We start from the raw sequence: 288,358 nt of genomic DNA, 5'->3' as shown, positions 1-288,358 counted from the left end.
CCTTCCCTTTGCAGCTACTGGGTCAGTAGTTTCTTGATCAAATCCCTTAGAATTCTCAATTGGACTTGAGCAGGAGATCTTCATGCTTGCCCTTTTCTCATCTACAGATTTACTTTTAGAAAATATGGCTGGTGATTCATTTGTTGCTGTAATTACCCCCATGTCAATATTTTACATATCTTATGCTTTATTTGATTTCTAAGTGTGAAAGTGGCTCTTCTCATTGGCTACTTTAAGTCTCATTAAGTACTCTTTAAAACAAATCTCACATTTTAAAGACGAAACTACCCTTAAAATCATTTTTTATTACATTTCCTGTATTTCGTCTCTCAATCCATATATGTGAGTACATATATTTTTAAAAATTGTATATTCCCATGTTCTTATTTGTTCTGGTTTAAAATTTAATAACAATTTGGTTTAATAAATTTTTTTTCTAAATTTGGTGAACATTCCCTGTTCTTATTTGTTCTGGTTTTTTTTTAAAATAAAAAAATTGAAAGGAAGGACGGAAAAAGGCTAATGGAAACAATTTAGAAAAAAAAAAAAAGAAAAAAAAAAGGGAAATAAAGAAAAAAAGGAAGGAAAAGAATAACTAGTGGCAACAATTGAAATAAAAGGGAAAGAAATAAAAGCAGTAAAAAATATATATATACTATACATATATGGATTGAAAGAGGAAATAAAGGAAATATAATGAAAAATGATTTAAATAGTAGTTTTGTCTTTAAAATGTGAGATTTGTTTTAAAGTAGGTTATATTTTTCACGTTCCTTGAGAAAAGAGAGAGAGTAATTAATGAGACTTAAATAACCAATGAGGAGAGCTACTGTGAAAAGCGATCCTTAGCATTCCTCTACTAAAAAAATACTAGTAAATGTGATTTTGCAAAGAGGGGGGCATGGTTTTGAAAAAGAAAAAAAAAAGTGGAGAGAGGAGGGCTTGGGTTTGGAAAGCGATGAAAGAAAGAGAGAAAAGAGAAATGATGATTACCCAATTAAAACGAATCGATCCGACTTTCTTCTTCTTCTTTTTTTAGTATTTTGCTGATTTTGTTATTAAAGGTTACAATGTCAGTTTTTTTATTGAAACACATAAGGAGTGGATAGGATGTGGCTACTCACTGGTGAGTAACGAAGCATTTTTCCCTGGTATATATTTTAATGCCTTGATTTTTTGTGATTGATTAAATTATCAAAAATATAAAAAAAAAAAATTCACCAATCACAATTAAACAATAAAATAAAGCAAATAAGAGAAATAATACACTATAATTTTTTTTTAAAGCTGAAAAACCTCAATGAGGAAAAAGCTACGAGACTACGAAGATAAAAGGAAAAATCTACTCTCTAAACATCCTTTTATGAGATGAAGGGCATCATTTTGCGTGTCCATGAGTGCTGTTTAGGGTAAATCAATTAGAATCTAGAACAATGCTATGTATATAGTCATGATTGTTTTACTTTGTTTGATGAGTTTATTTTATTGTAATATATATGTATTGGCAAATGAGAAGGAGGGGACTTGAACACCCGGACATTCGACCAACTAGATTATACTGGATAATGTCTTTATTAGATGAGTTAGATCCTGTCTTATTCAAATGATACATGATAGAATTTAAACCGTCAAATTATGTTTTTTACTTCTAACCTAAGAACTACGGACACTTCTACGAAGGAGTTATACTAATATCGTATTCGTATCAGAGACCGACACTTCTCGAATGCGTGTCGGACCCTTCATATATGTGTCCATAAATAAAAATTAATTTTATTATTTCGGACATTCCGCTGACACTTCTCAGATACTTCGTTTACACTTTTCGGACACTTCGTTGATACTTCTCAGGCATTTTTAACATAAGTCTACACATTAATCTTGAAAATAATATGAATACTATCATGACAAAATAATGAAATACTGATATATATCATATAAAAATCATTACAATAATGACATAATTTCATTTTCTAATTCATTTTAGAACAACTGTTAGTATAGAAATTATAAATGAATTAAAGCTTTATAATACTATAACTGAATAGGTGTATAAAAATAAATATTTATATTTATATATAACTGTGTCCACGCCGTACCCGTGGCTTACTTTTTAAAAATTTTACGTGTCGACATATCCGTGTCGTATCGTGTCCGTGTCCGTGTTATATAGCTTCCAACCAAATCAAAGACTTTCTATATCAGGTAAAAGTCTACAATACTTCATGGGTATCGTACCCTTAGGATTCTCCGTCATTAGATGTGATAGTGGAACTTAATGATGAATGATCCAACGGCTGAGAGGCCTTGGAGATACGGTATCTGCAGGGTATTGTAAACCTTCTCATATATCAGATGTCAGGCACAGACCCAACACAGGGATTCTTTTTTATACCTCAATTTTTTTAGAATTTATGAAGATACCCCCACTAAAATTACAATTCGCCACCATGGGATTCTTTTTTTTTTATTTTTTTTTATTTTTTTTTTTGCATTTTATACTTCAATTTTTTTGAGAATTTATGAAGATAATTCCACTAAAATTACAATTCGCCCCCACTGAATTTTTATTCTTGCATTTTATACTTTAAGTTTTTGAAAATTTATGAAGAAATTCCCATTAAAATTACAAAAATAAATTTACTATATAAGTTTGCCTCCACAAATTAAAAGACGGTCACCCTCCCTCTAAACTGTTTGGGTCCGTCACTATGACAGATTCAATAGACTTTTATTTTTGTAAGTGATGTTGTTTAGACTTTAAAGTGAGGAATTTTCAAGATAAATATAAATTATTCATTGAAAGGGTATCACGTGACAAAAATACCCAAACTATTGTAGACTTGCAAATGTTGTGCAGCTGATGTTCGCTACTAGATTTCCTTTTTTTTTATCCCTTTAACAAATGCAACCACTGAGAGAATCTGATATTGACTTAAATTATTAAGAGGGAATTTATAAGAGAAATATATATTTGGGCCTTATTTTTGAAACGATGAGAGTTGGGCCCAAGTAACATCTGAGTTAAACCTTTTAAGTATAATAATTCAAAATAAACATGGGCCTAATAAGCATAAGAGCCCAGGCTCACCTTGTTTAACGAAGGAGCTTACATTAAACAAGTAATGCTACCCTTGTAATGAGCTCTTCTTATTAATCGTTGGGTTTAAAGATTAACTACCATTAATCATCCAATTCCTTACTTGTTCATCAAATACACAAAATCAAACTTACTCAGTCCAATTATATCAAACACTTCAGCAATAAGGAGGAGCTTTCATCCTTATATTAATTAGTAGACAAGTATAGCCTAACCAACGCCAAGAAGTACATTTAAATTAAGCAAATTAATCATCAAAAATTTTATTGGACTATTTCATTTCATATATACATGATCATAACTTAACATAATTCATATAAACGCATACCAAAACGACAATATGTTAGGTACTCTTTCAGGGCTTATCTGGAATGAGAAGATATGAGAAGGGAGGAAGGAGGAAGGAGGAAGGAAGGAAGAGGGTGGTTTGTGGTTGTGGAATTTTTTTTTTTTTTTTTGGCATCTAGTGCTTGTTGAATATGTTTGGAATTGGAAGCCATGTGCTGCATATGGAAGCCTCGGTGGGGCACTTGGTATGACACATATCTCATTTGTCACGGACAGAGTGTTTCACAATTCGATCTAACAACTTAAATTATTAGGTGACGCTAATACCTAATCTGACTCAAGTTTAAATTATTAAGTAGTGCTTACACTCAACTTTATATGCCCAAAACCCTCTCCATCATGATCCGACGTGAGACACGACAATATGTTAGGTAATTCAACAGCAACCGATTTGAGTAGCACTAGCAACATGACGGGCACCGGCACCTCACTCAAACCATTACCGCAAGGGCACCACCAGCATATACAGTGGGTCAAACATGCATCATTGGTTATATTATCACCTCCTCCAATATTATATACTATATATGGGGCGCACATTGCATTATCAGCATAAAGAAAATGAAGAGATATGAATGCAGAGAGAGGCACTTAATTAAAGAGCTTGATATAGTGAATCATAGACTGATTAACAAAGGCAATGATGATAAGATGTGAGAGGGCTGAACGTGTTTGAAATACAAATAATTATTCAGGTTTGAAGCAGTGAAAGTCAGGGTTATATGCGTCACTTCATTTTAAATAGGAGAGCAGGTATAAAAAAAGTATGTCAATATTTTATTTTGACAGATGTTTCGATAACTTAGTGGGTTAGTGCCTTCGATGGACTTTGAAGACTCTATGCATTTACTAAACTCTAACTTCTTCCAACAATTCTTCGCTTCTGTAAGACTAATAAATTATAGATTTCACTTAGACGGTGTAATAAATAAATTTTATTTTTAGTCTAGCATGGAAATTATTTACTGGCTAATCTACCTTGTATCACTGTTACACCCGAGAAGTCATAAACATACGTACCTAAAAATTGGTAAAACTTGCTTGAGTTGAGCTCAACTCGGTGACGGAGTCAGAAAAAATTACATATATATATATATATATAGAAAGAGATAATGATATTTTTGGAATTAAATTAATTTACAGATATAGAATATAAATATTAAGGAAACAATTTAGGAAAAAAAAAATATGAAACATATATAGAATTAGACAACGTTTCAGTCCTGTCCCAGCAAGACCAATTGTGTCCTACATACTAACATGTTCCAATAAGAGATTGACAGCTAACTGGAAAAATAAAAAATATGGGTTATACCCATTTTTTTATAGTTAAACTCGAGATCTAATTTTTTTCCTCACTCAACTTTGAATGTTATTTTTAATTAACTCATGAAAAATTGTATTTCCTACCTTTTTATTTTTAATTTTCTTAAGATAGAAAACAATCCTTAAAAAAATTGAACTAACCATTTCTATTTCTCCCTTTTTAAAATCTACCTCAACTGTTTTTTATACATGTTATATATGAAAGTTATTCCTTTTTTCACTCAATTCTACGGTTTCTATCTTATTTTTATTTCCTACCCTTTTCTGTAAATTAGAATGAGAGCAAAAGGAACAGAACAAAAAACCATTGTCTTGTTTTTGAAAGTGAAAAAAACTCAAAATTTGAACAAAATCTCTTACTCGATTTAAGCTATTTGAAAGAGAGAAAAATTACACAAATATAATGTTTTAACATACTTGTTTTAAGAAAATGAATCAATCCTAGATAAGACCAAATCAAAATCGAAATCCAATTTGAAGCGGAGTGGTGGAGGTCTTGGTAGGGAATATTAGGTTTGGAATGATTGGCAACTAAGGAAAAAGAAAGATGCAGATCAAGATACACAGATGGGAGCAAAGAGAGGAAAAAAATAGATGTATCGTGTTTAACCCTAAAAAATGGGTATAACCCATTTTTGTATTTTTTTTAAAATTTAAAAGAGGCGTCAACCTCTTATTGTGACATGTTAGTGTGCAGGACACAATCTGTTTTGATGGGCAAGACTAAAATATTTTCCTATAGAATTTTATGAAGAATGAGGCACTTTCCATATTTTCATTAAAAAACATATATATTATTATAAAATATATATAGAATATGAGAGAGGGAGAAAATCTAAGGGGCACATGCCCTGCCCCTACTTTAATAGACAAAGTACTGACTCCGCTCCGCGTACTTGGTTTAATTGTGAGATGGGACAGTTTATGCCATTTTTATTATTTAGTAAAACAAAACTAGTCAAATGTTTACAAATTGGACTGATAAATAAGCTACCCACCTTTTAAATTACTAAGTAGTGAATATTATTAATGGACACTTCTAGCAAAATAACAAGAGTTTTAAAAATATTAAATATTATATATATATATATATAAATGTACATATATAATCAGGCGGGTTCATCACTTAATCCACCCCCGTCCCAAACCTACTTCGGGTCTTCAATTATTTTATCATACCAGACCTAAATCCATTTAGGAGGCAACCAAATCAGCTCCATTAAGGACGAAAATCCGTAAGGAAATTGTCATCCCTAATAAAATGTTTGCTATTATTTTAGACATTGAAAGACAAAATTGATATTCTCGTCACTGATTTAAAATGTTTGGTTTTACTTTTAAGAAGAAAGTCAGAGAATCCTTATTTGGAACCACAACATTGGATACAAACTACTTAAAATACAATTTTTAGAAAGGAGAGCTCCCATTGGTGCTTATGCTTTCTACTTTATTGACAACATGTAGTGATCTTAAAAGAATTTAATTTAACACTGGTTTTATGGAATACATTGCACATTTTGATGTTTTGTAACGATAAAATATTATTACATGGTTTGGAATTACAAGATCCGGGACTATATGGTCCCAGCTAAATACATGCGGTCACATAAATAAAAAATTACAAAAATTTGACACAATTACATACATGGACGTATGTGATTGACCGGGATCATATAGTCCTAGACAGTGTAAAAATTTCTAATTTTGCATCACTGAACTCCCTTAAATGGCTTTCATCATGATGCCATATCTATGGGGATGCTGGAAGAATAAACTCTATCCCTCGCCATCCTTGCCTGAAAAAAGTAAAGCAAAGAACAGTTAAAATGAAACTGTGTTGATGCAAATTTGAAGGGAGAGATCAAATTTTACCTGTTGCTCCCAATCTGTGCGCATGGTGATAGCTAAAAGTAGTAATGCTTGCAGACCACTCCCACTAATGATTCCCATCCAAAGACCCTGCATAAAGCACGATAGGCCTGTAATCTAGTGATATTATGTCATTTCACGGTGCTAGAGGGTCCAAGTCCTTTTCAGAATATTGTAGAAGTTTTTTTTTCGAGAAAAGAAAAAAAAAATGCTAGAAAGACAATAAATGTCAAAAGAAAAATGGAGCTAAATTCTTACCTTTCCCCCTAAGTGGTAAACAAAAGTTAAGATAATTGCACAAGGAAGGCCCACAAGGTAATATGCTCCTAGATTCACAAATGCACCAATCTTCTGCCAACCACATCCTCTTGCTATGCCTTTTGCAACTCAAGAAGTTTCTCATGATGTTAGGATCAATTATGGGAGGTATATGAATTAAAGGCAAAAAAATGTCAAAGCAGCCGCGTTCAAAAAACTAGGGTGTGGTTGGTTCAGTTTTCTAATAACATGTCTCAAGAACTCTGAAAACAGTTCTATTTTTAGAAAACTATAAAAACAGCTATCTCAAAAAAGTCAGTTTTCGTAAAATAGTTTTTAGAAACAGACAACCAAAGTTTTCTTTTTTCATTTTTTACAGAAAACGTAAATCTGAACCAAACATACCTATAATTATATCAATTAGAACCAATGTATTATGTTTTTGCAAGGAATAATGGAAGCTCTAACCTGAGAGCCCAGTCTGAATCCCATCCATGAAGTTGGAAGTGGCAAGCACTGGCATTATGCAAGCCAAGTATTTTACAACTTCCTCCTCATTGGTGTACAGATAGCCCCAAACGCCTCGCACTGCCACTGAAACCAAGCTCACTAAGAAGCCCTCTGCAACAGCAAGGAATATCACAACCCGGGCTGCAAGTCGTGCAGCACATGGCTGCCCTGCACCTAGTTCATTTGACACTCTCGTGCTTTGAATCCGAGATACAAGAGGTGAAATTGTCAAAACATATTAACACAGGATGGCAAATATGTAGGAGTCATGTAGAGGTGTTTTACCAAACATACCTTACTGCACTGCCAAAACCAAATGGGATTCTGAAGACCACTGAACTTGTGTTAAGGCTGGGGAAAGATAATTGAAGTCAATGGAGGAGTTAAAGTGATGCACTTAGAACCATATGCATGAGTAGAGTGTGCGTGTATGTGAGAATTAGAATTGAGACTATACTACAGATGCAAACCTGATTGACATCATTGATGTCTCTAGCTTTGGATTGGGAAGAAGACCAGACATAAGAACCAAAAATTCGTATGACCACATTTCCAAGCTGAATCATATAACAGGATCACATTAGCATCATTGCTCATTTTGTTAAAAACATTAGAAATTATAATGTTGGATGTGTAGGAAGACTCACAAACTCACCAGACCATAAGAGCTGAAGGAACAGCTAATGAAAGAAAGCCGACAAGATTCTTCATACCCTCCTTAGAAAATCCTGTCCAAGTCTTTTGACATGAAGGCGAAAACTTGATATAAATCGCCAAAATCAGTACATTGATCCAGTAAGAGATGGCATTGGACAGGGCAGCACCTTTGTTGCCAAATCCAACTCGAAAAACCAAAGTCCAACACGCAAAGACATGAACTAAGCTCGTAAAGGCAGTGCTTATCATCAATGGCTTCACACTATTTTGAGCCTGCAAGAACCTTAGTTGACACTGGAGGATGCCATAAGGGAAAATGCTAGGGATCAACCAACGAGCATATATTCCCGCGTGTGTTGAAATCGCCAAGTCTTGTCCACAGCTAGTGAAAATGTACCCTGAGTAGGCCCAGAGGACTGATATAGGAATCCCCAGTAGCACAACCACAAGCATAGCTCTCTGCATGTGAATGCCAAGCATATGATACTGCTTTGCTCCGTAGGCTTGTCCACAGAACGTTTCCAATCCGCTTCCCATTCCCAACTTGTTAAAATGAAAATTTGAGATGTTAGGGCCTGTTTGGTTTAGTTTTCGATTTTTTGTGGACTAAAAATAAAAACTATACAAAAATCTGGTTGACAATTTCTGATTAATAATTGTTTTCTAAACACTCAGTTAAAAAAAAAAAAATCCATTTTCTGAAAACAACTTTTTGTTTTCTAAATTCTCGAGAATTATTTTGACTGATTTGATCTTTCTACACTTTACATAATTAATGGTCTCGCTAGATAGGAATAATGTCTACATATATGTCTTAATCATTGCATTTGGAAAATCCATTTGTCATCTTGCAATGAAAACTTGTTGAGAATAATTTCCTGTGATAAGGAAGGAAGTTCATGAACTGATATCCATGAAACAAAGTTTGTAATCACATTTTTGGACTGCAGTCGATCATTTATGTAGTGTATGCTTTTCACCTACCATCATCTGCTCTAGCCAGATTCCTACATTCCTACATGCGTATCAATTATATTTTATCGAGTGGATGATGAGGGCTTGAACTCCGGACTTTGTCGGCTTTAATACCTTGTTAACCACAATTTACTCTTAACAACTAAAAAAGGTTAATATATATTTTTTTATGCTGTTGTTGTTGTTATATATGTGTATATGTATATGTTATTATTACAGAAACTCTTTTAGGAGTCCCAAGGTTTCTACAACTCCCCTAAATGTGGTAGATGGTAGATTGTTATTAGTATTTATAATGAATGTGGGACAAACGTGATAAGTACTGCATATGCCATACTTAATAAATGAGTAGATTACAGAGTTATGACAATGACCCATGCACACTAGCAGTCCTTTAATGTTTTCCCCAGATCATGGAAGAGTTAAACTGATTAATTAAATTTTCTTTTCTTTTCTTTTTTAATCATGGCAAACTAGGGGAAGGGGAAGGGGGACTCGAACACGTGTACACTTGCTTGGGGAGCAAAACGCTCTACCAACTAAGTAACTAGGTAATACCTGATTAATTAAAGATTGAAAGAAGGGGATATGGATTCTTGTAAGAATTGGTCTGCCTATAATGGGATTGATTTGCTAGTGTATGTATGTTTATTAAGAAAAAATAGGCATATATATATATATATATATATATATATATATATATACATAACAAATGAGAGAAACCATACAAGAAGAAGCTAAATATTTCATTTGCCTTAATTATAATGTTTTCCCCAGATCATTAAAGAGTTAAACTGATTAATTAAATTTTCTTTTCTTTTTTTAATCATGGCATATTAGGGGGAAGAGGGACTTGAACACGTGTATACATGCTTGGGGAGTTATGCGCTCTACCAACTAAGTAACTGGGTAATGCTCGATTAATTAAAGATTTAAAGAAGGGGATTTAGATTCTTGTAAGAATTGATCTGCCTATAATGGGATTGATTTGCAAGTGTATGTATGTTTATTAAGAAAAAATAGGTGTGTATATATATATATATAACAAATGAGAGAAACCATACAAGAAGAAGCCTTACCATGAAGCTGAAACCTGTAACTCCTGCAAATGAAGTAGCCATAGAAGCACTCGAAAGAGAGAGTTCTCCGAGATGGCCAACGAACATAACCGATATCATCTGTAAACTGTACTGCAAAAAACTGACCACAACCAAAGGACCTGCCAACTTCAATTGCATTTTGAGCTCTGCAATAGTATCTGGAATATCAAAACATTTGTTGGTTATTTCACCACCATGGTCATGACCCTTTTTAGGAATCAGAGGAGATTCAAGAAGAGTTTTGGAGTCATCTTGATCCATGTCTCAGTACTGTTGCCTGAAGAAATTGGGAGGAGGACTCTGTACCTGTTGAGAGAAGGGTGAGAAAACATCTACAACTTGGGGTAGCTAACTTATATTATTTTGTAATATTTTGAAATGTGTGAAAATATCTAGACATGCAAAATGCATGTAATTTTGGTTAGAAATATCAACCTCTAGGTTACCTCGTGCCCTTATTCGTCAAATCTGCCAAATCATAATCATTTACCCTCTATTGTTTTGACCTAAAATATTTTTATCGAAAAATTATTTTCTTTTTCAGATGATCTTTTTATTTTATATTTTTGGTGTTTAACAAAAATATAGGTCGAGTCCATCGAACGAAGCGCGTAAAATAACTTGTCAAATATTAATGAGTAAATTATTTTATTAGGTTTTAATATGTTTTCTACGTAAATATTTTACAACAACCAAATACCAAAAAATAAAAATAATTTTTTTTTAATTTTAATATATTTTCTTCGTAAATATTTTACAACAACCAAATACCAAAAAATGTACAATATTTTTTGAAAAATATTGTACATCCAAACAAACGGAGCTGTGTAAATTCAATAGATGAGTATATGAGTTCACTCTGAAGGAACGATCCAATAATCTGACGAATTATTTATTATTGAATTCATATCCAATTTGCTATTAATAAGATATCTAATCGGATAATTTGATCCATTAAAGACATAAACTGTAAGCGACAAAAGAGAAGCCAGAGAATAAAAATAAATTGTAAGCAACAAAAAGTGGAGAAAAATAGGTATTTGATTTTTTTTTATTTAGAAAAACAATAAAGAAAAATAAAAGAGAAAGAGAAGATGAAGAAAAGTAATGATACAATTTATTTTTATAATTTGTAAATATTATATATTGTAGAACTACATAATACATGTATAGCAAATAAAATATTATATTTTATTAAATCGAATTATTATTATTAGACAGATCGATCAAAATTTATTTTTAATTTATTTAGCTACTAAATTATTAAATTTGGATTGCTATTAAATTGTTGGATTGAATATTTCAATTCATATTCAAGTTAACATATCTCATTATATATATATATATATATATATATATATATATAAAGTTGTTAGTGTAATCAATTTCCCAAATTATTTGGACTTTGACAAGTGAGCCGATTGGGACATGTCAGTTGCATAGCATCTTGATGAGAAGCTATGGACAGCCTTTTAGCTAATTAAGGGTGTTAGTTGAAAAACATAAAAACAAAAATAATTAAGTTTTTTTTTTTTTTTTTGGGTAAATAAAGTTGTATAAATAGAAAAGAACCGTACAAAATTACATGGGTATAGTCCAGGCCCAAAGGGAAGCAAAACAAACGGGCTGGGGCCCAATAAAACAAAGTTATAAATAATCGACCGCACTATAAAAATCTTAAATCACGCGGAGATGGTGCAAGAGCGATGGCAAAATTTAAATCACATATAGGCTCTGTTTGTTTCGATGTAAAATATTCCTTTTGAAATTTTTTTTTTTTCCGGGTAAAATATTCTTTTATTTTTACTTTGTCGGTATTTGGCAAAGGTCTACGTCTAAATTGAGGTCGAGTCTATCGAACGGGACAAGTAAAATAACTTGTTGAAAATTGATGGATAAATTATTTTTGTTAAATTTTAATATATTTTGTTTCATAAATATTTTACGACAACCAAACACCAAAAAATAAAAATAAAAATATTTTCTGAAAAATATTTTACATGAAAACAAATGGAGCCATAATGGGGTCAAGAGCCCCCGTGGCTTGGATGAGATGGGTGGGGGCTTGGCTTGGGCTATCCCTGGCCCAGGTTCGAGTCTTTTCCCCCTCCTTTATTACCGCGATTAAAATTGTTGCTGAGGTGTGGAGTTATCGACAGCTTCCCCAATATTTGCAGCCTAGGGTGGGTCCCTAAGGAGCCCTCCCCAGGAGAGTTCCGGTGCCAGCCAAAAAAATAAATAAATAAAAAATAAAAATAATAATAATGGAGTCAAAGAGCAAGAGTTTGTGCACAGTGAGAGTGGCACCCGTTTAGAAGAATTATATGATTTAGATAACAATTCTATTACAACAGGAGAAAAGACGCAGTATAACATATGTGAGTTTTATTTATTTATTTATTTATTTATTTAAAGGTTAAGCAAACACACATTCACTCATGCTTCTACTAGTCTTAAACACCCGTTGTCTACTTTGGGGAAGAGGATTTGAACCAAATGGATTAGTGCCTTTAAAACCTAGAGGGGATATATAATTCTTTCTTGATTTTTGTAAATGATTAAATTACAATATATATATGTATATATATTAGGCAATCACAATTAAACAATAAAATAAAGGAAATAATAAACTTTTTTTTTTTTTTTTTTTAAAGCTGAAAAACGTCAACGAGGAAAAAGCTACGAGATCAAAGTGTCTCTAAAAATCCTTTTATGAAATGAAGAGCGTCATTTTAGGTGGACATGTGTGCTCTCATATATAAGAATATTTTCTCTCAAAAATATATTTCTAGGCTTCAGCAGATTAAAAGATATTTTTAAATTAAATATACAAGAGAGTCCAAATAAAAATAAAAAAGAAGTATTGTCAAAATTCTATTGAACCTCTCCAATAATTTAGTTGGAAAAGATAGTAAAAACTTTATCAAAAAAGTGAAATCCCATACATGGCGGGACTAGTGAAAACTATTGGGCACATTTTCAACCCGTTTAATTATGAAGAAAGAAAAGGTACAACTCAACCGGTTGAATTTTGATGCATGCATAAACATAGTTATAATTATCATTTTTTCATAAAGCAAAAAGTTGGACCAATTACTACTTTTCATAAAGCAAAAAATAATATCGATTATCACTTGTCCAAAAGCAAAACGTAACCCCAAAGTTATATCATCAAAATTATTCTCACCACAAAATATTACTCAAGATTTTTGTTTTCGATTAATCGAGATAAAGATAGGCAAAAGAGAAATTTTCGCCATTCATGAATCACATGTCCACCTTTATATGTTCAACCGGTGAACTCCATGGATTGGAAATTTTCTAACCGGACGGACTTTCAAAAAAGAAAATTTAAACCAGCCTTTTAAATATATATGAACGATAAAAATAAATTTTAAAAAGCTTTTAAAATAATTTTTAAATTCCTAATCCAACCAAATCAAAGTGTATAGTACCCTCACTCACATAAATTATTAGATCAACAATTTTGACTCCCAAATTTGACATCATAAAATTAAATATTGACAACATTGTTAACAATTGAGCCCTCGTTACTGGGGCTACAAATGAACCGAGCCGTTCATGAACAGCTCAGGTTCAGATCGTTAAAAGTTTAGTCCGAGCTCATTCATGTAGTAAACGAGCCGAATTTGAACAATGGTAAGCCCAGCTAGTGAGCAAGCTCGTTTACATATAGTATAAATGATTATATTAAAACTAGCCCATGTATACAAATCCAGCCCAAATTTACAGATATATAATCATTAGCCCAATTAGTCTTTGGGCATTTAGAAGCACATTTAATTAATTAGCCATAGATACATCTCACCATTGATTGAACTTATAATATCTTTAGGGTTGGGGATTAAAAAAAATCCTAAAAAGTAGCCTCAATATGTTATGCTTCCCCAATTCCGTCGTGCCTGCAACAGCTTGTCCATTCCAATGGTCCATTGGCAATGAAAATCCTGCTAGTGCACCGTTCACTCCTCAGGCAATCAGGGGCGGAATTAGTAATGGGCTAACCTCGGCTATAGCCTAGGTTCAATTGAAAAAAACAAATTAGTATTATCGTTCCAATAAGCTCATGTAATACTCTTCCTTTTCTTATCAACCCAGCCCAACCCAACCCATAATATTTCTATAAATAAAAGGAGTTATAAAATTTACAAAGGCCAAGCCTTATTTTTGAGCAAGTCCACGGACCATAGATAGGCCTAAAAAAAAAAAAAAAAAAAAAAAAAAAAACATTGTTGGTCAATTAAAAAAATAAAAAAAGGTTGTTAAATTAGTAATCACATAGGTCTTATTTTCTAATGTGAATTTATTGACAAGGAACATATATATCTTACATTCTTGCAGGTGTTTGTCTTAATACTGATATGAAACATACTTCAGTCGATTCTTCACTGTGAAAACACGTTAGAGTTTAGAAATGTAAATGTGTTAGAATGTTGTAGATTGTTGGGTTTAATTAAATGACTGATGCATGAGAATTCTTTATATAGAGCATAAATGACACACTAAGCAATCATGGGTTTAATTATTTTTAGACCCCCCTACTTTGCAATCTTGGCTCCGCCCCTGCAAGCAACTGTCTACTATTCCTAAGGCGAGATCAAGTTTAAGTCCGTCTCTCCTCCATCGCTCTCTAGCTTAATATTTCCTCTAATAATATTATTGATATATTAGATAAACCGGACATTGATTGATAAATTGAAGCTGATAGAAGACGGAGAATAAAGGAGGAGAGTGTTTAATATGTGGAACAGATCATAGTGTTTTTCTGCTCCAAAATGGTTCCTCGCTGATATATATATGTGTATAGACCCTCACATACGAGCTCAAGCCAAGCCGAGCCCAGGCTCATAAAAAATTTGCCGAGCCAAGCCCAAGCCACCCTCTGACTTAGGCAAGCCGAGCCAGAGCAACCTATGCTCAACTCTGCTCATTTGCAGCCTTACTCATTATTCACTTTTGATATTGATATTTGTTTTATGACTTGGCTGGTTTAAGTAAATTAAAATCTAAAGGATTGCTAGGGCAGTCGTTTGCTCCACAGTCGTTTCAAAATATTATTTACCCAGTGTTGGATGAGTCGGTTCCCACTTTATTCAAATGATATAAACATCCATGCAATCACAATATTTCCTTGTTCTCGACTTCCAATTTTGTTATTGTTGTCAAACAAGTTAAGTGCTTCAATTATGAGAGTACAAAACAAGTTAAATGATTGAGGTTTGGATATAAAACAGATAGATCCTTCAGTGTGTACGACTCATTGACTTTGACAACAGCAATACCAGATGGCCTCAAAACTCGGGAAATTAATGTAATTTGTAGTTCCATTAAGCACTTTTTTCTTCACAACAATAATGCCAAATGGAACCTCCCTGTATTGGCCAAAAACAGATTTAGTTAAGAAGACATTTATTTGTATCTAAATGTGTTTTACTACATTTGCAATAGGCTGTTATCTTTGCAAGGGTATGTTTGTTGGCATTTAAAAAAAAAAAACTCAGTTTTATATGTAAAACTATTATAAAATTGCTGCTAGGAAAAAAAATAATAATAATAATAATTAAGCTGGATGATATATTAAATATAATATTTTTTGCAATTAAAGTACTTAATTTGTTGGCAATAATATTGGTTCAGTTCCGTTCTACAATTCTAGGCTAACAATAGAAACATTATAATTATATATATTATATATAATATATAAAATACATATATATTTATAATAATGTCTGAGTCACTCCATATAATAATAAGATACATAGAGAACAAGAGACTACTAATAAATATACATGGAAATAGTTATAACTTCATGAACTGGAGTTGCCAGATCTACTTTGGCTTAGCAATTTCTGCAAATCCCATTTCATCTTTTACGGAGTAAAGGAGAATCTTGAAACACAAGGCAAAAACAGATGCAGTGATATGCTTTCATCCATACCCATCTGCACCCCTCCCCAAACCCTAATCCAGAATAATAAAGTGTTTTTTTACATAAACCACCGCGATATTTAGGCTAAATTGTGAACATTAAAGAAAATTCTATAGCCGAAATCATTACAAAATGTAAGCACATAGATATCAAAAAATATCTCCTGAAATGCTCTATTCCATGTCAAAAAAGAAACAAACTGCCAGAAGGTCTGTTTCTGACATTAGGAACCTTCGGTTTCGTGTTATTAAGTTATCAAAACAAAACAGCATGTCATGGTCCTCCCACTATTTATTTTCCAGCAAAACATATAAACATTTCCCAGAATTCTAGCTAGGACATGGAAAAATTGTTCAACCATCGCCTTCTAAAAGCTGCGAAGGACAGACTAGACAATAATGGAGGACATTCCAGAGAAGAATGAGAGCATGTACAATACCTGAGGCGAGCAGCCATTTCTTCTCATCCCATGCATTTTGTGGAAAATGAAATCAGAACTGCTGATTGAGGTAAGGATCAGCAGACGATTTTGGAGAACCTCCCAAGTATCCTGAAACACTCCCAGAAACACCCGTAACAACATTGTTCAACCAGGAGGTGCTGCGAGTTAACCAACCAGTCTGTGTCTGCTCATTCCCTTCATGCATGCTCTTCTCCTCTTCCTCCGCCAGTATGTCTAGCCACCTATTAGCCATAAAGACCTTGATAGCTTCAACCCCTTCTTTCACAACTTCAACTGGCGGAACTACAACAGGGTTCTGTTCCAAGTTGAGCTTGGTCAGATTGTCAAGCCGGCTAAATGTATCGGGAAGAGCATGAATCTGATTGTTACTAAGATCAAGTTCCTTGAGGTTGGTTAAATCAGTAATCGTGTCTGGAAGTTCAGTAAGGTCACTGAAATTACTGCTCAGATTGAGTATCTCAAGATTTGTCAATCTCCCAATTGAATGAGGAAGGCCACGGAGCTCATTGAAGTGCACGTCCAGAAGGCGCAGCAAACTCATTTCTCCAATAGATGTAGGAAGAGAACGGATCTTGTTCAGGGAGATCGAAAGCCTTCTTAGATTCACTAGTTCGTAACCAATGTTTGTTGGTAAGAATGCCAGTCTATTGAAGCTCGCATCCAATTCCACCAATGACCTGGAATAGTGAAGACATTAAACTAAATAATCCTCGTAAATATTTGAAAAAGTCATGCAAAAAGAAACTTTGATTAACCACAATTACCTGCAATGACAAATGCTATCAGGCAAGGCATTTAGCTTGTTTCCAGAGACATCTAGGACCTTCAAACTAACCAACAATCCAATGGATTCTGGCAATGACTCCAAGAGATTAGAAGAAAGATTAAGCTCCTCGAGATTTTCAAGCCCTGCAATTGAATCAGGAACAACCTGTTTCCATCCAACGTAAACCAAATATCAGTAACAAAATATAAATTGCTAAAACCTCAGTCACTTGATGCTAGCCCAAAACCTAGCAAGTCAGCACATTCAATATTTCAAGTCGTCTAATATGATCATTTGTGTAATGATACATTTATGCATATGCCAAAACATTCTTTATTCCCAAAAACATCACGCAACAAGCTTATATGAATGAGCCACTGGCATAGCAGCACCAGCCACATGTGGATGCATTAACGAGTATATTGACCCAATTCGGCAGACAGCATAGTATAAAATTTTCAGCCAAACTAATATATAAATCACATAAAATTATGAATGTAGCATAAAAAATACTAGTACTACCAACGCCAGGAATTTTAAAATTTTGGATTAAACAGAACTACAAAGAAATTTCTCTGTGAAGGCAGATGCAAATTTAACATGTCACGCACCTATATACTCGAACTAGTGTGGTTGGTAAGATGGAGGTTCCAAACACCATAAGCACCTAAAATTCAATGCAATTGACATGAATTAACCATAAGAATTACGTGAGCTTCATCGTGTCAAGTTAGTCCAAAATTTGGAGTGGCTACTGTGGCTGACAAAATTTATACCGCTTGAACCACAAGATGCAATAGAGTGTAGCCAACACATCACCCAGAGCGCAAGATGAGATCACACAAATTATTAAACATTTATTGGCTAAACAACAAATTAACAATGTGTGAGATTGGGCGAAGCCTGATATTCTGAAATGAATCACTTGGCCGTTAGTTATTCACAGAGGTAAGAAAGACAAATTGAGGGTGCAACTTGGGCGCGTCAATCCGAGTCCAACCAAGTCTTTGGCCAGAGTTGCACAACTCTGTTTGTTGTTCAGGTTGGGCTTGGATTTAAACTTTTTTAACCCGAGTTAGGCTTGAACAGAGATTCAGCCAACCCGAGTCTAACCCAAACCTGACCTACATTAATATTAGTAATAATTATCTTATTGAAATATTAGTAACCCAATCCCAACCAAAGTCTAACACAAGCAACCCAAGTTATATATATATATATATATATATATATATATGAACTCAGGTTGAGCATATCGGGTTGGAGGTCAGGTGGCTCAGTTTATTGCTTGAGTTGGGCTTAGGTTGACCGCTCAAAAACCTAATTGTACCCCTAAGACAGACTAAACCTGAACTATGTCAATGTAAAACTATTCCGAACTGCTAAAGATTAAAAGATAGATTAAGCCCATATCTTGAGAAGATTCCAGAAAGAATTAGCAGAACTAAATACATGAGTAGGCAGATAGGAATGACACATCAGCCAATTGATAAAGCTTCTAAATTTCCCTTCTACATCAGGAATTACTTTCCCACCTAAGAAAAGCTTCACCAACGAGAAAGTTTATCAGCAAGAAATTACATAAAGAAGCAGAAATTAGACACTAAGAAGGAGATTAGAGAATATATGACCAAGAAGAGGATAATATCTATTCTCCTTCTTTTACCCTGAACATGTGAAAGAGGAGATTAGAGAATATATGACCAAGAAGAAACATGAAAAGGAACAAACAAACTTGTTGCCCGATTTTGATGACATCTATTATGAAGAAGATAAGGATGATGTCGCATTCTTGGTTCTCAGGGCAAAAGATTGGCAAGTGGAAGCGGCATTCAATCAAGCTCTAAAAAGCCAAGCAAAAAGGCTCCATTGATTTGTACTTCACCCCTCCTCCGGAAGTTGTCGTGCAAAATAGAAAAATTGGCCAGGGTAAGCACACGACAATTGACGATTCTTGCAAGAAAGAACTTAGAGAAAGAGCATGCCAACGGTTTGCAAGATGGATGTGTGATGTTGGGATATCATTCAATGCTCTTATATTGAACCACATTCAACCATGGCCAGGAAAATTGATATAAATAAAAAAATAAAAATAAAAAACCTATGTTTCAATTTCTTAAGTTTTTGTTCTCCTTCCTCCAGAGCTATGGTTTTGGTGCCAATTGGATTGGGTAGGTGAAGGAGTGTACATGCAATGTGAGGAATTCCCTACTAATAAATGGTTCCACATTTGGTTTTGTCCAACCTGGCAGGAGCCATTGTCAAAGCTTCCTTTTGTCCTCTCTCTTGTTTACACTAACTACCGAGAATTTCTCAAACATTGTGTCCAAGAAAGTTAGTAATGATCATATTCAGCCTTGACAGTCAGCTATGAGAGCTAGATCCCAGTTGTTTCGTCTGTTCTTTGCAGATGATAGAAGCTTTCCGCAGCTACTGCTATCCATAGATTGTCGGAAGACTTTGAAAATAAATCTGGTTTGGCTGTTAGTGCTGAGAAGAGCAGCTTTTTCTTTTCTAAAATAGTCTAGAGAAGAAGGGTCGTATGCAATACTTTAGTGTAAAATTGGTTCTTTCCCTATCAGATACCTAGGTTTGCCCTTGAGTTATATATTTTTTTTAATAAGTAAATTTCACCGAAAAAAATCTCAAAAGGGGACCATGTCCTGAAATAACTGCAAAAAGGCCAAAAGAAAAGCTACACTTTAGACCATCCACAAAATCAACTAACGCTCCCACAGATTTACAAATGTCCCCATATACCCAAAAAAATAAGGGACTAAGAATATAGAATTTCATCTCCCAAATAAGAGCCTCCACACTGTCGAAGCATCTCTTATTTCTCTCCAACCAAATACCCCACCAAATGCATAGGGAATGGCCTAAGAAGCACAGACACTCCAAAATGGGCGAAGAATCCGTATCCGACACGTGTCGGACACGGACACGCATCGGACACGCCCCGACACGTGTCGGACACGCCAAAAAACGTGTCTGGAATTTTTTTATTTTTTTTAATTTTCGGACACGGCTTGGACACGGCTCGGACACGGCTCAGACAGCTCGGACACGGCTCGGACACACTTTTCTGGATTTTTTTTTTTTTAATGCTGATATGTTAATTTTTTTTTTTTTTTTTTTTAAATTTTTAATGCTGATATGTTCTATTTTTTGTTTTGTACTACCCTAAAGATGCTGATATATATATATACTAACCTAAAGATGCCACAATTCGCCGTGTCCGTGTCCTAAAGATGCTGATATATATATATATACTAACATATCAGTGATATATATATATATTCCAACCTAAACATATCAGTGTTTTTTTTTAAAATTATTAATGCTGATATATATATATATATATATATATATATATATATACTATTCGCCGTATCCGTGTCCTAATTTTTTTGGATTTGCCGTGTCGCCGTGTCCGTGTCGTGTCGTATCCGTGTCCGTCCTTCTTAGGGAATGGCCCTCTGAGCCTCTCTAGAATGAGCCCCTTCTGAGAATGCTCACCACACTTCTAGAGCATTCATAGAAAAATCTGGAATAACCCAATTAACGCCAAAAATGGAAAGGAACATGTTCCACCCGTCCCTGGCTACCGAACAATGCAAAAGAAGATGATTCACCAACTCCTCATCCCTCTTGCACAAACTGTACCTGTTAACCAAAAATTGACGCCTCCGTCTCAAGTTATCAATGATCAGAATCTTCCCCAACGCTAAGCCACCCTGGGAGGAGCTTTTGTACGCCAAAGACTTTGCAAGAGTAAGCCATTTTCATCTTGTATTCTAGTGTGCCATTTTCAAACTTCCCGTAGCTGTGAAGAATGGTATCCAGAAACAATGTAAGAATTTCCTTCGGGTTACCTCAGATAAGAACAGAAAATAACCAGGTCACAAAAATTGAGGAAGAAGGGGGCCTTAGACTGTGATTTCCTCTAAAGTAAGGACAAGTTATGGGTTGCTTGGTTTCAAGCCAAATCCAACTCACAGTTTTCCAATTGACTTGCCATTCCATCTTGCTACCAGTCACTTTCTTGGAGGAATATGTTAAGTGTGAAGGAGATCATGTTGCAGCCCAATTCAAGTAAGTTTGATTAGTTGTCTAACTCGTTTGGCCTACAGTTCAGATGTACTGCTCTTCCTCGGATGAAATTTACTGCTATCCAGTGGGGTATTTGGCAAGAGAGAAACTCCAAACATCATAAGCGAGTGTCTTCTTCCAGCCATCATCTTGCTAAATCTCTTTGGTTCACAGATCTTGATGTTGCAGGCCTTAGATCAGAAGGTGTGCTTTCCTAAGCTAGTTAGGTTAATCTTCCCCTAGGACTCGAAGTGAATGTATTCATTAGTTTGTTGATAGAGGTAATTCCCTCTTCTCCTATGTACATTATTTTTTGATATTTTAATGAAATATACACCACCCATTTATGAGGAAAAAACTTAAAGATATTATGTTTGTTGTGACTTGGGACTGAGATATTCTCTATAACAAGGGTATTTGGAAAGTTTTTAAATCCTTGATTTTATTACAAGTTATATTGTAAGGTATTAAAGTTGTTATTATAATTATCTGATAGGGAATTGGAATGAACCAAATTTAGAGGAAATAACTTCGTAATGGTGGTGATAGTGTACATTTAAGGTTGTGACTCAAATCAAGTGTGCAATTATGAATTTTGGCATGTGGAATTTGGAGCATGACATACACAGCCATTTAAAGTCCAATTCATGTCAATCGATACAAAAAACAAAAGGAGAATATCCTACAGTGGTGAAGGGATCTCCAGTCCCTTGATTGCGTGATGAACTTTACTGTCCAAGTAAGCCAAACATGTAATAAAGAGTAACATATGTAACCATTTATGATAATATGGTTATGCGAGGACTAGCTACAAGTGAGGTACACCACAAAAATATAATAGCATGTAACAGGCACAATGAGTAAGTAAAAACCATAAACATGAATAACAATTAGGCTAGTTGCAATGAATTAAGTATACCCATTGGCATGTATAATAGAGAATTCAAATTCTAAATCTTTATTGAGAGGATTAATTAGGCTAACCTTAAGCAGATTAGATGACAGATTGAGCACAACCAATCCCCGAATCCTCCCAAACTCCTCCGGAAGAAACCGTAAGTTCCTCCCAGAAAGATCAATCCTTTCCATCCCCTTCCCTAATGCCTCCTCTAAAATCCCAATCACCTCCTCATTCACCAAATCCTCCTCCGCCTTCAAATCCTCCCCCGATGCCTCATTTGGGGCCTCATCGCCACCCGCCACGGCCGACTCGTAAATCTTCTCCAACTTCTCCTCTGCGTCCTTCAACAGCTTCTCGTACGAGTCGTGCATTTCGTCCAGCTCAATCACCGCCTTGTACATCCGCCTCTCTTCCTTCGCCGCTCGTTTCCACTCCTCCTCCTTCTCCTGCCGATTCGACCCGCCCTCGAGCTGATCGGCATCAGACAGCGTAATTTCCTCGAGCTGATTGGAGAGCTTGGAGTCGATCTCTTTGAGCTTGGCCCTGGCAATATCAATCGATTCGTGGTCGGGCCGATCGCCGAGAGTTTTGAGAACCGATCGGGTCTGGGAGACTTCTGAGACGGCCAGTCGCATGGAGGCGATGAGTTTGGGGTCGGTGAGGCGGGGCATCTGATCCGTCAATTCGAATGATGGTTCGGCCGAAGCCGAAGCATCAGACGGTAGCGGCGGTGGCTGTTCGACGTCGAAATCAGAGGCATCGGCGTGTTGTCTGGGCCCGAAACTGGGGAGTTTGGACAAGACGAAGGACAGAATCGGGAAGTTTTTAGGGTTCGGATCCATTGCTCTGTTCTAGAGAGAGATGGTTTTAGAGAGAGAAAGAAGACAGGGTGAAGCTTTCGCTAGGGTTTCGAATTCGATTCATTATTGCTCAACAATAAGTCAGAGACGGAGGGAGCTAAACGAATCTATAACCGTTTTGAATCAAAGATGCTGAGTCTGTATTGTACTTGTGTGTGATACAGCGAAAATGAGAGGATTGACAACTTCTATTTAACGACTTCAAAACCGTCCGGTGATGTGGCATGATTTTAGCGCTTGTTTTATTTTGTTTTATTTATTTACGTTTACACAGCTAATTTATGGAAGAAAACAAAAGGTCAAAAAACAAAAAATCAGTTTCCTTATCCAATGTTTACCAATCCAACATAAGCAAAAGACTTGGTCCCGTCTAATTTTGTCATAAAAAAACTATGAGAATGGAAAATGAAAAATGACAAGGGATTAGGCTGGTGGCAATTATAAATGATAAGGATTAGGCTGGTGAGGAAAAAAATAAAAAGAAAGAGAAAAAGAAAAGATAATCTTAGGTACGAGGGAGAAAATAATAATAATAATATTGAATAAATTATGAAGGTAAAATATAAAGAAAATGACAACATGTTGGGAAAGGTACAAGGAAAAAAAAAATTATTATTGTAATTTACTATCATATCCTTTTATATGTATATTATATATTAATTAAACATATTTTTGTCATTTTATTATATGTAGCTTGGTAGGTTTGGTCCAAAGTTAGGGTGATTGAGATAGCCAATGAAATGTTAATTACGACAATTTTTTTTATTTCTCCTTTATTCTCTCTATAAAAACCTATTTAACAGTTTGTACCCTTGTAGTTGCACCTAGATTGGTTTCTATTGTTTACCTCCACGTCGACGTCAATTCAGATAGGTATCCAAGTAAGAGCTTGAGCTCCTTCTCTTTCCTAGTATGGCGGCGGGAGGTAATCATATGAGAAACAACAAGGTTTAGCAAAGCTAACATAACCAATATTATTTAGTGGCCTAATAAATAAAATATCTAATTCTCTTGAAAACTAACGAGTCCGTATTCGAATACCCATTATCCTTGATTATCCTTCAAATTATTGAGAAAATAGCAATATTCATTTAATAAATAAAATTGCCTGCATTACATGGTGACGTGTAATTACTCATTTAATAATTATTGAAGTTTTATTTTTCAAATGTATGGTTGAAGACTGACTCGCTGGTGGTATGCTCAGCCATAATGAAGGTGGAGAATTGCCATATTAAAATTCAAGCTCTAGTTTTTGATATTGTAAAGGAAAATAATATTTTTGTCGACAACTTTTCACCGACTCCATTCCGACTGACCGACGTGACAGGACACGTTCAATCTCTCACACTATACCAAATTTCTCCTCTCAAACCCTCTCTCGTCGTTTGTTCCTCAACTTTTTAGCACAAATTTGGAGCCCTGAGTATCTCAAACTCTCTCGCCCCTTTGTTCTCTCTCGTTCCCTCACATGACATCCCAAATTTTTTTGCACGGATTTGGACTCACAATTATTCTGTCTCTGCAGTGTTCACTCTGGTTCACTCTTACACTCCATCCCTAATTTTTTTTTTTTCCCCATAAATTTGTAACCTAACTTTAATCTCTCACCTCATTCTCTCACTTCTATGAAATTTAGGACTGAAAATTCAAGATCTGAAATAATAAGGCTTAAAAAATACGATCTCAAAGTAAGGAAAACAAGATTAGTTTCACAAAACAGAACAATATATATATATATATATATATACAGATTCAGAAAAATTGTGAAATATTTTACATAAACTTAAATTCAAATCAAATCGAGACGTGGTTTTTGTTAGTTGTAATTCAATGATTTTTTCGGTTACTATATTGTTAGAGGCGATCCTTTTGTTTTCATAGAAGTTCAATTAGAGAAAAGAAAGATGAAATAAAAAATAAATAAATAAATAAAAGGAGCAATAAGAGTTGCATTGTCATTTGACACATATTCAGCCATCATTTGACACGTATTCAGCCACGTAAGGAGTCGTTAGTAGTAGGTTTTTTATAGTCAGGCAAAATAGCATCACTCTATTATAAATAGGTGTATCGTGGGACCACAACACGTGGCATTATTTCTGGAATTTTTCTCTTGGTCAGAACTGAATAGACCATGCCAGTACCTACCTAGCACCCTTCTGAAGGAGACCAAGTAACCTCGAATTACTTGGCCCAAAACTATGTATACTGTACGAGGAAAGGGTCGCCACCCTTCTCTCTCCTGTGGAGGGACCCCGCTCCAGTAGGATGGGTCCCACCTTTTATACCATTTTTGGAAGCTCTATCCTGTAGACAGACTTCCCACTGTGAAAGAAGGAATCTTCCACCCCGAGCTCATCTGCTTACGAGACTCAGGGAGTGAAGCGAAAATGGGGAGTCTTGGGGAACCTAGAAGGCAGAACCCCGAGGGACCCTTTTTCTCATTTTTGACATCGGGAATACGAGGTGTGGTGGATAGACGGCTGGAATCTAAGGATGCGCCTTGAAGCGAGGCCAGCACGAGAGGGAGAGGATCATTATTTCCTAAGACCGAGCTCTTACCAAAGGGCAGACGATGCATTAGATGCACCAGCTATCGACATGACTTGCATTAAATGAAGAAAATGACCACCCCTCCAACCAAGACACAAATCGCCTCGGACCACCTGCCGGTAGCGGGAGCGATTAGTCGGATATGGATTGAACAAAAAATCCGATAACCTGATTACGATCCAAATCTAATAATCCGTTAGCTTAACAAATCGGATATAGATTATGCTGATCCGATTTGATAATAATCCGATCCGATCCAATTAAAATTATATATATAGTTAATTATAGATCAATACTCATATTAGAATTGTATTAGAGGTAACCCAAAAATCCAAAATAAAAAATAAAAATCATAATGTTATATATACAATAGTATGGTGTTCTCATTCACATACTAATAAATCTTTTAATATACATACTAAGAATATCATACTCTTTATTCATTAACAAAGAGTAAATATTTTTTTTTTTCTTTTCCTTTCATATTAGAGTAAATTTTTCTTTTCTTTTCCTTTCATATATTCTCCTTTGACATTAATTTATATTTTTATCTTCTGTTTTATATATATATAAAACCTACATTTTTATCAGACCGGATTGGATTATTGGATCGAATATCCATTTATTAATAAATTGGATTCGGATTAACTTACAAAATATTCATCGGATTATCGGATCAAATCAGATCGACTAACATGCTTATCGGATTTGGATCAGATCAAGTCTGATCTGATCCGAATCCAATCCGTTTACAAGTCTACCTGCCAGTGTCCCATCCATTAGAGGCACGACCATTAGACCCGTGGGCAAAAGAGGAGTCATCCTCGTGGCCAGAGGTCTTTAACCGAAGGAAGTAGTATAAATAGGGGAGATAATCACACATTAAAACACAGACCAACAACCCCCTGAGCTCGAGTTACTTAGGCATTAATCTCTGTCTTCCTTCTCTTAATCTCACTAAGGAGAATATCTCGTGCTGCTTAGATTCCCCCTCAGACACCGAATTTTGCATTCTTGATCTACATGGAATAATCTCCTCACCTTCAAAGAACTTTCATCAACAAATATCAAGGCAAAGTTTTAAAGTTTTTTTCTTGTTTAGATTAGTTATGTGCGCGGCGTAGCAACAATATCCCCATGAAATGGCAAAAATCTCCAAACCCTGTGTTTGTGAGGTTATTGAGTTATTGTATTATCATATACGCTAAGGCTTCGTTTGGATACATAGGAGAGAAAAGAAATGAAAGGATAACATTAGATATGAGAGAAAAGAAATGAAATAAAAGGATAATTATAATTTATATTCATGTTTAGATATACTGGAGAGAAAAGAAAGGAAATAATAATATTGGATAAAATAGAGGAGAGAAAAGAAATAAAAGGATAATAAATGTGATACCCCTCGGATCCGAGACACGGGTTGATAAGGCCCAGGCCCAAACCCGAGGGAATATCAAACAATTAATATTTTATAATGAACACGGAATACAAAATAAATTAAGAAATGAAATTAAAGCTGGAAGGAACTAAAAATAGAATCCGCAAAATATTATAATTATTAAAATCCATCAAACCCAAACTCCAAAACTCCATCAGTTTACAACTTGGGAATCTATCTCTAGTGGACCCCTATTAAACATCCAAACGGAAGATAGAACAACTGTAATAAACGTCTAGAAATAAAACTATAGAGAGAGCCCTATATCGTCGGAAGAGTGAATAGAGACCTCTGCTCAGCACGAACACGTCTAAGCCTGGAACTGTCGTGTACCTGAAAAAATAGAAGTTGGTCAGGCCCACGCGCAAGTTCTATACTACTACAATCCAAACAGAGGCCCGATACGCATGTACATCCTAAACAATTCAACAATAGCTGATAGTCCGTAAATATATATATAGTCACACTAAAGGACTCTCACTGGACTACAGGCCGGTCTCAACCTGAATAGAGGTAACATGCTAAAACGCACACGAAGTGGGCATATGTACCTATACCTAAACAGGATACACCTCCAACCATCGTAGCCAGCTACACATCCCGATGCATATCCGCTCCCTAGCCATCGGTCCTGAGGCTCAAGCTCATACCGAGGCACCATAACAGTACATATATAAAATCCATCCAAAATCTCTGGTATTGCCGCTCAACAAGTAGTTGCCATGACAATACAAATCCACGGGACTTAACTTTTAGTTAATCCCATCCTTATTCCAAGTAGGTGGGTAATGGTATTATTTTAAAAACCAAACCCATCCTTAGTATGCCACCGTCCCATACCGGTGCCTACTTTCCAATCCTTCAGTAGTCAATAATACCAATAAATCAAGTATATATCAACTAAATTCCAACATCCAACATTCAATGTTAGCAGTGATAAAATAAGCATTGATAAACAGGGTCACAACAACAATATATACATGCCCAATTTAAGTTGTTCCCTTTAGTCTGATATAAAGACAGAATTAATTAAAACTTCCATTTAACACCTTACAAATGACATACAGATATGTAGGGTATGTATCACAAAATCCTAACCTCCACAGTTGATACTAACTGTGATAATGTAAGCATCAAAACAATATTCACAGTATGTATGTAGACATGCTCAAATTATAGTGTTCCACAAAACCGATCTAGTGTTAAACTCAAATCCTCCTAGTATTTAAGTTCCAACAATTGCTATTACAAAAGTTAAGATAGCTATCATCTAGACCCATCCTTCCAATAATTTATACTAGCAGTGGTAAGGAAAACGTGAACCACAGAACCACAATGTATCCACAAATATGCTTAGTCTAGGTTGAACAAGCATACAACACTACTGTAACTACCAGTTTCATAGCAAAACAGATATCATTTTAGTTTGGTTTAATCTTCATTAATCCTGAAATCATTTAAGAGTGCAAAGAGTATGAAGCCTAAGGGAAAGAGTAAGGATAGAATCTTGCCTCAGAAACTTTTGTTCAAAGTTTCAACGTCGTCTTCTTAAAAAAATCCCGGCAAGTTCCAAAACCCGGTTACTGTTCACGGGTACGAAACACTATTTCTGAACTCAAAATCGGATCTCCACCGTTCAGATTGTGCGACACTGAGTCATGAACCTATCCTCCAAATTTCAGCTCGATCGGACAACGGACGAAGCGGGATCGGATGTTTGATGAAATCTGGGCAGAATGGAAAAAAACCTGTGCGACCCAGTTACTGTTCACGAGTACGAATCACTGTTCCCGAGGTCAAACTCTGATCTCCACCGTTCAGATTGTGAGTCACTGAGTCGTGAACCTCTCCTCCAAAATTCAGCTCGATCGGACCACGGACGAAGCAGGATCGGAGCTTTGATCAAACCTTGGCAGAATGTGAAAAACTGCGTTTTTCCTTCTCCACTTCCACAAAACGTATGCTTTGTTTAAAAAAACCCTACACAAACGTCTACCTTATACTTATAGAGTTTTCCTAAACCCTAAGTTCATTTAAGTCCAACTCACAATCCTAACCGGCCCATCCAATTAACGTAGAAATCTACGACGGCCATAATATAAAACCCTAATTTATACTGTAATTAAACCCTAGTTAGATGTATTTACCTAATTACCCTATTCACCATTAAATACTTAACAAATAATCTAATTGAACAAAATAATAATTAGTAAACCCAATTAAATCAAATAAGACACACATAAAATAAGACACACATAGATTAATTAAACCAATTACACTTAAACCATTAATGCCAATTAAATAATTAAAACACTAACAAGTAATTCCAATCAAATAACTAAACCAATTACACTTAAACCATTAATGCCAATTAAATAATTAAAATACTAACAAGTAATTCCAATCAAATAACTAAAAATAAATATCATTTAAATAAATTAAATCAGCACAAAAGAAAACAATTAAGCACCTAATAAAAAAAAATAATGACACATAATTAAATAAAATGCACTTAAATAATAAATTAAATACCATTAAATACCAGGAATATCCTTTTTAAAATTATGGGTATTACAATAACCAAATTACCATCATACCCTTTTGTATTTAATCTAAATCAAATCACTTGTGTTTTCAAAATCTACCTAGTGTCAAATTAATTTGCAGGTCTCCTTCAAATGCTGAAAACTTAGGTGGTACTAATTCCCTAACTAGGTTTATATAATTAATTAATGTAAACTATAAAAAATGATCATAGAACAAAGTAACTATACATGACTATAACATGTACAGTTACTATATGTCTTGGGGTATGATAATTCACGACTGCTCCATCAGTTACGGTACAACAAATTGGTTATTTTTTTATTTTTTATTTTTTATTTTTTATTTTCAGGTTTCAGGAAATTGTTCCCCTGAATACATGAAAATGACTAGCCCTTATAAGCCAACCACTTAACAAACCACATCATGGCTCCATGAACCCTAACGCTGATTCAAGCCATAGTTCGAAACAATCACACACTAATTCTGTAGATTAAGGTACTTAGATTATGTTATGTTATAAAGACTTGAAAGGAATTACAAATTTGTGCATCTAATTTTGAAGGTTAGTTTTGGCAATATGAAAATGCCACTAAACCTACTTTCTTTTCTTTTCAAATCTTCTCATATTTGGAGGGATACAAGTTGAGAGAAACGAACAGAGATAGAATCAGACCGATTCCCGAAATGCTTTTCTGGATATTCCTCAATGTCTTGGCTATTCACGGAATCATCTGCTTCCGGAAGAAATCGAAGAATTTCTTGGGAATCCTACAAGATCCATTCGTTCTTTTTCCTCTGACAGATGGTCAGAACTTCATCTGGGTTCGAATCCTACTGAGAGGTCCACTAGAGATCAGAAATTGTTGAAGAAACAACAAGATCTTTCTTTTGTCCCTTCCAGGCGATCGGAAAATAAAGAAATGGTTAATATTACTATGGTTCGAGAGAAAGTAACAGTATCTACTCGGATACTACAGTGGAAGTGTGTTGAATCAAGAACAGACAGTAAGCGTCTTTATTATGGACGCTTTAGTCTGTCTCTACTTATGAAAGGTCAAGCCGACACAATAGGCCTACCTCCCGTAGGAGTCTGGGCCGTGTCTCAGTTCCAGTGTGGCTGATCATCCTCTCGGACCAGCTACTGATCATCACCTTGGTAAGCTATTACCAACTATCCCTCTAAATCATTTCCAATCCTTTCTTTTCTCTTCATTAAAATTATCCAAACACAATATTCATTATCCTTTCCTTTCTTTTCTTTTCCTTTCCCCCCAAATCATCTCATCCAAACGAGCCCTAAGGTATTAGGTATGCAGTGGTTGTTGTTTACCAGGAAAGAAAAAATAAATAAATAAATAAATTTGGTGACATTGTATATATATTACCAAATCATTTTATCCAAACGTGCATTGTATATCAACATTATCCAATATTAAAACCCAGAAAGAGAACGTGACCAATAATTGAAGGAATACCTACTCCTCATCCACAGGTGATCGCAACCTTGCCTGTGGACGAACCTTCCTTCTACCATCTTACGACCACCAATAATTGAAGGAATACCTACTCGTCATCCACAGGTGATCGCAACCTTGCCTGTGGACGAACCTTCCTTCTACCATCTTACGACCACCCTTCGAAGCTTGCTATTTTGGAGAAGACGAGATCCTCTCTTTCGCTCTCTATATATACACTTCAAACTCATTCTTCCACTCTCACACCTCTCCCATTTCATATTCTCTCTCTAGATTTCTTCATCTACTTTCTCTCTTTATATTTCCGAGCAATTTAGCTTCAGCTTACTCTACAAGTTCTCTCTCTATTTGACAATGGCGACACACGAAGAAATCTCAGCTTTGGAATTCATCAGACAACACCTCCTCGGTGAATTTAACGCGAATTTTGTTCTTTCAAGCTCTTCATCTGAATCACAAACCGCAAGCTGTGACCAAGTTAACAATAGTGATCTATTCGATTTTCCCCCCAATTCGATCAATTTCGAGCAAATTCAAAGTGATTTCTTTGAATTGGAATCGAAACCGCAAATAATCGATCTCACGAGTCCAAAGTCGCTAAATTTGGACTTCCAATCGAATTCTGAGTCGAGCTTCAACGATCGCAGGCCTTCGATGAAGAAATTTGAGGTTTTGGAAATCGCCGAGTCGACTCAGTCATCGAGAGTGGTGTCTGTGAAGAAAGGATTGAATGCAGAGGAGAGGCCACACTACAGGGGAGTCCGGCAAAGGCCGTGGGGCAAGTTCGCGGCGGAGATCCGAGATCCGACCCGTCACGGGTCTAGGGTTTGGCTCGGCACATTCGACACCGCCATTGAAGCCGCCAAGGCTTACGACCGAGCCGCATTCAAGATGCGCGGAACCAAAGCTATTCTCAACTTTCCGCTCGAGGTCGGGAAGTCGTATGACACAATTGCCGCCGTGGATGGCGGCCGGAAAAGACACAGAGACGTCGAAGCAGAGGCGGAGCAGAAGCCGTTAAAGAAGGAAAGGTTGCCGGTTTGGGATCAAAATGTCAACGGTAGCTTTACCTTCCCTCCCTTATCGCCGTTATCTCCCCACCCGGCGTTGGGTTATTCCCAGCTTATGGTCATATAATCCTCTGAACTCTGAACTATTGAGTGTACATAAAGAGTGGCTGTGGGACAGTGATTTCGCCAAAAGATGAAGTGTATATTTATTTGAATATTAATTCAACTCATTTTTTTCATAATCATCAGATGAATTGGTTTGAAATTTTATGTCCTTGCAAAAAGAGTTTAATAAGTTTCATGAGGATAAAAGGAGTGTAAGTTGCCCTGCGGCTGCAGTGAGGTGAATTTTTGATGTCTGGACAAATTGTATCCAAGTATACTGTGGTATCTGAAGGAATCGTATAGTATACTGTGTGTGTAACTTCGAATCCCTTTTGCTGTGTAAGTCGACCGTATGTGACCAAGTCGATGGTATATGAGAAAAACTTCTTTGTACCGTGAAATTTCTTTGCGCCTGTTGCACAGTATAACGAACACATTCAACTGTTTTATTACTATGCGTGTATTTACGTGTATTAAACAAACGCATGTATTTACGTGTATTACACAAACGGTCTAAACACATCCAACCGTTTATTACCACGTGTGTTACACGAACGGATGGTCCAAATGCAAAGAAGTAGGACCAGCTAGCACGGTTGGGAGTCCTCCAATTAGAATACCTTAAAAAAAACTATAGATATTTCCCTCCATATCGAAGTACACCTAAACATTACCTCTATTGGGCTGATTGCTGTGAAAAATACTATTTCATAACTGGAATATCAAATTAATTTTGCCTTGATATAAAATATAGTAACTACAATATTCCAGTAAGGGGTACATCTCTGAATCGTTACTAACAAACAAGGAGAAAAGGTATACAAAGAAACCATGTTTTGACACACAAACAAAAACAAATCAAAACAACAAAAAATGTGATAATTGTTCATGGCTAAGAATGTTGTACTCCAAAAATAACATTGATGCAACCTTAAATTAGTAAAAACACTCGCAAAATGATGATTGATTGTCACTGAGGTTTTCCGAACCAAGAAAATACTGAAAGATGGTGCTGAAACGTTTGTCAGATGGAACTATCTTGTCAAGCCGACAATAAAATCTCTCTTTCAGCCAGCTCAAATATTTCCTTCAATCTATTGGTGAGCTTCTCGGTTATGTTTCGAGTTATTCTCTGCTGGAACTTTGTGCTCTTCAGCCACATGACGCCGATATAAACATCGCACTTGCATGAACACGGATCAAGAGCAGAGTTCTCAATGTTGTACCTAAACTGGACCTGCACATGGGAAGAAAACATTTTCACTACTGTAGTATCCAACTGGGGCTCTAAAATATGAAATTTCACATCAAATGTGTGCCCATTTTATTCTCACTTACACGGAAGTGGTCACCAAATGGGACATTGTGAAGGGCCATTATCTCACTGACAATCCACCCTTTGTCGATTGCAATGGGAGATTTTTGCTGTGTGCAGGTAACTTCCCCTCCAAAGACCGAAACACGACGGTTGAACTTGTAAAATAGACGTCTTTCATATGCATGAGGCTTCACTGGTTCCCAATTCGTTGTCATATAATTAAGACAGCCAGATTTTCCCATCACTTCCTGCTCCAGAGTTCCTCCATCAAACATTTCCATCATCGATTTTATCTGTTCCATTGTCCAACAAAGTTTCAGCACCAATTGTCAATGTGAAACAAATACTCTATAGGGGGAAAATGCAGCAGAATCAAACTGGTTCTATCCCCTCTCCCACAACCACTCTTCTGTACTCGGTAAGGAACAGCATAATACCGACTTTAATCAAGATTTAACTAAACAGTAAGGTACTTTGTAATAAGGACTACACCATTGTTTAAAGTCTCCATTAAATCACAGAAATTCCGTAGCTACAAACCCACAAGGCATTGTACAAATTCATATTCCATTATTTCCATAGTTCAAAACTTTTTCTATCTTGTCAATGAGTGACACTAGGAGCCTCAATATATATTTTTTTTTTTGAATGGTAGGAACCTCATTAACTCCTTATTCTTGTCTTGTTTTCCTCTATCCAAATTTTTAATTGGAAAAATGAAATAAGGCCTATTACCTCAGATCCACACAACAAGGCACACCTCTGGGCTCATGACCAAACAATGGAGAAATGAATGCAATTAATTGACCACTTACATTAACAGGAAGTTCTGTGGAGTAAACCTGGGACATCTTTGCATCTTCAACAACCAAACAAGATCCAGTGTCTTCAAGCAGAAAAGATGGTCCATCTTGATCCTGCTGCTCTTCTGCAATATCTACTTTCTGATCTGAAGTCAATGTTCTTGTCCTCCATAAGGCCATAATTGTCCTATCAGTACAACAGAATGAGCAATCCCTTTCAAATACAAAAAATTACAGAATGAACAAAATCATCCTCATCCATGTGAAAAACAGGTACTGTTAAATTCTGTCACCAAACTGTTACCTGCTGGCTGCATTGATGGAAACAAAGGATTGGAAATAGAACCGAAGCCTGCCTTCTTCATCTTGAGACTTTGCACCATGCATAGCATCAAGACCTCGACCTTTTCGCAGAACTATGACCAGTGTGGGGCTGCCAACAGATGCCAGAGATGGGGGAAGCACTTGAATATCTTCAATATCTTCCCACAGAAAGAAAAATTTGGTTTTATGTCCAAACAAGTTGGCATAAAATCCAACAATCCTTGCAGATAGAAAGAGCCGCCCCTGCACCAAAAGGATATCTGAACTCCAAAGAATAGAAACTAGAACACTAGCAAGAACTTAAGACTACTGATGATTTTATGCAACTATACACACACACACACATATAGAGAGAGAGAGAAAGAGAGGGAGAGGGTTTTGGTGCTCCATCCATTTAGATTTCAATAGCAAGTAGAACTTCTAATTTTGCGAATTAATAATGCTCTTGTACACCACTAACTTCTGTGTGAAATGTCAAGCTAAACATTACAGGTTGACCGATTTCAAGACACAGATGTGCCTATAAAAAATCACAATTATCATTCTATGCTCATTATACTCCCCCCAAATCATATTCAAGCGACAGCTTACCTTTTCTTCTTCTTCTTCTTTTATTTTTTATTTATTTATTTATATGTTTTCCTGACAAGAAACTCACACCCCCACATGCCCCTATGGGGACTTGAACCCTAGACCTCCCACTTCAGGAGGTAGGGGATATCCCCCCTCCCCCCCCCCCCCCCCCCCCCCCCTCCTCTCTCTCCTTTCATACAAGACATCACAGCTATGAGTAGTACCTGTAGTGGCATCTTTCTTTTCAAGGAGCATGAGAAATCACTAATAAGAAATTCTTCCGGTGGCAACCCAAAAAATTTCTGGAAAGTTGAATTCCTGTGAGGCGACCGAAGGTTCAACTGGAAAGCATGTTTCATGGGGTTAGAGCAACACTAGCAGATACAAAACTATGCATAAAATGGAGGTATGTACAAAGTATGCTAAATTAAATAAGGGTACCACACAGGGACAAGAAACAAGTTCTGTTGTGTAACCTCAAATAATAAGAGAAACAATGCAAGAAATTTTGTACCTTCTTTCCAACTTCCTTTTCCATCTTCGTCAAATAGTCTTTAATGGTTTCAACTCCATTGTTGTTGTCCAAAAAAATTCTAAGGTGCAACTTTGACTGAGAAGACTGAGCAAGTTTTCCCTCCAGAGCAACCCACATGTCTGCCAATTCAGTAGATGTGTGTTTTACAAAATTGATTTCAGCATGCCCAAGTGAGGCATCCTGGTCAAATGGACCATCAAAATCAAAAACTTCCACATCCAGCACTGAGGGTGGTTCTTCCAAAGCATCGAACTCAAGGATCTCTGAATGAATATGAAGTGAGCCAAACATGAACAATTTTAACTATTACCAAGTAAAAGGAAACCATAAAATTACTCAAACCAAATAGAGATTCACCATTCCATTGAGGATTGAGGGTATGCAGCTTGACAGAGCTTGTTCTCGTTTTACCGTTACAGGTGAACACCACGTAGGGATCTGGGAACTCTGTTGAATCCAAGGAAGCTAAGTTCATTCCTTCAACCAAAGCGACTGTAAGCACCCATCCATCACCTTGGGCTTTGACTCCATGGTCACTTCCTGTTAGTATAATGAAGATTCAAGCGAATCACAGTACGACATTACAAAAACAATACAAAGTTTAATAGTACATCAAATTCAGCACAACTTGAATGTTTACCTCTATGAAACCTAGCTTGTACAAAGTGTAATACCATGTTATATACACGCTCGAGTTGAATGATCAAAATTCCACAGGTGATGAGTTCTCCAAAGCTGTCTGGCAAATCGAGACCACTAATTTCCAACCCTTGGAGCTTGCTGTGTCCACAAACTAAAATATGCGCCAAGACATACAAAATCATAAAGGCAGTGGAAACCACAGTAAAATTCCAGAAATACTTGGTTGCCAATTCCCAATCTGACTGGTACTCAGTTTGCAAAGTTGCCAGAACATGGTCTTTGTCCAATATATCTGCAGAATTTACCGATTTATAAGTTTTAGCTAGCAAGCTGGCAAATTGATCAAAACTCTCCTTTAATCCCTGCCGAGCTCCTCCCTCTATCATGCCTCTCATCATAGTGTTCTGATTGAATTTCATGCCCCAGGATACTACAAGACAAGATGTTTCTTCTCCAGAAGAAAGCTCTGGCCCAGGCATTATCCTGTAAAGTAATTCGACATTGAATGTATTTCCAAATGGAACATCTGGTGTACTTACATTTACCAAAATAGCAAATTCTCCTCCATCTGCCTTAATATAGGTTTGCCCCTCAGTGGCTTTAACAGCCTTAACTAACTTGGTTGCAGCTTTTGTGTAAGTAACAACTCGTGTTAAACAGGAAATATTATCTGATTTCCATGTCCAAGGCCCCTCTTGTACATCTGTTGTTCCCTGTAGTTCTGCCAGATCTCGCCTGAAGTGTGAGTTGGGAGCAAAAAGAAACATGTTGAGATCTTTGGATGGTACCACATACGTCTGATCCAAAACAGTGCCCCCCTGCAGGTTCTCAGGCATTTCTCGTTCATCATTCGTTGACTGCATCATCTCAAGACCACCTTCAAAACTACAGCTAGGGGGAGGTTCCTCCATGGAGTCCTCATAATCAGACAGAGTAGTGGATGATAACTCTGAGGAATCATCATCTCTTGAAGTTGCTTCATTCTTATTAAAAAGCCTCTCCAAACGGCCCGCAATAGCCTTCAGAACATGTTTCCCTTCTTGGATCTTCCGAGATGGAGCTCTGCAGCAAATATCTTGAAATGAATTATATGTGCCTTCCCATTCTTTAGAGCCTCCACTTCTAATACTTGGATGTACATAGGAAACGTGGTTGGCAGATATAATTTGGCCTCTACCATGAAGAGAAAGAGTGACAAGAATTTTCCCTGCATCTGCGGAATGAAGTATTTATAGAACAAAATTGTCTCTTTGCCTAATTAATCACACTTTGAGTCTATAACTTTTACCAAGGGACCAAGAACAACAGGAACCTAGTGCAATTATTGAATAATAGCACTTTATTGAATTCGCCTTTAAAAATAACTTGATTATTGTTTTATCTGTTTGAATTCATTCAAAAGGTGAATTAGGAAGGAAAAAAAAAAAAAATCATTCAAAAGGTGCAGCTACTTACCCTTCCATGTACAAAAGATCACACTTGTTGCGGCACAATCAAGTGCCTGAAGAAGTCATTTCCTCTTTATATGTGAACAGTGGATTTGGTTTTGGACTTGCAAATTCTAAAAGCAACTAAAGCAGGTGTTTGGGGAGCAAGTGGCTTTTGATGATCAATGGTCATTACAAACAATCAGCTCCTGAAGAACTGTTTTGATACAACAACCACCAAGCCTTTTTCGCAACTACTCAGGGTCAGCTACATGAATACTATGTTTCAATTCCATTCTTTTAAGGCCATAGCCTCGGTCAATCCACATGCTATTATATCCTTCCTTACTAACTCTACCCACTTTAACCCTGGTCTTCCTCTCACCCTAGTACCTAAGGAACTGTTTTGAAGTCCCACCTAAAATTGGAAAATGGAATGGTCCAATATGCTTGTAATTTCAATTAAAATGGTAACAGTGAAATACAAAAAAATCATTAGAATCACAAATTTAAAACCTATAAATTTACTTCTCCAATGCCCTTGATTTAAAGATCTGATATATACCCATGCCCCAACATGGAAGACAACAAAATCATAAATGCAAATTACGGGCTTTAGGTGAGCCTTATTAAAAATTAACCCTAATTTAAACTAATGTTAAGAAAAGCATGTAGAATTAAGTACCCTCACCAGAAAGAAAGAAAAAAAAACTCAACCAATTCAATTAAAATATTATGCACAAAAAATTGCATAATACAATGGACTTATATAATTTCCATGGATGTCCAAGTGCTCCATACATTATCAAAGTCTAGTGGTGTTGACAAATCATAAGATAACTATCCATTGTTTGATATACCAAAACAATAATCAGCAAAGCAAATAAAAAATTCTCAAAGTAATATGAATACCAGCCAAAGAAGAAGAAATATCCCATTTCAGTTTTACCCTTATTCCTTTGTATTTGTTATTAGTTCTACAATGTTCCCTTATGATGAAAGACAGTTGATTCACTCACACACACAAAATGAATTGGTGCAAATGAGGCAAATTTATTATAATTCTATCTTAATTTCAAACTTCGAACTTTCATTCTGGCCCATCTATATGTTATATTGAACACCAATACTGTTACATTAAATCTATTACAAAAGCCATTATAGACACACAGTCACACACAAATGAGACAAATTAATTATAACTCTTTCTTAATGTAAAACTTCAAACTTTCAATCTGGTCCACATATAACATCAATAGCCACAATATATACACACATACATATAAGCACAGTCCAACAGAGAAAGTCACTAACCACTAAATATGTTATTTGATTTTGGAGTCTTTGGTTTCTCAAGCGAAAACCAAGTGAGGGGCAGATTCTGATTCGCTTCAGCGGCGACGGACGATACCGGAATTTGGACCCGACCCACAAAATCACCAGACGAATGGAAGAAGCCAGAGTCGTCATTGTGTTGATACACAGAGAGTGTGAGTTCGTCGTCCATTTCATGGACTCTAAACACGAACTCTTCATTCCAAACTGGGTTTGTGGTGCTCCTCAAAACCCTAGTCTTGGACTTGAACTTCCCAACCTGAAGCTTCACATACGAGTCCTTCACCGCCAAATCTCTACCCTCCAACACATACACAAACAGCCTCATGGTCGATCTCTGTGTAAATGTAATGTCGAAACAGAAGAAAGTGATTTGAATAGCCTTGGGTGGTGGTGTGTTGATGTTGCGGTGGTGGTGGGCTTTGGTTTTGTATGGGGAAGAGAGAGAAAATTGTGGGTGAAGCCATGAAGAAACGTGGGTGTGAGAGGAAAGTGACACGAGAGAGGGAGGTAGGGGAATGGATTAGTGCGAGAAAGAAAATAGTAGTATATTTTAGAGAGAGAAAAGGAAGAAAGCCGGTTCGGTTTGGAGGAGAGTTTTGCGTTTCGGGAAAGGATTGATGAAGTACCAAACAATATATATGTATATATAAATACATTTATAAATGCATAGGTCAGCTATATTGTTAAGTTGGTAGTTATTGTTTTGATTCGTCGTTTCGTTGAATTTTTTTTTTTTTAAACTTTGTGTACCTATTATTATTATTATTATTATTATTTATTTTTTTTTTTGTTTTTTTCTCTCTCATAACAGTAAACCTCAAGCACAAAAGGAAAAATCCTCATTGAGTACAGAAAGAAGTCATGACGGCCAAACTTCTCAATGCAAGTCTCCCTCCCCTTGATGAAAAGCCCACTTATTCATTTTATGAACTTTGTTACGTAATTTAGGACATTGTAAGAGCTTAAATCCCAAATTATTAAGTAACAGACACTCAATATTTTGAATAATAGCCATACAAAAAGGGTTAGATGTTCGCAAATTTGCCGCGGATTGACAATCCACTTCAACATCAACATAAGCGTAACCCCGCTGACAAAGCAAATGCAATCCTTCTCTTAAGACCAGAGCTTCCGCAGCCTCCGCACTGAAAACCGTATCAAATAACACGGATGCCACCTTGATAGCCTCTCCTTTTGCATTTCTAAGCACCAAACCTCCCCTACACTTACCAGAAATGGCGTTGAAAGCTGCATCAGTATTAAGTTTAACTCTACCATTGGAAAGGGCAACCCAATTGTTCCCAAGAGATGGCCACTGTTGGGTTTGTAAGGAAGAGAGGGTCGATGGAGAGGATTTCACGAAATTCTGAAATGCATGAAAATAAAAAACTGCTTTTTCCATAATGAGAGATGCGACTAGAAGTACAAAATTTTTAGGATAAATTATATCCAAATTTGTTGAGTTTGGCAAATTATATTAGATTGTTCAATGTTTACATTTTAATTTTGGCACTGGGCTTCACTTTTTTTCATTAATCAAATTTTATAAAATGATAATTTTATCACTCTATTGTTTAAAATACAATACAATATAATTGTATCACTAATTTTTTTTACACTCAAAGTCATTTTCTGATTACTTACAAACAGAATCTAGTGAGATCAAAATAATAAACGTTGAACGGTCTACCTTGATATATCTTACTTAAACCTTATAAGAGATCAGTATACAAAATTTACCATAAGAAATAAGTCAAATATTACAAATTGTGTACTTCAAATTTGAAAGGAGAAATTTCTCTTGATTGCATTAATGCTTCATATGGTTAGAGGGATGAAAAAGTTAATAGAAAAGATAGGGGATGGAAGAGGAATCTCTAGGGAGGGGAAGGTGGTCTCTCTTTTTTTTGTTTGATTAAATGAAATGGATAGTAGAAAAAATAGTTGGAGTAATATTTTTTTATATTTGGTTGGAATGAAGTGGAAGAGAATTGTTACATATTTTTTACCAATATATATTTGAATTTTTTTTAAATATTAAAATTATATAAGTGTAAATAGTTATTCAGTTTCTATCTCCTCCTTCCTTCAAAAAGTTTCATCCCTCTTTTGCTTTCTCTGTATTTCCTTCCCTTTAACCAAATACAGAAAGCTTTATCAATCCATCCTCTCATTTATCCCTCTTCAACCATTTCCTTCAACTAAATAAAAAATAAGTCTTTTACGACTCTTCTCATGTTGTTCTCTCATTTACATTTTCATAATAATCTGCTGAGCTCAGTCACCCGAATTACATGTATTTGTCTAGATCTGCTTTCACACCAACCCATTTTTTAAAGATTTATGAGATCGGAATCAAAATCAAGGGATTGGACTTTGCTTTGCCAAATGGGGGAATCAGTACTCTTGTCACACACTCACTTTAGCAATCTTCACAGAAAAACGTTCAAAGTGGATGTGACAAATAATAAAAATTGGACGTGCTTAAAACAAAGTTATTTATTTTATTTTATTTGACAAGCTTAAACAAAGTGACGGATTATAATACTTGGTACACTTTCTTTAGGTTACATGCCTACTTTATCCAACCCTTTTTTTTTTTTTTTAAGCCTTCCTACTTTATCCAACCTAATTTGCAAAAAAAAAAAGAAAATAATAATAAATAACCTAATTTTTCAATTTTTTGGCAAATATATCTTACGGGAAAAAACCTCCTAAATTATCGCATTTTTTAAAAAAGAGACCATCGTATTATCCTGTGGTATCAAATTACTAATTTGGTCATTAGTAATATGTCAATTGTTAAAATATTTTTTCAATTGATTAAATATTTATACTTATAGTTAGCCAATACGAGAGTAAGAGTGTGAAAGTAACAAAAATTCAAGTTAAGTGGAAGAGAACTATAGCAAGAACACGGCACTCGTTTAAAAGAATGATGTGACTTAGGGTTTAATGTCTAAATAACTAGCTCAGTCACAAATTATGCTCAGGAGGCATGATGTAATGAAAAGAATTGAGGTAGGGTAATTTTAAAATTTTAAAGAATTATATATACAAAAATGAATTTTTTTAAAAGTTGGGGGAGGCAATTTTAAAATTTTGAAAAATTATTCACATACAAAAATGTACTGTAATTTTAAAAGGGGGCACAGGCCGTGAGTGAACCGATTTATAGGTCTACTCACCGGCGAGAAAGGCGACGTGTTTGGTTCCTGAGAAAATGTTACAGTACCCAGCATTCATGACGCAGTACCCGTGGTCGACGAGGACGATTCCGACGCCGTATCTTCTGCCATCTCAATGGCCCCAGCCCCAAAGCGATGAGCTCCTCCTAGCCATGGAGGAGTCCGATTTTGAAGAAAAGGTCACAATTTTATTATATATTTACACACATATACATATATTCTTGAAATATTTAGAACCCTCTATATGAGTGCTTTTGATTATCTATCCCAATGCGTGGATTACCTTCGTTTCTTACTTGCCCTAATTTAATCTTTTATCTTCTTGGGATTTTGATTGTTCAAATTTGTCCATATATTTGCAATATATCTAATGCAAACTCGCATGCTGACTCTTGAATGTGCAATAGAGGTTCTAATTTCTTTAGGATTGCATTTTGTCACCGAGTTGTATTAGGGTTATTAGATGAGGATTATTAGAGATTTGCTTAGTGTAGTGAGTTTGTTTTCTGTCATTGGTTTAGATAAATCTAATACTGGAATTGATTTTCTTTATTACACACTTTTTAGGGTGAAAACTCATTATGGCTTTCTTGCAAGTTTATCTAGTGATTTGAGGCATGTTGAATTAGTCCCACATCAGTGATGTCGTTCGGGGATTATTGGGTGGTCGAACGAGTCCCACATAGGTTAGTGAAGAAAGAAATCTGGGACTTAAATGGGGGCAAGAGTCACTCCATTTAACGGGTTAACCTTTTGGGTTGGATACCCCCAACCCAACAGAGAAGGGGAGATAAGCATAGTGGTTAGGATTTTGAATGAGCATGTGAAACATTCTCTGTGGGAATTCGGTTGTTCCTGTTCTAATAGAGAGTTAGAGACATTTCATGTTAATTCTATTTTGTTCAAGATGAGTTCTTCTTTTCCTTCTGCTCATAGATATTCTTGAGTATTCATTTGATTCAAACTTGCAATACATGTTAATTTCAACAAAACGATAGTAAAGGCGGTTCAGTCGTAGGTTTGAACTAGTTGAATACTTACTGCACATGGGCTGCAATATTAGATCAGTTTATTTTAAACGATAGGAGATAGCGATGGAAATGGGACGGTTGGTCCTTACCCTACCTGGCTTCGAATAGGAGAATTAATTCTGTTTGAGACGGAAATCCCATCCCTGCATATAATATGGGTCAGAGAACCCTTTTCCACTGTCTGCTCTGATTAACAAAATGAGACAAAGAAACCCCATTTTTGTTTTTGATTGCCTATCTTCATCATCATCATGGATTTTCTTTTTCCACTCTTTTCTATGATATGCCGTATCCTCTGCTAGATTTAATTTTTTAAAGTCATTTCTTATCCGTTCATTCCGTGTTACTTTTGGTCTACCTCTTTGTCTCTTACCCTCTTTGCAAATCAATCTTCCTCTCCTCACGGGTGCATCTCTAGATTGGTATTGACTATGCCCATACTACCTAATGAGAAAGAAGATTGTGGACGTGAAGAATAATAAATTATAGACATAAGGCCTAAAACTTCCAACAAGTTAATATGAAGATCCACCAATTTCTGTAACTCTTGGCTGCATATTGAAGCATAGGAAGAGATCCAACACTCTTTGTTCACCTCTTTGGACATATTCGAAGCAATAAGGCTCTCCTTCAAGGTGCGTTGAAAGGCAAAGAGGGAAGGTCCCGTCGCCGTCCCGGTTTTTCTACCAGAGGCTCTGGGGAAGTTGGAATAGGAGAGCACTCATATTGGGGTGTGGAGTCGTACAAGTAACTTGGTAAGGGTTTGAGGAAATGGGAGGGGAGTGCACTGTTGAGGTTGTGAGGGAGGGGAAAAAGGCAGAGGGGAGTTAGACGATGTATATTTGATAATGCAATTAAGGATATATATATATAAGGGTAGATATGTAAAATATATACATAATAAATAATTCAAGGCTGGGCAAGAAAGAGAAAAACCAATCTCGCCTCAAATGTTTATCGGTTTTGAAATTCTTTTACCATACCCGTCTAAAACTTTATAAACGAAACCACATACCCTTTCCAATGAGGTCAGGATGAGATGGGTATTTGACGGGGCGGGTATAATTGAATCCATAGTTATTAAAGGCCCAAGGCGCTAGAGGTCTTTTGGAGCCTAGGCGCGAGGCGCGCGCCTAAGTGAAGTGAGGCGCACAATTGAAAATTTAAACTACTATAATAACATTCATATCTCATAAGTCATACTAAAAATTAATATCAAATATAAAAAAGTAAATCCATCAACTGTACAAGCATCCAACAACCATAAAATAGAGCACAAATTTGTTTTCTTGAAAGGCAAAGCAAAATGTGTTTTTTGAATGGCAAAACAAAGCACAAAAAGACATAAATATGTTAACAAAAAAAAAAAAAAATTCTTAACAAGAAAAAAAGAAAAGAAAAAACGGAGCAAAAAAAAAGAAGACAGAGAGATGAGGGAACTGGACGAAGAGAGAGATGTAAACAAAGATAAGAAGAGAGGAGAGATCTAGAGGAGGAGAAGAGAAAAAAGAAAAGAAAAGAAAAGAAAGAACTGACGTGGTTTTGTCGTTCATCTCTGCAACTAGGGCTTCGTCTTCGTCTCATAATCTCATTCTATCGTTGTTCGGTTAACGCTTTGACTCTTGGGCTTTCTTATATTTTTATTCTTTTGAACAAAAGTTCCTTATATCGTATGATTGAGCTCTCTTTTTTGTTTGTTAAGTTGCCAAAAGTACCTTTTTTGGCTTAAGAAATATAACAATCGTATTTTTTTAAACAAATATCAGTGAGGCGCGCCTAGTCGTACCTCACAAACAGGACGAGGCACAACCGAGGCGCGCGCCTAGTAAACATCGGTGAGCCTGGAATGACAACAGGCGCTAAACCTGAGCCTCGAGCCTAGGCGCGCCTTTAACAACACTGATTGAATCCCTATAGGAATGAACAAATGCAGGTTGGAGAAGTGACTTAATTAGAGGCCTCGCTTGGGTTATTTGTAATGAATTGAGTCATGTTGTGTTGGTAGTTTTTGTATACAAAATGTGATTGGAATGTTTCAGTCGTAATTGGGTCACTCGATGGTTCCTTGATCAATGTAATTTGCTGGTTAATGTGTTGAAGAACACTTGAGAAAGTTTGATGAAGATCACGTGAAGATTGCTTGGTGATTGTGAGGTTAACATATTCGATAGTTTTGATCTACTTATCACACACATTAGATTAGGTAAGACACACTTGAGTGGACCAGTCCATAAGTTTTGATTAGATAAGTTTAGAAGAACCATAGAGATGATATATTTGGATGGATGCTAAAATAGGTTTTGAATGGACCGAAGCACCTCAGAACTCAGAAAATTTGAAAGGCAAGCAGATCTAAACCTCATCAGGGGCTGAGGAGGATCCAATCCCTCCAGAGGATAGATTGCCAAGGTCAAGGATCAATCTCATATAAAGGGTGAGTGATCTTTCAACTAATCTTTACAAATTTTGGAGGTCAAGAAAGTTTCTAAAAAGTGTTTTGTATCTACCATATAGTTTGGGACTTTTTAACTCTATACAAAAGCTTTTTGCATTTTCATAACATGGATGACAAAAAAAGAGAGAAAAACACATTGAAAGAACTCATTGGAAGCGTATCAAATCATCTTTGAATACACAAGATTTTATTGTTTGGATCACATGTACACTCCTCAGATTGAGTATATAGCATGTGTGTTTCATGATCAATTGGTTTTGGAGCTTGATTGGAGATATTTGGAAAGAATGATTGACAAATGCAGACAACTCGAGCATTTACCAGTGCATCAAGCAATCAACCCTTCTTAATTAAGTTTGCTAGAACTGCCAATTTTTTCATTGGCAGATTCCTTATTTTGGTCACTGGGCTTTCTTATTTTGTTTTATTATATTTTATTGACTAATTAACAATGACATTGAGATGAATCAATTTTGCAGTGTACTGAAATCAGAAAGACAAACAGCAACCTCGTAGTGATTGGGAAAACCACCGTCGATAACGATAAAGAAGACTTTGACAATGATGCGGATGATGATGATGCTGACAATGCAGATGAGTCCGAAGGTGACGAGTTTGAGCAGGAAACTGGTTGATTGTGCTGAGTACTGCAGCTACTAATTCTTATTTCACTTTTATGAAATTCTTAAGGTAATTGGCATGGAGGCATGGACTCGTAGCTCTTTTCATTAGTAGCTTCCATTGTGTAATTTTTACATCTGAACAAGATGTTTGACATTGACATGAAACTTGTGATAATCAAGTGGTTTGCTCACACTATCGAAGATGCTTCTCCTAATGAGGTGCACGACTATGAAAATTTGACCAACCTGGGCCTATTGAGAATCAACATCACAGAGTTCATTTTAATGTCTTGCCAAGGAACTCTCAAAATGCTTTCAGGAGACTTGAACTCTCTTGGACCCTCTTTGGTAGCCCTAGGGCAAGCCTCTTGGCTTTGGGTCTATTCCTCTGCTGCCAACAATGAATCTGAGAGAAGGTTATGGACTGTTCTGAATTCCTGTTCTTCTCGAGTGGGTCATTCTTGGCTTGCTCTTGGAGATCAGAATGTTTAAAAGTCCCCAGTCGACTCCTTGATGAGTTTAATGATGCAGTTATCATGACTGAACTTCGTGATTTGCCTATGGTGAATGTGAAGTGGACTTGGACCATCAGACAAAATAAAGTCGAAGAATCTATGCAAAGTTAGATAGAGGTATGGTTAATAGTGCTTGGCTCAGGGATTTTCTTGTCTCTCACTGCACACCCCGGAATGCATCTTTCTTATAGAAAGAAAAGCGTTTTCGCATCTTCTTAACCCTAATGGTTGGGAGGAAAGATTCCATTCTTCTTCTGGAAACAAGCGTATGTTTGGTCATAGTGATCAAATTATTGCTGCTAGGGGTCATCTGGTGCAGGTCCAAGAAGCTTTACTTCATCAGCCAAACATGGAGGACTATGCTTAGTAGTATCTAGGGTAAAGATGGTTCCCTATGGATGCATTAACAATTATGTAATTGATTAAGATTAGTGCAGTCCAGTCCAAGTGCTATTTTAACACGTTAGAATTTGATTAAGGTTATAAATTAATATGGATTCAATTTTTTCGCTGGGGGTTTTAATATTTCAGTTAGGAAAGTCCAACTTGGTAATAGAATTGTGTTATTTTACAATTTTGCTCATTAAATGTTTACTATCATTTCAAGCATTAGAAGAGCAAAATCGACCTTTTATCCATTATTAAAACCTTAACAATTGATGAATAGAACTATTTGGTCATACAAAGACAAAAAAAAAAAAAAAAAAAAAAAAAAAGACAAAGGCTGAACAGGCCATTTTTAAAGGATTGAGATTTGAGAGTAATTTTTCTCTGATTGAATTCTGAATTTGAAGCAAAATTGATGGGGAGTTTTCCTTTGAAAATATGAAAATTTCTTCCCGTCCAAACATGGTGAGCGGTTAGGCCCATGAGATATAGGTCATTTGATGAAGAATATAAAATGGTAAACTGTAAAAAATATAAAATCCACATAAAATCTGAATATAGAATATAAAGTAATGCTAGCTTATATCTCTTGTCATGAGATGACTCTCATAATATCATTTCGCATTTTATTTAATGGAGTCAAAAGAAAGAAAAGAGGGTGAGAAAATCCTTTTCATGTTATTATTATTATTATTATTATTATTATTTTCTGTTCCTTCCTCTCTCTCACTTTTGGAAACTGAGAATTAGTCTGGTGCAATGAAGAAGGGAGAAAAGAAAAGGTGATAGAGAGTGATTAAAAAAAAATGTGTTTGACATAAATGGTTGGAATAAAAAGAAAGAAAATGAATAATTTTAAAAGAATATTACAAGACTTAAATAGTAATTTTTTTTCCTTTAAAAAATGAGAGGAAATGAAAGAAGAGTGAAATAAAAAGTTGATATATTATTTACGATCCTTGTTTTTTTCTTTCTCACCTTACCAACCACAAGTAACTCAATATTAAGGTGTCATTCATCTTTTGGTTGTTTCACTTCTATTTTTTTTATTTTTTTGACCCGATAAAAATTAATTAGAGAATTAAAAGTTAGTAAGAATTTGGAAATTTAAACCTATAAATATAAAGAGAACACTTGATTAGACTTAGCCATTCACGACTTATACTGTCACATCATCTCTAATTGATGGATGTCATATTCAGAATCAGTTTAGGGCCTTTCACAAAACCTCTCGAACTTTCGCCAGTTGTCCAAAGCAAAAGAATTTACTTGAGAATAATAAATATTCTCAATGGTCAGATTCCCCCTTTATTAACCTGCCAATCACCAAATAAATGTGTTAAATACTATAATTAAAAATAATTACAGATCAATAAAAACTTACACGTGTTTGGCACACCAAATGTTTGAAAATTGAAACTCTCATCGACAAATAAAGATAAACGCCCGCAAACGGAGTGATAATCGTCTCATTGCCACAAATCAAACTCGAAAAAAGAGAATATAAAAATTTGTTCCCAAAAGAAAAAGATTTTTTTTTTCAATTTGAATAAATTTTATAGATTTTCTATTGTATATAGTTTGTATTTGCATTGAGTGCCCATTTTTCAAAAATTAGGGTTTTAATATCCTTCTAAGGAAAAAGGTAATTCCTAGGATTTTCACGTTCACAGGAAGGACAACGCCGGACTTTCCCGGCGTCTTTCCGGAAACCGGAGGGAAATGCAACGGCCGGCGAGAAACTCCGGCCACCGCTTCGATAAGCCGACGCATGTGTAGGTACAAGATATGATCCAGCGACCGCGTACGGTGGCGATCTGGAAGCGGAGGGTTCGAAACTGGATACCGTGGACGGAGGAGGAGAGATTGTTTTGAGAGCATTGATCGGGAAGAGTATGGCTCTGATCTTCAAATCCTGATGTGTGAAAGACGAAAATTGATCGTATTCTTCAATCAAACTAGCGAGGTCCTCGTCGCAGGTGATCGAAACCAACACGTCTAGGTCTTCCTCCGGCAACTTACACTTCAAACTCACCGACGATCCACACAACTCTCCGAACTTCACCATCAGCTCTGTATCAATCCCAATTCACTTCAATTCCTCCAAAATTTCGAATTATATACATATATATACACACACACATAGATACATACACAAATATAACAAAAAAATGATGACGAATTGAACTGACCTGCGAATGTGATTGAACGATGAATGGCGAGGACTCTGGTGTGACCGCCGACGTAGCGAAGCTTGAGGTCTGTTTGGCGAGGGAGGAGTTTGCCGCCGTAACTGTAGAGAAATTTGATTTTGGTAGTGGTGTTGTTTGAATTCAAGGTTCCAGTCATGCTCTACTAAGAAGGAGAAAGAGTAGAGACAGAAGATGGTCGGAGTCGAGTGGCCCCTTTAAGACTAGGGGTTATGTAAAGTCGGGCGTCTATATATATAGAGGGATAATTTGAGAGAGAGAGGGAGGTTTGGGTAGCGTAATTGAGATAGGAGTTCAGAGTTGTACACGCAAAAGGTTTGTAAATTGTACCTCTAGGTTGGAACTGCAGTGAAATTTCCTTTTTATTCGGATATTCTCTTTAATTTTCTTCCATAGGAAGGCTTGTCTATTCACCGTTGAGTAGGTAGGGCATTTGGTCCAATCACAAATAAACAAGACTTGTCTATTCATTGCCAGGTAGGTAAGTCATCTCTACGCTGTGGTCCAATCACAAATACACAAATAATTTCTAATTACAAAATTAACAAAGTAATAAATACCAATGGCCAGTGACCTAAAGATAGGGATGACAATGGGCAGGGGATCTCATTCCTCATCCCCATCCCCAGTCAAATTTTTTACCCCCATCCCCGCCCCGCCCTGCCACGCCACACCACATTAGCCCACATTCCCGCCCCGCATAACATTTTTTAAATTCCAACTCCCCTTCAACAAAATCAACACAGCCATAATTTTTTTCAACTTAATAATTTAATAAAGTTTCAATACAATTATAACAATTTAAAATATGATCAGATATTTGATGTACAACGACTATGTTTTTTCTCTATGCTGCGAGGGAATAGATATAGGGTTTCACTTTCAGAAGTGAATATATTATATATATATATATATAGTTATGTAATTTAATAATATTTTATAACATGTAGGGGCAATTTTGTAAAAATGTACTATAAACGAGGCGGGGCAGGATTACCCTCCCTCCGCCCTCGCCCCCACCCCATCCCCTATCGGAGTTTCAAATTCAATCCCCATCCTTTCCCCCATTTACATAAATGAGTCCCCAAACCCGCCATAAACAGGGCGGGAACTCGCCGAGTATGGGGATTTTGCCATCCCTACCTAGAGAGAGGTTAAGGGTTCAAGTCTCAATAGAGGCATATGTGTGTGAGTATCAATTATAAAATGAAAAAAAAAAATTAAAAAAGTGTGTGATAAATAAGGAGAAATTTTTTTTGGAATAAATTCAGTTTCAGATTTTGTAGTTGCAAATTATTTGTGCCTTTGTGATTGGATCACCGGTGAATAAGCAAGTCTTGTCCTTATAAAAGAAGTAAAGCAGCTTAGGCCTTGTTTGGATTGGCTTTTGAACCGCGAGTTTTTGGCTTTTTAAGTTTGAAAGAGCGTTGGGTGAGTACATGTTTGGTTTGGCAAGGGCCGGAGAGCTTCCGAGTCCAAGAAAAGCATAGTGGCGGTGACTAGAGAGCATCCAAGTACAAGAAAGAGAAATTATTTATATAGTCCCGGGACCAACTATATAGCGACACATAAGCAAATGTGTTAGCTTTATGTCAATGCCAATCAATTTTTTGCTTATGCGTCGTTTCATGATTGGCCAAAACAATAACATAAAGCCGACACATTTGTGCTTTAGGATTGGTCCGAAACCACTTAATAATTTCATCACAATTAAAGTATACATTTGTAACAATTCTATGTGGCATCATAAATACTAATTATTTATGAAAACAAATTTCTTAAGCACAATGTACTTGTGACACTATTTTACCTTCACAAATATCCTTTCATTTTTAACTTTTTTTATCCAATTTTGGTCTTTATTAATGCACAACATACTAACATAATATTTATTCATATTAAACAATCAAATAATAGGTAGGAAGCATTCCTCCTTAAAAGTGCAACAACTTTTCTCTGGGCGACGTGAGTCGTCACAATCACCCCCTCTAGAGACCAATTTTCTCATTAGCCTGACCCTCTTAGGCTTATACATGTTCCCTTCATTTTCGGCAAGGATGGACTTTGATACCATCTGTCAGGATTCGTCCCACACTGTGTAGATATTTACATAGAGTAGGCCCTCACAGATACACATACTTGAATGTAGTACATAATACCAAACGTCATTTATATAATCATACATACAAGCATGCATAACTGTAAAGATGCCAAAAGGCCATAATGCTAAGCTAATCAACAAGAAAACTGAACAAACTAAGACAAAAATATGTACAAATGTGACAAAAGCCATATCTATTCATATACACAAACATGCATAGCTGTAAAGATGCCAAAAGCCCATACTACTAAGATAATCAACAAGAAAACTAAAGAAACCAAGACAGAAAAATATGTACAAAAGTAAAACAACATAAAATCGGATACTGCATTTGCTTGCATGAATGTAGCAATATTCATAGAGATGATACAAATAGCATAGTAATTGTTGAACCTGGTGAATGCAATGTCCAAGCTAAAAGAGTATAAAAAGTTGCTGTATATGCAATGTAGGTTGCTAGAAGCAACAGTCAGCTAGTTTTTCTTCTTGCTTTCTCAAGAACCAGAGTATAACACATCTAGGAAACAGATGATGGAGCTCTAGCAATCCGCGCAGCACGTGGATCCAACCGAAGAGAGTAAAGAAGGGAATTATTCAAAAATTTCCTCGAAATGAATAACCATACATGAAAAAATGTGTAAAGAAAATAAACCGCGTCACTATTGCAAAAACAAACAGGTTTCTAACCACATTCATAGTTAACCATTAATTAAATTAAGGTTAATCTCAATCTACCTGTATTACAAACAACTCAATGACTCAGCAGGCTTTGGTGTGCAGTAGCCCTTTTCAGTAGAAAGGAACTGTTAATGCAGATTCAGATCTATGCTACTGTTTGAATCACATGCTAGGGTTTCTTTAATTCCATGACAGTCTTATCGATAGATATGGATATATTTATTATACAGTGGGAGATAAGTGCAACAGGTAGTCTTTGCTCAAGATCTTTGGCAAAAGCTAGGTTTACCAAGCATATTAATAGGCCAATCTATATTTGCGGTTGTGCAAAATTTACTACATGAATAAACCTGCTAAATTTGTTGCTGTTATCATTATGATTGTGCAAAATATGGCAACAATTATTATATTTTCTGTTACAGATTTCTGTTAAATATGTAAAACTGAGTTTCTGAAGAATATTCCTAAAGAGCTCAGAGCTACCTAACCAGTGTTAATCATCCAAACTGGAAGAGTACAAATACCACTAATTAGGTTAAATATATAATCAAAACCATCCATTACACAAGATAAGTTAAATATATATTCAAAAACCATCCATTACACAAGATTCGCATCAAGGTCCCCATAAAATTACTAACTCAACAAACAAGAACTGCTGCCAAAAGAAGCCTTACCTGAAACTTACTGCATACTATTGGTGTCTGGGGATGTTGGGAAATTCTGCCTTTTTCCACACGTGCGCAAGAAGCGTCCACTGGTGCATGTGAACATGTGGAGGGTACCAAAGGGCATCTAGCCAAATGGTATAACCTCTCCATTCTCAAAGAGGGGAGGGATTCAAGACCGGGTGTGGGCAAAATAGTGCGTGTGAGTGAGCATGTGAGTATGTTTTTTGCCAATATTAATATATATATATATAAAATAATAAAACAAACAAACATGTGGAGGGTTGGACATTTGGTTGTAAACTCCATAATTTTGTCAAAGACTCAAACTCTCCTGTCTGTTTTTGGAATGAAGCTTTATAATTCATTTACAAGATCATGAGAAACAGCTAATTATGGAGATCAGATTAATTTGAACCTCCACACCCATCATTGCATGCCTTTGATCAATTGAAAAATGCTTGTATGCCGAGTTGGGGAAGTCAACTAGACACAAAGCCTGGTGGCCCCACAAAGATTTGTGCTCGAGCCAGCGGCCTACAAATCATGATCCCTTTCAACTATTTTGTAAATATTTTTCTGTACCACCATCATGACCAGCACACAGAGTTGGGGAAGTCAACCCACTGCCTGAGTCGGCATGCGATGACTAGGCCTACAAAGCATGATCCCTTTCAATTATTTTGTAACTTACTTTTTGTACCACCATCATGAGCAGTATGCATGCAGCTACCTTAATACCATCATTAAACACCACCATCATTAGTTTTCTTAGTTTGAAATGTCAATTCCGTAATCCCTTTGTTAATTAAATAATTATCAAATTATGATGCTAGTAGCTATATGTTACATGGACTCAAGTACGAGTATGTTCCATACATCGGACGTGTCAAATGATCTCCAAACAGATGGATACAAAGACACTGCTAAATATTCATTTTATTAACTCATTTTAAAGTAATAATAAACAAAATTCAATGATTGGATATGTTTTTTTAAAGTACATGTCCAACCAAAAGTATCAGACACATATCCCAATACCCATGTCTGAGCAATATGTGTCCGACACAGGTACTTCACTATTTTTGAAGAGTCCATGCAGCATAGGTTAGAAGTTATGTAACCAGCAATCAATTTCCAAAATCAGTTGGATACCTTGGAAAGTTAATGTAAATCCATTGGATACAATATAAATTTAAAGATACTGAAAAAGCTAATCTCTTAAACACTATGTGGCATGTTCATGCTGAAATTGAAGGACAGGGATAGTTTTCTTGGAAGCCTAGAGACCAACTATATAAGCAAACGAGTTGGCTTGACAAACCTCTAGATGATGATCTGGGGAGGAAGTATGCTTACATTTGTACAGAATTTTGCTACACATCTCCGATACTTGAATTGATGATGGCACTAGAGTGAGAAAGTTAAGGAGTGGAAACTGAAGCATGGCTTCTCTTTCTGAGCACATATCTTGAAATCTTGAGAACTCAGGCGGCACAATGAAGCTACCGACTCTTTCATTGTTTCAGGTCCACACACCAAGACGCCTATATCGGATCTACCAGTTTCGTTTGGGAACTTGTAAAATATATCTGTCGAATTCACCACATGTTAGAAGATTCATTTTCTTGAATGTTGAAAAAGAGTACATGGTAAAAGGAATATACAATGGTACCTTGCAAGTTAGGCCTTCCTCCGAAATGGACTTCGTGCTCATCAAGAGCTCTACTCGTTTCCATTGAACTTGGTTTCACCGTTCCTTTGCCTTGTTTTTCGGAGATGGGTGGAATATTTTTCCTCACCTTTGTCCATCTCAAAAAAATAGCCAAAAAGGCGCCACATATGATTGCCATAGCAAAAGACCAGCCAAGAAGGAGATCAATTTCCGAAGATGAATACTTCTCTTTAGAGGCAGCCTTACCAAGAGGCACAAAGGCATGGTTGAAACAACCAAGAAAAATCAGGAACATAATGGATGAAAATCCAGTAATGGCAGCCATCAAAAGCAAACTCTCGAGTCCATGTGTTGCATAATTCGAGTATTTCGTGTCAAAGCTTACTGTTTCCACTTGAGAAAACTCATTCAGTAGTTCCCTTACTGTTGCACCAGAACGCGCTTCTTGGGTCACATATATTTTTATTTTCAAGTGCAATTGTTCAGCAGTCTGGTTCATGAGTAGTGGCAAAATTGGTTTTAATAGACATATATCTTGGGAGGACTTCACAACATATATAAGTTGTACTTTTGCAGCGATGCTCTTTCTGCCACTGCTTTGAGCAGAGTCAATTTCGTTCAAAATGCTCAAAAATGGTGTTATCCCAATCCCTCCCGCAATCATAAGTAGACTGTCACATCTGCAAGAAGAAGAATCATGTAAATTATCCAAAATTTTGAACATGGAATCTATCCAATGCAAACTTCAGTAGTATCTAGAATCAACAACATTTGAGCAAATTTTAACAAAAATTTTTATGTCATAGGACTATTTTGTGCACCTTAGGAAGTCCACCGAGGCAGGTCCATAGGGGCCTTCAATTGCTATTGGGATACACTTCATCTGGCCTGCATCAGAGTCTAGCTCAGTTTGAATTATGTCGTAGAGAGCATTTGTCCACCATCCTTCACACTTGATAAGAACCGACATGGTTTGGTCATCAACGCTAGAGCTAGAAGCTATACTGAAGGGATGCCACTGAAACTTTGATATACTCGGTATCTTCACGAATATCACACTTGTTGGGGTATACTTCAATCCTGAAAGCAATACAAAAAAATAAATTTATGAATCTCTTTTCTCAACCTTGTTATGTAATTTTGTGAAATCTGAAAAGGAGTTGATGATATACTTGGGTCTTTGGGAACAGTGAGTTCTATAACTTTACAGGGGAAGACTCGTGCAGAGAGTATGCAAGTTTCTGGTCTTGATTGTACGATCCTGAGTAGCTTATCAAGGCCAAAGAGAAAAATTCCAGGGAAAACCATGTAGAAGTGGCGATCTCCGGCATGAAACAAGAATAATACTAAGAAGACAATGTACAGATGATGAGTGTAGTAAAATATTTCAAACTTTTTCCGTCTTATCTGTGGAAGTGATGTGATCCAAATTACGAGCCCCGTGACAAGACTCAACTCACCGGCAAGGTATATCCTGCCTGTTTTTTGCCATTTCCAGATCTATTGCCAAGTAAAAAAGGAGTTAATCCAAATCCTTTATAGTACTTAAGCTTTTAGAATAGATGGTTTCAATGAATATTCAATCATAGGAATGGACTCGGAAATCATAATTACCTCATCCTGAATATGGTTTTTGATGCCCCATATGAACAAGGTGCCAACACCATGCAAAGTGGCAAAAAGTATCATTGCAGTGCCGAGCCAGACATGGTATCTTACTGAAGCTTCAAACTGAATGCCAATTATCCGAAATATAGACATCCCTCTTAAGATAGGGAGAAGAAGCAGAGCTAGGCAGGCTTCTGATGTAGAACCAAGCCGAACCGCCACTTTCATAAATTTGTACTGCCACCTGAAATAGAAGAAGAATCATCATTAATGTTGATTTTTTTATTATTATTTTTTATTATTCCAAATGTTCAACATATCCTATACAGAGTGATAATAGTAACTCTATACTCACATGTTCAATTTCAATGGATTGGCTTTTACCACCTTCTTATAATCATTAGAGACACGGGCATAGAAAGCCCACGCTAGAAAGAGGATGAAGAGGGACACAGCAAGAATCTCATTCCAGGACAAGATACCGATATAACTATTAACAATCACTGGCTTGGATAGAGATGTGGTTGATCTTCGCCCTTGTCTGTCACCCAAGATCAAAAAGAGTGACATAGAAAATTAATCCATATAGAATGAGCTTATAACATGAAAATATATCCTTACCTGCTTCTTGGTTCCCTAGGTTTCAGTTCCATGTAAACGAATCCAACCATAGCCAGCGCGATAACAGGAAACGTATAGACTGCAAAATCAAGCCCTGCAGAGTACTCATTATGAGTCCAGTGTTCAAAACAACATCAAGTTTTTGTGATTATGTAAAAAAATTCTGTTCTAGGTGAGGATGAGTTTTCAAATGACTAATAACTAACTAATAAAGCCATGTCATGGAACAAGCAGTAACACTACAATATTTCAAGAGAGAGGGGGTTTTCAATTTCAGCAGCATGTGTAGATAAGTTTGTACCATTGTAGCCGAACACTGTAGTCGTTGCACTTCCTTCAGCTCCCTTCCATTTTCTTGTCCATAGTTGCGTAGGCTTAAGAATCCAAACAGAAACCCAACCAGCACAAATCAAGATCATTAGTACTCTGAGAGCAACGAGAGGAACTGTATTTGCCATATCGATCTTCTCAACTTGATGCAGGAGATGGCTCTTAATTTGAATTCATTTGGTATGAAAATGCTCTCTTAATATAGAGATTGGTAATAGAGAGAGAGAGAGCCACTTGGGATAACAGATTTTCTGTAGCCCCACCACATTTCAGGAATACCAATGACCTCTTTAGCTCTTTTTGTTTCTCAGTGAGAAGAAAAAAGGGTTCTTTTCTGCAGTCTGGCCACTGCAATATCTATGGAATTTGGGCATTCTCCAGTTTCATCATTGTCGTCCTAACATCATGTTGAAAATCTTGCTATGATGGGCCTCATGGTAATGGGAAATGACGATAGAAACCACCTTACATTATACACATGACATATAGGTGATGCTACCTATGAGTTTGTTTTTTTTGTTTGAAGCTGTCATTTTTATTCTTACAAAGGTGATAATTGGTCCACATTTAAATGGGGAATTCATTGTCCAATCCAAACCACCTTTTCTTTTTACATAATACTTTATATTTTCTGCTTTATTTATGGTTAAAGAGAGTGGAATTTTGACTTTGCCATTAGGAATATATTCCCTTTGGACCTCATGATGTTACTGTGCCACACACACACACACAAAAATCACAAGGTGAAATGGACAGGATGTGAAAGCAAGGTTGAAATAGAAATACCACCAAGTGAGTGACGGTAAAATGTTCTGTACAAGACTCCACTTGATACTGTTGTTGCGTTTGGAAGTACCGAATCTGTGCTTTGGATTTGGGATTAAAATTGAATTCGGTACTCCCAAACATAACATGTATTTTATTGAATATGAATTTGGGATTAGAATTGAATTCGGTACTCTCAAACATAGCATGTATGTTATTGAGTATGCCAGGGAAAAAAGTGCAAGCAATTATAACTTCAGCACGGACAGTTTAAAAAGAACCTAAAAGTAAATCTCAAAAAAGCAGCAGTTGGTAATATGCCTTAGACCTGCTAAATGACAAAAAGGTACTATGAAAATCATAGGAAAGCATAATAGTATTTACAATCATGGGCTGAATTACACACACACACACACACACACACACATAATACAATATGTGGGGAAGCTTTATATGGGGCAAAACCAGTAACAGTACTATATGCTACTAATGTTGTTTACTTCTCAAAGCCGTATTAGTCCTTTTCCTTATCATTTCAAAATCCAAAAAGCACTAGATGACCCAAAGTCTCAAACCACCACACAAAAAAAGGGGACCATGAAGCACTAGATGACCAAAATTTGGTAAAAACACACAGTAGATGCTAAGGGATTCCAAAGATTTGTATGCAGTCATTGTCATTCACTTGGTAGTAATCTAATTTTCTAGCATGTAACAGACGGAATTGGGATCAATTGACTAGTTTCATCACTCCTCTACCATTTGCAGTTTTAATGGACTATACAAATCTTTATCCTTTGCCGACAAGAGCTGACATTTTGATCCAAATGCAATGGACTAAACAAAGTGTAAGCCCCAGAGAATATAAACATGTGGTGATTATACTATTTTGACGTTCAATCATACTTGATATGTTATTGTGCACTACAAAGTCATGCCAAATTTTAGAACTACTAGTAGTGCATGCTGACAAGGAGAGCACTATATATAATCATGGTGTTCAATCGAAACAACAGAATTAAATGAAGCACTAACACATATTACTATACCCACAATTAAGTGGAAAAAAGTCCACTAATACTGACTCTTCAAGGCATTTCAACACTCTCTTTAAGAATTTGTGGAGAAGAAAACGAGTTAATCCATCAACCTTCATCCTAATCGCTTTGTGTCTGAACTCTCAAGTCCTAGGTCAAGGTTTCGAGACTGGTAGAGAGAAAAGAAAATAAAAACTAGTAAATCCATCAACCATGGAAATTCAATGCATTGGTTCCGGGCTTTCAGCAACCAAACCTCTATTAAATAAGGGTTTGCTACTTTAATGGCTCATATCAAATAAATTCGGAATAATGGTTCATGCATTCGATAGATTTCCATTGATCTATATAAAAAATTACAACTAAAAAGAGCTTGGTGCTTTGAAAATCATGCACAAGAGAAGTTCATCTACTAATAAAAATTACTAGAGAGATTGTTTAGAAGTTCGATTGCGCACCTTCTTTCTGTTGCGACCAATTACTCCTAAAGTTTAAGTTGTTAGACAATGTGGCCAACACCCTCCCTGACGTGCAATCCGGTCTTACACGTGGCGATACAAACCATCCAAAGTAAGACTGCAACAAGTGCAAACTTGCACACCAAATTGGGGAACAAATGCCGAAATGGTGATTGGAATCCAAAATCTCCCATAACCAAAGTTCTGATGCCATATTAGACTAGTACTAATTGATCCAAAAGCTAGAGAATATGCCCAAGTCCCAACACTACATATCAAATTCCAACACTTTTGTCAATAGAAAACATGCAAAGAACAGTGACTTCTAATCATATGTTCCTACCATTCACATGTTCCTCTTAATCACCCATTTCTTGATGAAAAGATATAGAGCGAGTCCTAAATCCTAGAAACAAGCACTGCAAATTATTTCAGGATTCTCAAACCCCAAAATCCTTCTTTCGCTACTGAGATTAAGTACTAAAATTCAAGAAAATAGAGGCTGAATTATGGCTTTAGTAGCATAAAAAAGTTGTGCTCTAGATAATATCTAAACAAGGCCATTAGCATATATCTAGTATGATCTCTTCTCCCAGAGAAGTGGTTGAGTATTCAGAATTCCTCCACAGGAGGGGATTCAGTGCCTTGGTCCCGTGTTGCTAGTGTATCGCTAGTGCAACACATTACATCGCAATACAACAAATAAATACAAAAGTTGTTGCATAAAGAATGTAACCTAGTAGTTGTAATTGTTGTATAAATGATGTGAAATTGTTGCATAAACAATGTAATGGCACAAAAAGCGGCCCAACACAGAAGGCTGCGGAGAATGAAATGACACAAAAAAGGGTCCAGCTTTGAATATTCAAACCCTACTAGGGGCAAAATTGCACATTTTGCTTTACAAGTAAAGAAAGTATATGTACTTCCACTAAACCACGAATAGGACAACAGAGTCTGTACACTTTAAAGCAAATTGGAAAATTCTGACAAAATATTATCTCCAATTTGTTATCCATAAAGGGACCTGATTGTTACCAAACTTATAGTCTTCATTCATTAGAAATCTGTCAAATATATATATATATATATTATAGAAATGTAGCACTCAAAGTTTAATGAATCTAACAAAGTAACCACAATTGAAAACTCAAAATATTACTATATAAATATAAATAGAGAGGAAATTCACTTCAAATGATAATGATTCTAACAAATTAACCGCAATTGAAAACTCAAAATATCATATAAATATTAAAAAGAGAAGAATTTCTCTTCAAATGAAAACCTGAAGTCACAGAAGATCGAAGATTTCTGAGAAAAGTAAAATAACATTATTTATAAGCAGGGAAAATGAGGCTATTTGTATCTGATAATTTTAACGCAGAAGGGGACTCTGTAATCTATAGACAAACCTCATCCGAATCCGGTTCAACCCGTAATCCAATTCGGGGATTGGTTCCGTTCTGGATCAACCCGTGATCCAATTCGGGGATTGATTCGGTTTTAAAGTGGGTATCATTTTGGTTACAATTACTGTTAACTGTCCAATCCTAACAAACAATTTTGGTCCCCAACCAGGCTCGAACCATTTCCCTCTTTAAAAACGAGAAGGTTATTGGTATAAATATAACCAATAAATATTGTTTTATTGGTTATAGTTTTTCTTTTTCCTTCATTTTCATGGTAATTTTAAATTTTAACACCTTTTTTTAAGGTAAATTCCACGTACCTCGGTTTGTCAATATCCTACATAAGCCCCTCTAGATTTTACAATCCCGCTTACCACTTTTATTGATAGCTATCCAACTTGGTAACAGTAGTATTGTTTAATCGTTTTATCCTTGAAATATTTGTCGTCATTTCAGACATTATAACCAATAAATATTGTTTTATTGGTTATAGTTTTTCTTTTTCCTTCATTTCCATGGTAATTTTAAATTTTAACACCTTTTTTTAAGGTAAATTCCACGTACCTCGGTTTGTCAATATCCTACGTAAGCCCCTCTAGATTTTACAATCCCGCTTACCTCTTTTATTGATAGCTATCCAACTTGGTAACAATAGTATTGTTTAATCGTTTTATTCTTGAAATATTTGTCGTCATTTCAGACATTAGAAGGACAAAATTAACCTTCTATCAATTTTCTATTGTTAACATCCATAGATTTTGTTTGTCTCGGTTAGTTGCCCAAATGGCAAGAGAATCTGTTACAGAAACCACAACCTCAAGGAGGTTAGTGAAAATATAAAATTTATAGGGAGTTTATGCGGGATATTGACAAATCTGACATGAGGTAAGTAAAATTTACCCTTTTATTATTATGATTGTTTAAGTATAAATTTTTTACAAATTTTGTCTTAAATTTGTTCAATTTTGAATTATTTTTCTAAAAATATATGTAGACGGGTGCCCTGCAACAGTCTCCAACTTCGAAGCAAGACTGAGTGCCCTCCCAAACCCATCCAATTGACATCCTATATTGAAGATTCACATTGGATGAAGCCTTAATCTTATTCAGATTTGTCCACAGTTTAGAAATAAAATTAAACACTACATGGTTTATTGGACGTGTAATCTGGCAACTACTGGTCTTTGACTGTTCATGTTCCAATTTCCTCTGGCTATATTAGCAGGACTTACTATTCTATAGTGAAATCCATTAAATTATCATACTATCATTATGTTTTAAGAAACATGTTTTTTTTTTCTGGTGGTAGGTTGGATCTACACCCTTTAGCTCAAACTCAAAGAGACTCGAATAAAACACATTCTTGATGGTGACCACTTTTATTAGTGGTACAAAAACAAATTATCGTAAAGCAGTAGGGTTTACTAGATTCCTAGGCTTGGCAATTGCTAACCAAAATCCATCCACTTTCCAAACTAATATTCTTTAAAAAATCTCCTTTTCTTGTTCATATTCTTTTGTCTTATTTTAATTTTTTTTTTTTTTTCCTATTTCAGCATTTAAAAATTCATCTATATCTTTCACTATATATATATAGGCCAAAAGGTAAATTCCATCCTGTCCCTCTCAGTATTCAACACAGGAAGGCAACAAAATGTCTCTTGACATTGAACCCTCTCTTATTATTATTATTATTATTATTTTAATTACAGAATAAAAAAACCTTCCTTTTTTTTTTTTTTTTTGGGTACCTTTAATGAACCTTTTTCTATTTTCTGTTGTTTTCATTAATCAATATAAAACCATTCATGGTGTCCATTTGCAGTACAGTAAATACTTGTCCATATGATTAAGAAAATAAATTTCATCACTTTGGAAGGAGGAGAGAGAGGGCCCACAGAAAGTACTAGTTCTTAGTGCCAAAAAGTTTTGGCAGATGAAACATACACCTGTGGTTGTAAATGAAGCACGCAAACAGACCTTTCCTCTTTGTTTCTTTTTTTCCTCTCCACCCATTTCTTTCGTAAAAATTCATATGTTATATGTTAGGTTGAATGGAATTTTCAGAGTTTGGTGTATTGAAATTAAAATTAAAAAAAATAAATTCAAAATTTAAATTAATATTTCTTCAATTTTAATTCTAAAACATTAATTTCATATAATCATAACTTGTTCTCAAATCACGTTTACATAAACTAGAAAATGTCAAAAGTTAATTAAAACCATAGAAGTTTACTTGACTCAATTGAATACTGGTTAGTTTTCAACCCAAAAAGCATATGATTCAATGGTTCTTCAAAAATCCTATCACTTGGATTGCTTTCTAAAGTCCTCCATATTTTTTAATATGTTTTCTGAGTTCTCAAATGGTTCGGCATATCGTCCAATATGTATTTTTTTTAAGTCCGATACATGATTCGTATCGATCAGTTTACGCTGAATTTGTCCAAATTCATCACGCCACGATCGATAACACTACCATGACATAATTCAAAAAGAGAAAGTGAAAATCTTCTTTTTCTACTAAATGCAGGGTGGTCTTAGAATGTGGCATGTTGAAAGGCCAGCAAAATGTTGACAAAAGAGAGCCTCTCCTTTACATATTCTTTAATGGCATTGAGAGCAACGACTCATTCTCTATAAACTGCCAAACACATTGTCCCTACGCTCTTGATATCTACGTTCACAGCTCCCTCACAGCATTGTACTCTTCTAACAGCAGAAGATATCTGCAGACATGGAAGAAGGAAATATGCCGGCTCATGAAGAGCAGCCCTGGTGCCATGGTTGGCCAGAGATATCACCGGAGATTGTCGAGATTCGAGAGGACAGCAAGAGTGAGATCATGAGTAGCACCAGAGATGGAGGCGCAAACGACGTCTATGTCGCTGTTGGCAAAGATGACTTGGATGTGCTGAAATGGGCTCTTGATCATGTCGTCGTCTCTCCTGGAGCTCGCGTTTTCCTTGTCCATGTCTTCCCTCCCATTACCTACATCCCTACTCCTGGTAACTGCTGTATTTCCTCTGTTCCTTCTACGTGTGTATTACACAAAATCCACCAAAATGATGATTCATAAACTCTCAGACCATATGTCACACTAGTCACTAGCACCTTTTAGTATCTTATGTTTGTTTCTTTCTTTCTTTGTTTTATCAAAGACGTCTATGTTTGTTTATAAACTAAAATCAGCAGGAAATTTCTGCATCAAACAATCACCTCTCATCATGAAGAGTGATTGCTGAATTGGCTACAATAACATGAAAGATATCAATTTAGACCAATCCGGAATTTCCCATTTGGAAGGAAACAACATTTTACTTCCTAGTTAAGGATCAATTAGGGCCTACTTGGTTTGTAACTCTGAAAACAGTTCTCAAGAATTCAGATAACATAAAACTGTAGCAGACATTTTTATACTTGAGTTTTCAAAAAACAGAGTTTTTGTACAGTTTCTAGTTTTTTGAGAATAGAAAACTGTTTCTATAGTTACAAACCAAGCAGGCTTACTAGTTTCTGAGAAAGAAACATTTCAAAAATGTGGGGAGATTCACATTGTAAGTTCATAAGTGTATATGATCATATGAATCAAGCTTCATTTTTAACGCGTAACAAATTCTAATCGCTGCCAATTTGGCAGCTGAAGCTCTGGTTCTAGTTATGGTACCCTAATCAGAGGCTAACTCGGGCTAGTGCCATGCCCAACCACAACATACTAGACATTGCTAAGATTATGATATCGAAAAGGGCATTTCAGCATCTGAAATGGTAGCGATATGTGCACTTCACTCACTTTAGTCAGTTCTATATCCTCATTTTTGAAAAGGGTACATGAGGAACACAAGGACAAACAATTCGACGCCTATCTTGATTACCTGGATCCACCTCTATGATTGAGTTCCTAACAAAGTTTGCATATTGGAAATTTTTTTGTGATAGTTGGAAGGCTATCAAGAAGCCAGTTGAGTCAAGAACAGGTTCGAGTTTATATCAACGAAGAAAACAACAGGAGAAGAAACCTCTTGACGAAGTACATCAGATTATGTACTGATGCCAAGGTTGGAGTTTATACATTTGTGGACAATAGTCACATTGTCACAATGTGTAAAACAAAGGATTGACAATATGTTGGATTTGTTTCACAGGTGACAGTGGACACAATGCTTCTAGAGGGTAACAATGTTGCCAAAGCAATTCTTGATCTTATTCCGGTCCTTAACATCACAAATCTTGTCATGGGGACCAAACGCCCGCCTTCCTCAAGGTACAGTTAGCTGCTGCTTCACCCTGTGGCATCATATTCATCGGCATATCTGTTTCTGTTGATTGATTTTGTGTGCTTATAATAGCTTAACCTTTCGGGAAGAAAAATAAAAAATAAAATTTGTGTGCCTAATGGAACACTTGTATGTGCAACAGAAGGTTCAGTTAATTTTGCAGTCTAGCATATATGAGTGAAGTAAAATGAATTTCTTCCAATGTTGTATTGTTCATGTCCTTTCAAAATTCAATATTTGATCTTATGCTTCTTGACCACAGCTCATTTTAAATACTTATTCCAATGTTTTCTTTTGCCAATCCAATAGAACATTTCAGACTATTTTTAGGGGAAAAAAAATTATAAAAAAAGAATCTTTACAGAGCATGCAATTTAAGCATTCCACTGTTTTCTTGTTAGCTAGGTTGCCCAAGAAGGGGTTGAGGAAGGGAGAATTTGTTCAGAAGAATGCACCGGAATTTTGTGAGGTTAGCCTAATACACAATGGCAAGAACATTATGGACCGCCAACACTTTACAGAAATCACTCAACAATCTGAGAGAAATTTCTTCGACTGTTTGTGCTTTTCGGGGAAGTTCAATTAGCATTGGATTTGCATACCATGGCAGATGTAGAAGGTTCAGTTCGGAATGATTATACAATTTGCAGAAGCAAGAAACAGTTAGAAGCGCGCGCAATGGAGCAAAATGTCACAATGATTAGCAATGTTATTCAGTCAAAATTACAAAAGTACTAACATTGAAAGTAAGAATGTATCCAAGGGAAAAAGATATAAAGACTTTGTATGCTAAATGCTCTGAAGCTTCAAGAGAATTAAGATAAAAATATGCTTCAAGAGCCAAGTATATGGATTTATTTCATCTGTACTAGATTTTTTTTTTACAATTGCTTGTTTTCTTTGTGCTTATGGAGAAGTTTTCCATTTTTTCTCTCTCTCAATTTTAAATAGATGTCTTCTCTCAATCCTTACTGGAAGTTCCTCATGATTCATGAATCAGCTAAAAGCTCCCAAAAACTCTGCAAATAACCTTATCAAGAATGAAAATATGAGAAATTTAAACCAACCATAAGTTCATTTTCTCTTATAAAGATATTCATAATCTCTATTTGTTAATATATATTTTTGGGTATTTTGTTGTCGTAAATTATTCCACATCTAAACAAACAGAGCAAGTTGATCACATATGTTACATGAAATAAAAAACAAAGGAAAGTTTATTAGGGGCATTTCTCATTGCAAGTGCAGTATGGAGACTTGAAGTGGCAAGGCAAATGTTCTTGCGTTTCTACACTGAGAGTTACCGAAGAATAATCATGTCTGAGTGCCTGTTTGAAAATGTTGTTGAACCATTAAAAGTGTTTTTTATTTTAAAATTTTAATTTTAAATATGTTTGTTAGTAAAAAAATAAATTAACACTTTTAAAAAGTAGCCCATCAAATATCTTATCTTTTCTTTCAATAGGTTAGACCCATTAAGCCCATATAGCCTATAATTAAAGGCCCATCAAATAGATTCTCTTTTGTTTCAATATACCCATTCAACCCAAATATCTTTTTTCTTTTTTGTTTTTTTTAAGCAAGTTGTATTAATCTAAATGAATGTACATGGGTTTCAGAGCGGGCCTTGGCCATATAAGCCCAAAGGCAAAGTCAAAAAATTAAAAGATATCATACAGGCCCAGTAGGCAGCAATAAGAGAGATAAACCCTAGGGAGAAAGGGCAAAATGGGCACTACCGCGGTATCAGCGTACCACATGTGTTACGGTGTTCTCAACCGTTCAATCAAGGGGTCTCGGTGGAGGTCTACGGCCAACCACAAAGTTCCATTCGGTAGACCATGGCTTCCATTTTAGACCGCCAATTCTTGAATTGCAGACATCATCTGATTCAATTGGAGATTTTGCAGTGAACAATGTTTTGGCTTGCAGATTTGTTCAAGTATACTCTCGAATTCCGGTAGGACCACCAAAACCCAAGCTTTTCACTCTATTAAATGCTCAAACCTTACTTAGACATTACGAAAACCATCCGAACAGAGCACAGTAATATACATCTCATAAAAATGGGTCATTTTCTTATTTTTTGTCATTAGGCTACAAATGAACCAAACCAAGCCGAGGCGAAGCCTATTCAGGCTCAATTCTTTCATTTGTGAGCTTAGCTCGAGCTCAGTTCAAGATTGCGACGAGCTCGAAAAGATGAGTTTGGGCGCGACTTGTTATTATTTTGAAAAACTTGTGTTCGACTCGTTTAATAACAAAAATTTAAGCTCGTGTTTAATATCGCTTTTACTCGTTCATTAATTTATGTGACCCATACATAAGTCTATATTAATAGATAGTTCATGAACTTTCACATGCTTATATGAACATGTTTACGAGCCTATACAAATATATATTCTTGAAGATATACGAGCTTCTAGGAGTGTATCGTTTGAAAAGTTTAAGATGTCTTAGAGGTATGCCTCCAAGACATAATCTGCTAGTTTTTTATTTTATTCAACGGTGTGTCCTAGACTATATGTACTATATAGTCCATATTTATATTAAAAAAATTCCATTTAGGGAAAAAAAGAAAAGAAAAAGGTATACGAGTTTAAACAAGCTTATGTTTACAAACCTAAACCAATCGAGCCAATACTATTTGGGATAAACTCATTTACTAAATGAGTTTAAAAATCGAATACAAAATCGACGCATTTGCTCAACTAACAAAACCAATTCAAGCCTTAAACTAGTTAAGCTATGCTCTTCATGGATAGCTTGGTTTAGTTGCATCTTTATTCCTTCAACCAAACGTGTCTTAGATATTTTCACTCGCCGCGCAGAAAACATTTAAATGCCTCTATTACCCTTCTGCCGAGGAATCTTTGTTCCCAAAACACAGAAAAGCGAAGAGAAGAGAGAGGAGAAGAGGAGAAGAACGAGAGAAGCGATTTTCTCTCACACACAGAGACTCTTCTCCACGACAGACATGTTGAACCGTTACGACCACAGATATGCCGATCCTCACTCCTACCGAGAGCGTCGAAGGTATGCCAAACTCATTCTAAAACCCTATCTGATTCAGATCTATATATATTGTCTTATTGCATCTATGTATATATGTGTATATTAGCGTGTGTTGTTCATTATTTTTGTGTATTGCAGTGACCTAATGGGTCCACCACCGTCTATGGTGGTTCCGCCCGTGATGGGCGGTGGAATAGGTAACGCTGCCCCGAACTATGGCCGAGGCGGGCCGCTTCACTTTGGAGGCCCACCGGTGCCTGGTAGAGGGTCCGGAAGCGTTCCCGGTGCGGATAGTTTTAATGGGTACCCGCCTTTCCAACCAGGCGTCGATATTGGTCGAAGCGTTGGTGTTGGAGGAAGAGGATTTAGTGCTGGTAGAGGAAGTGGTGGTGGTGTTGTAGATCTTGGTGGTAGAACGGCCAATAGCGGTGTTGGGGATCGGAGAGGTGGCGGTGGTGGTGGTGGTGCTGGTGGAAGGGATCGTGAAGCCGGGCGAGGTGGCGGTGGTACTGGAAGGGGTGGTTATGGCGGAGGTAGAGTTGGTGGTGTGGGCAGGAGTTCTGGTGGAGGTCGAAGTGGTGGCAGGAATTTTGATGGAGGCATGGCAGGTGGTAGGTTTTCTGATGCTGGCCGAGGCGGTGGTAGGGGTTTTGGTGGTGGGCGTGCTGGCGGAAGGGGTTTCGATGGAGGCCGTGGTGGAAGAGGAGGCAGACACGGTGGAGGGTCAAGAGGGGACTTGGATAATATTGCTCTACCAAAGCAAGATTTTGGGAACTTAGTTCCCTTTGAGAAGAACTTTTACATTGAAACTCCTTCAGTTAGGGCGATGACTGAGCACGAGGCAATGATGTACCGTGCAAAGCGTGAGATCACTGTTGAAGGGCATGATATCCCGAAGCCAATTCGGCAGTTTCAAGAGACTAACTTTCCTGGTATTACTTTGAATGGCCTAATTAGTCTTGAATGGCCTAATTAGTCGACAAATTTAGTTATAGTTTTTTTTTTTGCTTAGATTAATTGGCTTATTGGTATCGTTTGCTTTAATAGATTACTGCCTTGAGGTTATCTATAAATTGGGTTTTGTCGAGCCAACACCAATTCAGGCTCAAGGATGGCCAATGGCTTTAAAGGGCAGAGATTTAATTGGAATTGCTGAGACTGGCTCTGGTAAGACTTTGGCGTATCTGCTGCCCGCTTTGGTTCATGTCAGTGCACAGCCTCCATTGGGTTAGTTTTGGTTTCAATTTCCTTAGCTTGCTTGCCACCTTTTCCTGTTCAGTCATGTAATATAATTTTCCATTTATCAGCACAAGGTGAAGGTCCCATTGTACTAATATTAGCACCCACTAGAGAACTGGCTGTTCAGATTCAAGAAGAAGCTTTGAAATTCGGATTGCGTGCAAAAATTAGAACTACTTGCGTTTATGGTGGTGTTCCAAAAGGACCACAGATACGTGATCTTAGGAAAGGTACTTATAGTCCTCCTTTGGGGAATTCTTCGGCTGTTTGCTAACCTATGCAGATTACAGACTGGGATTAGTAGAGGGAACTACTTGCGTTTAACTGTTGTTTTATTTCAGGTGTTGAAATTATCATTGCTACACCTGGACGACTGATAGATATGTTGGAAGCTCAACACACTAACTTGAAAAGAGTTACTTACCTTGTGTTGGACGAAGCTGATCGAATGTTGGACATGGGATTTGAGCCTCAAATCCGGAAAATTATTGCCCAGGTACAATCCTTTCCCTTATGCTTGATTTTTTATTTTTATTTTGGAGATTGCAGGCGTTCTAAGTTCTGACAACTTTAAAATCACCCAATATTTCTGATTTATATGTTGTAGCTTTCTAAGGTGTTATGCTAATGTGCTTGAAAGGAAGAACCCAAAATTTCTGACTTATATGTTGTAGCTTTCTAAGATGTTGAGTTAACGTGCTTGAAAGGAATTCTATTTACATCCTCCAGTAACTTATGCAGCTTAATTACTAGTTGTTATATACAATTTAGAGCTTTCTAGGTTTTTTTTTTTTTTTGGGGGTAGAGTAGGGTAGGGTAGGGTGGGGTGGGGAAAAGGGAAATGGGAAATGGGACATGGGGTTGTGATTTCTTGTTTTATCTGGTCAGTTTTGTACATAGAACCATTCAACTGGTCTTTAAGTTGAATTCACAGCAAATGACTGTCGCTCAATCGTAAATTCACATTTGTGCTTACATGCAACTGGATATGAGAATTTCATTCAACCCTTAATTAAGTTCTTTTTATAGCTCTTTCTTCTTAAATTGGCTTACATGCAACTGGATATGGCAATATGATCCCTGCTGAAAAAGGGTCATCCATTCCCTAGATCAGTTTACCCTTTGGGAGGCTGCGTTTTCATATTGAATGGTGTCCTAAAACCACTATACCTAAATTTCACTTATAAAGGTTGCTAGATTAGCTTACCCTTTTACAAAGTTAAACAATGCATTTTTGTTGGAAAGGGACGGTGGTGAAGAAACTCTACTTTGCAGGATCTCCAATTGTTGTTTCATAAAGAAGTTAGAAGTACCAAGGGAAGAGGTGTAGGTAATAGACAATAGATAATTTTGGGTTGAGAAAAGGAAAGGTTTTAGTGGAGGTGGAGATTCTAATGGGGGTGGTTTGGCCACTAGAGAGTCGTGACTTAAAGGGTGTTGGGAGGTGGCAGAAATTAAACAGACCAGTATGAAGTAATATGTTCTGTTTACGGCAGATGTATGGACGAACAAATTATTGGCAAGTTCAAGGTGGATCAGGTGAAGATCCAGCACTGTTAAAGGTGCGCATAGGCGTGCCTAAGCTCAAGGCGCAGTTCTAGCGCTTGTTGTCATCCCAGGCTCACTGATGTTTACTAGGCACGTGCCTCGGGTGCGCCTTGTCCTGTTTGTCAGGAACGCCTAGGCGCGCCTCACTGATTTTTAAAAAAAACTATGATTATTCTATTTCTTAAGCCAAAAATGATACTTTTGGCAACTTAATAAACAAATAAGATAGTCCAAGTGTACGAGATAAGAAACTTTTGTTCAAAAGAATAAACAAATAAGAAATCCCAAGAGTCAAAGTGTCAACCGAACAGAAAAAGAGTGAGACCGTGAGACGAACGACAAAGCCACATCAGTTCTTTCATCATCTTTTCTTTCTTCTCCTCTACTTGTCTCTCCTCTCTTCTCCTCTACTCCTCTCTTCTTATCTTTGTTTACATCTCTCTCTTTATCTAGTTCTCTTCTCTCTCTGTCTTTTTTTTTGGGGGCTCGGTTTTTTCTCCTTTCTCTCTTCTCGTGTACTTTTCTCTCTTCATTTACTTCTTTTGTCTCTCCATTTTTTTTTGGCTCTGTTTTTTCTTTTCTTTTCTTGTTAACTGTTTTTTTTTTTTTTTTTTTAGCAGATTTATTTCTTTTTGTGCTCTGTTTTGCCATTCGAAAAAACAAATCGTGCTTTGCCTTTCAAGAAAACAAATTTGTGCTCTATTTTATGATTGTTGGATGCTTGTTTAGTTGATGGATTTTCTTTTTTTATATTGATATGACTTGTGAGATATGAATTTTTTTATGGTATTTTAAATATTCAATTGTGCGCCTCACTTTACTCAAGCGCGCGCCTCGCCTTGAGCCTAGGCTCCAGAGGACCTCTAGTGCCTTGGGCCTTTAATAACACTGTGAAGATCAACTATGAGAAGTTGAGGAAGCAATAATTAACTCTTATAATCATTTTGTTGAAGAATCTTCAGTTAGAAGCCAAGCCCAATATCAGCATAATTAGATCTTTCAGTTAGATCATCGCGAGGGGGTTTGCCACCTTTTTTGGAGGAAGATTCATGTGGCAATGGTAGTTAAGATTGTATCGGAATGGTGCTTTAATCCCTGATGGAACTATTATAGCTTTTTGTTGAAGTTTCTGGGATGTTGTTAAGGCTGGCCTCAGGCAATAGAGGGAGGGGGTATTATGAGTTGCTTGATTTTGAGTGGAGCATTATGATGTTAAGTGCAATTTCATTTTGTTTATCTGTAAGAAAATGGTCCTTTTATTCAGGATTTGCAGTTGACGTTCACGATGAGTAGCAGGGATTGTAGAATGTAGAGTAGGTTTTCTTACTTGTCTTACTTTAAAATTTGTGCTTTTCCAAAGAAATGTGTTTTGGGATTGAGGGAGGTAATTGGAAGTGATCGTGTGCATGTTGGAGATTCTACAAATATCTATAGCTAAGAATGGGGTTTGCAGTCCTGTTGGGGAGTTGTCTTTTTAGCATGTAGTTCATGTTTAGAGATGTCAAGACTTAGATGTGAGAAGACTAGGAAAGTTGGTGTTGATAATGCATCAATGCAGTACAACAATACAGAGTATGGGATTCACCATTTAACAATAGAGGATTTTCTGTTAATGAAACTAAAATCCAATTACGGTTGCGTCTCTTGAATTAAATTTTATAACAAGTATATCAAATCGAAGAAGATAATATTTACATTTCAAGGAGAGACTCCCAAAACTAAAAATAAATAAATAAAAAACCCTCTTTAAAGTGGATATCAAATCAATGATTATCGCTGTATTGTTGGAAGGCATTATTATGTATTGGTATAGGTTTACTGAAGTTGATTTGACTCCCCTAGGGTCTTCTTGGAAGATGATTCTATTTTTATCGATAAGCACTGTCACAAAGCAGGAATCAATGTGACTCCCCAAATATGTCGAGTCTCGTACCTGAAACGTGAAAAGAACACTGATATTTATGTTCTCACAAGCTCCATGCTGTGATTTTGTACTATATAAATGGTTGAAATGGATTAAACTAGTAACTCCGAACTGTATTAGTGAATTGACTCAATTGAGTAACAAACTAACAATATAGTCACTGGTATGAACTCTCAGCTCGGTGCAGCACCATGTTGCAATCAATGGTAGCCTGACGCACAAGCACCTATATTCTTCACCAATTCTAATTTTTGTCTTGGATTAAGAAAAATTCTAGGGGCTGCTGCTATGTGCAATGATATAAGCTTGGGCTAACAAGCATGAGGTTGCAGCTGAAGATGAGCGCAGTTTGTGCAGAATTTTTCCAATGGTTAGGTCTACCTCCCCCATATGTTCTTTTGGAAGGAAAACAATACTTGATTGAGAAAAGTTTATTGTGCATTGGAAACCATTTATTTTACTAGAAATTTATGGCCTATTGGAAAATTATGGTGCATGAAGAGTTGAATTAGGACACTATTTTTTTTATTCTCTAAAGTAGAGATTTTCTGTCAGCTAGAATGACAATGGAACTGTGGAAAAGAGTTGAATTTGGACACTATTTTTAATAACTGATTTTATATAAGTTGTGGAACTTCTTTTTCTTTTTTGACTTTGTCATGAGAGACGCTTAATCATCTGTGCCCTTCAACTGCTGGCTTTCATTTGTTTTTTGTTATTGAACTCATAGTACTCTGGAAGAAATGATTAATAACTCTTCCCACACTCCTTGAAGTATAATACTTATTTGCAATGTTACCCGGACTCGGACACGAGTGTGTGTCTAGAAGTTGGATCCGTCCATCCTTCAAGCTATGGGATTCGGGAACACGGCTAAAAAGTGTCAAAAACTTGGACACAGACACTTGGTGGAAAAAGAAAAGTGTATCCTTCTTATGTATTAGAGGATAAGACCCGAGTCTTTTTAATAAAAGTAAAATAAATATAATAGAAAGGTAAGAGTGATAAAGGAAAGAGTGATATAAATTTATATAGTACTTATATTATTTCGTTATTGTATTTATTTACCTCTACAGTTGTGTTGCACAATCTCTACTTCTTTGGATATATAAATTATTATTTATTTACCTTTTCTGGTTTGTGTCTCATGAATCGTTGATATATATATATATATATATATATATATATATAGTAGTAGTAGTAGTAGTAGTAGTAGTAAGGACTGCACACTTGTAAACCATTATGCAGGTCTGTAGATGGTAATTTTGGTTAATTATAACTCTGATAAAAGGCCCAAATCTCGATGTCTTCATATCAAATAAATAGGTGGCTTTATCATGGCCATTGAAGAGTATTAAAAGTCAATAGTCAAGCATGTGAAATCAGGTTCGGCCGGCACAACACAGCGCTTACACATACGGTCACCTTCAACCGTTCAAAAGACGCACCAGGCTGCCATTGTTGAAGCACTGAGCTTTCTGATCTCATTAATGGAAGCCTGTTTAACAGATAAACATGGAAAATTTTTATAATCCTTAACAATCAACCCACAATTTTTTTTTTATTTCCGTCATCAGCCGTGTCTGATGCAAGGATGAAGGATCCGACTCAGATCCAGTGTATGTGTCGTGTCGTGTCGACACGGACACTTCAGCCTCCAATGGTGAGTCCAGGTAACACAGCTTATTTGCTTCAAATCCTTAATATTTTTGTGCAATTTGATAATATTAAGAAAGAGTTGGTTGACTGTTGACAAGAGGTCAATAATTTTATATTGGAATGCAACTCTGGTAGGGTCTCTGACGTCTCTTTGATTATCACTGAAAACAATAGAACTTCTGAGTTAAGGTTCCAGGAATGCAAATAATTGTCAGATAATCTGGTGTTTCCCAGTTATAATACCAGCAACTTTGCAATGGTCTATTCTTTTGGTGAGGTCTAATCCTTCTTAAGATCGTGGCACTAGAAAATGGCTCTTTAAGTGCATGATAGTCATTAGCCATTATGTGACAGCATGTTCGGGTTCTTATCACCGTTAGTTAGAATAGAGCATTTTTTTATTAATATGCAGCTGAAAACTTGAATTGAGATTATTCTGTGGTCTCAATTTTGTGTTTAATGGAATTTGTACTAATGCAACTGTACGCATCTGATTTTTACTGATCTCTTCCTGCTCATGTTAGTTCGTTATAGCTCTCAAACACGAAATCTTTGTTTGTGTTGGTAACCTAATTTACTTTTGTTTGTCATGTTGAACTTTGTTAAAAACTTTGCTAAATTTGACTTTAAAAAAAAAAAAAAAAAAAAAAAAAAAAGATATTAAATTTGAAAGGGCCTTTGTTGCATACAGATCCGACCAGATAGACAGACGTTGTATTGGAGTGCCACATGGCCAAGGGAGGTGGAAACTCTAGCAAGGCAGTTTCTACGCAATCCTTACAAGGTTCTGCTTCAGCTTCTTCCTTATCCATACGATACTTGTGTGTTTGAATGTGCATTAGTGCACATTGAAATTTCAAATTTGTTGATGCTTATTCAGTGCCCTATAAAATATTTTGCTTTCTTTAGGTAATCATTGGGTCCGTAGATTTGAAAGCGAATCAATCTATAAACCAAGTTGTTGAAGTTGTGACAGAGTTGGAGAAGTACAACAGGTGTGACTTGTGACTGGTAACAGGGAAATGTTTACACTTTTTGCTTTTAATGTTGGATGTCTTAAATGTGTTTCTCCCTGCAGGCTGATCAGACTGCTCAAAGAAATGATGGATGGAAGCCGAATTCTAGTATTTATGGAGACAAAAAAAGGATGCGACCAAGTGACAAGACAACTGAGAATGGATGGGTGGCCAGCTTTATCCATCCATGGTGATAAAAACCAGTCCGAAAGGGATTGGGTCCTCGCTGAGTTCAAAAGTGGCAGAAGTCCTATAATGACTGCCACTGATGTGGCTGCACGTGGTCTTGGTAGGATCACTGTGTGTTAGGACTTTAGGCATTTTTAAGTCTCTTACATGTAGATCTTGAAATTCTGAGATGGTCGAGTCAGCCAGCTGCTGTCCACTTCCCTGAGAATATAATTTGTGGTTTGGGTGCGAAGGCCGCCATCGTGTTTAGAAGCTGTTAACTGAATTTTGTTTCACCCACGAGTAGGACCGATTATGCTTCACCTAAGGAATTACAAATTGGATTGATAGGCAATTTTTCGTTTCTTGCATTCACTTAGAATGTCCCGTAAGATACCTCTGTTTGGTGCTGCCTAATTCTAATAGCTTATGTTACATGGACACGGAGCATTGTTTCAGTGATGTACCTGGGGCACTAGTTTTTAGATTTCGCAGGATGTGACATTATACTATGCAAGGCAGTATTATAGTTCGTGGAAGTCCTTTCTTTCTATTCTTTTGTTACTCATGGGGAAATAGAGATATAGAAAGCTAGCTTTAATAGGATCATAATCTCCGCTAAAGTTGCTAGAATGGTATGGCTCCCTACTGTGTGTCTAAGTAACATGGTTGAAGTTATCGTTGCCCATCCACGGTTATGGAGCTGGTTGTCGTGACAGCCTGGTTGACTCATGCAAAGCTTTTCCACTGATTGGTATTTGTGGTGGTGGTGGAGCTGCTCCTTATCCCTGCAAAATTAAGGTGGGCACATTTATGTGATGAATGTGTTATCTTATATTTGATCTTCGGGATGCAGGGATAAGGTTGCATTTGCGTTTTGCAATTTTGCATATTTATTGTTTAATTTAAAGTAATGCCATACGAATAGATTGTTTGTACATATTTTCTTTTTAAAGGTAGGATGTGTGGCATTATTCGTTCTGCCTATTTTAATACAAGGGCCGTTCAAAGGGGTAAAAAAAAAGCAATTTGCCATTAATGTACCTTACAGTTTAAAAAATGCCACTACATTTTGGATGAAAATTTCATAGGATTATTATAACATTTTCCTTCCTTGATTTAACTTGTACATTATTGATTGTAGATGTGAAGGACATAAAATGTGTTATCAACTATGATTTTCCATCAAGTCTTGAAGATTATGTCCATAGGATTGGCCGAACTGGACGTGCAGGGGCTAAGGGAATGGCCTTTACCTTTTTCACCCATGCAAATGTTAAGTACGCTAGAGAGCTCATTAAGATCCTGCAAGAAGCAGGGCAAATTGTTCCTCCTCCATTGGCTGGCTTGGCTCGTTCAGGTGGCTCTGGTCTAGGAGGTAATTGATGCTAGTTTTATCAAATTAAAAATACATACATATATATATATATAATGGGCTGCTCACTCACAGTCTCTCTTTTTCTGTCAGCTTCTGGTGGCAACTTCCGCTCTAGAGGACGAGGCGGCTTTGGCAACAGATCTTTGATTTCAGGATCCAACACTATTCCTCTTGGTGGTGGAAAGAGGCCTTGGTAGTTTCAATTTTGTTTATTGCTGCTTTAGACATTAGTTTTAGAGAAAACAAACTTAGACTAGTTTGTAAAACAGTCCATGCCATAATTGGAACTTGTTTCCAATAATCAATTTTTGCCAAGATGTTGCTCATCTTGCAAGTGCAGTAACAAGAACTTGTTAATGTATTCAAGGCATTCATGTTTTTGCAAAAGGTTTCTCATAGCATGTCTTTCTTTGGGTCTATTGTAAAGTACATTGTTGTTGTATTGGGTAAATAAGCGTGATGGATCTTCTATTTCTATGTATACTCTCTCCTATTGTGATTTCTCAGATACAAATCAACCCCTTTCAAGTAGCAGGGGTGGGGAGGGAGAGGGAGTGACGGGGTGGGGAGGGAGAGGGAGTGACTGATGTATGTATACATATGTGTGTGTAGGTGTGTTCTCCTTGGTCTAAATGATCAGAAACGTATTCTGCAATATCAAAGGAAAATATATGACCCCGTCGCCTTCTAGATAAGATGGCTTCCGTGAGGAGTAGTTTGTATTGGGGAAATTGAGACCTGGGCTGACTCTATACCTGTGCGAAGGTCTATTTCCCTCCCTTCCCGAATGGATCAGATTCTGATGGAATTGTTGGCTGGAAAAAGTTATGATAGGTGTAGGTGACGGTTACATTGAACCAATGGCTAATGGTACGAGTTTGTGCAGTGCCCTTAATGGTGTGAGTTCGTAGTGCAAGTACTCATGTGATGGGTTACTCTTTTGGAAATGCATCTCTAGGGTTTTTGAACTTTTATGTGATAAAAACCATATACTGCCTGTGCAGTTGACAAGTCAAGACAATTGTTCATAATCAGTGACATATTGTCCCAACATGTTTTGTCCTTTGAGGGTTGTTTTCTCCTTGCTCTCTTACTATTCCCTTTTCCTGATAATATTATAATTCAGTTCAATTTTTTTTGGGAAAAACGTTTGAACTTTTGAAATGGGGTTGTACAGCTCTTAGATATGATGTTCAATCTCAGATGACTGGTGTTTCTATGATGTTCTGTTTTTTATGCAAAATTGTTTTAAGGTTGGTCGTATGACTTGCTCCAATATGTGTTGATTACAATATGTAACCACGGTGGATTAAGCGTCATATTTGCTGATAATTAATTGTCTTCTACAAACTTCGGAAAAGTGAAGATAGAGGCTAGAAAAGTATCTCTGAATCAAATAAAAATTTTTAACTACACCTTTCTTGCTTTATTCACTAATTATGTTTTTTTTTTTTTTTTTAAGCAAACAACTTAAAATTTATAAATACGTCACTACTTCCATAGAATGGTGTTAAAATTTTCAATAAAAATTACTTGTCACTAAAATTCACTAAATTATTTATTTATTTATATGCAAGACCGATATATATACCCAAGTTCATTACACTATTTTTATTATACATATATTTTTTTTTAATTGACAAGAAATATATTTACATCCGCATACCTCACAGGACTTTAAAATTTTAAAATTTTTGAGAAGTAAAGAATATCACTAAGCTACAACGCTGAAAATGTATTAAAACCCAACTTCAATCTAGTTTCAATATATATATATATATATATATTTTATGATTAAGTTTCAATTTTTTTTTTCTTTTTCATCGTGAATTAATTTTCAATTTTTTTTTTCCCAAATTAGTTTTCAAACCTAGACATGTAATGTAAGATTGCTCAAAGCAAGGACCGTTTTGGTATTCACCCAAATCCCGATGGGTAAGATGGTCAAAGCAATAAACAGTCCTTATCTATAAATTCCCCAAAACCCTAGCTCATATCTCTCTCTCCATCGCCGCTCCTCCGCAGAAACCCTAGAGAGAGAAAGTAAACAGAGAAATGACTACCCGCTTCAAGAAGAACAGGAAGAAGCGCGGCCATGTGAGCGCCGGTCACGGCCGCATCGGGAAGCACCGCAAGCATCCCGGAGGCCGCGGAAACGCCGGAGGCATGCACCACCACCGCATCCTCTTCGACAAGTACCATCCCGGCTACTTCGGCAAGGTCGGCATGAGGTACTTCCACAGGCTCCGCAACAAGTTCTACCGCCCCATCGTCAACATCGACAAGCTCTGGTCTCTCGTACCCGAAGACGTCAAGGACAAGGCCAGCACCGACAAAGCACCCATGATCGATGTGACCCAGTTCGGATACTTCAAGGTCTTGGGTAAGGGAGTGTTGTCCTCTTCGCAGCCCATCGTCGTCAAGGCCAAGCTCATCTCCAAGATCGCCGAGAAGAAGATAAAGGAGGCCGGTGGCGCCGTCGTGCTTACCGCTTAGGTTTGATCGTCTCTACCCTAGTTTCGTTTATATCTATTTGGGTTTTCAAGTTTTATATGTATTGGTGGTTTACATTGAATGAAGGATTATTGGAGTATGTTCTTTTTGGATCACTTCTTGAGATGTTTACATTTCAGATTTATATAATTTTGACTGCATTTGCTCACAGTTTGATCTGTTTCTTGAATGTTTGATGGGTATTGGCTTCACTACATTATTATTAAATATTGTGGCAAATTATATATAGTTTGGTTATTTCGCCATTCAATTGCATTTCAATTTTACTGACTTGTTTTACTTGATGTTATTGATTGAAAGGTTTGAGATTGGAAATGGTATAAAATAGATTAGCTTTTATGTTGTGATTCTTTTCAGTGAGTTTGTTTGAACAATAGAACATGTTATTGGCACTACAATATTAGTTGCTTGGTTTGTGTTGAACTGCAAGTTCTAGTGTAGAATATGGTTTGCCTTATATTATTTGAAAGGTCTATGAAGCTTTGCATTGCTAAATTCCAACTTTCATAAATGTGGTACATCACTATTATAGTGGAATTTGGGAAATATTTGAGAAAGTTCTCTGTTTTTATTTGTGCATGTTAGGAACTATAATTGAGGCTTTATGCTGTTAGAAAGTATTAAGCAGTTAGGCTCCATTAAATTTTGTGTTATTGGATTTTGTAGGCGACCTCTTTCGTGTCTACATATTAGAACAATGAAAGTGAACTCAAATTGTTTTAACTTATTTATCAATTTTATCTCACTTTGGATGACTTTGTGCAACTGCTTAGTCATGATTATCATCTAACACTGTCACTCGGGATCCTTTTGATGCATGGGCAACAGTTTGTTACCTTATGGATCTATAAGTATCAGATATGACATTGTCATCCATTAAAAACGTCAATTAGGGAACGTGTAGATGGCAATTTCTTAAAGAACCCTATAATAACCAATAAGAAAATCTCTTTCAAACATAGTTATCTGCCATTGAAGGAGTGTACCGGCAGCAGAATGCAATATTTGAGTCAGCTAGCTTGCTTGAGTTTACCCAACTAATTCTTGGCTTGCCTTGTGAACTTTTATTCATAGTTTGTTCTTTCTTGGGTTTCACAATACAGGAGCGCGCTCACTCAGACACACAAGTGTTGATCAGGTGCTCCTTGTTATGCAGGTGGCTATTTGTGCAACCGACATGGTGTCTGTTGGATTTTGTTTAATGGGTATAATCTAAACCCAGTTTCCCCTTGCATTTGGTTTTAAAAAGCCATAAAACCACTTGAAATTACATAAAAGAGGAAACAAATATCCAAAACGGTGGTCCAGAAGCACCACATCATTGGTGGCCCTGTCCAATGATAAAAAGCCATGCATGTAGAGTGGACATGTTTCCCTTAATTGTCTTTTTTATCTCTCAAATATTCATCACATTCCCAGTCTCTCTCTCTTTCTTCCTTGAAATGAAACTATGAATTGTATTATTCTGTTGTCTCGGATGGAGAGAATCAATCAATATAAGAAATATTATGCTTCAAGCATAGTGAAGTTGGTTTGTCTCCAAATGTAGTTAGACTGTGTCACCAGAAAGCAAGACAAATTGAGGTTAAGAGTATCCCAAATCAAAGTGGAAATTTTCTTCCTTAGACGACACTGTGGAGTGAATTTCATGTGGAACAATGACCATATTGCAATCTGAAGCGATATCATTCTTGCAGTGTGGTTCCTGAATTGATTTCATTCTATAGTTTAGTCCTCAAAATCAACGCTTGGATTTACATGAAAGACCCAAATCTTTCTCATAAACAAGTACTTGGTGTGGTTATAAAGAAGAAGTTGCAAGAGAGGGAGGATATGTAATCTTGGATTTGCATGGTAGACAGAACTGGGAGTGAGAGAGGTTTTAGATAGAGAAGTTGGAATCTGATGATCAGTGTTTGAGAGAGAAAAAGATAAATGAAGCAAACATGGTTTACGTCATTAGAAAACAGTTACGTAGTTGCTGATGTGTAAATATTTTTGAGAAAAGCTTACTCATGAAATGCATGGTTTTTTCTTCATTGGCCAAGACCACCAATGATGTGGTGGTCTTGCGGGATTTAGCAATTCTTTCTTTTTCCTGATTACCTTTTTTTTTTTTTTTTTAAGAGAGGAGTGACAGGTTTCTCTGTTTTTAGATGGTTAATAAGGACCCACATTTTTCAAATAGAGGTTTTTTTTTTTTTTTTTTTTTTTTTTTTTTCTTCTTAATTTTGAAAATCAAAAGTGGGGGAGAAAACAGGGTTTTAGATTACAACCTTTAGATGATATTTGAGATACCTTGCTGCACTCCAGGTAGCCGCAGATAAACAGTATAATATTTAATGAAAACCTTTGCTCAGGTGGAGGCTCCAAACATAGGCTATATAAAACAGTGCCTTGCATTGCTCGTTATGATTTGGGCAAAAATTTCAGATTGTATGTTTGTGTGATGATTTGAGCATAACCAATTGTATATTTCTTCAGTTGTGAGTTGACTACCTTTTGCTTGTTTAATGTGTTATCTTACAAGGACTCTTCAAAAGTATTTGTTTTATGTGTTATGTTACGTGGACTCTTCAAAAGTACATGAAGTAGTCATGTTGGACACATGACATTTGGATAATGGTATGGGATATTTTTCTAGTTGGACATGTTGCATATTTATTAGTTCAATTATATTAAGATTAATGCTCAAAAGCAAGTGAAATGCCTATTTTTAACATTATGTAACATAAAAATATCATTTTATTATTACTTATAAAAAAAAAAATTAATCCGTGTTCTTTTGTTCGAGGATTTGATTCATCCGAGCTTGGACGCATCCACATGACACCGAAAACTAAGTTTATTTGCATATATATTGAGAAGATCTTGTCCCTAGAAACATGAGTCTCGGCTAACTGTTGCTGTGCATGAGATTTTATTAGTCCTTGGTATTCATTAGCTTAATTGTTTGTATTTTCCTCGTCTTTAGCGTAGATGTTCCTCTTGGTAGTTTTCATGTAATGACTTCGCCTGGAATTGAATTATAGGCTTTAGTTTTCTTTCTCAATTTTTTTTTTTTTTTTTGTTTTCAAAATTGTTATAATTTTTTTTATGCCAGTTGATGATTCATGGATTCTATTCAGCGTTTCGTCCAAATGGAATGTGAAAAATGTAGCTATAAGGAAATTTAATAATGCAAATCTACTGTTACTGGAGATATAATCCCGATCATGTAATATCATGGCAGTTGGTGGAGGATTTTATTATAGCAAAATTATATGTATGAGGTGGTTGTACAGATACGGTGGTGGTTCCTCTGCTCTGCTAACCGGAGGATACGTATTTGCCCTGTGACTTCTTGGAGATGGCAAGAGGATGAGGATGAAGAACTGTATTGATTCATCGAAATCATGAAATCATATAGAAATGATTCATAGAAATAATGAGTCACCGTTGATATCGACCCATCAAATCAACACATCTAAGATAACCGGATGTTCGGTAGTTCCCCAATTCAATCCTTTTCCTCCTTATTACTGGAGATCTCGTGGACATCTTTTCTGCATTGCCCCCAGGCATCTAGTGAAGAAGTACCACTCAGTTCCAGCCCTTAGGATTTATTTCCTAAATTACTTATCACTCTTTGATGCTAAAATAAAATGGTCTAGTGAAGATCTATTATATATTTTCATGAAATATATATATATATATATATATATATATATATTCTTCTGATTCATTTATTCGTCACACTATATTATAATGATGAGTATTGCCTAAGAGTCTCTCACGGCACACATTCAAACGCCTGTAGCATAATATCATACTACAAACATCATAATTTGGAGGCGTCGTGAATAACAAAGAAAGAGACGTGTGATTCAACTAGAACAGGCCTATTATAGTCGTTGGATGAAGAGTTATGTGATTGTCAATCTCAGGGGCAAGTTAAATGAGAAATCCATGGTAGCTTTTTTTTCCAATTTACACTATATCACATTAAGATTTCCAATATAATATCCTTGAAATGTGTGTATATATATTTGTAGTGGAGAAATTTGTACTTGGTCCGAAACTACATGATTTCACTAATCACAAACGGCCATTTGATTGTGTGATTGTATATGATTGATCTGACGTGGCCATATAATAACACTACTATTTTGATCGCACAATACCAATTACTTTGGAGATCGGGTGGTTTTGGCTTTATTTTCTTGATAAAGCTTTGTCAAGGAAATTCTAAATGGTGTGACGGATTACTTATGGAGGACACTTAAGTGTGAGAGTGAGAGGGAAGACGGAAGCCGTCACGCCACTTAGAACTTTCTTGGCAAAGCTTTATCGAGAGAATAAAGCCAAGTTCTCATCACCACGACCGATAAGACAATCAATCGGGCAGCGAGATCAATCCAAACACTGTGCCTTTCATTGTAATGGCGTCCAGTAATTTTTTGTGCTATAGTGGCTTGATAAACTTTTTCAACACAATTATACTTATTTTCAATACAGGTACATCTGTTTATTTTAGTTAGATTTAATGAGTTAAAGAACAGATATGAATCATATGATACTGCTAAAAATCACAACAGCGCCGAAATTACAGAAAAGGATCTAAGCTCAATTTACATTTTCGAATTTAAAGGGTTGGATAAGCACAACAAAGTACTTATATATCACAAAAATTTGGAGAGATTCCAAGTTTTTTTTTTTTTGGGTTAAAAGGGGAGAGATTCGAAGTTGTTAAACGGTAGAACTTTCTTTTTGGATTTATCATAAAGGTTGGCTTGGTTGATAGCCATAAAATAAAATTGACTATGACATTTTAAAGCACTTGATGAAAAAGGCCAAACAATGTACATTGTAGGTACGTTGAAGTTGTTTTTCTTGATCTGTCTTCTTGTCCTTGCATGTGGGACCTTTTGGGAAAGGCTAGTTGTTGTCCTTTAACACAAGCCCTATAGCTGTCATCTGGCCCTATGGCCCACCAGACACCAAAGCTTGTCGGCAAGTCTTTTGTTTCATTAACTTATCCATTAGGGGTTTGAATATTTGGCTTGGATTTTAAAATGTTTGCTTACAGGGAATAGTAATTTGTATGAAAACGGGAATACATTGTCAGTATAAAAAAATTATTAATGTCTTTTCAAGATTGAATATTTAAGTTTGATATTTTAAATTTAAAAGATGTATATGAAAAGATGTAAAATATATTATTTAAAAAAAAAAATAGACTATTATTTTAGAACAGACAAAAAAAAAAAAAAAAAAAAAGCATAACACTTATTTTTTTTGGGATGAAGGGAATAAAATAATTAACTTAAAGATTTAATTTTGTTTGACATGTTAATCAATTTATAAACCGTTTAACTAAACTAGTCAAGTTTGATATTTTAAATTCAAAAGACATTTATGGAAAGATGTGAAATATATTGTTTGAAAAAAAAAAATGGACTATTATTTTGGGACAGACAAAAAAAAAAAAAAGCATGACACTTATTTTGGGACGAAGGGAGTAAAATAATTAACTTAAGATTTAGTTTAATCTGCTGTTTGACATGTCAATTAATTTATAAACCGTTTAACTAAACTAGTCAATAAACGTGTCATGTTCATGTTTAAAATGATACATTTAGTTAAACGTGTTGAATAATGTGTCGTGTTAGTTTTGTTTCATGTCAAGTCTTAACATATTTATTAAATAAGTTACGCGTGTCGTGTCGTGTTATCGTATAATAATCGTGTCGTATTCGTGTCAGGATTTCTTGACGTGAATAATAATCGAGTCGTGTTCATGTCAACCCATATAAAAGAATACAGACACAACACGAACACGATCCGCCAACACGAATTGTCACCCCCTATATTACATGGTTTTGGAAGTATTGTTCTCAGACCAATCATCAATGGACACATAAGCAATTTGTAGAATATGTATAAACTTGTGCGTTCGATGGTGGTTGAGAATTTATTGTATGGTGCTGAGACCATTGGTTCTGATCAATGACATGTGAGCAAAAAGTGCAATAAAATCAAAACCTGACGCTTTTACTTGCGTGTGAATTGGTGATTAATTCGTGACCAATGGTCCCGGAACTATCTAATAATTTCTCAATGATGATTAGTCGGGACTCTTAGTCCGGGATCAATATAAAAATTTCTCATTGGCTTATTGTTCTTGGAGTTACGAGAAATTATTGTATGGTCCCAGGGTTACTGGTTCAAGGCCAATCACGTGCTGATACAAAAGTAAATACAACTTAATCTCACTTTTTTTATTTTATATGTCAACATGTGATTGGGCGGCACTATTGGGGAATATGTAGTAATTTCTCTTGATTTACACTCACATACGTAAACAAGGTGAAAAGTGCTTCTAGCTTTGTGAATCAAATCCTAGTCATATTATCCATTAATGGGTTGTCTAAGATGGATCAATAGTGTTCCTATTTTTGGGAATTCAAGGATGCCTCCGAGTCCTTCACTTTAAGTTTGCCACATAGATTGCTTGGACCTAAATTCGGGTCGTTGGTGTCTTCTTCCCTGTCACGCTAGTTTCCGCCTTCTTCAGGTATTGTCAAATGTAACGTGGATGCTTCCTTTTCTGTTTCGGGCCATATAGGGGGTGGTGGAGCGGTCTTTCGCGTTTTCTCGGGACACATTTTGCAGGCGGTGGTTTTTCGTCCTTTCATTGCTTCCAGTGCGACATTGGCTGAGGCTATATGTCTCCGTAAAGCAGTTTTATGGGCTTTGTTTTTTTCTTTTGCTCATGTGTTGGTTTGAATGTGATTCTCTTATTGTGGTCAAGGTTGTGTCTGGTGTTGATCCTGGGCCTATGGAGATTCATGCGATTTCTTTTGAAGTTCAAGTGGCGCTTCAGAGCTTCTTCTCATCTTCTCTTCGTCATGTTCATAGGCATGGCAATGAGGTTGCCCATGCTCTTGCAGCGCTGTCTCAAAGTCATTTACCAAAGGATGTGGCACTTGTTCAGATTCCGTTTGTTATTTGTCGTTTAGCAGCTCAGGATTGTATGTCTTTGATGTGTTTTTTTTTGCTGCTTTTAGTGTTTGCCAGGTTAAAAAAGAAAAGAAAAGATGGATCAATAGTAAGCATAAATACATAATTAATTATATGATTGTAGCAATTTATTTACATGTAGATACAGAAAAAGAGCACAAGTTATCATTATGATTTCATATGTTAAATCTCCCAAATAAATTTTTTTTTGGGAAGGCAAGGAACCCAATATTAAATGTTAGATTAAGATGCCAAACTCGGAAGGCTCAAAGTCGTGCTCCCAAAATTACGGTTCCCAAATAATGTTTGTAGCTTGTCCAGGTTCCAACAATGCCTCGTAAAAATATTAAATGCTAATTTGATCAGATGGCCTAATAAAAATATGAAATGCAAATTTTATCAAATCAATGAAGCTTGATTTATTATACTCTAGTGGTAACGTTCATCATAACTGTTATTATGGACACTAAATTTATATCCTCAAAAATCTCACATTTGTTGTAATGGAAATCAAGTAAATTCCAAAAATATTCACAGTCCCATCTCTTGATGGATATATATATATATATATATATATATATATCTCTCTCTCTCTCTCTCTCCATATATATATATATATATATATATAGTAGTGATTTCTTGCTCCACGTGGAGCAAGAAAATAGACATTTTATTTTTAAGTTTTTATTATTTTTTAGTCGATGTTTTGTATATCAATAATGTAATTTTTAATTTTTTTTTTACACTTAAACAAACAAGCAATGTCAACTTTAGTATCAAGTCATGGATGCAATTCTCTAACACTTACAAATTTTTTTTTTTTTTTTAATTTTTTTTTTTAAAGAAAACAAAATTCCAATTAGTTGTAAGACATGATTTCGAGAGATGAAGCAATATCTATTTTTATTTTGTTTGTACTTATCTTTTATTGTTATAATTAATGGTATTGATAAATATTAAATTTAGAAATTAAAAATAGTGATAGTTGTTTTGTATTAAAAGGAAATGTTTAGAATCTGAAGATTAAATTTAATCTAATGATCACTATAAAAGGTGCGAAAATTTTTTCTTGCTCTATGGGGAGCAAGAGATAAGTACTTTGTATGTACCTATGTATGTATGAGTACTGCTAGTCTTGTCCATCTATTTTATTTTTGCACCTCAATTATTTAGGTCGGAACTCTTAATTAGTGATGAATAAAGATAAAATTTCTCATTTCTAAAGTGCTTTAATAAATGAATTACACATCTGGTCTAAAGTGTTTTAATAAATGAATGGCACATGTGGGTAAAAATAAGGTGACTTTTATCATTTTCCACACACACACACACATATATATATTCATATTCTTTTGGCAAAATCATCTCTCCAAGGATTAGGAGTCATTTGTTTTGAATTTTATCCAATGTGACCATGCATGGTTCTCATGATTCCAGGATGTTCATAATGAGTTGGATATATGATCACCTTATATATATATATATATAAGGTGATTGCTTGAATCCACATTTTTACGCTAGTTCGAAAAATGTTCCAAATAGATATTAAATCTAGACTATTTAAGGATCATGCTCAAATATTCCTGCCGATTACTATAGGTCCATGGTTTTTTACAAAACCGTCTGCTTATATAACTGTAATCATATTTACTTTGACTAATTTTGTTATAGATTGATGAAAAATTATTTTGACGCTTAAATACGCATCAGCCAATACTCGCATGAGTGATGTGGGACTCACTACATGTGTCACAACACACCTATTAATATCGGTACAATATACCTATGAGTATCGTTTCGCTCTCTGATTTTGACGTAAATATTAAAATTCTAAATTAATTAAAATTTTAGTGAAGGAACAACGTTATCACAACGGAATAGTCAAATTAAAGTGTTTGATCGAATTATTTGTTACCGTGAAATGTTTTAAACTAAATTCTACTCAGACACCAATTTTAATAAATTTTAAAATTATAAATCACTTCATCACCCACTCACCATTAAAAGCTTGACTATTCATTTTGAAAATCACTTTTTAGGTGCAATTATAAAAGGTGCAATAGAAGCAACTAGCAAGAGTCAAAGTATCATGGTTTGGAGATAACATTCAGTTGGCTAATTTTCAAATGACTAGTGGAGGTAAGTGGTCATGATCAGCTTTATTAAAAAGCAAGCATCATTATCAAGTGGAGGTCTACTAAGTTCCACCTAAAAAACATTGACCTCATGTTTCTTTATTCTGATGTGATTATTTTGAGATAGAGTCTAAAAATATTACTATTTTATAGAAAGGTAAACCATTAATCATAATTACATAAAACTACCACATTGACAAAGTACTTATAATGTTTCTCCAACTTAAGAGAAGTCTTATGATCCGACTTTTGAATACCTTAGTTATGGTTCATGTGGCTCGAAAACAAATGATAAGGTTTGTGACTTATTTGAATCTTTTTGTTTCTTTGTTAGTGCTTCCACTCATTAATAATCTTTAAGGATAAGATTTGTTTGCTAATCGACGGGTAGGATTTTTTTTTATTGACCGTTAATGTGGTACAATCATAAATGTACAAATAATTTATAATTACAAAATAAAAAAAATGATAAATAAGGATAATAACTTTTTTTATGAAATAAATTCAGTCACCCTGGATGATTCACTTATATATCACTTAATGACCTGTTTCATTCAGGTCATGCTACGTTATTGGTATGTCTACCCAATTAGAATATACCATTTAAGTTAGTTGAGGAATTTTTTTTTATTTGAGTAGTACCTATTTCATTAAATGATGTATTTTGATTTGGTAGACATGCTAATGACATGCATGTCTGGCTCATCCAATATCTATTCAGAGATGATAAGTTTAAAAAAATTGACCTCCATGTATCTTTATTATTTTGAGAGAGTCACTATGAAAGAATATTACTTTTATAGATAGGTAAAACATTGATCATAATTACATAAAGCTACCACATTGACAAAGTGCTTATAATGTTTCTCCAACTTAAGAGAAGTCTAGAGATTTGACTTTTGAATACCTTAGTTATGGTTCATGTGGCTTGCAAACAAATGATACGGTTTGTGACTTATTTGAATCTTTTTTTGTTTCTTTCTTCGTGCTTCACTCATTAATTATCTTTAAAGATAAGATTTGTCAATTAATCGATAATAACTTTTTTTAATAAAATAAATTCAGTCACCATATCTGATTTCCTTATTTATTACTTTGCTGATTTTGTAATGACCTGTTTCATTCAAGTCATGCCACATTATACCATTTAAGTTAGTTGAGGAAATTTTTTTATTTGAGTAATACCCATTTTATTAAATGAAGTATTATGATTTGGTGAACATGCCAATGACATGCATGCCTGAGTCACTTATTGTTTGCGAATTTTTTTAACATATGTGTGGAATTACCTATGGTAGTTGAAATTTTCTTTATTTGCTGACTAAACAACCTCCATTTGGAACCCTAATTCTAAATCTAAAAGGCTACTCATCTTCAAGCTTTGCTTTTCAACATGAATCTACTTTTTAATGGAAATAAAGGAATAAGCATGCTGCATACATTCGAATGGATTCAAAGCTCCTTTTCCTTTGTAAAAGTCAGATTTTCGAAAATGTCAGGTGTGAATTGCTTTCCTTGAAATTCAGAGATTGTAGGAGCTTAAGGAACATCGCTATGGCATGTTGTTTGCCTAGCTATACTATTTAATATTTAAAAGTCAAATATTTCTAAATATATACCGAAAGTGACAGGACAAAATGGGGTTTTTACAATACCAAATATTCACACTCAGAAGATCCCCAGTCTGTCCTTCGGTCAATCCATCTACTAACAATTCAACACAATCGAACCCCATTTCTTCGTAGAATAATCTTCGACACCAGTCGTCCGACCTGTACGTCTTTTAAAAATTTGGTTTCAATCTTCTTCGGTATTGAAAACATTGTAGCTCAACAAAAATAGTATACTCTCATGTATATGTTATATAATAATTTTTTGAAGTGCCATTGTTTGTTTTTCTAGGAATTAATAATTTAATTACAAAATTTTGCAGATATGTTGAGAATTAAAAGAGAGATTGATTTTCCATGTAAAAAATCTTAGTGAAACAAATGTTCAACAAAAGAAAAAAGACTCACCATGTTTCACAATGAATGCCTCATGTGAATTCTAATGGGAAACTCCATATTCCTTGTACTAAAATTTGAATTATTGTTTCGAAGAATTTGAACACAAATTGAATCTGTAAGATCAAAAGTTTGGTGGAATGAAATCGTCTCCACCTAACAAGTGACAAGTGCATATCATGTGAAAGACATTATGGTAAGTGTACCCTTAGTATGGGAAAGAAGCTCCATTATTGTGTGGTGCAGCTTTGATGATGGGGATGTATTTGGGCTTGAAAAATTAAGTACTACCTCTTGTCCTTTGGATGCTACTTGCAAGTGGCCATAATTAATTTTCCATTTGCCATACAAGGTGTATAGTTCATTACATTAATCACACAATTGGGGCCCACTTGTGTTCAATTTTACCTTAAACTAGTCAAGTTGAAACAAGGTAGCTGAGTTGGATTATACCCATAAAGCAATTATACTATTGGGAATAGAATATTTGATTGACATGGAAAGGCAGTAGATGTGTCTTTGTTATGCATGTTGGGTATTTTATTTATTTATTTATTTATATCCAAACTAATTAAATTATTCTGTACCTCACAAGAAGAGTCGTGTCCTCATATCCTCCACAACTCTTGTTTCATTATTCTATTTATAATAATAAAATAAGAATAATAATAAATGATCAAGAAATTAGATATATTCAATATCGTCCTAACATCATTCTTTAACTTCATACATTTACTCTCTTGTTTGGTACCACTACTTAACAACACAATAAAAATTTTATCATAATAAATATATTTATCTTAACCTCACATAATGTCATTTGGTTTAATATTTATATTTAATATATTTATTAGTCACTTTCCTTTCTATTAGTAAGTTGGTTTAGTTTTTGTTTTACAAAGTATTTTCCATTTTCTTTTGGTTGAAAATGAGTAGATTGACTTATTATTATTATTTTACTATTTGTCAGCTTTAAATGCCAAATTAATACATAATCTTACTAAACCAAATCATTTACTGAAATGCTGATTTCATTTACCTTTTCCCATTATTTCTCTTCCATTTATTTTGATATTTCATCTCTCTTATTAATGAACATGTGAATCACTCAAAAATTTGCATGGAGTGACTTTTTCTTCTTTTGAAAATTAATTATTATTATTTTTTTACCATCCCCTTTACTTTATTCCTCATTTTTTTTAATAGAAAATAAAAATTTTACTTTTTCTTTTTCTTTTTCCCCCAAAATACACCTCTTGCATATATTTTACCTTTCTTTTTTTACCCTTTGCAGTTTGTATGGAGGGTGGGGTTGGGGTTGAAACCAGATTATGAATAAAAATAATGGTAGATTTCATCACCATTTTTCTGATGATCCTCTTGGATAAGCGAAGAATCAATGAGTCACTGCCCTGTGTTTTTTTGATATATAATTGAAGAATCAAGTCCTTATACAATAATATCCAACACATATTGCCTTATCATGCTAATATCAATAATATTTTTGACCCTTAATGCATGTCCCACAAGCAAAAGCAGAGGTTCCTATCACCTTTGCTTATCTTATTGGCCCACTATACTTTTTCAAATTTCCAATATATCCAAATTTCATACATATATTCATGTTGTGTATGCATGTATACACACACATTGGACTCTGCGATATTTGTTATGAACTCTCCTTGAGATTGGCACATTTTGAGTACAAAATATAATGCAGGAGGTACATAGTTAATAGTCAATATTACAATAAAAACATAAAATAAAATTATATGAGATGGTGAAAGATATAAGTTATTTGCTATTGTGATATGTTTTAAAATAATTTAGTGATATTTTTTCATCATTTATAATAGGAGGTTGATGATTTAAGTTTTCATCGAGTTTGTTTGGTTAGACGAAAATTGATGGTAGAAAGTGAAAGGAAAAGAAAGTGAAGTGGAAAAAATAAATAAAAAAAAAAAATTATGTTTTTATCATGGATTTGGTTAGTATGATTTTTTTATAAAAATTTGTGAAAAGAATGTTGTTTCATTAGTTTGGATAGCAAAAAAGGGGAAAAAAAAAAAAAAAATTATATGCCAAAACTACCCTAATGAATTCAATACTAAGTAATATACATCATGCACCAAGAAAAATAAGAAGTCATACATAAATTTTTTTAAATAGTTTAGTTAGCGTGAAAAGGAAATTTTTAGAAAAGCAATATTTTTCCTGAGATGTTTACTCCAAAAAATGGGAAAATTTTTAATTTTTCGTAAAGTTGTATCATTATATTTTGATTCCCTAGTATGCCTTTATTAATTGTTTATTCATTCTTATCTTTCTTTGTCGATATATTAGAATTAGATTTACATGATTAGAATTATGTTATTAGATTTACATGATTCTTTAAGTTAGGAGTCTTCTCTACACCCACAAATGAAGTGAGCTAATCTAATAATAGTAGAGTCCTAATACGTATTGCAAACTTAAAAAAAACAATATATATATATATATTTATTCATAACCCAATTATATATATATATATATTTTTTTATGCGATGTATATTACTTTATATTGAATTAGTAAGGGTAGTTTTGATATATAAAATTATTTTCTTTTCACTCTCCTTTGCTATTCAAACTAATGAAACAATATTTTGTTAACCAAATATATAAGGTTGTTTGGATAGATAGAATCAACGAGAAGAAAAAGGAAAGAGAAAATTTTAAAACTTTTTTGGAGTATGGATAGAATGAGCAGAAAACAACCTGAAAAATTATGGTTCTAGCAACCCGTTATTTTTTTCAAAATGTTTCCTGCAAAAAAAACACGCAAAAATAAAAATTGTCGTCTTTCTATTTTGTAATCCTGTTTTATCCAATAACTTTATTGATAATCGCAAATTTGCAAACCACCAATAATTTCATCTTTTTTACTGGATTTTAAAGAATTATAAACAACAACAACTTTATTAGTGATAGAATTTGAATTAACTTTGACTTCTATAAATAATAGTTGTAAGCCTGAATTAATTGAAAATTATTTCATTTTATATACATATATATCACTACTGGTTAATTATTTATTGTTATACTATTTAATATATTATTTACTTTAATGCATTTTAAGGGTATATAACTTATAAGTGACTCACTATTTTTCTTTTTGGATTGTTTACTATGTTTGAAAGAACTAAACATTGATTTGAGATTAGCTAAAATTTAATTTAAAATATAAACTAAAATTTAAATTAAATTTCATCCATTTCAATTTGAAAATGGGAATCTTTACTTCACGCACACATGTAGTACGTGTTTGAATGCCATATGATTCCAAATTTCCAATAAAAGGAAAAATAATAATTAAAAAAATGAAAAAGAAAGCAGCGAGCAGGGCCATTGCACGTGGTACCACCTTATAAAGACAATACCCAGCTCTCCATTTTCTCTCTTTACGTCTCTCTATTTTCTCTCTCTGAATCAACATCCCCATCTCTCTCTATCCGTTTCATTTATTCATGAATATAAAGACACATCGTCCGTCACAACTCACAAGAAGCCCTAGTTTCTGAAAACACACACCCCTTACTCTGGTTTTTAAGGCTGTACCACACACACACAAACACACATATACACACACACATATAGATATAGTGAGAGAGAGAGAGGTGGTGTGCAGGAGAGAGAGAGAGAGAGAGAGCGAGCTTTGGTGTGAATAGGATTGCTGTATGTCAGTAGATTGTACTCGCTACTACTGTTACGGTGGATTTGGTGAACTCGCTAATCCCTTACAATGGCCCCAACTACGCAAAAGGCGTCGCATCGTTTTTGCATTCACGGCGTCTCTGCTCCAGCCCGTCACGAGGCCGCCCCCGCCGTGTCGGCGGCGGCAGCGGTGGAGGTGGTGCAGGATTGGACTGCCTCGTCCTCCGATAAGCAGAACAAGAAAGCTGCCGTGGCGTCCTTGATTATTCCTGAACCTTCCACAAATGCCACCACAGGTACTTTCTTCTATCTTTCTCGCTATATACGCAAAAAAAAATATACACGCGTATATAAATATATATATTTCAGGTTTCGTATGGATGATCGTAATGATGGATGCTGATATCTGTTTTTCCTCATTTCGGTTCATTAGTTGCTGATTGTTAATTTCTTCTCAAGTGTTGGCCTTATGTGGATGAATGAGTTTATTATCTCTGTATTGTTTCATCTGTCAATTTCGTTTTGGTTAGTGTAATTGGGTATATATATGTATAAGATGTGGTTTTGCAATTTTAGAATTCATGGAGCATTAAAAGAGAGAATTATAATATACTAGGTCCATTTTGGTTCTATCGGTCTATTTCTTGTGATTTCACATTGGAAATTGGAACATTTTTCTAAAATTTTCGTCTGCTGAAGATTGATAGAAATTATAATCGTAAATACTTGGAATTATATTATAGAATTGGTCAGTGTAAATGTTAATGCTCCTAACATAAACACTGGTGCAAACTGTGTGTTTTTTTTTCTTTTTTTTTGCTTTGCAATTCCGTAGATGGGCATTACTATTGGATTATATTTGAAGCTTATGCTGTCTAAGTGATACATATCTACATTTTCTAAATTCTATGTGCGTGGAGACAATCCTAAACAATGGCATAATGACAGCTTGTTTCATTCAATAAAGTAACAATTCTTTTTCTTCTTCTTTTTATTTTCTATTTTATTTTTCTTAACTTGGTAATTGCTTCACCAATTATTATTATTATTATTTTATCATTACAGATTTTTCTCTTTTCTGTTCACAAAACCAACAGTATAGAAATCTCTTTCTCCCTCACCTACATCTCTATGCAAATGATTTATCATGTTGGTGGTGAGAAAATTAGGGAGAGTAGACTTAGATGGTTTGGATACATACATTGGAGACTTAGTGACGCTTCAAACAAATGAGTAAACATAGTTGTCATAGAAGGTAAGAGAAGGAGAGGGCGACCAATAATAACATGGGATGCTGTCATTCCTCTTTAGTAGGAAAGTGGTGATTATCTTGCTTTTTGAAATATGTAATTCCATTAAAAAAATTTTTTTTAATGAAAATTGAAGTTCATTTATGGTGTCATAATCACAGGTCTCATTTATTAGATTATTACATGGCCTACTTTTGTGATGTCCAAATATTTATCTTCAATTTTTAATATTTGACTTTGAAAATGTAGTGAGAGTCGTGTACAAGTTTTGATAATGGAGATTATGATTGGTGTGAAATGGGGATTTTATTTTCTTAGGTCCTTAATCATATACCTTTTTCCCCTTCTTTTTGGGTGGTGGTGGTTGTTGGGGTGGCGGGTTCGTTGGTTGTTTTATTGCTATTCAGGATTTCCCTATATAATAACCATTTTATCTTTCTTGTGTTTGCCACTTGAAGCTCTGATGTTTCTTGTATGACTAGATAAGTATTGTTTGTGTTGCAGAAAATGTCATTGATGATTATATTTTCACACTACTGCTTTATCAATTATTGGTTTGATTGTATATATGTATTCCTGCTTAGTGTAATTCACTGTTTTCATATCGAAAAGCATATGTGAACTGCTTCTTGTTTAATCGTTCATAAAATTTTCTTGGTAAACATGCACAACTTTTCCGATGCTCTTGGTGTGCAATTCAATAATAAGCAATAAATATTATGTATGCCCGAGTATTGGGCATGCTTTTATATTTGTTATGGGAGTTCAAATTGCAGGTTGTCTTACCTTTTCCATTATTATTACTACTATTATTGTTGCCGTTACCATTGCCATTGTTATTATTGTTTTTGTTTCAGTAGTTGACCTTTTTCATCAAGTATATTCTTTCTTCTTTCAGTTAGTTAACTGATGCTATCGTGCAGGAATCCAGATCATGCAAAGGGCTCAAACCAGCCATCCGTTGGACCCTTTATCCGCTGCAGAGATTGCAGTGGCTGTGGCAACTGTCAGGGCAGCTGGAGCAACGCCTGAGGTTCGTCTTTTACACTCCGACTTGTTTTTATGAACACATATTTGTATACTAATTGTTGGAGAGTAATGGACTGATTGTGTCTCCATTTGCAGAAGTAATCTAGATCTTTTCTTCTTTCATTTGAACATTTCAGGTCAGAGACAGCATGCGATTTGTTGAAGTGGTCCTATTGGAACCAGAAAAACATGTTGTTGCATTGGCAGATGCATATTTTTTTCCCCCTTTCCAACCATCATTAGTGCCAAGAACCAAAGGTGGAGCTATAATTCCTAGTAAGCTCCCTCCAAGACGAGCTAGACTCGTCGTTTACAATAAAAATTCAAATGAGACAAGTGTATGGATTGTTGAGCTGACTGAAGTACATGCGACAACTAGAGGTGGACATCACAAGGGAAAAGTCATTTCATCACATGTTATTCAAGATGTTCAGCCTCCCATGGTTAGTTCTTAATTTCTCAGTTGATACTGTTGGTGCTTGGTGGCATCTTCCAATAGGGTTAAATGCTTGAGCTAGTTAAATTTGATGAAGATCAGTATTTGACTTTGTTTGTGTTAATTGGACTTTTGCATTTATAAATAAGCAAAAAGACTTTTAATTTTTCTTGATAGTATTTCATTTTTCCATTCATTTGATTCTGGTGTGGAACTTCTGATCATTATTTCACTTGAATGTTGTCTTTTAGGTTAATATGATAAATCATTTGGAGCACCTTACATTTGTGCATTAAGAGCACAAGAAGTTGGGTTGAACAGTGCCACCATACATATATATATATTTTGTTTTGTTTTTTGTTCTTTGTTATAATGCCCTGCTAGGAAAATACTCTAGCATAGTTGGTCAATGGTGAGGAATGATGATTTTATTAGGGGTGGCAAATTACGACACGACAACACGAACACGAACACGACATGAGTTAAAAGGGTTTGGGTTTGACATAAACGGGTTTGGGTCATAAAAGAGTTGACACGATTAACCGTGTCAGGTTAGGGTTGAGGGGTTCAACCCATGTAACCCATTTATGACCCCTTTAACTCAACATGTTATAATCGTGAATATGACCTATGTAATATTTTACTTGTGTAAACCCAATTATTATGGATAGTTAAGTCATTTCAACATAAACCTTGTCTATGCCTTATGATTTTTCTTTTTATTTTGAATATTTGGGTTAATTATGACAATTTTTTTCTATTATTTAGTATTTGATTAAATATTAAATGTCTCGTTTTGATAAACAGGTCATTAAACGGGTAACACGTTTACCTGTTTAATAAGTGGATTGGGTTAGTGTTGAGGATTCTTAACACGATTATTAAATGGGTTTGGCTTGGGTTTACCTATTTAGTATAATACCCTTACATCGACACGACACAAACACGACCCATGAACACGAATTGCCACTCCTAGATTTTATCAAGGGGATTATTTTTGTTGCTTGTGTTTGGTTAAGTTTAAGATGAACTGCATCTATGCCCCATATTCTACCCACTTTTTATTGGCTGCACCAGCATCAACTGAGTCCACGAATTTATGGGTCAGCTAACCCTTTGATAAGATGTAATGAAAGGATTAGAAACCCTAAAAATGGGACAGTGACGACCTGTCAAAAAAAAAAGGACAGTGAGGAATTTTATTGTTTATGTTTTATAATTTCTGGGGCTTTTTTTGGTGCAATGATAGAAGCTCGGTGTGACAATCCTGAAGATACAGGTTTGAGTCTAGGAGCAGCTCTTTTATGCAAAATAATTCTAAAGTTCAATTCTTACTCGAGTCTTTCCTTCTAGCACCCTGCGCAGGTGGGGCTAGTATTAAGTAATTGCCTTTAATGTTTTATAGTTTTTATTTATTGATTATTAAATTGTTAATTTTGAGATGAATATTTGGCAAAATAAAAAAATATACATCCGTAAGTAAGATGGTTGAAGTAGCACCAACTGAAGACAAAATGGGAGAACTCCTCTCATGATAGGAAAAACAAGATGGCTAGGCCATATGAAGTGCGGCGAAAACTGCACTAGGTAGGAAAAATGACGTGGGTCTTAGTGAGGGAATGCTAGGAGAGGGGGAAGATCAAAACTAACATGTGTTGATGAGATAGGAAAGATACGATACCATGTGGTTTATCTGAAGTTATGGCCTTATATAGAGCTGAATGGCGAAGGATTCATTTAGCCCACTCATAGTTAAAGTATTATCTATATTTCCAATGTGGTGTCATGGAACACTACTTCTAATAGAGCAGTTCCTGATTGGGAAATAGATTTGGAGTTGGAGCTGTTGGCTGTATTGTTTAATCTGGATTTGGAAATATAATGGGAGATGTCTGAAGCTTCTAGATATGGTAATTTTAGTTTAAAATTATTTTATTTGTTGTAATCTGGCTCCTCTTGGACTTGTTTCATTGGAAGGGAGTTTGGGCTTTAAAGATCATTCCGAGGTTGCATTGGCTGGATGGAGAATGATGGAAAGATTTCATGCTAGATAATTTGCTTTGAAGTTGCCAACTCATTCTTAACTGGTTTTGTATGTATAAATCCGCAACAGAGAGAATGGACCATGTCTTTTTCTAAAGGATTTGACATTTGTTACAATGCTTTTCCTGAGATGACTTTGGTATTCCTTGGACTATTTGATTTACTTGCTAGATGGAGAGGAGGTAAAACAAGAGGAGCAAATAGAAGACTTGGAATGTGGCTCTGTTTGGACTGTTTGATTTACTTGCTAGATGGAGAGGAGGTAAAAACAAGAATAGAAGACAGAAGAATTGTAATATGGCTCTATTTTGCTTTGTGTGGGATATTTGGACGTCGATTGTTTGAAGGTTTGGAATAACCAATTTGCAAATTAAAGAGTTCCTTTTTATTTTATTTTACTTTTCTGTTGGGTGAGAGGGAGGATACACCCCTCGCATGAGACCTTTTTAAACTTTGTGGATAAATTAAATTTATTTTAATTAGTATAAATTTAGTACTTTTATTCTTTTAAAGTTGTAAAGTTTTGTTTTTCTTTTTTATATATCTACATGGATTAAACCTCATTTTTTTTTTATAAGTAAAATTTCATTAAAGGCAATCAAAAGGGGAGTGCTCCCAAAGGAACAACAAGACGCGCAACAGCGACACTACAACTTTAAGCTATCCACAAAATCCAAAAGACTATCTATAGATATACAATTTCGCCCATTAACCCAAAAGAACAAAGAAGACAGTATATTGTCTTTGAGAGACCAAATAGGAGACTCCTTCCCTTCAAAGGATCTCCTATTTCTCTCGCGTAGAAGCCCCACCAAATACAAAGGGGAGTGGCCCTCCAGGCATCTCTGACTCGGCTCTCCACTATACACTCTTTCCAAGCCTCGAAAAACTCAACTGTTGACTCAGGAAATACCCAAGCCCAAAAGCAACCTAGAACATAGCCCAAATATCCCTCGCCGCAGGGCAGTGAAACAAAAGGTGATTCACAGGTTCTTCCGACCTCTTACACATGCAACACCAGTTCACCACAACTTGATATCTCCTTCTGAGGTTGTCGAGAGTGAGGATACTTCCAAGGACAGCAGACCATGCAAAAAAACTCTTTCATCTTCCAAACAGCTCTCCAAGGGAAAGAGGGGCCGGGGATCTCCATAAGACTTTGATAAAAGGATCTAACCTCAAACTCCCCTCTCAAGGATCCCTCCCACCCCCTCATATCCACACCCACACCCTCCACCACCTTGCTGTAAATCAAGGCAAGTCAGTCTGAAACCTCCATAAGCTCCCAATCATGGAACTCTCTGGATTAAACCTCTTTTGATGCTTCTTAATACATATCATTACCTTATCTAAACTATCTATATATCTATTGTGTTAAAGTTCGTCTATAAAATAACTTTTTTTTTTTTTTTTTTTAATTCTTTTATAGTTTGCCTATATGAAATTATATAAAGAACATAGAAGTATAGAAGTATAGAAGTTTAAAGTTACAAAGTCAATGTCTCTGTCACTATAATCTCCATGTGGAGGATTTTGGGGTTTTTCTGCCCTAAACCAACCTTAGGCAAATTTGTTTAGGTTTGATTTAACCTTATGGTTTGGTCAGAAATTGTCACCCTTAGTTTGAAGTAAAAGTTGCCATTTAAGTGCTCTTTCTAATTTAGGCAGCTAGGATTGAAGTATTCTTGTTGTTCTTGTCAGTAAAATATACTTTTGTTATCTTTATTTAAATATTTTTTTTTGCAATTGCAGGATGCTGTGGAATATGCTGAATGTGAAGCTGTTGTGAAAGATTATCCTCCGTTTAGGGAGGCAATGAAGAAGAGGGGTATTGAGGATATGGATCTTGTCATGGTTGATGCCTGGTTAGTAGAATCTCTCCCCTATTGAACGCCTTTTTAAATTTATTATTACTTATCAAAAAAAAAAAAAGAAATAGTGTTGCTGATTTGGCCTGCATGCATTTTCCACAGGTGTGTTGGTTATCACAGTGATGCTGATGCTCCTAGCCACAGGCTTGCCAAACCACTTATATTCTGTAGAACAGAAAGTGACTGTCCGATGGAAAATGGCTATGCACGCCCAGTTGAAGGCATTTATGTGCTTGTTGACATGCAAAATATGACGGTGATCGAGTTTGAAGATCGTAAACTGGTTCCCTTACCTCCGGCTGATCCATTGAGGAACTATACTCCCGGAGAAACGAGAGGTGGGGTTGATCGGAGTGATGTAAAGCCCCTACAAATTCTTCAGCCAGAGGGACCAAGCTTTCGTGTTAGTGGGAATTATGTGGAGTGGCAGAAGGTACTTATGCTGCTGAACTGACTTATTAATTTAGATTTGCACTCATAACTGCATATTGAACAATGCTGTTGTTTGGCAGTGGAATTTTCGTATTGGTTTCACTCCTAGGGAGGGTTTGGTTATACATTCTGTTGCGTACATAGATGGTAATCGGGGTCGAAGACCTGTAGCCCATAGGCTGAGTTTTGTGGAGATGGTTGTGCCTTATGGAGATCCAGATGAACCACATTACAGGAAGAATGCATTTGATGCAGGTGAAGATGGCCTAGGGAAAAATGCACATTCTCTTAAGAAGGTTTGTATTTTTAACTGCATCTTTTTATCATCAATTTTTTTCCCCCTTAACAAATCTTACGAATTACTCTAGATTGGAACTAAATTTTTAATTCTTAATAATTAAAACTCCTACAACAGGGATGTGATTGTTTAGGATATATCAAGTACTTTGATGCCCATTTTACGAATTACACCGGGGGTGTCGAAACTACTGAGAATTGTGTTTGTTTGCACGAAGAGGATCATGGAATCCTGTGGAAGCACCAAGACTGGAGAACTGGCTTGGCTGAAGTTCGAAGGTCTAGACGGCTAACAGTTTCATTTATATGTACTGTGGCTAATTATGAGTATGGATTCTACTGGTACTTCTATCAGGCAAGTTGAATGCATTCATCATATGGAATACTTGGTTTGCTGATGCTATTGTATTTGTTCAGTAGCATTTTAATGCTATTAATTACTACCATAAATCAAAGGTAATTAGTTGTTTGACTGCCATTCCTGTTAGACACCTCTGTTTTTGCACTGATTCAAAGCCACTTGCAATGCTTTTATCCCACATGTAACATAACCATTCCTCTCTCCCCCCTCCCCCCCCCCCCCCCTTCTCTCCTTCCTTCTTCTAATAATAATAAAAAAAGAATGGAAAACAGAGGTAGTAGGATTTTAGGAGTAGCCACAAAGAGCTAAAAATTAAAAGTGCAGCGACTGAAAATTCAAATAATCAGAGCTGGAGTTTGAGGTTTGGTAGTTGAGATGTAGAAAAATGAGGAGAAAAGAGATGGAATAAGAGCAGCCTATTGGAGTCACACCAATGGGTTTGGGGATCACACCTAGAGAATGTCTCACACCCTCATAATTTGTGAATCATTCACAAGGAAATTTCGTAAGAATATTTTATTAGTCATTCATTCTCTCCTTCAACCAAGATTACACCTCTTCCCTTAATAGGATTTCCACTCATGCCTTTTAGACTTGTTAACTTATAGATTTTTGGATTTACTTCATAATTGAGGTAATCAATTAGACATACAACTCTTCAAATTATTAACTAATGACTTTATAACATAAATAAAAGCAATTCAAACCAACTTGATTGCATCATAATGCCCACTAAGCTAATTAATGATGCAACTTGCCCAAAATTTTAATTATTCAAGACTCCAAGTGGTCCCCACATCATCTAGATATGCCAAATTAAGGCTTGAGCCTTAGAACCCTCCTTTCCACGTCTTTTATACTCCTTTAAAGGCTGCTTCCTCTGATCTCCATCAATCCTTTATGGTTTGGAAAAACTTGACCCTGTCACCCTGATGAGGTAAAGGCATTAAATTTCTCATAAAAGTTAGAAGCTAGGTGTTGGAACTCACTGTCGGTAATCCAAGTACAATCAAAATGTGTACATCGCCTCTATTTAACAAGGAACTTTTGATATCAAACTCCTCTTGTTGAGACAAGTTGGTGATAAACGATATCTTCTATTTCATCCTTTAAATGTGGGGCTAGTGGAAGTTGAGAAATAGGGTAACCAAGAAATGGACGACATGGCTCAAATGTAGTTTGAGATCTTCGATGTTGAAGACTTTAGTCATACTCATCTCTTCTTTTAGGTCAAGTACATAAGCATTGGAGCTAATTTTCTCAAGGACTTTGTATGTGGAAGCACTCTTTAAGTAAAGTTTTCTTTTAAGCACCTTCAGCACAGCGTTCAGGTCTGATTTGCAGCATTACCATGTCTCCTTCTTTAAATTCAAGTTTCAACAAACTCCCTCTGCAAATTAGTTTGTGCTTTGTAGCTCTCATTTCTTATTGCAATCTTCTGCTGAAATTCAGCATGAATATCACAAAAATGCTTACTAAAAGCATCAGCTTTAGCACTAGGGTGTTCCTCAATTGTTAAAGGAACCAAATCAGTTGGCTCTCAGAGGGGCTGCGAGCCTGCACCAGGGGTCTTGTTTATGGAGCTGTCGTATGCAATTCAGCCATAGGAAGAATCTGGTCTTAACTAGTAACATCAACAAAGCTAGTCACCCAAGCTGCAATTAATAATCTCGATTTGGCCATTGGTCTGTCATCTGTGGGTGGAAAGAATAAGAAAACTTTGGCCTTGTATTCAGAAACTTCCACAATGCGTGCATAAAATAACTCATAAACTTCACATGTTAATCAGAAACAATGGTGTTAGGCAACCCATGAACAAAGTCCATGCTTAGGTCTTGCCACGGCTAATGATGGATGAAGCAGCGTATATAAACTTGTATTCTTCTTTCGTCCCTTAGATATTTGACAAGTTCTGCATTGGGCAACAATTTTAGCCACGTCACATTTCAAACTTGGCAAATAAAAGAGATCTTCCATTTTTGCAATAGTCTTATCTCTTCTAAAATGACCTGCTGCCCCACTAGCATGCAACTCCCATATCACATGCTCACGAAGAGATTTGTTAGGTAAACAAAGTTGAGTTCCCTTCTAGAGATAACTACATGCAACAAATAATCAAGATATTTACCTAGCTGTCCAGCCATCAAATCATGAAGTGTAATGCTAAAATCCGTGCAAGATAGTAATATCTTTTAAGCATATTGGAACCAAGAAATTTTTCCTCGGAAAAATGGAAATGTCTATTAATATGAAACATATTATACAAGAGAAGAACGAGGGCATACCGTTGAAATACAGAGCTAAAGCAAAGAAGAAAGGCAAGCAGCCACAAAAGAAAAAATAAGGAAGGCATAGAAGAAACCAGGAATTTGGACAACTATGGAAGAAAGACTATGAATGACTGCTAAAGGCACTGACTGACTTATTCTCAACATCAGTTTTATGCTTGATGGCAAATGATTACTCTTGCAAGAATGAAACCCAATTCCTATGTTGGTGCCTTAACTTCTTTTGGAAGTTAATATATTTGAGGGCCCTGTGGCCATAGTACAACATAAATTCCTTGAAAAGAAGATAATGATGCCAGTAGCAAAGTGCTTGAATCACAGCATAAAATTCTGTCATAAGTGGAATAATTTAGCTTTGCGTCATTAAGTTTCGCACTCGAATATGCAACTGGGTGTCCTCCTTGACTAAGAATGCTTTCAATTTCAACATGTAAAGCATCACATGCTACTTCGAACAATTATGAAACTAGAGTCATTAGTCATATTCTTCTTTACTTCTTCAAAAGCTTGAGGTCCATGCTGATGCCGAACTTTCCCAATGCTATCAGCATAGGACCACCTGTCTGCAGTGGAAGAAGACACTCTTGCTTGCCTGTGATGAAGAATGTAAGTAATGCATGTGCAACTACCTATCACAACCATTATTGCAGTTCTTCACCTTCTGCTTAGCATGAACAACGGAGAGTGTTGTATCAAGTTTAGATGGCAGCAGTGCTTTGACCTCACTTTGAGCAATTATGAGTTTAGTATTTATGTGATAAAGTAATGAGTTAAGAAGTTGAAGATTTGTGAGTCTTATGATTACCTCAATTATGAGGTAAGTCCAAACGTCATGAGTTAACCCCCATGTAAGTCTAGAAGGCATGAGTGGAAATCCTATAAAGGGATGGGTATTTAATCTTGGTTGAAGAAGTGAATGAATGAATGATCAAATAACTTATGAAATTTTCTTATGAGTGATTCAAAAGTTACGAGGGTGTCAGACCTTCTCTAGGTGTGATTCCTAGACCTGCTGGTGTGACTCCAATAGGCTACTCGTACCACATTTCCTTTCTCTCTGATTGTAAATTCTACTCGTCTTCCTTTAAACATCAAACTTTCAGCCACCGAATTCTGTACGTTTTAGCCGTGTAAGGCTGCTCTTGAAGTCCTACATCACTAGTACTTCTGAATTGAGAGAATTCCTTTGGAAGGAAAATTATTTCTCACGTGATATTAATCATCACAAATTGCCAGCTTTTAAGCAAAATTAGGCTGTTTTTACACAATGTACTTCACTGTATGAGCTCTTTACATCTGTTCGATAATGAGGCGTTAGCCCTGAACCTGTTCCCTTCATTATTCTGGCTTGTGATTTATTAGCTATATGAACCCGTACCCTTCATTATTCCTCTTGGCACAGTTGTAGACTGCTAGTCAGCCTTGTTGACTCGACTTCGTTTGGAACTTGCGATGATCTGGACATTATTTGTGTGTACAGGATGGCAAAATTGAAGCTGAAGTTAAACTTACTGGAATCCTAAGCTTAGGAGCACTGCAACCTGGAGAATCTCGAAAGTATGGAACAACCATTGCACCAGGATTATATGCACCAGTTCATCAGCATTTCTTTGTTGCTCGTATGGATATGGCCGTTGATTGTAAGCCTGGAGAAGCATATAATCAGGTATACTGCAACAAATTTTTGTGACCTGTTATATTGGTTAACTTTCTGTTTTGTATTTGTCCACTACTAAGGATATTTTCTAAAATGAGACGCTGGCATCGCATGTCAAATATATGGGAACAAATAATACATGGTGATGGTGGTTTATCGAAATAATATTTTGGTGTAAAATTTTCTCGAATTGTTAAGGTTTAAGAATTAACATATCTCATAACTTGCGTTATATATTTTTGAAGACTAAGATATGAATTACATAATTTTTTACAATAGCTCCCTATAAGCCTATGTAGTGACATCAAGCATATTGTCTTGTAGGGGCATTTAATCCATGTGCCTATGCACTATCTGTTATTTGATTTATTTTCTATAAAAAATAGATTCATTTGATTTGGAATTTTGTTATAAATTCGTCTGAACAGGATATCTAAACTATGCAGAAACTAATGATATCGTATGAGTGAACCTTCCATTATCCGTATAGAAGGTTGAGGGTTCGAGTCCCCAGTGGGATATAGTGGGTGTGTGTATTATGCAACATTGTTCATAGGGAATACCAGGGAGGTCCTGAAAAAGTTAAAATTGGGTTGAGTCTGCAAATGGTGAAACTGTTCACAGATGCTCAAGAAGGAACATTGGAGATTCATGGGCTTGTGAGGAAGTATTAAGATATTTCTTAATTAGTTAAAAGAAGGTTACTTAGCCAATGGTGAGACTGCTGGGTGTGGTATTACTAGTTGTGCAAAGGATAACAAATTGCATAGGAAATGAAGTGCTTCTGTGAACTGAATATTTTTTTTTGGAGATCCAGCATTTTTGGAAATCGTGAACATAATATGGTATATATCCAGGTGGGGGAGCATGGTGTTTTTCTTTACACCAGTGACTCAAAACAGAGAATTTGTTTCACTTATGGTAAGCTGGGAGTGGAAAGCACCACAAATTAGGAATACAGGAAGTCCAAAAGTTTACTAAACTAACCATATGAGTATTCACTGCATGTACCACTCCCTACCAAACAATAAAGACCCATCCAGCATTGGTGCTCCAGTCACTTTTGACACATGAAAGACATCACTTACTGGATCTCTTCAAATTAGGTTTTAGTTGTCTAAGTATACAAGTAGGGGTGGCAAAATTTGACACGACCCGCTAACACGCGTCGAACACGACATGAAGTTAGCGGGTTTGGGTTGACCTTAATTGTGTTCGTATCGAAGTTATGTCAATCCGTTTAATTAATCATGTCTTTTATTTTGCTTTGGCTATGTATTGGAAATGGGCTTTCTCATTTCCTTGTTTTATTTGTGAAGGGTATTCCTTCACCTATTTTTGTAACTTATTATTTATTTTTTTAATGAATCAAACCCATTCATGGAACAAAAAAAAATCATGTTGTGTTCATGTTTTAGAGCTTACCCTGTTTAGACCCATTTAATTAATTATGTTATAATCATGTCAGGCCAACCCAATTAACTCATAACCTGTTTTAACCCAATTACTACGGACATTTTCATGAATTTAGTCGCACGTCTCAATTTTTTCTTTAGATTTGCATTTTATACTTAAAGTTAATAAATGGGTTAAACAGGTCATTAAATGAGTCGTGTCATTACATGGCCGTTTATTAAACGGGTTACACGGGTCTTGTTGTGTTACCCGTTTAATAAACACATCGTGTCTGTGTTGAGTGTTTTTGACACAATTATTAAACAGGTCAGTGTTCGGATCTACCTGTTTAGTAGAATACTCGTACGTCGACATGATACGATTTTGACCCGTCAACACAAATTGCCACCCCTAAGTTATTACGAGCAAGCTAAGCTTTGATAGAAGCAATTCTAGATAGGAGCAGGATGTGGATTGCAATTCTGGAGTTTTTCTAGACCTTTTGTTATTTTAGACGCTTTTGGCCCATTTAATTAATTGTGTTATAATCATGTCAGGTCAACTCGATTAACGCGTAACCTGTTTTAACCCAATTACTACGGACATTTTTATTAGTTTAATATAAATCAATATGAATAATTGAATATTGTATTTGGCCTTTTTTTTTGGTAATTTTGTTGTCCCAATTATTTTCATTTTCATGAATTTAGTCGCAAGTTATCTCAAATTTTTCTTTAGATTTGCATTTTATACTTTAGTTAATAAATGGGTTACTTGACACATTTAAGTTAAATAGGTTAAATAGGTCATTAAACGAGTCGTGTCCTTACATGGCTGTTTATTAAATGGGTTACATGGGTCTTGTTGTGTTACCCGTTTAATAAACATGCCGTGTTTGTGTCGAGTGTTCCAGACACGATTATTAAAAAGGTCAGTGTTTGGATCGACCTGTTTAGCAGAATACTCATAGGTCGACATGACACGATTTTGACCCGTCAGCACAAATTGCCACCCCTAAATTATTACAAGCAAGCTAAGCTTTGATAGAAGCAATTCTAGATAGGAGCAGGGCATGGATTGCAATTCTGGGTTTTTCTATACCTTTTGTTTTTAGATGCTTTTGGCTCCAAGAAAAGGAAAGTGATCCATGATTTACACGTAGACGTTTCGTATAATATAGTCTTCTGAATTTTTGTATTTCTTTTCAAGTTATTTTGTTTTTGGACTAATCTCTATTATATATATATTTTTTTATTATTGAAAATTTTATTCTTTTATATTTATCCCCAATTTTATTTTTCATTTATAAATATATTCTTCATTATGACTTATCAATATATATATATTTATATATCCTTCATCATGTATAATGTTATTTAAAAATACCTTCACAAGGGAATTAAATTTCTTGCTATGATGTCATATAAGGTTGCAACATGTTTGTGGGTGAAGTACTACTTGTCTATGTACCCGGTTCTGATTTCTAACCAACTACAACCCGGCCTCAGTGTCCTCGATTAGGTCTTCATGGGTGCCTGTACCCAATATCCAAACCAGAGCTTGGGTAATATAGGGTGTCATAAGTTAATATTTGATACTCCCATTCTGAATTCAATTTAAATAAGATACATCACTCTTATAAACAGAACTTAATTTATCAAAAAATTTCCCATCTTGCTTGATCTGCTACTGAAATAAAGTTATTTTGGGAAAATGGACCAGGAAGGGTATCTCCTTAATTCATTGACAACCTAATCTATGTGAAATGTTAAGAATCACCCCGATGACAGTGATTCAAGTAATTCAAATCGTAATTGGCTTCACAGGGAATGAACCTCTCGCTCCTTAAATTTCCAGAGATAGTAGGAAGGGTCGCCAAACCCAAAACATGAATTTTCGATTGCTTGGATGCCTGGTATTTCTTAGTCTTAAATGTTTAATGGGATGGAAATAAGCTTGTGGGCACTTATAGCTTTGTTTAAGGTGGTCTCTTTTCCTTATTTTAGGGAATCTTCAATATTTGTTGTAATGTAGGGAGAAAATTAATGTTTTATGCTATCCCTCAGCAATAAGCCACAGTATGTTCTGAATTAGATAGTTGTACAAATGCTATGTGTGTGTGATCATGATTAGTACAAATATGTATTAAGAGTGCAAGATTATCAGAGTAAAAGATGCAGAGAAGTTCTTGGGTTTGGTAAATTGAGGGACATAAAGCAGTTGAAACTTGAGATATCATATTCCAAATGTGGTTCATGATAGTTTCAAAGTTTTCATAATGAGATAAAAGGGAAGGCCAAAACAATTCTACACTTGATAGATCATGAAAAGCATATAATACACAGAATACTCCAGATACAGCAAGAGTGGTGTAAAGGCCTTGTAATACGTCTCATGATACCTCAGGCTCACAGTGGTTCATTCAACAAAAAATTAGCACATGATAAATTATACTTTATAAGCTTGCCAAGTAGTTACTTGACACGTGCTTTCTAGAAAAAAGGCATGGTTTTGATTCCGCTACCTTTCATTTTGATGATTGATGGTTTTTTACCTGGTTGCCTTTAGGCAATTGTGAATACAACATTCTACATTTTTCTGGAATCTTGATTATGCATTTCTACATCTTGAGTTGACAAAAGCAGTATATAGAGTTAACATGCAGTGATGGCTGTATCCTTGTTGTCTTATTGTTTTATTTTTTATTTTTGTCTTGGTAATGTTTCATTTTTGTAGGTTGTTGAGGTTGATGTTAAAGTTGAAGAACCGGGAAAGAATAATGTTCACAATAATGCATTCTATGCCGAAGAGACATTGCTTAGGTCCGAACTACAAGCGATGCGTGATTGTAATCCTTTGTCCGCTCGCCATTGGATTGTAAGAATCCTTTCCTGATCCTTTTTTTTTTTTTTTTGAAATGGGTTCAATCTAGTTTATTTTGTCACTATTGCATGTAGGATTTACGAATTTTATTCTCTGAGCTGTCTTTCTTTGAGATATATTTTATTCTCTTTATCTAGTTTTGGGTGCTTTAATTTTGATTCAGGCTTCTTTATTGTAAGTTCTCGCCTCTCATTTATTGTGCTATCAAAATTTTGAGTATTTTTTTCCCCACTTCTAATCTGGGGCCATATTCTCACACTGACTTCATTTCTTACATCTCTGCTATGTTAAACCAGCTTAAAGGAAAAGTTTAAATTACCAGAGGACCAATTAGAGGGACACTTTTTCTTTGTTATTCCCAAAATGGTGTTTGTTCTTCTTTTGCATTTGCAAATGGAAAGAAGTGATCAATTAAAAAAGGGATGTTCATTTGATAGAGTAGAAGTAAAAGGAAGTCCTTTTTCTCCTGTGGTTCTATTCCCTATAAATCAAGAGTTCTCCTTTCATCTTCATTTATTTGGGAAATCTTCTCTCGTGTTATATAACATGTTTCCATTAATTTAATTGATTTTGAGGATTTGTAATTTGTTTTGGTTTATCCTTTGGGGATTTTAATTTCAGTCTCTCAATTGATTTGTTTAACTTTATTTAAAAGATATGATGTTCTTCATCATAAATGCGCTTTCATCATCATTATAACTTGGGCAACTTTACAACAACTTTGTTAGTAGCTACTCTTCTCATTTTATCAGTAGCTTCACCTTCCTCAGATGTACTTGGCAAGGTCATCGTCAACAAAATAATCAGAAGGCTATTGTACTAGTTATGTCTTCCTTTTTTCTTTTTAAATTGTTCATACGGAGGATCATTATGTTTATGATATTGCGGTGCTTATAATTTAGTGTGTAACTTGTAGTTGGTGCTTCGTTTATAGTGTTAGTTGTTTGTATTTTGCCAAAATAATAATAATAATAATAAATGTGAAACTTAAGTTTTGGACTTCAAAACTATTACGTTATGTGTAACTGAAGTTTGGTAGTTATGCCATTATGTTATTTTGGATTTAAATCTAAAGATCTCATGCAAAGAAATCTTATCTTCTCAATTATTGAGTACCAACTTACTGTTGATTGATGATTCCAATTTTGTTCTCCAGGTAAGAAACACCAGAACTGTCAATAGGACTGGACAGCTGACAGGTTACAAGTTGGTACCTGGTTCGACCTGTCTGCCATTAGCTGGTTCTGAGGCTAAGTTTTTGAGAAGAGCTGCTTTCTTAAAACACAATCTTTGGGTTACACCATATGCACGTTATGAGAATTTTCCTGGAGGAGAATTTCCTAATCAGAATCCACGTGTTGGTGAGGGGTTGGCAACATGGGTTAAGCAAAACCGGTCTCTGGAAGAAACTGATATTGTTCTTTGGTTAGTTTTAGTCGTTTTCAATGTTTTCGTCAAGGGTTTGTTTAAAAATTGTTTTTCTAAAGCACTTAATGGTATCGTCTTAGGCACTTTGTAAAGAAGAAAAAAATCACCAATATTTGCATTTTTTCTGATGCTAGTCCCTGCAACTGTAATTGAGATGTCTTGTCTTGTTCATATTTGCTAGATTTTTGTGCTTAGATTTTTTTTTTTTGCCCTTAGTAATCAATGGAAGTTATCAGATCTTTTGGATTATTTTGCCTGCTATGACTCGTTTCATTAATTTCAGGTATGTATTTGGAATCACACATGTTCCTCGACTGGAAGATTGGCCTGTTATGCCAGTGGAGCGCATCGGTTTTATGCTTCAGGTATGTAAATGAAGCACACATGGTCCTTATTTAGAAGACACACCTATTATATCAATGCAGTGCATCAAATGTTTTCTTTGGTTTCTCACAATTGGTCTTGAAAATAACAGCAAGAAGTTCACTTTTCAACTGCCGAAACATGCATATACCAAATTACACTCCCCATGTCAACCTTTTTCCAATAACCCTGTTTCTGACCATTCCTTCTTTTTCTATAACAAATGAAAAAAGTTTGAGCGATAGTTATTCCTAGGAATAAATGGAATTCTAATATTTTTTGGATGCCTTTCGGGAACAGTTAAACTGATTTTTTGGGTTTGGAAAAAACTATTGAATATCTAGGCATATAACACCTTGATTGTTTCCATGGGTCGTAAAGGCAAAGATTTTGAACACAATTAGTTGGTCAACCTTTTTAAATTGGTAATGAGACTTCAATCAGTACTATGAAATTCTCTCAAAATCATGATTAGAAGTATTACCCATTATCTAACAAGCATGGACACACACACACACACACACACACACACACACACACAACCATTTTGTTTAACTAGTCACTGTCTTACTGTCAAAATAGTGAATGAATATGAGTGATTCTACCGTGAAGTGCTATCATCCAACCCTTGTATTAGGGCCTTTGAAACCAATAAGTTTTCCCTTATAAGTTGATCATATTAATTTTTTGCAATTATGGAAGTTCAAAAAATATGGTTTGGATATACCGATGACAATTTCATTAGTCTCTCCCAGCTCAACTCCGGATATTAGGGTGACTCGGCATAATCATCAAATGTATTCTTTTGAGTTTGATAGTAGTGATATTGATGCTTGTGGTTGCAGCCTCACGGGTTTTTTAACTGCTCTCCTGCGGTAGACGTACCACCTAGTACCGCGTGCGACTTGGATGTCAAAGATAGTGATGTCAAAGAAACTGCAGTAGTAGCAAAGCCAATTCCAACCGCGTTGATTTCAAAGCTTTGACGAGATGTTGATACCCTTTAGTTAATTGTTCAATGTCAGTGAGGAAAAACTCTTTTCTGGTAGTTGCATTTGCGTTTGTCTTGTAAATCTGGGTTGAAATGCCGATTTGTTGATCAACTCCTTTTAGACTCTGTTCCTTTCTCAACTTCTGCGATCTCTTCAAGGTTTCAACTGATGTTTAAAAACAGGGCATGCATTTTTTTTCCTGGAAAGTGTGAGCATTTGTTGAAAACAGGGTCATGGTCGCGATATAAGTCGCGGTGTAATGGACTCAGACAAAGTCAGTGTAAACTATCATATACGAGTCGCGTATCGGATAATACGGCGAATCATGCTCCAAACTCGAGAGGATTCAAACTCCTCACTTTGCATTAATATACTTCTATCGGTAGTATTACTATAAACGTAGCAGTAGCACCAAACAACAAATCAAACTCCTTACTTAGCATTAATATACTTTTATCAGTGGTATTAAACACCTGATTATAAATAATTTGTTAATTAAGAGACGTGTGTAGTTGATCCTGATTCGACTGCCTCAAAAGTCGTGGGGAATTGACCAAGAGTTTTGAGGCAGTTTGGGTCATCACTTGTGGGCCCCAAAACTATCATCCTTTGAATTACTCCTATGGTCCCTGTTTGGATCATCACTTTTGGGCCCCAAAATTATGCTATGTGAATGGCGCTCATTCTATTAGGCGAGAAATTATTGTATGGACCAAGTCCGTACACCTCACTTGGTTGAGTTGGTGGATTATACCAATTAGATCAATTAATTGTAGACATATGTAATAAAAAATTATTTTTATATTCAATTTGCCATATCACTTTTGCAAGGTCTCTCTCTTCTTTCAGCCACCTCAATCGCCTCCATCTCTATTCTCGTTCTCAGATATGAACTAGCCCCCCTCTCTCTGCAACAGCTAATTACAAAATCAACAAGAATTAGAAGTTCAAAACCCATATATTTCAGTTTATCTATCTGTCTGCAAGAATCAAAAGTTGAAAACCCGCATATCATTTTAGATTGTTCAAAAAATCAAAACCCATATCTTTCAGTTTCCATCGCCCGCTGTTCCTTCCCAATCAGTTTCCATTTCTTGCCCTCTCTTTCAAAACCCAATAGTCTCTCTCCTCTTTCTCTCTCTAAAATGATGGTGAGTTAAGTTGTGGCCACTGATTCTTTATGTATGTTCCAAACAAGATATGGAACAGCGCGCGATGGAAACTGAAAGATATGGGTTTTGATTTTTTGAACAATCTGAAATGATATGCCGATATGGGTTTTCAACTTCTGATTCTTGCATACAGATAGATAAATTGAAATATATGGGTTTTGATTCTCGTAGCTTTTGTAGTTTGTAGTTGCAGAGAGAGGGGGGGGGGGGAAGTTCAGAGTTGAGAACGATAATAGATGAGTCGATTGGGAAGGCTAAAAGAGGAGAGAGGTGTTGCTGATGTGGCAAATTAAATATAAAAATAATTTTTTATTACATGTGTCTACAATTAATTGGTGTAGTCAAGTGAGGTGAGGTGTATGGACTTGGTCTATATAATAATTTCTCCTATTCCACTCCTTATCTGTGGGCCCAAAAATTCTGCTATGTGAACGGGGGATTTGCCTATTCAAAAGCAAAATGTCTTATTCTATTCGACTCATTATTTGTGGGCCCAAAATTCTGCTTTGCCTATTCAAAAGCGAATTTTCTCTTTTCGATCAGCATGAGTTCCAGTCCACATCTGGATCCTCGCTGTAAAGGGTATTTGTAGAGTATATATAAATTGTTCATAGCAAGCAAATGAAATATTATTCAAACCAACTTATAATATCACTAAATTCTGTAGTGTTACGTGTGGTTTTTTATAGATTCAATATTAGAACCTATAAAAATTTGTGTAAATTATACTAATTTTTATAAAGTTTGAATAAATTAGGCATGAATATACTATTCAATGTTTATTATTTTGACATTACTTAACTCAAAAAATAAACAAAGGAGGAAATAAATGGTAGAAGTGTGAGCTTCTTAGTGAGGAAATGATCTTAGTTATCGGCGACTCTCTTATGATTTTTTATACCATAATTTTTTTTCGGTATGAGTTAATAATGTCCTTATATTATAAAATCTAAGACGGAGTGAGAAAAACATTCCAAATATTTAAATTTTGGACAAATATAACCCCAAAGGTTTTTTTTGGGTATATAAGAGCGTTAAGTTTGAAAAAATAATCAAAGAAGGCCTTGAGGTCACCGTTTGGTTATAAATTTAGTCATGTGCATTGCACATTACATTTTTAAGATATAAATTTCGAGAATACCATTTTCTCTTTCAATAATGTCCTTATATTATAAAATCTAGGGCAAAGTGAGAAAAACACCACTAACGTTTACATTTTGGGCAAATATAATCCAAATGATTTTTTTGGATATATAAGTGCGTTAAGTTTGAAAAAATAATCAAAGAAGGGTTTGAGGTTGCTGTTTGATTACAAATTTAGTCATGTGCATTGTACATTATATTTTTAAGATATAAATTCCGAAAATACCATTTTCTCTTTCAATAATATCCTTATATTATAAGTTCTAGGGCAAAGTAAGAAAAACTCCCCTATTGTTTAAATTTTGGGCAAATATCACCCATAAGATTTTTTTTTGGGTATATAAATGCATTAAGTTTGAAAAAATGATTAAAGAAGGGTTTGAGGTCATTGTCTGGTTACAAATTTAGTCATGTGCATTGCACATTACAACATTTGTAAGATATAAATTACGAAAATAGTATTTTCTCTTTCAATAATGCAAGAAGAAAAAAAGAGGGACACTTTAATCATTTTACATTTAATAATTTTTTTTACCCTTTTTTAATTCAGTTTTTAAGGAATACTTTAGTCTTTTCAACATTCAGGTTACTCTAAATTTGGATGTTAGGAATTTTTCAGAGCTCATAGGGATTAATGTTAGGAATTTTTCATTACACATAAAGGGTTATATATTCTACATGTATACCACCATATGGGTGTTTTTCGCTGGCCACCTTAAAATCTATTGTTTTGCAATTTATATAAAAAAAGTTAAATTGTCATTTTATAAAATTTAATAAACAAATTTGTAAAAAATAAAAATGATCAGGTGTTATTGAGTGCACTCTAAATTTAGATGAGTGATCTATATAATTCGTCCAAATCTTAAGAAAACAGTGCAATTTACACTAAAATTTTTGCTCACCCTATGTGTCACACATCCATCCTGTAAAGTTTCATTTTCTTCCAACAAAACAATTTTTATTTTTTTAAAACAAAAAAAGTAAGAAAAACATCTCCCCCATGTTAAAATCTGAAAATGCCTTCCATTCTCTCTCCCTTCCATTGTTTTTTATTTTATTTTTTTCCATTCTTTTTTTCTCTTATTTTCTTCCAAGAAAATAATTTAGGATGTTACACACTAAATTTCAGAAGAGGTCAAAATAATAAAAGTTGAACGGTTTATATAATTTGTCTAAATCTTAAGAGATTAGTGTAATTTACACTAAAATTTTCACTCACCCTATTTGTCACTCATCAATCTTTTTAAATTTTCTCTTCTTCCCACAAAACAATTTTTTATTTTTTATTTTAAAAAAAATAATAATAAAAGTAAAAAAAACATCTTTCCCATTTTAAAAATAAAAAATGTCTTCCATTTTCTTTCCCTCCTCTTTTTTTTCTTTTTTTTTTTATAATCTCCGTCCGTCCCTCCCAACTAGACACAGGGCATAAATAAACGAATCTAAACGTCCTTCAAGTGTCATTCTCTAGCCACAACATTATATTATAATAAAATACAAAAGATTATTATTTGTACTGTTTTTCAGAAGAGAAGGTTGGTCTCTCTTCAGTTCACACTTCAATTATTAATGACGGTGTCATTTTCTATCTGCCAAGAAAATCAGTACGGCAGGGGCACTTTACTACTGTACTTGGTTTCTCTATAACCAAACACCTCCACCAAAATCCATCCATGGCCATGGACATGCCTGAAGAAGAGAAGAAAATACAAGACGAGCTGAGACTCGCAATCCTACTCGCCGACCGAGTCATCAACTCAGCCCAAGTCGCAGAGTCATCCAAACTCGAATGCAGAGAACTCGCCATGCTCGCCGAACGGCTTCGCCAGATGCTCGGCTCCGCCGTCCAACTCGCCGAGTCAACCCAGCCGCTCTACGAGCGACCCATCAGACGAATCGTCGCCGACGTGACGAAGAACCTCGAGAGGGCCTTAACCTTAGCCCGGCGGTGCCGCCGAGGCTGCGTCCTCCGCCTGGTGTTCGCCATCACCACCGCCGCCGACTTCCGCAAGGCCTCGAACTTCCTCGAGTCCTCCATCGCCGACCTCAATTGGGTCTATTCCGTCTTCGACTCCGAAGAAGGTGGAACTTTGCTCTCTCTCCCGCCAATCGCCCAGAACGACCCCATTCTCTCTTGGGTTTGGTCATACATCGCTTCCCTCCAAATGGGTCATCTCCGAAACCGCACCGACGCCGCCAACGAGCTCGCTTCACTCGCCGGAGACAACGATCGGAACAAGACACTGATCGTGGAAGAAGGTGGGATTGTCCCGTTACTGAGGCTCTTGAAAGAAGGAATTTCTGCTGATGCCCAAATTGCAGCCTCCGCTGCCCTGTGCAAGTTGTGTACTGATCGCCACAGAGCTCGATTGATCGCGAAGGAGCTCGCCGTTCCGATGATTGTCAAGGTTCTCGGTGATTCTCCAATGAGGGTTCAGGTTTGGGTTTCCAATTTGGTGTCGAGAATGGCGGAAATGGACTCTGATGTGCAGGAGGAATTGGGCAGAGAAAATGTGATCAGGCTTTTGGTGACACTATTGTCTGTGGATACAGATTTGAATGATGATCCCAAGCTTCAGTCAGGTAATACTGGTCTCCATTCACTTGTTCAGATTAATAAAGAATTAGTAAAAAACACATTTAATCAGAGCCACCATTCGAATTTTTCGTCTTCATCGTCATTTTTGTCTGTGAACCATAAGAAGGACAAGAGAAATGTTGAGGCACCAGAGTTGAAACTTAAGTTGAAGATTAGTTGTTCTGAGGCTTTGTGGAAACTCTCAAAAGGAAGTTTGTTGAATAGTAGGAAGATTACTGAGGCAAAAGGGTTGCTTTGTTTGGCTAAGATTATTGAGCAGGAAAAGGGGGATTTGCAGATTAATTGCTTGATGACAGTAATGGAGTTAACCGCGGTAGCTGAATTTAATGCAGACCTTAGACGAGTTGCTTTCAAGCCCAACTCTCCTGCTGCAAAGGCAGTGTTGGATCAGCTTTTGAGAGTAATAAATGAAGAAACCAGTCCGAGATTGCTACTTCCTACAGTTAAATCGATTGGGTGTTTGGCACGAACATTTCCCGCCAAGGAGACTCGAATTGTGCTTCATTTGGTTGCTCAGCTCAGCCATAGGAACGCGGAGGTGGCCACAGAAGCTGCCATTGCGCTTGGGAAATTTGTGTTACCGGATAATTTTAACTGTGTGGAGCACTCAAAGGTGATTGTTGAGTTCGATGGAGTCCCTCGGCTAATGAATCTGCTGAGGACAAGTGATCGGCGTCGAGTGCATGAACTTGTATTGTTATGTTACCTTGCATTCCATTGTGGTAACAGCAAGGTTTTTGAACAAGAAAGAACATTGAAATTTCTTGAGGAGAAAGCTCGTTCCCCACTGGCTCAGCATCCCGAGATGAAACAATTGTTTTTCAAGGCTATGGACCGACTGACTCTATATGAAAATGGACGTACGCATGCATAGACAGGCGTTATGCACCTTGAATGCCTCATTTGATCTGCTATAACATTTCATTCATGTGTTTGTCTTGGGACTACAACTTAAATGGTTAGCGTACACAGTGAACATGAGGAAATTGAGGGCTGAAGACAAGTTTGATGGTGGTTCATAAATTCAGTAGATCATTCAACTAAATGCATTGCTCCATTCCATGTAGAGATGAGATGTTTTGGAGATATTACTATCTGTTCTTGTAAGTAAATTTTAAAGAAATACCTACTTCTTGTTACTTCTATGGTTCTCTCTGCCCTTGAATGGCTTTTATTCTATCTATGTGTGTTTGTGTGTGTGTCTTCGTGCACAAATACACAATATAGATTTATAGTAAAAGTCCAATTAAATTATGATTTCCTATATATAAGTTCCTATTCAATAAAATTCATTTTGTTAAATTCATGACATCTTGAAAGAATGAAGGGGTGGTAAGTATTTTTTTATTACTGATACTGTTTTGGGGTTTTTTAATCAGATTCTTTTGCCAACTGATTTGAACAAATGGCTTTTTGATGACCTACAATTTGTGTCACTGCGGTAGGGCCAATGGTACTGTATCTTCCTGTTGTTGTTGTTGTTATTGCATTTGCAAGGTTTGAAGCAAATATGCTGTTTGATTTGAAACTTTGGAAGTAGAGTTATCTTTCTTTTTGACAGCAAAATTGAAATCAATGTTCGCTTCTGAAGCAAGCACTTTTGAAATGCCAAGCAAACATAGTCTAATGCTAGGTTTGGCGGCACCGATTCGGTGCTCCCAAAACATAACATAAATTGTGATATAGGAATCATGTATTAAATGATGCTGCTGCTTTTTTACTGCATGCATTCTGTTCTAGTGTTAGTTATCAAATTGGTTATGCCACATAAACAACTCCATGATTAATATTTATTAAAGACTTTCAATAATTCTAGATGCATTCTGGTCTTTAGCAAATCAGTCCTACCAGGTCATATCTGTCCCGTGTCTGTTGCTTTTGCTTTGAAAATGATGTGGTTTATGTGAAAAAGACACAGATTTTAATAATTTAAAATTTTTCTGCTGCATTTCTTCCAGTTCCTTCATTTGCTTGATTCAACTATATAATAATGCCAACAGTTAGGTCTATTTCAGCTCTTCGCATATGCAAGACCTACATTGGACAGTGGCTCTTTTTCTTTTTTCTATTTCTAAAGTTGGTTATTGTCTGCCGCTTGGGTTTAAAGGCCTTATGATTTTGTGACAGGTATTCATAAGTAGCAATTGTCTTTCACCATCAGCAGACCATGATTTTTCCTTTTTTTTTTCTTCTTTATTCACAAAATTTTGTTCAAATTACAATCTGTAACGTTATCTTCCAAACCCTTAAAATATTGTATTAGAGGAAAAAAATTATTGGGTATAGTAAAGAGAAGTGTTATGTTTGATGATAGTGTTAATTTACCGAAAAAATAATGTTAATTGGACTTGGTACACAACATAGGAGTATTAATACTAAGATTGCTCTATGACTGTTTCTATCATCCATTTATCTGATTTCTGAGGCCATGTGTCTGTGTGTGTATTATAGGTTGCGCAACTTGTATGTTGGATTAAGTTTGATGTCATGATGTAGGTTATTGAACTGATACTTGTTTGACTAGGTCAGGATTAGTATGAGCTTGTTTTGGCAATCAATTGCAAGTTAGAATGTAAAATGATTAAAGAAAGAACTCAGCAGATTTCCTGTTTCTGGTTCAGATTGATTATATACTCGTCTATTGACAGGCTTATGTTGTACACTATCCGTTTCTTGTTCGATCTTAACAAGTCGTGGGTTTGCTGCCCCTAACAAGAACAATTTACAAGCAAATAATGCTTCCTGGACAAAATTCACTAATCCAACACTGTTATATTTATTGGTATTTGCCGTTGTTTGTGTTTCAGATTTCATAGCAATTTCTTTTTTCTTTTCTTTTTTTAAAATTTTTTTTAAACAAAATTTTTGATAGCTTTTTCTAACTATTAATGGATCTCAGTTGTTTTGTTGAATTTGTGTGTTTTTCCCTTCTTTTCAGGGAAGCACAGGAGATAGGAAATTATTCTCAACAGGGCCGTAGAGTCACATAACAGTTGAAGGACTAAGTGGAGGGCAGTAACAGGTTTTTTTTGCCTATTTTTTTTCTTTTCTTATGTTACTTAAAATTTTCTCATGAACTAACAAAATCTAGAAGAAGTTAAATGATTTAACGAGGCTCCATGTTCGTTTTTCTACAATCAATGATTATTTATAATCTCATAATTCAAAATTTTCTTTAAATATTTATTATCTCATATATATTAAATAATTTGTTCTTTCTTTTGTTGAATGTAGTGGAGATCGATCTCTTACAATAAGCTTTAGTTTAATTTTCATCATCACATTAATACCATCAGCTCAGAGTTTGTGCTTGTGCTTGTGGCCCTGGCATGTTGCCTGGGGCGTAACATTTTTATGATTTGAAAAACTTACTTTGACCGATTGTTTCGTAAGTTGGATTGTGTCAACGTATCAGTTGATTTGAAAAGAATAAAAGGATTAGCTCAGTGCACGAGGCTCCCGTCACTTCCGGGACTGGGTAAGCCCGGCAAAATATCATGTTTAAATGACTTCAAGTGCATACAATAGAGATCCAAGCGTGGAGTTTGGACAGACCATTAGGTAAACCCTAATTTATCGGCACCAGTTATCTCAGCATCAATGACAATGCCAGCCCATTTAGTGACTATGGATTGATTGGGACTTGACTGTAGTATTGGCTTTGCAAGTTACAAAATTTAAAGGGTGCATAGACTTTTTGGCTGAACTGGGCTCAGGGTGAGCCACCATTTAAAATCTATAATCATCACAACTGGCTATGTTTGAAATGATAAATACAAGAAAAATTATAGCTAATTATTAATTGGGACAGGTTCGGGATATTATGAGTTTTAAACTCTCTTCCAAAATCCTTTACTAATCTTTTTAGGATGATTTCAAATCTGTCCCAATAAGGATGGTACAGAAGGAATTAAATTGACATCTCTATTAAGGACCCTAACCGACAATTTGTGGGTCATTAAGCATAACTACAAAGAGTTGTGTTTCTCTTGTACACTATGACTTGCCACCAGCTAATCTTTATCCCCTCTCAAGGGTCGAACTCTGAAAATGAAGAAATGTTGTACATTATGTATGACTACAAAATGGCCTTGAGTAATTTTGTCATAATTATCTTTTGCACACCAAAGAAATTAATAAATAAAAGTAGAATAAGAGGGAAAGGAAAGGAGAAATCATTGTTTGTTATTGGGAAAATGAAAGAATGGTGTTAACACATGGAAGGAAATATAAGTAATAATTCACTAGTTTTTTATTATTATTTTGAATTCTCCACTTTAGGAAGAATGGTAAAATACCATTTGATGGACGCCAATTTCTTTTCCCTTTTATTTATTTAAGAATAAATTTTTTCTAACTTACTAGGAGGGACGAATTATTGTACTGGATGACTTTGATGCGTGCATGTTACTTCTCGATTAGAGTAGTAATTTAGGGATGGAATCGAAGAGTTACAAATTTATGTGAGAGAAGTGATGAATTTCATAACATGACGTCGTGGTGTTATTATGTGAAGCATTCGTCACCCCCAATAACTTGAATCAAATTCGATAACCACGTGCTTAAATTATTATTATTTCTATCACAATCACACCACTATTCCTTTAAAATCAAAATCAAAATAAAATTTTACTTCCTTTTTCTCTCTCTTCAAACTCTCTCCGGTCAAACTTAGAAGGAGCATGGACATCAGGAAATTCCCACTGTTGTCGGTGTAACTCTCTCTCTTATATATATATATATATATATATATATACATATTTGAGGACCATGTAGAGTTGCGGGAAAGAAAAAAAAAATTTTAAAAAAAACAAATAAAGGGAGAGGTAGGAGTCAACACATTTGATTCATTCATGCAAATAAGTGGTGTTATGAACTTATGATACATTGAAGCATGCAAAAGGCTGTTGTCATCAGTCTGAGTTTACATATTTGTCAACTGGTCCCATGTAAATGATGGAATATGGGATATTTTCACCATAAGTTTCATAATTTGCGTTTGGTTTGGTAGCACCAGATTTAAAATTATAAAAAAAAAAAATTAACTTAAAATTTAAACTAAATCTTTTTCGAATTCAAATTTAAAATACTTATTCAATAATTATAAATACAAACGTTAAAGTACTTTATCCCTTTGATACACTTGAAATACCCATTACATTGAACATGCGTTGAATATATATGCTCACAAACATAATGTTTTTATTTTCTTACTTTTACTTTCTTTAAAAATAAAATAAAAATATAAAGTAAATCATGTTCACATTAGAAAGTATAATTTTTTATACATTTAATATTTTCAAAACAAGAAATTAGAAAGCATGTTTAATAATTACAATTTTTATTTTGTAGGTACAAAATTTCTTCAACCCTTCTCCCTCATTTCTTGCCCGAATTGAACCCGATTCACTCTATCAGATCAGCTCCACCCAAATATATACACACAAAGGATTACACACACACATATATACAACCTCTGTATATAGGTGCCATTCTCTAGATTAATTGCATTCCCTCCACCCACCTTTAGGCAAAATCAAAAGCCCATTTTATGCGCTCCTTACAATTGAACTTTAGGAAGCCCCTTATTAGATCACTTAAACCGATGAGGATTTCACTGACTTGGTTTGGTTGGTGCAAGATGGGATCCTGATGCCATCTCCATGATTGAGGCTACTGATATTCACACCTCCTAGAGACCAGTAGAGAGAGAAACTAGAGAGAGAAAGTGTTTGTCTTCTCTCTCCTCTGCGACTCCAACTCCATCATCGGCGGTGGCGGTTTGTGGTGGTAGAGAGAAGAAGAGCGGAAAAAGATGGTTTGTGGAGGCCAGGGTGGAGAAGAGTGTTGATTTTATAATTTTTTTTTTTAATTTTTTATAATGCTACAGTGGAGGAAATAATTTCTGTGAACAGCATAAAAATTAGAAAAAGCATATAATTCTCGCTGTCTCTTCTTTTCATAAAATTATAAAGTACTCTCTTAAAATTAAAAAATAAAAGTATTTTATTAAATATGATTTTTACTTTTAATTCTCAATTTGAAGAATTAATAATAAAAATTAAGAATCATTGTCGTTACTAAACAGACTTTACCATGTGCCTCCGCACTCTGCTTGTCATTGAGCCTATGTTGTACTATTTTCGTTCCAAAATATATGTCCATTTATAAAAATTAGAGTTTTTAAGAGAATATATAATTAATGTATTGTTTCCTTTTAAAATATATATAATATATATGCATTGTCCTTTCTAATTTAAATATATATAGTTATAAAGTTTAAAACTTTTTTAAAAATGAAGAATAATAATGAAAATATAAAAAAAAGATACTTGATCTTTTAAAGAAGGCAATTAATTTAGAACATATAAAAATAAAATAATTGACTACTAATATAAAATTGACTACTAATATAGAACGGAAGTATTTTTTTGGTTGAGACGAAAAGGTGAGGTCAACGAGTTTGCGCGGCAGACTTGCCCTCTTCTAGAAATGGTGGAATGGAAGCGTGGATAAATCGACATCATATAGAGTCATTCGGTTTCGGCTATTCTTGCTCGACCAGCTCTATGGGCTTGCCCTCGTGAACAATACAAAAAAAGGACTGCCTTGTCTCCTAGAACGTTGCTGGCTTTAGCGTCGAAATTGGAGCATCAATTCCGGGGATGTTGGGATGCTCTGCTAGAAGTTTGGAAGTGATGTGTTGCACGTGCATTTACAATGGAGACTATTCAACAATGATGAATCCATATTCTCTCCATTACAAGTGCTAAGTCGTGTCAAGTCATTTGCATATCTAAATAGTTCATATTCAACTCTTGAATATCTCGAAGCTCTTATCTAGTCTTAGGAGCAAATTTGAAACCGATGATTACTCTTCAAATGAATTCATTTCTTTTCTTTTTCGACAAATTACTCTCGCAATGCTCTTGGAGAGACTTGAACTCTCAATATTTCGCTTTGAAAGAGGTAGATATTACTAGGCCACAGTTTTTGGTATAATTTAATTTATAATTAGTATAATATCGGGGTTTGGAATAGATTTGTCCTCTCAAGTGGGATTATTTGTTTATTTATTTCTTCCGGAATAAAGATGTGAAGAAAAAGAGGAAAAGAAAAGGCAGTAATTAAAAACAGATAATTAGTTTCACTCGTACAACTGCAAAAACATTATTTCATATATTTAAACAATTCAGATGGTGAAATACCATAAAGGGGTTGAAAACAAAGAAGCTCACCTCAAACCTTACTAGGGTTTATCTGTACTATCAACATCAATCTGTGCGTGTGTGTGTGTGTGTGTGTGTGTGTGTGGAGGTAAAAAAAGAAAAAGGGACTCTACAGTTCATATTTGCTGGAACATATCCAAGTTTGGCCCAAGCAGATCATCTGATGATGAAGTCAAATGATAGCAACTGAAATCTTCTGAATTGTGAGCACCAAACTGCCCCTCTTGCCATGGTTCTGGATTCAATTCCTCGGATTTGATTTCGCTGAACTGATACTGCAACAAACTGTCCAACTTTGTCTCTTCGTCCCATGAAAATGCTGCGTTTTCCACCATGTCGTTCATCTGGAACCCGGTGCTGTGACCGTTGTTACCATTTGAGCTATTGCTCGAACTTTCCCTTTGCTCGTTGAACAAGAACGAACAGAGTCCCGAGGTTGAATTATCAGAAAAATCTGTATCACCCATGTTTCCGTGATCAAAACTTGTTATAGTTGACAATGAAGTAAAAGCACCAGAGTCGGGATTTTGGTCACAAGGTCTTAAAGTCTGCTGTTGATATTGACTCAGAAGATTCAAATTGTACCCCATTGGATCCATACTTCCTTGGATATGATCAAACATGAATATTGGATCAAACACTGGTTTGCTTTTACAATCTTCTGTTGATTCCTCTGTTAATACTCTGCTCTCATTCGCAGTCATACTGGTATTGTTAGCACAAAATGCTTGCTCGATTTCTGCTAAGCTTGATATAGTTTGAAGTCCGCCATTGAATTGTGGTGGCAATTTAGAACTCTCCACTTCTCTTGCTTCGATTTTTTTCACCGGCTTGTGTGTGTGTGGATCGATTCCTTGCTTCATTAGCTTCTTCTTCACACTCGAGTTCCAGAAGTTCTTTATCTCATTATCTGTTCTTCCAGGCAATTGTGCAGCAATTTGAGCCCACCTGCCATTTTTTCAAAATTTTCATTATCAAATCAACAAAAAATTTTAACTTTACCCATTTCGATTTTCGAATCAATGATTCAAATATTTGTTTATGTTCTTCAATATATCCTTACCTGTTGCCCAAAACTTCATGTAGACTAATTATGAGATTTTCCTCTTGCTGTGAAAACATTCCTCTCTTCAAATCAGGCCTCAAGTAGTTTATCCATCTCAGTCTACAACTCTTCCCACACCTTTGCAAATCTGCATCAATCAAAACCACATTTTTTTAAATACCAATTCTAATTATATATATACATATATATATATATAGACAACATTGCAACACAATTGAAAATTTACCAGCTAGTTTAGGAACTGAACTCCAGCAGCCAACGCCGAATCTAGTAATGTGGTTGAACAGTTTCTCATCTTCTTCCGGTGACCACAACCCTTTTCTTAGCTTTTGCTTTACACCACACGACAACCGTCCCATTTGTGTTCGATACTGCACGAGTTATGCTCTCTGTGCAAACGAATGACACCGACGAAAATTTTGGAGTAACAACCTCTGACACAGAAGCTCAAATATGATTCAGGTTCGAGAGTACAAGGTTTTATGATGTTTGAATGAAAAAAAATGAGTTCAGTCTGCTGTCATTTAAAGGGGACTAGAGAGATATCTATACTTAGAATTCAAGTTAGGTGTGTTTGTGTGTGTGTGAGAGAGAGAGAGAGATAGAGAGAGAGAGAGAGAGATGGAAGGTGAAGAAATCAAGTGGTATTTGATTGGGTTTTAAGACTTCTGTCTCTCCCTAAAAGAAAAAAAAAATTGAAGCTAGGCAATGATCTAAATGAGAACAAACTCCACAAACGTGTACTTATAACAGTACAGCTATATATATTTATGGTCTACAATAATGATATATATAAATTGAGGTAAGCCTCTCAGGCAACAAAGACATCACACACACAAAACACACACATACACAAACAATTTTTTTTTTTTTTTTTTTTTGGTAACACTAAGATTGTATTAAACAAGCTTCACATGCTTCTAACTGTTTTTTTACACAACACATAAATAATTCGGATTCAATTTGATCTGTTAATTAGTCTTTTTCGATTTGATGATTCGAATAGAGGGCTATAATTTCTCATTCGATGCTATAAAAAGATTCATAAAAGACAGTAGACTTTTCGACATTTTTTGCCAGCTAAATAGTAATTATATATTATATTATTATTAATGTATGAACAACTTTATAATTATGTAAGTAATAGTTTATAATTGCAAGGAAATCATGTGGATTTTTTTAATGTCGACCGACACCATAGGTCAAGAAATGTAGGTCCATGAATTAATTTGGCTTTTGGAAAAGATTCCAATGGGAAATTGAGAAAACAATAAAGAGAAATAAAGAAAGATGTTGAGCACTTTTTTTCTCTGCAGGTTCCTTCTTGTGTCATTGTATGTATGGATACATTTTCTTTGGTAGGGAAGACAAGGTGAAAGTTGCTAAATAGAAATTTAGTTAGAAATGTCCCCAAAATGACAAATCTTTCTTCGAGAAATGATTTGTAATGATCAATTTTGTCTAACCCATAATCACACGGCATAGAATTGTCACACAAGTGTGTCACATGTCCCCACAAAGCTGAACTTTCATTGTAAATTCCTATTTTATTGAAAAAAATATACCAATTTTTTTTATGGACCATGAGATTGTGACAAGAGGGAGTGTATTATGCGAGTAATTGTTAAATCTTATATTTTGCACTATCAAGGGAAGAGAAACTTTCTCATAAACCAAACTATTTGGGACTCTTCAGAAGATGAGTTGAAACTCTCGGTTGGACTTTTGGTAATTCATTATCCAAACTGTTCATATAATCTAATGACACATTTGCGAAATGACAAATTTTGCATAGTATGTCATTCTCAATCAGGAATGGGTCTTTACGGGCCAAACCAAACTACTTGTGAGCTCTCGAAAAATTGGTTGGAACCCTCGAAAAACTATATCCCAATAAATTTTGCTCAGGTTCCAAATAAGGAATGGATCTCGCTATAGGCCAAACCAAATTACTTGTGACTCCTCAAAAAACATGTTGAAAAGTCCAATCGATCTATATAATCCAATGACACTTTCATGTTCTACATTGGTTCCCTCTACTTTAGAAAAACTTATCATTGAACTAGGTTGGGAATAACGTGGCTCATCAAGAGGACAGTACTAAAACAAGTTTGCGACATTAAAAGTAGAAGAAATAGTCAAGTCCTCCAGAACCTCCACTAGCTACGTAAGCATTATCTTTATTTCTTCATCGTGTGAAACGACACATATTTTTTGATCATCAACTTAAGATCTTCTAACTCTTCCCATATAAAATCGAATTTCAAACTACTTGGGAAGATGAGTTAAAACGCTCAATTGGAATTTTGGTAATCCGTTGTCCTAACGGTCCATATAATCTAATGACACACATGCAGAAGGACAAATTTTGCTTAGTATGTCATTCTCAATCTGGAATGGATCTCTACAGGCCAAAACATACTACTTGTGACTCCTCGAAAAATGAGTTGGAACCCTAGTTTGCAGTTTGGGCAATCTAAACTGTATAAGGGCTAATTTTATTCAGTATGCCGCTCCCAATCGAAATATATATTTGTGGGCCAAACCAGACTACTTGTAACTCTTCGAAAAATGTGTTAGAACCGTCGTTAACTATTCATATAATCCAATGCGACAACTCTATCAGGATAAATTTTGCTCAACTTATGATTTTCTAACTTTTCCCATATAAAATTGAATAATCTCTCTTAAGACCATAATTTTTCACTTTTGTTATTATTTTTTAAGAAGATATGTAATTAATGCATTGGCTCTTTTTTAAATTACTAATTTGTCCTTTAAGTTTAAATATATATTACAATTACCGCAGTACACTTAAAACAATGATTTTGGTGCTCAACTAATCAGCTTTAATTGGTATCAATTGGTATTAATTAGAGCGTTGATGGAAGTTAACGTGACCGACAGTACGTGTACGTATTAGATTTAATTCTATAATTGGAGAGAGAACCTTGTGTACACGTCTTCACGGTACACTAATACCAATGCTTTATCCAATTTTTGTCCTAAGAAATGTACAATCATATGATACAATTAATTTTATTTTATTTTATTTTTTTTATTATACAACTTTTTGTTAGAACACTCTTTTTGGTTCAAGTTCGTCATCATTATTTTGTCGGCGTTCCAACTTAAAAAAAAAAAAAAAAAAAAACACAGAGATAAAGTAGTCCATTAATTTTTGTTAAGAGTGTTGTAACAATTATTAAAATAAATAATTAATATGAGAGATATTGTTCTTATTATATTGAGTAGAACTCATGAGTGAACACTATTTTTTAGAATCACAAATAAAATAAAATAAAAATCATCGGTGTTTGTAGTATTATTTTAAATATATATATATATATATATATATATATATATATATATATATATATATTCTTGTAATCAAGTAAGTCACCAAATTATGTATACAATTTTTTTTTATATATATCAAAGGTTTTAGTCGAGCGATACTCGGTCTCATAAGAACACGGGTGTGTAATTTTTTTTAGGATAAAATATTTTTTAAAAAATTGATTATTTAATATTAAAAAAAATAATTCGTAAACCAATTTGTCTAGTGTAATGGTTTTGATCTCTTTGATATAGAGGATGAAATCCACCATTGAACTTATCCATCATATGAAATAGATAACAAAATTACTTTAGACTAGACAAATAGATTGAGTCAATTGTTTAATGAACTTAATATTATTTCTCTTAATATTAGTACACCATATATATTGTACAAAAAAATCGCAATACATAACAGAGTATAAATGACTGAATCATTACTGAAATCCTAAATTGTAATACATAATAAAGTATAAATTAATGAAGATTTGAACACTACAAATAAAATATGTGTATATATTTTGAGTCCGTGAGTTCTTATTAAATACTATTGTTATTTTGTTAAAACCAGTAATTAAGAAAGTTTTGACTTAGTTAAAATAATGATTTGCTATATTCAAACTATATAGTTTTATGAATTTTTTACTTTGTCAATTTAGAGATATGAAATACTGGAAGTAATTTTTGATTTGTGATTATTCTCTCCTTTCAATTTTGAAGAGTTTTTATATTTTCGCGTTTGTCTTTCGTGTTGCCCAATCATTACTCACATATGAGTAATAAAATGACAAAAATTAGATAATTAGATAAATTCAATTATGTATATGTGAATAGAAAATAGTATCATGATAACATCATCATATTTTATGATATTGTGAAATCGAATTCATTGAATTACTTACAATTATTCTATATATATCAAGAGCTATATTGCAAAGAAAAAATATATAATCAAATACAGTATATGATACAACTTTTAATGTATATGCCACCAAAAAAATAAAACATTCCATTGATAATACAACGTTTTATAAGAAACACTCGTTTTTGTTTAAGTTCATCGTCATCATTTTGTCGGCTTTCCAATTTATATAAGAAAATATATATAATCAAACCACCAAACTATGTACGTCCCATTCATTACCCCAGTCTGTGACTTAGGTTGCACTGGTTTGACCAGCTTTCATTAAAAGCATGTAAAATAAGCTCATGGAAAATGAGTTCATAATAAGTAAAAATAAAAATAAAAATAAATACTTTCACGTGAATTTACACTTTTGTCTGTTGCATCAAGTGTCAAGTAACATCGCGTTATTAATTTGACGAATGAGAACGTGAGTTTATTATGAGAGTGTCTTCACTGTAGCAACGCTCATATAAAATTGTGTGTGTGTGTATACACAAATGTGTGTATATACATGACCACACGTGAAAGGAAACTTGTCGGAATGAGAAAGAAAACATCATATCAGACAATATAATAAATTAGTTAACAATATAAAAAAAATTAAAAATTGGTAAACATAAATTATTGTTAGTAGTAAAGTATTGAGAGGCTAATAAATTAAGTGAAGAAACATAAATGATAATTTGTAATTTTTTATTCAAATTGTTTAATCCAACCAACTCGTATATGCTTTCCTTTTGATAATAAAACGAGGTAGCTAGATATGCATGATGTATGTAAACAAGCTGTCATCCAATATTCAATTACAAAGTAAAAATACAACAATAAAAAGTCAAAAAAAAAAAAAAAAAAAAAAAACCGAAAAAGAAGCACATACAAAACGACAAAGAAAATATAATGGAGTTTTGAGAAAATTAGTTAAATTCAAAGGGCAAAAAAAAAAAAAAAAAAAAAACTATACTTGGGTTCTTTACATTTCTGCTCAAATGTTTCAAAATAGTTCGATGAGATTTACTATAAGTCAACGAGTGGCTTTTCATACTTTTTCAACTTCTAAATTTTTTTTTGTCCATTTTTGTACAGCTCAAAGTCTAATAAAAGTTTTATTTTCTTTGTTTTATATGTAATTATATCAAATTTGATTTACCAAAAAGGTGTAGAATCTGTAGATATTATAAATACATTGGCTCATGCCCTATTATAAAATACATTGTTACAAATGGAGTTGATATTTACCGCCGGAGAGTTGTTGGAAAAGAAGAGAGAAGAAAATAGCCTTTATCAATTCAATCTTGTCTATATATATCTTATTTCGGGAGATTTATTTATTAAATTTTCAAGACTTCTTTTTGAAAAGTATGAGCCTTGTATCGCTAGACTACAAATTTGTTTGTAAATTTTCAAATAATTAAACTAAAAGTTACAAATTTTTATCATGAATGAATGATTTCTTTCTGGTGAATAAGAACCTTAATTTACATAATTCAGTTAAAACTTTTTATAATTATATTTTGATTTAGTATTTTATAATTACGATTAAATTTTAAAGACATATCCAACAAAAATATAGAGTTGTTGAATATATATATACATAACACACACTTGTATATATATTAAAAAAGATTTGTAGAGGAAAACAAATTAAAAATAGAGAGGAAAAACCTAGTATAAGTAATTTCCTTTTCCTTCAATTGACAACTGATTTAGTTCTATTTGCTAATATAGGAAACACATGTGCATAAAAGAGTTCACTGTAATATGTATTAAATTACATGACATTAATATTTTTTTAACTATTGCCATATCAGATTCAAGACCAAATCTTAAATTTTAATTCGAGATGTATAATATTGCTGATGAAGTAATAAAATCAACACCAAGTCTTTAACTATCGTAAATTTGTGATATAAAATTAATGGGAGAGATGACAACATAACAGATGACCATTTGAAATTTGGATGTGCTGTACTTTTTACTACGTAATACATAAGATTTTAAATAATCTTAATCTATATAACACAATAAATGAGTAAGCAACGTCGGCTTGTATTAGCGTTATTGTACTTAGTTACGAGGAATCATGAGTCATTGGACCTAAATTGTATCTATCAATTGGCATTTACCATAGGAACCAAATTCTTCATATATGAAGACAAATTTGAAATTAAAGTAAGGTTGGGTGGACCAATTTGTCTCACTATAAACCCATTTTAGTAGTAAGTCACTTGGCTTAGTGTCAATAATGTTCAACTCTTTTTTGAAGGCAAATAATTCTTTGGAGTTACGTCTATTGGTAAAAGTTTAAACTTTACTCTCGATCCGTGTGGAAGGAAAATTTTACTTAGTATGTTCGAAAATTAATCGGAGTGAAGCTCCATTGGCAAATCTAGGGGTGAGCTTGAGTGGGCTCAAGGCCATCCAAAAAAAAAAAAAAAATTCTTAATACCCAATTTTAACCCACCAAAAAAATTTATTACTAATATTAGCCCACCTAAAGAAATATTAGCTTACTCCATTGACAATTCCTGAACATTAGAAGCTCCAAATACACTGGTTAGCAAAAAATAAAATAAAAATGTCTTGCTATATAATAATGTTAGACGGGTTTTATTACGAAGAAATTTTTAGTGTAAACCCTAATCCAAACAGTGAATTTCATATCATTTTTGGACTACGAACTCTAATTTGTGTATTCAGAACTCCCATAGTGAAATTGATGGCATTTGGGGTTATGGAACTTTAATTATTGTTATCACCTTAATTTTATGATTAGACATTGTGCTAAAAGATAAAAAGATTAGACAATGAAGGTTTTTTCTTGTCAAGGCATGGTAATTGTAACTTTTGACTTGAAGCTAGTGGGATTGGGTGGGTTTGATTTATTCAGAAAGGGACAATGGAATCATGAACCTCCAAGCATTTACTAAAAATGTTGAAACAATTTGATAACCCTTCTATTGTATAGTAGTAGTTAATAAGTAGGGTAATTATGTGACAAGACATGCCACTGAACCAACCTTGGGAGAGGAGGGTAGAAGGGTCATTACATTAGGATTTTTTTTTTTTTTTTCACCCTGGCAAAAGATCAGCCAAACAGCACTTACACAGCAAAACACCATATACACACAAAAACCACAAAAATGAAGAACCACAAAGACTAATAACATAACCGACTCCAGATAAACCCAACACTTAGCTAGGTTACGACAACAGTCATGATAACAACCTAAAGTTTAAAAGGTATCTGGAGCACTGGGCTGACTGGCACCCACCAACAACGCAAGTTGAGTTGCAAAAGATTAAAATTGAGACGATTCAGAATTGTAGGATTCCCTAATTTGCGCACCTGACTTACCAAAAGAAGCAGAAGGATTACACACCATAACACCATAAGGGCACACCTCAAAGACTTTTTTATTTTAGGACTTGATGGTGCATTAATTTTAGAGAAATGGCCACCCAACTCAAATTGTAGCTACTTCTCATGCTTACATACATATGGTGAAACTAAGCGTATTGGTATCAGTATCTGTATCGATATATCGCAAGGATTTCTGTTGTAACTTAAAATTATACCATAACCGTACGATCCTCGTCTTGGTGATGGTGAAAAGGCTAAAAATGAAAACTAGGTTTTGGTTTTGTGAAGAGGAAGAGATTATTGTGTAGTAATTCCATCTGTATATATTTTGGAATTAATTCTACGAGCATATTCATGTGAAAAATATATGATTCATGTGATATTTAAGATAATACAAACATTATACTGATATATGTTAAATTGACTTTAACATTATTGAATTTGCTTATAATGATATGAAGTAGTTAAACAACTCGCAAATATATCAATTCCGCGTAATTTTATTTAAATAATGTCATTTTCCATTTTGCTTTGTGGACTCACAATAATGTCTCAAAATTTAAAGGCAAATCATTTCCCTATGAATCGTATTCGGAAAGATCATGCTATAAGGAAGGATATAAAAAGATAAAATAATAAATAAAAACTGGTGAACAGAATTCTAAAGGTGTCAAAGACTCCTTAGTCCTTATTATGCGAAGTGGTGAAGTGAATTAATGGGCCTACTGGATCATTTGCAGGACTAATAATGGGTTAGTATGCTTTTCTTATTTGATATTGGGCCTAATGGTGATCCCTTGTTAAACGGACTTTACATAGAGAAACTGATAACATCCTCCGTTCGAATATTTGACTAGTCTAATATTATTGGAGTATTATTCAGGATAAGGTTTTGATTTGAGTTTGGCTTAATGGTGTTCAGACCATCTAATTGCATCGATAATTAAACGTGTCGTGTTGGTATAAGAAATGATTTAAATGTGTCTTGTCAAATGTGAATTAAAATGAAATTATATTTATATGTTTGGAACAAATTAGATTTAAAATGGGATTTTTGAATAAAAATAATATAATACCATTTTTGTCCTTGTTTAAATAATAAATGAAATCTTTATTTTATTGTAAAATATACTCCAAAATTACATCAAGAAGACAAACAACGGGAATGATTACCTGATGTAACTCTGAAACATGAAATAAAAAAATAAAAAAAACAATTATTAAAGATAATATTGGCAATATTGGCTTATATATCATTTATAAATTATGAAGAATTGGATAATATGACTTTTACTTATAAAATTCTACACAAATACTAAAGTATTGAATTCCATGACTTTTGGTTATAATTAAAAACAATTTCAAGGTGGTGGATCAATATGTTAAACGGTATTATGATAGATCAATCTGTTAAACGCAGTTTAAGATAGTATACCAAACAAAAATAATTGGTGTAAATTATGAAGGATTGGAGTATGACTTTTAGTTATAAAATTCTGTATTGTAGATTTTTCAAGTACAAGAATACAAAAATAGTAATGGATTTAAACACAGACTTTTGGTAATTTTGAGAAATCAATGTCTTACTCAAAGTTCCATAACTTTGAAGATCAATATGTTAAATGCAATTTAAAATATTGAAGTATACAATATATATATATATATATATATATATATATATATATATATATATATTGTATTAGTTATATTTTAGTTTTATAGAGGTTTTTTTTTATTATTTATTTATTTTAAAATACGCTTTTCGTATCATCTATTATATAAATAAATAAATACTAAAACTCATTAGCAGAGCTTCTGTATTTTACTCTAAAATTTTGAATTTCTATAATTTTCAATTTCTGTACCCTTTTTCCTTTTTCCATGCTTATTTTTCCATGCCTCTATTTATTGGCTTCTTGGATTAATAGGATGATGGTATGCGTCATCTCCTTAAATAAAAGCTAATAATAATAACATAATTATAACTGGGTCGGACTGGTTATATTGTAATAATTATCCATAAAAAATAACTATTATTTTTATATCAATAAATAAATACTGAAATTCTAAAACTTTTTACACATTTAATAATAGTATAAAAGTATAGATATAGATATAAATACATTAAAACGTATTATTATATAGAGAATGACGATGATAAGGTTTAATAACAAGAAGCGTTGGAGGGTTAAATAAGAAAATATATAATTAATAAATATTTATTCTGTCAAATTCTAGTTATTTAGACTGAATTTAAAATGTAATTAAAAAGATATTTAAAATCCTATAATTATCAAATCCCATTTGTTTGCAAATGCAAATTTAAATCCTATCAAATCCAGCGTTAAAAACAAAGCATAATACTCCCAAAGTAAAATAAAAAAATAATAAATAAAAAAATAAAAGGAGATAATGTGAACCCAACATAGCACAAGGTTTCCAACTATAAATACTCCCAAAGGAAAAAAAAAAAGGTAGCGTTTTGGTGACCCTACAGTCGTCAATCCTTCAAAGACCTTTCTCGTTTTCCTGTTTATTTCTGCAATTTCTGATGTCGGCCAACGGAGAAGAAACCCTCACCTTTGAGCACTCTTCGGAGAAGGTATATGCACAAGGATATGTTTATATGTGTGTGCGTGTGCAATTTTTGATGATTGATGTGAAATTATTGTGATCTATGCGAATTCAATTCTTGGACATGGAAAATGTACAAAAATAAAACCTCTAAGTTTTTTTTTCTTAGGCATTTGCATGTTTTGGGTTCAGAGATAATATATTCAAGTCTTTTGTTTCGTGGAAAATTTGTAAAAATGACCCCTTGAGTTTGACTTTTGGGAATTTGATGAGTTTAGGGTTCCTTTGTGCTATTTATAACTGCAATATATAGATAGATAAGAAATTTCTGTTTCTGATTGATGGAAAATTAAGGATTCATATTATGATTTTTAAAGGTTTTTTTTTTTTTTTTTTGCTACATATATATGCAGTTGAGTAATATACAATATGTCTTTATACACATTATGAGCATTGTGGAATTGCAACAGCCTTTATTTATTTTTTTATTGCTACATATATGCGTTGAGTAATAAGCAATATGTCTTTATGCACATTATGAGCATTGTGGAATTGCAACCTTTATTTATTTTTATTTTTTATTGCTACATATATGCGTTGAGTAATATACAATATGTCTTTATACACATTATGAGCATTGTGGAATTGCAATAGCCAGTCAGCCACTAAAACTCTTTATTTAACACACGTGGTTTTCACTGTCAATTATGTATCTTTTTCTACTTCTTTTGCATAATGTCTGAATATTCTTTTTTTTTCACTCTTTCAATTTCAATTTCCAATATATTTTATATAAATTTTAATGTCCTCTACAATGTCTAGTGCATAAGTTTATAATCATTTTCCTCCCTTGTGTGAACCATTTGTGTTAAGTAATTTAAAGTTTTAATTGATTTAGTTTTCTTGCTTCTCGACTTGCAGTAAATGTTTTGATGTCATATATACTAATAGAATTTTTCAGAAACACACACACACATATATGTAAATATTGTTTTATCTAAATTTGTTCATTTTTTTTTGTTTGTTCCATACACTAAAAGTTTTCTATTACTTTGTTGTTTTCAGCATGGTTCTCGTGATTATGAAAGAGAGTTTTCGAAAATCAGAGAGAAGGAAAGGGAGAGAAGGCACGATGGGGAAAGGGAAAGGGAAAGGGACAGGGATCGGGATAGAGACAGGGATAGAAATAGAGATGGAGAAAGGGATATTGACAGGGATCGGCATAAAGATCGTGATCATTACCGTAGAGACCGTGATAGGGATCGGAGTGAGAGAAAGGAAAGGGGAAGGAGTAGAGACGGTGATGATAATCATCGGAGTCGAGACTATGAGAGGTAATGAACCGTGTTACTTTAGTTGCAGCTGTGTATATGTTCAGTTCATTTTTTGTGGAATTGAGGGACTATTGCTCATCATGTGAAGTTTTATGGCCTTGTAGTAATGTGACTAATTGATTTGTCAATTAAAATGTAATGCCCTTTTAGTAATATGACTGTTTTTTTGTCAGAACAGATATGCTAGGGTTATTTATTGGATTCAATTGTGTTTTCCTTATTTTCGGAAATGTTTATCTTTTGTTTCTAGAAAGTTTTTTTTTTTCCCTCCTGGTGTTGAAATTTTTTGTTGATCTGATTTTGCTTACAAGGCGGAGAGACTACGAGAGGGATAGAGAAGACAGGCATAGACGGAGGTCTCGATCTCGATCTCGCTCGAGGGGTAGGTCAAGGCATAGATCAAGATCACGATCTCGTTCACAATCAAAGAGGTAGATCATATTAGTTGTCCTAAATTGATTAAGGATGTTCCTTTCTTTCTTGAATCATGGTTCCCATTCTGATGGCAATTGACCTTTTCACCATGCTATATGAGATTGCCAAGATTGTTGTAATATTTTTTTGGGCAATATTAAATACTTTTTCCAACACAATGTTCAATCATTTGTTTTTTTTTGCAAGTAGCCTAGTGGCATCTCTTTTTCTTTCAAAGTGGAAGGTGAGGGGTTCAAGTCTCCCCAAGAGTGTTGTGGGTTGTTTGTCACGAACAAGAGGAAAAAGAAGGAAAACAAAGTTCTTATAAGTACCATTGGTGAACTGTTTGAAATAGATTTGAAAGAGGACTCCATATTAGTAGTGGAATGCTACCCTGGGGTCCTTGTCCATGATGTGCCCTTTGTAGTTAGAAAGTTTAATATCAAATGCCATTGGATGTGCTGCATGGATTATTGTTTGAGTAGTTGTTGGTGAGAGGATATATGTTGAGAGCAACAAGATTAACAGGATTTGAGGAATTTTCTAGTATATATTATGTAAAATGCCCAATAAAGGGTTACTAGATGCATTGCTTTCTTTTCTTTTTTCTTTATTTATTTTTCCCCTTATAAAAAAAGGTTTTTCCTTTTATTGGGGGCAGGGTCCGGAGGTGGGTGGTGCGGGTGGGCAAAGAAAAGGTAGTTTTACTTCACTTGTAGTGAACAAGTAATTCTTATAGAAGGGAAGAAAATCATGGTGAATGATTGATATAACCCTTACTTTCTTTGCTGCGCATGCTGGGGAAAAATATTTTTAGTAGGCGCTTGGGACTCATCCTTTGCCATGTCCATCCCGTACGCTACCCACACCCTTATTTAATGTCCTGCCCCAGCTTTTCCTATTCACACATTTTTATTTGTTTATGTATTCGAGTTTGGAGAGGTAGAAGAAAATGTTCATGGAAAATAGGTGATTAGGTGATTTTAAACCATTTTTGGGCATTTTTTTTCCTTTCCTTTTGAGAAGCTTTGGATTGGTGTCATTACTTTTATATTTGTTGGAACATCTATTTATACAAATCTTTTTAATAATTCGATCAATAGTTGATTATTTAATCCTCTTGGTATTAAATTTACATGCAGCAAAAGGGTTAGTGGATTTGACATGGCACCTCCTGCTTCTGCAATATTACCCAGTGCTGTTGCTGCAACAGGTACATTGTCCATTTTATATGATTACAATTGTTATATTTTCATGACTGCTATATTTTTTTTTCCCTGTTTGATCTAGTGTGGAAAGTTCGTATCGAATTGCATGCTGTTGTTTTGGTAAGCGAAACTTATTTGTTCTTTTATTTGTACATAAAGCATTTTTTTATTATATTTTTTTGCCATGGACCCTAGACGGGCTCTATTGTTTTTGGTACAGTAATTCTGAACTGAGAGAGTTTTGGTTTCTTCTTGTGTTTCGTGTTTGTTTTTTGTGTCTATTCTTTGTTGTAAGAAGGCAATGTTGGGCTACTAGCCCCACTGTGCTGTGAATGGGCGTTGCCGGCTTCTGTAGCTTTTATGTAGGAGGAGGAATCAATGCACCGGTTTGATGGGTCTTGTTCGTCTTCAACCTTCTACTATTTTTGTTTGGTAGTTTTACAAATATCTCCTCCAGTACTTAATGAATTTATTGATAAGAGCCTAGGGTTTGCATAAATTATTGGGAATCTATACGAACGTGAAGTGATGTGTTAGTAGTACTTATAATCATAGAAAAAATAATGGAGTTATATACTTTTTCTCTGAGATGTAATTTGATTAGCTTTTGTAGGTCAAATTCCTGGGACTGCCCCAGCCATTCCTGGAATGTTTCCAAACATGCTTCCATTAACAGGGCAGGTATTTTCCCCCTCCCATGCAATTAATTCTTGTGCAATGCTTTTGTTCACTTCTATTTCCTATAATTTTTTTCCCTTTTAATGTAGCAGTTTGGAGCTCTTCCTGTTATGCCGGTTCAAGCAATGACTCAGCAGGTAGGCAGAATTTAGATAAGTTGCATTTGTTTATTTTCCTTTTCTTTTTTGTTATTGTGTCTTTGTTTGCTTGGCTAAATATATCACTTAACTTAAAATATTATACCTTCAGGCTACTAGACATGCTAGGCGGGTGTATGTTGGTGGGCTTCCTCCGAGTGCAAATGAACAGGTTTCCTGTTTTATTTATTCTTTTACTTTTTATTTACCATAATATTGATTTTTCTATTTGATATCTTCTATTATATTAGGAGACTGTTACCTCAATCTTATTCTGATGTTTATCTATTCCTGTATATATAGTTTTGTGTAGAAGCAATCTCTGTTAGTATTATTATGGTTATGACTCTTCTGAAGGAAATAAATTGATAGAGAAATTTATATTTCATCATTTTTGGGTTTCTAGATATTTTTTGGTTACCTATATAATTGAGATAGCTAACTAACTGCAGCTTTGAGAGCTGTGTCCCCCCGCACCCCCCTCCCCCTCCCCCACAACAACCAAAAAAAAAAACAAAAAAAATCCCTATTTTGTTAGCCAGTTCTCTGATTCTTGTTGTGGCGGGTTTGTTATAAGAAATTTTTTATTTTATATTTGTTGGTATGATCCTGTGATGGTTTATGATAACCTTATGAGCATTCTTATATTCTTTATTTTAAGTAATGCTCTGTCAGTGCTAATAAATTTATATAATTGTATAATCAGCTATAAATTTATGAACTGATCTTGGAGTATTGGGGCAATTTTCTATGCTTTGTAGATTTCAGCTTTTCAGTTTAAAATAGTAATATTTTAAGGGGTAATAGAATTATTATATTGTTTAGTAACAGGGTTTTATCTTTAATCATATTGAATCTTTTTCCTTTTTAGCCTATTTAATTATTTTTCGGGTGTGATTGACTAAGTAACTTGGAAATATGAAGTCGTTCTGTTGTTTGTGGTGGAGTAAGTCATTTGTGGATACACGTGGTCTATTTGTGTGACAGATGGTACGGTGAGCCACTAATTGGGAAAACCATTACCTACTATAAGTTTCTGGGACATGTGAGAAGCAATAATAGATCTTGTTATTAATAAAAGCATAGATTTTGGCTTGGGTATTTTCTTCTTGGAACATTATTTTTCTCTATAGATCATTTATAGAGTGAAAGCAAAGTTTCTTCTGGGCTTGTTTTGGGTTTACTAAGTTTATTTATACTTCCAAAAAGAGAGCACATTATTTCTTCGATCATATTCAGAATTTGTTTTTCTTGCATGTACAAGCTATGCTCTAGTTTCACCTGATTGTTATTCTTTGTGAGATATCTGGCTTTCCTCAAAATGCTTTCAGCTCTGTTAATCATGTAAGGCCTTTTATGCAGTCTGTGGCGACCTTTTTCAGCCATGTTATGTCTATAATTGGAGGAAACACCGCTGGTCCGGGTTAGTTGCATTTTTAAATTTTTTTTTTTCATACCTACGTCACCTGCCTTTTAATTGGATGAACTCTAACTCATAGGTCTATTTTGTTTTGTAAGATTCAGGGGATTCTGTTGTCAATGTTTATATAAATCACGAGAAGAAGTTTGCATTTGTGGAGATGAGATCTGTTGAGGAGGCCAGTAATGCCATGGCCTTAGATGGCATTATGTTTGAGGTATTAGAAATGCTACTCTGATTCAATTAGCCTCGAAGGGCCAATAGTTTCTTAAATTTGCTGTCTTTTTCATTTAGATAATCTTGTCGTTCATTGCATCAGGAATCTGGTGTTTTCATAATGTTCAAATTCTTTGTTCTCCACCACCAAACCACTCCCCCATAGCCATAGGACTGTAAACCCTTTTTTGATTCTCAATCTTTTCCTTGAGATGATCCTAGACAGAATATGTACCGTGTTAGAAGCCCTTTGTTGGTAGACCAAAATATTATCTTTTAAATTTTTTTAGTTCCCATGTTATTTTTGAAATCTTCATAGTTACATCTATACCTACTTTTACTTCTATCTGAAGTTTCTGCATTTTCATTTTCTAGTTTGACTTCTAAATATTCATTTTCTTATGTTCAGGGGACACCGGTTAAGGTGAGGAGACCTACTGATTACAACCCCTCATTGGCTGCTACACTGGGTCCTAGCCAACCCAATCCCTGTCTAAACCTAGGTGCTGTTGGGCTAACACCGGGTTCCGCGGGTGGGCTTGAGGGTCCTGATCGCATTTTCGTGGGTGGGCTCCCTTATTATCTAACAGAAGCGCAGATCAGGGAGTTGCTAGAGTCTTTTGGACCCCTCCGGGGTTTTGATCTGGTGAAAGACAGAGAAACAGGAAACTCAAAAGGCTACGCATTTTGTGTTTATCAGGATCTCTCTGTCACAGACATTGCTTGTACAGCTCTTAATGGAATTAAAATGGGTGACAAAACTCTTACTGTTAGGCGTGCTAACCAGGGTATTTCCCAGCCCAAACCTGAGCAAGAGAGCGTGTTATTGCATGTACAGCAACAAATAGCATTGCAGGTGAGAACAGTTCATGTATCTTCTACTCCTTATTGATCATTTCACTCTGGCATTCTTGTTTGACTTAATCTGGATTGGCTACACTTTCTTGGGCATTTTCAGCCTTTCTAGTTTATTGTGTTATGTATGTTATTTCATGCTCTTTGGCAATTGAGCCTTGGTCATGTTTTTTTTTATGGTTTCATTTTTTAATATTGTCTCTTAAATAGAAGCTCATGCTACAACCTGGTGTGCCGGCCACCAAAGTTTTATGCTTAACTCAAGTGGTTACTGCTGACGAGCTGAAAGACGATGAGGACTACGAAGACATAATGGAAGACATGAGAACAGAATGCGGAAAATTTGGTAAAGCTTGGAGCGACGGTGGCTCATTTTTTATTTTTATTCTCTCTTTTACCAGCCAATCTTCTTGCACATATATTGATTTTCCTTGTGTTTTATCTTTCTGTTTTACAGCCTTCTGTAGTCCCACATTCTGCTGTACAGAATCAGGACTAACATACAGACAGAAGACTCCATGACCTTTCTAATCTATTAACCTGACTGTTTTTGAGTCTATTATGAGAAATTTGGGATTAACTTTCACATCTATATTGCAGGTACTTTAGTGAAGGTTGTTATTCCGCGTCCAAATCCCAATGGTGAACCATCCCCTGGGGTTGGAAAGGTTAGTGTAAGCTCTTTGTGCATCCCTTACGGCGTGCAACATTTGATTCACAGGCTTATTAATATTTTTGAAGTACCCATGTCAGGCATGACATGGATATTGGTATGTTTCCGTCATAGTACCTTTGTGTCTATCAAAAAGAATGTAGGAACAAATTCCTTAGAACATGAAAGTCTAATTGAATCTAGCTACTGTCGAATAGGTAGCTTGTATGCATTTGTTCCCTAGGGGGTTCTGTCAAAAAAGAATGAAGGGACAAATACCTTGGAACATGAACGATCTAAATGAATCTAGGTACTGTCTAACAGGTAGCTTGTAGGCATTTGTTCCCTAAGGTTGTCTGTCAAAAAGAATGAAGGGACAAATTCCTTAGAGCATGAACATTCTAAATGAATCTATATAGCTACTGTTTTGAAGTTTAGGTAATGGAAAATTGGTCAAAGTGGTAAGTCCGTCTGTTCTCTAGTACTCAGATTTAGGAATAAGGTGAATTTGACTCTATATACTCTCCCCGAGTTTGAAAGGCTTATTCTAGTTGGAGAGCAGGAAGTCTATGCGCCACACATACTTCTCACCCTCTTCTCTTTTCTGCCTCATTTATTTGTTTGATTTCTCATCTCTGACCCCCTTCACCTGATCTCTTCTCATCTTCCGTCTTATCTTTCCTTTCGTTGTTTTAGATTCTGCATCAGTTTGGTTTCCGAGTTTTTTTTTTTTTTTTTTTTTTTGTATCACCTCAGTTTATCAGGCAGGGAATTTTTTTTATTTACAAAATTACCTATATATTTTGTAAAAATCTTTAAAATGTCCCTACTTTTTTGTGAAAATTTTAAATATGTCCCTACTCAATTTCTAATGATACCCCACCATACATTATTGTTGTTCAAAGCCATCCCCTCTCATACAAATCTCTGGGTCCGTCACCGTGTAGCATGCAAGTTTCTTTTTCATTTGAGGGATCCTTTAACTGAGAGTTTTAAAATTTGTCACTGTTGAGCTATTATTCTTCAATACTAGGGATACATGAACTATTAGCAATGACAAAGTTGAAATTGATGGCGTTCTCTTGAAGCATGCACGTTCCTTTTGTGTCCTCTTGTTTTTTGGGTGTGAACAAACCCCCTGAACTGCCATTGATAATAATAGGATTAGAAATAAGAATGCTATTAAATTCTATTGTATTTTTTAGGTGTTCTTGGAGTATGCAGACGTTGATAGCGCTACAAAAGCTCGATCTGGCTTGGATGGAAGAAAATTTGGCGGGAACACTGTCATCGCCGTCTTTTATCCTGAGAACAAATTATACCAAGGGGAGTATGAAGGCTAGTCATCATCATCACATATTCTCATCCCCTCACAAGCCACATGTTCTATGTCACACTAGGTTTATCTAATATATTGATGTTTTAATATGATTCGTCAGGTGGATTGTTTTATGTAGTTTCATATGTTCACGTAGTTTGCAGTTTTTTCTTAGTTTCTATGATGTCTCGGGGATTTGACTGGAGTGATGAGAGACTATTAACTAAATTTTAGATGAAATTTGGTGTACCTGCACAATTTGGACGGAACTTGTTTTCTTCTTCCTCCAATAGCGACTATTTGTGAATGAATCACAGCCAGATATTTCTTAGCCAAGATTTTCTTGGGGGTGGGTTAAACAAATTTATGACAAATTGGTGTTTCTTTTTGTTGGGTTATGTATCAATTTTAGATTATAAATGGACAATGTTAATGAAAAATATTGAAGGGCCACAATGTCATGAATGAGTTCATTGGTGTGTACAACTTCCACAGCCACATCTAGGGGTGCACTAAAAAATGGGTTGAACCGGACCAAACTGGACCGTTGGGTTTGGTTTGACCTTTTTACGGTTCGGTCCCATTTCTGTTCAAAAAAATGGAATCATTTATAAATCGTTTATAAATGGTTTGGTCTACAAGACTAATTCGATTATAAATTATATATATATATATATTTATATGTTATACTACCTAATAAAATTAGTCTTTTACTCAACTACATATCATAATATAGAATTGAAAAATATATTATAACAAAAATTATATTACATATAATATATATTTTAAATTTGAAATATAAAAAGCAAAGAGCCATGTAACCGAACCGAATCAGATCGTTTTTTCACAGTAAAGTTCAGTTCGGTTCCATTGATTTTACGGTTCGGTTTTAATTTTTATGTTGAATATTTCAACCTCATTTAGAGAAGGTATTAGGCAATTTTTATTTTTTTAAAAAAAGGTTTACTTTAGTGACTTTTTAAATACAATTTAACAAAAGTAATGACGTGAATGTGTGTCATTATTAAAAATATTTAGTAATTATACTTTAACCATATAATATATGATTAATCATACCAATAAAAGTAAAAATTAAATTTGAAAATTAAAATACACTAAAAATATTATTTTACTTATATAAAAAATAAATTAGACATAGAAAGAAGGATGTTTGTATTATTGACAAAAGCACATTTATATTGCATATATATATATATAACAATAAAAAGTTATTCATAATTTTTTATTTTAGGTCATACAAGACAGATATATTTATCGTCTCTTTCATTCCAACTGAATATAAGTTAGGGTTAAATTTCCGTATCTGCACAAGGTAATTCCAGTTTGGTGACTGCTCAACTTGATCAATTTCACTCAAAATTGTCTGTAGCAATTGAAGGAACAAAAGCAAACTTGGGCTTTCTTGGACAACGGTTGTGGTATTTATAGTCCACTTTCACCTCCTTGGTTTCTCTAAAGTCTTTCATTCTTACAAAAATATCTACAATTATATATTTGTATATTATCTTATTCTAGAACTAGATATTAATTACTACATTCTAGATATGTCTTAAAAAAAAAAATGACCTACCATGATTGTGTCAAGGATGAAACAATTAGCTTTGAAAACACGTGTTTGTCTGGATTAAGTTGTGCACAAAATTATACTGTAATACCCATTGAGTAATTATAACATGATATATATCTAATCATGTAAAATTGATGATGTTTGGTGATGTTTGGGAACAAGTATTAGACAGATCCAAACCATCACACAAAACAACAAAAAGAAGGCAAAAGAAAGAAGTGGCAAACAGATATCTGTCCATAGAAGCTCAGTTTCCTCATGCAACCCATCTCTCAAACAAGTGTCACCACCTTACCACGCGTCCACACATCCTTCTCCTTAAATACACACCTCCTCTCCCTCCTCTACCACTTCAACTCCCCCCCTCTCTCTCTCTTCTAAAACACACACACACACACATACACACACTAACCCTCTCCATGGCTGATCCGCAGCACCAGCAACGCCACCCCACTCAGAACTTGCTCCAACAGAAGGGTGGTCCTTCCACTTCACAAGTCATAGCAGTGGTCACCCTCCTCCCCGTTGGCGGGGTCCTCCTCTTCCTGGCTGGTCTGACCCTCGCCGGATCCCTCATTGGCCTCGCCCTCACCACGCCCCTCTTCCTCATTTTCAGCCCCGTCCTCGTCCCCGCCGCCATCACCATCGGCTTGGCCGTCCTCGGGTTCTTGTCGTCGGGAGCTTTTGGAGTCACCGCGCTGTCGTCGTTCTCGTGGATCGTCAACTACTTCCGGCAAGCGAAGGGCCCCGCAAAGGAGACAATGGGGTTTATGAGAGATAGGGCTAAGGAGGCTGGCCAGAAGGTTCAGGATACTGCGAGGTCTTAGAGCTTGAAGGAAGTAATATATCTATCAATATATATATATATATATATATATATATATATATATATGTATGTATGTATGTATGTATGTATGGCCATGTAGTGGTTGAAAATGAGACGTCTGATGTGTTTAGGGTTTATGTTTGTGTTGGTTTATGTTGCAGGAGGATTTAATAAAAATGGGTGATGATGTGGGGGAGAAACTAGGGAAGAATAACACAGTAGTCTTGTTTTGTCCATTCATGTTTGGTCTTTAATTTATGTAATGTATTCAAAACAAAACTGTGTGTGTGTGTGTGTCAGTGTCCCATTTTCTACCATTAAAATGCATGCCGCCAGCAATGAATTCAGAATCTTAAGCCTATTAGCATGTTCCACAAATTAAACAGATGAATCCATATATACATGTTGCCAAACACATGCATTTAAATCCACAATTCTCATCTGGCGATCAAGTCTTGGTTAATAAGGTTAGCAACAAACTCAATTGAAAGCCCATTTATACTAGTAGAAATTTTAGGAATTGAATTTTCTAGAAGCCAATTCTCACACCTGCAATTGACATTCAAACCATTAGCTATCTTCCACTTCATAAAAAAATGTGCAAAAAAAGAATCTGTGTTACGTGCATATAAATTCTTAAGATTTTAAAATACGCGCGAGTTGTTCCCTAATATATATTTGTTAACACATCAATTTTGATCAAAATTATATAAAAAACTAAAAAACCCTTACTATACCCTTGAAAATTGAAAATTGTAATTTTTTTATTATTTATTTATTTATTTATGTCTCATGGGAATTTTAAGTATTTCAGTTTTTTTATTAAAATTTTTGCAGATCTTGCAACAAATTATACAAACGGCTTTCTTTAACTCAAGTACCCTAGTTTACAACTTTCTATCCGTAAAGAAGGAATTTGGGTGAAAGTCCTCTCAACCATGTCCACCACCTTCACCACCACCAGCACCATTCCTAATCAATTGTTTTAACTGGCTCTATGGATAGGTTACCCCCTCCATCACAGCCTTCTTGTCACTTGAATAGTCCCAACATTTTCCTCCCATAGTCCCAACATTTTCCTCCCATCTTCTGATAAGCAATCACTTGCGAATATTCTTAGTTCCATCCATGAAGGAGCTGAGGAAGGTGAATGGAATGCTGCAGCTGAGGATGCCAAAGCAGTGGCTGAGGCAAAACTAATGTTAGAACAAGCTCTTGCTAGATCACTTGTTAATGCAAGAACTGAAATTGCTCTTGTCAAAGAGAAGATTGCTGAGCTAGAGAGAGCCCTTAACCACAGGGTTGATACCCAAAGAGGGAAACAACCACTTGTCACTGTGAATGAAGTGGCTACAGACCCTTTGCTTGCTTCACTTCTTCCAGATGACAATGGTAGTAAGCCTTCAAACATGGCTTCCTTAAGTAGGGGTAGAGGTAGAGGTTCAAATGGAAGAGGTAGAGGTGGAGGAAGGAGATCTAACACCATTGTCTCTCAACACTAGCACCAAAGGAGTGCCCACGCGCTACCTCTGAAGGTGAGTAATGCTGCAGCCCCAGAGTCAAACTTTGGACTTGATGCTCCTGTCCAAGCTGTCCCTTCACAAAGTGACTTTCCTCCATTTCACCAGAATGGAAGTATTGGTTCTCCTACAGGCTATCCACATGGTCTGCACACTACTCAGCAACCTATTTTTGGACTTGTTTCTGGACGTGTTGATCCTCGAGACAACCAAACCAGCTGGTCAAAAGTGGCTGCCACAGGTGATGGTTCTGTTGTTGACAACTGTAAGATGAAGTTTGAATTTATCCCTCCTAATGTCAGTGCAGGATCACCAATTGTTATTGACCTTCCTGCTAATCTAGCCGAAGAAGGAGTACAGGAATGGAAAGCCAGTTTAGTAGGCTATTTTTTGCCGAAAAAACTCCCATACTCCTTAGTCCTTAAACAAGCCCATAAACTTTGGGGTTCAATGGGTTTTGAGGAGCTGTGTGGAGATGATAGAGGTTTTTACATTTTCAAATGAAGATGAATGTAAAAATGTCCTTGTTAATGGGCCATGGATGATTATGGGCAGACCAATCATTCTCAAAAAATGGGAGAAAGGCATGGAGTTTAACAAGGAAACCAGTAGTACCATACCTTTATGGGTTAAGTTTTTCAACATTCCATATAAGTACTGGACTGCTAAGGGCCTAAATTATATCACCAGTGCTGTGGGGAAGCCTTTATTTGCAGATGAACAGACTGAATCTATGGCAAGAATAAGCTATGCAAGGGTTTGTATAGAAGTTAATGCTGCTAAACCTATTGTGGAAGACTTTCAAATCAGAATTGAGGATGGTAAACTTATCACCATTGATACAAAGTACCAGTGGATACCTCATCTTTGTGATGTTTGTAAGTGTTTCAGGCACTCTACTTCAAACTGTAAGTCCAATGTTGCTGCTAGGGACCCTAACCCCCTACCTACTAGTGTTACCCTTCCTGTGAGTGCTCCTGGTGGTGCTACCTCTGAATGGAAAATGGTTCAGAAGAACAAGAAGGTTGCCCCATCTACCAATGTTGAGCTCCATGACCCTGGCACCAGCAAAGAAACTTGCTCAGAGATTATGCAACCCTTCAATGATTGTGTTAATCCTCCACCTTCCTTGTTGGCTGCTAACCAATTCTCCTCATTGAATTCTGATATTGAACCTCCCCCAACAGGTTGCACTCTCCCAATGGTGCCTGAAAGTGAACCTTGTTGCTATAATCAAGACCAAAAGACTTCTTTTCATGGTGATAATGTTACTTCCAGCACTAAAGAGGCTAAATCATCTCACACTTCTGGTGATACTGCAATGACCTCTGTGAATCAGGATAACAAGGTTGTTACAGATGACGAAAAATGCAAGGAGGTTGAGATGGAGAAAAAGAAGAAGAAGAAGAAGAAGAAGGGTGATATTACCCAGCAGATGCCTATTCTAGGCTCTCCAGGCCTAGTGCTCCAATTCTCCCAATGATCAGTACAGCAGCTTGGAACATCAGGGGTCTCAATTCCCTTGAAAAATAAAGAGAAATAAGGAAGCTTATTTATGAATCTAAGCTCCAGTTAATTGCTATTGTGGAACACAAAGTCCAAGAAGGAAATGCAACTTCTGTGCTGAAGAACATTGCCCCTTCTTAGTAATTACTTCACAACTATAGCCATTTCTCTCTTGGGAGGATATGGATTTTGTTTGATCCGCGGTTCATCAGAGTCCAGAAATTAAGTGATAGTGCTCAGGCTATCCACTACTCTATCACTATTGATAGTGGTCATACTAATTTTAGTCTTTCCATCATTTATGCTTACAATAATGCAGACTACAGGAGAGGATTGTGGAAAGATATCTGTCGACTTGCTGCAGCTGCCCCACAGACTCCATGGCTTCTTTTGGGAGATTTTAATGTCATCAGGCACCCTTCAGAGTGTTTTGGTGGATCTCAGAGATGGACTCTAGCTATTGATGAATTTAATAAGTGTATTCACACCTGTGAACTTTGTGATCTGAGGTATTGTGGAACCTTTTTTACATGGACTAACAAAAGCCCAGGTGTAGCCAATATATCAAAAAAGCTTAATAGAGTTTTGGCAAATGACAAATGGCTTACTACTTTCCTTATTTCTGAGTGTGAATTTTTACCCCATGGAGTCTCAGACCACTCTCCAATGGTTGTTAAAGTTGGTAATCCTAATCCAAGAAGAAATAGTCTCTTCAGGTTTTTTAATTTCCTTGGGAACCATAGGGATTTCTTGTCCACTGTCACCAATGCGTGGGATGTTAGGGTGGATGGGAACTCTATGTTTCAAGTGACCAGGAAACTCAAGTCTTTGAAGCAGCATCTTAAGCTTTTAAATACTAAAGAGTTTAGTGAGATCTCCTTAAGAGTTATTGCAGCTAAGGATGATCTGAACCTTTGTCAGAAATCTCTTGACTCTAGACCCTCTGATGAACAGCTGAGGACTAAAGAGAGAGCTTCTTCAGGTTTACAATGATCTTGCAGCTGCTGAGGAAATGTTCTTTATTCAGAAGTCCAGAATTAATTGGCTTAAGGAAGGGGATGGCAACACAAGCTTCTTTATGAAAGCATTCAACAATAGATGTAACAGGAAAAAAATTATTTCTCTCCAACTTGCTGATGGTACTACCACAAGCAACAACCATGTGATAAAGGAGGAAGCTCTCAACTACTACATAACCATTTTTGGTGGGGGAACTAGTAATTACTTTGGCAATGATACTCTTAGATCAGTTTACCAAAAAACTATTCTTGAAAGTTTTTTTGTTTCTCTTTGTTCCATCCCTTCTAATGAGGACATTATGAAGTGTTTTTTCTTCCTCAAGAATAACAAATCACCAGGGCCAGATGGATATAATGCCTGTTTCTATAAAAAAGCTTGGTCTGTTATTGGTAATGATGTAACCAAGGCTGTGAAAGATTTCTTCTCTACTGGTCGCTTACTCAAGGAGATAAATGCAACCTACCTGGCTCTCATTCCCAAAGTGCAAAATCTTAATTGTATGAAGGACTTCAGGACCATTGCTTGTTGCAATATTATCTACAAGGTTATCTCAAAGTTATTGGCTAACAAACTCAAACCTGTTCTTCCTTGTTTTATGGACAAATGCTAAACTGCGTTCATTAAGGATAGAAGACTTGGGGACAGTGTGTTGCTGGCTCAAGAATTGATGAAGGGTTACCACTTTAGCTCCAATAGTCCTAGATGCACTCTCAAAGTTAACCTGCAGAAAGCTTATGATACTGTTAACTGGTGCTTCTTGCTGGATACTCTTCAGATCCTTAATTTCCCATCTATCTTTGTTAATTGGATCAAGGCTTGTATTACCAGTCCAGGGTTTTCAGTCTCTATCAATGGTGAGCTCTATGGTTTTTTCAAACCAGAGGGTTGAGGCAAGGGGACCCTTTATCCCCTTTTCTCTTTGTTATTGTGATGGATGTTCTTTCTTCTATTACTCAACAGGCTATTTGCAATGATCCTAACTTCATTTACCATTGGAAGTGCAAGAAAACCAAGTTATCCCATCTCATGTTTGCTGATGACCTCATGTTTTACTGCCATGGTGATGTCCACTCACTCTCTGTTATAACCAAGTCTTACCACATTTTCAGAGCTATCTGGACTCTTTCCTAACCTCTTTAAGAGTTTTTTGTTTACTGCTAATGTGCCTGAGGATACTCAACTACAAATGGTTAATATGCGTGGTTTTGAGTTGGGAAGTCTACCTATCAGGTACCTTGGGATGCCTTTATGCTCTAAGAGACTCAGTGCAACTGATTGTAGAACTCTTGTTGAAAGAGTTACAGCTAGAATCACTTGTTGGACAGCTAGATTCCTCTCATATGTAGGGAGATTACAGCTCATTAAGTCCATCTTGCTCATCATGATTGGTTTTTGGTGTAACCTATTTATAATTCCTAAAATGGTCATTAACCAACTCAACACTGTGTTAAGAAATTTTCTTTGGACATGGGTTAATTTGAAAGCTACAGGAGCTTAAGTTGCTTGGTGGAATGTGTGTAAGCCAAAAGAGTTTGGAGGCATAGGCATACCTCAATTATCTGCTCTGAACCGTATCTCTATACTCAGGCACATTTGGAACCTGTTCAAGGATAGAGGCCAATCCATTTGGTTTGATTGGGCTCATGAGAACCTCATCAAAGATCGCAGTTTCTGAACCTTGAAGCCTCATCAGGTGTGCTCTTGGAATTGGAGGATGCTTCTCCATTTTAGAGGACTTGTTAGGCCTTTCATCAAGCACATGGTAGGTGATGGTAAGGATGTTTCTCTTTGGCATGACTACTGGCTTCCATCAGGGCCTCTCGATACCAGAATTGACCACAACCTCATTGCTTGCTCGCAATGGGATGATTGGGCTAAGGTCCAATGCTTCATTAGACATGATTAGTGGAGAATTCCGCGCTTGTTCAAAGAATTGGTTCCCTCAATTGGGACTACAGAGCATCTTCCTGTACTGAGAAATGGTTCTCATGACTCAGTTATTTGGACTCTCTCATCTACTGGTAGTTTCCACCTTGTTACTGCTTACCGTGCTCTTATTTCACCTTCCCCATCTATTTCCTGGCACTCTGTCATCTGGTTTCCTAATCACATTCTGAGGTTCTCTTTTATTGCTCAGGTTGCTCTTAGTCACAGACTCAAAACTAGGGACAACCCAGCTCTAGCAAAGAAGATTGTTCCCAATTACTGCTCATTGTGCCTTGCTGCTGCCGAGAGTCATCAACATCTCTTTTTTAAGTGCAGTTTTGCCTCTGAAATTTGGATGTTCTTCTAACACTTGTGTGGGATATATGTTGGAGACTTCAACTTATATGATATAACCAATTGGAGTGCGTCCATGTGGAAGGATGGAATAAAGGCGCCAGAAGCTTATGTGTACAAACTGTGCCTCACAACCTCTGTGTATTTCATCCGGAGTGAGAGGAATAGAAGAAATTCCATGAACCAAATGGCCTCCACCGCTTCGGTTACAAAGCTGATCTATGACTCTATTCGGAATCGTCTTATGTCTTGCAAGTTTCGTGACTTTAGAGCTACGAGAACCATTGCGGCTTCGTGGAATCTCCCTAGTTCCGTGATTGAAAATGCTCTATAGGGGTTGCTTTGTTGTTGGTGTAACGATTCTAAACTGAATACCGAAAATAATAATTTTTTTTTTTTTAAAAAAAAATTCGGCTTGACCTCCGCTAAAAATGGTCCTACAACAACCTGTTCAAATGAAAGAAAAAAAAACAATGGCCTTTCAAGACCTATCCAACCTGCCCCAACACACCATATAAAAGAAATATAATGAATTCCCCAACACCACAACATCAACAACCATTCCAAATTAGCCCATCATCGTCATCCCCTTCAACTTACGCATTTACATGGTCTCAGTTTACAACAAAAATAAATCAAATATCTTAGTTATGTTACAAGGCCATGATTTATAAAAATAAATACTCTTTTACATAATTTGAGACAATACAAAAAAATAAGCTAAGATACAAAAGATAACAAAATACAATTCCTAATCTTCTTCAAGCTTGCGGGGGATTGTCATCCGCCACTTCTTTTTCGAGCCCTGAAAAAAATATTAAATAATAGGGATGAGCAAAATTGCTCAGTAGGTAATTCCTAAGGCATACCTCTTGAGACCCCGTGAATCGACACAATGAATAGGAATAAGGAAATTGGGATCATATAATGCTGGGAGTAAAAATATAACTACAACACCAAATCATTAATCCGATACCACAAATGAATATGACATGCAATGATATGTCATGCCATGCAATGTCACTCCCTATTTTCCAAAACCATTTTCATCATCATTTTCAAACCGTTAGTGAACTCGTCCCATGGCAACTCCATGGCGGCACGAGAGGAGGATTGGCCACTGTCCCTGACCCATGGTAACTCCATGGTGTCATTTGGGGCCCAGGTAACTCAACCACATTAGGGCGGTCTCCCTAATCCCCTCTAGGCCTCACTAACGTTGCGGTCCCTAGGCAACTCCTAGGCGGCTGGGTTTTTCACAAAAATCATTTTCAAAATTCTTTCCCAAAATCCATTTCCTTTCTTTCAAATCAATTTTTCCCACTCCTTCCCAATGATATGCATGAATGTTTCATGCTTCCCAATGCCATGTCAAATGAAGGATTTTTTTACAAATCACAAATTAATATAAGATTTTCATATTTCACAAATCAACACACTTCCATATAGCAATTTCTAGCAAATTAATCATAATAGGCATGAAAATTTATACTTAGACATGCTTTACAATATAAAAAAAAATTCTAAAATTATTTTTCATGCTTTCTAATCACCAATCTAGCATTAAAGGCACAATAAGTTTGGATTAATTAACAATTTACATGCTTCATTATCATATATATCAAGCAACACATAGTCACAACTTTGACACAATATATATATATATAATAATAATAATAATAATAATAATAATAATAAAGCAAAAAAATAAAATTTTCTACAATTTAAGCATGCTAATCATCAATTAAGTAGAGTAATTAACAAAAAGGCTCAAGAACATGTGAATTAGAACCCCTACCTCCAAAATTATGAAAATCCCCAAATCCAAAGCCCTAGATTCAAAAATTCTAGGAGGCACCAAACTAGAAATTGCTCCTATCAATTTGTAGGCCTCGTCGTGAGCTTTAATTTGCCGCAAATGGCACTTCAAAATACCAAGAATTGAGGAATTAATCAAGAGTGGAAGCTTGCAAAAGAAAAAGAAAAAAAAAGAAATACAGAGAAGCAGAGAGGCTGTGAGAGAGAAGAAATAGCAGAGAGCAAGAAAAAAGAAAAAACGTGGTCTTATGACCACTTAAAACAATTGTGGGCCCCACCAATTTTTATTTTATTTTCTCTTTTTCTTTTGCCTTTAAATTCACTCCACACATACACAATTACATATATGCATATGCATAACACAGACATTACATTCTCCCCAACTTTAAAAGATTTCGTCCCTGAAATCAAGACATACCTGAGGAAGAAAATAACGCTGGGTACTTGGAGCGAACCTCCTGTTCAAGCTCCCAAGTAGCCTCATCGACTCTGTGGTGTCTCCAAAGAACTTTCACCGTGGGTATCGTTTTGTTCCTCAGCACCTTCTGTTGTGTGTCAATGATTTGAATTGGTCCCTCCTCGTAGGAAACATCCTCATCAATGTCCACATCAACCCAACTCAAAATGTGAGATGGATCCGGCTCGTACTTCCGTAGCATCGATACATGGAAAACATTGTGAACTCTGTCCATCTGTGGTGGTAAAGCAAGTCTGTAAGCAACCTCTCCTACACAGTCTAAAATCTCAAACGGTCCAATGAATCGTGGCGACAACTTGCCACTTTTCCCAAATCTCATCAACCCTTTCCGTGGAGAAACTCGTAGAAAAACGTGGTCTCCTACCTCAAAAGATAACGGCCGTTTTCGATTATCTGCATAACTCTTCTGTTGGCTCTGAGCTATAAGTAGCCTTTGTCTGATCAGCTTAATCTTCTCAGTAGTCTCGAGTACTATGTCGGGTCCTAAGGCGGTTGTCTCGTCTACCTCAGTCCAACAAACAGGAGACCTACATGGTCTACCATACAACGCCTCAAATGGAGCCATCTGAATGCTCGCCTGATAACTGTTGTTGTAGGCAAACTCAATAAGTGGAAGGTGATCTTCCCAACTACCTCTCAAATCAAGTACACATGCCCGAAGCATATCCTCCAAAATCTGGATGGTATGCTCCGATTGGCCGTCTGTTTGTGGATGGAATGCCGTACTAAGGTGCAACGCTGAGCCAAACGTTGCTTGAAGTCCTTCCCAGAACTTCAAAGTGAACTTGGCATCCTTATCTAAAACAATGATTACTGGAACTCCATGCAATCTTACAATCTCCTTTACATAAACCACACCAAGCTTCTCTACATCATCTGTTGCAGCCGTCTTGGTTAATCTGTCAATGATGACCCATACGGATTCATTGCCCCTCCGTGACCTTGGAAGACCTATCACAAAATCCATAGCAATATATTCCCATTTCCATTGCGCTACAAGCAATGGTTGCAACAAACCAGCTGGTCTCTAATGCTCGGCCTTCACCTGCTGACAGGTAAGGCACTTAGCCATAAACTGAGCAACATTTTTCTTCATCCCGTTCCACCAATACTGACGTCTCAAATTGTGATACATCTTAGTATCACCTAGATGAACTGCAAAGCAGAAAGTGTGAAACTCCCGTAAGACGTCCTCACGACAAACCGTGGGAACCACCAACAAACCCCTGAATCGTAGACCCCCATCTGCATGCACGACCCAATTTTCCACTGTCTCAGCACTGGAGATCAAAGTGTGAATGACATCTAAATCTGGGTCCTGTCTCTGTGACTCAATCACTCGTACAACAAGAGTAGGCTGAGCTATAAGACTAAACAAGAATGCTGGCTCACTGTCAACATTGTCATCAAAACAATACAATCCCATTTCTGTCAGATCTTCAAGCATCTTCCATTTTCAGATGGCCAAACTAACCAAAGTTCCACGAGATTTCCGGCTTAAGGCATCTACTACCACATTTGCTTTGCCCGGATGATACTGCAAGTCAAAATTGTAGTCTTCCAAGAACTCAACCCATCTTCTCTGTCTGTTATTCAAGTCCTTTTGGGAGAAAAGGTACTTGAGACTTTTATGATTCGAGTACACCTCGAATCTCTCACCATACAAGTAATGTCTCCAACACTTCAAGGGAAATACAACTGCTGCTAACTCTAAATCACGAGTAGGGTAGTTAAGCTCGTGAGTCTTCAACTGTCGAGACCCATAAGCCCCTACTCTACCATCTTGCAACAACACACATCCCAAACCATCACGTGAAGCGTCACAATAAATCACATAACCCAAGCCACGCTCAGGTATCACCAACATTGGAGCTGTAGTCAACCTTGTCTTCAACTCTTAAAAAGATAACTAACGGGCTTCATTCCACATAAACTTGATCCCTTTCCGGGTCAAACGGGTCACAGGAGCTGCCAGACGAGAGAAATCTTTCACAAATCTCCGATAGTAACCCGCTAAGCCAAGGAAACTCCGAATCTCAAAAACATTCTTGGGTTGCTCCCAAGTCAAAACTGCTTCTATCTTTGATGGATCAACCGATACTCCACCTTCCAAAACAACATGCCCCAAAAACTTCACCTCTTGTAGCCAAAACTCACATTTTTCATATTTGGCATACAATTGGTGCTCCCGCAAAATCCGTAAAATAATACTCAAATGGACCTCGTGCTCCTTCCGAGTCTGTGAATACATAAGAATGTCATCCACGAAAACTACCACAAACTGGTCTAAGTAATCGTGAAAGACGCGGTTCATTAAGTCCATGAATGCCGCTGGCACATTAGTCAAGCCAAAAGGCATATCAAGGAACTCATCGTGTCCATACCATGTACGGAACGCTGTCTTTGGGATATCCTCATTCCTAACCCGTAACTGATAGTAGCTTGACCTCAAGTCAATCTTCGAAAAACAACTGGCTCCTCTCAACTGATCAAACAAATCATCTATCTTTGGCAAATGATACTTATTCTTGATGGTAGCACGATTCAACTTCCGGTAATCAATGCACAACCTCAAAGAACCATCTTTCTTCTTAGCAAACAAGACCGGTGCGCCCCACGGTGACATACTCGGTCGGATAAAACCTTTCATCTTCAAATCATCAAGCTACCTTTTTAATTCTTCCAATTCAACTGGTGTCATACGATACGGTGCCATAGAAATCGGCGCGGTACCTGGCATCAAATCAATAGGGAACTTCACTTCTCGGTGTGGAGGCAACTCTGTCAAATCCTCCGGAAACACATCCAGAAAATCACGAACAACTGCTGGATAATTCTTTTTCACAATATCATCTTCTTCAGCTATAAGGCTAGCCAAGAAGTAATCACCATGACTCCGTCCACGAACTCCATAAAACGATGAAATGTGGGAATCACTTCGATCTCCCACGAAAAGGAAACAGTCTCCCTCGGGAGTACAAACTGTGACTCTACCTCTAAAACAGTCGATCATGGCACGAAAGGAAGCTAATCAATCCATCCCGAGAATGACATCAAAGCAAGTCATCTCCAGGAGGATAAGATCAAACACAAAAGTCCGTTCGGCTATCACAATATAACAATCCAGCACAACTCGACTCAAAGACACTGAAACCCCAATTGGCGTATCAACACACAACGCTCGATCCATGAAATTGACCTCTAACCCCGATGCAAATGCAAATAATGACGACATGAAGGAATGAGATGCACCAGAGTCAAACAAAACACGGGCCCAAGAACCAAATACTGGAAATATACCTCGGAGAACTGATGGACCAGAAGATGCATCGGCCTGTGCAAGTGCAAAGACACGTCCCTGTGGTGCCTGTGCCTGAGGACTGCCAACCTGAACACCTAACTGCTACACTGACATAGTAGGAGTATCCTTCCTAACTGGCCGTGAACCCTGAGAAGACATGGCAGGCTATGGTGGTGGTCTGAAACCTGATTGAACTGTAGCCGACTGTGATGGTCTCTGCTGTGACCCTCTGCCATTACCGGTGCCTACTCCCTGATTAGGACAATTCTTAACCTTATGGCCTTACTGGCCACAACCAAAACAAGCCCCAGAATTAACCGATGTCTGTGGACACTCTGACTTGTAGTGACCCGGCTGATTACAACGATAACAAATGACACCACTTTTGGCAGACCCTGTTGGCATAGCAGTGGTAGGAGCGGATCTTGCTGCCTGCTGCCCCTGAAACTGAGATGAACCACCCCTGTTCCTCTTCCCTGAAGGTCCCTCTGAAAATGACCCTGCATTCCTCTTTTGCTTCCACTGCTTCCTTCTTGCATCCTTATCTTTAATATCAGCCTCAAGCATCAAGGCCCTCTCTACTGCCTAAGAATAAACTTTGATAAATTGTGCCGTTATCAACGGCCTCATTCTATCATTAAGACCGGAAATAAATTTCTGAGTTTTGTCAACTTCATCTCTTACCATTTTCGGAGCAAAGCGAGAAAGTGAAGTGAAATTGTTCTCATACTCCTCCACTGACATATTGCCTTGAATAAGGCCAAGAAACTGGTCTTTTAACTCCCATTTTTTAGAAAGCGGAAAATACTTCTCGTAAAATAGTTCCTTGAACTTATCCCAACTCATCTCTTTCACCTTATGCCGATTCGTAACCGTCTTCCACCAAGGTTTGGTATCCTTAGCAAACTTGTAAGTTGCTAGGATGATCTTTAGGTGATCCTCTATCACATCCATTGAGGTCAACTGTGTCTCAACTTGATCCATGTAGTTGTCTGCTACCATTGGATCTGCACCGCCCTTAAACATAACTGGAATCAGCTGAGAAAACCCTTTAATGATCTTGAGACGCTTCTGAGCTGGCGTCTCTTTAACTTGAACTGTAGGTTGTGGTGCCGACTGCGACTGAGCAGCAATCGTTGCCCTCACGACATTTTGCAACAAACGATTCAACTCCAGTGCCACAGAACCTTCACCCACTTTTACGGGTGCTTCAACATTATCCCTCCTTGTGGGGACAACTCTTAGGGGAATCAAGTCCCTAAGAAGTGTGTCTTTATCATTTAGCTCCTCCGGATTGGAGCTGGAGCTCTCGCCAACATCACCCCTAGTCGGTCCAGGGCCAACTTCCTTGGTTTTCTCACGCCGTGACATCGTACTAAAAAACAAATAAAACGATTCAATAATGATAACACTAAGGTCTAACCGTGAACAACTCAACATAAAAGGATGCTATACTAACAATTAGCATGCAAGACTAGGCAATGAACACATTAATATAAGTATATAAGCACGTAAGCATGTAAACAAGTAAATAGTTAAGCATGCTTTTGCACATAGCAAAACACTTTACCAATTAATCACATAAACTATGTGAATGACTTCGCATGCAACCCCTATGTAGGCCTCTACTCGTCGTCCTAATGGTTTTCGAATCAAAACTCTGATACCAAATTTGTAACGACTCTAAACTGAATACCGAAAATAATAATAAAAAAAAATTTTAAAAAAATTCGGCATGACCTCCGCTAAAAATGGTCCTACAACAACCTGTTCAAATGAAAAAAACAACGGCTTTTCAAGACCTATCCAACCTGCTCTAGCACACCATACAAAAGAAATATAATGCATTCTCCAATACCACAGCATCAACAACCATCCCAAATTAGCCCATCATCGTCATCCCCTTCAACTTACGCATTTACATGGTCTCAGTTTACAACAAAAATAAATCAAGTATGTTACAGGGCTATGATTTGCAAAAATAAATACTCATTTACATAATTTGAGACAATACAAAAAAATAGGCTAAGATACAAAAGATAACAAAATACAATTCCTAATCTTCTTCAAGCTTGTGGGGGATTGTCATCCGCCACTTCTTTTCCGAGTCCTGAAAAAAATGTTAAATAATAGGGGTGAGCAAAATTGCTCAGTAGGTAGTGCCTAAGGCACACCTCTTGAGACCCCGGGAGTAAAAATATAACTGCAATACCACATCATTAATCCGATACCACAAATGAATATGACATGCAATGATATGCCATGCCATGCAATGTCACTCCTCATTTTCCAAAACCATTTCCATCATCATTTTCAAACCGTTAGTGAACCCGTCCCATGGCAACTCTATGGCGGCACGAGAGGAGGATTGGCCACTGTCCCTGACCCATGGCAACTCCATGGCGTCATTTGGGGCTCAGGTAACTCAATTACACTAGGGCGGTCTTCCTAATCCCCTCTAGGCCTCACTAACGCTGCGGTCCCTAGGCAACTCCTAGGTGGCTGGGTTTTTCACAAAAATCATTTTTAAAATTCTTTCCCAAAATCCATTTCCTTTCTTTCAAATCAATTTTTCCCATTCCTTCCCAATGATATGCATGAATGTTTCATGCTTCCCAATGCCATGTCAAATGAAGGATTTTTTTACAAATCACAAATCAACATAAGATTTTCATATTTCACAAATCAACACACTTCCATATAGCAATTCTAGCAAATTAATCATAATAGGCATAAAAATTTAATACTTAGACATGCTTTACAATATAAAAAAAATTTCTATAAAATTTTTTCATGCTTTCTAATCACCAATCTAGCACTAAAGTCACAATAAGCTTGGATTAATCAACAATTTACATGCTTCATTATCATATATATCAAGCAACACATAGTCACAACTTTGACACAATATATATATATATATATATATATATATATATATATATATATATAATAAAGCAAAAAAACAAAATTTTTTACAATTTAAGCATGCTAATCATCAATTAAGTAGAGTAATTCACAAAAAGGCTCAAGAACATGTGAATTAGAACCCCTACCTCCAAAATTATGAAAATCCCCAAATCCGAAGCCCTAAATTCGAAAATTCTAGGAGGCACCAAACTAAAAAATGCTCTTATCAATTTGTAGGCCTCGCCGTGAGCTTTAATTTACCGCAAACGGCACTTCAAAATACCAAGAATTGAGGAATTAATCAAGAGTGGAAGCTTGCAAAAGAAAAAGAAAAAAAAGAAATACAAAGAAGCAGAGAGGCTGTGAGAGAGAAGAAATAGCAGAGAACAAGAAAAAAGAAAAAACGTGGTCTTATGACCACTTTAAACAATTGTGGGCCCCACCAATTTTTATTTTATTTTCTCTTTTTCTTTTGCCTTTAAATTCACTCCACACACACACAATTATATATGTATATATATATAACACAGACATTACAGTTGGTGCATCTGTTTGTTTATGGACGATGATGTCTGTTATTGCTGCTGCAATTTTTGTATTTGTGCTTTGGCTGGGCCTGGTGGCTTAACTTGTTTTGTGGCCTGTGGCCTTTGCCTCTCTCTGTACAGTTTCGTTTTCCTTTAATGAATTGATTTACCAAAAAAAAAAAAAAAATACCCTAGTTTATACTAGCTTTTCTTTAACTTGAACCCTAGTTTTTCTTTCCCTTTGATTGAGAAATTAGTTTTTCTTTTCCTTTGATTGAGAAATTCTCCGATTGTTACATTTATATTTATCTCCTCCTTTAGGTCACCATATAGAGGAAAGCAGTTCTAACATCTAATTGTTCAAGGTGCAACTCTAATTCCTTATTGAACAAATGGTATTTAGTTTTACAATGGGGAAAGATCAATCGAGATTGAACAAATGGTATTTAGTTTTACAACGGCAAAAGAACAATACTAAGATTGAACAAATGTATTTAGTTTTACCATGGGGAAAGATCAATCGAGATTGAACAAATGGTATTTAGTTTCACAACAGCAAAAGAACAATGCTAAGATTGAACAAGTGGTACTTAGTTTCTCAATGATATGTATGCGTCGTTAATAGATCCTTTCTTTTTGCTGAAAGTCTTTGACCATCAACCTTTATGTACGCCCATTTGTTATGAAGAATTTTTTTCTTCATTGATAACTCGTTAGTTTCTATTTCTTGTTGTTAGATAAAGGACTTTATCTCAAGATTTCACTTGCTAGCATCTTCAATTTGACATGTTTCATCATTATATTCAACCTCACCATCATCTGTGAGCAACATGTAATCCATATACCTTCTATTCAGTACACGAGGACCTTCCGGTTGCAGGTGTAAAATTTAATTTCACAACTTCAAGAGCTACCACAACCTTCATATGATCCAGATTGCATTGAATGGTTACCTAGCCCTACCAAAGTATGCACAATGGCACACACCCCCAATCCCCAATTGTCTTTGTCACAGAGTGGTGTGGTTCAAACATCACATACCTAAACAGTCTTATTCTATGACTAGCTGTGAAGGGTAGATTATACATACTTGATGCCAAACCAGTCCTACACAAGCACTACACAAACAACAACTACTTATGTAATTCAGAATGGGAATCCGTTGACCATCTCTTCTTTAAATGTGATTACACTTCACACATATGGAGGTTTATCCAAGAAGTGGCAGGGTTTTACATTATGCCAAGCTACTCGTCAGATTTGCTTTAACGGTGCTCCTCACATTAGAGTACACCAGAATTTTTAGTCCACAGGCTGTTCTGAGCTGCAGCAGTGTACTTCATTTGGATGGAAATGAAATGCAAGAGCTTTTAGGAACCAATCAACCACTGCTCACAACATTATAGCTCGATCAGGTCAAAAACTATGTTAGAGCCAGACTTGCAACAATCAAGCTTAGGAAATAGTTTAGACTTGAGGCAGATCACCTCCTCTCGCAACTGCAAATCCTCTTCTAACAGGGTTGTTCCATAGCCTGTGGACATCCCTGGCTTTTATCCTAAACAATTGCGAGGGATGCTGAAGGATACAACTCTGGAGTACTCTATTAGTGAACTTTTGTGTAATAGAAGTGGTATTTTTGTTTGCTTTAGATGCCTGCTGTTTGTTGTTCTTTTTTATTTTCCCTTTTGCTTGAAAAAAAAAAAAAAAAGTGACTAGTATAACTTCATTATGACTCTTAACAGATAGTAAGATGCATAATGACTATTTTATCCTTGGTGTTTTCAGGTCATGTTAAGACCCCGAATAGTGATTCGGTTCTCTCGAATTTGGGTCGTTAGAGGTCTTTTAAAAAAAATTATTACTAAACAGATTAAAAAATACTTTAATCGTGAAAAGTATTTTATATAATGTGTTACTAAATACTTAACATTAACCCCAATTTTTGGACCAATGTAAAAAAAATATTATTATTTTTTTTAAAAAATTTATTCTAACAACAATGCCAAACAGACAATAACAATATTTAATTTGCTTATCATTAATTGGCTACCCTCACCGGCGGGATCTTTTACCATGAGGCACATCATTTTCTGGCTTGCCTTCCCCTCTATCCAGGTACAGTGGACCAAGCTAGTTTGGAACCCTCTCTCCATACCAAGATGTAAATTCACACTATGGCTCGCAGTTCAGAGGCGACTGCCCACTTTGGATCACCCTAGTGTAGTACATAGGCATATCCCTAATGCCTACTACCTCTGTTTGGCAGCGGAAGAAACCCTTTCTCACCTATTCTTCTCATGCCCATTCTCAAGTCCTATTTGGATTTTCATTCAAGCACGGTGCGGTTTCACATACTGCCTGATTCTTAGGACCAATTCGTTGCACGGTCGTCCTACCATTAGAAGGCCAAATCTATTCCGAACTCAACCAACAAGCTTGCCATCTCCACGGTCGTCAATCAAATTTGGATAGACCGCAATAACTGAGCCTTCAACGCTAGGAATTCGTCACAGATGGTGGTGCTAAAGCTAAACTGCATCAATGATCTGATCAGGAACCGGCTCTTTTCATTTTGTGTAAAGGACTCCCCTTCTGTTCAAAGAATCTTCTCGAAATGGAGTTTGCCGGGTTGTTTTATACGTCCACCGGCGGAGCCTCCGGATAGCACATATTGAGGTTAATCCTCATCGTATTCACTCTTACCGGACTCTGTATAGGGTTTGATTGATGGGCCTAGCCTGCACCTGTCTTGGGCTTGCTCCTTAAGACCGCAACAGACTGGGCAAGTGATGGTGCTTTTCTATTGGTCATGTCTAATGGTAGAGGTGTTCCTTATGTCAGAGTTAAAAACAGAGTGTTTTGAATGTTTTCTTACATTGTACAATTGAAAAAGAAAAAAAAGAAAGAAAAAGAAAACGGAAACTAAAAACCCTCTAAAATTAGAGAGAGAGAGTAAAAGAAAATAATCACAAATCATAAATTACTTCCGTGTTCCATATTTCTAAATTCACAAAGTAAAAATTTGTTAAATTATACTCTTTGAATACATCAAATCATGTTAAGAGTAAGTCAAAACTTTCTTAACTACTAATTTAACAAAACAAATACACTAGATAAGAAATCATGGACTCAACATATATATACACATTTAATTACTAGTGTTCAAATCTTCATTAATCTATACTTTTTATGTATTATGATTTAGGATTTCAGTAATGGTTCGCTCATCTATCCTTTGTTATGTATTTAGATTAGGATTTTGGTAATGGGGAAGAGCAAGAGTTTTTAATTTCTGGTGTGTGAGGGAAAGAGGAAGCACCCTTTTGTTTTGTTTTGTTTTTGTTTTTTTGTTTTAAGGTTATATCACGTAAAAAATGACTCTTTCTTTTTTAACTCTTTCTTATCTCTAAATATGTTTAGAAATGGATTTTTTTCGGAAGTTCAATCTTATCTTTTTTTTTTGTGTGGAAGTATTTGGTAAGAAAGATAACACACAAATATATATAATTTTTGTTTGTACATTAAGAGAATTTGGGCTATGATTTTATGGGCTGTTTGGGGAACCTAATTTAAATGGGTTTGTTTATAAATATAGTTTAAAAATTGTGTAAAATTTAAAAATTAATAAAAATATATATTATTATTATTTTATTATTGTATCCATGTCAGTGTCCATATTCATACTACTTAGCTTTTATTCGGAAGGCTACCAATCTTTTTAGAATTATTTTTTTCAATTTAATTTTTCCCAGCACTTTCTAGAAAGATATATATTTTAAGCTTAAATGAAAAATATATATATATAAAGAAAAAACTTGGGCCATGTTTGGTTTAATTGTATAAAAAATCAAGGAGTAATTTTACCGACACCCCTTCAAGTTTGACTAAATATCATATTGAAATACTTTTAGAAAATTATTATCACTTAGATCTAATTTTACTTTTTCGTTACTGACATTGTTAAAAATAGGGATGGCAACGGGGGCGGGTGTACCCTCCCCCGCCCCAACAACCGTTTAAAAACCCCACCCCCGTCCCCGCCCAAAACCGCAAAAACGGGAGAACTTTTCACCCCATCCCTATAACCTTTTAACATTTTTACCCCCGCGGGTACCCGCCCCGCCCCGTTTAATACCATAATTTATTTATTGTTGAAATAGATTTGCTCTATTTTTTTTTTTGTTCCGTCATCTTCAATTCTCTGCCATTGCAAATTTCATTTTAATCAAATTCATTTGTTATTTTAATATTGTAATATAGGGTATGTAATATATAGTGGAAAATATATATATTAATCAAATAAGGGTACTTAAGTAATTTGCCTATCTAAACGGAGCGGGACGGTGCAGGTTGACCTCTCCCCACCTCCGCACCAAACCCACGCGAATTTTTTGTTATATCAAACTATCCCCGCCCAAATAAGCAAAACGGTTCTTCAAAATTGCCAAAAACGGTGTGGGGTGGGACAGATAACCGCGAGTATGGGTCAAATTGCCATCTCTAATTAAAAACATACAAAAAGATAATTTTATCTTTAAAATTTTAATTCAAAATATTAACAAACTTAAAAGATAAAATTGTCTCATGTATTCCTCTCTCTAAAATTCAGTCTACGGGTTATGCAAGTATAGCATGGTCCATTGGCTTGGGTGCTGATCAATTAAGACTCGTCTCGCGATCACACAGTTACGATTGATGCCAGTTGTTCGATTTGTGGATAGTGGGTCCAAGAGAACAAGGGACCCACTTGCTCATGTGGCATATTATGTAAAGGTAAGCCGTTTGATATATGTGTGCGTGATTGTGTTATATATGTGTATGACTGGTGTGGCCATGGTGATTGTGGTGGTTTAGTGAGACCATTTTTATTGTACAAAAGGGCAAGATCGATGATCGAGAATCATATATATATATCTTAATAATTATTTTTTAATTTAAGCTTCATCAATGACGGACACAATAATGGAGAGAGAGAGAAGATGATAGTTTTGTTGACTTGTTTGTTTGTAATTATAAAAATAATTTTCTTTCTCAATTTTGTTATCCGAAAAAAAAAACATCATACAAAAAATGAAATTTTTTTTTTTTTGTTGGGACTCACACACACTGCTTCTACTGAGATTCGAAGCTCTGACTTTTCTTTGGGTAGTAGAAGTCTTGTACCACTCTGCCACGGATCTATTTTTAGTTTTTTGAAAACTCAGTTATAAAAATATTTATTTTCAGCTGAAAATTATTTTTTATTTTTTTGAATTTCTGATAACTATTTTTAGAATTATAAATCAAACATACCTAATTTTTTAACTAAAATTTTGAAGTCAACTAAATAATTTTTTTCTTTTTTTTTTTGTTTTTTTTTTTAAAAAAGGAGCCAAATACGATTTTCAAATTTAGCCAAGTGGAATTTCACATATCTATGGACTCTGATGAAGTTATCTATCCAAATTAAATTTTGTTTCCCATGGTGAATGCGTAAATTAATACGGTAAATTAATGCGGAAGAGTACTATTTCACCGGAGTCAAACCTCATTAACCATTTAAAAAAATTATGCATGTTGTTACTTTATTGCAAGTCCGGAGCGAATTCCGGGATTCAAATCTATGATCTATTGTTTAGCATTCTTCGCCATTTTGTATTCATTAAAGGAAAAAAGAAAAGGTAGAACTCGACTTTAAAACAGTTATTTTGGAGGATATATTGGGCGAGAAGATACCTACCCTAGTATGTCCATTTGTACAGAAAATTTAAAATAAACTTTAGTGTCTGTATTGAACGGAGAGCCCCATCGATCTCTTCTTGCGGTTGCTCGTGAAACAAAGCTAATTGATTCCACATGCATGTTGCATCAAATTCTCCACAAATAGTGCATTATAATTTTGATTATTTGGTTCATTATATAAATAAATTTTCACAAAATTATACAACACTGTAGATTATATGCATATGCAGACGACTAAATGGAAGTCTTGGTGATATATATATTATTGTTAAATTATCCTTACAATTGAAATATATATACCTTTTGCATGTTGGTTTTCCGAATTTTTTTTCATGAAATAAGTTTGAACTATTAACATTTGATGGATCAGTTCAATTCAACCTCTCCAATTTAAAAAAATGACCGGCCTCATGGACTTATAATCAATTCAATCTTTCTAACATTAATTTTTATTAGTTATGTTAGTCCGCCATGTATCAAATATTCCTGAACCAACTAATAATTTTCCGCGATATTCTTGGGAAGTAATCAATCCTGGAAATTTTTTGTGTGACGCATATACTATATCCAATGCATGCGTCAGCTTGAAAATATATATCATCCAATGCATAGCTGTACAAGTATATTTATATACAAAGACGTGTGAATGTGTGAGAAAAATTGAAGTAGTTAATAACAATAGTTATATATATTTTCATAACAACAGGTATATAGAGAGAGAGAGAGAGCTGTACGTTTAGGGGTGGGGTTGTATATATACATATGTAACAGTCCATTAGACAGCAAGAAATTAGAATATCCAAAACCTTCAACCCTAGCTTAATTCTTTCCAGTTTCAAAATTATGGCTTCGTCCATCCCTTCCCCTTTTGAAATGTACCCATTCCCATTAGGGATCAAAGTGAGGGATATAATCTCTTTCAAACTCTCTAAACAGAATGTCGTTACGTGGACGCCGTTAATGGTTGGTCTGATCAAGAGTCAAGGATTAATTGGCTTCGTCAATGGTGAGGTTCCGGCACCACCCAAAAGAGTCACAGTGGCTGATGAAGGTTCCCCCAACGGAACAATGGAGATTGACAACCCATATCACGAGGCTTGGGAAAGAACAGATGCGCTTCTGAGAAGCTGGATTTTAGGGACGGTCGATGAAGATTTGCTTCCAAGTTTGGTGAGCCTGCAAACTGTCAGAGATATGTGGACTACATTAGACACAGTCTTAACTACTTCCCAATTAGAAACTAATATGGGTAAGTGACTCTGTGTACGTGGATTATATTATATATTTTGTGAATATATAATAAGAATATATACTGTTAGCGATCATATTTATGAGAATATCTATTTATGTAATGAATTAAATGATAGTTTTTCGAAAATTGAGCTGAACAAGTGATGTAGGACAGAATTATGCACAGTTCAATAAGCAGTCCAATAAGTTCATTTTCGACAAATTAATAGTATTTTTTGGGTGGAAACGACCCATTGAGAAAAATCCAATAGCTCAACAAGTTCGTTTTAGACAAACCAATCGTATTTTTGAGGTAGAAGTGACCCATCAAGAAAAACTCGCTAGCTTTAGTTTGTGGGCATACTGGTGTTGGGTTGAAAACCTTCATTTAGGGCTTTGAAATCGCATTTTATTGTGTTATAGTTTTTAGAGAGAATTTATTTTTATGCTAATTTTTAGGATTAGTTTGCTTGTAGAATTATATTTTAGTTTGCTTCTAGTATTGGGTTTTCACTATTATAAATATTAATGTATTGCAAGAGCATAATTTAACCTTTTATCAATAATATTTCAAAATTCTTTATCAATTTATTTCTTGTTTTGTGGATTCATGACACCCTACTTTGTGGATTCAAAGTAACTCGTTCGTTCCTTGTGAACAATCTATTGCTTTCTCCTATGTCAACAAGGGGGTTTTTTTTTTTTAATAATAATAATAAAAAAAAACCTGTTTGAAAACTATTTTCAGTTAAAAAAAACTAGAACAAATGAATACCCTAATACAATAAATTTGTGTCGACTGTACTCCAGTGCCAAACACAGAAGCTCCAGTAGTGAAGAATGATAATCTATGCAAATACCTACCGCTGTACAGAGCTGCAATCACAGATGACTGGAAGAGTGCCGAAGAGTTTCTGAAAAATGAACCGGATGCGGTAAGGACCGTGATCACAGGCTCATTGGAAACAGCAGTGGTGGTAGCGATAAGGTCTGAGAAGGGAAACCAATTCGTGAAGAAATTGTTGAAGGACATGTCAAAAGATGATGTGGCACTACCTGATGAAGATGGCTGCACAGCTCTTCACTATGCTGCAATATGTGGCAACATGGAGGCAGCCAAGTTGTTGGTGGAAAAGAACCCAGACTTGCCCAACATGGCGGACAATTCTAAATTATTGCCTATCCACCACGCTTCTATATTCGGCCGAAGGAGTATGGTTCTCTACTTATTGGGTCTCACCAACAAAGATATGGAGCCCAAACTACTGGAGGACCAACGTGGTGCTACTCTTATTAATGGTCTAATAGCTAGTAATCAGTTCGGTAAGTAAAAATTACAACTATTTTTTACCTTCCATCACTAACCAGTTTTAATCATCAACAAATATATATTGACTATATATATGTTACAGATATTGCTATATTGATGATTAAAAGATACCCTGAGTTGGCATGCATACAAAGCTCTCCAGCACTGAACAGGATTGCTCTCAAAAGATCTGCATTTCCAAGTGGAGCACACTTCAACTTCTGGCAAAGTTTAATCTACTCTTGTTAGTCATCGATCTCTTCATTTCTTTATGTATACCACTTAGTACTTAATTTGTCTTCTTGTTAATTTTTCTTTTCTGTTTTGATTATTAATTATTTATACACGAAATGATTATGTATGTGATGAATATCACAAATATGTGGGGGAAGAAAAAAAGTGATGATCACAAATAGACCGTCTATACATATATTTATATACTAATTCGTATAAATATATACTTGACCTCACATGTATATGGTTTCAAGCACCTAAAATGTATGATATACTCCTCTATTGGCTATCTATATATATATATATATATGGGTTTTTGGCATTTGCACAAGAATAATATATATTACTACTAACTTAAGGTTCCCCCATTTAGATGTTCCCCCGAAGTTAGAAGACTCTGCATATCAAAGTAGCGGAGGAGACATTGAGAATCCAGTCAATAGCGCGGTTTCATTTCGGGCTTATGGTAGGATTTTGATATCATTTACGCAAATACATTATATATAATATTATTCATATATGCATTAATTATCTATGTCCTTTTTTAAAGGTTATGGCTTGGATATGTGGATTTGAGTAATTTTACCACGGGTAGAAACTAGTGTGTCCTCGTGGCAGTACTACTACCTCTTTGATCGATCATGATAGGTTTTTGCTTTTGTTGTACATGCAGTGAAGCAGAAGTTGCGTCATATATTCTGGCAACTCACTGAAATGTTAGGTAAGAAATGTGAAAGCACTTCCAAGATTCCATCAGTTTGTTGCATCTAATACTGTATTTAAAATACTACTCATGTCTGCTTCAAGTGATCAGTTTTCTAATTTAGCCATAAAACTACGGTTAAACACTATTACTATTGGTATTTAAAGGCCTGTGTGCGAAAAAATAAAAAAGAAGAAGGCCTGTGTAGTCGTGTAGGTATTTCTAATCACTCCATCAATCTTAAGTTCATTTGAATCACAGTGCCACAGATGAAGAAAATTCAAGAGAAAAAACGAGTACACCATCAAGCTCATCAGCTCGTGGAACTTCTTTGCAAGAAAGTTGTGAAATTGGAGTACTCTAAAGCAAAGGAAATATTTCAGACGTCTGTAATGATTGCAGCCAAAGTTGGGATTCCTGAAGTTATTGAAGAGATTTTTGCAGCATTTCCTGATGTGATTTATGCTAGAAATTTGAAAGGAGAACACGTATTCCATATTGCAATTTTGAATCGGCATGAAAACATTTTCAATCTCATTTATCAATTGCGCAGAGAGGTGAGACACTTGGTTTTAGCAATTCCAGACTTCTTGGATAAGAGTAGTCTAGATTTGGTTGCATGCTTGAAAGATGAGCAAAGAGTCAATCTTAGAGCCAATGCAGCTGGTGCAGCTTTACAAATGCAACGCGAATTGCAATGGTATAAGGTAATTTCAATTAATTTCTTGATATTTAGTATTCTTTCCTAAGTTGATTTTGTTAAAGTTAGAAGCGCTCTTGCTTTTCAGTTTTCGCTAATGGATGGATTGGGTATATATTCTGATTTTGATAGTGGCGATATTGACCATATCAATCTTGAATTTTATGTGGAATTAAAATTGCTACCTATAAAAAATATGAATCCTCACATTTGTGTGAGTCGTACACATCAGAATGTTTATAGGAAAGTTTAAAACAGATCTGTGTCGTTACTAACTTTACTTATTTTAACAGTTAAATAATTAATTGCATGCAGCAAAATAAAGTAAAGTATAAAGTTAGAGATGACACCAGGATTTTAGTGAGGAAACCTCAGTAGATAAAATACGTCAATTGTAATGGAAAAAACCTCGTGGACTTATGCAGTCCAAAGTAAACCAATATATTATGTTTGGAACAAAGTATATCGAACTTTGACTCTGGCTCATACCCTATCGTTCTGCGTTCTACACTACACCAACCGCTGACGATCCTCTGGCTTTGCGACTCCCCGTCCAATAGCAACTCGATCTCAGACTTACACTTGATATTTGTAGAAGAGTAGCAGGTAGATCAGACAGCACTTCGCGAATGCTCCAACCCTTTCAAAGTGTGACTGCATTTACTTCTGTTCTTCAATTCGTCTGAATGATGTAGAAGATCTGATTTGCCTGATCGATGTTAATACAACCGTATGATCACGATCAGGATTTGAACACCGCAACTCTAAACTCACTAGACGAATATGTGTGTGTTCTAGAAAGATATCAGAAAAATTAACTCTGATTTTCTGCAAAAACAATCTTCCTAAGGCTTTGAATAATATCTGAATAATAATGTAAAAGCCGTGAATAAACCAATGTATATGACATGGTTTATATAGAGTATAGAATGACCTAATCCCTCTGGAAATAAAGTAAATCTTGTGCATAAGATTTGGTACAATTCTAGACCAACTGGGAAACAATCAGAATAAGGTAACTGTAGTTGTATTGCAAACAGGAGTTCTTGAACCGGTTCAAGGAAGCTGAACCAGTTCAAGTTTGGCAGTGACTCATCTTGAACTTGTTCAAGGTTGGCAGAACTGGATATTCGAATTCTTTCAGTCTTGTTTCATTTTACGGAAATTGCAGACCAATATGGAATGTGTAGAATGTCCAACCTTGTTCAACTTTCTTCCTATAATGGTGTTCTTACCCTTTTCTTCACAAACTCTTCAAATATGGTAAGTTTAAACCACTTCCCAATTCTGTAGTCCCTGTCGATTTTGATGACTTATAAAACAAATATCTTATATTACAACTCAACTTGGACCGGTTTGTCTACAATAATTGCCAAAATATAAATTAATATCTCACAATTTGGACATTGGTTTATATAAATCTACTTAGATCCTATCCATTTCTTTAAGTAAGCAATAAATGTTGAATTTATTTAGGTTTTATTTATACAGTGGGTCTCAACACCACCAAAGAATTTAGGGTAAATTTCACCTAGACCTCTTGAGGTTGGCGCATATTTCACCTAGATGGAGATTTGGTTTTTAGCGACCACTTAGACCCCAATTTGATTTTTGGCCTCAAACACATGCGAATGGACATTTTTACCCTCAAAATTTTAATAGTACAAAATATCTTTAATTTTAAATGACATAAATGCCCCTCTTTCATCTTTCTCGTCTGCGTCTGCGGTCCTCCCACCCACCCCATTTAGCCACTAACACACCACCTCAAAAAATGCATAAAACACCCACAAACCACCACCTTTGTAATCAATCAAACAAACCAAATCTTACACCCAATCACAATCCCACAATCAACACCCCAATTCACAAAATCGGAGCATGTAATTAACAATCCACAAGAAAAATAAATAAATAAATAAATAAATAAAAATTCAACAATCCACCGCCTGCAAATCAAACCCAAACTAGGCAACGATGGCTGCCATCGAGACCTGCAAGACTCAACAAACCCCGCTGGAGACGAATCCGAACCAGAATCGGACTCAAACCATGGCAAAGACAAGCTCAGCACCCCGTCGCTGGAATTGCGCTACAGGTGCTGATCGACATCTTCCTGAGGAGAGAAGTCACGGCGTGTTGGAGGTCCTCTTTACCGCGATCGACGGCGATTGGTGACTGTCGATGCAGATCTTGACCATCGGCTAGAGGTCTTCCGGTGATATGCTCTCGATTATCTCCGTTGAGAAATTCTCGCGTTGCAGAAAACCCAAGCTCAGGGACCATCTGGATGATAGCGAGATTGTGGCTTCGGATGATGGCGGCGGCGAGCTTGAGATTCAATCATCCCGTCCATCGCCGAGCTCCCTCATCTTAGCCGCTTCGATCTCATAGCTGACCGCCGAGAGTCCATCCTATTTGTCGGCTCCCGATTTAGTCATCCTGTCCATCGCCAAGCTCCCTCATCCTCGCCGGTCAGACTCAAACGTGCACAGCTGCAGTTCATCCACAGCCATCGCCCGAGCACGCCGTCGCTGTCATCTAAGCCGCCGCTAGTCATCCACGGCCAAACCGATCTCCCAACCTTCTCAACCGCCGACCTATATTCGACTCCCCTGTTCTATTTATTGGGCTCCTCTCTCTATATATATGTGAATCATTCTTTCTCTCTATATGTGAATCATTCTCTCTTTCTCTCTTCACAAATATCAGAGAGGTCTCACTTTGCCAATCTACACTCTAGCCTCACTTCCCCAACAGAAGATGGTGTGGGTTAATTGGGATGATTGTCTGAGAGGAGGAAGAAGAGGAAATGTGTGTTGGGGGCAGTTTAGTCACAAAAAATAGTCAACACGAGGTCAAAGGGTAAAATAGTCATTTAACACCAAAAATTGACATTTGGGGTGTAAGTGAAATTTTAAGCCACTAATTGGGGTCTAAGTGATCGTTAAAAACCAAATCTCCATCTAGGTGAAATATGCGCCAACCTCATGGGGTCTAGGTGAAATTAACCTAAGAATTTATTTAGGTCTTATTTATACAGTGAGTCTCAACACCACCAAAAAAATTTATTTAGATCTTATTTTATACAGCGGGTCTTAACACCACCCCCAAAAAAAAAAAAACTCAATCGGATACGATTAGAAACACACACCAAACCACTAATAAAAACTACCCTCAACCAATTTGAATGGTGCATGTAAATTGATTGGGCGTACTAATGACTTAGCATGTTCCGCACACCTATACTTGCGTACTTTAGTTGAGATACTCACATTCATAATTGAGATTTTTATTTTTATTTTTTATTTTTTATTTTTTTTAACATAAGAGTAGGAGCAATTTCATTGAATAATTTTGATTAGATGAGACATACCAATATACGGTATGCCCGGTCACCCAATATCTTAAAACCAAAAAAAAACAATCCTCAACTTAAGAAACTAATTAGCAAACAACCTCTATCTCTATGTTTATTCGATTTTTTTTTGCAAAATATGTAAATTATTTCAGGTATTTTGATTATTACAAAAAAATAAAAAATTATTAATCCATATATATTTAATTTTTATGTTACTTTTTGAGAAAATATATAAAATACTAAATTTCTTTACACCATCTCATATATATTTTCAATTCTGAACTTATGGTTTGATCAAACGGTTATTTAATGCCAAAATCATTCATTTTAATGCAGGAAGTAGAAAAATTTTCATTGGATTACCACAAAGACAACCGAGATCTTGAAAGAGAGGTACCCAGAAAGGAATTTAGTAAGACACATGAAAAGTTGATCAAAGAAGGAGAGGAATGGATGAAAGACACAGCCAACTCTTGCACAATTGTAGCAGCTCTCATCGTCACTATAGTATTTGCAGCTGCCATCACTGTACCGGGCGGAAACAGTGGCGATAATGGTCATCCAATTTTCTCCAACGACAAAGTTTTTTTAATCTTTGGTCTGTCCGATGCACTTGCTCTTTTCTCGTCCACTTCTTCTCTACTGGTCTTCTTGTCTATCCTCACTTCACGCTATGGAGAAGAGGACTTTCTGAAAGTCCTACCCAGGAGATTAATTACTGGTTTGGTAACCCTATTCATATCCATAATATCTATGATGATAGCTTTCGGTGCCACACTCTATCTAGTGTTTGGGGATAAGAAACCATGGATTTTTGCTCCTATAACTGTGCTTTCCTGTATACCTGCGGCCTTGTTTGTGTCATCACAATTTCCTCTTCTTTTGGATATGATCAAATCTACATATGGCACAGGCCTTTTCTATTCGCAGAATGATCGTATCCTCCTCTAAACCAAATAAAGAGAGAGGGAAAAATTAAAAACTTGTATCGTCTACCAATTTGACATTTTTTTATTTTTTTTTTACCGTGAGTGTTCATAATTTCCTGTTTGTAAGAATGGTTTGGCACATTTCTGTTATTGATGCTGCTATGATAAATAATTTGAAGGTTGCATTGTGCCTCCCTCTTACGGTCATATATAGACTTGTATGCATTCATGAAATAATCATATGCTTATCTCAACAAAATAAAGATTTAGACAAGAAAAGAACAGGCAATAGATGTTTGATGCTGAACAAAACTTTATGCCCTAATCTAAGAAAGTATATATTAATTGTTCATCAAGTTTGAATGCCATGTAATGGGTGATTATCAATTGCAGACGTGCTAGAACCGTTGGGTCCAAATGTGTGGCGACGACTCTTTATTCGTGTAGCTGTTGGTGTCCGATCAAACAGAAATCTATGACAAATGGTCTTCCTTTTGAAGGTTTGCCTATATCTTGATGTTTCACTTCATCAACTCAAGCCGTTGTAGGTGAAGACCTTACTACATTGGTCTTCTTTTGACCATCTTGCTTCCGAACCATTTCCCTCATTTGTAAACCCACATTGATGGTCACAATCTGCGAAAAAAAAAAAATTTTAATTAATTAATAATATGTATTTATTTATTAGTATCTCGTCAAGAGAAATTTATAGCATGTAGGATATTTTTTGAGCCACTCACTAGTATTGTGTTGTAACTAATGAGTCTTTGGAATTTTTTTTTATTTAACTTAGTTGCAGTTAGTATCTTTTAGAAATGTTCTAAACTTAATAAAATGTACCAATATTTTATATTTGTCAACAATAACCCTAAGTTGACACCAGAATTCTAAACCAAAACAAAATCTTGAAATAGCTTGAACCAAAAAATTTCTTAAATCTTTAAAGTCCTAGGGATGAGTTGCAATATTTTCTACAGTAAACAAAATAACAGTACTCTCTTTTTTTATATGAGTATTTTTTTCCTTGAATGAAATAACAGTACCATTCATCCAAAAGAAAAATAAAACCATCAGAAACAAAACTCTAATCTTGTTCTCTCCAAACACAAAACTGTGATTTCTAAATGTTAATCTCTTCAAACTTTGGGAACCCGTAAATGTTTAATTACTAAAGTACAAAACTCTAAGTTATTAGGTAAAAATATTTATAAAGTTTTTGTTAAATTTTTAATCTCAAATTCTAGTCTCTTTAAAGCATGTTTGACCAAAATATGCTAGAACTTAACAAATTTTGCCAAAAATAAATGAACTGTTAGAGGTCGACGACCTTGCCAAAAAGTTACTAGATCATCCACCACGAATCTATTGAGAAGATTGAAAATTTTGAGAGAGCTTGAGAGGTAAAAGAGAAAATTTTCACTTTATTTATTTATTTATTTATTTTTAAAAAAATGATGATATATTTTTCTAGTTATAACAAAAGATTAGCCAATGTCATACATTTTGACAATATTTTAATAAAAACATGTTAAATTATAATTTTTGTTGTTTTATTATGAGTTTTCATTACACTATTATTTTCATTTAAATTAGATGAAAGAGTTGAGACTTTCATAAACCTACAAATATAATCCACCACCTTCTCAAGTTCAAACTCTCATTTTTTAAGACTCATACACATACTCTATTATCTATTTACTTCTTATATAGTCCTGTTCCTGTACTTATGGGTTTATATATGTCCTCTACTTTTTAAGAGTTTTTGGGCAACAAGATACATAAAGAGTCAACAAAATGAAGTGTTTACTGACAAATTTTGTGGCTTCTCAAATCGAAATGTAATAATCCTATTATTGACACAATGGGCAAAAAATGAGAGAATATATATTTTGGGGGCATTGTTGGCCCTTGCCGTTTCTTTGAAATGCAAGAATATTACTACTTTTTTTTCCCTGGTTAGAATGTTGCTAGTTGTTCATTATCAAAATATTTTTTGCTTCCTTTAACCCACCTAAATTTTGAAACATGGAGCACAATATGATTAAACATATTCTTATTCATCCTAATTTGTTCCATGCATTTTATGTGACTCAAATAAACTAGATGGTACCGGAGAATGGAACACAATATAGTGGTGTGTGAAACCAGGTTAGGACTAAATAAATAACACCACCTGAATTTGAAACTCACTTCTTTACAAATTACTTAATATTCTTATGTTCTAACATCCTGAAACTCTTCCGAGAGATTAGTTCTTATATTAGCCTTATAAGGGAATTAAATTAATACTATAACATACTTGAACCTTATAAATTCTAGAAGTTGAAAGACAAATAACTGTGCAGGTGCATAGAATCATCATATATATAGTATTGATTCTGCAATTTTTCTACTGATCAAAGATTGTATATAAAGTTTGACCTTTATAAAATATATATATATATATATTATTTATTTCTAAACGAATAGAAATATCAAAAAGGACACAACCATAAATAAGGAGGTTTGCAAGATTACATTATCAAATTAGGATGAGTAAAAATTTGGCTGTTTTGCTACCCTTTAGAAAGATAAAAAAACAATTGAAGGTGAGAGTAGAGTTCCACACCTAGTGGGCATTTGTGGGTGTGTGTGAGTATTAACCTAACCGGAAATAATAATGATAAAAATATAAATAAAAAAAAGTTAGCAAAGTCATAAGACATTGAACCCACAAAATAATGACCAAAAAGAAAAACAAAATAAAAACTCACCATGTGGCATGAGGAACCAGTAACTATGCTCATGGCCTCAGACGGATATAGAGCGTAGTACAATTAACTTAAGGACTGCCATCCTGAAATCACAAGTACACTTTTTACCCCCACCTGCTCGAATTGACACTGCATTGAATTACATATAAAATCAAAACTTAATCATAAAATCTTAAAACGATGAGTATATTACCGGATTGTTCGAGATAAATCATTACATTAATTGCACATATGTTAGGAAATATATTTGATGTTTCAGTGCAACCAATTGTCTAAACAAAATATATAAGCTCCACCAATTTAGTTATGTACACGGAGTCACTGAGATTTCACTATGATGAAGACCAACACGAAATTACAGAATAATTAACCACCGCCCCTGCTACACTCCTATAGAATTAGGGCAACATAATAAGTGTGAAAATAGTATAATACCCCAAAAAATTTTGAGATCCACACTTCCAATCTTGAGTGAATGGGTATAAATTCTAAATTTGCAAGAATGTTAACCTCATATTGGTCTCCGTTGTATAATTTCTATCAAGGAGAAAACTGCAAGCAAGTTAAGAGCATTTTGAGGTATTGATTACCATGAAGTTGAGTGTTTGGATTCTGAAATGGACCAAAACAATATATTGATGTAATTGAAATGACATCTGATTATTACTCAATGTGTAACGACCCGAAACCATAGGCAGTGACAAATTATTGTTCGGAGACTGTCCACTATAATCACCAAGTAAATACAAAGAATCGTCAAATATATACAGGTCATAAAACAAATCTCTACAGTTTTCTTACAAAAAATAAAAATCTGACCGGTCCAAGTATGTCCCATCGGGACAACTGGGTAAATGAAATTGGTCTGTATAGGTTATGTGGTAGTCCAACTGGTCCCATATAGTGTGACTGGTGGGCACTGTGACAGTTTGCTATAAATGCTACCGAAAATCCCATACTCTTTAATACCAACTCCAATACAACAATCAACTGATAATACATAATCATAAGGACTTAAATACATTTAATACTTGAAACATTTCAACAATAACAATTCACAAGCAAATCATCAAATGCCTAACATACATCAAACAATATATTCATAGACAAATCAGCATAAGCTCCTTTAATTGATCCTTAGTACCTGCAAAATGGTGGGTGAGACAAAGTCCCAGTACGAAGAACTCTAAGTGTTCCTAAAGGATCAATTGTACAAATAGATGAACCAAACAACTTTCATCATATTAGAAACAAGGAGCTCAAAAAATGATGGTTAAAAGCAAGGAGTATTCTCAAGAATTTGGTAAGGCACATGCAATTTAACACACAGGTCACGTTCATGGCAACAAGACATAGAATAGAATCCAAATCACACAGAGCAACCCAAGTTAGAGAAGAACCCTACCATCATGATGAACATGAAGATGATGATGATGATGATGAGATGATGGTGAGAGAAACCCTAATTTCTTCACTTTACTTGATCTTCTCTTTCCTTTGTTTCTTCCATGGCCGAATCTCTCTTTTCTCATTCCCTCAGTTCTCCTCTCTCTAAGTCCCTACATGTGTATGATACGATGTGAGATACAAAGATAAATAGGGCTTGCAAAGGGAAAACGCATCCTCGTGCATGAGTGATGAGAGTAAGATGAAGACATGTGGCAAGGTAAGGGCTGAGAATTGAAACAGTTGGATTCCACTAAATCCTAATGCGCATAATCACCAAACTTCCAACCTTATCTCACTAATCACACAAGAGTCTCCAAATAAAATACATAACTTCTATAAATCATACTTTATACCCAAAGTCTCTTAACAATGATAAAACTCTCAAATTAAGCCACAAATCATAATTAAAGCTTAATCTAAAAATTCGGGGTACTACACTGTGTGAGGGAGAAATTAGGAGTTTGCCTATCCGTGACAACAAGATAAATGAGACTTAAGTGGTATGTGTATATATAAGATAGATTTGTGGAAGCAGGGGGGAAAAAAATTTGAGTTTCTATCAAAGGTAAGAGGCAAGGAGTCCGACCATAATTACTATGGGATGCAATACATAGAAATGAATTTAAAGAATAAAATATTAAAGGAGAAATTGTGTCTAATAGATAAGGAAAGACAAGGAGAATTCAGGATGAGAACTACCACATTTGGGGTTGCAAATGAACCAAACCAAGCCAACCTCTACGTTGTTCATGAGGCTTGGCTCGAGATCCCTCGAGGTTGGCTAGGGCGAGCTCGGGCTCAACTCGGCAGCATCTTGAAAAGCTTGGGATTGGCTCAGCCCGAACTTGTCTACATCATTTTCTCCTTTACGACTTAAGATTCCAAAAAATTGATCTTCAAACTTCACAACTCAATGGCACATGATTTCATTAACGGCAATGGTGTTGAGATCACTAGATGGAGACTGAATGGTAGAAATTACAAACTAACCACAGAGAGAGAGAGATCTGATCACGTGGATCACAGGGTATCCAAAAGTAAAGCCATCTCTCTAAAAACCCATTTTCTTCATACTACCTTTTATTGAAAATATTTCAAGTGATTTAGTCATATTTATCACTGTTAATATTAAATCTAAGAAAAATATTAATTGAGTTTTTAATTTCCTTTTCAATTCTTGTTATTAATTTCAATCAATTAGTTTATTCTTATTGAAATTTTTTCTTTACATGCTATTAAGTTCCTAATGTGGAGTATGTAGTATCGAATTGTTCTTTCATATTTAGGCCACCGCATTAAAATCATAATTTAACATAATCATTCTATGTATATCAGAACGAGATGTCGGCAATCTCCTTTTTATATATGATTTTTTTGTGTTCCTAATTTGATGGCTAAGAAGAGGAGCAAAAAGTACACAAAAACAACGGTACATATAGTCATGTCATTCTTAAAGGCATTATTTAAAGATCTTGCCTTACACCTCAAATTGTATTGAACCGGCCCTGGAGGGAACTGAACTAGGAAGCTGGGTGACTACACCACTGTGCAATAAATACATAATCATATAATGTGTATGTGTGTGTGTGTGTGTGTGTGTGTGAGAGAGAGAGAGAGAGAGAGAGAGAGAGACCTATAGAGAGAGAAAAGGGAATATATGAGTGGAGAATGTCCAAGGTGGAAGAACCCCCCACACCATAGACACGATTTCTTGAAGAATTGGGTTAGAAAAAACACACTTTTGATGTGGGAAAAACTGAACTTTTACTCTGAGTGTATATTTTCTTGTGAAATATTGACTTGATGATCACTAAATATGTTTTGTTTTGTTTCTGATTATTCTGGCGTATCTTCACTTGCATTTCTTCTAAATATATGAGTTTAAAAGCATGATTATTTTCAGAAAATTTGATTCTGGACTATATATAAATGTTACAACCTTCCATTATTTTCTGTTGTGAAATTCATGGTTTACATCAATATCCAACTGTTAAAACTTTAAACAGTAAACATTTAGGAAAAACTCTTCATTTATAACTTGAATTTTGGAAAGCCAAGCCAAATTTTAATGGTTTAAGAAATGATTGTGGGGTATATAGATTGTTATTGCATTAAATAATATTTCCAAAATAAGTAAGTAGGGTAAGAGTTACCCTTGGGTGAAAAGTCCTAAACCCACGTGGTAGACCCTTGTTTGGTTAGTCAATGGTTGGGGCCACAACAAAGTGAAAGGTTGGCCGGTGGATAGCTCTTGGAGGACCATCATTCTCCTTGTGTGGGTAGTTGATGGTTGGGGCAATGCCAGTGCAAAGGTTGGCCTATGGATTCCTCTTGAAGTTCACCTTGGTGGATAAAAGTATTCAATTTGTTGAGATGAAAATGGAAATCGGGGGCTGATTTTGTTGTCAGGGGCTTATTTGTTATTACTTATATAATATTGGGTGCTTATGTGTAATTTCTGAAACTTGTTAGTATAAAAAGAATGAAAGAATTCTTCTTTCATCCTTTCTCTCTTTCCCCATCTCTCTCCCTTTCTCTCCTACTCTTTCTTCATCTTCTTCTTCATCTTCTTCAACTTTATTCTTGTTTTGATTATCTCTTAAAGTCAACAAATGTTACCTGAAATCTAAATGTCTTTTTAACAAAAGTATTTTTGGCATTGTAGACACCCCATTTCTTCCCTCTCAATTACTGAGTTAATTGACGGGAGATCATGATCTCCGACTCACACCCAAGAAGATACAACCGTATGTCATCTCTTATAACTCATCAGTCATCTCTTCGTACTCAGATGTCTCACATCACATCCTTTAGGCTCTTATGCCCATTAGGACCTCTTTTCGACTCATATCTCATCCTTTAGGTTCGTATGCCCTTTAGAACCTCTTTTCGTCTCATCCTTTGGACTTGTATACCCTTTAGGACCCATTTTCTACTCATATCCCATCCTTTAGGCTCGTATACCCTTTAGGACCTCTTTTCCACTCATTTCTCATTAGGTTCGAATGCCTTTTAAGACCTCTTTTCTGCTTCGATCTCACCCTTTAGACTCGTAAGGCCTATAGGAAATCTTTTTGACTCGTATGTCATCTCTTAGGACTCGTATGTCCCACCTCATCCTTTATGCTCGTACTATGTTCGACCTAATTCCCACACGATTCGGTATAACAGGGATACATAGGCAACCTTTTGGTTCGGTCACAGCACCCCACATCATCTCTCTCTTTCCAAACCATCGTATGCAAACTATGTTCGACCTGATTCTCACCATGACATACATGACTGAGATACGTAGGCAACTCAGGTTGGTTCTGGGTTTGGTCACGCCACACACACAGTTTTTCATTTCCCACACTCTTCCATCCTATCCATATGCCTATTAAGGTCTTAGATCCCTCTCACATATAGATCTGGTCTAACCTTTAGGCGACATTAGAATCACAAGCAACATAAAATGTAAAGTAGCCATACTAGGTGCAGGTGTCTTGGGGTGCTTAACACCTTCCAACATCGATATTCATCATACATTTCCATGCTTAAATTCAACTCATTTGATCTTTGATTAGTCATGATCACAATTTAATTGAACCTGCTTTGGAAGATTATTTGACAGAGGAGGGGGGGGGGGGGGGGGGGGGGTGTTTTTAATATCATAAGAGCCTCTTCTTACCATAATAGGTCATGAAAATTTGTTTTGAAAACCAAAAGGCCAAACCATGAGGTGCGACACAGCCAAATTTAAGTTATTTTACACATTGCAACACCCCCCGTTTGTGATATTTTTGAGAAATTCATAAAATTGGCGTCTTTTTATTTGAACATACTCCTTTTACTCAAAAGGGTCTATATAAATTTAGGACACACAAAAATGAAAACAATAATTAAATTTGACACAGCTCTAAGCCTCTATGTAGTATTTTGTCGTTCCTCTCGAAACCAAAGCTTCAATCACTCAAATTGACCATCTACCAGCCCTGATTTATTGAAGAGAATTCCAAAAGGCTTGGAGGTTGAAATGAATCTGAAGTATTGTTTTCTGTTAATTTGAAACAAACATAATGCCAAAAGGTATGACCAATAATCTCTTCTCCTCTCCTTCATTCTCCCTTCTTTTTCTTTCTCGAGAAATGATTATGGTATTTCTCTTGTACTTTTCTATTTCCTATAGTTTGCATGCATATCTCTCCATCTTCTACCTTCCTCTCCTGTTTTTTGTTAACCATCTCTACAGTTTCTTGGCAAATTGGTAACATTTTGGTCCAGTATCCAACCACAAATTGCGCAAACTCTAAAAATTTATTAGCAACCATAATTTCTAAATAATCTTTGAACAACCTCTTTCTCATAAGGTTATAGTCATACTCAAATAAGGTTTCACATGCAAGTCCTAAGCACAAAGAATGTTAAATTGACACATACAATAATAACCTTTTAATACTTAATGTATTTAATGACTTGCTACACAGAAATTTGAATCTGCTATTTTTTATTTTTTGTTTTCCTTTAGCCATGGAAATAAATGGGGTTAATGTTTCATATAATAAATAGAAATATCGAAAAGTAGACACAACAAATGACAATAACAGATACTTCCCACATTATGCACCAATTTTAGTTTAAAAAAACAAACATTTTTCGTCTCTCCAGCAAGTGTATCTGCATGTTACTCAAATCAATCATAAGATGTTTAACTCACCAAGTAGCATGGGTCTGTAACAACCATGCTCATGGGATCAGAGAGAGACATCTTCGTACCCCAATGGATTGGACTTTCTTTCTTTATTTCTTTCTGGTGAAGGGAAGAGACCTAATTTCAGTCCACGATAAATGGAACAAAAAGAGACAACAAAGAAATAAAAGAGGCTTGCCTCGGGACCATCAAGCAGTAAAAAGCTAGCGTAACATTCTAGAATAGAGTATTTGTTTTGGCTGGGAGACATTTCTATTAGCATGTTCTGACCACAATAGCTCTTCTTGAATCCTTAAGATACCATAATTTGATATCAGGATGGCAGTCCTTAAGTTATTTTTTGATGTTAAGAAAAATAATTATTAAAAAAATAAATAAATAACTTAAGAACTACATCCTGATATCATAATTGTGGTTTTCTCCTCCATCTGCTTCCAAAACCTCTCATACAAGGTCAGATCACCACTGCATGTAAAATTAAAACATATCTAAAATATTAGCTATAAAAGATGTAACACAATAATGTTATATTCAAGATGTTGTATTAATTTAAAGAATCTTGATGTTTGCTTGTTTAGGAAAATTATGGATTGCATCTATCATTTAATACATCAAAGCCTATTCTCAATATTTAATGTGCCTATTCAAATCATTGCATTCGTGAAATTGTTAAATTTCTTTCTGATCATATATTCATATAGTATTAGATTTTAACAATTAAGAGGATATAAAAAATAGAGTAGAAATAAAAAAGGAGAAAGAATAAGGAACTGAAAGATTTGTTACTTTACCATAATTATGTCCTCACATATAATCCTCCACATTGATGAGAGACTTCGATAATATGCTTCAGTAATAGATCTTTCAACATCGTTCCCTCTCAATCTAGAGAAAGAAACTAAAACACTGGAAGAGAAAGAGAGATGACACAATGTTGAAACAATGGGAAAATGTGGGTGATATTTATAGCGAAGCCTCCAAGAATGCATCTGGGGTTCAAGTGACAAATGAGTGGCTCAAAGTTGGGTCGATAAGGCACGTGTCACGATGCATGTGAAGATAAATTAAAATAACATAACAAGATTTTAGAAATGCCAGCAGTGACGGTTCCCGGGTTAGGTTTTTAAAACAGATAGAAAAATTTATATCCGTCAAAATTTTTATATAGCATAATTCATGTGCGTATATAATAAATTGGGGGACTAGACTACAGAATCTGCATTTAGAGAGAGAGAAAAGCTTAGCGATAGATTTTTTTTAGTTTTTCCTATTAAAAGAAAGACATAGAGTTCTCGAGATATCTTTAAAATTCAATTTCCATATATGAGTATATATAAGCTGGAGTTTAATTTTTAAAATTGTATAAAAATGTATATATAAAAAAATAAATTGCTTCGAGTCATGGCAGTGTTGATTCTGTAAGAAATCTCAAGCAAGCCTTTCACCACTTTTCCAAACTATCACCACATTCTATTAACCTCTACAAAAGTTCTACATTTTTCTCAGGCCTTAACCCATCTACTGAGCTTATCAACTCAAACCTCTTAGGTATTAAATATCTTGAGCTCCCTCTGATTTCTACTAGCCTAACTTCAGTGGACTGCGATGTTAGTCAACAAAATTACCAACACAATTTCATACTGGAGAACAAAATCTCTCTCCTATGCAGGCAGACTACAATTGGTGAAATCAGTCCTTATGAGCATCCATTCCAACTGGACTTGCATTCTCATACTACCTATATCTATCATCAATGATCTTAATGGCATTTTCAGAGCATTCCTATGGACACCTATGCATCAAGGTGGCTATACCTAACATTGACATTAGCACAAAGGCTGCTGTGCTGAGCTCAGACAGCCATGGACACTCATTTCAGACACAACAATAGTATATAATTAAAGGAAGATGGATTTGGCAAATCAACATACCTCAACAGTGTTCATATAGTTGGAGAAAGCTTCCTCAATTAAGAGAGATTGCAACTTCATCTCTGCCAATGGTTGGACCTTTAGCCCAGATCTCCTCAACCTGATTCCTGAATTAAGCCACATCACTCCCAAACCCTTCGATCGCAAACCAAGCTATTTGGGTACCCACTTGCTCTTCAAATGCCCAATTTCATCCCCAATCTAGAGGTTCATCTTCATCCTCCCAATTGGACCCATTGGAGGACACCAAAAAGCTCGATCTTTCTTCATCTATCTACCACATATGGCAAGAGAGGTCGATCTCGTTCGTTCACAAAACTCATCAGTTCTGAGGATGATTCTCGATTCGATCAGAACAAACATCCAAGGATGCAACCTCGTGACGAGTTTAGAAGCTGCCACCACCACGTCCCCAAGATAAGATGTTGATTCCATCGATCCAACCGAAGAAATTGAAGATTGTTATTTGGGAACTATTTTAATGCTTTGGGCTCTCAGGTATAATTTTGGGCCTGCAGTGCCTATTATTCTTGGAATAGATATCGTGTGCACCAGCTCATTCCATGTTGTTGGAATAGATATGGAGTGCGGTGCACCTGCTCATTCTCATTCGAGGTTGTTAGAATGGATATGGAGTGCCTAATGTCACGGCTTAGAGTTTCAGTACCACTCTAACTGCTTCCGTGCGGCACCAAGACGTTGCTTTCACTCTCGCAAGTACTTGGTCAGCCTAACTCCCGTGCACACCTTAGCCAACACACTCCCCTCGTGCGCTTACTAGTGTTGTAGTTGCCCTCGCCCTCTCCTCACCTGGCTTGCACACTCACACACACTAAGGCACTTAAGTTGGCAAGGAAAGAACACTTCTATTACTTCAAAGAATGCTTTGTACAAGGCTAGCACTCAAGCTCTCTACAAGGCTTTCAAGACTCACTCTAGGACTTGTTGTTTGCAAAATGAAGTCCTACTCCTATTTATAGGCATCCCCATCCCTAATGGATGGCTAGGATGCATTCTAACCAACGGTGGAGATTGATTATCTAGAATCTTCTTCCACCTTCTACACATCTCCATACATATCTACAACATTCTAGAACCCTCCATACTACTCCACACAATTCTGGAGAATTCTAGAACCTTCCACACACTTCTAGAATATACTACACATATCTAGAATCTTCCACACAACTCTAGACTACTCCGGAAGACTCTAGAAACTCCACTTGCCATGCAGTTGCCATGCAGCGTCCTCCTTAGCGTCTGCGTGTCACCTGCGTGGTACAACCTCCATAGGCGGGGCGTGACACCAAGGTGCATGGTGCACCTGCTCATTCAAGATTTTTAAAATAAATACTGGGTGCCCAAGGTGGGCATGAATAAACAGGGTGTATAGTGCGCTAGGCTCACCCAATATTTTTTTCCCATTTTTCGATTTATATAATTTGCTTACAACACAACGCACTCACAATTACACCTTTTGTTGAAACTCAAAAGAGATTTTTCATAGTAATATAGAATATAATAAATATAGATTTAGATATATATTTTATTATGTTTATTTGCCTTCCTTATCGATTTTATAATAGGTAAAGATAGCACAAAAGATACATAATTTGTCTTACTTACAAACATGCATGACATAAAAGAGCATCATAGCACTTTAATTGGTGAATTAATTGCGGATAAACTGATGCTTGGAAATACTGAATTGGCACTTTGAATTTGAAATTGGAAAAGAATTGAATTTCTTTATGTTAAATTAAATTTCCTTCGATTCAAGTCCAATACATTGATTCGGTTCTCCCAAACATAGCATCAATGTAAGTAAGAGATCGAAAGTTCTTTCACAATCTAATCAATATAAGTAAGAGATCGAAAGTCCTTTCACAATCTAATCTTATAATATCATTATATAGATGCTTGGCGGCATCGAATCGATAACCGAATAAGGTTTCATGTAGATGCATGCATTCTCTTTCTAAATCCCCTTTCTAAAACAGAGCCACACTAGGCTCAATGGGACAGCATCCATGCATCATCCGGTGGTGCTATTTGCTTATGCTTTTGCCGAGTAATTGGTTTCCATTTTTGCTTTGTATACAATTTGCATATATCAAAATCGTACTAAATGACTTGCAAATAAAGAAAAATAATTTTGCAATCTTTAAGCTGAGCTGACATAGTATTAATGTTCCATTCTTTCCTTATTACTTTCCCCCTTTTCTTATTGGGAAATACATGTGTATAGTATTAATTTCAATAAATAGAAATATGAATGAGGACACATTAGATGATCAAAACCCAAGTAACAATACGAGTATATGACTTTATTTAATTATTAAGCATGTGTATCAGGAAGTTGTTGACGCTAAAATCGGCTGGCTAGAACCGATCTTAAATTGAGATGTTGCGGGCGTGTCAGAACCAATTATATGGTTCAATTGTGAATAGTCAACTTGCAGTCTCTTTGAGGAATTTGACTTTCAGGTGATTATAGGAGAAAGAGAACAAAAATGCTCCTTAATGAGTTCTAATTGCCTTAGTTAAAAGGACTATTCAATAAATAAATTATAGTAACGTTTTGAGATAATAGAATGGGGAAGAAGTAGATATAGAAAGAAATAGAGAGGGAGAGAGATAAAACAAGATTTTGAGATAGATAGAGATAGGGAGAAAAAGAAATAACAAGGATATTATTTTGGGAAAGAGCTTGAGAAAGCAAACAAAATAATATAAAGATTTTGAGGGTGTTGGACCTTTACAACAAATACTTCTACAATTATTTATATAAGTCATAAAGAGTCCTAAAATGAATAACTATATAAAAAGATAGAAAATAATTCCTAAACAAACACTATTAGATAAGACATATCATATCCAATGTGCTAACTCTTTTGAAGAGATTACATATTCTGATAAAATCCTTCTTGATATCACTTCCCTGCAAATTCACCGTAGTTGAAAAAATACGATGATATATCTCTTCCTTTATCTCCCATAAGATAAGAATAATTAGGGATAATAACAATTCTACTTGATCCAAAACTCTTATAATAAATCATTAATTATCTCTTTTAACAATTTCAATTATCCTTTCATAACCCAAAATACGTATATAACTACCACATCATCATGCCACCTCACTGCCACATAATTTACCAAAATGGGTGTCAACAATGCCCCCCAATTTTAAATGTCTTATCGGTTGTCAGCCACTCAAGTCGATAAGATATTTGAAATTTAAAATATATTAGAAGGAAATTAATGACTGAGCTAATCACTTGGAATAAGATTGCAAATCAAAGAGTTCCAAAGCTTTAATTCTTCTGAATCACCCTAAGATGATTTTTTATTTCATATTAGCCAAATCTGTCGACTTAGGCTTCTTTTTAGATTCTCAGAAAGTTTGCCGATATCTCCTGCGCATAAAACCAGGAGCCGCCATGCATTTTAACTCTATTAGCAAATCATGATCATGATCGGCAGGGATTAAACTGTTGTGAAGCGTTATTCTAGCCGATCTGCCTATTATCTCTATGACATTATGACAGGACGGAGTTTTCCTACCTGATTTCCTTTCTGCCGATTTCGCATTCAGCTCCATTGGCAGGACTATATCATGTCCAAAAGTCCATTTATCAGCAAGCATGACGTCACTATAATCGGCAGAAGTCGAAATATGTCGTAGAATAACCTTTGGCGATTTTACATTCGGCTCAATCGGTAGGACTGCATCATGCCCAAAAATCCACTGATCGGCAAACATGACCTCACGATAATCGGTAGGCTGAAGTGGAGTGTATGGATCAATAAATAACTTTTGTTAGGGGTTTGCAATCACATGCCCCCTGGCGGCCATTGGTTTTTTAGCCAATTTTCTTTTAGCCGATTTTCTCAACCAATTTCTAAGTACCCTTTTGAAATTAACATCGGCTAGTCTTTTTCTTCTTTTCTTGAAGTTGGGCTGAGGACAGCGAGATAAAACAATTCTTTCAGCCAATGATTGTTGTTGCCGATTATTAGATGTCACAATCGGCAAAGAATTTTGATACATAGGCCATTTTGCTTTCAGCCGATTTGTACCCTTCCATTCATCAGTAACATGCTGATAGCTTTTCCAACTTTGTTGTTGATAAGTCATCTGTTGTGACTGATTTACCGCCTGCCTATAATCGGCTGCTGAAACTTGCCAATAATTGGTAGTCGGTAACTGATAATATTCTGGCAAACTTTGCTGCCAATTTTCTGGTAAAATTTCCTGCCGAGATCGGCAAGACTGGCCAATTTCAGTACTGGTTATCAACAGCCCCTCATGTAACAGAGGTTGTGATACAGGGGTGACATGATGATTTACCACTTGGTCAGAATAAGGTTTCCTGTACATAGGCTGAGCACGTTTACGCCCTTGAGCTACCTCAGCCTAGATAAGTTGAGCTATCAATTCTTTAATCTCTTGATCAATCCCCTCATTTCTTGCTATTTTCTTTGAGGGGGAATTGGCATAACTGGTGGGCATTGTATTTGAGCCATTAGTGTTTTCATCCTCTGCTTAAATTCTGGCCAACTTTCTTGCTGATTGGCCATCGGTTGCCCCCCGAGTACCGAAGATTGTGATTTGAGATAGATACAGATAGGGAGAAAAAGAAATAGTAAGGATGCTATTTTGGGAAAGAGCTTGAGAAAGCAAACAAAATAATATAAAGATTTTGAGGGTGCTGGGCCCTTACAACGAATAAATCTACAATTATTTATAGAAGTCACAAAGAGTCCTAAAATGAATAACTACATAAAGATAGAAAATAATTCCTAAACAAACACTATTAGATAAGACATATCATATCCAAGGTGCTAACTCGTTTGAAGAGATTACATATTCTGATAAAATCCTTCTTGATATCACTTCCTTGCAAATTCACCGTAGTTGAAAAAATACGATGATATATCTCTTTCTTTATCTCCCACAAGATAAGAATAATGAAGGATAATAACAATTCTACTTGATCCAAAACTCTTATAATAAATCCTTACTTATCTCTTTTAACAATTTCAATTATCCTTTCATAACCCAAAATACGTATATAGCTGCTACATCATCATGCCACCTCACTACCATGTAATTTACCAAAATGGGTGTCAACAATGCCCCCCAATTTTAAATGTCTTATCATTTGTCGGCCGCTCAAGCCGATAAGATATATGAAATTTAAAATATATTGGAAGGAAATTAATGACTGAGCTAATCAGTTGGAATAAGATTGCAAATCAAAGAGTTCCAAAGCTTTAATTCTTCTGAATCACCCTAAAATGATCTTTATTTCATATTAGCCAAATCTACCAACTTAGGCTTCTTCTTAGATTCTCAGAAAGTTTGCCGATATCGCATGCGCATAAACCCAGGAGCCCCTATGCATTCTAACTCTTTTAGCAAATCATGATCATGATTGGCAGGGATTAAACCGTTGTGAAGCGTCATTCTAGCCGATCTGCCTATTATCTTTATGATATTGTGCCAGGACGGAGTTTTCCTACCTGATTTCTTTTCTGCCGATTTCGGATTCAGCTCCATTGGCAAGACTATATCATGCCCAAAAGTCCATTTATCAGCAAGCATGACCTCACTATAATCGGTAGAAGTCAAAATATGTCGTAGAATAACCTTTGGCGATTTTACAATCTACTCAATCGGTAGGACTGCATCATGCCCAAAAATCCATTGATCGGCAAACATGACCTCACTATAATCGGTAGGCTGAAGTGGAGTGTATGGATCAATAATTAACTTTTGTTGGGGGTTTGCAATCACATGCCCCCCAGCGGCCATTGGTTTTTTAGCCGATTTTCTTTTAGCCGATTTTCTCAACCAATTTTCGAAGTACCCTTTTGAAATTAACATCGGCTAGTCTTTTTCTTCTTTTTCTTGAAGTTGGGTTGAGGACGACGAGATAAAATAATTCTTTCTGTCGATGATTGTTGTTGCCGATTATTAGATGTCACAATCGGTAAAGAATTCTGGTACATAGGCCATTTTGCTTTCAGCCGATTTGTACCCTTCCATTCATCAGTAACATGCTGATAGCTTTTCTAACTTTGTTGTTCATAAGTCATCTGTTGTGAATGATTTACCGCCTGCCTATAATCGGCTACTAAAACTTGCCGATAATCGGTAGTCGGTAACTGATAATATTCTGGCAAACTTTGCTGCCGATTTTCTGGTAAATTTCCTACCGAGATCGGCAAGACTGGCCAATTTCGGTACTGGTTATCAACAGCCCCTCATGTAATAGAGGTTGTGATACAGGGGTGACATGATGATTTACCACTTGGTCAGGATAAGGTTTCCTGTACATAGGCTGAGCACGTTTACGCCCTTGAGCTACCTCGGCCTGGATAAGTTGAGCTATCAATTCTTTAATCTCTTGATCAATCTCCCTCATTTCTTGCTGTTTTCTTTGAGGGGGAATCGGCATAACTGGTGGGCGTTGTATTTGAGCCATTAGTGTTTTCATCCTCTGCTTAAATTCTGGCCAACTTTCTTGCTGATTGGCCATCGGTTGCCCCCCCGAGTACCGAAGATTGTGATACGGGGGTAACATAATGATTTACCACTTACCGATAATCGGTTGCTGGCGTCTGCCGATAATCAAATGTTGGCGTCTGCTAATAATTGACTATTGGTTCTTGCCGATAATCGACTGTTGGAACATGCCGATAATTGGCTGCTGAAACTTGCTGATAATCGGTGACTGTTGGAACATGCCGATAATCAGCGGTTATTGGCGTCTGCCGATAATCGTTTGACCAACCATATGGCTGATTAGAATACTGGTGCATTGGCTGATTTGACTGATCAGAATATTTGTATGTCGGTTGAGAAGCTGACTTCATATTTTTTACTATAAATCACTTACCTAGTGGGGTCTCACCGGGCGTGCCAAGAATGTTGACGCTAAAATCGGCTGGCTAGAGCAGATCTTAAATTGAGATGTTGCGGGCGTGACATAACCAACTATATGGTTCAATTGTGAATAGTCAACTTGTAGTCTCTTTGAAGAATTTGACTTTCAGGCGATTATAGGAGAAATAGAACAAAAATACTCCTTAATGAGTTCTAATTGCCTTAGTTAAAAGGACTTTTCAATGAATAAATTATAGTAACGTTTTGAGAGAATAGAAAGGGGAAGAAGTAGATATAGAAAGAAATAGAGAGAAAGATAGAGAGGGAGAGAGATAGAACGAGATTTTGAGATAGATAGAGATAGGGAGAAAAAGAAATAGCAAGGATGCTATTTTGGAAAAGAGCTTGAGAAAGCAAACAAAATAATATAAAGATTCTGAGGGTGCTGGACCCCTTACAACGAATACTTCTACAATTATTTGTAGAAGTTATAAAGAGTCCTAAAATGAATAACTACATAAAAAGATAGAAAATAATTCCTAAACAAAATCTATTAGATAAGACATATCATATCCAAGGTGCTAACTCTTTTGAAGAGATTATATATTCTGATAAAATCCTTCTTGATATCACTTCCCTGCAAATTCACTGTAGTTGAAAAAATACGATGATATATCTCTTCCTTTATCTCCCACAAGATAAAAATAATTAAGGATAATAACAATTCTACTTAATCCAAAACTCTTATAATAAATCCTTAATTATCTCTTTTAACAATTTCAATTATCCCTTCATAACCCAAAATACGTATATAACTGCCACATCATCATGCCACCTCACTGCCACGTAATTTACAAAAATGGGTGTCAACACAAGTTAATTCAAAATTTTCTCCTTAAAGAGATAATAAGATATATAAATAAATAAACAAGCTGAATCTAACAAAATAAATTAAACTCTCAAGGAGCAGTATGGGACAGCTGCAATCACGCTTATTGACTAGATGCAGCTGCAATCACGCTTATTAACTAGATGCATCGAGCCGAGAGAGAACACATAGTGCAAGGTGCATGTTGAACATGCTTAAGCATGTACTTCATCAAATAAGGCCATGTAATTTATTTAGCAATGAGTGTTTAATCCACTAGAAAAATCACTCCATAAAGAGATAATAAGATATTCATATATTTTATATGAATAAGACATGTGTCAGTAAGTCAATTCAAGAATTTCTCCTTAAAGAGACAATAAGATATTTATATAAATAAATAAACAAGCTGAATCTAACAAAATAAATTGAACTCTCACTGAATAATATGGGATAACTGCAATCACGCTTACCGACTAGATGCATCGAGCCGAGAGAAAGCACATAGTGCAAGCACATATTGAACTTCCTTGAGCAAGTACTTTCAACAAATAAGGTCCAGTAATTATTCAGCAATGGGTGTTTAATCCACTAGAAAAATCACTCCATTGTTGCTCGAGGTTGGGGAGCTTTTAGAGCCCCTTTTTATCAAGACGTCTACCAGGGTTGCAAGGAACCCGCATGAACCTTTTATACAATGTGGGGCAGCCACTGCATTGAATTACATACAAAATTAAAACTTTGTGTACGGTAGTAACTTTAACTACAACAAATACAATACCATATTGCTAGAATCTCATAAAATACTAAATTAATTGCATATATTTTTCTAGATGTTGTTTACGATGTGTCCTCAGAGCCAGGAATAATTTGTTTTAGGGGGTAGATACATAATTTTTATTTTCTTCTTCCAAATAACAGTGCAATAAATCAAGATAGAAGTGTATTAACAGTGTATTAATCATTATTCATATAGAATGAAAAAAAAAATTTAATATAAAATATGGACATTAAGGGTCCTTAGCGACATTATATTGATTTTTAAGAAAATCTTCTCATCTAAGGGTTCTTTTTTTTTTTTTTCCTTTCAGATTTGGCGTTTGAAAAGCCAATCCAAACAACCCTAAATATGTTTTGGTTACTTGTTTATCTTTTTCACCAATTTGCCAATAAAAACCACAAAACGGTTGCCAAAACAAGCCCTAAGAGCCCATTTGGCATACGATATATTTTAGGCATTATATTTTTTGTTAATATCAAAATAACTGTTTTATTGTACGAGTGTTTTGGGTAGAAATCGGAACCATGTTTGGTAACGAAAAATTGTTTTAGGAAATTCAGAAATTTGCTTTAGTTCTTCCACTACAGTACCAAAATACACAATATCACCAATTTGCTGATATTGGTTTGGGCCAAAAAAATCTGATATGTTATGAACTATTTCAAACCAATATCAGTGGTTCAAACATGATATGGGCCCAAATTTGAAGACTAATATCAGAAAAATAATATCATAACACATTCCAAACAGGCCCTAAGGATATAAAATTTTAGTAATAAGTTTCAAGAATAAGAGAATAATAAATAAATAAAGAGATAAGAGAGAAAAGAACGTTGCACATAAGTTAAAACAAACGTTGAGAAAGAAAATGTTGCTCCCCATTAGGGGTGGCAAAGTTCGACACGACCGCTAATACGACTTATGACATGAGATAAACGGATTTGGATTGACCTTAATTGAATCTGGGATGTAAATGGGTTGACACAATTAACCCGTTTAATTAATTGTGTCATGTGAGGATTGAGGGGTTCAGCCCGTATATACTAGGGGTGCAAGCGTACGTGCAACTTGGGTGGGGAAGCTAAACCCAACCCAAGCCCACCCGTTTTTTTTGTCGGTTTGTGCAATCATTTTTACAAGTAGGGTTGGGCATTGGTTGACAATTCTCAACCAAAACTTAATTTGGGTTAGGCTTGGGTTGAGGTGCCAGCAACGAGCCTCGACCCAAACAAAATTCTATATTATTTTCAAATACAATTTTTATTTTAAATACAATATATAAAATATTCTAATTAGAGTAGTGATACTCATATCGAAAACTTACAGCGAATTCTTAACCGAATAATTTTTAATTGGTTATTTATACCAAATACAACTAAATGGAGGGTTTCACTTCCTTATTTGTTACTTAATTGACCAATTAAAATAGTAAGTCTAATAATTCACTGCAATTATTCGATGCAAGAATCATTTTCCTTCTAATTACGATAACCTTTTTTCTTTTCAATTTTCTTTGTTAAATCTTAATTTATAATATGTAAATGTTTAGGAGAATAAATTTTCTAAGATTTTTTTTGTAGTGTTAATTTTATAAAAAAACAAAGAAATCAAAAGAGAAAGAAGAAGAAAATGATAAAGAATTAAACTATACCATTATAAAAAAAAAAGGTATTGCTTTTAATCTCCTTAAAGCCAAATATTTTCCATCTTGTTCTTTCTTGGAGGCTTCTTTGGGATCAAACCCGTCTTGGGGCTGGCGTAGTATTTGGTCCACACAAGAACTTCTTCGTAATGGTTTAATGTGGTCAGTGGGAAATGGTTAATCCATTAATATTTGGAATGATAGATCTTCCAAATTTCTCTGAGAAACTTCCGTTTCGACAAGATGGAGCTAATTTGTCCAAGGTTACTAACCTTATTGATATACAACAGGTCTCGTGGAATAGAGATATTCTAAATGAAGTTTTCTTGCCCCATGAAGTGGCAACCATTTCTAAGTGCCAATTTAGCCTCCGTCATAAAGATGATTCTTTTATTTGGGCTCCTGAGACATCAGGTCGATTCATTGTTAAATCTGCTTACCACTTAGCTAAGTTTTTGCATTGTCATAATCCAGTTGGTGCGGAGAAAATTTGGAAGGAGATTTAGTACTGTAAAACTCTTCCTAAAATTAATCATTTCTTGTGGCGATGTCGTCGAGATGTTTTTCCATTGGGTTCCACACGTTTTCATAGACGCCTCATTGATGATGCGGTGTGCCCTCATTGTGGTATGGAGAAGGATAATATTCTCCATTTCTATTTTAAATGTCCTCACTCCTTACAGACTTGGAAGATGACTCCCCTTCGTTTGGATTTTTCTAATTTGGTTGTGACTTCTTTTTCAGAGTGGTGGTTGAGCCTCCATAATATTGCTTCTGGCCAGATGGAGTGAGCTTCTATGATGAGCTTGGTTTCCTTTTGTTGCTGGTTTTTATGGAAAGCTCGAAACATGTTGACTTTTTGAGGGTGAATTTTGGAATCCTTCAATTGTGGCCTCTAAAGTAGTCTAAAGTTTCTGGGGTTTTATGATACACAGAGGTGTTGTTTGAATTTACATTTGACTCCCAGACCTTTTGTTTCCCCTCTTTCTTGGTCTCCTCCCCCTCTAGCAAAATCAAGTGCAATGTTGATGCATCTTTTTTCCATTCAGCAAGCCTTGGGGGCGGGGGAGCTATTTTCAGAGATTCAGAAGGCTTGGTTCTTAAAGTAATAGTTTTTAAGCAATTTTTGGCTCCATCTCCATTGGTGGCTGAAGCCTTCGCCTTTAGACTTGCTGTTATGTGGGCTCCTATTTTCGACTTTCAGAAAGTATGGTTTAAATGTGATGCTAAAGTACTTGTGGAAGCTCTGCAAGTGGGTTCTCGATGCCCTTTTGTCATTGCCCCATGTATATATGATATTCGTACTGGTCTGGACCTCTTCTCGTGGGTTAAGGTTTCTCATGTGAGGCAGCAAGGTAATCGAGCAGCTTATGCCCTTGCATCACTCTCTTCATCTTACTTGCGTGTTGATTCTATCATCTCTCGAATTCCAGAGGAGGTGTTTCAGTTTGTGGAATTGGATCACTGTTCTTTTCTCTGCTAGTTTTTTCTTCTGTTTACTAGGAAAAAAAATTAAAAATAAAAAATAAAAAATTGGGCAACATTATAATGGGAATGAGAGCCTATAGATCAAGACTGATAAGTACTTCCCCTGTGTCTAAATTGTTAAATAGATTGTTTGAAATAAAGGTATTTAAAATATACTCAAAAACTACTAAACACGTTGTATAATTTGTTAAAAAGATTGTTCTTGAAAATTCCTTAGCTACATTGTGGAGACATTGCCAAAATATTAACAATTACCCACATAAACTATTTACAAGATTGAAAGAATTATTAAAAAAAAATGAAAAAAGAAAAAGAAAAGAAAATGAAGGAAAAGAGATGAGTTTATCTATTTAGACAATACTTAGATCATCACTGGTAATGATTGTTTACATCTTGACCACTAATGTGGACCAAGAACAAATGAATACGTCCTTTTTTAATTATCAAATTAGAGATGGTAATTAATCACATTTGGTAAGTATGTATTCCACCATATCTTATTTAGTAATTAAAGAAGACGTGTCCATATGTTATTGGTCCACATCAACAAAATGGAATGCATCTCACCGGTAAAGTCCTAAGTATTATCCCATTTCTTAAATAATATAGAAAGCATAAAATGTAGTGACAGTGATGGAACATAACTAGACTAGGATGTAATGGAACATGCAACAATTAATGCCTAAATGTTGTTAAATTGTTAAAAAAAAATGAAAAAGAAAAAGAAAAATGTGACCATAATAGTTCCACTTGTAATAGAGATGGTTTTACTTAATAAAAGAATAAATAAATAAAGTAGAGAGAGAGATGAGCCATTTTTTTTTTTTTTTTTTTTTTTTTTTTTTTTTTTTTTTTTTTTTTTTGGTTAAGAACTAAGGTTTGGACTAAGATTTGATACCTAACCTGAAAATGGAAAAGAAAAAAAAAAAAAATAGTTTAACATGCAATAGATGTTTGATGGTGAACAAAACTTTATGCCCTAATCTAGGAAATTATATATTAGACATAGGGGTAGAGTATTTAAATTCGCTTAGCTAGTCACCGAACCCTTGAAATATTAAGGAGATAAAATTAGTTATCATAGTGGTCCTATGAGTATGACATTTTCATGTCATGACAATGTATTATTAAATATTGAAAAGGAAATAACTCGATTAACGCTTTAATAATTCAATAATGGAGTAATTTATAGATAGGAGTTTTCAGTTGAAGATGTAGGCCTATGGAGCATTGCTCTTAATAATTGAGGAGTAAAAAGTTTTAGTATATTGTGTGCTCTCGATCTGGTCACTCAATAAATGGATAAGGTTTTGAATTGAGTAATGTTACCAAAGGTATTTCCTTTTCGAATTTCTTTTAAAAAAAAAAAAATTTATCTTAATTTGATATGAGAGTCTTACATGCACCAAATTAACGAATTTGACATTAAATTTTATTTGTCTTTAGGAAGTGAAAAAATTATCAAATAGATTCTGAATTCCATTATGAAATACATAATATTTAATTAGTAACTAGACATATAATCTAAGTCCATACCAAACGAGAGTGAAAGCAGGAACTAGAGCGAGGGAGTATAAAAACGACAATTGTAAATCACACTAGAATATGAAGTTTAACTGGAATATGTAGTGGTTTAGAGATTGATATATATATATATATATATATATATATATATATATATATATATATATTATGGACTTATTATTTTTATTGAATTTCTTTTGAATTTATTTATTAGGACTAGTAATTTTTTTACAAATCTATTTAGCGTATCCTAACTACCACATTGAGAAAATTAACAATATATTTCTCTCTAAATAAAAGCTCGCCCAACTTTTCAAGGAAACGGTTTGCATTCTTAAAAATGAGCATTGAATGAAAGGAAAAAGTTGATGAGATTAGTTGAGAAAGCTATCAATATCACATATAAATGTATATGTGTGTGTGTGTGTGTATATATATATATATATGTAGAGAGAGAGAAAGGAAAGGAAGAAAACAAAAATGGTACTATGACACTGCAATTAAGGCTGCAACTCTGGTGGGCTAACCCAGCCCAACCCGAATTTTTGAAATTTGGGCTTTAAGTTCACAAATCGAGTTCATGTTCGGGTTGGGTTTTGTCAAAACCCAGACATATTCGAGTTGGGCTCGGGCTTAACCCGAACCCAACCCAAAACCCAAAATTAAAAATGAAAGAAAAAAAATCTCTCTACCGCTATCCCCATACATTAAAGTCAGTAGTTGGAGAGAAAGAGAGAGGGGGGGGGGCAAGCTTGAGAGTTGAGAGATAGCGACTGAAGCTTACGAATAGCGAACCCGAACTGGAACAGCGGGCGATGGAAACTGAAAGATCTGGGTTTTGAACTTTTGATTCTTGCAAACAAATAGATAAAATTGAAATATATGGGTTTTGAAGTTCTGATTCTTGTAGATTTTGTAGTTTGCAGTTGCAAAGAGAGAGAGAGAGAGAGAGGGGGGCAAGTTCATAGAGAATAGAGATGGAGGCTATTGGGGAGGCTAAAATGATTTGCCCTAAAAATAATAAAATTATAATATATATATATATATATATATATATATATATATATAATTTGCTTTTTAATAATAATATAATCAAATATATATAATATATAAATTTTCAAATTTTCAAATTTTTTAAAAAATTCAACCCAACCTAACCCGCCCGAAAATATTCGGGTTGGGTTATGACCAGAACTCATGTTGGGTACAATTCGGACTAGCCCAACCCAACTTGATTCGGGTTGAGGTTGGGTTAGGCTTGGGCTGGGTTGGGCCAGCCCAACTTGCAGCCCTAACTGTAATCACTAAAAAGAATTGGAAAGGAAATGTTGGTGCCAAGTCCCCATCATCATGTGATGGTCTGGGTCCGCAAAATAAATACGTATTTATATAAACAAAGGGGATTTTTACCAATACATGGGCTTAAGACCCAAATACTACAATATAATGAAAATAAGGTCTTGAAGTTTCAATAATTGGATGGACCACCAAAATATTTCTCTAAAATGAACTCCTCTTTATGTTTTATACCCACAATAAACTATATTACTATAATGACCCAAAGCAATATATTATTATAACACAAAAGCCTTAGAACATGAAATAAACTTACGGAAAGATCCTTAAACAAACTATTTAATATTTTTCTTTACTTTTTAATTTTTTCACAGTAAATTAAAATTTCACAGTATATTAATATAGACTTTTAGACTTCTTTAGACAAAAGATCTTATATATAAATTAAATTTAACGAAATAGTATAGGCTTTGATACCAAAATTAAGTTGGATCTAACCGAATAGAAGCATGCAATTAATATAGAGATAAAATTAACAATTAAATCATAGAAATGACTACAGAACCTGATAACGCTCTGATAACGCCCTGTTAAAAACGCCTGAACACCGGTAAGAATTGTCCAACAAGCCAACAGTTCGAGTCAACTCACAGAAGAAATTGCTAATTTAAAACTAAGGCTGCTTATACTGGTTGGATTCAAGAAAATTCTAGGATCTACACTGTCTGGCTAAATAAAATCTATATATTTGATCTTTTTGTCGACAGAAATCTTTTTGCCCGAAAATATTGAAAATACTAGATAACGAAAAGAAATTTTTGAACAGAAGCAAACTAGATGTTTTATTTCATGGGGAATATATAAATGGATACACTCTGTTTATACATAGATACACTTTCACACAATGATTTACAAAAGGAAAAACACTGAAAGAAATCACAAAGGAAAACACACTGGAAGCTATGGTTGAAGCTGGAGTGCTTAATGGTACTAGATTTGATTGCTCTAAACTCGATTGTCTTTGTTTAAGCAGATAGGCTCTTTTTATAAGAAAATGAGGGGGATGAATCTTCGGCTGAGATTGCAGATGCTCCATAGACGGTGGAGATGCAAGATGCTTTAGAGATAAGATTGCTTGAATTATTGTTGAACTATTGATGTTTGCTTCTGGAGAGTCTAATCAACTTTTACTGTTGAGAATCTGCTTTCAGTGGATCTGCCTTAATCTGTTTACTGTTGAGAATCTGTTTTTTCTTGGATGCTCTTTGCAATTATTAGAATTCTAGCATATTAGACAAATTTCTGTCAGGGCTGTCATCTCTGTGCATGCGGGCCAAATATGCATCAGTGCTGTTTGGTGAACTGGTTTCTTCATTTCTGTAGGCGAGTTCGAACTGTTCAAGCAACACGTGAACTAGTTCCTTCATTTCTGTAGGCGAGTTCGAATTATTCAAGTAACATATTTTCTTCATTTATTATTTCTTCAACTTCTGGAGATATTTCAATTTCTGGTTATTTCAAAAGGATAAAAGAAAACAATATCAACTTCTAACAAGATGATGCCTATAGGTATAAGGTTGCCTGTTTGTATAAATCTTAAGAAAAAATAATGGTATCGGGTTCTTTGGGGTGGATTGTTGTTTCTGAGGTAATTTTGGATATCAACCAATTCTTAAAACTATCAGATTTAGCTTCTTCAAGGATAAGGTCTTTGATGTCATCTGGGAAGACGTCAACTTGTTGTCTTAGGATTTCTCTATAAGTTGGAGAGAAAATGGGTACTAACTTGGCATACTTGGTTTGTACATGCAGAAATTGAAAATGTTAGTTCTATGGGGTTTTCTGTCGTCTTCTGATAGGCTAGATTCAACTTTTTTAAAATGAGCTGTAAACGTCTCATGTTCTTGCTGTAGAGTATGATATGTTTTATTAGATGCTACAAAATATTCACTCAAAGTATTTAGATTTCTGACGAGGGTTCTATCGGGATTATTTCTTTAAAACCAAATATTATCTAAAATAAGTTTTTGGTCAGAAAAAAGATTATGTCTTGTGTGGAACCATTGAGTTGGGTTTTGGATGATTAAAATAGGATTAGATATGCCTGATATAAGGTTATAGCTATTGCTGCTCTTCGATTCCATCCCTGCAAAATTCAACAATCAATTAGTAATCGAGATAGAATATCTGCTAAATAATTTTCTTTTCCTTTGACATGTTCAAATATAGGTTGAAAACCTCCTCCAGTAATATAGTCAATAAAAGAAACCCATCTTTTTACAAACATCCGCTGTTACTTTGCTTTGTTTACAATTTTAACTATATTATCACAATCTGTTCTTATAAGAAATTCTTTATTAAGGAATATCTGAAATTTTTCAATGGAGTTTGTGACTCCTAAAATTTCTAGGTCCATTGATGGTAAAGTATATTGTGCTTTATTAAAAGTTCCACTAGTATGGTGACAAACTTGTTCTTCATCTTGAGAAGATTCTTTTGTAGGTCTTTGAAGAAATAAACATGCCAATCCTTGAGCTGATACATCTGTTTGAATTATTTTATAACTATTGTAATACCCCTAATTTCTAAAAGGATATAAATGGAATTTAATTATTTATTTTATTGCATTTTAATTAATTATGTGGTTATTTGCTTATGTGGCTATGTGTTTATGTGTTATGTGCTTAAATGATTTAATTGTTTGATGTGTATGATATGTTTTATTTGTGTGTATTTGTGTGATATGATTATGTAATTAATTGTGTATTTGTTTAAATATTATGTGTTTATTTGTATTTAAATTGTTTGTTGATTTTATTTAATTTTAAAAGAAGTTGGATATGGATAGTAGTAATGGGCCAACTATTTGGGTCCCATGGACTACTTGGATAGGAGTCTTAATGGGTACGAATATTTACCTATGTATAGTTGTATATATATATTTATGGGGATATATGTATATATGGATGGTAATAATAATATTATTATTATGGATAGTTAGAATTATATTATATTATATTATATATATATATATGTGTGTGTGTGTGTGTGTGTGTGTGTGTGTGTATGTGTGTGTGTGTGTAACAAACTTGGTATATTTATATTGTCTATTTTTCTTTTTCTTTTCTTAATTATTAAGGTAAAGTTAGATTGGAAATATGATTTTATATTTTATAAGTTGGATTGGGAATATGATTTTATAGTTATCTATATAAATATATGTATTGAGGGTTTCTGAAAGGGTTAGAAAACTATATTCCCGTTCATATCTGGAAAGAGAAAATTAGAGGGAGAAAGAGGAAAAGAAAAAAGGAAAAAGAAGAAGAAGAAGAAGAATAACAAGGAAGAAGGAATTTAACTTTCGATCCGAAAGTTTAAGGCAAGTTCTATATTCTACTCCTCTCCTTTAATCTAGTGCTCAGTATATGTCTAGGATGACTTTAGGATGATTAAGCAAGATTAATAAACTGGTTAGCATGTTTAAATCGGACTAAAACAAAGAGTTTATATGTTTAAATATATGTATGCATGCTTTGTATGATTTTGTAATTTGATGCATGAATTGTTGTTATAACTTGATATCTACATGCTTAATTACTGTAATTAAATTATTAAATTACTTTGTATAATTATTAGAAAATAATCTTCAGACGAACTAAGACACAATTCTGTCTGTCTGGACACAATTCTGAACAGCAGTTTGATAATTCCGTTTTCGACCAAATAATAGTGTTTTTTAGGTGGAAATAATCGATTAAGAAAAACTCACTAGCTTTAGCTTGTAGGCCATGTCAGTTTATGGCCGAAAATCATTGTTTAGGGTTTCGAAATTGTGGTTTTGTAATTGTTAGGAGGCATCGCTGTATTTTTGTGATTTTTGTTGGAGGCTGAAACGAAGTCCGATTGTCCTCATATTTTAAATTTAGTTGTTTTTGTTGATTATGTTTCTAATTATTTTTTTTTCCATAATTTTTAGAGATATTTTATTTTTAGGCTTATTTTCGAAATTTCGTTCGTCGTACTAAAACTCGATAAATTTTAAATGATGAGTTGAATATAGGATGTATGTTTAATAAATAATATTAATCATGTTGAAAACATATTATGTATGATATTAAAATATAATAATCATAGTTGGAGTATATGGTGTAATATGATAAACGCTATTAAGCATAATTATTCATTCTCGTTGATAAATGATCTTTATTATATCATTATTATTATTAGATATTTTGATAGATAATATTAATCATATTATAAATGATGATAATCATAATGTAATTTATGAAAATATATATTGGATGATAAGTTGATTAATTTAAAGTATGCATAATATGCAATGATATGGAGGATTATACAATTTAATTGAGATGTAGATTAATTACTTGTGTTGTAAGTTAATTACATGCTATTTAAAGTTGTATATTGCTTAATTAAATGCAATGAATATCTGTATGATTACTTTCATGTTTAATTCAGGATTAATTGATGTATTATTATATTTGTTACATCAATTATTGAATTATGTGGATTTATGCACCATTGTTAGGATATGGGGGCATATTAGGGACGGATTAACGGAATAGTTAAGTCCTACCTATTTATATTTATAAGGGAACAGATTAACCATAGAGTTAAGTCCTACTTATTCGTGTCAAGTCAACAAAATAGTTGAATGACATGCCATTGAAATAATATGGTTGGATAGTTTACTTTTGTGTTTGGATAGGATGGATTATATATATATATATATATATATATATATATATATATATGTCATGATATGAGCTTGAGTCTCAGGATCGATGGTTAGGGAGCGTATATTGCCTAGGATGTATAGCTGGATATAGAGGATGTGGTGTACCTTGATAGATGACGGTGTTCATGACTATCTATGTGTTTTGCGTGATACCTAGTATCAGGATGAACCTGCCTTATAGTCTAGTGAGAGTCCTTTAGTGTGTATCTATATATGTACAGACTATATAGCTATTGCATAAGTTGACTAGGATGTATTTGTTCCTTAGGTCTCTGTTAGATGTAGTAGAAAGAACTTGTTTGTGGGCCTGACTCACTATTTTTTTTTCAAGTTAATGTAGATTGGAGTATGTAGCGCAGAGACCATTCATCATCATTCTTCTGGATTATATACATAGAAGTTTCTATTATGATTTAGTATTTAGTTGTAGACAGTTGTTACTGTTAATTATATTGGTTTGGGATTTTCTAGGGGTCCACACAGTAGGGATTCCCGAGTTGTATTTTGGAGGATTGGTTGTATAATTTATTATTTAATAAAAATTTATTCTGAAGATTTAATTGTTGGATTATCACTTTAGTTTTCTTTCAGCAATTTATTTATTCTTATTTATCCTTTTGTATTCTGTGTTTGTTTATTACCAGTTTGTTTTGATATCCCCGGGTATTCGGGCGTGGGCGTGGGCGTGGCCAACCTGCATTTGAAAATTCGGAGGTATCACAACTATTTTCAAGCGGGAGTTGTAAGGGCTCCAACTGAGTGACTAAGGATTTAATTTTCTTAACTAATTCTATATCTTGAGTATGAAAGTATTTTTTGACCATTTTTGCCTAATTTAAAAATAAGAGTCCTACTAATTGTCCTAATTTTGGAATAAAATTGCGACCATAATTTAATAATCCTAAAAATGCTTGTAATAACTTGGTTTCTTCTAATTTATTTGGAAAATCTAAAATCTTCTGGACAATATGTGGTTGTAATTATACTTTTTCATCATTTATATATAAACCTAAGAATTCAATATCTTGTTTTTCTAAGATCATCTTTTTACTGCTTATGATAAGTCCTTGTATTATAAATTCGTTTAATATAATTTTAAGATGTTTTCTATGCTCTTCTTTAGTTTGACTAAAGACTAGAATATCGTTTATATAAACACAACAGAATTTTGAATGTTTATTGAATATGGTGCCCATTTTTCGTTGAAACTCTTGTGGCGCATTCTTTAATCCAAAATGCATAACAAACCATTCATAATGTCCCTCAGAACATATAAACGCGGTCCATTCAATGGATTCTTCAGCCATACGGATTTGCCAAATCCTGATTTGTAGTCAAATTTAGAAAACCATTTTCTATCTTGTATTCGATTTATTAATACATCTTTATTAGGAATTTTGTAACTATCATCATAAGTATTATCATTTAATCTTTTATAATTTATAACCATACGAGCTTTTTCTCTTTTTATTTCGGTATGATTTCGAACCATAAAGGTTGGACTCCTATGTCTACTATTGCTTTTTCTTATTACTTTTAGTAACAAAAGTTCTTTGATTTGTTTTTGAAATTCCTCTTGATCATTTAGGGTATGAGGATTATCTTGAGTTTTTATGGTTATGAAAGGGTTTATTATATTCAATTTTGCTTCGATTTTATTTTTATACTAATGTTTCTGGGGATCTTTTTTTAGAATCTCGGTAGTTTTAGCTAATCGTAAAAGATTATCTAAATTTAATTTAGGATTTTTTAATATAACTTTGTTATTAAGAAAAATCTTTGGTTCATCTAAATGACTAAGAAACATTAAGGCTTCAAAAACATCTTCTAAAAATTCAGTTACATCAAATAAATTTTCTTTTGTAGTTTCTTCAGTCATAGGTAAAGTATTGACATAAGTAATAACTCGTTTTTCTTTTTGAGGAATATAAGGATCTCTAAATAGAATAAAGGTTCATTTATTAAAAAACTATAAACCCATAGGGGTATATAGGAATCCTCTAGTGAGTGAGGTTATAAAATTTAATCCTAAAATAAAATCATAGGTACTGGGAATATTATTAACTACGTAGGTTTGTGGTAAAACAAATTTTTCATTATTAATTAATATAGGAACTTTCTGAACGCAATGTGTTATTAGTAGTTTTTCATTATTATATTGACTCATATTAACATTATAGTTTAATTTTATTAAAACTTCTTCTGGTACTAAATGTTTTTGAATTATACTTTTGGATGCTCCAGTATCCAACATAACTGAGGTTTGAACTAATTTTTCTTTAAATTCTAAAGTTACAGGAAATTGGATTAAACTAGAGGGTTTATATATTGAATCCATGGATTCAACTAAGGTATCTTCTAGCTTACATTCATATTTATAATAGCAATGATTACATAATAGGGTTTTACAATTATCTCTACAGTAATGACCTTATTCTATAGAGGAGTTACATTGTTTACAGTTGTAAGAGGAGAAATGAAACTTAACTGAATCATAATGACATGATGTGTTGCTTATAGTATAAACGAAATCTTCCATAGAATGAAGTCCCTGTTCAAGATCTTCATCAAGATCGAATTCGTTATCTATGCTTTGGATACTATATATGCTTTCATTATCATCGTCCGAATCATAGATACATTCTAATTTATATAATTCTTCTATCTGGTCTTCAATATCTTCGAGGATATTGATTTTCTCTTGAATTCTTTTAATAGGTTTCTATTTATATCGATAGGGGCAATTTGGTCTTATATGACCATGATTATCACAAATAAAACATTTGCAATTTCTTTCTCTAGTGGGTAGAGTGTTAATTTTTCCATCTTTAGAATCTTTATCTTTATTGTCCTTCTTATCTTTGTTTATTTTTTGTTTTTTATACCAGGGTCGCTTTTTATAAGGTATGGGGTTATTTTCGTTATTTTTAATATAAGGTTTTTTACTACGATAGTTTTTATATGTCTTACTTTTTCGCAAATTATATTTCCTAGGTTTGTTTTGTTTATAGGTTTTCTGGGGCATGCAACCGTATTTTGGTAGAAAGTTAAATTGTCTACATGCAAAATAGAATTGCTTCTTAATATGTTTAGACTCTTTTCGTAATTTACATTCTGCTTTTAACATGCTATAAACATGATTCACTCTATCTCCTATGGTTAATCTATCTCTTCGTGGATTTTCTAACATTTTTTTTTCCAAATCTTAGTTCCTATGCTGCCGGGTAATTTCTGAAGATATCTATCAAGTATGGTTTTGTCTCTGATTTTTCCTGTAGCGGCAAAATATTCAAAAAACTTATTGGTTTAATCTTTTATGTATCTAAAGTCACAGATCTATAATAATTCTAAATTACTCAAGGCTTCCTTTTTTGCTTTATTTGAGTTTTTCTAGTAATCGGTCTTCACCTAATAATACTCTTTTGATTAAACTGGTAAACATCTGAATTGTAAAGGTATCCTTTAGGACGGCATAATCATTAGCATAACTAATTTTGTAAGCTTGTCGATAGTCATAGATTGTTACTCTAAGTAAGGTTTCACAATAAGTTAAGGCTTGGGATCTGTTATCAAATTTGGTTAGAATACATGTTCTAATACAATCTTGTTTCTAATTTTCAATTACTCTTGCCCAATCTTGTGGATTGTGTCTAGATATATCTAAAATAGTTCCTATGTGCTGGAATATTTTCATACCTTCTTCGAGTTGGTATCCAGGTAGACGTATCAGGTGTATTTCTATTTTTTACATAAGTTTCTTGTGAGGGTTGTAATCTTTGTCCAGTGCTATAGTCATCATTTGTTCTATTAGTGCTACTAGTTGCATTATGCATTTCTTGATCTACTGATCTTGTAGGTTGAAAGGTAGATCCTTCTGGTTCTTTTCCTTCTCTATGCTCTACTTGTTCTACGACATTTAATTCTTCTTTTAGAGTGTTTAATTCGTGCTTTGTGTAAAAAGATTCAAATCCAACTTTTAATATATTTCTCTTAATATTATCATTATTTCATTCGCCTAGATAAATGCTTTCTATAAGTTGGTAATTTGGCTCAAGATATTTTTCTTTCAAATTCTCTAGCCCAATATTATCAAAATCATGCATTATTTTATCTAGAATTTCATCTTCTAATCTATTATAAAGGACATTTATTTCTTCAAGAGATTCTAATTCTATTAATGTAGTTAAAAAGTCTTCTTGGGTATCATCTACTAAATTATCCTGCCTTTTATAATTACTAAATCTTATAGTTGCTGCTTCACTATTTTTTACATATATCATATTACTTTCAGGGATCTTTTTAGTGGTAATAGTAAGGTTAGGTAATTCCCATTCTATTCCTTCATGGGTAACACTGCTTACTTTTTTAGCTTTTGTCATCAACTATGTCACTGAATTGAGCTTTAAATTTTAGATTATATTGATTAATCGTTTTTCCCATAAATAAAGTATTAACTAATAGGTTTTCAAATTGTCCTGTCATATTATATCCTTTTGTGGATATAACTATCTTAATATGTTTACTGAATTCTCTAGTTGTCATCGTATAATTGGGGATACATCCTATGATGGCTGCGTTAGCTGCTAAATCTATTTCAGCGCTGGCTATTTGTGCTTGTTGATGATTATTCCATCGATCATCATAAATATAAGCAGATGCTCTAGTTCCTTCTTCTGCTTTGTTTGCCGATCATTATTACACCCAAATGCATAAGTTCTAAATTATTTTTATTCAACTCTTGACAAGCCTCTGATGTTATAAGGTCTAAAATAACCAGATTGTTAACTGCACTTATTTTTCTGTGGCTAAGGTGATTATATATCTTGTTCTGGAAATCTAATAAATTATTGGAATAAAGATTGACTTTATTTGGTACTTTCTTCATTCTTTGTTATATATAATTTTTAGCATTGTGCTCATTATCATATAGATCTTATACCCTCATCATTTCTTTGGCTTTTCTAAGGATAATGTCCATTCTCTATGTGGTTGTAAAAGGTTTATACGCTTGGTTGTTCGGGCTGAGACAGGATTAGTTGTTAACTTTATATCTTTTATTTTATCTGATAGTTCAGATAATTCTTTAAATGATTCTCTGGGAATAATTTCTTGTATTACTTCTAATTTTTTTTCAAGTTTATTAACTTTTTCAGATAACTGAAGTAATAACTGGATTAAAAAGTTATTTTATCTAATATGTATATTAGTTGATTGTACGTCCGTCTTAAAACTTGTAAATCCTATAGGGTATTTGTCTATTTTATAAAGTTCTGCTAAAGCTGCTAAATAATCAGGATTACTAGTGCTTATAAAATTATTGTAATAATTTTTGAATATCAGTTTTAAGCGACTTTAAATAATTTATAATTATTTTTTGATTTTCAAAAATATTTTTAATATCATTATTTGTATCCTTAATGGCTACCAATATTATCTTGTTATCTAAATTATTTGGACTAAAATTTTGCACTACTTGTTCCTTAATATAATCAAGATTTTCTCCTAGTCGTTTTATACAGTTATCGAGGTTATTAAAATCTATTCTATTCATAAACCTAACTAAAATCTTTGTTTTCTAACTTATAAAGTATTCTGTATTTTAATAATTTTAGATCTAAGTTCGTCTATTCTACATTGTAGGTTGCGTGTTGTGTCTTCTAATTTTTGTGCTATGTAACAGTTCCTAAGTGCTGTTTGACAAAATTCTAGGACTTGCACAAATTGTTCTTTGTGTAAATTGTGCATAAAATAAGCTTTAAGGATGAAAATATAAAATTCAATTTATAAAAGAGTTCAACTAGAAATTAATTCATATATTTATAAATATGCCAACTACGTTGATGAATTGATAATATGCTTTTGTTACTATCACTTTTCTATAAAATTCCCTAAACAAAGACTTGGAGTGGAAATTTGCATGAGGCACAGGTCATCGTCATGTGACGGTCTGGGTCCGCAAAATGAATACATATATATATACAAAGACTTGGAGTGGAAATTAAAGCATGAGGCACAGGTCATCATCATGTGACGGTCTGGGTCCACAACATAAATACATATATATATAAACAAAGACTTGTAGCGGAAATTAAAGCATGATATCCAATGCACGCGTCAGATTGAATATGCCATCCAATCATAGCTGTACAAATATATTTATATACAAAGACGTACGAGTAAATGTGTGGGTACAACATATATATATATATATAAACAAAGACTTGGAGTGGAAATTAATTAAAGCATGTGCTAATTAGGGTAGTTATAACAATAGTTATATTTTCATATATAACAACAGGAATATATATATTAATATAGAGCTATACCACTTGTACAAACCCCACCCCTAATTAGACAGCAAGAAATTAGAATATCCAAAACCTTCAACCCTAGCTTAATTGTTTCGAGTACTTTCAATATTATGGCTTCGTCCATCTCTTCCCCTTTTGAATTGTACCCAGTCCCACCAGGTACGTGGATATATTATATATTTTGTAAATATATACTCTTAGCGATCATACTTACGTGAATATCCATATATGTATTGAATTTATGTGAATATCTATTTTTGTAAATATTTATGCGAGTCATGTTCCTCAAACATGATGATTTACGGTTCTCCAAACATAACACTTTTCATGGAACGGAGGGAGTAATTTTTTGAAAATTGAGCTGAACAAGTTTTGTTGTTGTTTTTTTTTTTAGGGAGTAATTTATTGAAAATTGAGCTGAACAAGCAAAAGACAGCAGTGAAGAATGATAATCTATGCAAATACCTACCACTGTACAGGGCTGCAATCAATGACGACTGGAAGGGTGCGGAAGAGTTTCTGAGAAATGAACCGGATGCGGTAAGGACCGCGATCACAGGCGCATTGGAAACAGCACTGGTGGTAGCGATAAAGTGTGGGAAGGGAAACCAAGTGGTGAAGAAATTGTTGAAGGACATGACGAAAGATGACGTGGCACTAGTTGATGGAAATGGCAGCACAGCTCTTCACACTGCTGCAATATGTGGCAACACGGAGGCAGCCAAGTTGTTGGTGGAAAAGAACCCAGACTTGGCCAACATGGAGGACAATACTAAAAATTTGCCTATCCACTACGCTTCTATAATCGGCCGAAGGAGTATGGTTCTCTACTTACTGGATCTCACCAACAAAGAAATACAGCCCAAACTACTCGAGGATGAAAGTGGTGCTATTCTTATTAATGGTCTAATAGCTAGTAATCAGTTCGGTAAGTAAAAATTACAACTATTTTTTTACCTTCCATCACTAGCTACATCAACATATATATATTGACTATATATATATATTACAGATATTGTTATATTGTTGATTAAAAGATACCCTGCGTTGGCATGCATACAAAGCTCTCCAGCACTGGACAGGATTGCTCTCAAAAGATCTGCATTTCCAAGTGGAGCACACTTCAACTTCTGGCAAAGTTTAATCTACTCTTGTTAGTCATCTCTTCATTTCTTTATGTATACCACTTACTTAATTTGTGGTGTTAATTTTTCTTATCTGTTTTGATTATTAATTATTTATACACGAAATGATTATGTATGTGATGAATATCACAAATATGTGGGCCAAAAACAAAAAAAAAGAAAAGAAAGTGATGATCACAATCCGACCGTCTATATCTATATTTATATACTAATTCGTATAAATATATACATGACCTCAGGGGTGGAGGCAACATGTGCCCGGGGGCAGCTGAAGCCTGCCCATGCTGCTCCAATTGATTATTATTATTTTTTTATACATAAATTTATAAAAATTAATAAAATGCCTCTCCTAAAATTAATAAAACGACTCCTCTGCCCCTGAATCCATTAAATATTATTTTATTTTATGCATTTAATTTATAAATGTTTATTAAACATCCCCTTAAAATTTATAAATTATCCCCTACAAAATTATGTATTTCTAAAAACGTATTAATATTATTCATATACTCCTCTATTGGCTATACATATATATATGGATTTTTGGCATTTGCAGAAGAATAATATATGTTACTACTAACTTATGGTTCCCCCCATTTAGATGTTCCCCCGAGGTTAGAAGACTCTGCATATCAAAGTAGTGAAGGAGACATTGAGAATCCAGTCAATAGCGCGGTTTCATTTCGGGCTTATTGTAAGATTTTGATGTTTTGATATCATTTACGCAAATACATTATATATAATATTATTCATATATATATATATATATATATGCGTTAATTATCTATGTCCTTTTTAAAAGGTTATGGGTTGGATATGTGGATTTGAGTACTTTTACCACGGGTAGAAATTAGTTTGTCCTCGTGGCAGTACTACCTCTTTGATCGATCATGACAGGTTTTTGCTTTTGTTGTACATGCAGTGAAGCAAAAGTTGCATCAAATATTCTGGAAACTCACTCAAATGTTAGGTAAGAAATGTGAAAGCACTTCCATCATGTCTGCTTCGAGTGATCAGTTTTCTAATTTACCCATAAAACGCTTAAACACTATTGGTATTGGTGTGAATCTCTCTCACTAAGCGCTGTGTAGTCGTGTAGTAAAGGAACGTACTAGCAGCCAATAGGTAACATATATATATGTGTGTGTGTGTGTGTGTGTGTGTGTGTGTGTGTGTGTGTAGGTATTTCAAATCACTCCATCAATCTTAAGTTCATTTGAATCATGCACAGTGCCACAGATGAAGAAAATTCAAGAGAAAAAACGAGAACATCATCAAGCTCGTCAGCTCCTGGAACTTCTTTGCAAGGAAGTAGTGAAATTAGACTACTCTAAAGCAAAGGAAATATTTCATTCATCTGTACTGATTGCAGCCAAAGTTGGGATTCCTGAAGTTATTGAAGAGACTTTTGCAGTATTTCCTGATGTGATTAATGCTACAAATTCGAAAGGAGATCACATATTCCGTATTGCAATTTTGAACCGGCATGTAAATATTTTCAATCTTATTTATCAATTGAACAGAGAGGTGAGACACTTGATTTTAGCAATCCCAGACTTATCAGATAAGAGTTGTTTAGATCTGGTTGCATGTTTGAAAGATGAGCAAAGTGTCAATCTTAGAGCTGGTGCAGCCGGTGCAGCTTTACAAATGCAACGCGAATTGCAATGGTATAAGGTAATTTCAATTTTATAAAGTGCATAACAATACAATATTAATTTCTTAATATTTAGTTTTTTTTTTTTTTTTTTTCTAAGTTGATTTTCTTAAAGTTAGAAGCTCTCTTGGTTTTCAGTTTTCGCTAATGGATGGATTGTGCATATATTCTGATTTTGATAGTGACGATACTGACCATATCAATCTTGAATTAAAATTGTTAACTATAAAAAATATGAATCCTCACATTTGGACATTGATTTATCAAAACTACCTCCACTAGGGACTAATTAGCAAACCTACCTCCACTAGGGAGGCGTGGTGTAACTCTCCTGTGACGACGAGACAGTATATGAAGGTGAGGAAGCAGACAGTCGCTACCCAAAATTGTTGTCCAAGTTATTTTTGTAAACTATTTTTATAAAAACTGAGATTAAAAAAAATCTATTTTCAAATAGTTTCAATTATTGTTGTCTGAAAATTAAATGCCTTCTGTTTGAAGAGTTGTTGAAAATTATTTCTTCTTTTTTTTTTTCCTTATGTTTATTCGTTTTTTTGCAAAATATGTAAATTATTTCAGGTATTTCCATTATTACAAATAAATAAATAAAAGTTAATCCATATATATATATATATATATATATATATATATATATATATATAATTTTTATGTTACCTTTTTTGACAAAATATAGAAAATACTAAATTTCTTTACACCATCTCATATATATTTTCAATTCTTAACTTATGGTTTGATCAAACGGATATTTAATGCCAAAATCATTCATTTTAATGCAGGAAGTAGAAAAATTTTCATTGGATTACCACAAAGACAACCGAGATCTTGAAAGAGAGGTACCCAGAAAGGAATTTAGCAAGACACATGAAAAGTTGGTCAAAGAAGGAGAGGAATGGATGAAAGACACAGCCAACTCTTGCACAATTGTAGCAGCTCTCATTGTCACTATAGCGTTTGCTGCTGCCATCACTGTACCGGGCGGAAACAATGGCAATAACGGTCATCCAATTTTCTCCAACGACAAAGTTTTTTTAATCTTCAGTCTATCCGATGCACTTGCTCTTTACTCGTCCACTTCTTCTCTACTGGTTTTCTTGTCTATCCTCACTTCGCGCTATGGAGAAGAGGACTTTCTGGAAGTCCTACCCAACAGATTAATTATTGGTTTGGTAACCCTATTCGTATCCATAATATCTATGATGATAGCTTTCGGTGCCACAGTCTACCTAGTGTTTGGGGATAAGAAACCATGGATTTTTGTTCCTATTGCTGTGCTTTCCTGTATACCTGCGACCTTGTTTGTGTCATCACAATTTCCTCTTCTTTTGGACATGATCAAATCTACATATGGCAAAGGCCTTTTCTATCAGCAGAATGATCGTATCCTCTACTAAACCAAATAGAGAGAAGGGGAAAAATTAAAGCTTGTATCGTCTATCAATTTGACATATATATATATATATATATATATATTTAGCAATAGTATTCATAATTTCCTGTTTGTAAGAAGGTTTGGCACATTTCTATTATTGATGCTACGATAAATAATTTGAAGGTTGCATTGTGCCTCCCTCTTACGGTCATATATGGACTTGTGATTCGTCTTCCCATCATGAAATAATCATATGCTTGTCTCAACAAAATAAAGATAAAGATGTTTGATGCTGAACAAAACTTTATGCCATAATCTAATAAAGTATCTATTAATTGTTGACGAGATTTGAATCTAAGTCATATAAAACGAGAGCGAGAGCAACGTTAAGAAAAATTGCGGAACTTAAGTTTGAATGAGTGATTATCAATTGCAGGCATGCTAGGACCGTTAGGTCTAAACGTGTGCCGACTAATTGTATATCGGCTCTTTATTCGCACAGATATAAAAAAGAAAATGGGGGAACAACAATGGAAGAGAATAGAAATAAATCAAAACAGAAATATTTTAAGTTGCGGGGAGGGAAAAAGAAAATCAAAACAGAAAGAATAAAATGAATTATTTTAACATCACCCATCCCTTCAACGCTGAGGAATGATATTTTGAGCGGCAAAATGATAAAAAAACATAGAACTTTCTATTCTCCTCCCACCCACAATGCTATGCACAACTTTTCACTTCTCCCTGTACTCTTACTAAATGCATCACAATTAACTTAGATGTGTCATTTTAACTAGAAAAAATGACTATTGGTCCTTGAATTGAAACATAAAAAGAACTTACTACTACAGGAAGATATCGACGAATGAGAGATTACAAACCGAAGAATGATAAATACTTCCCCTATATCTTGAGGTTTCACTTGATCGAATGAAGTCAAGCTCCTTGAAAGTGACGACCTTACCATATTGGTCTTCCTTTGGACGTTTGCCTGCAGCTTCGGAAAGAAACCATACACTCCAACCATCTCCCTCATAGGTAAACCTCCACAGTAGTCCCATATTGATGGCCAAAGAGACCATCAGAACATGCCTCATTGACACAAACTTCAACATCTTTCTAGCTCTCTAAACCAAGAAATCAACAAGTACAATGGGAGTGATAGATAGATAGCACAATGTTTGACACAATTGGCATCTATATATACAAATATAGTTCCGATCAAACAGAAATCTATGAATAATGGTCTTCCTTTTGAAGGTTTGCCTATGTCTTGATGTTTCACTGCATCAACTAAGCCAAGCCCGTTGTAGGTGAAGACCTTACTATATTGGCCTTCTTTTGACCATTTTGCTTCCGATCCATGTCCCTCATTCGTAAACCCACATTGATGGTCACAATCTGCAAAAAATAATAATAATTAATTAATTAATAATAATTTGTATTTATTTATTAGTATCTCGTCAAGAGAAATTTATAGCATGTAGGATATTTTTTATGAAATGCACTCAAGGAGATTTTTTTTCCCCGTAAAAATTGCATTTGAGCCACTTATTAGTTTTGTGTTGTAACTAATGAGCGTTAAGAGGAATTTATAACATGTAGGATATTTTTTATGAAATGCAAGGAGGTTTATTTTTTTTCCCATAAAAATTGCACTTGAGCCACTTACTAGTTTTGTGTTGTAACTAATGAGTCTTTGTAATTTTTTATTTTAACCTAGTTGCAGTTAGTATCTTTTAGAAATGTTCTAAACTTAATAAAATGTACCAATATTTTATATTTGTCAACAATAACCCTAAGTTGACACCAGAATTCTAAACCAAAACAAAATCTTGAAATAGCTTCAACCAAAAAATTTCTTAAATCTTTAAACTCCTAGGGATGAGTTGCAATACTTTCTACAGTAAACAAAATAACAGTACTCTTTTATTATATTTTTTTTCCTTGAATGAAATAACAGTACCATTCATCCAAAAGAAAAATAAAACCGTTATAAGCAAAACTCTAATCTTGTTCTCTCCAAACACAAAACCGTGATTTCTAAATGTTAATCTCTTCAAACTTTGGGAACCCGTAAATGTTTAATTACTAAAGTACAAAACTCTAAGTTATTAGTAAAAAATATTTATAAAGTTTTTGTTAAATTTTTAATCTCTAATTCTAGTCTCTTTAATGTATGTTTGATCAAAATATGCTAGAACTTGACAAATTTTGCCAAAAATAAATTAACTGTTAGAGATTGGGAAATTGTGGTCGACGACCTTGCCAAAAAGTTGCTAGATCATCCACCACGATTGACAAGATTGAAAAATTTGAGAGAGCTTGAGAGGTAAAAGAGAAAATTTTCACTTTATTTATTTATTTTTTAAAAAAGATTTTATATTTTTATAATATATATATATATATATATATATATTTTCCTAGTTGGTAGTCACGCACACTTATCTCTTATGAGACTTGAATCTCTGACCTCCCTTTGGAAAGTAAAAGCCTGATACCGCTAGACCACTGACCTATTGGTCATATTTTTCTAGTTATAACAAAAGATTAGCCAATGTCATACATTTTGACAATATTTTAATAAAAAAACATGTTAAATTATAATTTTTGTTGTTTTCTTATGAGTTTTTATTACACTATTATTTTCATTTAAATTAGATGAAAGAGTTGAGACTTTCATATACCTACAAATATAAACCACCACCTTCTCAAGTTCAAACTCTCATTTTTTAAGACTCACACACATACTCTATTATCTCTTTACTTCTTATATAGTCCTATTCCTGTACTCGTTCGTGTATATATATCCTCTACTTTTTAAGAGTTTTTGGGTAACAAGATACATAAGAGTCTCAACAAAATGAAGTGTTTACTGACAATTTTTGTGGCCGCTCAAAATCGAAATGTAATAATCCTATTATTAACACAATGGGCAAAAAATGAAAGAATATATATTTTTTGGGGCCTTGTTGGCCCTTAACTGTTTCTTTGAAATGCAATAATATTGCTACTTTTTTTCCCTGGTTAGAATATTGCTAGTTCATTATCAAAATATTTTTTGTTTCCTTTAACCCACCTAAATTTTGAAACATGGAGCACAATATGATTAAACATATTCTTATTCATCCTAAGTTGTTCCATGCGTTTTACGTGACTCAAATAAACTAGATAGTATAAGAACCGGAGAATGGGGCACAATATGGTGGTGTGTGAAACCGGGTTAAGACTAGATAAATAACACCACCTGAACTGAAACTCACTTCTTTACAAATTACTTAATATTCTTATGTTCTAACATCCTGCAACTCTTCCGAGAGATTAGTTCTTATATTAGCCTTATAAAGAATTAAATTAATAACATACTTGAACCTTAAAAATTCTAGAAGTTGAAAGACAGATACATAGTGGTGTGTGAAACCAGGTTAAGACTAGATAAATAACACCACCTGAATTGAAACTCACTTCTTTACAAATTACTTAATATTCTTATGTTCTAACATCCTGCAACTCTTCCGAGAGATTAGTTCTTAAATTAGCCTTATAAGGGAATTAAATTAATAACATACTTGAACCTTAAACATACTGTGCAGGTGCATAGAATCATCATTTATACAGAATTGGTTCTGCAATCTTTCTACTAATCAAACATTGTATATAAAGTTTGACCTTTATAAAAAAATAAAAAATTATTTATTTCTAAACGAATAGAAATATCAAACAGGGCACAACCATAAATAAGGAGATTCGCAAGATTACATTATCAAATCAGGATGAGTAAAAAACTGGCTTTGTTTTGCTACCCTTTTAGAAAGATAAAAAACAATTGAAGGTGAGAGTGGAGTTCCACACCTAGTGGGCATTTGTTGGTGTGTGAGTATTAACCTAACCGGAAAAAAATAATAATAATAAAAATATAAAAAAAGTTAGCAAAGTCACAAGACATTGAACCCACAAAATACTGACCAAAAAGAAAAACAAATTGAAAACTTACCATGTGGCATGAGGAACCAATAACTACGCTTCATACGGAGATAATGCGTAGTACAAATAATTTAAGGACTGCCATCCTGAAATCACAATTATGCTTTTTACCCCCATCTGCTCGAATTGCCACTGCATTGAATTACATATAAAATCAAAACTTAATAATGAAATCTTAAAAACGTATATTACCAGTGTTTGATTCTGATAAATCATTACATTAATTGCACATATGTTAGGAAATATATTTGATGTTTCAGTGCATCCAATAGCCCAAACAACATATATAAGCTCCACCAATTTGGTTATGTACACGGAGTCACCGAGATTTCACTATGATGAAGACCAAAATGAAATTACAGAATAATTAACCACCGCCCCTACTGTACTCCTATAGAATAATGGCAACATAATAAGTGCGAAAATAGCATAATACCCCACAAAAAATTTGAGATCCACACTCCTATCATGGGTGAATGGGTATATATTCTAAATTCGCAACATCGTTAACCTCATCTTGGTCTCTGTTGTTTCGTTTCTATCAAGGAGAAAATTGCACGCAAGTTAAGAGCATTTTGAGGTATTGATTTCCATGAAGTTGAGTGTTTGGATTCTTAAAAGGACCAAAACAATATATTGATGTAGTTGAAATGACATCTGATTACTACTCAATGTGTAACGACCCGAAACCATAGGCAGTGAGAAATTATGGTTAGGAAACTGTCCATTATAATCACCAAGAAAATACAAAAAATCGTCAAATATATACAGGTCATGAAACAAATCTCTACAGTTTTCTTACAAAAAATAAAAAATAATAAAAATCTGACCGGTCCAGGTATGTCCCATCGGGACAACTGGGTAAATGAAGTTGGTCTGTACAGGTTCTGTGGTAGTCCGACTGGTCCCATATAGTGTGACTGGTTGCACTATGACAGTTTGCTATAAATGCTACCGAAAATCCCCTACTCTCCAATACCAACTCCAATACAACAATCAACTGATAAATACATAAGCATAAGGTCTTCAATGCATTTAAAACTTGAAACATTTCAACAATAACATGATAACCCTCAATTCACAAGCAAATCATCAAATGCCTAACATACATCAAACAATATATTCATAGACAAATCAGCATAAGCTCCTTTAATTGATCCTTGGTACCTGCAAAATGGTGGGTGAGACAAAGTCCCATTGTCCCAGTACGAAGAACTCTAAGTGTTCCAAAGGGATCAATTGTACATATAGATGAACCAAACAACTACCATCATATCAGAAACAAGGAGCTCAAACAACGATGGTTAAAAGCAAGGAGTATTCTCAAGAATTTGGCAAGGCACATGCAATTTAACACAGAGGTCACTTTCATGGCAATAAGATATAGAATAGGAAGCCAAATCACACAGAGCAACCCAAGTTAGAGAAGAACCCTACCATCATGATGACCATGAAGATGACGATGAGATGATGGTGAGAGAAACACCAATTTCTTCACTTTACTTGATCTTCTCTTTCCTTTGTTTCTTCCATGGCCGAACCTTTCTTTTCTCATTCCCCCAGTTCCCCTCTCTCTCTCTCTAAGTCTCTATGTGTGTATGATACAATGTAAGATACAAAGATAAATAGGGCTTGCAAAGAGAAAACGTGTCCTTGTGCATGAGTGATGAGAGTAAGATGAAGACACGTGGCAAGGTAAGGGCTAAGAATTGAAACAGTTGGATTCCACTAAATCCTAATTCGCATAATCACCAAACTTCCAACCTTATCTCACTAATCACACAAGAGTCTCCAAATAAAATACATTAATTCTATAAATCATACTTTATACCCAAAGTCTCTTAACAATGATAAAACTCTCAAACTAAGCCACAAATCATAATTAAAGCTTAATATAAACATCCGGGGTATTACACAATGTGTGAGGGAGAAATCAGGAGTTTGCCTATCCGCGACAATAAGATAAATCAGACTCAAGTTGTATGTGTATATATAAGATAGATTTGTGGAAGCAAGGAAAAAAAAAATTGAGTTTCTATCAAAGGTAAGAGACAAGGAGGCCGACCATAATTAATATGGGATGCAATACATAGAAATGAATTAAAAGAATAAAATATTAAAGGAGAAGTTGTGTCTAATAGATAAGGAAATAGGAGAATTCAGGATGAGAACTACCACATTTGGGGCTGCAAATGAACCAAATCAAGCCAACCTCTACATTGTTTATGAGGCTCGGCTCGAGATCCCTCGAGCTTGGCTAGGGTGAGCTCAGGCTCAGCTCGGTAGCATCTTGAAAAGCTTGGGATCGGCTCAGCCCGAACTCGTCTACATCATTTTCTCCTTTACGACTTAAGATTCCAAACAATTGATCTTTAACCTTCACAACTCACTCATGATTTCATTAACAGCAATGGTGTTGAGATCACTAGATGGAGACTGAATGGTAGAGATTACAAACTAACCCCACACACACACACACACACACACACACAGAGATCTGATCATGTGGATCACAGGGAATCCAAAAGTAAAGCCATCTCTCTAAAAAAACTTTATTCTTCATACAACCTTTTATTGAAAATATTTCAAGTGATTTAGTCATATTTATCACTGTTAATATTAAATCTAAGAAAAATATTAATTGAGTTTTTAATTTACTTTTCAATTCTTGTTATTAATTTCAATCAATTAGTTTATTCTTATTGAAATTTTTTCTTTACATGCTATTAAGTTCCTAATATGGAGTATGTAGTATCGAATTGATCTTTCATGCTTAGGCCACCGCATTAAAATCATAATTTAACATAATCATTCTAAGTATATCAGAACGAGATGTCCGCAATCTCCTTTTTTTATATGATTTTTTTGTGTTACTAATTTGATGGCTGAGAAGAGGAGCAAAAGGTACACAAAAACAACTGTACATATAGTCATGTCATTCTTAAAGGCATTATTTAAAGATCTCGCCTTACACCTCAAATTGTATTGAACCGGCCCTGGAGGGAACTGAACTAAGAAGCTGGGTGAGTACACCACCGTGCAATAAATACATAATCATATAATGTGTATGTGTGTGTGTGTGTGAGAGAGAGAGACCCATAGAGAAAAAAGAAGGAATATATGAGTGGAGAATGTCCAAGGTGGAAGAACCCCCCACACCATAGACACGATTTCTTGAAGAATTGGGTTAGAAAAAACACTCTTTTGATGTGGGAAAAACTTTACTTTTACTCTTGAGTGTATATTTTCTTGTGAAATATTGACTTGATGATCTCTAAATATGTTTTGTTTTGTTTCTGATTATTCTGGCATATCTTCACTTGCATGTCTTCTAAATATATGAGTTTAAAAGCATGATTATTTTCAGAAAATTTGATTCTGGACTATATATAAATGTTACAACCTTCCATTATTTTCTGTTGTGAAATTCATGGTGTACATCAATATCCTACTGTTGAACCTTTAAACAGTAAACTTTTAGGTAAAACTCTTCATTTATAACTTGAATTTTGGAAAGCCAAATTTTAATGGTTTAAGAAATGATTGTGGGGTATATAGATTGTTATTACATTAAATAATATTTCCTAAAGAAGTAAGTAGGGTAAGAGTTACCCTTGGGTGAAAAGTCCTAAACCCACGTGGTAGACCCTTGTTTGGTTAGTTGATGATTGGGGCCACAACAAAGTGAAAGGTTGGCCGGTGGATATATCTTGGAGGACCATCATTCTCCTTGTGTGATTAGTTTATGGTTGGGGCAACGCCAGTGCAAAGGTTGGCCTATGGATTCCTCTTGAAGTTCACCTTGGTGGATAAATGCATTCAATTTGTTGAGATGAAAATGGAAATCGGGGGCTGATTTTGTTGTCAGGGGCTTATTTGTTATTACTTATATAATATTGGGTGCTTATGTGTAATTTCTGAAACTTGTTAGTATAAATAGAATGAAAGAATTCTTCTTTCATCCTTTCTCTCTTTCCCCATCTCTCTCCCTTTTTCTCTCCTACTCTTTCTTCATCTTCTTCTACTTTACTCTTGTTTGGATTATCTCTTAAAGTCAACAGATGTTACCTGAAATCTAAATGTCTTTTTAACAAAAGTATTTTTGGCATTGTAGGCACCCCATTTCTTCCCTCCCAATTACAGAGTTAATTGACGGGAGATCATGATCTCCAACTCACACCCAAGAAGATCGAACGGCATGTTATCTCTTATAACTCGTATGTCATCTCTTCATACTCATATGTCTCACATCACATCCTTTAGGCTCGTATGCCCATTAGGACCTCTTTCCGACTCACATCTCATCCTTTAGGTTCGTATGCCCTTTAGAACCTCTTTTCGTCTCATCCTTTGGACTTGTATACCCTTTAGGACCTCTTTTCGACTCACATCTCATCCTTTGGGCTTGTATGTCCTTTAGGACCCATTTTCTACTCATATCCAATCCTTTAGGCTCATACCCTTTAGGACCTCTATTCCACTCATTTCTCATTAGGTTCGTATGCCTTTTAAGACCTCTTTTCGGCTTCAATCTCACCCTTTAGACTCGCAAGGCCTATAGGAAATCTTTTCAACTTGTATGTCATCTCTTAGGACTCGTATGTCCCACCTCATACTTTATGCTCGTACTATGTTCGACCTAATTCCCACACGATTCGGTATAACCGGGATACATAGGCAACCTTTTGGTTCGGTCACAGCACCCCACATCATCTTTCTCTTTCCAAACCATCGTAAATGAACTATGTTCGACCTGATTCTCACCATGACATACATGAGGTTGGTTCTGGGTTTGGTCACGCCACACTCACAGTTTTTCATTTCCCACACTCTTCCATCCTATCCAAGCCTATTAAGGTCTTAGATCCCTCTCACATGTAGATCTGGTCTAACCTTTAGGCGACATTAGAATCACAAGCAACATAAAATGTAAAGTAACCATACTAGGTACAGGTGTCTTGGGGTGGTTAACACCTTCCAACATCAATATTCATCAAACATTTCCATGCTTAAATTCAACTCATTTGATCTTTGATTAGTCATGATCACAATTTAATTGAACCTGCCTTAGAAGATTATTTGGAGGGGGGTTGTTAATATCAAAAGAGCCTCTACTTACCATAATAGGTCATGAAAATTTGTTTTGAAAAACCAAAAGGCCAAACCATGAGGTGCGACACAGGCAAATTTAAGTTATTTTACACATTGCAACACCCCAATTTGTGATATTTTTGAGAAATTCATAAAAATGGTGTCATTTTATTTGAACATACTCCTTTTACTCCAAAGGGTCTATAAAAATTTCGGAAACACAAAAATGAAAACAATAATTAAATTTGACACAGCTCTAAGCCTCTATGTAGTATTTTGTCATTCCTCTCAAAACCAAAGCTTCAATCACTCAACTTGACCATCCATCAGTCCTGATTTATTGAAGGAGAATTCCAAAAGGCTTGGAGGTTGAAATAAATCTGAAGTATTGTTTGCTGTTAATTTGAAACACACATAACGGCAAAATGTATGAACTATAATCTCTTCCCCTCTCCTTCATTCTCCCTTCTTTTTCTTTCTCGAGAAATGATTGTGGTATTTCTCTTGTACTTTTCTATTTTCTATAGTTTGCATGCATATCTCTCCATCTTCTACCTTTCTCTCCTTGTTTTATGTTTACCATCTCTACAGTTTCTTGGCAAATTGGTAACATTTTGGTCCAGTATCCAACCACAAATTGTGCAAACTCTAAAAATTTATTAGCAACCATAATTTCTAAATAATCTTTGAACAACCTCTTTCTCATAAGGTTATAGTCATACTCAAATAAGGTTTCACATGCAAGTCCTAGGCACAAAGAATGTTAAATTGACACATACAATAATAACCTTTTAATACTTAATGTATTTAATGACAACGAATGATAATAACAGATACTACCACATTATGTACCAATTTTAGTTTTAAAAAACCAACATTTTTCGTCTCTCCAGCAAGTGTATCTGTATGTTACTCAAATCAATCATAAGACATTTAACTCGCCAAATTCAAAAGATCAAAGAACTCACCAAGTAGCATGGGTCTGTAACAACCATGCTCATGGGATCGGAGAGAGACGTCTTCGTACCCAGTGGATTGGACTTTCTTTCTTTCTTTCTTTCTGGTGAAGGGAAGAGAGCTAATTTTCGTCCACGATAAATGGAACAAAAAGAGACAACAAAGAAAGAAAAGAGGCTTGCCTCGGGACCGTCAAGCAGTAAAAAGCTTGCCTAATATTCTAGAATAGAGTATTTGTTTTGGCTGGGAGACATTTCTATTAGCATGTTCTGACCACAATAGCTCTTCTTGAATCCTTAAGATATACCATAATTTGTTATCAGGATGGCAGTCCTTAAGTTATTTTTTGATGTTAAGAAAAATACATATTAAAAAAAAAAAAATAACTTAAGAACTACATCCTGATATCATAATTGTAGTTTTCTCCTCCATCTGCTTCCAAAACCTCTCATACAAGGTCAGATCACCACTGCATGTAAAATTAAAACATATCTAAAATATTAGCTATAAAAGATGTAACACAATAATGTTATATTCAATATGTTGTATTAATTTAAAGGATCTTGATGTTTGCTTGTTTAGGAAAATTATGGAATGCATCTATTGTTTAACACATCAAAGCCTATTCTCAATATTTAATGTGCCTATTCAAATCATCGCATTCGTGAAATTGTTAAATTTCGTTCTGAACATATAGTATTAGATTTTAACAATTAAGAGGATATAAAAAAATACTGTAGAAATAAAAAAGGAGATAGAATAAGGAACTGAAAGATTTTTTACTTTACCATAATTATGTCCTCACATATAACCCTCCACATTGATGAGAGACTTCCATAATATGCTTCAGTAATAGATCTTTCAACATCGTTCCCTCTCCATCTAGAGAAAGAAACTAAAACACTGGAAGAGAGAGAGATCACACAATGTTGAAACAAAAGGAAAATGTGGGTGATATTTATAGCGAAGCCTCCAAGAATGCATTAGGCGTTCAAGTGACAAATGGATGGCTCAAAGTTGGGTCGATAAGGCACGTGGCACGATGCATGTGAAGAAGTTGGGTCGATAAGGCACGTGTCATGATGCATGTGAAGATAAAATAAAATAACATAACAAGATTTTAGAAATGCCAGCAGTGATGGTTCCCGGGTTAGGTTTTTAAAATGGATAGAAAAATGTATATCCGTCAAAAATTTTATATAACATAATTCATGTGTGTATATAATAAATTGGGGGACTAAACTACAGAATCTGCATTTAGAGAGAGAGAAAAGCTTAACGATAGATTTTTTTTTTTGTTTTTCCTATTAAAAGAAAGACGTAGAGTTCTCAAGAGATCTTTAAAATTCAATTTCACATATGTGTATATATAAGCGGGAGTTTTATTTTCAAACAGTGTATAAAAATGTATATATATATATATATATATTAAAAAATAAATAAAATAAAAAAGGGAAATTGCTTTGAGTCATGACAGTGTTGATTCTCTAAGAACTCTCAAGCAAGCCTTTGATCACTTTTCCAAACTATCACCACATTGACCTCTACAAAAGTTCTGCATTTTTCTCAGGCCTTAACCCATCTACTGAGCTTAGCAACTCAAACCTCTTAGGTATTAAATATCTTGAGACCCCTCTGATTTCTACTAGCCTAACTTCAGTGGACTGCGATGTTAGTCAACAAAATTACCAACACAAGTTCATACTGGAGCAGTAAATCTCTCCCCCATGCAGGCAGACTACAATTGGTGAAATCAGTCCTTATGAGCATCCATTCAAACCGGACTTGCATTCTCATACTACCTAAATCTATCATCAATGATCTTAATGGCATTTTCAGAGCATTCCTATGGACACCTATGCATCAAGGTGGCTATACCTAACATTGACATTAGCACAAAGGCAGCTGTGCTGAGCTCAGACACCTATGGACACTCATTTCAGACACAATAATAGTATATAATTAAAGGAAGATGGATTTGGCAAATCAACATACCTCAACAGTGTTCATATAGTTGGAGAAAGCCTCTTCAATTGAGAGATTGCAACTTCATATCAGCCAATGGTGGGACCTTTAGCCCAGATCTCCACAACCTGCTTCCTGAATTAAACCACATCACTCCCAAACCCTTCCATCTCAAACCAAGCTATTTGGGTACCCACTTGCTCTTCAAATGCCCATTTTCATCCCCAATTTGGAGCTTCATCTTCATCCAATCCAAATCTAAATACAGATTTTTTATTCAACCTCCCAATTGGACCCATTGGAGGAGATCAAAAAGAGCTTCAATCACTCCCTTTCAAAGCTCGATCTTTCTTCATCTATCTACCACATATGGCAAGAAAGGTCGATCTCGTTCGTTCACAAAACTCATCAGTTCTGAGGAAGATTCTCGATTCGATCAGAACAAACATCCAAGGATGCAACCTCGTGACGAGTTTAGAAGCTGCCACCACCACATCCCCAAGATATGATGTTGATTCCATCGATCCAACCGAAGAAATTGAAGATTGTTATTTGGGAACTATTTTAATGCTTTGGGCTATCAGGTATAATTTTGGGCCTGCAGTGCCTATTAATGTTGGAATAGATATCGGGTGCCCAAGGTCTACGGTGCACCGGGTCATTCGAGCTGCAATTCGAGGTTGTTGGAATAAATATCGGGTGCCCAAGGTGGGCTCGAATGAGCTGGGTGTATGGTGCGCCGGGCTCACCCATTACTGTCTCCCTTTATATACTACTTTGCTTACAACACACTCACACGTACACCTTTTGTTGACACTCAAGAGACTTTTCCTAGTAATATAGAATATAATAGATATAGATTTAGATATATATTTTATTATGTTTATTTGCCTTCCTTACCAATTTTATAATATGTAAAGATAGCACAAAAGATATATAATTTGTCTGTCTTACAAATAGGCATGACATAAAGAGCATCATAGCACTTTAATGGGTGAATTAATTGCGGATAAACTCATGCTTCGGAATACTGAATTGGCACTTTGAATTTGCAATTGGAAAAAATTGAATTTCTTTAGGCTAAATTAAATTTCCTCCGAATCCAAGTCCAATACATTAATTCGGTACTCCCAAACATAACATCAATGTAAGTAAGAGATCGAAAGTTCTTTCACAATCTAATCTTATAATATTATTATATAGATGCTTGGCGGCATCGAATCGATAACCGAAGAAGGTTTCATATAGATGCATGCATTCTCTTTCTAAATCCCCTTTCTAAAACAGAGCCACATTAGGCTCAATGGGACAGCATCCATGCATCATCTGGTGGTGCTATTTGCTTATGCTTTTGCAGAGTAGTTGGTTTCCATTTTTGCTTTGTATACAATTTGCATATATCAAAATCATACTAAATGACTTGCAAATAAAGAAAAATAATTTTGCAATCTTTAAGCTGAGCTGACATAGTATTAATGTTCCATTCTTTCCTTCCTTATTACTTTTCCCCTTTTCTTATTGGGAAATAAATGTGTACATTACTAATTTCAATAAATAGAAATATGAATGAGGACACATTGCATGATCAAAACCCAAGTAACAATACGAGTATATGACTTTACTTAATTATCAAGCATGTGTATCAGCAAGTTAATTCAAAATTTTCTCCTTAAAGAGATAATAAGATATATAAATAAATAAACAAGCTGAATCTAACAAAATAAATTGAACTCTGAAGGAGTAGTATGGGACAGCTGCAATCACGCTTACTGACTAGATGCATCGAGCCAAGAGAGAGCACATAGAGCAAGTACATATTGAACATTCTTGAGCAAGTACTTCATCAAATAAGGTCAAGTAATTTATTCAGCAATGAGTGTTTAATCCACTAGAAAAATCACTCCATAAAGAGATACTAAGATATTCATATGTTTTATATGAATAAGACATTCATGTGTCAGCAAGTCAATTCAAGAATTTCTCCTTAAAGAGATAATAAGATATTCATATAAATAAATAAACAAGCTGAATGTAACAAAATAAATTGAACTCTCACTGAATAATATGGGGCAACTGCAATCAAGCTTACCGACTAGATGCATCGAGCCGAGAGAGAGCACATAGTGCAAGCACATATTGAACATCCTTGAGCAAGTACTTTCAGCAAATAAGGACTAGTAATTATTCAGTAATTGGTGTTTAATCCACTAGAAAAATCACTCCATTGTTGCTCGAGGTTGGGGAGCTTTTAGAGGACGTCTTCTTAGCAATTAGCCTCTTTTTATCAGGACGTCCACCAGGGTTGCAAGGAACCCGCATGAACCTTTTGTGGGGCCGCCACTGCATTGAATTACATACAAAATTGAAACTTTGTGTACGCTTGTAACTTTAACTACAACAAATACAATACCATATTGCTAGAATCTGATAAAATACTAAATTAATTGCACATATTTTCTAGATGTTGTTTACGATGTGTCCTCAGAGCTAGGAATAATTTGTTTTAGGAGGCAGATACATAATTTTTATTTTCTTCTTCCAAATAACATTAGGGTGTAAATTGTGTTCATTCTTTTGGATGAATGGATCATGTATCCAACAAAAAGCCATCTTGCATTGAAAACTCATTTTAAGTGTAAAAATAGAAAAAACTTATAATTTTTTTTTTTTAATAAATAGGTCATTTTAACAAGATAAAATGAGTGCAGTCAATTAAAACTAAAAAAATAATAATAAGAACTTAACTACAGGAATATATGGGCAACATTGTCACAAGAATGAGTGCCTACAAATCAAGACTGATAAGTACTTCCCCTGTGTCTAAATTGTTAAAATGATCGTTCGAAATATAGGATATTTAATATACACTCAAAAACTGCTTGAAACATTGTATAATTTGTTTAAAAGATTGTTCTTGAAAATTTCTTAGCTACATTTGTGGAGGAAGACATTGCCAAAATATTGACAATTACCCATGTAAACTGTTTACAAGATTGAAAGAATTTGAAAAAAAAAAAAAAAAATGAAAAAAGAAAAGAAAAGAAAAGGAAATTAAGGGAGAGAGATGAGTTTATCTATTTGGAAAATACTTAGATCCTCACTGATGTGGATTTACACCATCCTGACCGCTAATGTGAACCAAGAACAAATGGACACGTCCTTTTTTAATTATCAAATTAGAAATGGTAATTGATCCACCATCTCGAATTGGGTAAGTATGTACCAACACCATCTCTAATTTGGTAATTAAAAAAGACGTGTCCATATGTTATCGATCCATATCAACATGATGGAATACATCCTCACCGGTGACGACCTAAGTATTATCCCATTTCATAAATAATATAGAGAGCATAAAAGAAGAATGCACACGTCTCTATAGAAAGCATAAAATGTAGCGACAATGATGGAGCATAACTAGACTAGGATGTAATGATCTTACATAATAAAAGAATAAATAAATAAAGTAGAGAGAGAGATGAGCCCTTTTTTCTTTCCCGCAATTGTGATTTCCTTGCAATGAACAATCTGATCATTTTAAATGATTTTAAAGGCATATCATAGCCTTGTGCTCAACATTAGGGTGTAAATTGTGTTCATTCTTTTGGATGAATGGATCATGTATCCAACAAAAAGCCATCTTGCATTGAAAACTCATTTTTAAGTGTAAAAATAGACTCTTTTCTTCTTTTCTCTCTCTTCTGGGTTTTCTCTCTTCTTCTGTGTGTGCCTCTATCATGCGATCTTTCTTGATTTTTGTGCTAACTTAAAGGTGCAAACGCTTGAATACATGAGAAAAGGTTGATACTTACGGTGCAATTAATGTCGATTTTATCCATTCCATAGAAAGAAAAAAATGAAGTGATGCACCATCATAATATAATTATGTTTGAATAAATGAGAAACACAATTAATAAGATATACAACTAATAGGTAAAAGTGGAATGCATCTAAAGAAGCATACCTTCTTTTTCGATACCACTCGTTTCAGTGAGCTTTTCCCTTTTTGTTATTTGAAAGTTCTTTTTCATTTTCAAAATGTAGACCTGCGTCATTTAAATTCAAGGGAATAAAATATTTTAAAACTAGTTATTAATACACATATCCAGGAAAATAAAATATATATATATATCTATTAATACACAAGTATTTTTCGCATGATAAATTATAATAGCATAAAATCAGAACAACTGTATTATATATGCCAATGTCGTATCCCGATCCTGAACATAGTGGCAACCCCCCCTCGACGGTCACTGCTTTTTCAATGGGCCTGGACCTACTCAACATGGATATTTATGGGTCCTCATGGGAAAGCCGGATAGGATTAACTAATCAGTCCTCTTGCTGGGCTGTCTTGTAAACCTTGCATATTTTACCATATTCATATACTTGCTTGAATTTTTGGGGTTATAAAAAATAATAATAATAAAATAGAAAGAAAGCAAAATGGTATTGAGAAGTTCACATGATTGTCATGAGTTCCTATTTTATTTATCTTGGAAGGGAAATTTTAAGAACCAAGGTTTGGACTAAGATTTGATACCTAACCCGAAAATGGAAAAGAAAAAAAAAAAAATAGTTTTAACAAAGTGATGAGACATTGAACCTACAAAATACGGACCAAAAAGAAAAACAAAAGAAAACTCACCATGTGGCATGTGACACCAGTATTGGAAGACATCCTAAAGTCACAATTATGTTTTTTAACCCCATTTGCTCGAATTGCCACTGCATTGAATTACATATAAAATCAGAACTTATTCTTAAAACCTAGAAACCATGAGTATATATAACCACGGTGTTCGATTGTGATGAATCATTACATTATGCACATATGTTAGGAAATATATTCGATGTTTTCACTGCATCTAATAGCCTAAACAACATAAGCTCCACCAATTTGGTTAGGTGTCACCGAGATTTGAAGAGGAAAACAAAATTATAAAATAATTAACCACGGCCCCGCACTATATTTCTATAGAATTAGGGCTCCATAATAAGAGTGCAAATACCAAAATATCCCATAAAAAAATGGAGATCTACACTTCCTATCATGAATGGATGGGTATATATTCTAGAATTTGAAAAATCAATAACATAGGGTCCAATCTAGGGACTGTTAATCTCATGTTGGTCACTGTTGTTTCATTTCTTTCAAGGAGAAAATTGCAAGCAAGTTAAGAGCAAGTTGAGGTATTGATTTCTGTAAAGCTGTTTAGTTTTTTAGAGGACCAAAACAATGTGTTGATGTAGTTGAAATGGGATCTAATTACTACTCAATATATGAGGGAGAAATTAGGAGTTTGCCTATTGGCGACAAAAAAAAAAAAATCAGACTTAAATGGTGTGCGCATATACATGATAGACTTGTGGGTGCACTATTGAAAAACATATATATAAGCTTCCATCCAAGGTTAGAGACAAAGAGGCCTTCCATAATAAATATGGAATGCAATACATAGAAATAGCTTTAAAGAATAAAATATTAAAGGACAAGTGTTGTCTAATAGAAAATGAAAGAGAAGGAGAATTCATGATGCGAGTTACCACATTTGGGGCTGCAAATGAATTGAGCCGAGCCAAGCTCTGGGTTGTTCATGAGACTCAGATCGGGATCGCACAAGCTTGGCTACAGCGAGTTCAAGCTCAGCTCAGCAGTATCTTGACAAGCTCAGGATTGGCTTGGCCCAAACTCATCTACACTATTTTCTCCTTTGCGACTTTAGATTCCAATAATTGATCTTCAACCTTCAGAACTAAACAACAATGGCGTTGAGATCAATAGATGGAGACTGAATGGTAGAGATGATAAATTAACCACAAAGAGAGAGATCTGATCTTGTGAATGTCGAAGGAAACTAGCAATAACTATTGATGATAGGCTGCCAGAGAAATGGAGAGAGAAAGAGGTCTAGCCTCGTTGATATCGATGTTGAGAGGAGTTGTTGGGGGCTTGGGGCTGTAGTTGTGGTTAGAGGTAGGGTGTTAGGGTTTTATATTTATAGTAAGTTACCAAAGATTTAATGGTTGAGATTAACTTATAAATGTCTAATTGTATATTCTAAGACGCTTGTTTACATATATGTTCATGCATGACAACCACTAGACACATTTTACTTATACTAGTCAAAAGCACGTGAACTAGTCTTAAGTGCAATCGGAAGATAGTTGAAGCCTTTCCTAGGTGCAATTGAAAAATAAAGTGATAGCACTATCTCCGAGATTCAACTAAGCTAGATTTAAAAATTTGCATATTTATAGAGTGACACCGTCTATAAACTCATATATTCATCTCCATCCAATTATATGTCTATAACAAAATTTAATTTGATAAATTAAATTTTAAAATTCAAAATATAATTTCCAACTTGAAAGAATTTCAAAAAACATTCCTTTGAAAATAGCTTTTAAATCATATATCATGAATATACAAAAGTATAAGTTGGAAATATTATTGATTTGGTATGCCTACAATTTAGTCGCTGGAAAGTTAGAAATGTTACCAATTTGGTATGCCTCAATTTAATGACCGGAAAGTTAATCAAAAATTCAATTTACCAGAATTCCTCACTCTTTTTCACTTTCTTAGACTTGCTCTCAAGTCCGTTACACCGTACACCTAGAATAAGTTATTGAATTTAATCAATAAACCCAAAGGTCATCGGTTACAACCAACAACCCAAATTGTTTGATCGTGTAATTGATTGAGCAACCCATCAGTCACATGAGATCCAACGATGTAGACTCAGTCTTTTTCACTTTCTTAGAGTTGTTCTCAAGTCTGGTACACCTAGAATGGGTTATTGCATTTAACCAATAATCTCAAAGGTCATCGATTACAACCAACAGCCCAGATTGCTTGATCATGTAACTGATTGAGCAACCCATCAGTCACATGAGATCCAACGGTGCAAACCCACTCTTTCTCACTTTCATCTATACTATAATCTATTGTAGGAGGATTGAGATCCCACTCTTCGACAATATTAGCAAGACCGAGCGTTATTAAAATGGCTTATAAATGTAGAACTGTTCCTTAATTGTTAAGGTAGAAAGCAAAGACCAGTAAGTCTTAATCCATTTGTTACAACAAATGGCCTAGATTGCAGATTGCTTGATCATGTAACTGATTGAGCAATCCAACAGACTCGTGAGATAATTTCAGTCTTCAATGCGCAACTCTCAGTCTTCAATGCGCAACTTGAACTTGTGCAAAAGAGAAACAATTCCAACCTTCTCGTGCGTGAGCGACTCGAACCCAAGACCTCTTGACTAGACAACTTGTTTATGTTATTAAATAGAGAACTAATATATATATATATATATATATATATATATATATATATATATAAAATATTTTGAATAACTTTATAAAAGGAAATAAGTTTAATTTTCAAATATTTTCTAACAATTGAGCTCCTAATGGTTTCGGACTTTGTTTCCTTGCTTGTAAAGCTCAACTGGGCTTCTATTAGCCCATCAATGCGTAACTTATAATTATTAGTTTATATCTGTATAATTTGGTTGATTTTTGGGGATTTTTTCTAAAAAATATACAAAATGAAATTTTGCTATATAAATACATACTATATACAAATAGATATATATACACACATGTTATGGCTCGTGAAGGTAATTCAATTTCCAAAGCAAGGTACTTCCTAAATAGTTTAGTTATGTAGTCAATGGTGATGTTTGGATCACGGAAGATGTATATGGAAAATTGAGGTCAAACCCAACCGTTCAGAAAATGCGATGAATTGTTTCCATCTTCATCATCAAAACAAGATTCTGAAAGTTTTCTACTATTTGATTCTCAAGTACAATATCTGAAGCATAGATTCATTTGCTCAAGTTGAGAAGCAAAATTCGGTGTAGCATATGATGCAAAGTTATATTGATATATAGACATATATGGATATCTTATCTCTCTCCCTAAATTTTTTATAACACATTAAAATCAAATACAAATGGAAAAAAGAGATCCATATATGATATGTAGAGTTTGCACAAAAGATTCATAAAATTGTTATAGATATTAACAAATTTATTTACATGAACACCGCATTTGGACTGTTATGGGCAGATTGTGAATAATCTCTCTACAAAGAGATCAAAAATATTATCCACATCCACCATTCTAATTCTTACCAAAAAAAAATTGTTAATTATCCAATTTTGCAACCTGTTCCCTGGAGGCCACAAAAGAGGAAAAAAAAAAAACCTAACCTATTACAAATTGGTAAATAAGGCCAATTTGTCAACATACTGTTCAAGACACATATACAAAAAAATAGCCTCATTGGTTAGAAATGTAAAATGCCATTTTATTAATTTCACTACCAAATAATAATAATAATAATAAAAAAGAAAAAAGAAAAGAAAAGTCAAAGATCCAAAATGCCCATACTGAGAATGAAAATTTATAATTTTAATTTTTTATTGGTTATATTAGGGTTAGTCTATTCCAAGTACCTGGTAGAAAAATGTTACCACAAGTTAAAGTTGCAGCAACTCCAACTAAGATTAAAATCATAATTAAATAAGGTTTCACCTTCTTCAGGGATGCCAATATTGTGGTAACTATAAATCACAGCTTGTAGAATCTTTGTGGCCTGAAGCTGTGAATCTTTTGATACGCCAATACTATGAGCTCCATGTATTTTACCATTTTTTTGGCAACTTCATCCTTAACAAGAACCCAACTGCAAATTTTGAAAACAAAAGTACTTAGAAATATAATATACCAATATTTACCTAATTTTGATCATTTTCAAATTTATAACATTAAATCTCACCCTATACCAGTATGGCCTGTGGCTTTGGAGACGGTGAACATCATGAGTTCATGGTCTGCAGGAGAAGAAATTGGAGTATATTGTCGCCAATAGTAAGCAAGATCATGAACCTCTCTTCCTGGGTTAGACTGCAAGCAATAAACACATATTTAAGACCAGCATTTATACTATCTACTTTAAATTCTTAAACTCCAAAATCCTAAGTCAAAAATATTAACTAGTTCTTGATATTAGTCTTATAAATAAATTTAATTATTATTCGGAGATTTCATAATTCCAGCACCAGAAAAAAGAAATCATATTTCGGCCATCATTTGGACAGAAAAGAAATATCAATAAAACTTTGTAGCAACATTATTGCCACGTTCAATGCCCGTCGTCAAATTTAGACATTGATGAGAAGTACATGTTGTTCAAAATAAATTTATGAGGTACATTATAAAATTTAACATGGGGCTATGACCATTGTTAAAAAAAAATTAGCGCTTTAAAAAAAAAAAAGCATTTAGGATGTCATTATAAATTAACATAGCACTTTAATATATATATATATATATATATATATATATATATATATATATATATGGCATTTAGGATGTGGTCTTAGACTGCATTCGTTTGCACGTCATAAATTATATACCATGTACGACTCACATTGCCGTCTTAAAAAATGTAATTAATTGTACCAAACATAAATTCATTAGGAAAATCGAGTCAGTTTGTCACATTATATGTTTTTAATCAACCTTGCAATAATGTTAGTAACTTTTGTGGTTAACTCCATAGGTCAAGTCAGCCTAATGATTTTAATATTTAATTTTGACGATTCACAGGCATTAAAAGAAATAAAAATATATATACAAGCATAAAAAATCATTAAATAACATTTCAAAAAGTGTGTAATTTTTTAAAGGAAAATAAGTGTCTGTGCATTGTCTAATGAAACAAGTGTCTAGTTCATTAGACAGTGCACCATAACACTTGTGTGTGTGTGTGTGTGTGTTTGAGAGAGAGAAAAGAGGTAAGGGCCAAAGGTCTTAGTACCTCTAAGGCATATAAAGAAAATACAACATAAAACATAAATATTAGATATGATATTGCATTAAAAGTAATTAGAAAGCTAACTACTACTAAGTGTACAAAAGTTTTTCTTTTGGTGGTGGGGGGGTAATATAAAATTTATATAGATCATAATTGCACTCAATGACTTTGCAGATATAGCAAATTGGTTTTGTTTATGATGAGCATACATTGTATAAATGTTCCATCATTTCCTTATTTATTACTTTTTTTTATATATATTTCCCTTTTTCTATTGGCAAATGAATAAATGTGTCTATTTTTATTTCAATAATAAAAATATCAAAGAGGACACATTACATGAACTCATCAAATAAAATTTCCATATTAAATAAATTGAACTAAATAAAAATAAAAATAAAAAAACTCACTTAGTATGGGGCAGCTGCAAACACGCTCATTGGCTCAGAAGCATCGAGCGAGGCGAGAGCATATAGTGCAGCATGATAGAGCTGCGAGGAACCGGTTCCCACCATAATGTGACGATCGTCGACTACTGCATTCCCTACTAGTTGGTGCAATTTAATAATTGCACTTGCAAGTTTGGGTTCCAAAAACCATTAAAAAGAATTTACGTTAGACATGTAACTTAAGTGCTGGTCTCCAGATATAAGAATCGGAGTTTTTTTCCCCCATTTGCCACCAGAATCTTGTATACATTGTGGGGTCGCCACTGCATTGAATTAAAACCTATTATTAGTAAATTTAGCTATAACAAATACAATACCATAATGCTAAATTCTGACAAAATACTCAATTGATTGCACATACTTTTAAAACAAAAGGTGATGAGCTAAAGTTTCATATTTAAGTTCTCAGTGTGTGTGTGTGTGTGTGTGTGTAGAGAGAGTGAAGAATGTAAGAGACGAGGAAGAAATCAAAATAGAAAGAAGAATAAAACGAATAAAAATAAATAATTTTAACATTATATCCTTCCACATTCACGAAGTATATTTGGAGAGCAAAATAATAAATAAATCCATGGACAACTTTTACAGCTCCCAATTCTTTTTCCCTCTCCCTCTCCCACCTACAATGCCATCCAAAACGACGAAATGCATCACTATTAAATGGGTCATTTTAACTAGAAAAAAATTACTATCGTCCCTCAATTGAAAAAAATAATAATAATACAATAACTAAATAAATAAATAAATAATTACATGAACATATGGGCAATTTTATAACAAGAATGAGAGCTTACACATCAAGACTGATAACTACATCCCCAATATCTTGATGTTTCACTTTATCAGCTGAGGCCAAACTCGTAGGTGAAGACCTTACTATATTGGTCTTCCTTTGAAGGTTTGCCTCGGAACCTGGTCCCTCATTGGTAAACCGCCACAGTAGCCCGACATTGATGGCCAAAGAGTCCATCAGAACATGCCTCATTGACACAAATTTGTACATCTTTTCTCTATTTAAGCAAGAAATCAACAACTACAATGGGAGTGATAGATAAACACAATGTTGACACAATGGAATGTATATGTTATTGGCATGCATCTGTATATGCATACTTATATAGGTCCGATCAAGAAGGTAGTTGTGTCCGAGAAAACGAATATCTATGACAAATGGATGCAGGAGCGAAAGTCCCACTTGTGCATTGCAAACGGAAATGCCAACACGCATGCATGCAGGGAGGGATTTCAGGACATAATATTTGTGGATTCTTCTGGGCTTTTCCCTTTTAACAGTTTCATCAGATTATGTAAGCATATGCATTTTCATTTTTATATAGAATGAAAGACGCAGAAGATTTTATGCATGGGACCACCCTGCTTAATTTTGACAAGTCACCTAACTGGAGTTTTTGGTTTCAAGATCAGACAATATATTGACGCAATATATTTTTGAATGATAGTAACTGCAACTTAGGAAAAATAAATAAAAAATTAAAGGCTCATTAATTGCAATCAAACAATACTAAATGTAGCTTATAAACTAACACCTTAAGAGCATTCATTATTGAGGCAGAATGCTTTTTGGGGAATCAATGCTTAAGCTAGATTTAATGGTTTTGACTATATTCAATGACATTGTGGAATTACTGATTTTTCTTGAGAAAATGATATTTGAGCTGATGAGTTAGCTTAAAACACTAGTGCAGAAGCACTACAATAAAAATGACTTCTAACAATGTCGAGTGGAGCACGTTGTAAATAGAAATAGTTACGATGTGCAAGAAAGAATGCCGTAAAATCTTGCAGCCTAATGACGAATCCGTGAACAAAGGCGTGAAAGAAGACTTTTAACAAGGCACAAAGAACGCTCGCCATAAATATCGAGTTACAAAAATTCAGTTTTCTTTTTAGACATGTTTCGAGGGGGACTCAACTTTACCACTTAAAACAAGAATTAAAGTACTTCTACTAAGTCTAATTTATCGGTTAAAGTGGCATTGTTTTTTTTCCCCTTAATTAAGTGCAATTAGTATTGTTAGAACAGTTATATGTAAATAGGTATTTATGTTGGGGTCATATTGTAATTAGATATAGGGTTTGTGGCCATTATGTAAATAGGCCTTTCTTGTATTGTATATATATTTGTGTTATGTGTAAGGGTTTTAACATATGAAGAAAAGGGGCTGCGCCTCTCTCTCTCAGCCATCTCTACTCTCTCATTCTACTATCTCTCTCTGTATAATCTATAAATTTAACATGGTATCAGAGCTTTGATTTATTATCTGTCAATAAACTGACTCAAGCACTCAATTGTTTTGTCACTTTTTATCCTCCGTTTTGTATCTTTCAGGACCTCAACACGAAGAAGACGATTGGTGGAGGCACTAACAGAAATGGCCTATACTATTTGGATTGCACACCTTCCACTAGTGGTGTTGCTTTACATTCCCAGGTGTCTGTATACCAGTGGCATTATCGGTTAAGTCATCCCTCGTTGCGGTACTTGAAGTCTGCATTACCTTTCCTTGAGTCTGTGTCTACTTTAAATTGTGAGTCTTGTCAGTTGGGTAAGCACCATTGAGTGTCTTTCCCTCCTCATACTGTTAATCGTCGGTCTTCTTTATTTGAATTGGTGCATACGGACATTTGGGGTCCAACTCGTCAAACTAGTCAATCAGGTTTTTCTTATTTTGTTACCTTCGTTGATGACTATTCAAGGATGACTTGGTTGTTTTTAATGAAAGACCGTTCTGAACTTTTTCCCATATTTCAATTATTTTTAAAAGAAATTGAAGTTCAATTTGGTTGTGTTATACGAACTTTACAATCTGATAATGCTATGGAATATGTCAAAGGTGCTATTTCTACCTTTTGCGACTCTCGTGGCATCTTGCATCAAACTTATTGTTCCAACAAAATGGTGTAGCCGAACGGAAAAATAGGCATTTAATTGAAATAGCTCAGACATTGATGATCCATATGCATCTTCCAAAGGCATTTTGGGGAGATACTGTTTTAATTGCTTGTTATTTAATTAATCATATGCCATCTTTTGTTCTTAATTGGAAATGTCCTTATTCCCTTGTTTTTCCTACCCGACCGTTATTTGCATTACCACCTCGTGTTTTTGGGTGTGTGTGCTTTGCTCACATATTACGCCCTGGCACTGATAAATTGTCTCCTCGTGCCATTAAGTGTGTCTTAATGGGTACTCTCGGACTCAAAAGGGTTATAAATGTTGGGATCCTAGCACTCATCGTGCTTTTGTGTGCATGGACGTTACCTTTTTCGAGGACACTCCTTATTTTTCTTCACATGGTTCATCTTTAGATACCGAGTTCTTGCTTCCGTTGCCTGTTGTGTCACACTCATCAGCCTATGTCCCACCACGACCACCTCCAGTACCACCGCCACCTCAAGTGCCACCCATAGTTGTTAAAGGCTCAAGGCGCACAAAAGCGCAAAGGCCTCCTGGAGCCTGAGGCGCAAGGCGAGGCGCGCGCCTGACTGAAGCAAGGCGCACGTTGAAAAAAAAAACACAAAACCCACCCAATAAACTATTAAAGATGCAATAGTATATATAAAGATGCCAAAGCCAACTAAATGAATTACTTAAGTTCAATATTCAACATAAAGATGCCAAAGCCAACTAAATCAAGTACTTGAATTCAACAGTGAATAATCAAACATATTAACATAAACCAGATTTCATGTCAATTAGCAAAATCAGATTTCAATTTCAAAGCAATATTGAAATACAGAGCTGCAGATTTCATACTTCCAGTTCAATTCAGTATTAAAAAAAAAAAAAGACACAGCTGCAGCCTGCAGTCCAGTTCCAAACTTCCAGTTCAGTTCATAAAAAAAATAATAATAATACAGAGTTGCAGATTTCATAAAATAAAAAAATAAAAAAATACACAGATTGCATAAAAAAAATACAGAGCTGTAGATTTCATAAAAAAAAAAATAAATAAAACAGATTTCATAAAATAAAATAAAAAAATTAGAACCCAATTTTTTAAGAGAAACAGAGCCCAGATTATCATGATTATATTAATCCCAAATTCAAGTAATTTCACATAAAGAAGCAAAAGCAGGAACTTCCAGATGCGAAACAAAAGAGGGCAAAAATCTGTAACTTGGAAAAATAAATGCCAAACTCAAATAAGTTCTGCCGAAGAAGAGAAAAAATAAAATAAATATAAATAAATAAATAAATAAATAAAAGAGAGAGAGAGAGAGAGAGAGAGAGAGAGAAAGAGAGAAGAAGAAGAAAAGAGAGAAGAATTCTGCCGATTCTGAAGAGAAGAGGCAGATAAGTTCTGCCGAAGAAGAGAGAGAGAGAGAAAAAAAAAAAAAAAAGAGAGAGAGAGAGAGAAAAAGAGAGAAGAAGAAGAAGAAGAAGAAGAAGAAGAAGAAGAAGAAGAAAAGAGAGAAGAATTCTGCCGATTCTGAAGAGAAGAGGCAGATTCCGAAGAAGAGAGAAAAGAAGAGAGAGAAATGAAGAAAAAGAAAAAGAAGAAGAAAAGAGGGAAGAATTCTGCTGATTCCGAAGAAGAGAGGCAGATTCCGAAGAAGAGAGAGAAAAGGAGAGAAGAATAAGAGAAGAAGAAGAGAGAGGAAGAACAGTGAGAACTTATCTGGATTCCGAAGAGAAGAGGCAGATTCGTGAGGAGAAGTCGGCAGATTCGTCGCAATCCCTAGCCCTTTCCTTTTGCTTCAGTCTCTTTGCTTTCAAATCACTTTCCTTTTGCCTTTTATTTTATTTGTTTTGGTATTGTAAAAAACAGAAATAATAAACAAATAACATAAAATAAACATATTAAACAAAAAAGAAATAACAATAAAAGGAGACGATTTAATAAGGCGCGCCTTTGGTGCACCTGTGGCCTTACGCCTTAGTAGCATAGGCGCGCGCCCCCATCAACCCAGTCGCCTTAAGTTCTTAGAGGCGATATGATGGCGCCTGTACACGCCTTGCGCCTCAGGCGCGCGCCTTCGACGCCTTTGACAACTATGGCACCACCACCACTTCAAGTGTATAGTCGACGATCACGGCTAGCACCACCCCCCCCCCCCCCCCCCCAATTGTCTACTTCTATTGAGGCTCCTGTTGCTGCTGATGATCTTCCTATTGCCTTACGCAAAGGTATTCGATCTTGTGTTACTGCACATCCTATTTCTAACTTTGTCTCATATACTCATGTTTCACCCACTTTCTCTTGTTTTTTATCCACACTGTCTGCTATACTTGTGCCCAAGACTTTGCAGGATGCTCTTTCTCATCCTAGTTGGCAACAAGCCATAATCGATGAAATGGATGCTCTTCATCATAATGGGACATGGGATCTTGTTCCCTTACCTCCTGGTTCCAAACCGGTTGGTTGTAAGTGGGTCTACACTGTCAAATATCTCCACAATGGTTTTATTGAGCGTTTGAAAGCTCGTCTTGTTGCAAAGGGGTACACCCAAACTTATGGTATTGATTATGATGAGACTTTTTCCCCTGTTGCAAAGATTTCTTCTATCCGGGTCCTTATTTCCATTGCTGCCAATCGTAATTGGCCGTTGTTTCAATTAGATGTGAAAAATGCTTTCTTACATGGCGACTTAGTTGAAGAAGTTTATATTGAGCAACCACCTGGGTTTGTTGCTCAGGGGGAGTATCGTCATACCATTTGTCGCCTTAGGAAGGCCCTGTATGGATTGAAGCAATCTCCAAGGGCTTGGTTTGGAAAGTTCTCTGCGACAGCATTAGCATTTGGTCTTAAGAGATGTCATTCGGTGTTTCACCAGCACAATAAAGCTGGTTTCATTTTCCTTGTGGTATATGTAGATGACATTGTGATCACAGGTGATGATTCTGAAGGTATTGTTAAATTGAAGTTGTTTCTTCAAAATCAGTTCCACACTAAAGACTTGGGTCAACTCAGCTATTTCTTGGGTATTGAAGTTGCTAGATCCAAGGAAGGTATAAGTTTATCTCAAAGGAAATATGTGTTGGATTTATTAGAAGAAACAGGTATGTTGGGTGGTCGTCCTGTTGATGCTCCTATGGATCCAAATACGAAACTCTTATCAGATGAGGGTGATCTATTTGATGATCTTGGCAGATATCGACGGCTTGTTGGGAAATTAATCTATCTCACTATCACTCGACCGGATATCTCATATGCAGTTAGTGTTGTAAGTCAGTTCATGGGATCTCCTAGGATGCCACATTGGAATGCAGTTCTTCGGATTATCCGATACCTCAAGCAAGCTCCAGGTTTTGGGTTGCTATATAAACCAAATAGACATCTTAGGGTAGAAGGTTTCACAGATGCTGACTGGGCTGGTTCTCCCTCAGATAGGAAATCTACTATAGGCTACTACACATTTGTTGGTGGAAATCTTGTTACATGGAAAAGTAAAAAGCAAACAGTGGTAGCACGGTCTAGCGCTGAAGCAGAGTACAAGGCGATGGCCCATACCTCTAGTGAGTTAACGTGGATACAACACTTTCCTAAGGAACTTGGGTTAATAGTCAAGACTCCTATTCCATTGTTCTGTGATAACCAAGCAACTGTTCATATTGCATCCAATCCGATATTTTATGAAAGAACCAAGCATATTGAAGTTGATTGTCACTTCACCCGAGAGAAAATATTGAGCAAGAACATCTCTACTCCATTTGTGAAGTCAGAAGATCAATTAGCTGATATGTTTACTAAGGCTCTTGGTCATAGTCGGTTAAAAGCAATTAGTTCCAAGCTGGGATTATATGATATATATTCTCCAGCTTGAGGGGGAGTGTTAGAACAGTTATATGTAAATAAGTATTTATGTTGGGGTCATATTGTAATTAGACATAGGGTTTGTGGCCATTATGTAAATAGGCCTTTCTTGTATTGTATATATATTTCTGTTATGTGTAAGGGTTTTAACATATGAAGAAAAGGGGCTACGCCTCTCTCTCTCAACCATCTCTACTCTCTCATTTTACTATCTCTCTCTCCATAATCTATAAATTTAACATGTATTACTCAAAATTATTTTAAATAGAAGTTAATGCATTAATGTCATGTCTTGATCTGCCAATAGCAACCCTATATTAATACTGAAATCCTAAACCAACCTGAACTTCAAAAATTATTTGAAATAAAATAGCTTAAACTTTAGATCCTTAGCTATAACATTATCTAACTCAAAACAAGGGGGGAAAAAGAACAAAGAAATAAAAAATAAAAGAAAAGAAAAAATAACAAGAGGAAGAAAGAAAGAAACTAACTAATTGGCATTAGTTTAGATGGTATGATCTTTCATGTCACATGCAATTTGTTGATGCGCGTGCGCATTTGCTAAAACTTTCAGAAATAAAAATTAAAATAAAAAAAATCTCTGCCACAGAAAAATATGGCCTAACCTTCTGTTTTGAACATGCTTTGTGTCATATGACAAATAGAAGCAGTAGCGAAATATGTGGGCACATGTCCCTTGTGTCATGTTTGGAGATGCCAGCATGCATACAGCGAGGGATTTCTGAAAAAAGTTTTCAGAAAGTTTCACTCTTTTGTGCGTGGTTTCACCTTCTTCAGGGATGCCAGTATGGTCGTAACTATCAATCACAGCTTGCAGAATCTTTGTGGCTCGAAGCTGTGACTCTTTTGATACAATACTATTGAGCTCCATGTATTTTACCATTTTTTTGGCAATTACATCCTTAACAAGAGCCCAACTGCAAAATATAAATACACAAATACTTAGAAATATAACAGACAAATATTTACCTAATTTTGAAAATTTTCAAATTTATAACATTAAATCTTACCTATGCACATCCCAGAATGGCCTTTGGCTTTGGAGACAGTGAACATCATGCGTTCATTGTTTGCAGGAGAAGAAATTGGAGTATATTATGGCCAGTAGTAAACAAGATCATGAACCACTCTTCCTTCTTTATGGCTCACCACAGGTTCCCTTGTAAACCCATCAGATTGTTTGTGGATGTCACAACTTCAATGTATGGCCGTTCTTACTGAATGTATGTGCATCACCATCCCATTTATAAAACCCAGACTTTAGGACAGGGTATGACGGCAAGCAATAAACACTCTTCCTTCTTTATGGTTTACCACAGGTTCCCTTGTAAAACCATCAAGTAGTTTGTGGAAGTCACAACTTCAATGTATGGCCCGTTCTTATTGAATGTATGTGCATCACCATCCCATTTATAAAACCCAGACTATAGGGACAGTGTATGACCGCAAGTAATAAACACGTATAATGGCAGTGAGCCTGGACTTGCTGACCAAACGATGGATCAAAACCACACCATGGCCCTATGCAGTATATTGTCTAGATATCATAGGCCGGTTAACCGAAAGGCAGCTAATTGGACATGAGTAAATCTTGGTGGCTATCAATTCTTTCACAAAGTAGAGCAGTAAAAAAAATTGCTAATTCAAGACAATTTAAGCAAGTCACGTTAAATAAAAATAAAGAAGAACATAATTAAGATTTAAATTTATACCATTTACTTTAGATGCTTAAGAATAACAGCCTGAGATCCGTCAGAGATATTAACTGGTTCGAGAATAGTCTTATAAAGAAATTTAACTATTATTTGGAGATTTCAAAATTCCAGGAGAATTTAAAAAAAAAAAAAAAAAAAAAAAAAGGGAGGTTTCGGTCACCATTTAGAGAGGAAAGAAATATCTATTACAACTTTGAAGTAACATATTTGCCACGTCCAATGCATGTCATCAAATTTAGACATTATTGATGAGTAGTACATGTGTTCCAAAATAAATTCGTGACGTACAATATAAAATTTTAAAAAACGTGCTATGCACATCATAAAAAAAGACGTTGCTTTAAAAAAAATAACATTTAGGATGTGGTCTTAAACCGCATTCATTTGCACATCATAAAAATTTTAATACGGCCCCCATTGCACGCCGTTAGAAAAATCAAGTACTTCTCGCAATTTAGTTGTCAAAAATTCTTTAGAAAAATCAAGTACAACTTGTCACATTATACGTTTTAATGTAACCTTGAAATAATGTTAAGTCACTTGTGCGGTTAACTTTAGAGGTTAAGTCAAACCAAAGATTTAATATTTAATTTTGTGAATCTAGCATTTAAAAAAAAAAAAAAAACACTACAAGCATAAAAAATCATTAAATAACATTTCAAATAAGTGTCTATTACATTAGACACTACAGATCAATAAATCATGCATGTGTGGGTTTGAGAGAGAGAGAAGCAAGGGGTAACGATCTTAGTTGCTAAAGGCATATAAAGAAATAAAAAACAAAACATAAATATCAGATGGGATACAACATTAAAAGTAATTAGAAAGCTAACTACTAATTAGTGTACTAAATGTCTTCTTTCTGATAAGATAAAATTTGTATAGATCAAAATAGTATGAAATGACTTACAGATAAAAGAAAATTGAATTTTGCAATCTTTAAGATTAGCTGACATTGTATAAATGTTCCATTCTCTCCTTTTTAATTACTTTTTTTTTCCCCTTTTTCACTTGGGAAATAAATGTGTATATTACTAATTTCAATAAATAGAAATATCAAGGAGGACAAAACCAAAAATAAGCATGGCTGCTACATTACATGATCAAACCGACAAGTAACGATTTGACTTTTTTTAATTATCAAGACAGCGTATCAGCAAGTTCAAGAATGACTCTTAAATAGCTAATAAGATTTCCATAGAAAGATATTGAACACATAAAAATTAAAAAAAACACTCACTGAGTAGTATGGGGCAGCTGCAACCACAATCATTGACTCAAAAGCATCGAATGGAGAGAGAGCATATGGTGTAGTTTGATAGAGTTGCGAGGAACTCGTTCCAAGTGAGAGAGAGCGCACGAGCACAATGTTGACACAAAGGGTACATGTTTTCAACATTTATATATAGTGAAGTAGAAGAGTTTGCAAGCCTAATGTTTTCAACACGAATATAATATTCTTGATAAATGGATAAAAGAAAATGAAGAAAACCACAGAGATGCCAACACACAACCAAGTATTTTCACTTTACTCTTGCGTGTCTTCATTTTATAAATTTCATCTCCGAGATTTCCGTTTGCAATCCAACTGCGTGCTCCAAAAATTTCGGTCTTGTATCCATTTGTCAAGAACCTTCTATTCGTATCGAAAACATCAGGCTTTGAACCATTAAAAAAAAAATACTTAGCTAAGTGTTGGCAACTTAGAAAAATACAATTAAAGGCTCATTAGTTGCAATCAAACAGTACTAATGCATCTTATAAACTGACCCCTTAAGAGCACTTATTATTAAGGCACAATGCTTTTGAGGGAATTGGTTAAGCTAGATTTAATAGTATTTGATTGGGTGAACATACCAATGCGTGGTAAGCACGACTCAGCCAATATCTTCTCATGAGACCGTGGAATTATTGATTTTTCTTAATAAAGTGCAATTAATACTCAAAATTATTTTAAATTGAATTTGATTCATCAATGTTATGCTTTTAGTTACCAATAGCAACCCCTATGTTAATACTAAATCCTAAACCAACCTGAACCTTAAAAATATCTTGAATCAAACTATCTTAAACTTTAGATCCTTAGTCACAATATTGCGCATCTCAAAACAGGGGGACAAAAAAGGAGCAAGAAGAAGAAAGAAAGAAAGAAAAGAACCAATGGACATTTGTTAGATGGTGTGATTTTTCCTGTTAGAGGCAATATGGTGGGGCTTTTGCTTGAACTTTTGAAAAAAAATATATGTATCTGTAGCAAAGAAAAATATACCCAGTTTTTTTCCCCGAAATCTAAGGCTAAGTTTGGTACAATGGAAAAGAAAATAAATGATAACATTAGTTAGGAGAGAAAAGAAAAGGAAATGAGAGTGTATTGTTAATCATATATCGTGTTTGCTTGATTAATCAAGGAAAAGAAAAGAAAAGAAAGGATAGTAATCATGTTTGGAGAAGGAAAGGAAACGATGCTATTTTATAAATTTACTATCGCACCCTTTTCCATAGGTTTTGTCTTTTATAAAAAAAATACCAAAAATAAGGGCAAAATTGGTATTATAAAAGTTCTATTTAACTTTATAGCCCTTTCCTTTCATTTCCTTCCATTTCCTCCCATTTTTGGAAGGATAATAAAACCCACCCATCATGCCTTTTTTTGTATTCCTCCAAATCCCTCCATTTCCTTTCTTTTCCTTTAATGATTTATACCAAACACAATATAGCATTCCCTCCATGACCTTTCTTTTCTTTTCCTTTCATTTCTCTCGAACCAAACTGGGTCTAAGTGTATACAGCGAGGGATTTCAGGAAAAAGTGTTCGGAAAGAGATGCCAACCTGTATGTGGAACGTTTTCAGGGTTCATGTGGTGTTTGACCGGGTTCATGTGGTGTTTGACCGTAACACTTCCTTCAGATTTTGAGTACATGCAGGGTTCAGATTCTGACGCAAAACTCTGGTTAATGACCTGTCAAAACCCTACTTAGTTTTGACAAGTCACTAACAAGAGTTTTGCATCTCAAGAGCAAACAATAATATTAAGGCAATATGTAAGGTGAAAATTTGTAAATGTATATAGCTTACAAACAAACCCCATAATTAAGGCATAATGCTTTTTCTAGGATTGGTTAAACTAAATTTAAATACTTTTTATTGGGTGGGCATCCCAATGATGTCGTATACCCCATAAGAACATTCATTATTAAGGCATAATGCTTTTTTTGGGATTGGTTAAGCTAGATTTAATAGTTTTTATTGGGTGGGCATCCCAATGACGTGGTATGCCCAGCTCACCCAATATCTTCTTATGAGACTGGAATTATTGATTTGTCTTAATAAGGTGATTTGTCTGCCCTTGGGATGTAATGGAACAGGCAACACTTAATGCCTAAATGTTCTTCAATTATTATTATTATTATTATTTTATATATATATATATATTTTGTGAAAAAGAAAATTGAGAATTGAATAGTTCCTCTGATCAATTGAGAGATGTTTTTCTTAAAAAAAAAGAAAAAGAAAAACAGAGAGAGATAAGTTCTTTTTCCACAAATTTGGAAGCTCAGATCTTAAGATTGCGATTTTGCTCACGATGAACAATCTGATCATTTTAAATGATTTTCAAGCCATCTTATAGCATGGCCTCGTGTTCACATTAGGGTGTAATTTATACAACGAGAGAGGAAAGAGTAAAACGGGGAAGAGATAGAACTTGGTGAAAAAATTGCCGATCTGAAATTTGTCACGATTGCTAGCCACCTCAAATAGAATTATTTTGGCACTGGACAGCGACATAGATACGGCAAAAAGATTGGTTAGAATCACTAGTGTAAGTATTCACTTTTGGAACTCCGACTCTGAACTAAATGTAACAAAAATGTTTAAACATCGCGTTTAGTAACAATATACTATCCTTAACCTTATCGATATCTATATCTATACTACTTATAACAGTCTGAGCACTTTTTATTATTTCTTTACATTTTTCAGTTTTTTTTTTTTTAATCAAAACATTGAATCTGAAGAGGCCACACTAAGTTATGTTTCCAATTTAATATTTCAGTTTTTAATCAAATAGTATTTCAAAAAATAATACACACTTGGGGGAATATTTTAAACGGAATTACGATCTTTTCGGCTCCAATATTGTTGTGGTGTGGGGGCATTTGCTAAAATTTTACAAAAATTATGATAAAATAAATTTCTGTTGCCACAAAGAAATATTTCTGTTGTGTCTATGACAAAAGGATGCAGTAGCGAAATATGTGGGGCATTGTCTAATGTCTTGTGTCATGTTTGGAGATGCCAACATGCATGCAATGGGGGAAAATTTCAGGAAAAAGTTTTTGAAATGTTTTTCACTCTGTATAATTTTTTGTGGTTTTCAATAACTAGAGTTTTTTGTTTCAGGAAATGGTAGCAACTGCAACTTGGTAAAAAAACAATAAAAGACTAATTAGTTGCAATCCAAAGATTAATTTTAGCTTATAAACTGACCTCTTAACTAGGATGTCAATTCAGCTTATAAACTAACCTCTTAATTAGGATGTCAATTCAACCCGACCATCCAGCCAAGCTCCGAACCCACTCCAGTTAATAATAAATATTCGTTTATTAACTATAATTTTTTTTATCATTTATTTATTATAATAATTTTAAATTTTAACATCAATTTTTTTATTATGATTGTTAAATATTCGACTATACTAAAAAATTAACTACTCGAAATTATAGGCAGTGATAAAACATGGTTCGGGAACTATCCATTATCACCAAGTAGATAAGAACAATTCATCAAAATAAATACTGAAGATAATCAAGATGAAATATGATCACCAAATAGGCTTCCCTCAAGATTCTGCTGAAGTCCGACTTATGGGACTTGGCCAGACCACTTTAATTTTGCCCAAAAATTATCCCCTGTTCCTCCAGTCATCAATTGCATGAGAATAGTTCATAAATGATACATATATATCCACGAGAATTCTTATATAAAAATGTTTTGATCTACACATACATGCTACAAATCAAACCTCAAATACATCAAATCCACAAAAAGAATTTTAAAAAGCAATTTATCAAACAATTCATCTACATAACTAAGATAGTCTCCGATTACAAAAGCCAGCACTCCCGTAGCCCCCGAATCAATCACGGGTACCTGCAAAATGATGGGCGAGACAGGAAGTCGCAGTAGGAAGAACCTAACAAGTGTTCCTAAGGGATTTCAGCATAGGAATAGCCATGAGGAACAAGCTTTGCAAATCAGAGAAATATATGCATAATCAATCATATATATACAACAAACAAACAGCTTTCATCAAATTAGGCACAACGATTTCAAGACAATGATAGACAGATTCTGAAGAAATTGGCAAAGCAAATGCAATTCAACAGTGAAGATCATTTTTCATGGCATCAAAAATAGAATAGGAGGCCAATCACACAGAGCAACCCAAGTTAGAGAAAAACCTACATAGCAATCCGATGATGAAGGTCCTACAGACCTTCCCTGGTTTCTCTTTCTCTCTCTAGATTTCCCACCGCTGGGTTTCCTCCTCTCTCTCTCTCGCTCTTCCTTTCTCTCTCTATATTCTGCGCGTTAAAGAAAAATGAGAGCCAAGTTTCAGTGGCAGTCCCTTTTGTTATAAACGTGTGTCCAGGTGGTGTGTGGAGGTGTAAACAAGTGTATACTAAGTTTCATGGAGTGCTGCCATGTGGAACACACTAACTCACTTTTAATAATAACCAAAAGCTCTTCCACATGCATATTAATTACACAAAAGCCTCAAATCTAACTCCTATAATTTCATATGAATCCACTTGTGCCCCAAATTTTCTTGCAAGACATCAAAAACACCCAAAAGATATTACAAAATATCTTCAAAATTTTAAATCAAGTCACGAATCATAACCAAAGCCTAATTAAAGATTCGGATTATTACAAATAATCCCTTAAATTTGTTGAGGCTTGAATTATTTTTGTTGCATAACATGTATACTGGCCTATTTGGAGCGCACCCGCCCTTATTATAATGTAAGACGGAACTAGGCAAGTTTGGAAAACGACTTTTATTCATGAGACAAATTTGAAAAAAGGATCTTGTCAAACCCGTCCCTTTTACGTAGAGCATTTATTATTAAGGTAGAATGCTTTTGGGGAATTGATTTTAGCTAGATTTAATAGTTTTTGGCAAATTCAATGAGATTGTGGAATTATTATTATTTTTTAGAAAATTGATATTGGAGCATATTATCTACCATTAAATTTGTTTCGAGTCGTATTTATGTCTATCACTTAAAACATAAAAGTCCTTTTAATTATAATTTATAGATTTTAGAGTAGCTTGTTCTTTTTTCTTAATAAAGTGCAATTAGTAATACTCAAAATTATTTAAAATGGTATTTAATGCATTAATGTAATTTTATGGGTTGGTGATAGACCCCTATGTTAATATTGAATCCTAAACTTTAAAAATAACATCAAATATTTAACTACAGTATTGTCTATTGCAAAACAGGATAAATAAAAAAAGAAAGGCACAGTATTGTCTATCTCGAAACAAGGAAGAAAAACAAATTAAAAAAAAAGAAAGAAAAAAAACAAAAAGAACCAATCGACATTAATTTAGACATTATGATATGATATCCTACTAAGCTTCGGTACGTGTTTGTTTAAATTTTGGGTAAAGTACAGCCACACTCCTTAAGATTTGGCAAAAGGACACTCAAAGGAAACTTATCTATTTTTTAGACAAAAACACCTCCTAAAGGTTCAAAAATGGACAAAGACACCCCTTTAGATGAAAAATTGACCAAATTACCCTTTGACCGTTTATGAGACTTTTTTAACTTTACAATTTAATAAATTAGACCAATCTACCTTCATGAATAATTTATACATAAAAAAAAAAGTAAAAAAAAAATTTTTTTTTTTAAATTCACCTTTTTTTTTTTTGTTATTTACTTTATAAATGTCTTGACTTCTTAAAAATGTAGACGTCTAAAATGATTTTTTGATTCAATACATATATGTAAAATAAATTATATTTTGTTATTACTTCTTTTCTTTTTCTTTTTTATTTTTAAATTAAGATGCTTAATTCTTTCATCTAAAAAAATTAAACCAATCTCTTTTCCTTAAAAAAAAAAAATATGGTACTAGTATAACTTTATGCATCTTAAATTATATATCAAATATTATGCATTTTCTAATATAAAAGAAAATAGGTACCAGTATAACTTTATGCATGCCTTTGTTTTATTTTTTTGTCCCTTTGTTTTATTATTTTTTTCCCCTTTTATGTTGAAAAATGCATAATATTTTATATATAATTTAAGATGTATAAAGTTATACTGGTACCATATTTTTTTATTTTTTAAGGAAAAGAGAGTAGTTTAATTTTTTTTGGATGAAAGAATTAAGCATCTTAATTTTAAAATAAAAAAGAAAAAGAAAAGAAGTAATAACAAAATATAATTTATTTGAAATATACGTATTGGATCAAAAAATCATTTTAGACGTCTACATTTTTAAGAAGTTGGGACATTTATAAAGTAAATATAAAAAATAAAAAATAAATAAAGAAGTGAACAATATAAGGTTTTTTTATTTGTTACTTTTTTTATGCATAAATTGTTCATGATGGTAGATTGGTCCAATTTATTAAATTGTAAGGTTAAAAAAGTCTCCTAAACTATCAAAGGGTAATTTGGTCAATTTCTTATGTAAAGGGGGTGTCTTTGTCCATTTTTGAACCTTCAGGGGGTATCTTTGTCCAAAAAATAGGTAAGTTTCATTCGAGTGTCCTTTTGCTAAACCTCAGGGGGTGTGACTGTACTTTACCCTTAAATTTTTAGACATAATGAAAAATAAAATCATGATCTTAAAATGAAAAATAAAATCATAAACGTAAGTTATAATTTTATCACAGTGTGACACAAAACTCTATTCTTTTATTACTTATTTTAACTTTGCAAACCAGAAATGTAAAATTCTTATGCTGCTTTTGGTGTTTAGGATTGAAATGGAACGTTGATCCGAACATTTCGTAATTTGGTATGAAATTTAAAATAAAAATAACTATTACCTTGAAATAAAAATTCATTCCACAATTTAACCCAAGAAAGGTAAGTTCATAAAGCTGCAACAACTTTCACATGGTTGTTGCTCACCAATGCTTATAATTTGGTGCTGGTTAAAATGGTAAGTAGGTTTGTATAAATTATAAAATATTAAAATTCTTAAATGATGATTTTACCCTTATACACTCATTACACCTATATACCTATATATATATATATATATATATATATATATATATATATATATATATATAGGTTTTGGTGGCGTATGTCGTGGCTGGTTGAATCTTTGGGGCAGGTCTAGATGTATGGTGGTTTGAGAGAAAAATTGAGTTTCTCCCGGTAACCAATTTAAACCTATTTGATCTTAGGGTATTTAAGTCAAGTATATTTGTCAATTTTACATAAATGGGTAATAAAGTTAATTCATCATTGTTGGGGTGTTTTTGTCAATTTTATCAAACTTAAGAGGGGTCTAAAAATAGGTCAACTTGTATCTGTTTTTCTATCAAACCTCCAAAGGTGTCATTCTATTTTTACTTCTTTTTTTTTTTTTTTTTTTTTTTTAATCCTTAACCCATTCGATTTTCAAGAATTAGTCAATTTTCAATTATTGGAATTCAAAGCAAATCATATACAACCCATTGTTCCCAATTCAAATATCATGTGGTAAGCCAAATGAGTTTAGTTGAGATAATTACTATTATTTAAGAGAGAAGTAGCCACCACTTTATTTATTTATTTTTTATTTAATTCAGTTTCTTATTCTCATTTTTACTTAAATTTTGGAGAAAGTTTAATTAATTTTGGCAGTTTCCTTATAATGCCATGGTTCCTTCTGAGGATAGATTCCATATGGTGTTAGGATTCCTTAATTATAAATACACGTAGGTAGAATTCACAAGTCGATCGATTAATCTTTTGAACTTGCAACCAGGACGGTGAAGAAACTGATCAAGGTGCAGCCAGGACGGTAAAGAAACTGAAGGTGCAGCCATGTCTATGAAAGCAAGCAAATAAACGTTTACGGACTGTGACGAAAGGAGAAGTTGAAAGTGCAGCCATGTCGTCGAGAACAAATAAAAGAAACTGCAAAGAAAGAGTCATGCCTTACTTTCCGGACCATGTCATTGATGGAATACTGTCAAAATTGCCTGTCAAGTCTCTGTTGCGATTTAAGTGCGTATCAAAAGCATGGCACTCTTTGATCTCTGAACCTGACTTCATCAAAGCACATCTCTTCCAAAGATGATATGAGAGACTACTAATGATTTCCCCGTTCAGTCATTATCTCTATTCCATAAACCTTGAACGACCAAGAATCATTAATGACATTGAAGCAATGAATAGTAGTGATATTGGGTCCCAAATAATTGGTTCTTGTAATGGGTTATTATGCATAAGTATTCGCATCTCTCATTTATATATAGTTAATGTGATACCCCTCGATTCTAGAGCCACGGGTGATCAAGTCCGGGCACAAATCCGAAGGATACCAGACAATTAATATATAAACAAGCAGGAATAAAACTGAATTTAAGAATAAAATAATTATATGCTGAAAAGAATTATAATTATAAAACCTCCAAAATAAATTTTTTAATATAAATAAACTTTCCAATCCGTACAACTCGGGAATCCATCTAGTGGACCCCTAATAATTCCAACTGGTAAAACATTTACAGAATTAAAATCCAAAACCAAAATAAGAAAGAAAATCATATGTAGTCGGAAGAGTGAGTGACTGTATCTGCATCACCACGATCAAACCCTAAGCCTGGTACTCAAGAACACCTGAAAAATAAAGGTGGGTCAGGCCCACATGCAAGTTCCATCCTACTACAATCCGTACATAAACCCGATACGCAGATACATCCTAGATAGCTCGGCAATATCTACAATAATCCATAGATATATAAATACACACTATAGGATGCTCACTAGCCTATAACATAGTTCAGCCTGGGTAGAAGGTGACATATAAAACACGCTTTTCAGCGGCCAAGTACCTAGACCTACCAGAGAACATTAGCTATATCTAGCTACTCAACCTTTGCAATATACGCACCCTAACCGTGATCAGGAGACTCAAGCTCGTATCACGGTACCATAAATATATATATAAATTCTTTCCTAATGCAGAAAAATAAAACAAACATCCGTTATGTCGTTCAACTGTTTTAGTTGACAGGACATGCATCCATGTAGGATTTAACTATTTTAGTTAATCCATTCCGTATGTATGAAAGGGTTAGGACTTAGCTTTTTGATCTAATCCATCCCTGATATGTCACCGTCTCATACCGGTACATATAATGAATATGATCCACACATGATGCACACCCAAAATGAACATCAAGTATATCCAGAACCAACATAATAGAAATCAGATATAGATAAGCTCCTATCATGCATCCAGTATATGATTATATTCATAGATGCTCCTTTTAAATTGTTAAAATAAGAATAAACAATTTAAAACATCCATTTCCATGTAATTGACAGAACCAAAATTAAGACAGTTCAGCAATTATCCTCCATAACATAATATAATGAATATCAGAATTTTAAACTGCACATTATACTAGAATTCCAAATCAACACATCCATACTAGTTCGTTTTAAATGTTAAAATGATGACTAGCATTTACATCCTCCCATATCCTTTACGGCATGCAAATTTATAATTAAATCTCATGGCATCTATGTAATTCCCCATTATAAATTATGTGTCGGATATAATGACACTCCAAAGTTTAAGTACATCATATGAAACTTCAAAAGTATTTTATACCAGTTTCATTTAATTTGCTGACACGAAACTAGCAACTAACCTTCCACTACTCCCGACAATATACAACTTATTAGATACGAGTACATGACGTCATAACCAACATTCCTGGAACTGAACTATGCTAAATATATCATTGATATAAATTCTAACAATAATTACAATGTCAGTCCAAATTAAGTTGTCAAAACAACTTAGCAAAACAAACATTCCTCCTTCCTTGACAGTAGGCCTATTATAAGCTTATGTTTTATGACATGCATTTAGGTTTAGCGCCTTAGCATAAACCAACTATTTGAAGGCTTTAACAAGTTAATTTTAATCATTTAAAACCCCCCACCACTTTCCAGTAATTACCTTTAAGCCCCTAAACTTCAGAAAAATTGCAGAAAACACCCGTAGGGGTTTTTTTCCCATGGGAGCCGGCTCCCCTTTATTGGAGCCGGCTCCTAGGCTTCTAGAGCCGGCTCCCCTTTATTGGAGCCGGCTCCTAGGCTTCTAGAGCCGGCTCCCCCTCATGGAGAGCCGGCTCTCTCTTCAAGGGAGCCGGCTCCCACCATTCGGGAGCCTGCTCTCTCCCTGAGAGCCCCTCTGCCTCATCTCTACTTCGTCCGATGATTTTTCTGCGTTTCCGGCGAAGTCCGACGTTCCTGTCCCAAGTATTTTAACATTCCTAGGGTTCAATTTAAATTCTTAAAGCCCTAGAAACTTCTCACCATCCAGCATGCATTAATTGACAAAAATCTAAAACAAAAACAAAACCGTATCCAAAAACGCCAATCACAGTTAACTGAACATATGAACAATCTAAAGTCTGATCACATGTGTCAAAATTCCATTTTAAAGATTAATTAACTTCCTAACCATCCTAACAACACCCCATATTCCATTATGAATTAATTTATAGAGGTTTAATACATAATCTAACAATTTATGCAAGGAAAGCCATCTTCAGTTATTATACGTTAACCAAATTTCAGACTAAACTAATATGCATAAAATTTGTTTTAAAAGTTTTAATTAAATTCCCGGAGTCTATTTAGAATGCACAGAACACAAGTTTACAGGAAGGAGAGAATGAAACTTGCCTTTAAATTTCGTTTTGAAACCTTACAGCAGCATCGTCTCTAAGTTCCAGAATTCTCTTATACTGCTCCCACCTCTGACCATTGTTCCATTCCTCTGTTCTTCCTCCTTAGCTTCATAGATTAATACTACGTGAATAATGTTTTATTCTACCCCTTGCAGACTACACAAGAATTTACACATTGAAGTGTATACAACCCTCTCTATGTAACTCTGTTTTTCCTCTTAAATTACCCCTACGTGAATAGGGTTTTCTCCCAAAACCCTTGCAACATATATCGTTATATATATATAGACTCCTCTGAAACCCTAAATCCCAAATCCAGTAATCATAACCCTAAGTCCAGCCCAACTACAAGTCGGCTACCTAATTACTTAACACCAAAACCCTAAACGTAAATATAACTACAACCATATAACTTAAATCAAATAAGTCACACAAACCATTTAAAAACACGTAATAATAATAAAAAAATACCAATTAATCAAATAAATAAAATAAATCCCAATTGTACGTAATTAAGTTAAAATAAATAAACAACATAAAACAAATACACAATACCAATTTTAAACAAGTAAAACAATTAACCACTTAGCCAGATACTCATATTTAAATGCACACAAAACAAATAATCAATTTATCAATTTAAAATGCACATAAATAATTAATTAAATTTCCATTATATCCTTTTTAAAATTAGGGGTATTACAGTTAATCTTTCAACAGGAGTCTGGAAAAAAGTACCGGATCAGGGGTTTAATTGGTTCTTTACGGTACAGGGATTTGGCTATGACCACATTGTTGATGATTACAAAGGTTTGCGCATGTATTCACTCAAAACCAATTCTTGGAAAAAGGTTGAGTCACGGTTGCCTCACAAATATGACATCTTTTTACCCTACGGGACATCTCTGAATGGAGCCATCCATTGGGTTTGTAAAGACTATGAAAGAAAGCGGTATGTGATTGTTGCTTTCAGCTTGGTGGATGAGAAATTCTCCAAGATTGCGGTGCCGGTCCAGGAGCCAATCAATTCACTCGATTTAGGAGTGTTTAGAGGATGTCTTTGTATGTCAAGCCTTCAGAAAGGTGAATTTTGGGTGATGAAGGAATATGGCGTTACACGGTCTTGGACTAATGTTGCCAATGAAACTCCCAAGTCATTGGTTTTGATGAAGAACGATGAATTGAAGAATGATGAATTATTGTTTTTGACAGACTCCAAGAAATTCGTTTTATACAACATGAGAGAGAGGACTAGTAAGGACCTAATACTTCCAGATGCTGCAACCGTGGGTAAATTTTATAAAGTAAGTGGCTATGTGGAGAGCCTCATATCACCCATCATGAGAGTTTGAATTAGAGTCAATTTTTTAAATTTAGGAAGATAGAATTATTTCGATTAAGTAACAAGTTATGTCTTTTCCCGTAACAAGTTATGTCTTTTCCCGTAATTGTTTTCCTTCCTTCTTTTTCACTCTCTTGTAATGTAAGGTAAATTTTATAGCAGATCGGAAAAAAAAAATTTGTACAATACGAGGCTACCTACTAATTAGTAATTACTACGCCCCAGTATACTTTTGTTTTGCTTAAAGTATGCCATAAGATATATTTGTAATTTTATGATTTGCATGGGCGTCAGGAACGTTTGGTCTAAATTTGTGGCTTAGCTCACTATGGTTGAGCTAACGAGAACCGAACAAATATTCTTGATCATCGAGTGAATTATTTATCTAACTTTGCTATTGTGGAAAGTAGGAATGACCTTTTCACTAATTCGTTCTTTTAATCCTAACTAAAAGATTATTTTACTATTACTATTTTTTTTGTAAGTTCAACTTAAAGATTATGTTACATCTTGGAAGTGAGGATTGTGATATTAATGCTTTGTTCGGTAGGAAAGGAAAAAATTGGATGGAAGTGAGAGGAGAAGGGATGAATAAGAATCACATCCTAGAAAAAAGATTGTATATTTCCTCATTTTTGTTCGGTTTGATAGAAGAGAAGAGAATAAACTTTTAAGTAGGAAATTAGAGCATCTCCAGCAGTCTGATAAAATATTCTTTTATATAAAATATACACTGCCACGTATGATGTGTAATTTTTTTAATCTCCAAAAGTCTGTGAAGATACACTGACACATCACCAATGTGTAAAATTATTGTGTATTTTACACAACCACATCAGTATATTTTCTTTATCCTTCCCTCTTTCTCATTTCATTAACTAATCAACCCTATATTAATAGGCTTGTAAAAATTATGTGGGTCTAGGCATGACACTGAACAACCGCTGAAGCTAAAAATAAATAATTCATAATTTTTGTATAAATCTATTATGGCACATCACATTTACGCAAAAAAAAATATATACATAACGATTGGAGATGTTTTCGCTACACTTAATAGTACTATTGTTTATTGTAATTAATGAAAACTTGAAATTATTCAACTATTTGATGCTTAAGTACTATATATGAAGTGTTATAAGGGGTGTTTGTCCCACATCAGATTCAAATGGAAAGTGAAAGGAGTATAAATTGGTGGGTATGCAACACTACCCAATAATTTAAGTTTTTTGATAAATAGATAAGCGCTCAGACCGGCCCTAACGCAAGGCAACCAAGGCAATTGCCTAGGGCCTCATAGTCTAAGGGACCTTAGATTTTAGAAGGCCATGCATGCTTGATGGGCCACAAAATAAAATAATAATAATAATAATAATAATAATAATAATAAAATTGTAACCAAATGCACAGCAAATCATTAAGGGGCTCAAAATTCATAGCTCATGAATGAGTGATGGGCCACCCAAAAAAAAAAAAAAAATTGTAACCCAGCAAATCATTTAAGGGGCCTGAAAAAAAAAAAAAAAAACAAATGCCAGCAAATCATTTGAACCGCCTGGGCACCTCCAAGTCCTATTCCAATCTCCATTCTTGTAACTCTCTTTCTCAAAATCTCAACAGACTCGACTCTCAAGACTCAAGCTTACCCCCCTCTCTCTCTTTGCCCGCGCCTCTCCAAGATTGCAACCATAACAATTAATTTTTTTTCCTCAAAAATTAAAAGTTCAAAACCCAGAAAATTGAAAAAATCACAATATCACATCATCATCGTCTTCACAATTCACGTTTCTGTTCCTCTCTCTCTGTCAGACTATTCCAGACTTCCGGTTCGGGTTCGACGATTCGTAACTCACAAGGGTTGTTGTTGTTCAAGTTCAACACTTCGACTCTAATTCAAGTAATTCTTAAACCAAAAAATTATTTTGATTTAATTTGTCCTATTCTTCTGTGTGAACTGTGAACTCAATGAATTTGCCGTAATATAGGAGTTCCAATTTAACAATCCTTCACACTTCACTTGAAGACATATATATCAATTAGACATCTCATGAGGTATTTTTGTTTTTCTGTAAATCATTTCATTTAGACATCTCATAAGCAATCATTCACTTGAAGACATATCATTGAGCCATTGAGGTAATCTATATTTTCTGTTAGTAAAGCAATTTTTTTTTTTTTAAGTTTAGTTTTATGTTGATTGTGTTTCCTGTTATTTAGATTTCAAGATTCTTGACAATTATGTATACAAGAAAATTTGAATCTTGGTATGAAAAAAAAGAAAAAAAAAAAAAGAAGAAGAATTGATTCAATCTCAAAAAAGTGCTATTCATAAGTTTTTTTAGGAACAATGCACAAACTGAGAGTTTAGTTGAAGATTTGTTGAATGAAGAACATAGGAATGAAGAAAATCTTAATGAACATGGAGATTTAATGAATGAAGATACGAATGAGAATTAAAATGAAGAAAATGTTAATGAACTTGAAGATTTGGTAAATGAAGAGTATATTAATGATAATGATAATCTTCCTTTGAACATTAATGATCCAGGAAATTGAAAAGATATTGCTAAAAAAATGAGAGATTTATTAGTTGAAAGAGGTCCTCCAAGAGATGCTAAACTTGAAAATTTTCCTAAAAATTCAAAAAATAGACATTTATCTTCTACATATTACATTCGACACTTGTCAAACGGTGAAAAACATGAAAGGAGATGACTAATCCATTCGAGTTCTTTGGACAGAGTTTGCTTTTGTTGTAAGTTGTTTAAATGTGACGAACAAAAAACTCATTTGGTGAATGAAGGGGTAAATGACTGGAAAAATATTTGTGACAAACTTAAAAGTCACGAGACTAGTCGTGAACACATTGTTAACATGGGGAATATTGGATTGAATTAGAAATCAGATTACAAAAAAATGCAACAATCGATAAAAGTGTCGAAGAAAAAATCAACAAAAATAGAGAACATTAGAGGCAAGTATTATTGAGAATAATTTATGTTGTGAAAACTCTTGCTAAAAATAGTTTGGCATTCCATGGGGACAATGAGAAGCTTTATGAAGAAAATAATGGAAACTTTTTAAGCATAATTGAAATGATTGCTGAATTTGATTCGTCGAATTCAAAATAGAAAAATTCATTATCATTATCTTAGTCACAAAATTCAAAATGAATTTATTCTTCAGATATCCAATGAAATCAAATATGTAATCATTAAAAGGGTTAAAGAAGCAAAATACATTTTAGTTATTCTTGATTGTACTCCGGATGCAAGTCATGAAGAGCAAATTTTACTTATATTAAGATGTGTTAATGTTTCAGTAAGTCCGATAAATGTAGAAGAGTTCTTTTTAGGATTTCTAAAGGTAGATAATATATCAGGGTAAATGGTCTTGAACTTGATATTGGTGATGTAAGAGGACAAGAGTATGATAACGGTTCTAATATGAAAGGAAAACACAAAGGTGTACAAAAAAGATTACTAGATATAAATCCTAAAACATTCTACACTCCGTGTGGTTGTCATAGTCTTAATTTTGCACTTTGTGATATGGCAAGCTCTTGTTCTAAAGCATCATCTTTTTTTGGAGTTGTGCAACGCATGTATTCATTAATGTTTTCATCTTCCACAAAGCGATGGAAAGTTATCACAGACAATGTTAAAGGTTTTACACTTAAGTCACCATTACAAACACATTGGGAAGGTCAACTAGAAAGTGTTAAAGCAATAAGATTTCAAGTTCCAGATATAAGAAATGTTTTAATTCACTTAGCAAGTACTAGTGAAGATCCCAAAACAAAGAGTGATGCTGAATGCTTAGCTATTTATGAAATTGAGAATTTTGAGTTCTTACTTGGCATGGTTATTTGGTTTGATATATTGAATGCTATTAACAAAGTAAGCAAAATCATGCAAACAGAGGACATGCAAATTGATGTTGCTATAGATCTCTTAAAATCATTCATTTCATTTTTTGAAGCTTATAGAGAATAATGGATTTAAATTTGCTATGATTGAGGCTAAAGAGATCACAACTAAAATGGAAGTTGAACCATTATTTCGTGAAAGACGTGTCATTTATAGAAAGAAACAATTTGACGAGAGTACTAATGAGGAGATGACACAATCGGCCGAAGAATCGTTTAAAGTTAATTACTTTATATACATAGTTGATCAAGCTCTTTCTTCGCTAAAGAGTAGATTTGAACAATTTCAACAATATGATGACTCTTTTGGATTTTTGTTTAATTTGGAGAGGTTGAAGTATGTAAATTAATAATGATAGTTTGAAGTGTTCATGTCATAACCTTGAAAATATTCTAAAACATGAAATGGTTTCTGATATTGATGGGACTGAATTATTTTTAGAGCTATAAGTCTTCAGAGAAACTTTACCAAAAGAAACAAAAAAGGCAATTGAAGTATTGGATTTTATAAAAAGGCTAGGTTATTGTTTTCCAAATGCTTGGATTGCATATAGATATTATTGACTATCCTTGCATCTGCTGAGAGAAGCTTTTCAAAGTTAAAGTTAATCAAATCTTACATGCGGTCGACGATGACACAAGAGAGATTGAATGGATTGACTATGTTGTATATTGAAAAAGAAGTGTTGGAGAAAGTTGATTTGACAACTTTAATTGATAATTTTGCATCTCAAAATGCAAAATGATCACATTTACTTTAATGAAAATTTTGCACTTATATATATATATATATATATATATATATATATATATATATATATTTTGCGCATGTGAAACTTATGTATAGAGGGCCTCACATTTAAAGTTCGTCTAAGGCCTCTCAAGATTTTTTCAACCTCAGGGCCGCCCTGTAAGCGCCCAACCGTTACAGTTGGTATCAGAGCCAAACTCAATCCTTGATCAAATACCACGCCAAGCGCTTGACCCAGAAAGAGTCCTGATTAGCCACCCGTGTAGACAGGATGGCCCAACCGCTAGGGGTGGGCAAATAATCCTCGAATCCAATCCAATCCATTTCGTGTGGATCAGATCACAGATTGGGTTGTTAAAAATTCGATAATTTAATGGATTCTAATGATATATTAGTTAATAATTATTTAAATATATTAATTAATATAAATAAAGATTAGTGGTAAGCCAGATGAGTTTAGTTAAGATAATTACTATTATTTAGGAGAGAAGCAGACACCACTTTATTTATTTATTTTTTATTTAATTCAGTTTCTTATTCTCTTTTTTACTTAAATTTTGGAGAAAGTTTAATTAATTTTGGGCAGTTTCTTTATACTGCTTTGGTTCCTTCTGAGTTTTGAGATAGATTCCAAATGGTGTTAGGATTCCTTAATTATAAAAACACGTAGGTAGAATTCACAAGTCGATTAATCTTTTGAACTTTTCGTTAAGGTTTACGGACGGTGAAGAAACTGAAGGTACAGCCATGTCTACGAAAGCAAATAAGTGCAGCCATGTCTATGAAAGTAAGCAAATAAACGTTTACGGACTGTGACGAAAGGAGAAGTTGAAAGTGCAGCCATGTTGACGAGAACAAATAAAAGAAACCGCAAAGAAGGAGTCATGCCTTACCTTCCGGACCATGTCATTGTTGGAAGACTCTTAAAATAGCCTGTCAAGTCTCTGTTGCGATTTAAGTGCGTATCAAAAGCATGGCACTCTTTGATCTCTGAACCCGACTTCATCAAAACACATCTCTTTCAAAGATGCTATGAGAGACTACTAATGATTTCCCCACTCAGTCATTGTCTCTATTCCATAAACCTTAAACCAAGAATCATTAATAACATTGAAGCAATAGAGATTAGTGATATTCCGTCTGAATGGTTTCAAATAATTGATTCTTGTAATGGGTTGTTATGCATAAGTATTCGCAACTCTCATTTATATATAGTTAATCCTTCAACAAGAGTCTGGAAAAAAGTACCGGGTCCGGGGTTTAATTTCTTTACGATACAAGGATTTGGCTATGATCACACTGTTTGATTATAGAGTGTTGAATGGATCAGACAAAGACGACTTCCAGATGTATTCACTCAAAACCAATTCTTGGAAAAAGGTTGAGTCATGGTTTCCTCACAATAACGACATCTTTAGACCCTACGGGGCATCTCTAAATGGAGCCATCCATTGGGTTTGTGATGAATATGAAAGAAAGCGGTATGTGATTGTTGCTTTCAGCTTGGTGGATGAGAAATTTTCCAAGATTGTTGTGCCGATCTGAGAGCCAATCGATGTACTCGATTTAGGAGTATTTAGAGGATGTCTTTGTATGTCAAGCCATGTGAAAAGTGAATTTTGGGTGATGATGGAATATGGCGTCACACGGTCTTGGACTAATGTTGCCATTGAAACTCCCAAGTCTTGGGTTTTGATGAAAAACGATGAATTATTGAAAAATGATGAATTATTGTTTTTGACAGACTCCAAGAAATTCGTTTTATACAACATAAAAGAGAGGACTAATAGGGAACTAATACTTCCAGATGCTGCGGCCGTGGGTATATTTTTAAAAATAGGGGGCTATGGAGAGCCTCGTATCACCCATCATGAGAGTTTGAATTAGAGACAATTTTTAAAATTTAGGAAGATAGAATTATTTCGATCAAGTAACAAGTTATGTCTTCTCCCGTTGTTTTTTTCCTTCTTTCTTTTTCACTTGCTTGTAATGTGTGGGTGTCACTTATCAGACACTGATGTGGCACGTTGACAAGTCAATACAACCCTAGCTAAATCCTCCGTGGCAAGTTGAAAAGTTAAAAGCCTCGAAATATCAAATCTCGAGCACTCTAAACCCTGGCATCGCTCCAAGCCCTCAAGCCTTGAAAGATCAAATCTCGAGCACTCTACGCCCTGGCATTACCCCAGGCCCTCGAGCCTCGAAATATCAAATCTCGAGCACTTTAAGCCCTGGCATCGCCCCAGGCCCTCAAGCCTCAAAAGATCAAATCTCGAGTACTCTAAGCCCTGGCATCGATCCAGGCCCTCAAGCCTCGAAAGATCAAATCTCGAGCACTTTAAGCCCTGGTATCACTCCAGGTCCTTGAGCCTCGAAATATCAAATCTCGAGCACTTTAAGCCCTGGCATTGCCCGTGGTCCTCAAGCCTCGAAAGATCAAATCTCGAACACTCTAAGCCCTGGCATCGATCCAGCCCTCAAGCCTCAAAAGATCAAATCTCGAGCACTCTAAGCCCTGGCATCGATCCAGGCCCTCAAGCCTCGAAAGATCAAATCTCGAGCACTTTAAGCCCTGGCATCGCTCCAGGCCCTCAAGCCTAGAAAGATCAAACCTCGAGCACTTTAAGCTCTGGCATCGCTCCAGGCCCTCAAGCCTCGAAAGATCAAATCTCGAGCACTTTAAACCTTGGCATTGCTCCAGGCCCATCAAGTCTCGAAAGATCAAATCTCGAGCATTCTAAGCCCTGGCATCGCCCCAGGCCCAATAAGCCTCGAGAAGCTGATCTTCGAGCATTCCAAGTCCTGGCGCCACACCAAGCCCATCAAGTCTCGAGAGACAGACTCTCGAATATCCCCAATCCTGGTGTTACGCCAGACGATGTTGTCTAAAAAGATCGGAGCTCCTTAGCACAAGATGAAGGTAGGATCTTCGTGTTATAGGAATCCATGTTTGGGAAACTTAAGAGGATCTTGGATTGATGGATGAGAAGTTAAGAGGTACTTTCGCTCTTGGCAAGGCCCAATTAACAAGATGATGGGATTATACACGTCGTGATAGCAAACCTTAAAATCACAATTAATGCTGTGTCAAGCTTGACCAACTGACGGCCAAGCAACATTTAATACCTCTGATTAGGGGAGAAGTGACATGGCAACATGGGACAAGGCTCGAGGAAATAATTAGACCCTTCAGACCCCTAAATCTTCAGGATTACTCATGTAATCCAGATTTGGGGTAATGCATGCGAGGAACCATGCATAGAAGGGACCATTGGATAATGACCAATGAAATCTAGATCTATAAATGGCACTGTCCTATGAAGAAAGAACCAACCTCCCGAACGAAAGAAAAGCTGTCATAAAATACTGTATACTCGCCCTACCACTTTCTTGATCTTGATAGTTAGTCTTCTTTTCCTCCTCCTACACTGAGCATCTCCTCTGTTTTCCTTCGTATATGTATTCCTGATATCTCTATTTTATTGCTATTTTATTACCTAGTAAAAAAAAACCCTTACATTTTGGCGACTCCACTGGGGATATCAGTACAAGCAGATAGAATTATAGGATATGCCGACTCACCATTCAGAGCCCTTTGTTAGAGGTGGTGGTGACGTTCCTCTTCAATCCCAGGCACCGTCACATGCTTCCAATGGTTGTGCGCCGCATATCGCAATGCCGGAAAGCTCAGTGGCCCTTTCTGTTCATGAGGAGTTGTTGCAGTCCAATTGTGATCTTAACGACCGCCTTGATAGGTTGGAGGCCTTGATCATGCAGAGTGCACGAGCCAAAACTATTTCTCCCACTAGAGTGGCCCTTCCTGAGCATAACCAGCCAGGTAGTTCATCTACTCATGTGCCACCGTTATGGTATCCGCCGACGTAAGCCCAAGCAGCCCCAAAGCCCACCCCAGTTCAAATAGTTCCACTGGCAAACCCCTCCCCGGAATATGTCACTAAATCTATGTTACGTGATTTTTTCATGAAGCATGCCCCATCGGCTGCATGTGCGTTAGTTTTGCGTACGGAGCCTCTTTACTCAAAAAGCCTGGCTCAAACACCATACCCACAGGGGTACATCATCCCAACATTTCCCAAGTACGACGACATCAAAGGGGATGCCGATGAGCACTTGTAAAGATTCGTGGAATCTCTAGGCCAACATAGCCATGACGAAATCCTACGCCTGCGAGAATTCTCCAAGTCTCTCACCAGGCTCGCGTACAGATGGTTTCGTAATCTCGAGCCAGACTCAGTCACCACTTGGCAACAACTCTCCCAAAAATTCCATGATAAGTTTGGTCAAGCCATCAAGAGGGTCACTATTTTCTCTCTCACCAAAGAAACGCAAGAATCTCACGAAGAGCCCCTCAAGTTCATTCTCGTTTCCAGACCCGTGCGAGGGAATACTTCGAGGGTAGCAGTGAAAGAGATCTGGTTGATATTTGCATACAAGGCATGGCTAAGACCTACAGGATACACTTGGTCAATCTGGGTCTCAACAACTTCAGCGATCTCACCACAGCTGTACGGAACATTTGTAAAGATTTCGCACCTCCCAAGGCAGAGGTCGCTGGATAGGTCACTCGCAAGGACACGCCGGTTGCTCCTCGCAATGACAGGGCAAAAAAGCGTCACAAGACAGATGTTAGGGCCAAGGGATCTTGAGCTGAGCGAACGAATGATCCTCCCCCATTCCCGGTATGTATGGAAGAAGTTGCCAATACTCTCGAACAATGGGTCAAGCACGGTGTAATCGTGCTGCCTGTCCCTCACAAAGAGCCCCCCGCGCAGGATCGTGCGAGTCCAAATTTCTGTATTTTCCACCAAGCCACTACACATTTAACAAGTGCATGTAGGACTCTGAGGCGAATTTTTTAACAACGGCTCGAGGGTGGTGATCTCGAGTTGACCGCGCCAAAGGATGTGCGGCGCAATTAGTACCCTTGTTATCGCGGAGTGGCTGTGGTCACGTATTATGACGAGTTGGAAAAAACCAATCCCACGCAATCAAAGGTTCAAGCACAGTACGGCGAGGAAGAGTACCGTGCAGCCGCTTCATCAAGTCAACCCTCCTTTCACCAGGCTCCATTGACTATTTCTTTCTCTGAATCTGACAAGGGTCTCTACCCCTCAGAATCGTCCACTCTATGTCACTGCACAACTCAATGGTAGGGAGTTCCGGCGCGCTTTTCTAGATAACGGGTCTTCCATCAACATCATGCCATGGGCCACCTTTCAGAAAGCTGGTTTGCCTCAAGATTGCCTTGTCAAAGAAACCATCAAGGTTTATGGTTTTGGCAATGAATCCCACCAGACTCTCAACTATGTAAATGTTGATCTCGCGGTTGGTAGATTTCGAGCTCCCACCAAATTCCATATCATCAAGGCTGATACATCCTACCATGTGCTCCTCGGGCGGGCGTGGATGCACCTTTTCGGCATAGTAGCTTCAACCTACCATCAATATTTCAAGGGCATCTTGGGTAACAAGGTCATCACAGTTTCGTGCTCTGATAAGCCTTTTGCCAAGCATGAGGCACACTTTACTGAGGCTCTTTTCTTTGATGAGTTGGATGATGAGGATGAAGAAGTAGAGGCGCATATAATTTGTACTCCGCTACCTAAATGGGAGGAGGTACAGCAGGGCATCTTTTACCCTCCACAGCAGTATGTTCATCGTCGCGCTGCAGAAGTCGCTACCCCGCGGGAGTGCAAACGAGTGAGGCTGCCGGATGGTCAATATGTCTATATCTTATGACAGTATACGGGCGCCGCCTTGGCGAGCCCAATTGTTGAGCCTACGAGTGTAAAGGAGGAGCCACTGCAACTGCCGGATCTCAAGGAAGTCAATCTCGCCCCTGCAGGACGAGAACCACTGACAACTTTCATTTCCTCGCAATTGGACCCATCGTTGCGAAATGGCCTTCTTTGCCTCTTGAAGGAATTCTCGGACGTCTTCGCATGGACCTATAACAAGATGCCAGGACTTGACCCCCAGCTCGTGACACATCATCTCAGTACCATCCCAGGCTCGCGCCCTGTCAAACAAGCACCTCGCATCTATAGACCTGAGCTCGAGCTTCAGATTAAGATAGAGGTAAAAAATTTACTCCTTGCAGGATTCATTAAGCCAATCTTACATCCAACTTGGCTGGCAAATATTGTTCCAGTGAAGAAGAAGAACGGACAAATTCGGTTCTGCGTTGATTTTCACGATCTCAACAAGGTATGCCCGAAGGATGATTTCCCTCTTCCTATCATTGACACGCTGGTTGATGCAACAGCCGGGCATTCACTTTTCTCCTTCATGGATGGGTATAGCGGCTACAATCAGATACGAATGGCCGAAGGAGATACCCACAAGACTGCGTTCCGGACACCACTTGGCAATTTCTACTACACTGTCATAGCTTTCGGTTTAAAGAATGCTAGAGCCACATATAAAAGAGCCATGACTGCCATCTTTCATGATATGTTGCATCACACGGTGGAAGATCATGTCGATGACTTGGTCGTGAAATCCAAACGGCGAGAGGATGATCTCCATAATTTGCGTCGCATTTTTTAGCGATGCCGTATGTACAATCCTTGATTGATAAGATTCGATATACTCTTTCTAGGGTGTGTTGCAATCTCCTCCACTAGAATTCTCTTCGGACTCCTATTCCTCGGTTGCCTCCTTTATGAGAACAACTAAAATCGTGTTGGTCCCTTTATGCGGTGACCTAAAACACATTCCTAAATCCTTCATTGGCTTATACTTCAAAAGTAGCGCCAATCGGAACTAAACCTTTGATCCTAAGTTTTGCTTCCGATAGAGAACTCGATAACGTACTCCTCTACTCCTTCGGGTCTGACTCATAGTCGCCTTGGACCCCATCCTCCACCTAGTGTCAACCATTCCATAATTATGAAATATAATTGACATCACCTGCTCCTCCTAACGAACCGTAAAAGAGTACAACGAATCCTAATATGACTCTAAGTTTTAAGAGACGCAACGCGGAAGACTTCTAACGAAAGACACTCCTAAGGACACTAGAACCTGGAGTGCTCTGATACCAACTGAGACACCCCTCGATTCTAGAGCCACGGGTGATTAAGTCCAGGCACAGATCCGAGGGATACCAAACAATCAATATGTAATTAAACACAGAATATAAAAAAAATGAAATAAGATAAAATAATAATAAGCTGATAAGAATTCTAAATACGAAAAATCCTTCAAATAAAATTTTAATATAATTTAAACCTTCCAATCCTTACAACTCGGGAATCCACCAAGTGGACCCCTAATAATCCTCAACTGTAAATGAAATACAGAATTAAAACCCAAGACTAAAATAAGAAAGAAACTCCTATATAGTCGGAAGAGTGAGTGTCTGTATCTGCATCACCACGATCAAGCCCTAAGCCTGGTACTCACAAACACGTGAAAAATAAGAGTGGGTCAGGCCCACATGCAAGTTCCATACTACTACAATCCATACATAAACCCGATACGCAGATACATCCTAGATAGCTCGACAATAGCTAAAATAGTCCATATAGATATAGATACACACTATAGGAGGCTCACTAGTCCAATAGGTCTGTCTCAGCCTGAGTAGAGATACCATGCAAATCGCACATACTATGGTCATGTGTATCTAGACCTACCAGGGAACAACACATGTGTCCAGTTGTCCATCCTAGGCGATATACGCACCCTAATGATGGTCCTGAGACTCAAGCTCATACCATAGCACCATAATGATATGTATATAAAGTCCGTATACTCCTAATACAAAATATCATCCATTCTTTGTAGTGGTCTGATATAAGTATAACAATCCATCCAGAAACCAAAGTAGGTCATTCAATTCATAATTGATATGACACAAATATGAGTGGGACTGAACCTTTATGGTAAATTCACACCTTAATCCAGAATAGGTAGGTTATAGTGTTTAAACTAATCCATACTTAGTATGCCACCGTCCCATACCGGTGCATACCATCCTCCATCCAATATAGTTGACAAATTAATAATAAATATTCATCAACCATACTCCAAAATAAACATAAATACAGACTATTATATGTATGACCAAATTATGCATCCAGTATATGATTATAATCATAAAACTTCCATTTAAATTGTTAACGCATTGATAGACAATTTAAACCATCCATATCCATCCAATTGACAAAACAGAAATTTCAATAGTTCATCAATTAACACCCACACCATGGTATAATGACTATCAGAAATATGAGCTGAGCACATTATACTAGACATCCCTAACCATACTCTCATACTAGTTCATTTAAATTATTAAAACAAAGACTAGTAATGAAAATCCTCCTTAATCCCTGACGGCATGAAAATTATCGTTTCATTACATGACGTCCTTTTTAATCCTCCATGTTAAAACCTGTGCTTGACATAATATGTCAACTAAGAAGTCTCACACCACATTATATACAACCACAATGGTATTTTATACTTACCAAAATAAACTGGTTAAAACAAACCGGCAAATAAAAACTCCTCCACTTCTGACAACATGCAACAATGTATTTAAATTACATGACGTCCACAACCACAACCCAACCAACCCTCATGGAACTTAAATATATCACAAATATCTTTGGTACAACATCCCTAAAATATCTTTCAATTCAGTCCATTCAATTGGCTAACCAAACTAGAAATTTAAGACTTTCTCCTTCCTGGACAACATGCACATTAATTTTTTTTAAAAAAATTCATGATGTCCATTTATATTAACACACTAGCATATACTAACTAATTTATGGTTTTAATAGGTTAATTTTAAACATCTAAAACCCCACACCATTTTCCATTAATTTCATTTAAGCCCCTGAAATCAGAAAAACTACAAAAACGCACTTACTGTGCATTACCAAAAGTGGAGCCAGCTCCATTATATTTTGGAGCCTGCTCTATCCTCTTGGAGCCGGCTCCAAAATAGTTTAGAGCCTGCTCCATCTCAATGGAGCCGGCTCCTTTGAAGAATGGAGCCTGCTCTATTATCTGAACCCCCGTCTTCTTCAATACCGGACACTTTCTGACTTTCCGGTTGCCCCTGTTCAAGTTCCTAACCCACTGTTTTAAGTTCCAGACCATCCCAACTAATTATAAAAAGTAATTTTGCATCACTACATGATTCAAAATAAGTGTACATTCAAGAGAAATCATGGTTAAAACAGGTATATAATCCAACCGTAAAAGCAATCCTAAAACAAATTCAATTTCATGCAATTAAATTCCTTTAAATTCAAGCACGTTAATTGAATAAATTTTATTGTCCGTTTAAGTCCTAACAATCCGAGAAGCTTCTCCAATTTGAATATGAATTAATTGACAAAACATAAACCATAAACGAAACAATTTATGGTTTCCCTGTTTGCCCTCTTTGCTACCGGCGAACTCCATCCTTCGGTTCTGAATTTTTTTTTTTTTTTTAAAAAAGTTTACAAGGTTCAATTAGAGTCTAAACAACCCTAGAAGCCCTTCATGTTCCAATGTAAATCAATTGACAAAAATCTAAACCGAAAACAACACAATTTATGCAAGAGAACTGAGACCAGTTAATTAAGCATGCAACAGGTTACAGTCTAAAAATATTGTATCAACCTTCCATTTTAAAGTTAAATTAATTTCCTGGAGACCATATAGAATGCACAGAACATAAGTTTACAGGAAGGACATAGAATGAAACTTGCCTTTAGGTTTCAGTTTGAAACCTTACAACGTCGTCTATGGAGTTTCCGACGAACGGACGACCGGCAACCTTCTTACTGCTCAGTTCCAATACCACAATCCATCCACTCCTTCCTCCTTGATACGACCTTCAGGTCACGGTTGAACTCCTAACTGGTGGCCCATATAGTTTCCTCTCCAAACCATTATGTGTGCCTCTGTTTTCTCCCTTAAGAATTCTTACGTGCATAGGTTTGTTTTTAACCCTAGCAGACTTGTAAAGTTAAATATATAGGCTACCACAAAAACTTAACCCTAATTCCAATCTCCTATAAGTCAGCACCCATAATTACATAATCGTAACACCCTAAACCTAATTAATTAATTACACGTAAAACAAATAAGGAAAGCAAATAAATAATCACTCAAAACACATAAATAAATTCAAGACAATAAATAATTAAATACATACCCACTATTCACAATTAAACAATATTAATTTAAATACACACTATTAATCACTTAAGAAAAATAAAACAACTAAATCACATAATTAAATCAATTAATAAATAAATAAATAAAAATCCCAATTTTATCCTTTTTAAAACTAGGGGTATTACAGCCCTCGCAATGCTAAGGCAGCTCTCATAGCAACTCAGAAGCAGCACTGTGTTACACCTTTGGCGTTGTACCGGCGACTCCAGCGTCAGGGTTATTTTTGGCCAGATATGGTAGCTCAGGCCAATACCATGTAACGCACCTGCCCACGATGTCAGGCTGTAATGGATGAGATCGAATCTTGTATTCTCGAGATGGTTGATTGGCGTCGCCCGTTCATTGATTTCCTTGCACATGGTACTTTTCCAGATGATAAACAAGCCACTATAAAACTCAAGAGGAAGTCCGCACGATTCGAGATTCGGGAAGGTGAACTCTTTCATTGAACCCTCAATGGTACATATCTGCGATGTTTATCTCGCAATGACGCCATGGAAGCTCTCAAGGAGGCTCACCAGTTGGAGCATCAAGGCTCACACAAGCTTTTCCCGTATTTGTTACAAAAGGGAATTTATTGGCCTACTATGGAGCGTGATGCCAAGTCTCATGTACAAAAATGTTGACCTTGTCAACATCATCATCGCCAGATCCATACACCAGCTACACCCCTCCATCTTATCGAAGTCCCTTGGCCATTCCACACATGGGGGCTGGATCTTATCGGGCCAATCCATCCACCGGTGCGAGGTCACATGTGGATTCTTGTTGCAACAGAGTACTTCACTAAATGGATCGAGGTGATCCCCCTTAAGCATGCCACCGACGGGGCCGTCGCGACTTTCATACAAGAGAATATCATTTGCCGCTTCGAAATCCCTCACTATCTTCTCACCGACAATGGTACTTCTTTCATTAATCATAAAGTCAAGTGATTGCTCAGGTAGTATAATGTCCAGCATAAGTGTTCATCGCCATATTACCCGCAAGGTAATGGCCAAGCAGAGGCTTCAAACAAGAATCTCGTTCGAATCTTAAGTCGGACGCTCGAAGAAAAGCCTAGCACATGGGTAGAGCAATTGCCTCTAGCACTCTGGTCTTATCGCACTTCCGCCAAGCGCTTCACAGGTCAAACTCCGTTCTCTCTTGTCTATAGAACGGAAGCTGTTTTGCCCATTGATATTGTAGTCCCGGCGGCGCAACTCGCCTCACACAGCGGGGTTCCCATGTCACGAGATATTGAGTTGGAAGCCCTCGATGAGCGGCACGAGGTAGCCCTGCAGCACCTCCAACAGTACCAGCGCAACATAGCACGAGCATATAACAAGCATGTTCAACCTTGCCAGTTCCAACCAGGCTAGCTCGTTCTTAAAGTTGCTCCACACATTATGCGCGGCCTCTCAGCTCCCAAGTTCTCACCTAATTGGGAGGGCCCCTATATTGACAAAACATCTAGTGATAGTGGTTATTACATACTCGAGGGCTCTGATCATAGCCCCATTAATAATGTCTGGCTCAAGCCTTACTTTTGTTAAACTTGGCTATCCTGAATGAAAGTTACTGGTTTTATTCAGCTTGGTGCATGACTCGAGTTTTGAAAAAAAAAAAAAAAAAAAAAAAAAAAAAAAAAACAAGAGTGGAATAATCACCATTTTTCTTTCTTTTCATTCAAGGTTGTTCGATTATAATTGTGGAATCCTTGACTCATGTTTAAATCAATAATCAAAAGAGCAACCTACAAGTTTAATCCCTATATGATGACAACAGCGAATACTCATCATCGAGCTCCCGTGAGTACGCTGTCAATACTTCCAAGCTCTCTCGCTCTTGTGCGAGCTCCCCCTCCAATTTGCCAATACGAGCCCGTACTTCTTGAAAGCGTGGTGCGAGCAGTCGCTGCTGCAAACACTTCTCAGCCACAAATAATCGTCTTCGTAGCCATGAAACTGGAACTTCGAGCCTCTGAACATCATCCAATAGGAGTGTAGCCTCCTGGATGAGGTTTTCGTTGGTCGCGCCCTACTCGATTTTTGCAAAAACCTCTAAAATTTTGCCAAGGCATAGGTATATTGAGTGTTGCACATATGCATGGCGCGATGATAGAAATTACACAACCTCGAGATGATGTGCAAGGGCTGCCTCGAGGAGTTGTACACAGGCGCGAGGGAATGGCATACTCATCCACTCTGCCTCCGCACTAGCAGCTTGTGACCCTGTGCCACTCACAGCACGTTGCTCAACCCCCAAGGTTGGCTCACCAAGAGAGCGAGGAGTCCTTTCTGCCGTAGTTTGCTCAACAGTGGGAATTGTGGACCACCTCGCTGGGGTAGCTGTAGCATTCACTATAATACCCCTAATATTAAAAAGGATAGTCCTGGCATTTATTTTAATGATGTATGTGTGTTTTTACTAAATTTATTGTTTAAATTGTATTTTGTTTGTTTAAATAAATTGTTTGCTGGATTAATTGCATTACTTGAATTAAATTGTTTTAAATATTTGGTTAATAAATTATTTGCTTGATTATTTGCATTTCGTGAATTAATTGTTTAAATAAAACTGTTTTAAGTCAATTGGTTATTTAATTATGTTTCTTAAGTTTTCTTAATTACGTGTTTTTGTAAAATTAACTGTTTTATAATTTATGGTTTAGTTTATTTAGCCGACACAGGTTTTAATTATGTTCTATGGGCCAGTTAAGATTTAGTTAGGGCTTAAATTAATTTAGGGTTTGGTATAACTCTATAAATATATGGGTATACATCTGCCTAGGGTTTTTGATAAACCCTACTCACCACCTTCAATAACAGAGTCACGTAACAGAGTCATACAGAGAGTTGTGAGGGTAGAGAAACAGAGAGGAAGCTTGTGTGGTTTACCGAGAGAAACTTTAGGAGATTAAGGGAGGGATTCAAGGAGGAGTTCTGGTCCTAACTAGGAGTGGCAGAGGTTGATAACAACAAGTTGACGTTGCCGGAATTTATAGAGACGGTGGATTATAGTTTCAAATCTAAAATTGCAGGCAAGTCTCTGTTCTTCTCTCTCCCGTTAATTCGTGTTCTGTGCATGCCTAGTTAGACTCCAGGAATTAATCAAACATTAAAACAGATTCAACGAATGTTATAATTCATCTTGTATGCATGTTGAATCAGTATTTTGTTTCTATTGAGTTAATCTATTTGATGTTGTTTAAAAGTTTTAACAGAAATCTTGTTGCCAATTAATTTAGCACTTGTGTTAAATTCCTGTTGTGATTGGATATCTATGTTTTAGTATTAGTTTAAGATGTTTAAATGAACCCTAGAATAAGTTCTTAAAACAGTAATGAAGATTACCAAATAAATATGTTGTGGGATGCTTAAAGTTTCAGACTAAGGTTTTGTAATCGTTGCTTCTAAACCTATGTTTTATGCATGATATCATTGAATATCAGTGGTTTAATATGTACCTAGGACTGAGATTGAACCTAGAATGAGAATTAAAACATGTTACAGAGGCTCTGGTAATCACCGGATTGGAGAAGACGAAGCTGGAACGGACAACGGCGGCTAGGGGAAAAGAGAGCAGGCTCTTAAATACCTTAGAGCTGGCTCGAAACTTATTTGGAGGCGGCTCCAAGTGTCTTTGAGCAGGCCCTAAATGGTTTAGAGCCGGCTCCAAGAGAAAAATTGAGCAAGCTCCAAATTTTAGAGCCTGCTCCATTTTAAAACGCACAGAATCGAATTTTTAAGGACTTTTTAGCTGAAATTGGATTTTCTAAAATTGTTTAAAGGCTACTGGATGTTGTAATTTAATGTTTAAGACTTGTAAAAATGTTGGGAAGCATGATTACAAGTAGGAACTAAGAACGGGATTAATCTAAGATTAAACAGTGAACCCGTGGGTGGATGATTTGAAAATTAATTTCTATTGTCTACTATTTTTGGAATTTTATTTCTCTGCATGACTTGGATTTATAAATCATGTTTTGCAGCTGTGTTATAAGCATACTGTTGTATAGTTATATGTATGCTTAGTTGGGATTAACTGGTGTTAAAATCTGTTTTGCATTGCTTCAGTTATGGTACTGTTTGGAGAGGTAGATTGTGTAATTCTACTTAATAAATTTAACGGACTGTAATTGGGATTCTAAATCTTATATTGAATACATAAGTTGGTTATATACATGTTAAACTATATTTATGCTAATTCTAGAGTATGGTTGATAAATACTTATTCCTGTTTTTGTCAACTTCGTTAATTGGAGGATTCTATGTACCAGTATAGGATGGTGACATACTAGGTATGGATTAGTTCAAGCACTAAATTCTACCTAATTTGGAATGAGTTGGACTAACCATAAAAAGGTTAAGTCCTACTTATATGGATATATATATGAACCGGTATGGGACGGTGTCATATTAGGGATGGCTTGGTTCAAAACACTAAGACTTACCTATATTGGGAATGGATTAGTTCAAAACACTAAGTCCTATCAAATTTGGATTAAGGTATGGATTAACTATAAAGGTTAAGTCCATCACCTACTTGTGTCATGTCAAACAAATAAATTGAATAACCTATTGTGGTTTCAGGATGGATTGGTTATACATATATCAGACCACTATACAGATGGATGATATTTTGTATTAGGAGTACGGACTTTATATATTTATTTTATGTGCCATGGTAGAAGCTTGAGTCTCAGGACCATAGTTAGGGCGCGTATATCGCCTAGGATGGATAACTGGACATAGGTGTTGTTCCCTGGTAGGTCTAGGTACTCATGCCCACCTTCGGGTGCGTATTCGCATGTTGCCTTCTATTCAGGCTGAGACAGACCTACTGGACTAGCGAGCGTCCTATAGTGTATACTATATACATATATGGACTACTCTAGATATTGTTGAGTCTTCTTAGGATGTATCTGCGTATCGGATTACTGTTTGGATTGTAGTAGATCAGGACTTGTGTAATACCCCTAGTTTTAAAAAGGATAAAATTGAAATTTCAATTATTTTTAATAAATTATTTGAGTATATTTTTGTTTGATAATTGTTTATTTGTGGTTATTATTTACTTTTAATTGCTTTAGTTGATTTATTTGAGATTATTTGCATTTTGTGTCTTATTTGTTTTAATTGCATTTAATTTTGTCATTTAATTAATTATTTGTTACATTGAACTTGATAAGCTGTTTGTTTTAAAATTGACTTATTTGGTAATTGTTAAATTTAATAGGTTAAATATGTAAATCCGTTAACTAAGGTTTTAAATATGTTTTCAGTTAGGGTTTTCTTGGAGCCGTTATACAAGTATCTAACGTGTATGTGACTTAAGTTTATGGGCCGACTCTAGTTTAATTAGGATTTCTGCTTTAGCTCTAGTTTAATTAGGGTTTTCTAAGGGCCTATATATATATACGTGTATGAGTTTCACTAAGGGTTTTGGAGAACCCTATTCACGGCACAGTGAAAATAGGACGTAACAGAGAGGGAATTGAGAGAACAGAGGCAGTCGTAAGAGCTACCAAGGACAAGAATAGAGAGGATCAAAGGAGGGTTGTGGTGGTTTAAATCACACCCATAGGAGGCTTAAAGGAAGTTAGTAGTTGCCAGAAACTTAGAGATGATGATGGGGTTTTCATAACTGAATTCAGGCAAGTTCTTCTACTTTCTCCTTCCCTTTGGCTCGTGTTCTGTGCACCTAGATAATCTCTAGGGTTTAATCAATCAGTAACTAAAATTTACATGCTTAGTATATGTTATATTAATAATCTGTTTTGTGTTGAAATCAAAACTATTACAATTTCTACATGTCTCGTTCCAGTTGTTTTTCTGTAAGCATGTAATCTCTGTTGTAACTTTAGACTTAGTAATTGATTTGAACTACTGCAAACAAAACCATGGGGACATTACTGGGATGAGATAAGATCCTTAGGTTCAATGGTGAAGAGGAACAGAAGGGTTAGAATTGGACTGAAACTTCTTAGATTAGTTTCAGAGTTGTTCTTCAAGTATACTGGTTTAATGGCTTTGTTTAATCTCTGTAATTTGATTTCAAATTGTTGTAAACAAATCTTGGGGATGATTTTAGGCTTTAATAAGACTCTTAACTTAGTTTTAAAACCAAACATAAAGGTTACAACTGGCCGGAGTTGGAACAGAGGTCAGAACGAAGTTGAAACGGAGGGGTAGCTCACAGGGGGAGAGAGAGCCGGCTCTGGAATGCCAAGAGCCGGCTCCCACCTATTTAGAGCCGGCTCTAAGGTGGTGATAGAGCCGGCTCTATGCTGATTTGGAGCCTGCTCTATTTTTCTGGAGCAGGCTCTTTCATTTTGAAGCGTACAGTGACTTTTTGGCTACTGTTTGGGCACTTGGGGTTCTTGAACAGTTTTAAAACTTTAGGGGGCTTTTCAATAATTAATTTAACATGTAATCAAGGTCTTAGATTGCATAAAATACCCTCTTTGTATAAATGGAATTAACAGTGCGCTAATTAACAACTTGCGCACGGTTAACTACTAGAAGGAAGTTAAGTTGCCTAATTTCAATTTGACAATTTAAGGTGCGACAATATGATTCTAAATTAAAGTTTGGATGTATAATGGAGTCTTTTAATTAACAAAATTAGGCTTGTAGCATATTGTGGCTCTGTGCTAAAAGATTAAACAATATACTAGTATATAACTTAGCACGCTGTTATCAGATGGAAAGAATTAACTTGCTAAATTAATTTAGCAATTTTATTGGACTATAATATGATTGACAAATAATGTTAATGCATGATAGAGTCATCGATACATTAGATGTGATCTACGCATGCTTCGGATGCTAATTGTTGAACCTTTAAACCGTTTCCTGCAAATACATGGTTTAACACTTGGATTTAAATTACTGAAACTATAAATTGTCTTCTGCAATTATTTGGGATGGTTTTTGGATTGTAAATTGCTAAACTGTTAATTGTATGTTGTAATTTACATGGTTTGGATGTTCGTTGTGGAATCTTATATATTATTCTACAATTAATTGGATTATGGTTTTGAACTATAATTGTTGTAGCATTGCATAAACTATTCTGCAATTATTTGGATATTTGATTTTGGATTGTAAATTACTTGCTTATTATTTATATGTTGTAATTTACATGGATATGGAGGATTGTATGCACTGGTATGGGACGATGACATACTAGGTATGGTTTAGCTCAAAACGCTAATTCCTACCTTATGGATTTTAATTGGTGAACAGTTTTACCTGTTCAATCAATTATATGGATTTTGTGGATTGTATGCACCGGTATGGGACGGTGACATACTGGGGACAGACTGATTCAAAATACTCAGTCCTACCTATTTTGGAATAAGGGTATGGGTTGTTAAATAAAATCCTCCTTATTTATATGAGTCGGTGCGGTTGAATACGCCAAACGACTTATTGGATTTCTTATGGATGAATGTGAACGGATTTTATATATATTGTTATGGTACCATGACATGAGCTTGAGTCTCATAGTCGACGGTTAGGGAGCGTATATGCAGTAGGATGCGTAGCTAGCTATATTGGTTGAGGTATACCCTGTTAGGCTTAGGTAGTCATGCCCACTCAGGTGCGTATTGCATGTTGCCTTCTATTCAGGTTGAGACCCTCAGCATAGTCTAGTGAGAGTCCTGTAGTGTGGATATATATTTATCTATTACGGACTAGATAGTTATTGTTGAGATATCTAGGGTGTATCTGCGTATCGGGTCACTGTTTGGATTGTAGTTAGAGAAGAATTTGCATGTGGGCCTGACCCACTCTTATTTTTACAGGTGTTCGTTAGTTCCAGTCTTAGAGCTGGATCATGCTGAGCAGATACAGTCTTTCACTCCACCGATGCTGTAGGACTTTGTTTCATGTTTTAGACTTTGGGTTTTTTCTAGTCAGCTAAGTACAGTGGGATATTTTAGGGGTCCACTAGATGGATTCCCGAGTTGTATAATTTAGAGAATGATTTGTATTCGTGGAGGATCAGTTGTAACGGAATAATTTATCTGTTAATAAAATTTTATTCTGGGGTTTTTGATTATCATTCTAGTTTCTTTTCAGCAAGTTTTTATTTACTTCATTTGTTTTAATTATATTCTGTGTTCGATTATTGCTAATTGGTTTGATATCCTCGGGTAATCGGGCGTGGGCCTGGCCAACCCGCATCCGGAAATCCGGGGGTATCACAACTTGCATGTGGGTCTGACCCACTTCTTTATTTTTTTCAGGTGCTCGTCAGTTCCAGGGTTAGAGTTTGGACGTGCAGAGCAGATACAGCTATTCATTCCTCCGATTATGTAGGAATCTTCTCTATGATAGCTTTGGATTTTATTTTTATTATTTCAGTATCTTTTGGAGACTTTTAATAAGGGGTCCAATGGATGGATTCCCGAGTTGTAAACTTATGGAGTTTTGGATTATCAGGTTTTAAGTATTTAATTATAAAGGATTTTATTTCTAGATTCTTTCAGCTAATTATTTTTATTTCTTATGTTATCTTGTATTCTGTGTTCGGTTACATATTAATTCTTTGATATCCCTCGGGTTTGGGCCTGGGCCTGATCAACCCGTATTTCGGATCCGAGGGGTATCATAGTTGGTATCAGAGCACTCCAGGTTCAAGTGTCTCTAGGATTCTATCGTATAAGGCTTCCGCGTAGCGTTTTCTCTTGATTAGAGCTTAAGTATTAAGATTCATTGTATTTTTTACGGTTCGGTTTGGTCGTGCTAATGTCTGTCTTTTTGTGTTGACAGAATGGCTAACGCAAGAACCAGACGAAACAATCTGCAACGAAGGGAAGCGGCCCGTAGGCAGCGTCAGGAAGATGAAGGTCAGTTCTATGAGGAGCAAGAGGAAGTTCAGCAGACTTGGGATCAGGGAAAAGATCCAGAGTTTCCCCCTCACCTCAATGACCTTATTGTTCGGGCTATAGAAGCAGGGGTAACGGCTGCTCTTCGGAATCAGCCTCAGATACAGCAGGCACCATTACCAGCACCGGTACTAGCACCAGTTGTTCAGACTGATACTTGGGAGAAGGCAAGGAGTTCTTTCACAAAGGGGAGCCCACCTGAGTTTATAGGCTCCACCGATGCGAGAGCAACTTACCAGTGGAAATAAGACATCGAGCGACATCTTCGTTTGGTTCAGTGCACGGAAGTTCAGAAGCAGATGCTTGCTACCTTCAAGCTAGTTGGGGATGCACTACAGTGGTGGGAGTCAGTTACCACCATAGAGGAGATGATGGCTTTGACTTATGATGAGTTCAGTGCACGCTTTGAAAAAAAGTATTTTCCTTATGCAGTCAGGGCAGCCATGAAGACTGAGTTTCTCAATCTACAACAGGGAAACATGACAGTGGCAGAGTATGAGCAGCAGTTTACACGGTTGTCTCTCTTTGTATCGGAGGAGGTGGATACAGAGGAGAAGAAGCGCAACAGTTTCGTCAAGGGACTGATGTGGTCTATCAAGAGAGCTATAACAGGTAGTCCAGCCTATACTACCTATGCTCATGTGGTAGACGCCGCGCTACAGCAGTACCAGTTGACAGTGGATATTAGACAGGCCAAGGGTGAGAAGCGGGGTGACCGAGACTCTGTTAACCAGTCAGCTGAGAAAAGGAATGGGAATGGACAAAGACAGAACGACAAGGGCAGATTCCAGGGATAGCAGCCTTGGAAGAAGCACGAGGGTGGTTCAGATGCTTCCAAGGATGTGGCACCTATTCATCATCAACATAATGGGGGACCACAGGTAGGACAGGGTCAGCCACAAGCTAATCGACAGAGGAGGCCATTCGGTACTTTCCAGGGTAGTTGCGATACTTGTGGGGAGTATGGTCACACTTCCAGGCAGTGTCCTACAGTCAGACAGGGACAGAGACAGGGACAGGGACAGCATGTGCAGCAGGGACAGAGGGCGCCAGTGCCTCTACCAGCTCCACAGGTTCCTTGGATTCAGGGACAGACTTATCCAGCATTACCAGCTCTACCGCAGCCTCAAGGACAGGCACCACAGTAGTTACATTATGGCAGGGTGTATAACCCTAAACCACAGGATATGCAGGCACCTTAGGCTGTTGAGGGTAAGTTTCCTATACATAGTTTTCATGGACGTGTTTTATTTGATACGGGTGCTACACACTCATTTGTAGCTAGGACTTTTGTTGCTTTATCGGGGATGCGGACGAGGGTATGTACTAGACCTCAGGGTATTTCTACACCATTGGGCGACACAGCCATTACACATGAGAGTGATGGGCCAGTGACACTAGATATTGGCAGACTCAGGTTTCTAGCCAACCTATTGGTCCTGGACATGAACACTTATGATGTGATACTTGGGATGGATTGGTTGTCTCACTACCATGCCCAAGTTGATTGTTTTGGTAGATCTATTATATTTACCATACCTGGTCAGGATATGTATGTAGTAGCTATGCCACGTTCTAAAGGAGGCGGTAGCACCTATTTGTTCCATGTGGAGGAGGAAACGGATGAGGGGATTACTGTATCATTGGATGATATACTGATTGTACAGGATTTCCCGGATGTATTTCAGGAGATTCCAGGGTTGAGACCTAGTCGCGAGATCGATTTTGTGATAGACTTAGCTCCAGGTACTGCGCCTATTGCTAGGGTACCCTATAGGATGGCACCGGTGGAGATGAGAGAGCTGAGGGATCAGATTCAACAATTACTCAGCTAGGGTTTTATTCATAGGAGTACATCACCTTGGGGAGCACCGGTGTTATTTGTGAAAAAGAAGGATGGTTCGCTCTGCTTGTGTATAGATTACAGGGAGTTGAACAAGGTTACGATTCGTAATAAGTATCCTTTGCCCAGGATTGATAACTTGTTTAATCAGTTAAGGGGAGCCACATATTTCTCCAAAATTGATCTACGTTCTGGATATCATCAGTTGAGGGTTAGGGAGCAGGATGTGCCTAAGACCGCATTTCTTACAAGATATGGATCTTATAAGTTCTGTGTCATGCCATTTGGGATGACTAACGCACCAGCAGTGTTCATGGACTTAATGAACAGAGTCTTCCGGGCTTATTTGGATCAGTTTATAATTATCTTTATTGATGACATCTTGATCTATTCTCGATCGGAGGACGATCGTGCGAGACATCTTCAGATGGTGTTGCAGACGCTTCGTGAGCACCAGCTGTATGCCAAATTCGAGAAGTGTGAATTTTAGCAGCGGGAAGTGAAGTTTCTGGGTCACGTGGTGTCAGAAAAAGGGATAGCAGTAGATCCAGCCAAGGTTTCAGCTGTGGTTGAGTGGGGACAACCTACTTCACCTACCGAGATTCGGAGTTTTCTCGGATTGGTAGAATACTATCGGAGGTTCATTCAGAGGTTCTCTAAGATTGCGGGGCCACTCACTCATCTGACTAAGAAGGGTGTACAGTTCATGTGGGATGGGCACTGTCAGCGAGCTTTTGATGAGCTGAAAAGGAAGTTGACTTCTGTACCGGTTCTGGCTACTACTCAGAGCGGGATCGAATATCTTGTTTACATAGATGCTTCGTTGCAGGGTCTTGGATGTGTTTTGATGCAGGAGAAGCGACCGATTTCTTATAGATCTCGGAAGCTTAAGCCTCATGAGCTTAATTATCCAACACATGATTTGGAGTTGACAGCTGTGGTCTTTGTTTTACGTATATGGAGGCATTATCTGTTGGGTGAGTCCTTCAGATTATTCAGCGATCACAAGAGTCTGCAGTATTTGTTCACTCAGCGGGAGCTGAATATGAGACGGTGCAGGTGGTTGGAATTCGTGAAAGACTATCACTTCTCGATACAGTATCACCCAGGGAAAGCAAATGTGGTAGCAGATGCACTCAGTCGCCGAC

The 288,358-nt window shown here is 35.3% G+C and overlaps 19 protein-coding genes and 3 long non-coding RNA genes across 57 annotated transcripts; 13 read left to right on the top strand and 9 right to left on the bottom strand.

The window, feature by feature from the left end:
• Window positions 1-6,270: 6,270 nt before the first annotated feature.
• Window positions 6,271-10,503, bottom strand: LOC132304352 (protein DETOXIFICATION 16-like). Its single transcript, XM_059801992.1, has 8 exons — window positions 10,123-10,503; window positions 8,067-8,611; window positions 7,882-7,968; window positions 7,706-7,762; window positions 7,370-7,608; window positions 6,902-7,020; window positions 6,647-6,733; window positions 6,271-6,570 (listed from the first exon to the last, which is right to left on the bottom strand). Exons 1-8 carry the CDS (start codon window positions 10,402-10,404, stop codon window positions 6,511-6,513), a joined length of 1,476 nt encoding a protein of 491 aa, XP_059657975.1. The 5' UTR covers window positions 10,405-10,503; the 3' UTR covers window positions 6,271-6,510.
• A 5,668-nt stretch (window positions 10,504-16,171) lies between these two features.
• Window positions 16,172-23,359, bottom strand: LOC132304351 (plant intracellular Ras-group-related LRR protein 1-like). The gene is made up of 3 exons (XM_059801991.1): window positions 22,399-23,359; window positions 17,321-17,487; window positions 16,172-17,233 (listed from the first exon to the last, which is right to left on the bottom strand). The coding sequence occupies exons 1-3, from the start codon at window positions 23,155-23,157 to the stop codon at window positions 16,585-16,587; spliced, it is 1,575 nt and encodes a 524-aa protein (XP_059657974.1). The 5' UTR covers window positions 23,158-23,359; the 3' UTR covers window positions 16,172-16,584.
• A 7,917-nt stretch (window positions 23,360-31,276) lies between these two features.
• Window positions 31,277-32,443, top strand: LOC132304350 (ethylene-responsive transcription factor 5-like). Its single transcript, XM_059801990.1, has one exon. It carries the CDS (start codon window positions 31,546-31,548, stop codon window positions 32,326-32,328), a length of 783 nt encoding a protein of 260 aa, XP_059657973.1. The 5' UTR covers window positions 31,277-31,545; the 3' UTR covers window positions 32,329-32,443.
• A 594-nt stretch (window positions 32,444-33,037) lies between these two features.
• Window positions 33,038-40,011, bottom strand: LOC132304349 (C2 and GRAM domain-containing protein At5g50170). The gene is made up of 9 exons (XM_059801989.1): window positions 39,243-40,011; window positions 36,500-37,714; window positions 36,217-36,399; window positions 35,839-36,122; window positions 35,549-35,665; window positions 34,732-34,994; window positions 34,440-34,614; window positions 33,645-33,917; window positions 33,038-33,543 (listed from the first exon to the last, which is right to left on the bottom strand). The coding sequence occupies exons 1-9, from the start codon at window positions 39,589-39,591 to the stop codon at window positions 33,349-33,351; spliced, it is 3,054 nt and encodes a 1,017-aa protein (XP_059657972.1). The 5' UTR covers window positions 39,592-40,011; the 3' UTR covers window positions 33,038-33,348.
• A 2,392-nt stretch (window positions 40,012-42,403) lies between these two features.
• Window positions 42,404-46,756, top strand: LOC132304348 (phosphopantothenoylcysteine decarboxylase subunit SIS2). Its single transcript, XM_059801988.1, has 2 exons — window positions 42,404-42,633; window positions 46,420-46,756. Exons 1-2 carry the CDS (start codon window positions 42,490-42,492, stop codon window positions 46,573-46,575), a joined length of 300 nt encoding a protein of 99 aa, XP_059657971.1. The 5' UTR covers window positions 42,404-42,489; the 3' UTR covers window positions 46,576-46,756.
• A 1,825-nt stretch (window positions 46,757-48,581) lies between these two features.
• LOC132304347 (protein PAL OF QUIRKY-like) lies at window positions 48,582-49,965 on the bottom strand. Its single transcript, XM_059801987.1, has 2 exons — window positions 49,658-49,965; window positions 48,582-49,538 (listed from the first exon to the last, which is right to left on the bottom strand). The coding sequence occupies exons 1-2, from the start codon at window positions 49,812-49,814 to the stop codon at window positions 49,099-49,101; spliced, it is 597 nt and encodes a 198-aa protein (XP_059657970.1). The 5' UTR covers window positions 49,815-49,965; the 3' UTR covers window positions 48,582-49,098.
• Window positions 49,966-54,256: 4,291 nt separating this feature from the next.
• On the bottom strand, window positions 54,257-57,799 carry LOC132304346 (ferric reduction oxidase 8, mitochondrial). The gene is made up of 8 exons (XM_059801985.1): window positions 57,328-57,799; window positions 57,027-57,120; window positions 56,761-56,946; window positions 56,412-56,649; window positions 55,970-56,297; window positions 55,619-55,877; window positions 54,798-55,477; window positions 54,257-54,714 (listed from the first exon to the last, which is right to left on the bottom strand). The coding sequence occupies exons 1-8, from the start codon at window positions 57,482-57,484 to the stop codon at window positions 54,533-54,535; spliced, it is 2,124 nt and encodes a 707-aa protein (XP_059657968.1). The 5' UTR covers window positions 57,485-57,799; the 3' UTR covers window positions 54,257-54,532.
• A 5,792-nt stretch (window positions 57,800-63,591) lies between these two features.
• On the top strand, window positions 63,592-66,214 carry LOC132304345 (U-box domain-containing protein 33-like). Of its 2 annotated transcripts, none has more exons than XM_059801984.1 (4): window positions 63,592-64,036; window positions 64,968-65,086; window positions 65,174-65,292; window positions 65,707-65,821. In XM_059801984.1, exons 1-4 carry the CDS (start codon window positions 63,766-63,768, stop codon window positions 65,708-65,710), a joined length of 513 nt encoding a protein of 170 aa, XP_059657967.1. In that variant the 5' UTR covers window positions 63,592-63,765; the 3' UTR covers window positions 65,711-65,821. The 2 variants fall into 2 exon arrangements, with proteins under 2 accessions (XP_059657967.1, XP_059657966.1); XM_059801983.1 differs by having other exon boundaries at window positions 63,596-64,036; window positions 65,711-66,214.
• Window positions 66,215-68,132: 1,918 nt separating this feature from the next.
• Window positions 68,133-77,733, top strand: LOC132304342 (DEAD-box ATP-dependent RNA helicase 20-like). 2 transcript variants are annotated; one of them, XM_059801982.1, is made up of 10 exons: window positions 68,133-68,341; window positions 68,459-69,252; window positions 69,368-69,547; window positions 69,628-69,789; window positions 69,901-70,055; window positions 75,382-75,474; window positions 75,600-75,685; window positions 75,769-75,995; window positions 77,019-77,252; window positions 77,343-77,733. In XM_059801982.1, exons 1-10 carry the CDS (start codon window positions 68,148-68,150, stop codon window positions 77,447-77,449), a joined length of 2,232 nt encoding a protein of 743 aa, XP_059657965.1. In that variant the 5' UTR covers window positions 68,133-68,147; the 3' UTR covers window positions 77,450-77,733. The 2 variants fall into 2 exon arrangements, 1 of the variants encoding a protein (XP_059657965.1); XR_009481583.1 differs by lacking the exon at window positions 77,343-77,733 and having other exon boundaries at window positions 75,769-76,675; window positions 77,019-77,156.
• A 1,507-nt stretch (window positions 77,734-79,240) lies between these two features.
• LOC132304341 (large ribosomal subunit protein uL15x-like) lies at window positions 79,241-79,916 on the top strand. Its single transcript, XM_059801981.1, has one exon. The coding sequence runs from the start codon at window positions 79,308-79,310 to the stop codon at window positions 79,746-79,748; it is 441 nt and encodes a 146-aa protein (XP_059657964.1). The 5' UTR covers window positions 79,241-79,307; the 3' UTR covers window positions 79,749-79,916.
• Window positions 79,917-94,247: 14,331 nt separating this feature from the next.
• Window positions 94,248-113,523, top strand: LOC132304340 (diamine oxidase [copper-containing] 1, peroxisomal-like). Its single transcript, XM_059801980.1, has 12 exons — window positions 94,248-94,895; window positions 96,773-96,882; window positions 97,016-97,321; window positions 101,110-101,222; window positions 101,331-101,661; window positions 101,741-101,956; window positions 102,076-102,312; window positions 106,087-106,272; window positions 110,395-110,535; window positions 111,698-111,966; window positions 112,253-112,334; window positions 113,178-113,523. The coding sequence occupies exons 1-12, from the start codon at window positions 94,688-94,690 to the stop codon at window positions 113,316-113,318; spliced, it is 2,340 nt and encodes a 779-aa protein (XP_059657963.1). The 5' UTR covers window positions 94,248-94,687; the 3' UTR covers window positions 113,319-113,523.
• A 3,605-nt stretch (window positions 113,524-117,128) lies between these two features.
• LOC132304339 (uncharacterized) lies at window positions 117,129-124,226 on the top strand. Of its 4 annotated transcripts, none has more exons than XM_059801977.1 (3): window positions 117,129-119,344; window positions 121,180-121,263; window positions 123,594-124,226. In XM_059801977.1, the coding sequence occupies exon 1, from the start codon at window positions 117,316-117,318 to the stop codon at window positions 119,113-119,115; it is 1,800 nt and encodes a 599-aa protein (XP_059657960.1). In that variant the 5' UTR covers window positions 117,129-117,315; the 3' UTR covers window positions 119,116-119,344; window positions 121,180-121,263; window positions 123,594-124,226. The 4 variants fall into 4 exon arrangements, with proteins under 4 accessions (XP_059657960.1, XP_059657962.1, XP_059657961.1 ...); XM_059801979.1 differs by lacking the exon at window positions 123,594-124,226 and adding an exon at window positions 119,621-119,682 and having other exon boundaries at window positions 121,180-121,378; XM_059801978.1 differs by lacking the exon at window positions 123,594-124,226 and adding an exon at window positions 119,621-119,694 and having other exon boundaries at window positions 121,180-121,378.
• Window positions 124,227-125,365: 1,139 nt separating this feature from the next.
• Window positions 125,366-127,522, bottom strand: LOC132304338 (myb-related protein 330-like). Its single transcript, XM_059801975.1, has 3 exons — window positions 126,763-127,522; window positions 126,534-126,663; window positions 125,366-126,418 (listed from the first exon to the last, which is right to left on the bottom strand). Exons 1-3 carry the CDS (start codon window positions 126,893-126,895, stop codon window positions 125,587-125,589), a joined length of 1,095 nt encoding a protein of 364 aa, XP_059657958.1. The 5' UTR covers window positions 126,896-127,522; the 3' UTR covers window positions 125,366-125,586.
• Window positions 127,523-136,592: 9,070 nt separating this feature from the next.
• Window positions 136,593-145,285, top strand: LOC132304336 (splicing factor U2af large subunit B-like). 23 transcript variants are annotated; one of them, XM_059801956.1, is made up of 13 exons: window positions 136,593-136,745; window positions 137,783-138,051; window positions 138,363-138,482; window positions 139,608-139,678; window positions 140,287-140,354; window positions 140,441-140,488; window positions 140,601-140,660; window positions 141,851-141,911; window positions 142,013-142,125; window positions 142,534-142,980; window positions 143,190-143,325; window positions 143,580-143,647; window positions 144,837-145,285. In XM_059801956.1, the coding sequence occupies exons 1-13, from the start codon at window positions 136,695-136,697 to the stop codon at window positions 144,972-144,974; spliced, it is 1,650 nt and encodes a 549-aa protein (XP_059657939.1). In that variant the 5' UTR covers window positions 136,593-136,694; the 3' UTR covers window positions 144,975-145,285. The 23 variants fall into 23 exon arrangements, with proteins under 23 accessions (XP_059657939.1, XP_059657937.1, XP_059657935.1 ...); XM_059801954.1 differs by having other exon boundaries at window positions 142,007-142,125; XM_059801952.1 differs by having other exon boundaries at window positions 140,278-140,354; window positions 140,444-140,488; window positions 142,007-142,125.
• Window positions 145,286-146,951: 1,666 nt separating this feature from the next.
• On the top strand, window positions 146,952-147,403 carry LOC132302386 (oleosin H2-like). Its single transcript, XM_059799218.1, has one exon. It carries the CDS (start codon window positions 146,957-146,959, stop codon window positions 147,362-147,364), a length of 408 nt encoding a protein of 135 aa, XP_059655201.1. The 5' UTR covers window positions 146,952-146,956; the 3' UTR covers window positions 147,365-147,403.
• A 2,027-nt stretch (window positions 147,404-149,430) lies between these two features.
• Window positions 149,431-151,382, top strand: LOC132305492 (uncharacterized). The gene is made up of 2 exons (XM_059803127.1): window positions 149,431-150,301; window positions 150,709-151,382. The coding sequence occupies exons 1-2, from the start codon at window positions 149,431-149,433 to the stop codon at window positions 151,380-151,382; spliced, it is 1,545 nt and encodes a 514-aa protein (XP_059659110.1).
• A 23,218-nt stretch (window positions 151,383-174,600) lies between these two features.
• Window positions 174,601-176,935, top strand: LOC132305491 (ankyrin repeat-containing protein ITN1-like). Its single transcript, XM_059803126.1, has 2 exons — window positions 174,601-174,768; window positions 176,321-176,935. The coding sequence occupies exons 1-2, from the start codon at window positions 174,601-174,603 to the stop codon at window positions 176,933-176,935; spliced, it is 783 nt and encodes a 260-aa protein (XP_059659109.1).
• Window positions 176,936-177,129: 194 nt separating this feature from the next.
• On the bottom strand, window positions 177,130-185,977 carry LOC132304334 (uncharacterized). Its single transcript, XR_009481578.1, has 3 exons — window positions 185,812-185,977; window positions 179,667-179,795; window positions 177,130-177,549 (listed from the first exon to the last, which is right to left on the bottom strand). It is a non-coding gene; the product is annotated as an uncharacterized LOC132304334 (long non-coding RNA).
• Window positions 185,978-185,983: 6 nt separating this feature from the next.
• Window positions 185,984-187,730, bottom strand: LOC132304335 (uncharacterized). The gene is made up of 2 exons (XR_009481579.1): window positions 186,597-187,730; window positions 185,984-186,270 (listed from the first exon to the last, which is right to left on the bottom strand). It is a non-coding gene; the product is annotated as an uncharacterized LOC132304335 (long non-coding RNA).
• A 25,789-nt stretch (window positions 187,731-213,519) lies between these two features.
• LOC132304333 (ankyrin repeat-containing protein ITN1-like) lies at window positions 213,520-217,692 on the top strand. The gene is made up of 6 exons (XM_059801949.1): window positions 213,520-214,228; window positions 214,313-214,453; window positions 215,047-215,139; window positions 215,368-215,415; window positions 215,677-216,122; window positions 216,900-217,692. Exons 1-6 carry the CDS (start codon window positions 213,937-213,939, stop codon window positions 217,512-217,514), a joined length of 1,635 nt encoding a protein of 544 aa, XP_059657932.1. The 5' UTR covers window positions 213,520-213,936; the 3' UTR covers window positions 217,515-217,692.
• Window positions 217,693-218,039: 347 nt separating this feature from the next.
• On the bottom strand, window positions 218,040-253,884 carry LOC132304332 (uncharacterized). Of its 9 annotated transcripts, none has more exons than XR_009481571.1 (12): window positions 247,594-253,884; window positions 247,189-247,500; window positions 240,575-240,813; window positions 239,742-240,043; window positions 238,291-238,418; window positions 238,047-238,197; window positions 234,141-234,220; window positions 233,454-233,535; window positions 231,579-231,829; window positions 227,536-227,993; window positions 221,487-221,608; window positions 218,040-218,893 (listed from the first exon to the last, which is right to left on the bottom strand). It is a non-coding gene; the product is annotated as an uncharacterized LOC132304332 (long non-coding RNA). The 9 variants fall into 9 exon arrangements; XR_009481572.1 differs by lacking the exon at window positions 240,575-240,813 and adding an exon at window positions 235,040-235,248; XR_009481573.1 differs by lacking the exon at window positions 240,575-240,813 and having other exon boundaries at window positions 247,594-253,507; window positions 253,767-253,884.
• A 7,193-nt stretch (window positions 253,885-261,077) lies between these two features.
• Window positions 261,078-267,825, top strand: LOC132305490 (F-box/kelch-repeat protein At3g06240-like). The gene is made up of 2 exons (XM_059803125.1): window positions 261,078-261,563; window positions 267,496-267,825. Exons 1-2 carry the CDS (start codon window positions 261,078-261,080, stop codon window positions 267,823-267,825), a joined length of 816 nt encoding a protein of 271 aa, XP_059659108.1.
• The last annotated feature ends 20,533 nt before the right edge of the window (window positions 267,826-288,358 follow it).

The sequence above is a fragment of the Cornus florida genome, unplaced genomic scaffold (genome assembly GCF_030987335.1).
Source record: "Cornus florida cultivar Cherokee Brave unplaced genomic scaffold, ASM3098733v1 CherokeeBrave_3.0.0_Hap2_Chr04, whole genome shotgun sequence".
Taxonomy (NCBI): Eukaryota; Viridiplantae; Streptophyta; class Magnoliopsida; order Cornales; family Cornaceae; genus Cornus; species Cornus florida.
This window is presented reverse-complemented; position numbering and strand designations above follow the sequence as displayed.

Bases quoted from the DNA above. Each gene is read 5' to 3' on its own strand.
- LOC132304347 (XM_059801987.1), bottom strand. From the start codon at position 49,814: ATGACTGGAACCTTGAATTCAAACAACACCACTACCAAAATCAAATTT. The intron at 49,539-49,657 runs GTCAGTTCAATT...GGATTGATACAG, and splicing joins TCGTTCAATCACATTCGCAG to AGCTGATGGTGAAGTTCGGA.
- LOC132304352 (XM_059801992.1), bottom strand. From the start codon at position 10,404: ATGGATCAAGATGACTCCAAAACTCTTCTTGAATCTCCTCTGATTCCT. The intron at 7,021-7,369 runs GTTAGAGCTTCC...GAGTTGCAAAAG, and splicing joins GATTCAGACTGGGCTCTCAG to GCATAGCAAGAGGATGTGGT. The intron at 6,734-6,901 runs GTAAGAATTTAG...TGCTTTATGCAG, and splicing joins TTTACCACTTAGGGGGAAAG to GGTCTTTGGATGGGAATCAT.
- LOC132304338 (XM_059801975.1), bottom strand. From the start codon at position 126,895: ATGGGACGGTTGTCGTGTGGTGTAAAGCAAAAGCTAAGAAAAGGGTTG. The intron at 126,664-126,762 runs GTAAATTTTCAA...TGATTGATGCAG, and splicing joins TTCAGTTCCTAAACTAGCTG to ATTTGCAAAGGTGTGGGAAG. The intron at 126,419-126,533 runs GTAAGGATATAT...AAAAAATGGCAG, and splicing joins CATGAAGTTTTGGGCAACAG to GTGGGCTCAAATTGCTGCAC.
- LOC132304341 (XM_059801981.1), top strand. From the start codon at position 79,308: ATGACTACCCGCTTCAAGAAGAACAGGAAGAAGCGCGGCCATGTGAGC.
- LOC132305490 (XM_059803125.1), top strand. From the start codon at position 261,078: ATGTATTCACTCAAAACCAATTCTTGGAAAAAGGTTGAGTCACGGTTG. The intron at 261,564-267,495 runs GTAAGTGGCTAT...ATTTATATATAG, and splicing joins CCGTGGGTAAATTTTATAAA to TTAATCCTTCAACAAGAGTC.
- LOC132305492 (XM_059803127.1), top strand. From the start codon at position 149,431: ATGGGCAGACCAATCATTCTCAAAAAATGGGAGAAAGGCATGGAGTTT. The intron at 150,302-150,708 runs GTGATATTACCC...ACAATAATGCAG, and splicing joins GAAGAAGAAGAAGAAGAAGG to ACTACAGGAGAGGATTGTGG.
- LOC132304345 (XM_059801983.1), top strand. From the start codon at position 63,766: ATGGAAGAAGGAAATATGCCGGCTCATGAAGAGCAGCCCTGGTGCCAT. The intron at 65,087-65,173 runs GTTGGAGTTTAT...TTTGTTTCACAG, and splicing joins GATTATGTACTGATGCCAAG to GTGACAGTGGACACAATGCT. The intron at 65,293-65,710 runs GTACAGTTAGCT...CTTGTTAGCTAG, and splicing joins AAACGCCCGCCTTCCTCAAG to GTTGCCCAAGAAGGGGTTGA.
- LOC132302386 (XM_059799218.1), top strand. From the start codon at position 146,957: ATGGCTGATCCGCAGCACCAGCAACGCCACCCCACTCAGAACTTGCTC.
- LOC132304350 (XM_059801990.1), top strand. From the start codon at position 31,546: ATGGCGACACACGAAGAAATCTCAGCTTTGGAATTCATCAGACAACAC.
- LOC132304339 (XM_059801977.1), top strand. From the start codon at position 117,316: ATGGCCATGGACATGCCTGAAGAAGAGAAGAAAATACAAGACGAGCTG.
- LOC132304346 (XM_059801985.1), bottom strand. From the start codon at position 57,484: ATGGCAAATACAGTTCCTCTCGTTGCTCTCAGAGTACTAATGATCTTG. The intron at 56,650-56,760 runs GTGAGTATAGAG...CTTCTATTTCAG, and splicing joins AATCCATTGAAATTGAACAT to GTGGCAGTACAAATTTATGA. The intron at 56,298-56,411 runs GTAATTATGATT...ACTTGGCAATAG, and splicing joins AAAACCATATTCAGGATGAG to ATCTGGAAATGGCAAAAAAC.
- LOC132304333 (XM_059801949.1), top strand. From the start codon at position 213,937: ATGACGAAAGATGACGTGGCACTAGTTGATGGAAATGGCAGCACAGCT. The intron at 215,416-215,676 runs GTAAGAAATGTG...AATCATGCACAG, and splicing joins GAAACTCACTCAAATGTTAG to TGCCACAGATGAAGAAAATT. The intron at 216,123-216,899 runs GTAATTTCAATT...ATTTTAATGCAG, and splicing joins GCGAATTGCAATGGTATAAG to GAAGTAGAAAAATTTTCATT.
- LOC132304349 (XM_059801989.1), bottom strand. From the start codon at position 39,591: ATGAGGCTGTTTGTGTATGTGTTGGAGGGTAGAGATTTGGCGGTGAAG. The intron at 36,400-36,499 runs GTAAACATTCAA...TTATACTAACAG, and splicing joins ACAAGCTAGGTTTCATAGAG to GAAGTGACCATGGAGTCAAA. The intron at 36,123-36,216 runs GTGAATCTCTAT...ATATTCATTCAG, and splicing joins CCTCAATCCTCAATGGAATG to AGATCCTTGAGTTCGATGCT.
- LOC132304340 (XM_059801980.1), top strand. From the start codon at position 94,688: ATGGCCCCAACTACGCAAAAGGCGTCGCATCGTTTTTGCATTCACGGC. The intron at 96,883-97,015 runs GTTCGTCTTTTA...TGAACATTTCAG, and splicing joins CAGCTGGAGCAACGCCTGAG to GTCAGAGACAGCATGCGATT. The intron at 106,273-110,394 runs GTATACTGCAAC...TCATTTTTGTAG, and splicing joins CTGGAGAAGCATATAATCAG to GTTGTTGAGGTTGATGTTAA.
- LOC132304351 (XM_059801991.1), bottom strand. From the start codon at position 23,157: ATGGATCCGAACCCTAAAAACTTCCCGATTCTGTCCTTCGTCTTGTCC. The intron at 17,488-22,398 runs GTTAGCCTAATT...GGATGGAAACAG, and splicing joins TGTCATCTAATCTGCTTAAG to GTTGTTCCTGATTCAATTGC. The intron at 17,234-17,320 runs GTAATTGTGGTT...TCACTATTCCAG, and splicing joins GATAGCATTTGTCATTGCAG to GTCATTGGTGGAATTGGATG.
- LOC132304342 (XM_059801982.1), top strand. From the start codon at position 68,148: ATGCCTCTATTACCCTTCTGCCGAGGAATCTTTGTTCCCAAAACACAG. The intron at 69,790-69,900 runs GTACTTATAGTC...GTTTTATTTCAG, and splicing joins GATACGTGATCTTAGGAAAG to GTGTTGAAATTATCATTGCT. The intron at 75,686-75,768 runs GTGTGACTTGTG...TTCTCCCTGCAG, and splicing joins GAGTTGGAGAAGTACAACAG to GCTGATCAGACTGCTCAAAG.
- LOC132304336 (XM_059801951.1), top strand. From the start codon at position 136,695: ATGTCGGCCAACGGAGAAGAAACCCTCACCTTTGAGCACTCTTCGGAG. The intron at 136,746-137,782 runs GTATATGCACAA...TGTTGTTTTCAG, and splicing joins TTGAGCACTCTTCGGAGAAG to CATGGTTCTCGTGATTATGA. The intron at 141,912-142,006 runs GTTAGTTGCATT...TTGTTTTGTAAG, and splicing joins AGGAAACACCGCTGGTCCGG to ATTCAGGGGATTCTGTTGTC.
- LOC132304348 (XM_059801988.1), top strand. From the start codon at position 42,490: ATGTTACAGTACCCAGCATTCATGACGCAGTACCCGTGGTCGACGAGG. The intron at 42,634-46,419 runs GTCACAATTTTA...TCAATTTTGCAG, and splicing joins AGTCCGATTTTGAAGAAAAG to TGTACTGAAATCAGAAAGAC.
- LOC132305491 (XM_059803126.1), top strand. From the start codon at position 174,601: ATGGCTGCCATCGAGACCTGCAAGACTCAACAAACCCCGCTGGAGACG. The intron at 174,769-176,320 runs GTCCTCTTTACC...ATTTTAATGCAG, and splicing joins GAAGTCACGGCGTGTTGGAG to GAAGTAGAAAAATTTTCATT.